We start from the raw sequence: 268,920 nt of genomic DNA, 5'->3' as shown, positions 1-268,920 counted from the left end.
ACAGTCCAGCGCGCAAACCTCACGACCAGGCAACCATTCATTGTTTATGGATTAGCCTCTGTCATGGAGGCCTCAAAGGACAAGTTAACTAATTGTTTTTATCTAACTGTTTATATAGATGTGTAAAACAATAAATCGTGAAAGATCAATGTTCACAATTCCTTTTGCTCCGCTCTGGCAACTTGATTCTTTTTTCATCTGCCTACTTATTTTATTTTGTTTTAATGAGATGTGAGGCCCGGGGAACCGGTGGGTGAAGCGACGCGCTACGCCACTGCCAGAACGTTCAGAATGAGGCCCAAAATACCTCGAGATATGAATTCTACGTCTTGTAATCTAATCCACGGGACACATCATGGTGCAGGTCAGTGGTAGCTTAAGACTCTCTACATTAGTTCCCTTATCTCAACTCGTAATCAATTGAGAAAAAAATAAGAGACTAACACACATCTAGACTCTGTAGAGTTCATGTGAATTAACAGTCTTAACTAATTAGTTACATCGGAGAAGAGAGAGGGGTGGAAGAGGTGGGGGAAAAGAACAGAGTGAAAGAAAATATAATGAGAAGAGAAAGGAGAATTACAAAAGACTAAAATGTATGTAAGAGAGAGAGAGAAAGAGAGAGAGAGAGAGAGAGGGGGGGGATAAAGTTAAACAGAAGAACAGAAATGTGAAAAAAAAGATATAGTTAAATATAAGATAGGCCTATAAGTTGGACATACCATTTCTATTTTTAAATAACAGCAAAAAACAACAACAACAACAAAAAAACAACGAACTTAACAAATATGATATATTTCATTAAAAAAAAACAGGTTGCATTTCACCTTTTTATCTGCATTTTTCAAATTACTTATAGTATTTTCCAATAAATCTATGAGTATGTAATGGCAATTACATAGCAAACAAACCATACTGAGCAGGTAATCTCACTAAATAATGATTCCCAATTCGTTACGTCACTTTGTGCATACATAATTTAAATTGATAACAATAAAGTTGTGTTGCTTTACCAGCAGGCACTACAGTGTTTTTCTTCTACTGTTTTAGAGCATTGTTGTGTTTTTGGTTGCAGTTTTTAGTGCTTTAGTGCTTTACTTTTTAAAGTTGTGAAGATGTCTTTTTTTTTTTCAATGGACGTTTATCTTATCTTATATAAAACAGACGTTACTTCAAAAAAAGAAGATGATTACGTCCTACGCGTCATGCATTTTAACTAATGACTTAAATTCTGGGTTTTCCTTTGTAAAACTAATCAACTTTTAATTTATATTCGATCTTCGGAATTAGTTTTTATTCTAAAGAGTGAAAAAGTGTCACCGAGTTATATTCAGAGCTCTGGGGGTCGATGCGCTATAGCGGTTCTCGTAAAAGCTGCCTGGTCACAATCCATCACTGTTCTTCAAAATGCCGTTATATTGCGGACACCGTCACGGCCGAAGTGGTTGTAAAATGTTTTACTTGTTTCGGATGTTCCTTCAGAGTTGAAGATAATTTACTTCCTAGTCCAAACCTTCCGCAAGACGACGGGGATGGGAGCGGGCAGGGTTTGAAACCGGAACTATCGATAAGTTCGAACGACAGTCCAGCACTCTCATGATCTTATCACAGTTCTCACTCCCCCAATCTTTGCTAAGAATCTTATTGTACAGATGCCCTTGTTGCGAATGCCCTTCGATGAGGCCATGCTATTCATTGGCTCAACGTTTTAAGTTAAGCCACGTTTTCCCACAAAGCTTACGGTTTGCCAGCCTTCTCAGTACTGTGGCTTAGGGTTTGACACTCGCTCCCCATTGAGCTCAAACAACCCACATGCTTCACTACATCAAGGCTTCTTTAACTCCTTCTCTCCTAACCGACAATACCAGCGTTGATTCCACAAGAATGTGGTAAATAATTACGGAGAGAAAGAGTTAAACCGTTGGGCTATAGATTAGTTTGCATTTTTAACGCTTATGTTTCGTTTTTTTTTATGCTATGTTCTCATAGCGACTTGAGCTTACATGTTTGCTAACAATGTTATATTTATTAAACTATTGTTCTTTTTTTTTTAAACAAATTACACTGAGTAATTATCTTATAAATTACAGACGTTCCTTCACTACGTCCTACCCGTATCCATGTTTTAATCTAGTCGTGCATGTTAATTAGAGACTTAAACTCTGCTAAGTCATTGGTTTTCATGGCTGATTCAGGCAACCTGTTCTATTCTATTGGCTAATGGTACTAAGGAAGAAGGTGCGTTTTTACGAATTTGCCCTAGCATGAGGAATAAGAATTTGAATTTATTTTTGCATCTTCTTCATTGGCTTGTGTTTTTTTGTATTTGTAAGTTAAGTTCAGTGTTCCCATATATCTTCTCGAGATCTTTGAGCCTGTTTCTAACCGTGTTTGCATCTACCCGGCCAAAGCTTTCTTGCATGTTAATTAACAATTAAGTTATTAAATACAACACCTAGAGAGGACAGAACCATTCTAAGTATGTAGACCTACTAATGGTTCCCGATTCGTTACACCAATGTATGCATAACTAATTAAATTGATAACATATCTCTGACAATGACATTGTTTGTCTAACTACTCGATCTTCATTTGAGATAGAAAGATTGATGACAGAAAGAAAAATTTGGAAAGGGTAAAATGTTTTAGAAGATAAATGTAATGAAATAAAGATATTGACAATGGATAACAATCAGGAAACAGCTGCCGTGGAAATAGAATTTGTGTCTTTTTCTAATAAAGCAGGTGCGGAGGAAAGAGAGCACACCGATGTAAACACCAGTGACGAGTGTTTTGAAGAAGATGAGGAGAATGATCACAGATGTATTACAAAATTGTATCTGCTCAGGACTAAAGTTATCGCCTCTTGTGGGAAGTGTAGCCGTGTGTTGAAAAACGCTTTTTATTTCATAGTTCTCTGTCTTTATTTGAGTTATTTCACGTATGCTCTGTATCTTCATCACGGGGAGAATAGAGTTACCGGACTTATTGTTATTACCAGCATACTTTTTCTGGTTTTATTGATGAAGGGACTTTCCAGGTTTGACCCAATAGACAGATTCAGTTTGTTTCTAGGCAGACACCCTGCGCTTGTTAGGCATTCTCGAGTGTAAGTAGATCTATGCGTTTTATTTGTTAAGTAATTGCACACAACAAGTGTAGTATTTTTTTAAGGTTAGATAACTGCTTCATTCTACTGCAGGGGAAGAGAGCCAATGGAGTTCTGGTCCTTTCACGCCTCATTTTTTTTAAAGAGTATATTATATATAGATCTAGATCTATTATAAAGATAAATATACACACACATACACACATCAAACTAATTACCTAACGATCGCTCCTTTTAGATCTAGTTCCTCTATTGCGTACATGTAAATTCTGTAACTTGCTAGCCTGAAAAATTTACTCACTACAGGTACTAATGTCTTTTTCGATGTCGAACATTTTGCATATTTTGAGTCATTTATCCGAGATCAAGTTTATTAGACATCTATAAATAGCCCGGTGAACTTAACTGATCGAGCGTGTCACTATGGGTGTGCGAAGTGAGGGGATGATATCTTTATGCAGACGACAATAAATTGCTAATCAAAGATTGTTTTTTTTTTAAATTATTTTGCTATAGACCACATTATTTGTAAAATAATGAACATTAGATAGATCCAGATACCCGAATGTGCTTCCGCATGTTCAACAATAAAGAAAACTTTTACTGGAAAATGTTTTGCAGGAAGAGGTGACCGTTAGCTAATCGAGCTATGCTCGCATAGCAGAAATATTAATTCTTTTTTGAAGATCTAAATGTTGTCAGTGTATTTGCTAATTCTTTTTCAACATCTAAATGTTGTCTGTACTTGTTTTGTTTGGCAAGTTTGTACACGTTATTGTCCCACACCCATTCTCTGATCAAGCTGAAACTAGATACAACTATTCATTGGCATAGGCAAGACATTATTTTTTTTTTTAAATTAGCCAATTAGTCAATTAATTATTTTGTTTGATACCAACAAGGGAAATTAATTCTCCAGTTTTTACATATACAGTTTAATATATGGAGTTTCGTCCACTTAGATGATGAAACCGCTATTTCTCCCTCACCCATTGTTAGATCAAGTTGAAACTTTAAACAATTATTTTGTTTGTAACTAACAAAGCATGCAACAATTTAAAAAATAACCACTCAACAAATTAATTATTGGTTGATATCAACTAAGGGAAATAACTTCTAAATTATCGAGACTTATAGTGGTAAGTGCAGAGTTCTTTCCCTTAAGCTTTGTTGTTGTTTTTTTAAATAACATTTTTTAATAGGTATTTTGCTCCTTTCCTTCGTATATTTTCTGGTATCCTTAAATAATTTTCGATAGCCTTAGCCCAAACTTGTAAATTTATCTTCATAGAAGTCTATATTATTGAGAATTATATTTGTAAGTGCAGAGTTCTTTCCCTTAAGCTTTGTTTAAAAAAAAAAAAAAAAAAAAAAAAAAAAACATTTTTATAGGTATTTTGCTCCTTTACATATTTTCTGGTATTCTTAAATAATTTTCATTAGCCTTAGCCCAAACTTGTAAATTTACCTTCTTAAAAGTCATTGGACTGCCTCACTTTACATCGAAACCTTATTAAAAATGTTATTAACTCTACATGACCTAGTAATAAATAAAATGAATAAGCCCCTTCCTCATGGCCAAAGATGAACAGTGACTCATTTTCTATGATCCCAAAGATTGCCATAAAGTCTTTTTACAAAACTTACTCACTCTTTTAGCCTGTCTGGTAAAACATTTGTACAATTCTCCTAAACCATTCTTGGATCAAGCTGAAACTTTGTACAGTTATACATTGACAAGACATGAATGAATTAAAAAAAAAAGTAACCAATTAGACAATTAATTACTTTTAACGCATTATTGCATTGAATAGCTACAAGGGAAACTAATACTTTATTATTCACAGGTATGGCTAAATTTGTTGGGTTTAGTCTCCTTAATTAATTTTGTATTCTATTTTCCCCTCACGCATTTAGTTATTTATTGTACCTATCAAAAATTGAATCAATAAACAAAAATACTCAATAAGTCAATTAATTATTGGTCATTAATTATTTTGCATGATATTGAATAAGGAAAATAGCTTGTATATTATTGGAAGATCTATTTTTATGATGGAGTTCTTCCCCTTTAGATAAGCTTTTGTTTATAAAGTTTTTTTTTTTTATTTTGTTTGTTTTTTATTTGACGTAGTATAATTTGTTTAACATATATACTTTTTTTTAATTATAAAAGTGAACATATTTTGACTTTCGATATTCAATTTAGACTAGCACATGTAGAACTGCAAATCCTGTTGAAATGACTTAATCTTTATGTCCACAGTTTTATATATCTGGCTTGTGTGATCATCACATGTGTTACTTTAGTAACCGAAGTAGTTCTTGTGCAACCAAAGAGTTTAATCTCTGTCACAGGAATTGTTGCCATTTTGACTATTTTCTTCCTAACATCAACACATCCACATAAGGCAAGTGTGACCTAGATTTAATATCACATCACATATTACTTTTGTCAAAGTCCTAATGCTGTTGTTTTTCTAAAATACAAAAACTTCTTTATAATTGTTCTAAAAATAGAGTCGAAGACTATTGGAACTTCCATCTGCCTATCTGAATTGATGTTCTGTCTGGGAAGGATCCAAGCAGATGTAACTTGTTGCATTCCTATTATTTACGGCTTTATCCTAAGACACTTGGGTTAGAGGCAAGGCCAAAGGCTGAGCACACTGGGGAAACTCACCCATTATTCTAAATATATAAACAACTATTAATTATATTTAAATAAACACAAGCTATATTTATCTTTTGATTTGAAAAAAACAAGTTTTTAATGTGCATTCTTTAATGCACAGGCCATATATATATATCAAATCAAAAAAACTTTTTTATACCATTCGAGAGCAGTATTTAACTGTTTCAAAATCTCTATAAACTCATACTTGTAATTTTGCTTTAACATTAGTACTAATAAACTGAAGACAAAATTATTCTCTTACATTTAATAATTTAACCCTTCTTTCCCAGAGTTTTTCAAATTCTTTAAGTAATTGCACATTGAATTTCAAAAAAGAGAGTTTTCCTTTTCAGATATCGTGGCAGCCTGTTCTCTTGGGTCTATTTCTACAGTATGTCTTTGCACTTGCAATACTGCGACTTCAGGGCATTAGAGAAATGTTCGTCTGGTGTGGAGATGTGGTCAAATTGATGGTCCAGTTTTCCAAAGCAGGAGGAAAGTTTTTATTTGGCTCTCTATATACAAATGAAGGTTTTGTGTTCCATGTAAGTAATATGTAAAATGTTTCCAACCTTTTTTAAGATTCACAGTATTTTAATAAGACTATAATTCCTTTTATTTTTTTTTATTATTAGCTTTTTTTTTTTTTTTTTTTTTTTTTTTTAAATTGCCTTAGAGGCTCTTAGAGCCATTGTAATCAAGATATTTCTGTTAAAGAGAAAAAAGCAATTTGTAGGATTAAAAGACTTTTGATAATTCTTAAGTGTCCGCCATTAAACATGGTGGTCTTATGTATGCTTTTTTATAAATTACAGAAAATTCTTTTAAAACTGTATCCAGAACTTATGCAGATCATAATTAGTGCTAAGATTTTAACATATGGAACACAAACTTCATGTGCATCTAATTTAAAATATATATTTACAGTTGATTCCACTTATTGCTTTTGTTATTGCAATATTGTCAATATTGGAACACTTGGGAGTTCTCCATTCTTTGCTAAGAATTCTGGGAAGGTTTCTAGCATTTTGTACTGGAGCATCACCTGCTGAATCTTTGAATGCTTCTGCAAATATCTTCATGGGGCCTGTAAGTTCTATCTTTTGTTGAATCTCATTCATTACATAAATAGTATATCAAATTCTGCTAAGGGAATGTAGGCTTTGTAAGCCTATAGTTAAACATCATTATATTATTGAACCTTATGAAATCACTCTGATAAAAAAATGTTTCCACCTCACAGGGCTAGACTTAAATTATAATTTATTCTATCTATAAAGGTCTGTTTGAAAGTTCACAAGGTCAACTATAATAAATGACTTTGTGTATTTAGTAAGTAATGATTGGGAGCTTATGTTAAAAAATATATTTATATTTCTCATTTGCAGGGCAAATATTGTACCTGCAATTTTGAGCTTAAATCATAAATATTTTACAGGAGAGTATAGTTTTTACTGCAATTCAATTCCCTCCTCCCTCCCTTACTGTATAGGGGGGAGAGGGTTATGGTCGAAGATAGAACTGAAGTAAAGCGATGTTGAATGAGATGATAGAGACAAACTAACCAGTTGAGAGTGCTTATCGTGAAAAAGTGACTTTATTTGCTTCACTTTTACTATACATTACATAGGTTTCATAAATAAGGAAATGGATCTTATAGTTTCATGACATTTTACAGATAGACTCTCTGATGGTCATACGTCCTTATCTAAAACATGTCACAGAATCAGAACTCCACTGTCTAATGGCTAATGCAATGTCTACCGTGACTGGAAGTATCATTGGACTTTATATTTCCTTTGGGGTGAGTTGATTTGTGAATGATAGAATGTTGGTTGCATTTGTTATAGCCACTTTCATTTTTTTTCAATTATAAATGACCATGTCTCTTAGATCATTTAAATACATGTTTTATAATACATCATAATATTCATATATCATTCGAATCTTGCCAATTTTACCACTAAAAGGCTCATCCTGTTATTTAGAGTTTGTTTTTGCTTTTTTTTTTGCATTTTCTTGCAATCATTTTCTAATGTGTCTTTCATTAGAAAAAAACAAACGTGTTAAAATGTATGAATCATTCATTTCAGTTCTGCTCATTTGAAAACACTTTCTCATTAAGATTTCAGCAGACCATCTACTGGCAGCATCTGTCATGTCAGCTCCTGCTGCACTTGCTGTTGCTAAGTTAGCTGTTCCAGAAAGATCCAACAAGACAGATGTTATTAAAAGGACTGAAGCAATGATTCCTGTTAAAAGGTTCTTGCATTTAAAAATAAATACATTTTTTTAAGAAACAAAATACCGGTATTTAACATTTTTGATTCAACAGAAATCTCAATGCATTTTGTTTGTAATATTTGTTTAAAGTTGTAATATTATTTTCCTCTAGGTATCGCAGTGTGATGGATGCTTTTTCTAGTGGTGCTGTTTCATCATTTACACTTGCTGGCTCCATACTGGCCAATGTTACTGCTGTAGTCAGCTTCATGGACATGATCAATGCAACATTGAGATGGCTTGGAGAATTGGTGAACATTCAGAATTTTACTTTACAGGTAACTAGATCTAGTAATATAATTCTTTGTTTCATAATTACATAGTAACAAAATATGGCTCACATTTGTAATATTTATTAAATATAACATAAAATCAATAAAGTATATAAAAAAAACTATATACAAGTCAAAGAACAGTATTATAAAATCTTTATGATTTGCCATGTTTAAAATTTTTAAGGAATTAACCACATTGGAATAGTTTGATACAATACTAGTTCTATATATCTGATGTCCTATTATGTAAGACTATGAAGTGGTAATAACCTAATTTACAGTGCAAGATTTTTAACCAAAAGTTGAAATCAGTTACACACAATCATGTGCACATGGCAAAAGTTAAAATACTATTTGTAACCTGTTTAGTAGACAAATCTTACAATTATAAGATATTAGTACTTTAAAAAGATTTAACAACTAATAGTATGTGGCCCATTGTTATGTGCAGAACTGAGGCTATAACCTTTTATTATCCACAAGCAAGATATGTACAACTTTGACATCTCTAGTATCGAGATCTTACTTTCTTGTAACATCCTTGTCTTAAGAACTCATTTTTACATTTTGAAGATTTTTTTTTTTTAGAAAGAAAACTTGTAGTGATAAAAACAGAATAAAATTTGATTACAGCATATAAAATTAAAAATAAATCATGTGCAAATGTTAATTAACAGCAAACTTGATTTAAGAAAACAAAAATTTTAATCTGTATTATTTTAAAATTTTGTTTCATCAACAGTGGATATGCTCCTATCTCTTTTATCCACTGGCATTATCCTTAGGCGTGGATCCAAGTGATGGTCACAGAGTTGCAGAACTGCTAGGCATTAAAGTTTTTATCAATGAACTAGTCGCCTATGCTAAGCTTGGGGATTTTAGAAAGAATCGTTTGAAGTTTGAGGACTACATCAATCACAACTACACAGACTGGTATTGGAGTGACACATTTGAGAACGTTCATCTACCTACCTGGAATATTACACTTACAGAAGGCTTTTTGTCAGTGAGTTGGACTTTGTGGGATTTTTTTTTTCAAACTTACATATTGGGTATAAAGAATATACAATTATTGGCCTCCTTCAGTCATAGAATGACTATGGTTCATCTCAAACACTTTTTCATATGGCTGTGCAGCCCTATTTTGGAGAGACACTCACGTCCACATATATTGCATGTCAAGGTGGCCTTCGCTTTTCTTCAAGAGCTGAGGCCCATGTTTTTGAGCTGTCCATAGCTTTCTTGGTCACAGTCTCTCTCCAGCTAGTGCGGTCTAGGGTTATGTTTTCCTAATGGTCAGTATTAATGTTCACTGATTTTAAATCCCGTTATATCACATCCACATAGCGGAGGTGAGGGCGACCAGTAGTTATTGAGCCAGATGCGAGTTGTCTGTACAGAATGATTTTTGGGATGTGATTGTCCTCCATCCAGTGAACATGTCCTAGCAGTGCAGGTGGCGTTGCCTGAGGAGTTTAAAGATGCTGGTAAGGCCCGTTCTCGCAAGGGTCTCAGTATTGCACACTCTTTCTTTCCATGTTATTTTCAATAAACATGCATACATGTAACCCTGCCGGACCAAGTAAAACAAAGGATGTTTGGGCCACAAGGCCTTCATCAGCTACAAAACAAACAAAAAAGAAGACAGACAATTAACGCAAAATAGCTTTTAAGTTAACTTATCTGTCAGATGGAAAACAAACTTATTTACATGTCAGGTGCCCTCCAACCTCACGGGATAGACAACCAACAAAATATTATTTAAAATGAGATGAAGACTAACCCTCCACCCTTTTCCCATTTATCTTTGCCTGACATCACCACCCCATTCCGATTTCCAGCGCTTTTACACCAGCGTATCTCATTTCCTTTCTGTCTCAATAGAGAACAACATCAGACAGATAAGTTAACTTAAAGCTATTTTGTGTTGTTTGTCTTCTATATTTTTTATCTGATGAAGGCTTTGTGGCTCAAACGTGCTTTTTTTTTATTTGGTCAGGCAGGGTTACATTTATGCATGTTTATTGTATTTTCTATACACTCATTCAGCAGTAAATCTTTGTTTTTTTAGTCTTTGGGTCTAAAGACTAAGTAAAACAAAGACAAGCTTGTCAAATTGATGCATCTTGTGATTTTTGCCTCAGAACTTTCTTTACTACAGCAATAATAAAACCATGTCTGTAGTGGAGTTAATTATTGTCAAGCATGTCCCTCTCTTCTACCTGTCAATTCCTTCCTGAGTTGTAATTATGTTTGTTCAGTGGGCCATGTAATAAAATTTTTAAAAAAGTCATTTTCTTCTGCATCTAAGAAAGACCAATCGTTATATAAGGCCTGAACACTGACCTGCATCGTCAAACCTGTCGGCAGTTTAGAACCATAGCTTGTTGCCACGTCACAAGTCTGTATGATGTGACGAGCTATTGGTCTAAGTTGCCTACAGTTTATGACGTTGCAGATCAGTGTTTAGGCCTTCTATAACAAATGGTCTCGATCTAGGAATCTCACCCAAACAAAAACACTATTTATTAAAACCACTAAATTAGAAATGTTCTGGTGAAGAGCTATTCAAAACAAATGTTAATAATTTTTCGATTCAACAAACTTTTCTAAGGATATATTTTCTCTTGTGTAGGCACGTTCTGAAGTAATCACCACATATGCTCTGTGTGGCTTTGCTAATTTCATTAGTGTAGGGGTCATCATGGGATGCTACCTAGTTCTAGTTCCACATAGAAAAACTGTTGTCTTCAAATATGTGTTTCGCTCCATGGTAGTAGGCCACTGTGCTAGTTTCTTAACAGCATGTATTGCAGGTAAGCCATTACATCATCTTTCTGCCAAACCTTGAAAGTTCAACTTCATGTATATAATATACACATATATATATATATATAACTGCTTGTATATCAAACCCTCTCTAATTAAATGATGATATTTTTAAAATAGATTGAATTGTATGAATTGTAAGTACCTATGTGAAAATTGTTCTCAATGTTCTTGTTTCAAACTTATCTATTCCCAGGCTTGTTTCTATAGTCAAGCTAAACCAGTAATTTTTTTTACAAGACAACTATTTTAAAGTTTGTAAAAATGAATACATCTACTTCATAAGTAATAAAAATAACAGACATTTGATATTGTTCATGGTATTTATTCTGCATTATTCACATGAGAATACACACAAGTAGACACCCTTACAATGGGTGAACAATTGCCAATCTTAAAAAAACAAAAAAACAGAAGAGAAAGAAAATAAATAAAAGCGCTGATGATTTTTTCTACTTGAATTAGAAATGTAAAATGGATGAATTTTGCATCATTTGATTATTATCTTCCAAACTGCAAACAGTCACAGGGGAGACTTTAGAGTTAATGAAACAGCCTTTTTAGAAGTAACAAAAACTTTGGATCCTATTGCTGTGTAACAAGGAAATGGTCTACAAGTTACAAAATATTTTGCTGTAAATATGTCAACGATGCCAAAATTGAGGTAGAATCTGAACATAACAAAAATTTGTTTTTAAAAAAATTTCCTGACAAGAGTTTGAGTGCAATGACCATGCTCATTTGCTTTTAAAAAAAAAATAGCTGAATAAAAAAATAGTTCACATGTAACAGTAAAAAGGCAAATTAACTACATGTGAGATCATTGATAATATGTCCACAGAATTCCTAGAATTATCCATTCCTCATGGTCTAGAGTAAACATGTCACTTCCTCGCCAAGTATTACATCAATCAACAAAGTTAAACCCATATAATGGCAAATAGAAACTTCACAAGCCCCCAACTCCTGATGAAAGCTATTATATTATAATTGATTTTCATTAATCTTCAAAACTATAAGCAGTTACATAACAATACTGTAATTTTAAGGTAATGTCTCAGAAATGCTTTTTTCGATAAATTAAATTTCAACTTTGACTTGCAATACTTTATTGAGAGAGAGAGAGTTAACTACACACAAACAAGCATCGATCACACTTCATTCCTGAACAATTCTTAATTTTAGTTGAAAGTAAAAGGTTTTTTATCATGCATGAGCCTGTCATTTGAAATTATACATTACATAGAAGTTTTTTTTTTTGTTAATGTTCTTCAAGGTAAACAAGAAAGGAAACCTGTTGCATTATTATGCTCTGAGAAGATTTCTCTCATTTGAGACTGATGCTGCACACTGAAGAGTTAAAGAACAAACACACACAGCATTCTAGCTGTGAACATTTGAATATACACACACATTATTTACAACAGATATAACAAAAAAAAACATAGAATTAAAACTGAAAATGTTTTCATTTTACTCAGTCTTAAGAGTATTTACATCTTTTTCAAAGAGAAATTCAAAACATTGACTGATTTATATTTCTGGCAATTCAACAAGATGAAGAGACAAAAGTTACATCATAATAAAATAAAATTCCATGTTGAATGGAAACTTTATTTTTAAAAAATATAAAAAAAAGATTTACAAGAAGCCTTGCTTACCTCACCCACCCACCCTCTCTAATAGCCCCCTTCCCTTTATAAAAAGCTTAGTTCTTAGTTCTCTTCTTGAATGGACTGATTGTGTAGAGACTCCATAGTACTTTGTAGTGCTTTCTTGGTTTTACCTGCAGATAGAAAACAAAAACAATTTCAATACATTAGGGTCTTGTTTTGTAATGTTATATAAACAATTCTTTGACCTTCTAACCTCATCAAAGTCTTTTAGGTCCTATAATACTTATAATTTACATAAATGATCTACAACTGCAAATACAACAGCATTAGTCCTAAATCAAAGACTATTTGAAGACTATTGCATAATATATAGATTTAAAAAAAAATACTGAAATTTTTCAAAAGGAATCAGATTGTTAAAAGAATCAAATTAAAACTCCCAGAAAAAGAATTTAAAAAAAATTTTTTTAGAAAAAAATTAAGCATGATAAATCAATGACACAAACTGAATCTGCAAAAAAAAAATTATTAAAATTAATGTTTCTTAAAAAAAGAAATGTTACTATAACATGCCCATATTGAAAAGTAATGAAACAAAATTGAGCATTGAGGCATACCACAGGGAGTATAAGACTAAGAGTAACACTATTGGTAGAATCACTTCAATTCAAGACACTGTAGGACATTTATTATAATGTAAAGTCTATACATAAAGCACTTAAAGGTGACTTACAAATAAAAAAGCACAACCTGATAAAATACTCAGAAAGACACAGGAATATAAATACATTTGATGTGCTCCAAGCTAACAAGCATTTTTTACAAGATAAATAAATATTCCACATTTTTGGTTAATTTTTTTACTTTTATAGTTTTGTATTCTGAAATGTATCACCTTTATCATTTCAAACATTTAAATTAAGAAAAGTTTGGATCAGGATACTTTATGGTAAATACTGTTCTCTTAAAACAAAAATAATATGAATAATACTAGTACTAGTAATAAAATACATTAAGTTTATTAATTTTGAGTTTTTCGTTATCTCTTTCAAACTAGTAGTAGTATTAACAATAGCAGAATTAGATATGTTTTCAAACGATTATAGCTCTAGTTATTTCCTTATCCTTATTTAAAATCTTGATACAAAACAAAAAAGGATAAGATCTTTGCAGCCGAAACAAGAAAATCAATACAACAGTGTGTGCCTAAAATGTGACTTTAACAGAAGATTTTCTTACCTCTAATTTTTTCTTTATAGATGTCAATGTTTTCAGAGGAACAGTAATGAGATGAAATGGGATCTCCTCTTCTCAATTTTCTAAAAGACAAAAAATTCATTAATAAAATAATATTACATTTCTCTTTTAAGTTAAACAAGAGGGCCTAAAAAAAGGATTTCATTAAAATTAGTTATTAATTATTGTACTAAGAATACTTACGCTTTTAATGAAAACTCAGAATAGTTTTGAACTTTGGTGGCTGCTCTCCTTTTTTTCAATTCAGGCACATCACTATTAAAATAGGTCAACAAAATAAAAATTGGCTTCAGTTGAAAATAATTGTTCAACCTAATGGTCACATTGTAACAAAGAGTCTATTTTTATGACCTTTTTATCAAAATCTAACTATATAATTCAAGGGTACACAAAAAGGACATGTTCTTGAAAGGACAACATTCTCCCGCCCTGAGCAGGCGTCAGTGTACAAAGGTGAGCGCTGTGAACAGTATAACCCAAGTCGCTTTTTTAATTGACGATGATGAAAGCATCGGGGGTGCGGTGGCTAAGTGGTTAAGCGCTCAGCTTTCAAACCTGGGGTCCTGGGTTTGAATCTCAGAAAAGACAGGGATTTTGAATATCAGAATTTTTACGGTGCCCCTGAGTCCACCCAGCTCTAATAGGTACACTTTAGTTGGGGAAAGTAAAGGCGGTTGGTCGTTGTGCTAGCCACATTACACCCTGCTTGTTAACAGTTAGCCAGAGAACAGATTACCTTATCATCTGCCCCATAGATCGCAAGGTCTGAAAGGGAAACTTTACTAACTATATAATAATGGCATAACAATGCTAACCAATTTTAAACTATAATAAATAATGGCAATCATGTTCAACTTAAGGGCATTTCCAGGAGCACAGAACTAAGAATATTTTTACTATCCCAAAAGAAAAATTTACCATTGAGATATAAATGTTATATTTAGATTTATCTAAGATTTCAAAGTTGTAACTATAATAGTGGACAGTAAGAATTAAATGAATAGTTTTATAGAAAAATAAATACCCTAAGAATATTTAGTTGCCAGTAAACAAGGAAGAGATACAAACTAAACTTGAAAATATTTGAAATAACGGTACTACTTGATGCAATGTACTAGGCCAACTACATATGATTGTAACTTAACAAGCAAAACTACTAATTAAAACTTTACCTGTTGGTAAGATCTGGATTTGATCTTTTAGTTTTTAGAGCAGGTGACGTTATAGGTGATTTATTATGTGTACTATGCTGTGTGTTGGGATCAATATCACCAAGAGTTTTGGTGTTGACTTTAGCATGGTGACTAGTTTTTGGTTTTTGGGGGATGACTGTTTTTTTCACCATAATGCTGGCTTGAGGAGATGCATTTTCATTCCCAGAAGAGCTCTTTTGTTGATGGCTATCACTTTTAACATTCTTTGTCATTTTGGGTGTTTTTAAATCTTTAACTTTAGAAAGTATTTGGCTGGTAGCCTTTTCAAAGCTATCTCTGTTCTATTTAAATTAAAGAGAGAAAAAAAAATTATTAAAAGCTCAAAGACAATGCAAATAAAAAATGTATAGGAGTGACTGGAGTTAACAGGAAATTTCAGTCACTACAAAGACAAATAGATATATACATTTCCTAGATATTCATACTCACCAAACTATCCTCTTCCAATTCAACTTCGTTGCTTCTTGACACAGTATCAACTGTACTTCTGATTGGTGAAGGTAATAACTTTGTTTCCAATTGAGGACCAATTAGTTTTAAAATTTCTTTTTTGGATTTTTTTGTGTGAGGTGAATATTTATTTGTGCTATGGAACCTCTCATCAGATTTGTTTTTATCTAGCTTTTTTTGAGTGCAGGTCAATTTAGATGCTTGTACATTTTTGTCTTTTACAAGAGAGAACTCAGCCACTGTTTCTATTTCATCTGAAATGCTCTCTTGCTGTATAAATTTAGGGACAGGAACATTTTTAAGCACTTTCTGATGTGTATCATGCAAACCATTGATAGATTTTGACATCCCATCACAAACAGTTGAGGGTATGGGATGAACTTCTGCAAGTACTTCAAAGCTATTGGAACTTTCTAGAGAATTCGTCCTAGACCTTGTTTTGACGGCAGGTTCCTGAGATTCAGTTTTCACAAGATCTTCCTTGTTCACACTGGCCTGTAAAAGAACCTCTGCATTATTGTTGTTATTGGCAAGATTCTTCACCTCGGAGCTGAATTTTCGCCTTTCTCTTTTCTTCAATTCTTTGATTACTGCTTTACCTTTCTGAAGACCTAAAGAAATCTTTTTGGGCTTCTCAAACTCTGAATCCGTCTCATGGATGTCAATTTCTTTCCATGGCTCTTTCTTTGGTGTACATTGCAGCCCTTCATTGTTTTCTGCAGTCGAAGATTCTATTTTACTAATACGTCTGGGACTGTGCCAGGCTGACTGAACAGATAATCTCAGGGACTTCTGCTGATCTGATAGAAAAGATGTCATCCTTTTTGTTAAATTAATAGTGCTAACATTTTGATCTATCTTTTCAATGTCCACATCATATTGCTCCTCTGTTCCTTTTTCATGGTTAGAAAATATATACTTTTTGGATTGCCCATTTCTTATCTCAGAATTTGGAGAACTTTGCTCTTTGGATTTACTTTTGGATCTACCACCTTTAGAAAAAGATTGTATATCAGAAGGTAACATTGGGCTATCTCTACTCATCGATCTTTCATGTTCAGAAAAAGACTGAATACCATCAGACGGTAGCGCTGGGCTCTTTCTACTTTTTGATCGACCGCGCTCAGAAGAAATTTGATCAACTGAAGATAGAACTAGACTTTTTCTACCTTTTGATCGACCACGCTCAGAAACAATCTGATCATCTGAAGAAAGTACCAGACTTTTCCCACTTTTTGATCGACTGCGTTCAGAAACAAACTGATTATCATCTGAAGATAGCAATGGGCTCTTTCTACTTTTTGATCGACCACGCTTAGAAATAATTTGAATATCTTCTGAACACAGCACTGGACTCTTTCTACTTCTTGATCTACCCCGATCAGAAACAGATGAAATATCCTCAGACGTGCTTTTTCTATTCCTTGATCTACTGATAGAGTCGGGAGATAAAGCAGAGATCTTTCTACTTTCCGAGTAGGACCGACCTGTGTTTTCAGCATTTTCTTCTTTACGCTTCTTACTGCGTGACTGAGATCTTGTTCTAAGATGTACTTTAGATTTAACTGGACTAGGACTACATTTCAAAGGCATTTCATATTCTGGCTCATCTCCTAAAAGTGAAAGAACATCTTTGGGTAAAGCAACAGTTTCTAAATAATTTTTCTCTTTGCTACTCTGACTCTGCTTGAATGTATTCAAGGATGGCAATGGTGAAGTGGTGGACACGTCACCAGTTATATTGAAAATTGATAAATCTTTTGATTTAACATCTCCAAGACCTTTGGGAGTTTTATCATGAAAATCAAATATACTTTGTGGATCTGACTCTGAAAAACTTTCCGACGTGTTGTTCATCTTTTTTTTCTTAGATCTAGACTTGGTGGGTGGAACCACTGGAAGATTTTTGCGTGTACCATCAGGATCTTTCCTGGACGCAGCAAATAAGATTTGCCCAGGTTTTCCTCTCCTAAGTGTAACAGCATCCGGAAATTTCTGATCGACCCATTCAAAATTATCAATGATTGGTTCCTCTGATTGACTTATATCATCAGCCTGTGTTGTTTTCTCCTTTTTAACATCTTCAATTGAAGATTCATTGATATCCTCAGTGTCTGGCTTTCTGACCTCCACTAAACTAGTGGTTGCTGGAAGAGTGTCAGCAGTGACCAACTGAGTCAGTTCCATATCCACTACTGAAATGTTTGTACAATTTGCAACAGTTGGAGGTTGATCAGCAGAATCATGATTGGTATAGGAGAAAGAAGGATTAACATGACTACTGAAATTGGTTTCAATAGCAGAAGGTGCAACAACACTTAAGACACCAGGGCCAAGTTGGCCATTAAGATCATTGTTCTGCTGTGCAAACTGAATTTTCTTGATCATTTCCAAGTGATTATTAACAAGGGCAAACTCATTAGTAATTATAGGTGCATCAATTTTAGGACTTGATTTTAACAAAGTCAGAGATTTTACTGTTTTCTTAGCTGATTTCATTTTTGATTTTGGTGATTTTTTCTTCCCATGCAGTGCCTTCAATGAGGTTGACTTATTCTTTGGACTATCTTTGGGAGTCAAAGTTTTAGATGGTACTTTGGCATCAGATGATTGGTCAGTTTTGGGAGTAGTTTTAGGTGAAGTAACTAGAGACTTAGCTGGAGTTAAAGACTTCCTTAGTTCTGGAGTTAAAGACTTCCTTATTTCTAAATTGTTTTGCTCAGATTTTCTTTTCCTTTGAACAGGAATACGAAGGGGTAACTTTGAGAGAGATTTTTCTTGAGTGCATGGAGCTCGTTCTTGGCCTGAAAAATAAAATTGTGTAATTAAATTTCTAAAAAGAAAATAATATGAACACATTTATGTAATATGCAATTCATTAGTATGGCAAGTATAAGAAAGAATTTGAAATATTAAAAAAATTAAACATATACAACATAGACACCAAATTTTAGTTTTCTAAATAAAGCTCAAAGTTACAAATAAATATTCCAGAAAGATAAGCTAATTATCAAGCCACTAAGTTCAATATTTCTTGCAGAAGAGTGTTAATGATAATAAAAATAACAGTATAACTTTAGTGCTCTGCTTTGTCTAGTTCAAGTCTGGATGAGGAGCATTTAGCATAGGCCAAGCAAAACCTGTGAAATGTCCATTGCTACAGAAATGGTAACCATTGAACATAAAGATAATTTCACATGCACAAGGGTGGCCACAATCCCCAATAACAGTTCAGGATCAAATCTGATAGGACGCCTGATACATGACAAGAAACCAACCCTAATTGGTATATAAGTAAATACCCTGCACCAATGTTGTTAGCACCTTCTTAGAAGACCTAAAAAAAACAGGGCACCAGCTGTGAAGATACTGTTGTCAGTCACCTACAACTTGCCTCCCTATTTACCAAACAGTGATGGAGTCTAAGTATGAAACTTACATAAGCTTTGATGCTTTGTGAAGACAAAAAAAAACAACTAACTTTTTTCTCTAGCATCATATTCTTGGAGTCCATCCATTGCAGGTAAAAGCATGGATTGCTCGTTTATTAAAGACAAATCAAGTGGTTTATTTCTTTTATAGATAGGCCCCAGTACTTCATCATCTACTTCTTCAAGCGGCTGGATACCAGAGAAACGTGAGGGGCTGTAAGATAAACACACAAAAAAAATAATAAAATAATGAAGTAGAGATGATTTTTGTTGAATTTAAAATAATAGTCCATTGTACTTCTGTATATCTCACCTGAAAGGCAAGTCTAAATTGAGCAAGGATGTATCAGAGAAGCCAGAAGTGTCAGATGTTACTTGAAGAATATTCTCCAGAAGCCCATTAAAAAGGTCACATACATCACTTTGTATTTTTTTTATCCTAAGCTGAATGGGGGAAAAAGTATAAAGACTGTATGGCTTAACAAAAATTTCAATCACATTAAAACCAAATTAATAATCCAGAAGAAAATAGTTAGAAAAGATAAGTATAAACAATAGATTGACATCAATAGTAAATATATAATCAGTAAACATTCTAAAATAGCATGAGTAAAAAGAAAATAAAAAAAAAATAAGTTGAATATTGGAAGATATATCTACTCTATGCATATAAAAAGAAAAGTCTATTTAAAGACACAGGATTTTAAAGTCAAAATTATTGACAAAAAAGGACAACAGAACAAGATAGTAAAATGTAGCTGTTCACTTAATGTGAAGCAACATGAAATTTTGAAAAATCTGAAAATTTCACATTGGAAATCAATACCCCTTAAACACAAACAACAGCATGGAGTTTATTAATTAATCCTTTACCAGTGATGGGAACAGACTTTGAAAAATTTTTAAATCTCTAGATCCAATAAATTATTATAAGATCTATATTCTATCAGACTTACACTCAGTAACTCACTATACTATAGTATAGTCATGTAAAGTAGGCATACATCTATATAATCTACACAGATGGCGGTTAGGTCTACCAGATCTAGATATCATAATAGATCTAGATGTCTAAATCTAATCCCATTTGAACTCATGGAAGTCGGCAAGCAGGGTTCAAATTAGAAAAATCTAGGGGCCATCCTATCAACAGTGATTAGGCATAGCAGATGGGCATCGTGATTATAAATTATGATACTCTGATCTGATAGTGATGCTTTTCTGAACTTTTCAAAAGCTGGCAAGCAGCCATTGAAGTCTAGGCGATCTAGATAATAAGAATTCAAATTAAAGAAACTAGAACTAGGAAAAATTTTGATATTTTTTTTTACTAGAAAATAGGATCAGGAGAAATTTTCGGAATTCTGAAAATTTTCAAAAATTCCCATCACTGCTTTACAAAAAAAACACATTGACAATTTGTAGGAAGCATTAAGGTTCAGACTTGTGTTATTTTTAGCTTCTCTAAAATGGATTACATTTCCTCTAGAGCAGACTAACATATAGAGGTTTCACTATGTTAACAAAGATAAGCATTGAATACATTATAACAAAGCCTCATTAGAATCAAACTACTACCTTGTATTGCCTTTCCACTTCTTCTTTGATATAACTTGGGGAAGATGATATTTTTCTCTCCAACTCTAAAATATATTCTCTTAGATCATGATTAGTTTGCAAAAGATAGTTGCATTTGTCTTGAGCAATGCGGCATTCTTGCTTCCATCTCTCAAGACCATTTGCTAAAGATCTATTGTTAGTCTGTAGTGTGCGAACATTTCGAGTGGAATTCACTATTTGTAAGAGGAAAAAAGAAGAAATCAAACTTTTAACGAATGATTGAGAGGAAAAGATAAACTATAAAAACTGTCTGTACTAAAATAGTATTATGTTGAAAATGACTCCCAAAGAAAATTAAAATTATTAATAAGACTGCCCTGCAGTACCAAGTTTTATGATTCTAATATATATATTTTATTTTATCTTGTTAGTATCCTTTGAGTATTGTTCCTATTTTAAACCCTACAATCATTGGGGTAGATAATGTAATGCTCATCTGTTTCTGTAGACAACAGTTAAGGAGGGTATCATAAGGAAAGCAGGAGGTTTTGGCGCTGCCGTTTTAGCATGATGGTTGTTTGGCATTAATTGTTTTATTCACATTATATATGTTCCTTTTATTATGTCTTTAAAAAGAATGATACATGCTATGTTTTGTATGTGTCAAGTTTTAACATAGTTTATTATGTAAAGAACAATTAGATTACCAACCACTCTTACTTTCCCCAAACTAATGACTACTTCCCATTAAAGCTGGGGGACTCAAGGATGACATGAAAATCTTTTTAAAAAAAAACAGACTTCACTGTGATTCAAATTTCTTAACCATTATTTCAAAGCCAAGTGGTTTACCACACATGCTCTATTTGTTTTAAGAGATATTTTTTTTTATTTAGTTGTATCATTTTTACCAGTGAAATTTATACATTATTTCTCAAGTAAAACTATTATTATAAATCCCAATGATTCCAAAAATAGCCCCACTTCTACTTACAGCTCACATTGATGGCAGCTTTCACTTTCTTTTGGTAGGCATTTGATGACAAAGATGAATTTAAGATGGTTGGTTTCTTTTTCAAAATTTTCTTCAGCTTTCTTTTTTTTAAACCATCAGGTTTAAAAGGTGTGTCCATGTTGTTAGTGCTGTACTGGAGACATAGTTTAAACGTTAGACAATATGAATCAGTCAATAAAATTAATTTAGCACTAAATACCTCATTTTTCACCTAAAACCTAACAAACTTGAAATATGATGAAAACAAAGGGAAGGAATATCAATAGTTTCAGTTTTATTTTTTAAATAAAGTCCTAGTTTAAAAAGCATAAAAACTTATAATGCAATAACAAATTTACTTAGATTTTAAGGTGTGCTATGTTTTAAATTAAATATATGGGTTTTTTTTTATGGTTAATCTTACTATTCCACCAAGAGTAGTCTGTTAACTTTAGCTTTTTTCTTTCCTAAAAGCCTCTAGTCTTGTTTTTACTAGTCACATCATTGTCTTTAAGTCAAAACTTTCCCTTCTATGAAACAAATAACTAATGCTTAATCGTGCCATAACACTGAACATGTTGGCATCCTTCAGTCGTAGAGCAAATATGGTTCATCTCAAACAAGTGAGATGAAAGCCTGTGCATTGTTTATGGTCAGAACGATGTTGCCCACACAGCAGTTCCCACTCCCTCCACGAAGCTGATGGGACCAAAGGAACAGAATATCCAATACAGTTTGATATAAGTAGCGCCGCAGGCTCTGCCAGGCTGTAGCACAGTGTGCCCAATCTGCAAGGGTCACCAGCTCCTGATTTTTCCCCAAGGTTGTCTCCTGAAGCTTTTCCCGTGTTTGGGTATAGCCGCAAGGCAGCGGAGGTTTGGATTCAAGAGTTTTCCTTCTCCTAGATGGGTAGCCAACCAAGGCTTATGAACCCCCTCTTGCCCAAAGCTTACTGGTTTAGGCGCCAGTTTCTTGCCTTTGCGCCTTCTCCTGTCAGATTGAATGCATCAGATTGCAATCTAAGTAGCTTAAATGTTTATGTTGTAGTACCTACTAAGACAGTCTAGAGTCTAGATATCTAGATAGATTTAAGATTACTCTAGTCTAGAATATCTAGAGTAGTTTTTATGCTATTCGGACACCTAATGGCCAAAATTTCAAAGTTTGACTTTGACACCGCATTATTTGACAATGGTTCAACATAGAAAAGAAAATGACGTACAAAATCTTATTTAGTTTAAGGAGAATAAGGACAACTACTTATATTTGCACTATTTATTATTATATTTAAGGTCAAAGAGGCCATGTGTGTTCATTTAATTGAGACAAATTTGACACATTATTTGATTCCGGACACCACATATTTAGACAGTCTCTATACTCTATATTTAGGCATCAATACTCAGATTTTAATTCTATATTAACATTAACTTAATTTTAAGATCCCCAGGCATAGCCCTTCACATGAAATCATTATAAGATGTTTTCAAATTATGCATAAATATGAACACAAAAAATAAAAATATGAACACACTTATATTTATTCCACCAAAATTAGGTCACTGGGATAATGACTTCTACACGGACTTTTAGACTTTTATTTTATGTTTGCATGATTAGATGTGTGTTGAATGTTTGTGTTTTTTGTTTATTAATTTAATAAATTTCTAATACAGATGATCATTTGTAGTATAGAACAGGTTAGGGTAGCTATTCTTGCCTAAATAGTTGAATCCTCTATATTCTCTCTATATAAATCTAGATCTATCTAGTAGGTCTAGATCTAGGCATTTAACTTCATTCAATGTACCAAGCTCACTCCAAACATTTGCCCATTTATTCTCTATAAAAAACAACAAAAAACAAACAAATATAATTATAAGATCATAAACATTGATGTCCAAAACTGGCTGTTTGAAATAAATTTTGGTAAGAAAATCGTAATTCAATTCAAACACCCTATTATATTCTCTCTATATAAATCTAGATCTATCTAGTAGGTCTAGATCTAGGCATTTAACTTCATTCAATGTACCAAGCTCACTCCAAACATTTGCCCATTTATTCTCTATAAAAAACAACAAAAAACAAACAAATATAATTATAAGATCATAAACATTGATGTCCAAAACTGGTTGTTTGAAATAAATTTTGGTAAGAAAATCGTAATTCAATTCAAACACCCTATTAATTTTTTTTTGTATGGAATCAAACAATTTGGCTTATGAATAAAATAAAACAGCTCCAAAAACAGAATTTATTGGCGGGCTCATTAGCATAGACTTAGCCAACCAAAAAATATAGCCTTAACCCTAGGAAGAGGTAAAGTCATCCGGGTAACATAGGAAAACACAACAACCTGACATTTGAAATTCTTTTTTCTTACATAAAAAAACAGCTAAATGGAAGGAAATTAGGTCAGAATCATTGGAAAATGGACAAGCACTATATACAGCATGCTGGGGATATATATTAAAATAAAGATTTAATGACCATAAAAACAGTGAGTGTCCGAATTCATGTAATATCCGCATTAAATAAACTACTCTAGAGTAATTTCCCTCTAATGAACACCTGCTATTTTCTGACATTAACGAACACCCCACAATCTTTTTTAAAATGAGCCTCTTTTTTGATAGCTATGACGAAACTTTTTATCAGTGCACAATCCTGCTCTTTCTCTCTCTTTTTTTTTCACTCCTTGGCGCTCTAATTATTGATTGACAAGGCTAAGTAAATACCTTAACATAGCATGATATCATCAACACAGAATCAGAATTTTAAAAAGTAGCGGGAGGGACAATTATTGATCAATCAGGTACCAAATTAGGTCACATTCACTGAGTGGAGTGAGCGGGCTAGACGCGCGGGGTCGCACAGTTTTTTTTTGTTTTTTTTTGGGGGGTCTAGGTATGGTTCTTTGTAAAGTTGAGGGTTTAGTAGAGAAGGGACCAATTAAAAGAGGGAAAAGCAACACTAATTTGTCGGTCTTAGTTGATTTAAAAAGAAATTGATATTAAATAAAAAATGTAAAAAATTGAAGATAATATTATTTTTAAATACAATAACATGAAGTGTTCGTTAGTCTACAGATAGTGTTCATTAGTGTACAGAGCAGAGAATGGTGTTCGTTAATGTTAGTGCTGGACCTCATTGACCCTCTTCAACATCATATTTTATTGTAACTATGTGTAGCATGCCGTAACAAAACAATATAGATAGCTATTTTTATTGACAAAAGGATGACAAGTTAAATAGTTTATATATATATAGAATATAGATGTTTGTAGTTTTTTCCTAGGAATACAGAACTATAAAAATTCAAACGTAAAAATTGTGGCGGCAGCGCTTAATTTTAATTTGTTTGAAAGAGGGAAATTACCATAGTACATTAACATACCATAGATTCTAGACTTAGAATTATAAACTTATTAATTTAGACTTGTCTTGTCCATCCATAATAATGATAATTCAATGAGTCTAATAAATAAGTCTTGAAATTTATTTCAATGATTCACTCACTCTGACTACTCTGAGTCACATGTGTGATTAGTTAGTGTGATTGAAAATTGAGTGAGTGTGAATAGATCTAGATCTAGAATTGTTATTCACTTATTGTAACCTTTGACAAAGTTTCGTCGACTTCCGAAGTTGTTTGTAAGATTAAATTTATAAAGTTTCGCGAGTCGTTGACTTTCATTACTAATACTTTCAAAAGAGACAAAAGAAGCGATGAGTAGACAGTTAAAAGACAGTATGAGTAGAGAGTAAGAGAGTAGTCTGACTGAGACGACTGAGACTGAGTGAAACAACAGTGACAGTCCACATTCTCATTCATCATTCATTAAAAAAAGTGATTCATTGAATGATAGATCTAGATCTAATTAGAATCTAGATTAGATCTAATCCAGATTAGAATTTAACAAACCTAATTGATGATTGCAATACACTGCGTTAAGCCATAAAAGAATATTTTGTCATAAACTCTGATAAACTAAATGAAAATATTGACTGGAACTCCTTTAAGTTTAATCAGACATCTTGAAATTACCGCTTTTAAATATTTAAGGGCATTGTGGGCTTGCTGCTAATTTTGGAGTTGGGCAAGCCTATAGACGTGTATGAAAATCTAGGTCAGTGCGATCGCAAGACTTTCATAGGTTATCTTATCTTCTTATCTTATATAATACAGACGTTACTTCAAAAAAGAAGATGATTACGTCCTACGCGTCATGCATTTAGTCATGCATATTAACCAATGACTTAAATTCTGCCAAGTCACTGGTTTTCCTGGCTAGCTCAGGCAACCCATTCCATGCTCTAATAGCACTAGGGAAGAAGGAGTATTTGTACAAATTTGACCTAGCATATGGGACGAGGAATGTGCCTTTATCTTTGTGTCTTTCAGAGTATTTTATTAAATTTTGTTTTTGTATTTGAAGATTATGGTTCAGTGTTTTATGTATTATTGCTACTTTACTTTTGAGCCTTCTGTCCTGAAGGCTTTCTAAATTTAGTGATTTTACTAAAGGTGTTAATCTAGTCAAATGTGAATATTCGTTTGTTATGAATCGCACTGCTCTATTTTGTGTCTGTTCTAGTTTCTTAATGTTTTCTTGAGTTGAGGGGTCCCAAACAGAGGATGCATATTCTATTATTGGTTATATGGACTCCATATTAAATATGGTATGTGGAGTATGCCGATATTGTGATAGAATAGAAATATAGACTATAGATCAAGATTTCTAAATAGTAATAAAGCAATAATATCTTTATTATGCATGAGGAAATCTGTCTTACAGTTTGCATTACACATGACAAAACATTACAACTATAGCAAACGAATAAACGTTCACACCAGTTTCACTTTACTTTGACATGTCTTATCTTATATAGGCCTACTACAGACGTTACTTCAAAAAAAGAAGATGATTACGTCCTACGCGTCATGCATTTAGTCATGCATGTTAACCCATGACCTAAATTCTGCCAATTAAGTCACTGGTTTTCCTGGCTAGCTCATAGGCAACCCATTCCCTGCTCTAATAGCACTAGGGAAGAAGGAGTATTTGTTGGATTACAATGGATCAAGTTGAAACTTTGGACATTTATTTATTGGCATAGACAAGATATGAATCAATACAACAAAAATTAACCAAATTGGTCAATTAATTACTGGTAATTATTTTTTTTTGTTTGATACCAACAAGGGAAATTAATCCTTCAGGATTCACAGATACGGCTAAAATATTTATTGTACCTAACAAAACGTGAATTTTTTTTTAATTAGCCAATTAGTCAACTTAAATAGACCCCCGGCGGACAACGGTTTTTCCTGCATCAGATGTAGAAAATAAGCAGGTCCCAACTGGGTTTGCATAGTCGTGTGAAACACGTTACCTCACTCATCTTGAATTTTCAGAATCGAAGACATTGACATTATTATTCGATCTAGATCTAAATCAAATTCTGCTCTAGATCTATTCAATTATCAGATTGAATGTGAGATATCATTAGATCTAGATCTAAATCAAATTCTGCTCTAGATCTATTCAATTATCAGATTGAATGTGAGATATTATCCTTAGAGCAGTGTGATTATTAAATGCTCTTTTACAAAGAACACAGAACATCTGTATGAAAGCGTGTGTGTGTGGACCAAAACTAGGCAGTTTGAAATGTAAAGCCTGTAAAATAAAAAAAAAAGTTTCCCCTTTCAGACCTTGTGGTCTATAGGGCAGGTGATGTAAAGGTCATCTGTTTCTGTGGCTCACGGTTAACGAAGATGTCATGTGGCCAACACAACGACTAACAGCTTTTACTTTTCCCCAACTAATGTCCGATACCCATTAGAGCTGTGTGGTGCCCAAAGAAAATAAATCCCAGTCTTCACCATAATTCGAACCATGGAACTTCGGCTCGGAAGCCAATTTAAGCGCTTTACCTCTCAGCCAAATGTGTAAAAAATGGACTAAATTGCGAATAGTGATAATATGTGTCTTCTTTCAGACTTCAATGATTTCTTTATCGGGACTTCTAAAATTTACAAGTAATAATATATGTATGTACTGCCGGAGGCATTATTATATGCTAGGATGCAACGGGTGATTCAAAGACTGGTGTACTTTGTTTAAAACTGTGCTTGACTGGCCTTTCAGTTGAGGAATGAAAAAAAAAAAAAAACGGAGCGGCCTAAAATTTCGTGGTTGGGAATGAGGGCTTTCTAATGAAGGATGCCAAAAAAATTATGCGATGCAATTGTAATGCTGGTTGTTTCATCGAATAATACTATATATAATTACAAAAGGTTTTTGGAATTCAAGGGCCTAAGAAGTGTGTGGTTTGCTTGTAGGCCCTATGTGTCTGTGTTAAGTCAGCTCTTCCATTACAAGATAACATTGCCAAAACGTGCGTTGGACGAGAGGCGTTTCACTTAAAATAGTGTGTGTGTGTGTGTGCTTGAGATGGTCGTCGTTATAGTAGGCCTATAGGCCAGTGAATCCAATTCGATCAGCGGGTCATTTTAATTTCCAACACTAATGTCGCGGGCCACATGATCGAAAAGATATAAAAACTTAACACAATTGACCTGGAACTATTTTATTTGAAACCTGAGGATCTAGCACTTACATAAATGATTTGGATATTTTAATTTTCTTTTTACGCGTCAGAAAATGGCGTAAGTTCTGTTTATGTTTTGTTGCTGTTTTTTTTTAAACACATTTTCTTTACAAAACAAACATGTTGGCTAGCATGTTATCATGTTCCACAAAAAAGTAAAGATCCGTTCACTTTCCCTGGTAGATTCTTCATTCAGGGTCCCATTTCATAAACGCACAAATGTTAAATGCCTGGTACCAATCCATTAGAGAAAAGTGGGGGCCCTAGCGTAGGTGAAGATATAGTTTCAACATTTTTAGGGGAGAGGGGGTTTCTCTATTTTTGTGCCGACGTTTCTGCGGGCCGGATGGAAACAAGTCGTGGGCCGGATCTGACCTGCGTGACGTATTTGGGGCATCACTGGTAGGCCTATAGGCAGACGAGAAAGCTACAACTTGAGAATTTTCTAAATTAGGGGATTTCAACCATAGTGCAGTATGGGCATCTGCTCATTTTATATATTTTTAAAATTCTTAAATCTTGCTTTCAATCACATAAACACATTATAACAACAACACAAGAAAGTTTACACATCCGCATTTACTTTATTGTACTTTTGAAAAACCGATAAAAGATAAAATGAATAGAAACTTTTATGGTTTGATAAAAAGTAATATTTACAGATGATTCCAAATGTGGAGATTAATAGGACAATAAACCATTAGAAGATAGTCACAGCACGCTCTCAAACTAGATTTTCTTTTATGTTATCATCTTCTGGATTTTGTACAGCTTAAATTATAAATTTAAGTATTCAGTTGTTATTAAACTAATTCTACATCAAACATCTTTGAGATAACTTGTTCCTCCTCGTAGTGTAAATTGTTTATAAGGCATAGAGAATCATATAATTTTCCGTGTTGAAATTAGAAATAGAATGGCTCTGTGGCGTACTCTAAATTTCATATTTTAAATTCAATTAGTCTAACTAAATGGTTAATTAGGTTCAACTTCTGAATCTTCACTGCAAAATGTCTGGACACTGGCCATGAAATTAAGAGTCGGTGTCTCAAAGGCAAGACCGTTGCTATGTTCTCTGATGTCTCTGATCTGGCCGACAAATCTTTTGATGGTAGAGCTCTGTCGAAAGATGAATGAATTATTCTTTAGTAACAAGCATACTATATTTTTTTTTACAAATTCCTACTTTATGTTCAAATAGTATAGTAAACTAAATATTCATAGTATAATTTTATTTGTCATTGAAAAAAAAATTGAAAAGAAAAGGCCTGTAAGAGGATTACACCCACGTTATTCACGTTAATTACAAACACTGTATGGAACTTTTATAACTATAATTTCGGAATAACATTATCAATACATACAAAAACATTTCAATCACAGACCTATATATATTTCAATTCTATGTCGACTTCCAGTCCTGTTTTTTTTCTTTCTCTACTTTCTTCTTGAACACACATTTCCTATTTCACATTCACACCATGGTGCGCACTTGTGCTTCAAACTCAACTTTTTCCTTCCATCCATAAACAGAGCATAAGCAAATAGTATAAATAGATAAATAGTTTACAATACGACTTTGGTCTCCACGCTGACTCTCATGTTTCTTCATTTCGGCTCATTTCCATGCATCTGAAAGTTTCGGGACTCACCAAAGGTTGGCTGTATCCACCAATAAAAATCGAGTTTGACAATGAAATGTCAGTCCTGACGAGGTGATCAACATACTCATGTCGGACCCCTTGGATCTCCACTGCAAAGCCAGTCTTGGGGTGCACTCTGCGCTGCCTACTGTTGACGTCTCTGTACATGCGGTACACGTGCAACTGAGTGAGAACAACAACTATTTTTTTTAAATAATCCTTTTTATTAAAAAAAAAAAAAAAAACCTAAGCTTATCTAAAGAAAAGAACTTCTCTCTCATAACTAAATATCTGAATAATCTAGAAGCTATTTCCCTTATTCAATATCAAACAAAATAATTAATCACTTATAATTAATTGACTAATTGGTTAATTTTTAAATTGATTCATGTTTTGCTAGGTAGAATAAATAATTTTTTTGATATTTCAACTTAATCCAAGAACGGGTGTGGGAGAAATAGCGGGTTAAATTATCTAAGGGGGGCGAAACCGTACATACTAAAGGATTAATTTCCCTTGTTGGTATCAAACAAAATAATTAATTACCACCAATTCATTGACTGGTCGGTTATTTTATTTTTTTTGCCAATGAATAAATATGCTTGATCCGTGAATGGGTGTGGGAGAAATAACGTTTCCAAACATTTGACTAGACCAACAAAATGAGTTGATATTAATGACAGTCTATAAAAAAAGTAAGAAAATTCGAAATGAACAAATGATAGAAACATAATAAAATTACTGCAAGTCTTAATCAGGATTCAAACTCAGTTCCCTCAGTAAGGTAGTCAATCAGTTTTTTGCCACTCTTATTAAATATAAGAACGCACTCGCTTTCATCAACAGATGTTTGAGAACTTATCTTTAACATATAATCGTAAGGCAAGAGTAGAAAATACAGAGAAATATAAAGGTGTTGATCTTAGAAAGAGTGTGGCAATGGATTGGTCAAACACTAAGAAAAGATGCCAACAACAGTGCTAGACAGGCCTTAGACTGAAACCCCCAGGACACAAGTCGCAGAGGAAGACCAAAAAGAACATGGCGCAATGACCTAGTTTAGTTTAGAGATTATGTTAGTTTTGTAGATAGGGCCTAAATATATTGAGCAATGTTTTTAGCGACTGTAAAAGTAGCGAGGTAGTTGAAGAACAAGATGGCTAGGGCTTATAGAAGGAAGAGTATTCATAGAGACTGCTAAGTATTGATAGAGGCTGCTAAGTATTGATAGAGACTGCTAAGTATTGATAGAGACTGTTACGTTAACGGCGGATAGTGAGACAAGACGAGCATCCCATATGTAAATAAATACATCCGTTGAATTCTCCAGAAGTACTGATTAAGTATAATTCATTGTTCATTGTAATATCCCTTGCCTAGTTTAGACAAGCTAAGTGCAGTATTGTTAGATTTACACAACACACAAGATCCTAGCCAGGACAATGTACTAAAGGAAGGGAAGGGGCAGGAAAGAGCTGGAAAGCCTTTAAAAGATCAGCAAGGAACCCTGAATAGTGGCGTGTTTTTACTTAAGGTCTATACTCCAGGATGAAAAGAAAGGACTAATGATGATAATGAACATCCTCACTGAGAGCATTTAGGATACTACTACAATTATACAATTAATTAGTGTTTTTTTAAAGATATGTTAAATATATTTATATTTATTAATAGTTAAAAATGACTATACCCCCAACAGTACAATATAGTAGTAGAATATTTATAGCACCAATATTGGCGATATGAATCATATACAAACGTTTTGTTTTGGGTTATAGTGCCATAGTCTTACCGTAACCCATTCATTTGTGTTGACGAGTTCGTTACCGATGAAGAATGCACCGAAATAGCCTTCCACGCCCGTCGGTGATGTGTTGAACAGGTGATAGCCTACTTTTCCGTTGCGTATGAATACAGCCTCATCGTCGTAGTGAGTACCAGAGCCTCGAGAGTACAGGAGGACAGAGTTGGACTCTCTGGTCTTAAACTTCAAGCTGAAGTAGATGCTGGGAATGGAAGAAGGACACCACGCTGTCAAATTGTACCATTCGGGAATTTAGATCGTTTCTTATTGTGGACAGAACTGAATGAAAACAGATCATCAGATCTTTCCAAGGATGTGCAAACGTTAGTTAACAGATTAACCACTGATTATGCTTTGAACGTGTGCTTTGGATGGCTGCCTGTGTCGTGTGGTATGCGCTCTGGACTGTGGTCACTAAGGTTCCGCCGCAATCCCCGCAGTCCTGAAGGACGTATGAGCTAGGATGTAATAGTCTGAACTAATTTCTAATACATGTAAACAAACAGAAACAGGCCAAAATTTTAAAAACATTTGGTAAATGGGATTATATTGTTAAGCCGACTATTTAAGAGCAAGAAATGTACACCGTCTCGTGGTTTAGATAGATATATATCTGTCTGCTTTTCATTATATTTACAACTAATTTTAATCACACAGGGCAATGCTACATTCACTTATTAACCGCATGCTTGTCAGAAGAGTGGGTTCTAGATGAACTCTAATTGGTGTTAGGGGTCAGAACAGGAAGGAGTCTTCCCCAGCTTAAGTCCATGACATGAAACTGGTCTCATCGAGCTTTAGTGACTCAGCAGATATCTTCTTACCATTCGGAGGGTTGTAGAGAAGAACAACTCAACAAAAGGAGCTTAGAATATCAAAATATTTGGGGGAGGGGGGTGGAGACCAAGGATTTTTAGAAAATTGTGAAAAAATAATATTCCCTTACCTGTAAATAAAAGTTTGATATACAACCCTATTTACTATAGGACAATAGGGATGTTGATTTTTCTTTTTAAAAAAAAGGAAATTGAACAACCAAAAAGAGGTATGTTTTCACATTTATACTTTCAAAATAATTTATAAAATAAATTAAAATCACTTCCACATATCTAAATACTGCAGGAATAAGCGCCCTTTTTCTATATGAAAAATTTATTAATTACCACTAAATGATTAACTAATTGGTTAATTTAATTTAATTGATTCGTGTATTGTCATCGACTGTGAATAATTGTGAAAAACTTCAACTTAATCCGTGAATGGGAAGTAGGAGGATAAACTGTACGAAAAGTAAAAAGAGAAATAGCTCCACATATACTGCCACATCTCTCACTAAGTAGCATTAATTTCCTTTTTTCGATACCAAACAAAATGCTCAATTACCAAAATTGGTTATTTTTTTGGACTGATTCATATTTTCTTAGGTAGAACAAAACATTGTGTAAAGTTTCAACTTGATCACAGAATGGGTGAGGGAGAAATAACGTGTAACAAAAATTGTACCAGACAGACTGAGTTGATATAAGCTTTGTAATAACAAGTATCCATAACACTCTGAACAATCCAATGTTTTCACATCATTCTTGTCCTATAGGGTACTTCTCGTTTTCGTTACTACTGCATATATAAAAAAATTCTTCCTTAATATAGTATACACCGTCCCCCAGAAATGCCCTTTGGCCTTCTCTCCATGTTAAGTGAATAAGACTCTTGCAGCCGCATCCCCCCCCTTTTCAACTTATCTTGGATCCGCCGATGACTTAATGACTTACTCGTTACTGTTGTTGAAGTTGTTAAAGTCAAACTGTAAGAACGTGTCACCGGGAAAACTAAAACAATGACTTTCTCCTCCATCGGAATCTTGACCTCTTGTGGTTGACACCTAGAAGAATAAACAATAACACTGAACAATGTCCCTGACCTTCTCAGTGCACCAGTAGTGCTTACGTAGGAATGTCAAATTGCCTGTTTATTGATAGAACAAAAATGTCAAATTGCCAGTTTATTGATAGGTTAAGAATTTCAAATTACCTGTTTGTTGATAAGAATAAGAATGTCAAATCGCCTTAATATTGATAGGACAAGAATTTGAGATTTTTCTGTGAATTGATTGGATAAAGCAAAACTACCGGTAGTATCATTGTAAAGATTCTTTAAGTTGAAAAGTTAAAAGCTTATGAAACATCAACATTAATCATCGTATTCAAAATCTAGCCAGAACAGGACATTAGTGAAGAAGCAATAGCAGTAGTTGGATTTTTTAAAATGTTTTGTTTGTAACATGTTTTACATATTTTGGATGTTCCTTCGGAGTTCAAGATCATCTACTTTTTAGCCCAAACCTGCCGCAGAACGACGGGGGTGGCAGCTGGCAGGGTATCGGCCCGGACCATCGAGACGACCGAACGACAGTCCTGCGCGCATACTGCACGACCAGGCAGCCATCCGAAAAATATCGTTCGTCGCGGGTACTGAAACAGTATTGCAGAGTGAGAGTGTGTATATAAGTCTATTGTTTGAACTTTATTATCTGCGCTGACTTGGACATGTTACTGACCATTGGGAAGACACAGCTCTAGACCGCAACAGATGGAGAGAGACAGTGACCAAGAAAGCTATGGAGAGTGAAAGAACATGGGTCTCAGCACAGGAAGAAAAACGTACAATACGAAAAACGGCCAGCTCCTCTACCAACGAAGCAAAAGCCCTCTTAACCTGCGATATTTGTGGACGGGAGTGTCTCTCCAAAATAGGGCTCCACAGCCACACGAGGAAGTGTGCGAGATGAAGCATAGTCGCTTTACGACTGAAGGAGGCCAACAATCTGTACGGGGCACTCGTGAGACTGGCTGGACTAATGGAATTGTTGATTAGTGTCTCTGGTTGCTGATGTTTGAATGAGTTATGCGTTATAAAACACATAGATCTAGGCTTGTAATATAAATAATAAAGTTAATGACTTTAAGTTGCTAATTAGCCTATATCAGTGGTGTCCAATCTAATTCGCTTTGTGGGCCATTTAAATTTCCAACACTCGTGTTGCGGGACACATTAACAAAAAAGGAACAAACAAACAAAAAACAAACAAACAATACGGCACTTTTATCTCTGGGGTAACGTCTTGTTAAGCAAATGTAGAAAACTAAATGAGATTTATTTCTTTTTATACTTTGAACAATTATACCGGTCAAACTAGATTTTTCCCAGTGTGACAAACGAGCTAGTACCAACAGAGGCGTAGTGAGGGGAGGTGCAAAGGGGACACGATGTCCAGGGCGCCAACCTTGGGGGGGGGGGGGGGCACCACTCGCAGCATATAGCCTATTTCTATGTGATGTTCATGGAAAATGGGAGGGGGGCGCCAATAATGTACCTTGTCCCGGGCGCACGTTTTGTTCACTACGCCTCTCATTACAGATAATTCTTTTCGCAACGTTATACATCAACTGTTAAATTTCTGGGAAAATCGTTAGATCCGTTTTCGAGATCTGTGTCGAGGTTTCACCCCTTCACCTAGAAGGTTCCACCAAAGTATGAGTTGAATTGAGCTATTGTAAAAAAAAAGAAATCTTATTCTTTACACCTATTTAAAGATTCGCCTCGTTAAAAAGTTAAAAAGATTAGTTAAAAAGTTTCGTTCTGTAATATTTTAATAGAGATAAATTTAGGCATTTTTGTATTTTTAGAGGCTATCGGTTTTGGTAGGGACATTTAAACCTACGCTACGGTCTCCGCCATGGTCTAAGGAACATTCATGCCAAGTTTGATCAAAATTGGTTAAACAGTTTTGATTTCTATGTGGGACATACGTACAAACATAAATACTCCTTACATTGTGCTTTACATATTTGATATTTGAATAAGAGATAACCCAATGTAACTGTAAACGAATAAGATTTCTCACTAAATATATTGATGACTCAAGAATAGATACACAGAATTGCTTATTGCATGTTAGCACCAATGTGACAATCATCGTTATTGCTGTCCCCGTTTCTTAACACTTAACAGATCAAACTTTGACTCTCTATTCCCCCTCCTCTTTGTCCCTTTCAGTCAACCAATGCTCACACAGTCATTCATAAACACATTCTCATAAAATCCGTCATTGTGACCATAACACAGGTCACCAGATCAACACATTGATAGGTCACTGTCGGCACTTAATTTTGTTTGTACACACAATAACACCACTCTGTCCAACAAACAAGCACACTTAGTATCAGAAATACTATGTTCACGTACTGTATAAAATACATGCAACTATACACGAAATTATTACAAATATAATCAATCTATAATTCAGTTTACACTTACTGTGAAAAGACTAACTAGCAAGGCTATTACGAACTCCATCCTTCGGATTTGTAACAGAAATAAACCAGGAAACTAACTACGAATAATAACAATCTGTGCTAACCGTGAGTTATCTCTCCTGGGATGTAAACATCTGGACATATCTACACGGGACTCGGTGCCAGGAACGTCTTGTTGGGTAGAACCTGGCTTATCTTCACTGCTTTGATAATTCTACTCTGGTGTAGGCCATTCTGAAAAGAAAACTTCACTTTACGCTAGCATGCCTCGTTTCCATAACGAGGGTAAATTCGTTAATCAATACACTATAACATAGTAAATTAGTAAATTAGTATCTATTAGTCAATTGCAGTTGAAGAAATCAACTAATGTCTGTTTTAAACTACTGACAGTGTAAAGTACTGTAGTTAATAGTTATTGAGCTGCACAAATAGTATCTGTCATGTAGCCTAATAATGTGCTTATAGCGAATCAGATGATTACCAACATTCCTTGACGCTCATAAATATTCATATATATCTTCTAAGTTTGGATCTATCATTAAAATTGTGGGCCTATATTCTCTGAGTAGATTTATACATTTACCAAAGAGGCTATGTGGGACACCACATTGGGGGGGGGGGGAGGGTACGTGATATATATAAATTTCTTTTTTGGTCGGGGGGTGGGGAGAATTGGGGCTTAGTAAAAAAATGTTCCAATTGTTTTATTTATTTATTATTCTTTAGTTATTAAGAGCAAAATAGTTACTCTTACAAGAGTGACCAGCTTCATAAAAAGAAAAAGAAATCGTCTTTAAAAAAATGTTTTTATGTTACTTGATTTAATGTTGTTGTTTTTTAATGTGAACTTAGCAACAGGAGAAAAAAATGTCTGATGCAACGTTGTTTGTTTGAGTTTAGGGTAATTCCCAATTCCTTTTTGACATAATGTTCCCAAAAAATCCCCGGCAAACTGAACGATGTGCTCGGCTTATTCGGACCGAAGCTACCGGAACCAGATATCCAGGATCAAGCCATTTGTCCGCAGCGCGCTTTGCCAAAGTTGACACGCCAGAGAGCTGACCGGTGGGTTTGTTGACCACGAACAAACAGGCTGGGCCGAGGTCTTCGGTTTGCATCTTTTTTTTTTTTTCTGAACATAGTTGACAGTCGCTACCGGAAATAGAATGACGTCTTTTGATTCGAAGTGAAATCTAATACACGCTGGTCATGTAAACCAGTGATGAAGAACGTCTTGAGAATGTGTGATGACAGCTTTCATCTTTTCCGGTTCTCGTTCGTTGGCTTTGAGTGAAATACTAAACGAGTAACAAGAAAAATATAGTATATACTTTCTTTGTAAAAAGCAACAACACAGACACATACATATATATATATATATATATATATATATATATATATATATATATATATATATATATATATATAATATATATATATATATAATATTATTGTATTATTAGTTTGGATTAGTCGTGTAATTAAATTTGGGATAATCTATACTAACTATAATAAATCTGTGCGAATAGATATATTTTTACCGATTGTTTTGTTTAGCGCAATTTCATGCTTTTTTTCAATGCACTATGCCCATCACTAACTACATGTCTGGATTCTGGTCATTGGACCAGTTGTGGAAAGGGTATCTGTGTGAAGGTTGCCGTGGTAGCCTTTAAAATTTATTTTATATAAAAAAAAGTTGTAGCCTACCACTTGAATTCGAACTCGAGGGAAAAAAAACTTAAGCCACGACAAATTCTATACACAAAGTGTAAACTTATACTACCACATCTGTCAAGTACAATTTCTTTTCCTTGTTCGATACCAAGCAAAAAATTAATTATCAGTAAACAATTAAGTAATTGGGGATAATTTTGTTTTATTGATTCTTGTTTTGTCATGTAAAAGAAATAATTTTGCAAAATTTCAACTTGTTCCGAAATTAGGTGTGGGACAAATAGCGTGTACAAACTTTTTAACAGACAAGACGGAGTGAGTTCATGATGTTCATGTTAGGCTTTGAATACACAAAAGTAGAAGAACATATTTTTTTTTAAATAGTAAAGAGTTATAGTTATAGAAAAGGGAGAGAAGCAAAGTCTAAAGTGTTTGCCATTTCCGTCCCTTTTCTTTCACAAGAAGTCCTTGTGCCGAAACATTTTGTTAGTATTAATGCATTTCTTTTTAAATAACGCACATTTTATAAGCTTCTGAAAGGGGGTTCATCTAAGTATTTTTTTTTACATTCTCACATTAAGTAACTTACCTCCCTTTAAAAAATTCCCAATAAAATTATCAGAAATACGCCACTGTTCGTCCTAGGGCAGCGTTTCTCAAACTCGGGTGCGCGACGCCCTGGTAACCCGGGGGGCTGGGACGCAAGTCTGATCAATTTGCTTTTCAAGGTACCGGTTTTAAAAAATTATTTTCATCGTAGTTTTAAAAGCAAATATAATAAGCTGACAATGTTTGAAAACTTAAACTATTTTAAGTACGAGACATCGTGTCTTCTTTTAAGTGGAATCTTTTAAAATCTATACAGTTATTGCGAGATTATTAGATATGTAAAATGGGCATTATGACCTATGTTTAAACGATAACAAATACTACAAACTTCGTTACCTCTTCATAAGGACCATTTAAAATATACACAGTTTTCGCGAGAGTGGTCTGCGACAATAGTAACATAGAACTCTGAAGAAAACGTTTCGCGATTCTTCTCGACTTTCTTATCTCAGAACGGTCGAATTTCTCTAATGCATCGTTATGGTGTCGACTATTTTAAAAATAAAACCAGACCTTCTTATTTCACAAGATAGCGATCCTACTATGATCACTCTCGTATCAACCTAACTGTGTGCTATATTTACCTCCCACAAAAGTCCCTCGTCTAATAGTATTGGTCAGGGATGCCTCTCTCTTTATTAGACTTAAAATGACGCGTGTCACCCCCCCCCACCCGCTTTTTTTTTTTTTACATGAACTCGTCTTACTTTGAGAAAATTGCGTTGTAGACGCTAGGTGGATGAATTTCTGAAGCTTAGAACGCAGGAAAAAATAAAAGGAACCGGACCCCGTTGGGGAAGCTTACAGTGCTCCCTCAGACCTCGTTGGGGAAGCTTACAGTGCTCCCTCAGACCCCGTTGGGGAAGCTTACAGTGCTCCCTCAGACCCCGTTGGGGAAGCATACAGTGCTCCCTCAGACCCCGTTAGGGAAGCTTACAGTGCTCCCTCAGACCCCGTTGGGGAAGCTTACAGTGCTCCCTCAGACCCCGTTAGGGAAGCTTACAGTGCTCCCTCAGACCCCGTTGGGGAAGCTTACAGTGCTCCCTCAGACCCCGTTGGGGAAGCTTACAGTGCTCCCTCAGACCCCGTTGGGGAAGCTTACAGTGCTCCCTCAGACCCCGTTGGGGAAGCATACAGTGCTCCCTCAGACTCCGTTGCTGATCGGAGGGGGAATCTGCTGCCTCTCCATAAAGAGTTGTTTTTTTTTACTATATACAAAACACTTTAAAATTATCTACCAAATATTTTTTTTTCTTTTAATGAAGAGTCATTACGTAAATATGGATTCCAAAGTATTGGAGATGTATGTCTGTAGATGAAAAGAAAATAGAAAAATTGTGTTATAATTGTGTGTCTGTTTCTTTTCTTTTTCATTGCACACATAAAACCCTCCTGGACTCCACTGTGAGAGCTTGCAGCTGACCAAAAGGAGGCGTAGATAAAATTTTCTTTTTTGGGGGTGAGGAAGGGGTTGCCATGGTAAAGTTTAAGAAACACTGGCATAGGGGGTCCATCTGACCCGGAAGCTCTCGTGTAACTGCTAATAGATCAAGCTCATTAACTTTCTCAACGTGATAATCCATTTTAAAGTTCGTTCTAAGCAAACAAAACCTGGTTACCTGCCCTTGTACTGATATTCGAGCAGGCCTACTAAACGAGAAGACAAACGGTGGCCCAGTAAAACAACATCGCTTGCCAGCTGATATTAAGGTCCTGGGTTTATCTTGCCGTATGTATGACGCTCCATTTTTCTTTATATTTCTTTCCTTTGTTTGTTTAGTCATCCAAATGGCGAAATTCTTGTATGCTTTTGAATCTTGTACGCTAACTGCAGAGAGGATAATCCTAGTCATGGGATAGATATCCTATAGAACGATGCTAGGTATCTCTTACAAAGATCGCATCTAAAATGAGGAAATTTGAATCATGATGGCAATGGCAATTAAGCCTGAAGATGAACTACTGACCACAGTTAGGAAGCTTAAACTGTATGGCCATATCACGAGGTCCTCAAGGCTTGCTTCCTGCAGAGAACAGTACCAAGGAAGAAGAGGCAGACATAGAAAGCAATGGGAAGACATGAAGACAGCATCAGAGAACATACGGGCCTATCATAGAAAGCGATGGGAAGACATGAAGACAGCATCAAAGAACATACGGGCCTATCATAGAAAGCGATGGGAAGACATGAAGACAGCATCAAAGAACATACGGGCCTATCATAGAAAGCGATGGGAAGACATGAAGACAGCATCAAAGAACATACGGGCCTATCATTGAAAGCGATGGGAAGACATGAAGACAGCATCAAAGAACATACGGGCCTATCATTGAAAGCAATGGGAAGACATGAAGACAGCATCAAAGAACATACGGGCCTATCATAGAAAGCGATGGGAAGACATGAAGACAGCATCAAAGAACATACGGGCCTATCATAGAAAGCGATGGGAAGACATGAAGACAGCATCAAAGAACATACGGGCCTATCATAGAAAGCAATGGGAAGACATGAAGACAGCATCAAAGAACATACGGGCCTATCATTGAAAGCGATGGGAAGACATGAAGACAGCATCAAAGAACATACGGGCCTATCATTGAAAGCGATGGGAAGACATGAAGACAGCATCAAAGAACATACGGGCCTATCATTGAAAGCAATGGGAAGACATGAAGACAGCATCAAAGAACATACGGGCCTATCATTGAAAGCGATGGGAAGACATGAAGACAGCATCAAAGAACATACGGGCCTATCATTGAAAGCGATGGGAAGACATGAAGACAGCATCAAAGAACATACGGGCCTATCATTGAAAGCGATGGGAAGACATGAAGACAGCATCAAAGAACATACGGGCCTATCATTGAAAGCGATGGGAAGACATGAAGACAGCATCAAAGAACATACGGGCCTATCATTGAAAGCGATTCTCGTCAAGGAGAAAGACAGAGGAATGGAGAAAAATGGTCGCCAGGAATGGAGAAAAATGGTCGCTAGGAATGGAGAAAAATGGTCGCCAGGAATGGAGAAAAATGGTCGCCAGGAATGGAGAAAAATGGTCGCCAGGAATGGAGAAAAATGGTCGCCAGGAATGGAGAAAAATGGTCGCCAGGAATGGAGAAAAATGGTCGCCAGGAATGGAGAAAAATGGTCGCCAGGAATGGAGAAAAATGGTCGTCAACGATAAAAAAAAATCGACTAAAGGATAGGTTTGGTCAAAAATAATGTTCCAGTTTTGTTTTGTTTTTGCTCACAGTAGTTAACATCAGTTCTGTGCTGCTCACTAAATAACCAATTTTTTAAATAATGTATATATCTATATGCAAAAGGGATGATGATACTCAGTAATTCAGTAATAAGAAAAAATACAATATATTTGTTAGTTTCACTGGGTCTAATAGGACTCGTATGTCAAATATAAAAAAAAGTAACTCGATAATTGATGAAGTGATCTTTCTGGATGTTTAATAAAATGCGTTGTCACTCAGCGCGAAATTTCAGCTCGATAAGATAATGAAAAAAAGTGTGAAACAAATTATTTTTAAAAAATTAATTTTAAACTATGATAAAAGTGTGAGTGAATAATGGAAATTGAAAAATTGTCATTGAATTATTTACTTAAACATTTGGAGACCTCATATCTTCTCATAATTGATTCCCCGGACAGGTGAAACTTCAAAAGCAACCATTCAACTGGCCCACGAGCAGTACAAAACCAACTAGATAGTCTGGTGACATCCAGGGCAGTACAATGACATCTAGACAGCAATTCGCTAGTTTAAAAAAAATGAATTTCCCGGTATTCGGTCTTTTCAGTTGTGACATTACCGTAGCTCTCTTGTGTTTGACCGTCCAGTAACGAACGACAACCGAAGTCCTCGTCCTGAAAACTATTTAACAAGGGGGATAACTTCACTCCGAACTATAACAGAAGTAACAAAAATTATATCAAAATAGAATATGACCTTACTTAATTTAGCAGGTGTCTGGTAAATTATTTTTAATAATCAAAGTGAATTAGTAAAATTGCCATCAAAATCTTATCAGCTTCGGTAAATGTAAAATGAACATAGGCTAATGTTTAGCCTATTCTGTGGTTAGTAAAGTACTGAGATGCATACCTTGGTCCTACATGCACATACCTGTAAACACAACCATAACAGACAACGAAATTATTCATTATTTTTTATTTCAAAGATTTTAGAATAAGTCGTCATCGCGAAGCCAATGGACACATTGTTTTCATTTGGCGTACTCTCAAAATTTGAAAATATTTGTTATAGAAAAATATTTGAAGTTCTAAATTCTAAAAAATTCGTTTGGTAATATAGTGTAGGCTTACAAAGGTCTATCTTTTAGACAGGACCATAGTGTGCAGTGGAAACCAACCTGGCTTTTGAATATAAGTATTTTAAAAACATACTGCACTTCCAAAATACTTTGGAAACAAGCTATGAGAATGGGAAGTGGGAGAAATGACGTGTACACAATTTATACCAGACAGAAAAAAATCCCCACGCCTCTTATTTCTTGTTTATTCCATAATTTTCCTTCATTTGATTTCATTCGTACAACCTACTCACGTTTAAACCCATTTGAAAAAAAAATCTAGTCATTCATGTTGGAAGCTGAATTTCTGTTGGTATTGTTAATAGGGCTAGACTTTGTGCAGGCCAACCGATTCATAGACTAAAATAGTAGTTTCTTGTACAGGCAAACCTAGTGGGGAAAAGCTTAGAACACTGATGCCCAAAATCCGGCCCGCGGGCCCAATTCGGCCCGCGACGTGGTTACATCCGGCCCGCAGAAACATCGGCACAAAGTGTAGAAAATCCCTCCGCCAAAAAAAAAAAGTTTGAAAATGTATGATTACCTACGGTATGGCCGTCACTCTTTCTCTGATGGATTGGTACTATGTCCATGACCTTTAACATTTGCATTTATGAACTAGGACTCATGTAGAATTTAGCTGGAAAAGTGAACGATCTTTAGTTTTTTTCTGGAACGTTATAATAAGCCAACATGTTTGGGGTTGTTGTTGTTGTTGTTTTTTTGAAAAAAAAAACACATATAAAAGGAAACAAATATGGAGGGATTCTTTGATTTGAGCCTTTTCCAAAAAGAGACCAGAAAATTAGTCGGTGGTCAAGCTAGCAATAATGGTGCTCACATATTTAAGTAGAGAAATGAAGCGATTTTCCGACGCGTAAAAAAAAATTAAAAATATCCAATTAATCAATGTAAGTAAAAGATACCCAAGGGTTTCTACTGAAATAGTTTTAGGTCAATTTCATTTCGTTCTTGTAGGGCAACCTTTTCGGAAGTGTTAGAAACTAAAATGGCCCACAGGTCGAATTAGGTTGGCATCACTGACTTAGAACATTGAACTCTGCAGTCCTACAAATCACACACAGAATATGAAACAGAAAGCGTAGTTTATCTACCCTTCTTTTATTCTGTTCACCGGATACACCAAGAAAAAAAAACCTAGCTATTTATAGTTTTTACGCCAAAGATGAAAATGAATAATATACCCTATAGGTCAAACTTTCCCTTTATTAAAAAAAAATTGAATGATTGATGATTTGACCGTCCAAAATGTTAACAATTCTTTGAAATGCCAAGGTAGTTCAATAAATTATTTAAGTCTCGTGATAGATTTCGGATTATGTACAACAGAAATGCTTAGCAAGAGCTTCAAGGCTGAAACCCCAAACCAAACCCTGCACAATTATTTCACAACACACTGATACCAACTATGACTCTCACGTATTTGAAGAATCACAGGTAGTCTCAAACGTCTTTTTCTCTCCCCCCTCCGACCACCTCTTCCCATGCAATTACCCTTTTGTTTTATTTGATTTTGCCTCCGCCGCGCGCACACACACACACACACAGACACACACCTGAATTCTTCTTTTCGTTTAGCAGACGACCTGTTAACGTCGTTGTTGTCATTGCCTTTCCCAGGCGAGATGTTTATTGACAACCGACGGGCGGACAAGAGACATTCATTGTTGCATTTCGAAGAGACACACAGACGACGGTGTCCAGGGACTATGTAGTCCATTCAAATCGAATTGTGATTTTGCCCCCCTTCATTTGAGTTACTAACGTTTGAATATTGTATTGTGTAAGTCTTTTCTTGCATGCATTTTTTTTTGGTTTCTCACGAAACCTTATTCATCTTTTTTGACAATGGAAATAACATAGCACTATTCGAAACTTTGATGCTACCTATATTTCGTGTCTAAATCACGCACTTCGCTGAACAAGGGGCAGTAGAGAATCAAATTAAGTCATTTTGTATCCCTTTACTGTGTTGTATGTATTTATTTTTTGCTTTGTTGTGTTTTTTTCTCCACAGAAGTCAGTCGGACAAATGCTATCTCACGAGAGTGGTAGATAAAGGAGCATTCAGTGGTTAAAATGTGTACTAGTTGACAAGAGAAGTCAACAATCTCTGAGCGCGTAACTTGCACCGTTTGTTTACAGTAGTGCTGATTTATTATCATTTACATATTTTTTTTCTAAATCACTTGATAACTTTTCTTAAGGAGTTTATGTTGACTTACGGTAAGTAGAACATCTTTTCTTCCTTGAATTATTACCACGTTTATACCTATGTTGCTGGCCAGAGAAGATAAATGAAAACTCATTCTTTTAAAACTTAACAACAGCGTTTCTCGATTTGAAGGTATGTGTAACCGGCGGTCTTTACTTGGGAGTAGGTGATGAAATTCCCTAATGAGGCGGGAAAAAAAGTAGAAGTAATTTAAATAAAAGATTGTAAGTGAATTAATACTTATTTTGTCGCAGTATAAAAGAGTGAGAAATTCTAAAGACTGCCGGGTCTACTCAATAGAGAAACAAGAAGATATCATTTTACCTATCGGCAACACAAACTATAGCTTAGATTCCCCCCCCCCTCAAAAAAAAAATTAGCTAGCACTGGCATATAACATCTGGACTTATATAGGGCCCAAAAAGGCCCTATAGGTCAAATAGCATAGGGCCTTTTCAACGTTTTAAATACGTCACTGGATTAACATCACGATAAGCGTTGTTAGAACATTAGTAGCAAGGCGTAATCCTGAATGATGAAAGAGTCCATCACATGCTTTGTTTACTTAGTGTAATATTATTTTTCTATTTCAATTTCTTTTAGTAACACACATATATAAATATATATATACAAAGACTGCTTTATTTATCCTTATTGTTGTGATTACAACAGTCCAATATCTAGTCCAGGTCCGGTGTGTGATTAATTACTAAACGTACAATTATTATTTCATCGGATAAAGAAAACAATTGTGTAGAAATAGAAATACAGGTGGACTAGATAGAGGAAACCCTGCAGAGCCAAAATATAAAGTAAAATAAAAAGTAGGTGCGATTTGAGTTCAACATTCGGCTATGCATGCTGATCATGTCACTACATCTAAATATAGTTTTGTCTAAAGCTAAAAAAAAAAGTTCTACTTTTTAGTAGGGCCATTGTTTGCTGTTTTTTTTTTTTAATCTTTTCTCCAACATTTTTTTTATGTTTACACTGTTTAGATAAAAGCTTTATCTTGCAAGCAAATTACTTCTTAAAAAGTTACCGCTTTTTCATATACATAGACATGATTAATAACCGAGCTACTTTTAATATTAAAAAAAAAAATTGCTTCTAAGTTGTTATGTAATTTGTAGATCATTGAAGGGGAGACGATCATTCATAGATATCGTTCACTAGATTGCTCTTTCTTACTTCTTAAGCTGAATCAATACTAGTCAGGACTTAGTTGCCCTGGACATGTTTTTAGTAATTACGAAGAATCAGCAGCATTTAAACCAATAGGTCAAGATATTTGTATGAATAGAGGAATGTAATTTTTTTTTTAAATCAATGTTTTTTTAAGATGTACCACTAACATTTCAGATGTGACGAATTTAAATCTAGACGTGACGTCCTCGGATTAACAAACTCTGTAATAAAAAAAAGACAAATACCAAAGGATTTTTGTTCTGAATGAAATAGGATTCGCAATGAAACTCTGGATATTCAAACTTATTGCAGTCAATATCTTTCTTCTGTGTAAGTTGTTTTTAAATATCAAATCTACTTTATTGATTATATTTTTTAAAAAGAGTTATTATTCAATACTGTGTTTTTATTCAGAAGTATCAGTATATAAAGGATGAATATATGGAATTAGATTGGGTAAAATATTTAACAAGCTAAGGATAAAAAATAAAAAATAAAAAACAAAGCTTAAACAAGGGAATGAACCGCACAATTACTACCGTATTTCTAAATACTGCTAGATTTATCTTCCTTTATATATATAGGCCTATATAACAAAAATAAATACATTATTATCAATAATTAACTAACTAATTGGTTACTTTTTTTTATTGATTCATGTGTTGTCATGACAATATATACAATAATTGTATGAAGTTTAGATTTCATGTGAGAATAAAAAGTGGGGGAATTAACATGTACTCTGGTTCGTGTGCGTTTTAATATAAGCTTTGTAATAATATATAAGTAAATATTGGATGAATTTAATAGTGTCAAGGCTATTGAATGTTGTATTTTTTTTTATTTAAAGAAAATATGGACGGAATAAGGATTTAAGTTACATGAATAGAATTAAGTTTTTTTCTGTTTTATACTCATCGGGCTAAAACTTAAATGGAAAAAGGAAATAAGAAGATAGCTGAATTATTTTCCTCTATCTACCTATCCATGCTTCACTCCCTTCAAAATAATAAGCCATCTTATTTTATATTTTTTTAATTGAACAGATTTAATCTTAGAGACAAAAATATTAGCCTAAAGCTCGCATCTTTAGAAAATAATGATCGTTTGTATGGGTAAGACTGATTGAAGGTTAAATCCAACATGTAGCAGATATCGTGACTATATCTTTGCAAGTTGTGATGGGTCAAATCAAAACTTCCAACAATATACAGATACGAAACTAAAACTTAATTTAAAAAATGCTCAGAAAGACATCAAGATAAATGCACATTTCTTATTCCATATGCTAGGATGAATTCGTAAAAGAGCTCCTTCTTCCCTAATACCGTTAGAGCATGGAATAGGTTGTCTGAATCAGCCAGGAAAACCAACGACTTAGTTTAAGTGAATGATTGACATGCATGATCAGATTGACACATGAAATGGGTAGGACCGTAGTAGGACGTAATGACGTAATTATCTTCTCTATTGTAGTCACGTCTGTAATTTATATGAGGAAGAATATATTAATTTTATTATTTATTTACGTTTACCTTAAAGAAAAAAAAAACAATTTAAAGAGCACAAGTCATAAATTTAAAACATAAAAGTTTTGAATTATCGAAAATGTGAATTATTTCAAGAAAAGAACCCAAGATGGGTAGCAGACTGGGGGGGGGGGAGAATTTAAGGGTCATCTGTCTCTGTGACCAGCGGTCAAATAGGCATATATGTAAATCTAATAAAAGTTAATGCCTTGATTGACATGCATGACAAGATTGACACATGAAATGCGTAGGACGTAGTTATCTTCACTTTTGAATCTAACTATTGCATACACCAAGGTTGTCAGCTGTTAACTTAAACTAATGACATTGGCACATTGACATAACCACATTGATTTGTTTTGGCACACGATTGTCGTTTCGGATCAGATTTTGTTTTCAATATAACATTATTTTTTTTTAATACAAGGAAGAGCAGTCTCGTTTATTTTTATGAACAAACTGAAAGAGCCTAAAGGCTTACGATGCTAATGCGGAAAAGAGCCAAGCTCAATCCGCCTTTACACCCCAGAAACAAGGAAAATGAAGAGAAAGGTAGAGAGTCACCTCAAAGTTGTTTGAGGAAAATCAAGCTAGAGCAGGAGTGAGCCAACATTTTCTACGTGAGGAGGGTCACATGAAAAAACTAATTGGTACCAGGGTTCACATGTAGCCTGTGTGTGTGTGTGTGTAAAGAAAGAAAGAAAGATATAGATAGATAGATAGATAGATAGATAGATAGATAGATAGATAGATAGATAGATAGATAGACAGATAGATAGATAGATAGATAGATAGATAGATAGATAGACAGATAGATAGATAGATAGATAGATAGATAGATAGATAGATAGATAGATAGATAGATAGATAGATAGATAGATAGATAGATAGATAGATAGATAGATAGATAGATCCGGGTTCGGTTCTCGATAAAGACTGTGATTTTGAACTTTTTAGGACGCCCCAGACTCCACCCGATTCTAATAGTAAAGCGACATTAGTAGGGACAAGTAAAAGCGGTTGGCCATGGAACTAGATGAGAATCAATTGTCCTATTGATCTTATGATCTGTAAGGGGCACTTTACTTCACTTTTTTTTTTACACGATTAACCTGTTAAAATGGCATTTTACGAGAGTTCGAATGACTGGCGGATCCGGGGGGGGGGGGGGGCGGTAGGTACAATACCCCGCCACTCGGCCAACCCCCCTAAGGGGAGTGGGGCGGACGAATTTTAGTAAAGAAACCACACAATTTGTATACTAATTTATGAGATATGCTAATAATATATACTAATTATTTATATTTCAACCTATTTTTTAGATTATTTCACCCCCCCTTTCTAGTATGTTGGCCGATTTAGTGGGTTGGGAAGGGCGATGGCATCAATCCGGCACCTTATTTTTATGTAGAAATCATAGTTTATGAACAAAATTAGCTGAATTACTATAATTTTTATATTATGTCTCTCCCATTCTGGTAGGTGGGGTGAGGAGGGGGCGATGGCATCAATCCCGCCCCCCCCACCCCCACAAACGTTTGAGTGGGCGGTCCAATTTATTTGTAGAAATCACAGCTTGTTAACAGAATCAATTAAATATCTATATGATTAAAACTTGTTATTGATATTTTAACCGATCCTTATATTAATTAGTTCTCCTGTTGGCCGATTGGGTGGGTTGGAAGGGGGGAGATTGCATTTACTGCCCTCTCCACTCTAGCCCTCTGAGTGGAGGAGCGGTCCTATTCTCATGTAAAAATCTTAGTTTTTGAACAAAATTAGTTGAATATCTATATAATATAAGGTACTTATTGATATTTGAACCCATCTGTATACTGTGTCGCACCACACTCTTAACTCAAATTTTTATCTTTAGTAATTATAAAATGAAAAACGGGTGTACCAGATACATGCAAACGCCCTCCACCCATCGGGCAAACCAATACTTTTTCTTTTGTATTTTAGTTAAGAAATTACAAAAAAAAAAAAAAAAAATCTGTCACGAATATAATTTATATATGCTATAAATTAAACTCTTATGTCGAGTCGCCCCACCCCCTATTCTTTAATGCCAAATGGAATCATTAGCAGAAATTATAAAAAGGAGCGAGGATCAATCGTTTTCATTCTACCGCCCTCTCCCCAATTGAGATGAGTTCTGAACTGAAGTATTTTTTTCCTAGTCTTCTTTTTCCATCTTTTACTCATAGTGATATTTTTCTATTGTATAAATAAATTTGGGACTATAACTCACAATTTATGCTTGAATCCTAAAAATGTAAAGAAATTTAAATCTAATTGGTCCACTTCATTTTTTCTCCCACTTTGGAAATTTGTTTGTTTAGAGCTTAGAATTATAGTTTTTTTACAAAACCAAGTTACAAACAGGCCTATTGAACATAATGTATCACATACAATTTTTAAGAATATTTTTCGAATATATTTTTTTTTTCGGCGTCGACAATCTAAATCTGTGGAGAATCTCATCTTTTCCAGAAAACAGATGGGTTGTATAATAGTAATTATTTTATTTATAAAGCGCTGTTAACAAACAAAATGTAGGCTCATGGCGCTGTGATAACATTACAAACATAAACACGAGAGCTAAAATGACAAACTCATCTAAAAAAAAGTTTTGAACAGATACACCTTAATGTTCTTCTTGAATGTAGAATAGCATGTTGTCTGTCTGAGATCAATAGGGAATGAGTTCCAAACCTGTTTACCACTGAAAAAGCCCGTAGATGGAGTAAGGGCCTATAAATTCATATTAGAATATTTATCAAGTAAAACATTATTCAAAAGGTTATTGAAAAATAGATATTTTTTAGCGTTTACTTAACCATTGTTCTGTTGATTTCTTATGCTGACTAAAACAGGTCTACTACATGATGTCTCGCTTAACATGAAGATAATTTTAAGACGAATACTACGACTAATACAGACATACTTACGCTACTTGTGCCTCGATTGTCAGTCACACTTCAGGATTGGCCCTTGCCCCCATGTTGCTTTATTTTACTTAATTTGAACTGTTTTTTTTTTAATAAGATGAATAATGAGCTGTAGATATCAGGAGAATACGTTTCTGCAGTCAAAGAATGCAAAAAAATGCTTGGCAACGAGGACTGGCACGAATAGGTTATTTTTTTATCTTTTAAATTACAGACGTTACTTCAAAAGTAAAGATCATTGACTTGCAAGTTGCAGGCGTTACTTTAAAAATGAATATTATTACGTCCTAGTCAAAATTTTTCGCATGACGTCAGGGGATGACGTCAGTCAGGGTTCACACTTAGATCATTTTGACGAAAGCTTTTACCACGCGCCTTGGCAGTCCTCCATTATTTTGGTAGAGGCCTCTATCAATGTACAATCAAAGTTACTTTAAAATACTCATATAAAATCGTCCATTGCCAAATAAAAATCTTATATAGTGAATTGGACTGGTCCTTAAGACTGAGATTTTTCGACATCTTTTGCAAATGTATGTGATAATTATATTTACTTAAGAGTCATTAGTGCTAGAATCGATACTTCTTCTTTCAGGTTCTCTAAGCTATTGCGTCTCACAAGACGATGTGACCAATTCGACAGAAACTGTGGTTGAGACCACATCATTGAGGGATGTCTCGCCGTCAACAAGCACATCAACTAGCACATCAACAACAACGACAACAACAACAACGACCTCCACTACCCCAGTGGATGACACCCCCACCCAGACCACGCCCGACGCCACCACACTGGGAGAAATACTAGACACACCCGAGGACAGCAACGATCCCATCTCTGACTACATCAAGAAGTACAACGAGGCGGTGGTGTACGTGGGCGAAGAAGATGACCGGCCAGAAGATACGCCCACAAAGCCAGAGCTTGGTATTGACCAGGCCTGGTTCACGGTCAACTCGACCGTAGACTTTGTAGTTGAAATCTGGGCTCAATCAGATCAGTGTTACAAGGTAAGGGCTTTGAGTCTCTTTCGGCCAGTAGCGTAGCCAGGTCAGTCCCCAGAAGTTCGATATAAGTTTTCTTTTTGCCGTGTATGCTGTAAATAGTTTTCCTTTTGGTCTCAAATACGAATGTATGGTATAACTATAGAAATGTAGTATATTACGGAGTCATCGAAATGACTGAACTTTTCTTTCCGGGGGAAGGGGGGATCGGGGGGGGGGGACTATTTCTATTTCAATTGTGTACCTTTTTAAAAACAAAATCATAAACAAATGACTAATCTCTATGTAAAACGAATACTAGAAGAAATAGTAGCTTCGAGAAAATAAAGTAGGAAGGAGACAATGTTAATTGCACTATGAGAACACAAGTCTATTCAATCTCAGAAAACAATTCAATCTCAGTGAACATTTCAATCTCAGTAAACATTTCAATTTGAGTAAATATTTACATCTCAGTAAACATTTACATCTCAGTAAACATTTCAATCTCAGTAGATATTTATATTTCGGAAAACATTTCAATCTCAGTAAACATTTCAACCTCAGTAAACATTTCAATCTCAGTAAACATTTCAATCTCAGTAAACATTTCAGTCTCAGTAAACATTTCAATCTCAGTAAACATTTCAATCTCAGTAACATTTCAATCTCAGTAAACATTTCAATCTTAGTAAACATTTCAATCTCAGTAAACATTTCAATCTCAGTAAACATGTCAATCTCAGTAAACATTTCAATCTCAGTAAAACATGTCAATCTCAGTAAACATTTCAATCTCAGTAAACATGTCAATCTTAGTAAACATTTCAATCTCAGTAAACATTTCAATCTCAGTAAACATGTCAATCTCAGTAAACATTTCAATCTCAGTAAACATTTCAGTCTCAGTAAACATTTCAATCTCAGTAAACATTTCAATCTCAGTAAACATTTCAATCTCAGTAAACATGTCAATCTCAGTAAACATTTCAGTCTCAGTAAACATAAGTTGATTCACGTTTCATTTCTCTTGTTGCATTTATTGAACGTTTTTCTGCACATCTTTTAAAAAAAAGAGTCAAGACTCTGTTTTCTATTCGTTCTTGTTAAGCATAGTTTTCTCTTGAATCTATAAGAACATAGTTCTAAATCAACACTTTATGGTGACAAAGAATAATTCTTTTTCACAAACACACTCAAAGAGGACACATAAACGTATACAGTATAAGCTATTAGCCTCCTGATAAACACGTGATAAGTGTAAATAATAGCCCATAAGGTCACAAGCACAACATGCTGTTCAGAGAAGGCAGGTAGAAAACAAGTCAGTAAATGGGTACACTGGATGTCAAGTCAGACTACTCTTGTATGTGGTGTGTGTTTACTTGTCCCTCTTACCTCCCTTTCATACGTCTCCTCAGTGTGACCTGATGCTGATCACCAAGATTGAAGCGAACTCTGTCTCGTCCTTCGCGGTCAACACGACCTCTGGCACTGATCTTCGTCTGGTCCGTGTCCATCCTGCTGGTCATCCCGAGCAGCTCTGTGGGTGAGTTGGTCTCATCTAAGCCTGATATGGGCACTAAAAATGTCTCGGGTATGTCTTGGATGCGGTTTCAGAAACTGTAACACATAAATAGACCTATATATGTAAGTTCTTTAATGTTGATCCTGCTGCACATCACAGATAAGCGCCAGAAATGACAGAGCAGTCTTTTTCTTGAGAAATACCTGATTATGGGTAATCTTTAAGTTTGGCTCGCGTTCAAGATTTCATTTCTCCGGTCCAAATAAATTGAAAATTGATAGTGTTTTAAAACACTTTACAAGCAAAATAATAATTTTAAAAACTTTAAAAGGGCTTGTCTAATGGAAAGAACTCCACAGTTGCAGCCATATATCTCAATCCTGTAAGATTTATTTCCCTTTTCGATATCAGCTCCCCCGGAGGGGGGGGGGAATACCACTGGTTAATTAAATTTTTTGAATGTTTTCATATTTTGTTAGGAACAATACATAATTCTGTAAAGTTTCAACTTGATCCGAGAATGGGAAGTGGGTGAAATAAAGTGTTTAAAATTTGTACCAGGCAGACAAACAGGCGGAGTGTGTTGATATAAGCTCTGTAAAAATATGTATGACCTAAATATTGTGCATATTCTGCCCCAAAACAGCAAAATATATATCAAGAAACGAAAATCTCTAGATAATAATGAATGGATGAATGTGTTGAAGCAGGACTCCGGTGTTACTGGGATGTATGGATATTAGCAAATATCCTGTTGATAATATATCTATTTTTTTATTATGGTATTAGTTGTAAATATGAAGTGTTCTTTTTCCTTTACTCCAGAAATAAAATGATTTACATAAATAATCTGCTCTGTAAATAGTATAACACTTAAGTCTTTTATTTGTTTGTGTCTTGATTGATTTAGGTTTAAAAGTACTTTTCTTGAGTCTGGGGACTACTGGGTGTTTCTGGGCTTTCCTCCGCCTGATGAAGAAATGACATGCAAAGTCATTCTTGCTAACGATCCAGACATATCAGAACTGCGTAAGTATTCCAGAATTATAATGTTGTTTAGAATATATTAAAATTAAATGTTATGTCTGTTCTCAAAATAGACATTTTCAATAATGAAATGTATGAGCTCCATGCGATATTTGTTTAAAGCAGGATGTGAGGCCAAGAGGCTAAGAACGCTTGAGCTTGGATTGGCTACCTATCAAGGGGGTCAACACCAGGCTCGAGCAGAGTGGTGTTTACTGAGTGCCTAAAGGCAGCACGGAAACCTTCTCCCTGATACCCCCACCTCCCACTGGTCCTCACATGAGATTGAGCCGAGGCGCTTGGAGCATACTATAAGCATGAAAGCCGCGCTATATACAAGTTGTTTTTTTTTTTTTAAGTAATTCGTTAAATTTGAGTTTGTCTGCACTAGTGTATGTGTGTTTGTTAGAGTCAGTGCATATGGGATAAAGGATCCTAAATATAAGAAAAAGGAGGCGAATAAAAAGTGTTGAAAAGAAGTTCATTTAGGTTTAAAAGGGCATGGCAAATGTCTTCCCAACATTCCACTGTTAAAGTACATTTTGACCCGGTGCTCCATTCCCACTGGGTTACTTCAACTTCAACGAAGAAACGCTACCTCTGAGTCAGTGTCTTTGACTCAGTGTCTCTCACTCTTACCCTCTTTCTCTCTCTGTCTCGTACTCTGTCTTTGACTTTGTCTCTGACGCTATTTCTAAACCTATCTTTGACTGTTTATGAAGCTTTTTCTAATTCTATCTTTGACTGTCTCTGACGCTATATCTAATTCTATCTTTGACTGTCTCTGACGCTATTTCTAATTCTATCTTTGACTGTCTCTGACGCTATTTCTAATTCTATCTTTGACTGTCTCTGACGCTATTTCTAATTCTATCTTTGACTGTCTCTGACGCTATTTCTAATTCTATCTTTGACTGTCTCTGACGATATTTCTAATTCTATCTTTGACTGTCTCTGACGCTATTTCTAATTCTATCTTTGACTGTCTCTGACGATATTTCTAATTCTATCTTTGACTGTCTCTGACGCTATTTCTAATTCTGTCTTTGACTGTTTCTGACGCTATTTCTAATTCTATCTTCGACTCTGTCTTTAAAGACTCTGTCTCTTCGACTCTGTCATTGACACCATCTCTGCTTCCTTGACACCATCTCTGCTTCCTTGACACTATCTCTGATTCCTTGACACTACTACTGTACTCGTCTCAGCTACTACTTGTGTTAATTTCAAAGTTATTTTATACGTCAGCAATCAATAAACCGCAAACATTAATTAATTATTTCTTGTGCTCCGATAATGAGCTTCTCCTGTCAGACTTAATGTAACACAAACAAACTACGCTTAAAGTGTTAATTAAGAAATTCTTGGTGCAGTAATTAAATCGTGCGATAGTCTTTTCATTTACATCCCTTTATTTTATCAATGTCCAATTGTCTTTTCTTCCTTCTCAATGCCCAGTTGTCTTTTCTTCCTTCTCAATGTCCAGTTGTCTTTTCCTCCTTCTCAATGTCCAGTTTCTCTCCCTATTTCTTGATATCCAGTTCCGACTCTAGCTTATGTTAATGTCCAGTAAATATAACATACAATGATACAATAATACATTTTTATGAACCTTTTTCGTGGTCTTGGGCCTCGAAGGCGGAAAGTCGACATGAAATAGCCATTGAGCTATCCAAGCACTTTAGAAAATTGAAGGTCTTAGAGTTATCTTTTGTTAGTTTAGTTAGCCACTAAGCTATACAAGCACTTATAAAAATTAAAGGTCTTGGAGTTCCCTTTTAATAATACTAAAACTGAGCCATACAAGCACTTTTAAAATTGAAGGTCTTATAAGTTATCTTTTGTTAGTTTCAAATTTTTAGCCAACGACGCTTATCTCCCCTTATAAAGTACTGTCTCTATATAAAACAAAATCAATTGCTACCGTAATTGATCAAATAATTTGTATTTTTTTCGATTGATTTATGTGTTGCCATCGACAATGAATAATTGTGCAAAGTTTCAGCTCGATCCGAGAACGTGAAAATGGAGAAATAACGTGTACAATATTAGTATTACACAGACAGAGTGAGTCTGACTAACCCTAACCACTTTCTAAAAACTGGAAACCACAATTCAAAAAAGTAGCGAAAACATAATCCGATAGCAAACATTGAAAATAAAATAATGGTAACTTGCTTCGAGCTGAAATTTCGCACATAGTAGGATGGTTGGTTAGTTAATCTGTTAGAGCGTCGTGGTATAAGCGTGAGTATTGTGGGCGCGATTCCAGAACTGATATTTTTTGTTCTCTTTTTTTTTTTCCAATAAAAGATAAAATAGGACTGTTTAGTTTACTATACAATTTGAACATAAAGTAGAATTTTTAAAAACGTATTCATATGTATGGATTTTAGCTATTTATTATCCTACAACTACAACTAGGAATGAAGATATTAGAATAGTTTTAAATCAAGTGAATATATATCTATTTTATCTATAGTATTATATTACATAAGGGATATAAATTTTGTTTTGATTTTTAAAGGCCAAAATTATATGATCCCAAAGTTTTCAACCTTGGACTATGACCCACTTTTAAACAGTTGACCTAAGGTGTCTCTCAAACTGTCGTATGAAGACACAGAATCTGGCTCGGCAGTGTGGCTAGCTTAGTTGCAAATACAAATTTAATAAGCGTTACAGTTACAGTGCTTCCCCAGCTATAATGAAGAAATCTTTATGGCGTCAAATTCAAGATAGGTCATCATGATAACAGACTTTTTCTTTGGTGGTAGCACTTAAATATTGTAGCATTCAAGTTTGGTTGATGCATTTTGTTGAATATTTTTTTTTTTAAGGGGAGGTATCCCTAGAGAAAATTGAGTTTTAGGTCTAGGATATCGATTTTTAACTAATAACATAATTAAGTAGATCAATCATTTTTCTTTACATTACAATAATTTTTATTGCTTAAATCTGTGTCTAAAACATGTTTTTTAAATGTTTTTGTAAGGTCTATGAGACAAAATCTTAATAAAATTTATACTTTAAACTCATTTTTCTCAAAATGTTAGTTTTTGCACATGTCATTGTGCTTTACTTGGAATTTCTCCTAAACTACTTGATAGATTTTGATGAAATTTGAAACACTTCTTAAGGACATCATTAACTTTACTCGTACAATGATTTTTTTTCAATATTTTATTTACTTTTTTTTTTAAAGAATTTTTTATTAATATTTATCCTGTTTTTTTAGGTCTAAAAAATACTAAAAATTCAAAAATTTGTAAAAAAAATTAACATACTTATATCTTTAATTCTGACGTTGTATCAATTTAGAGGATCCTTTTTTCTTATCTTTTAATTCAATTTCATGTATTTCTGATCAATAGTTTTTACAAAATTCAGACTTTTAATTTGTATACAATAAACAATATGGCCGCCGTTACCATGGCAACCATCATTCAAAAAACTTTTTTTTAGCATTATTTATTTTAGAATATCATTATATGTTACCATAACAAATTTCAAAGGCCTAGCTTCAGAAATAACAAAATTAAGATTTTCAGGGATACCTCCCCTATCGACTTGAAAAGAGAGAGACTGAGAGAGAATTACTGTTAAATGCCAAAACGGCTGCGCCAAAACGGTCGCTCCAAAACGTCTGGAGCATCTTACTATTGACGTCTTTAATTAAAAAATCTGGCACTATATGAGTCAACAAGTCCGAAAAAAACAATTAGCGTAGTTCAGAATGGGACTCTGCCCGATAGGTGCCTACTTTGCCCGGTTCCGGCAGAATTTAGACCCTCGTTGCTTACACAATGGAGAGTCAGAGGAAAAAGTGGTGCATGTCTTACAAGAGTGTCCGCAGCTTTAAGAGCTTCTGGGTAACGTATCTACAGAATCACTTGTCCTGTATGGGAGCTTCGAGACAATGCGCCGAACAACAGAATCTCTCACCATGGCACTAAAGAAGTAGTCCTTCTTGTCCTGTTGCCAATAGGAGTTTATCCTAGTTTGGTGTTTTATTTCGCTTTTGGAGGGGCTCAAAAGGAGCTCCCCGAATTGGCATCAAATATCTTAGATACGCCATTGATGTGCAAAGACTAATAAAGAAAAAAATATTATGATAATCAAGAAACTATTAAACTTTTTTTTATTATTGTAAAATAACAAAACAAAAAAAAAATGCTTTTATTCACAGCAATCTTGTTTGTACTGGTTGGATTCCTAGTGCTAGCTATAGTCTATGTGATTGGTAAACGTTTATATTCGTAAGTATTGTTTGAATCATTTTTAAAAAAGTTTATTTTTTTTTATTTTAAAGCAATATTATAAAGTAAAAGTGAGAAACGCGAAAAATGAGGCGATAATTGATCTAAGGGAATCTAAACAAAAGTGTAACTTCCTATATTCTGAACACCGGATCCACCAAACAGCTAGCTATGTATACTTTTCTACCATGTATAAATAAAAAATCTGCAACACTTAATAGCCAAACCATCACAGATACAAATATTAATGAATGCATGATGGTATTGAGATGATATTTCTTCCCTAGTGCCATATTAGAGCTTGAAACTTGTTGCCTGAATCATCCAAGTAATTAGTAAACTAATGTTCATTGACTTGGTCAAGTTTAAGTCACTAATTACGATGCTCAACTAGATTGGCATATAACGTATGTAACTTGTACGAAAATATCTCAAGAATGCATTAATTTTGAGAGGAAATTCAAAGGAAAAAAAAAGAAACCAGCACTTATACGGAAACGAACACGCATCGAAGCCTCGGCTACACTGCCTAGCAGTGAAAGAACCTGAGAGACCAAGGTGTTCGTACAACAGCCTCGGCTACACTGCCTAGCAGTGAAAGAACCTGAGAGACCAAGGTGTTCGTACAACAGCCTCGGCTACACTGACTAGCTGTGAAAGAACCTGAGAGACCAAGGTGTTCGTACAACAGCCTCGGCTACACTGCCTAGCAGTAAAAGAACCTGAGAGACCAAGGTGTTCGTACAACAGCCTCGGCTACACTGCCTTAGCAGTAAAAGAACCTGAGAGACCAAGGTGTTCGTACAACAGCCTCGGCTACACTGCCTAGCAGTGAAAGAACCTGCGAGACCAAGGTGTTCGTACAACAGCCTCGGCTACACTGCCTAGCAGTGAAAGAACCTGAGAGACCAAGGTGTTCGTACAACAGCCTCGGCTACACTGCCTAGCTGTGAAAGAACCTGAGAGACCAAGGTGTTCGTACAACAGCATCGGCTACACTGCCTAGAAGTGAAAGAACCTGAGAGACCAAGGTGTTCGTACAACAGCCTCGGCTACACTGCCTAGCAGTGAAAGAACCTGAGAGACCAAGGTGTTCGTACAACAGCCTCGGCTACACTGCCTAGAAGTGAAAGAACCTGAGAGACCAAGGTGTTCGTACAACAGCCTCGGCTACACTGCCTAGCAGTAAAAGAACCTGAGAGACCAAGGTGTACTTATAGCAGCATCGGGTACACTGCCTTAACAGTAAAAGAACCTGAGAGACCAAGGAGTTCGTACAACAGCCTCGGCTACTCTGACTAGCAGTAAAAGAACCTGAGAGACCAAGGTGTACTTATAGCAGCATCGGGTACACTGCCTTAGCAGTAAAAGAACCTGAGAGACCAAGGTGTTCGTACAACAGCCTCGGCTACACTGACTAGCTGTGAAAGAACCTGAGAGACCAAGGTGTTCGTACAACAGCCTCGGCTACACTGCCTTAGCAGTAAAAGAACCTGAGAGACCAAGGTGTACTTATAGCAGCATCGGGTACACTGACTAGCTGTGAAAGAACCTGAGAGACCAAGGAGTTCGTACAACAGCCTCGGCTACTCTGACTAGCAGTGAAAGAACCTGAGAGACCAAGGTGTACTTATAGCAGCATCGGGTACACTGCCTTAACAGTAAAAGAACCTGAGAGACCAAGGAGTTCGTACAACAGCCTCGGCTACACTGCCTAGCAGTAAAAGAACCTGAGAGACCAAGGAATTCGTACAACAGCCTCGGCTACACTGCCTAGCAGTAAAAGAACCTGCGAGACCAAGGTGTTCATTCAACAGCCTCGGCTACACTGCCTAGCAGTAAAAGAACCTGAGAGACCAAGGTGTTCGTACAACAGCCTCGGCTACACTGCCTAGCAGTAAAAGAACCTGAGAGACCAAGGTGTTCATTCAACAGCCTCGGCTACACTGCCTAGCAGTAAAAGAACCTGAGAGATCAAGGAGTTCGTACAACAGCCTCGGCTACACTGCCTAGCAGTGAAAGAACATGAGAGACCAAGCTATTTTCATAGACGACCATCCGGAATCTTTCTGATGGGTGGTATAAAACTGTCCTTTAGTGTGCAAGACAATTACCAGCACTGATTTCTTTTGAGAGTAAACGTGTATTTCAAAAGGCTATAACTATGATAGATGTACTTTTGTCGCCATGGCAACGTCTTGCTTAAATTGACCGTGCCATGCTTCCGTTTCAGCTACTTCCGCCGTGCCGCCTCTCACCGCCAGGATAGTATGGACGTCACGAGCGACCATGAAAGCGGGGATCACCTGGTAAGTGTTACTTCTATGTCACTGGCATTTCATTGGATTAAAATTCAATTCTACGCCATGAATCAAAACATAGAACATTCTTTCAAAACCTGGTGACTGGCTTCCAATTGTGTGTGCTAACAATTGCAGGAAACTGGTTTCTCTATGATGGAGTAAACACCCAAGGGGATTTATGGGCACCGTTCCTTTCATTTTTTCTTTCTAACACGTTCCAAGGTGTTTTACGGACACAGTTCCTTTCACTTTTTCTTTCTAACACGTTCCAAGGTGTTTTACGGACACAGTTCCTTTCACTTTTTCCTTCTAACACGTTCCAGTGTGTTTTACGGACACAGTTCCTTTCACTTTTTCTTTCTAACACGTTCCAGTGTGTTTTACGGACACAGTTCCTTTTACTTTTTCTTTCTAACACGTTCCAAGGTGTTTTACGGACACAGTTCCATTCACTTTTTCTTTCTAACACGTTCCAAGGTGTTTTACGGACACAGTTCCTTTCACTTTTTCTTTCTAACACGTTCCAAGGTGTTTTACGGACACACTTCCTTTCACTTTTTCTTTCTAACACGTTCCAGTGTGTTTTACGGACACACTTCCTTTCACTTTTTCTTTCTAACACGTTCCAAGGTGTTTTACGGAAACACTTCCTTTCACTTTTTCTTTCTAACACGTTCCAGTGTGTTTTACGGACACAGTTCCTTTCACTTTTTCTTTCTAACACGTTCCAAGGTGTTTTACGGACACAGTTCCTTTCACTTTTTCTTTCTAACACGTTCCAGTGTGTTTTACGGACACAGTTCCTTTCACTTTTTCTTTCTAACACGTTCCAGTGTGTTTTACGGACACAGTTCCTTTTACTTTTTCTTTCTAACACGTTCCAGTGTGTTTTACGGACACAGTTCCTTTCACTTTTTCTTTCTAACACGTTCCAGTGTGTTTTACGGACACAGTTCCTTTCACTTTTTCTTTCTAACACGTTCCAGTGTGTTTTACGGACACAGTTCCTTTTACTTTTTCTTTCTAACACGTTCCAGTGTGTTTTACGGACACAGATACTTTTCCTTTTTCTTTCTATCACGTTCCGTTCGTATCTCTTTCTCTCACTCTATCCTAAACACATGTATTTTATTTGCTTATAATCTTTCTCGTCTTCGCACACAGCTCTCTTACTAAGTCATTATCTCTTAATCTCTCTCTCTCTCTCTCTGTCGCACTCGTTCTGTACCTTTTCATTCTATTTCATTCTCTCTCTCTCTCTCTCCCTCTCACTCTCTTTCTCATATTCATTCTTTTTTTTCTATCATTACTGGCATTTTATTTGTTTGTCATTTCTGTATTTGTCATTATTCCCCTCCACTCCGGTCTCTCTCTCTCTCTCTTTTCTTGTCTCTCTTCATTCTTTTCCTGCCATTTTTTATAGAACAAAAAGCATGCTCCCTATGCTAAAATTGTCTCCCCTTGTCTAGCTCTAAATATGCTTGCTGTACTTACAATAGTCTCCCTTGTCTGTCTCCTCACTATGGTTACTGCACTCACCTTGTCTCCCTTGTCCAGACCTTTATGTGGTTACTGTATTCCCATTATCTCCCATGTCTAGATCTCACTGTGGTTACCTACGTAAAAAAGAGACTATGACTATTGCTATTACGGTAAAACTGTTTCTCTTCTGGTACAGAGAATGGGGAATGGCAGCGGTGGCAAAGATGTGGACGTGGAAGACGGGACCAAGCCAGAGAAAGAACCCACCAAAAGTAAACCTCGTCTGAAGTGTCTGGATACATTTCGAGGGTAAGAATCTTTGATCGGTCAAAACCGGACACAAATATTTCACAAACTCTTTCCGATAATGAAAAGGATGGGAGAACAAGTATCTTTGCTCAGGGCCGGATTTAAGTTTGTGGCTGCACTGGGGCAGGATTTTTGTGGGTAATAACACATAATCTTAACCTTTAAATATGCCATACTTTAGAAAAAAAAAATAGAGTATTTTTAAATTTAAATCTCTTATTCCTTTTTTACCAGAAAAAAATTAATAAGAATCTTTTAGTTTAAAAAATGTATCTTTTTTAGTTTGTAGAGGGCAAAGCCCTTGATAGACGCACTTTCGTTAATACGGAGTTGGATTTACATATTGCAAGCATGCTACAAGCGGACACTTCTTAATCATGACAGTGTTGTCAGCAGACGTAAGATTTAAAGTGTTGGCGCTAAACATGCGAAAATTAAAATGTTCGAAAAAAAAGTAAATGTTTCCGACCCGTCGAAATTCGGATATTTATCATCCTTATGAAGGCCCCTTTCTTGTTGAGTCTTCAGGGCAGTAGCCCCCTCCTGCCCTCCGTTAAATGTAGCCCTGTCTCTGCTCCATCAGAATTCTATCCACCTATGCAATGGTAAGATCACTCTAAAAGTAATGAAACTGGTATTTAGATGTCCCCAAACTTATCATGTGGTATAGATCTACTTATTGGAACACAAATCAAATTAAAGTGTAATTATCACGCTACATGTTTACTTTAAGTACATTTTTTTGACCGGCATGTATTTGTATTGATGACACAATATAACATTTCAGATTGACGCTGGTCCTGATGATATTTGTCAACTATGGCGGTGGGCAGTATTGGTTCTTCGAACACGCCCCTTGGAATGGTATTTTGGTTGCCGATTTAGTCTTTCCCTGGTAAACTTTTCCCATAAATGTATTCAGTATACTACATTTTGAAAACTATCTTTTTTTTATCGATTTATTTTTAAAGCAAAGTTGTCACTTTTTCTCAAGTAATACAGCACAGTGTTTAGGTTTTTTTTTTTTTTTGTTTATTTACGCCCTTACATTGCTCGTTGATATTTTCCATTTCAAAAGGATTTTGTTAATGTCATGTTCTTTGACTGACATTTTCTTTTTGAAAGGTTTGTGTTCATCATGGGCGTCTCCATGAACTTCTCCTTCAGAAGCATGTTCCGCCAAGATTGGAGTGCGGGCAGGATTTTGTGGAAGATTGTTTGGAGAGCAGCTAAATTGTTTTTCATTGGGTTTATGCTCGGCACACATTATCAACGTAGGTCTCTTGGACGTGTGTTTATTCTATTTATTCTGCAATCTCTCTCTCTCTCTCTCTCTCTCTCTCTGTGCATATATTATTATTATTATTAGATAGACAGATAGACAGATAGATAGATAGATAGATAGATAGATAGATAGATAGATAGATAGATAGATAGATAGATAGATAGATAGATAGATAGATAGATATGTAAAGTAAAGTAAAGTGAAGTAAAGCAGAAGATGTAAAGGTCATCTGTTTCTGTGCTCACGGTTAACGAGGGTGTCATGTGGTTAACACAACGGCATTTACTTTTCCCCTAATGTCAGATACCCACTAGAGCTGGGTGGACTCTAGGGGCGCCTAAACATCCCGAAATTAAAAATCCCAGTCTTCACCAGGATTCGAACCCAAGGACCTCAAGCTCGGAAGCCAAGCACTTTACCCCTCAGCCACCTCACCTATATATATAGATATACATATATGTGTTGTTGTTTGTCTCCTTCAGTCGTAGAACGACTATGGTTTTCTGGTTGAACACAAAAGACAGTGGGGCCCTATTATCAAAATTATTCCTATCCACGTTCACTTCGCTTAAAAGCGCGTGCATGTTGAATTTCTCAGATCAGATGCTTTAGTAAATGATGTTTTAATGGCTCTAGTTTATGTTGTAGCCAATGGTCTAGACAAAACTCTACATAATGTTCTAGTCAATGTTTTAGTAGGCTACTTTAAAAGAACTCTGCCTTCTTATTATTTTTTTTTCTTTTATTGGATACAGCTGCTGATTTAGAAAACGTCAGAATTCTTGGTGTTCTACAGAGACTGGCCTTGACCTATTTAATATCTGCACTGATTCATTTTACATGCTCTCGAAGGTCAGACTCCCATCAGGTGGGTACAAAACTATATTAAAGATTTATTCTTTATGCTGCATTTTTTCTTTGCAATAATAAGCCTACCAGTGGCATAGCAACCTTTGCGAAAAGGGACTCATTGCGCCCGGGCCTAAGACCAATAGGAGTCAATGCTGGCTCTTGTAAGGGAAAATTGTGTTGACAATAAGAAGTTAAATGTCACCCTGGTTAACCGTGGGCCACAGAAACAGATGACCTATACATCATCTGCCCTATAGATCGTAAGGTCTGAAAGGGGAACTTTAATTTTTATTAGATACTTTATTGCTCACTTTGGGTTCAGTCACCTCAACTTACCAGAAGAGACCTAATAAATAAATACAATAATTTTGGAAAGACAAGGGCTTGGCCCTCGGCACCAAAATCAGACTGATGCCCTCCCTGGTCATGGCCACATTGTTATATGCTTGCGAGTCTTGGACGCTGACTGCAGAGCTAGAGAGGAGGATCCTAGCAATGGAATTGAGATGCTACTAATGATCCTAGGCATCACTTTCAAAGACCGCAAGACAAATCAAGAGATCAGAGACAGGGTTACTGCAGCGATCGGACCCCATGATGACCTGCTAACTATTGTAAAGAAACGCAAGCTTAAAATATATGGCCATATTACAAGATCCATGGGGCTCGCAAAGACCTTCCTTCAGCGAACAGTACCAGGAAAAAGAAGAAGAGGCAGACAGAGAAAGCGATGGGAAGACAACATAAAAGAATGGACGAGCCATTGATAGAGGTTTTAAACAAGGCAAAAGACAGGGAGGAATGGAGAAAGACGGTCGGCAAATCTTGCTTGGTGCCCCAACGATCCAACAGACTAAGGGATAGGTAAGGTAAGGTATGATATCTAAATCAATAGTTCGTTTTATGGGTTATATATGAAACACATCTCTGATGGGTACCCAAAATTAGTTGGGAGAAAAAAAAAGGCGGATGTTCGTTGCACTGACCACATGTCTGCCAGTGAAACAGATGACCTTTACATCATCTGCCCTGTAGATCCCAAGAACTGAAGGGGTACTTGCTGTTAACTTTTATTTTATTATTCCAGGATAAAAAATGGTCAGTGATCAGAGACCTCATTCTATACATCCCTGAATGGTTGGCCAATCTGGCTATACTCGCTTTACACCTCGGCCTTGTCTATGGTCTTCCTGTGCCAGGTTGTCCAACGTAAGTTAAAACATTTTTCTTTTTCAATTAATTTAATATATTTTTATTACACATCCAAAATTTGAAAATTAGGCTTATACATTTAGATTCTAAATTTCTTCACTATAAAAGCAACTTTTTGTTTTCAGAGGCTATGTGGGACCAGGAGGTCTAAGTGAAGGCGGCAAATATAAAAACTGCACCGGAGGAGCGACTCAATACATAGATTCAATGTTACTTGGGACTCATCACATGTATCAGTGGCCAACTCCACATGTAAACTTAATCTTCTTTCGTTATTAGAACTAACCTAAACCCTTGTCTTTCTTTCTTCTTCTTAATAATGATAGTTCTTTCTAAAAACAGGTACTTTATCAAACAGTCGTTCCTTTCGACCCTGAAGGTTTCCTAGCAACATTGAATTGTGTCTTTCTTTGTTTCTTAGGAATACAGGTATGTCGCTTATATAAACAGCATCATGAAAAGAAATATTGAAGTATATGTAGATCTAAAAAGTGTAATATGTATTTATGGTTACCTAATAGCCTTCACTATCCCTTTGTCTGTTAGACGTTTAGAGCATCGCACAATATCTAGTGACCGTCTTTTTTTTTATTCTTCTTTGTCTTTTGCCTTGAGTAGAATCCCTTTCAATGACAGACATGTCGATTCTTTGATGTCTTCCCATTGCTTTCTCTGTCTGCCTCTTCTTCTTTCCCCTGAAGCTGTTCCCTGCAGGAAGGTCTTTGCGAGCCCCGAGCACTTCGTGATATGGCCATGGAGTTTAAGTTAACATTTTTTGACAGAGGAGCCAAATTGAGATTGTGGTCCTGTTTTAAACGTCTCCTTTTGTGGTGCTATCTTTGTAGGTTACTCAATAGTTTCGCAAGATCTATTTATTTGTATTAGACAGCCTTAAAAATGCACCACCCAGAGCAAGGTTTGGTATAAAAAAAAACAAGTATAAAATGTTTCAAAACGCTGTATTTTTATACTTTAATTGGACTTTTATTTCAGTGTGGAAGAATTATCCTGATCTTTCAAAGTCACAAAGACAGATTGATAAGATTTGTGGCATGGGCTGTATTCTTGGTAGGCTACAACACGTTACAATTTATATTATAAAATGTCTCCTACAGAAGAGTTGAATCACAGAATAGATCCTTTTTATCATTGTGTGTAGATGAGTTGATTATTATTGGTTTTAATCGTATCTTTTGAACACTTAGGCCTATATTCATTATACGACAGACAAAAATATGTTAGATTTAAACTTTTGATACAAATACTTTTTAAATTCTTTTTCATACCATATTATAATTCATAAAAGATGAAGTTTATTTTTTAAAAATTTATACATTTTCACTGATATTATTTATGGCATATATTGTAGATTAACATTAGTAAAGAATAGTTCGTGTAATTTTCAAGTATGAATTTCACCAAATATTTTTTAGGGTGCTTTGGGTGCATTGTTCACCAAATGTAGCCAGGACGATGGGTGGATTCCTGCAAATAAAAATATTTGGTAAGTTTATTTTGGATAACGATTGAAAATTGTTTTGAGATATACTTGCTGATAGTACTTACATATGAAACGTTTAAACAAAAAAATATTTTAAAATATTTTAATAATTCAAAACATTTAGGTATTGATAATATTTGGTGGTATACATGGTGTCTTGTATTTATTTTTACAAAGCTTAATTAAACTCAATTTGTGTCTGTCCGGTATGTTATTTCTCCGACACTTAATCTCGGACCAGATTTTTTTAAAGTATTTTTTTATGTTTTCTTTATTACGTTTTTAGGTCATTGTCTTATACTCTCGTTACCGCATCATTCGGATTCATTCTATTATCTGCACTCTACGTCATCACTGATATTATTAGTATCTGGGATGGCCAGCCATTTATATATCCAGGTTAGTTTGACCAACACATTATAATAGATATTATCAATAATATCAAGCAATTTTAAATCCATTAAATTATGTGAGTATGTGTTATAAACATAATAATAATGGAGTCGAAAATCATGTCCGCTTAGTCTGGCTTTAATACACTGAATGACTACACAACACACATTTCGTGAACACATTCTTACGGACGAGTTACAAGCACATGTAAACATAAGAACGACAATCGATACAGTATATAATTTTTATAACAGTATGTATATTTTCTTCTATCACTCTTCATTCAACCAGTGGCAGAGTGGTAAAGTGCTTGGCTTCCAAACCGAGGGATATTGAGTTCGAACCCCAGTGAAAACTGTGATTTTGATTTTCAGGACGCCCCTGAACCCACCCAATTATTTTGGGTACCTTACGCATTGGGAAAGTAAAGGCAGTTGGTCGTTGTGCTGGCAGCATTACACCCTCGTTAATCGTCAACCATAGAAACAAGATTAGCTTTACACTATCTGTCTCTATAAATCGTAAAATCTGAAAAGGCAAGCTTTACATTACAAAACTCTTCATCCAACAACAAAATTAGCCCTACAACAAAATTAGACCAACAACAAAATTAGACCAACAAAAAAATAGCCCTTAACCAGTTTAATCATCTCTTCTTGCACATGCAGTCCTGAATTGTGATAGAGGTGGTGTAATTAACACAACCTGGGTTGAATATTGAATAATAATGACATTCGTCATAGACTCCTATCTACTGAATAGTTCAAGCTATCTCAAATTTTGCTCCAAAACTTTTCTAGGTTTAAAAATATGTTTTTACTGTAGTGCACATGGTTTTCATAGATTGCATTTTTTTCAGGTATGAATAGCATTGCCATCTATTGCTGTCATGGAGTATTTCACAACCAATTTCCTGTCAATTGGATTGTGGGCAATCAACACTGGAAACTTTTGCTGCGATGTGTCTGGGGAACGTCCGTTTGGGTCATTGTTGCTTTCTGGTTGTACCTAAAAAAGATATTTATAGCACTATAAGTCATGATGCCAGGCATGACGTTATGATCAGCGAAACATCAGACTCTATTGTCAAGTTAATAAACCTTATATTGCTAGTATTGCTACTATTTAAATGGACAATACACTAGATCTAGATTTCGTTCATGTACTAGATCTATACTGAATGGACTTCATATACGGTCTTTGTTGGTATTTGTGTTTTGCTTTGTAAATAATTTACAAATATTTTGTGCTTGTTTTAAAACATGAATAACATTGTTACAAGCACAAAAAAATGTGCATTTAAATAGCATTCTTTATTTAATCATTTATCAGATTTTTTTTTCATTTTTAAATGCTGTCAAATGTCTATTTCCACAGAGATCTCAGTATACTTAATAAACATAGGTCCTATTAAATTATTAGATAGTTTCGTTAATGGCGAGAAAACTTTAAATAGATTTATCTTGTATCCGGTGTTCCAAATGAAAATGCTGATAAGCTAGGTTTTTTTTTTTCAAGTTTTTTTTCAGCAATGCAGATTCTAATTCTCTAAACCCTTCCGTTTGTAAAAAAAAAAAACAACAAAAAAAAAAACATAATACTTTAAAAAAAACAACAAAGCTTATAAGAAGTGTAATTACATCAATTAGTTTGGATCAGTCACGTAGCCTAATTGAATTTGTAGTAGATCAAGACCAACAACAATAAATCTGTGCGATTAGAAATATTTTTACCATTTGTTTTTGTTTAGCGCTATTTTACACTTTTAGATTTCCCAATGCGCTGTGATCCTATAACTTATCTGGACCAGTTGGGAAGAAAGGGTGGGGGAGAAAGAGAGAAAGAAACGGATATATCGGTGAATTTTAACTGAATTCGCTTTTATAAAAAAAAATATTTAAAAAAGGTGGGGGAACGACATGAATTCGAACTCATGGCTCAAGCCGACATACTGACCACTCTGCTAGAGAGGTACCTATAAAAATAGAAGATTGTATAGTTATCTATTGTATGTTACAAACTTACATTTAAACGATGATTTATAAAGGGGACTAATTCAGCTTATACCTCCAATTCAGTCAAGTACAATTTCTTTCCCTTGTTTGAGATACCAAAAAAAAAATTAATTACCATTAGTTAATTAACTGATTGGTTGTTTTTTTTTTTAAATTGATTCTTGTGTTGTCAGGTAAAGGAAATAATTATGTAAAATTTCAACTTGATCCGAGATTGGGTGTCAGAGAAATAACGTTTACAAACTTTTTACCAGATAGACAGAGTTGATATAAGCTGTGTAAAAAAAAATATCTCTTTTTGATCTATGGGGGAGAGATAATGTAAAGGTCATCTGTTCCCGTGGCCCACGATTAACGAGGATGTAGCCAGCACAACGACCAACCACCTTCACTTTTCCCCCATCAAATGCCAAGTACCCATTAAAGCTGGATAGACTCAGAGATGCCAAAAAGATCCAAAGAAAAATTACTAGTCTTCGCCAGGATTCGAACTTGGTATCCCTCGGTTAAGAAGCCAAGCGCTTTACCACTCAGTCACCGCTGAAAAAAAAGTAATTAAAATGTAAAGGAAGTATTATACTTCCATTCTATGGCTTCATATAAAAAATAAGGTCAACTAACAAGCAGTTATAAAGGAGACTTGATACAAAGATCAATTGCCAAGCGTTGAGATAAAGCTGATAATTCAATTCTTTTCATTAACCGGCAACAGTAAAGTTTGATAGTGTCTTTGACCTTGTTTCTTAAGCCTTTATTGCATCAGAAAGATAGATCAAGAAGGGTGTAAATGTAATGAATTATAATATTCTATTTATTGTTAATTGTTATGCTTAAAACTGTTTAATAATGAGCTATGTTTAACTATCATTTTATGTGATCTGACTTATATTGAATGTGAAGCTAACTTTATGTATGTATTATAATAAATTGATGTATTCTGACCTTAAAATATTGTTCTTTTAAACGTATTTCAAAGCGTAAGCCTAGTTCTCTCTCGTGTGAATCTATAGAGAACAAAGAAGCAACCACTTCCTTTGGCTGCCTGGTCATGCGGTTTGCGCGCTGGACTGTCGTTCAGATTTATCGATAGTCCAGGGTTCTAACCCTGCCCGCTCCCATCCCCCGTCGTCCTGCGGGAGGTTTGGACTAGGAAGTAATTATCTTCAACCCTGAAGGAACATCCGAAACATGTAAAACAAACTCAAGGAAGAGTCAACGTGGGAGTGTATGAAAATAATCTTATTTTTCTTTTTAAAACTTGAGAATATGATTGTCTTCTAATAATAGGTGGCATTCCATTTAACAAAATATCAAGTCCTGTTCACATCCATAACCACTAGAGTTGGGCATAAGAGTCTGAGACCAACAGGATGGTTCACAATGTTAAAAATTGATAGTGTCTAAAAAGGTACTGGAAGCTGCGTGGTCTAGTCTAGGGGTTAAGTTTTTTTTTCCTAACTGGACTACTCAAGTGTTGTTGCGCTGGCTTGCATGATGAATGATCGAACGACAGATCATAGCTTTAAAGCACGATCGACGAAAATTAAATGACCACGTCAAGTCAAATAATTTTATCTAAATTGAATTCAACCTAACTAACGAAATAAATAAACCTGTAATTGAGAATTTGTTTTTAAAGTATTATTTCCATAAAAGAAAAAAATTATCTAGTCACGTCTTGAAAATACTAATTTATTTTACTAAAATACCTGAATTATAGATATAGCGACTTCTGCTAGCAATAACAACCGAAATTCTCTCCCCTTTTCTCCAAGCGAGCCTTTTTCACTTTCCAGTCACTGGAGAGCAATGTCTACCTCCCGAATTAAAAATGACTTATGCCAAAAGAATCTGGAATTTAACCTTAAGTTATAATCGCTTCTTTTATGGTCTGGACGGAAAGAAAATGTGGGTGTAGATTGAACAATAACAGCTTAATAATTAACTTGCAAACAAGCTTTAAAAGGTAATAGATCTAATAGCGGTACGAATTTAAATCTAGCAAAAAAACAAATCACTTAAATTGTGGCACATGTCCGTTACTGATGTAATTTGTGTTACCAGAAGACACCTGCTCGTTTAAAGGACAGAAACGAGGAACAAGCCTTAAACAAAAAAAGGACAAAAGAAAAGACAAAAAATGGATTATATTTTAATTTATAAAAAGGTTATTTAAAGTCTATATTTCTCTGACGAAGCGACATTTTGCGGTAGTTCGCGCAATCGTACGATATTTTTTTCTTCCATTTATATACCTACCTTATGAGCATATTGTCTCTTACTGAGGCAATAAGGGATCAATGTGGGATGTGTGGCTGAGAAGCTTAAACCACTTGGCTGCTTATCAAGGGACTTGAGTTCGAAACCCGACTCGAGCAGACTTGCTTTTACTGAGAGCTTGTAAAGGCAGCACGGAAGTCCTTCTCTCAGATAACCCCTCCCCCCACTGGTCCACAAAAGTAATTGGACCATAGCGCACTGAGCATGGTACAAGCATGAAAGTTGCGCTATATATATATATATTTAAAAAATGTTAAAATCCACTTTGCCATGACTGTGCGTTGACAAGCGAAACCACTTTTTTTTAAATACGAAAATACCCCCCAACTCAAGAAGCTCTACATAACGGATTTCGTTTCAAAGGGTTTAAATATATGAACACCAAGTTCAAGAAGAAGATAAGATTAATATTATTCTAAAATCGTGTCGAGTTGCTATTCTGAAACAATAGATATGTTATGAAAAAATGATTTCAAGTTGTAGTACTCGTCCAATAATTGTGCCTCTTTCAAACCACCATCATTCCTTAATGTAATGCATACCTTTATGAGTAAGTTTGTGTGTTTACACAACACTAGAGAAAGACTATGCCTAGTTTTTCGAGATATAAACGTGACGGACGGACAGACAAACCATTCAAAGCTAATACAGACTTGGAGTTAAAATACTATAACAAGGGCCTGTTAAGACTCAAATGCGGGCCCCATGTGGGTGTAACCATGGGTCATCTGTTTCAGGGGCGGACTAGGTGGCATAATCGGCCCGGGCAATTCTATACAATCTGGCCCACAAATTATATGCCCAATTAAGGGCATCCAATTATACCTATCCTCAAAAGCATTGTGTGATGTTTAATAATATATTGAAAGTAGTTAGCTATATGAATAATGTATTTTATTATTTTGAAACTATCTGATAAGTGCTATTACTAAATGAATAAAGTATAATTAATAGAAATGCCATGTGAGCCGGTAAACAGTTAGGCTGGTTAGAACAACGAAGGGCAACATGAATGCCAGTAAAATGTTTTAAATCATTTTGACTGAATATATATATATATATATATATATATATATATATATATATATATATATATATATATATATATATATATATTCTCAGCTTAAAATCAAGAGAATGGCAGAGACATTACTTCAAGTTGTTCATCTAGCTTTCTTTGTATTTTTATTACTTCTGTATCTTCAATTATGATTTTGACAGTTATTCTTAATTGTCTTACACTATGATCAAACCAGTTCATAAAAAAAAAGAAAAGATCAGCATATAAACGGCATTATAGGCCTACAACAAATATGACGAAATTCTTGGTAAAGTATTGTTAAACTACACCTTGATATTGGAGGATTGATGGGAATATTTACAAAAAAGAGACAATGAAATGAGTCGGTGGTATAGCTAGCTACAATGTTGTTCATTTTTTAAGTAGAGAAATGAAGCCATTTTCTGGCACTTAAAAATAAGATAAACGTGAAATATCCCATTAATTAATGTAATTACTAGACCCACGGGTTTCTAATCAAATAGTTTCAGGCCTATTTCATTTCGTGTTTTGTACCTTTTAGTTCATATGGCCCGCGACACGATTGTCGGAAATTAAAATGGCCCGTAGGTCGAATTAGGTTGGGTATACGAAAAAGTCATGAAAATCTCCTGAAATTATTAAAACTCATTAAATGTCCTGAAAAATAGACAATATTGTTATTTTGGGGTGACATTCAATATGGAAAACGCCAATCCGACTCGCGATAAAAAAAAAAACGGGAATTTTTAGCTTTCATTTATTTAAAAAAAAAATAAAAAAATAGGGCGAATTTTAACCAAAACAGAAAGTTCCAAAATTTAATTTACTGTAAGTAATAGTCACTGGCATTTAAATATAGATCTACATCTATCTCGACCTCTTAAAAAAATCAAAAAGCTTATAATATATTTTGCTAATCGATAGTAAATCTTAAAAGCAGATCTGAATGTTTATCGGCTTTTTGTTGGAAAACAACCATCTTATCTTATATAATACAGACGTTACTTCAAAAAAGAAGATGATTACGTCCTACGCGTCATGCATTTAGTCATGCATATTAACCAATGACTTAAATTCTGCCAAGTCACTGGTTTTCCTGGCTAGCTCAGGCAACCCATTCCATGCTCTAATAGCACTAGGGAAGAAGGAGTATTTGTACAAATTTGTCCTAGCATATGGGACGAGGAATGTGCCTTTATCTTTGTGTCTTTCAGAGTATTTTATTAAATTATTAAATTATAGATGGCTCGTGAAAATATAGTCTACTGCGAGGCTGGTCTAACAAGATTAGATTTAATTGATGGTTGACCGGTTGGTCAAAGTGGTTGGTAAAAGGCTGATTTCTCATTCATGGCCTCTGGAAGAAACAGCTACTCGCCATTGCACTGTACATACAAAGAGCCCTAGGCAGTAAATAATATGTCTACATCGGTGCCGTGCCCTATGAACTAAAAAATGTGTGAAATTATGTGCATATAAAATGTATTATTTTTCTTTTCTAACAAAAAAAAATGACGTGTATATAAATAATCGTAATAAAAATTAAGAATACATAAATTATTAATAAACATGTTACATGTATGTATGTATCTTATAAAATACAGACGTTACGTTGAATATTGTATTGCCTTCATTTAAATCGTAACTGGCAGGGTAAAAAATCTGGACAGAGCTTTAGTAAAAAGTGTAAACAAATGTTCAGGCTCGCGAAATTAAGTTTCATTTCCATTGGCATTGAAAGTAGCCTTGTATCTAGATCTAGATCTAGATAAACTAATCTAAGTTTATTATTTCAAGTTAATTATTTCAATGACTATTTTTCAAAAAGTAAGTTATTGAATTGAGATAATCTTAATCTAAATGCATCATAATCTAAAAACCATTTGATTTTGAACTCTATTAAACTAGTCTATTATATTATAAATTAATTAGATCTATTATAAAGTATAAAGTTATAAAGTTAACTTAAAGTAAACTTAAGTTAAGCTCTACAGTCTTTTGAGTTTTGTAAGTTTCATAGAGTCTAGTTTGTTTATTGAAAAAGCCAGGCACTGAGTCTGAAAGTGAGGCAGGGCAAAGGCCTTGAAAGGGTAGCATAAATTTATGATAAAATGATAGAATATATAATAAATGATAATAAGCGTCACTAGCATAGCATAGATAGACAGTAACAGTAGTCGTAGTCAGTAGTGAGTATATTCTAAATGAAATGCACCTGTAATGGGCTGAGCAGACAGCAGACTCATCATTGAGTCATTTCACTCAACAGTGACAACAGCCAACTTGCCTTAAAGCTTAACTCTTTGACTCCAGAATTATTTTCCACCTTTGGGCGGAATTAAATTTTCCGCCATTTCAGAGTGCACTACTCTGCTTCGATATAACCTGTATAACTTTTTTATTTAATATTGGATTGGAAAATAATAAATTTGATATAAAGAGAAATGGATGTTCTTTCCATTTCTTATGTTTTCTAGTTTGCAAATCATGTTGTTGTAATTTTGGGTTTTGAATATAAAAATTAAAAATGAAAAACTCACCAACTGACATTGAAAATATCCACCCAAGTGCATGTTATAAAAGAAATTTATTGTTCAAATTTAATCCAAAGAGCTTTTTTTTCTCATTTTTATCCATTTGTTTACAGAACACTATAGAAGAAACAGCAATAGACGCCAAAAATAATAAACTGGAACTAATAATCCAATGTCACTACTTTAACGAAAAAGCCCTTAAAAAAAGCAACACTCTTGGAAAAAAAAACTTTTACCCTAAAACTAGTCCAACTGTACAGCATATATATATTTATAGTATTTTCTTCTAAAGTTCTTTATGTACTTAGTATATAAATATTCCTTCTAGTTGCGATATTAATGGAAGTAGTCAATATCAAAATGTGTGGGTTGGCTCCCATCCAGCGCAAACATAAACCGTTCTCCCTGACCTACAGTATATACATACTTTGTCTTTCTTTATATTTATAGGTCTCCATTCTCTGAAAATGGATCTTATTCTAGAAGAGTTGTTCAATTTAATCCTATGGTCAGCATAGCTATTTATTTTGCTGACAAGACTACAACATTCCAGCTCATTAGATGCAGTGCTGACTAAGTCTAGGTTGACACCCAAATTTCTTGGTGGAACAAATCTGAAATTGTTCTGTTTCAGTACCTAGATGATAGATCTAGAGATCTACCTCTATCTGATTAGATTTAGATCTAGATGATGTAGAGATAGCTAAACTAGTTATAGATCTACATTGAACATTAACAGAGGGTGGAGCAGGAACTGCTTCATCAGCTGATAAACTTCATCATTACTAGACCTAGCCCTAGATCTATAAATTAATTTACTAGATCTATGTAATTAGATTTATCAATATCACCATCAGATGAAACAAAATCACTGTCATCTGAATTATTATACTTTCTCATCATTGTGATAATATGAATAATTATAAAAAAAAATATTTATTTTTCAATATGGCTCATAAAATTTTTCCAAGATCAGGTCTAGATCTAGATCTGGAGTTTTTTTCGGTCAGTAAATTTTTATTTTTAAATTTCAAACATAAATATAAAAATAATTTTTCGTTTTATAAAAATTTCATGCATTCTTTTTCAATTCTATACTAAATATATATCATTTTCTAATGTTGAATCAAAGCATTTTTTACTCAAATGGTAAAATTTAAACATTAATTCCGTCCCATTGTGAAAATAATTCCAGAGTCAAAGAGTTAAATTTGTTGATTGGACTCAGAGCCTTAGGCTCATAGAAAATGTAGTCACTTTTCTCAAGTCAAATGTATTGTATGGTTGTATAGAATAGATCTGATTCTAACTTGTAACTAGATTTAAATCTAGATCTAGAGTAAAATACCCATAATTAACACCACTAATTCATTTCCAGTATTGAATACTTCACCTTATATATAATACTAGACATATGTTACCCGCGACCCGCGGGTCTTTATTTGCGCATTACTGTCGATATAGTCACTGAGAGTGAGAGTAAACAATTAAACGAAATAATAATGTAATAAGTAAAGCGAATGTGTCAATGTAAAAATAGTGTGAATGAAGCTATCAAATCAGAATAGCTAATAGGCTTAAATCTTTTTTTTTTTTCAAATTAAAACATTTGCTTGTAGGCCTACATATATTTGATTAAAATTTGAGATGAATAGACTAAATTTTGTATGTTCATGTGTATAAAGTATAAAGTAGATCTTGAGGTAGACGTAGATCTAAATCTACACTAATCTAGAGTTCTGTGCTGCGCATGCGTGACCTTTTTTCATGAATGAATTTATATAGGCCTATCTCAACACGGCTACGCAGCTTTAGCGAACAGCGAACGAATGTATTAAAAATGCTTTAGAAAAACAAATTTGAATGTTAATTTGATTAAAATATGAAATGAATGGACAATAATTAGTATGTTTATGTGTTAAAGCATAAAACTATCTTTGCGAAAAGAAGTTTTATCATCTTAGAGTTCAATAAGAGTTTTATTAGACCTAGGCCTAGGAATAGACTCAGTAGAGAGATGTGTTAATGTGTAACCATTTGGTAATGTCTAATGAAAGAATGTTCGCCAGGAAATCTGTAGTCACAGATATTCGGAACTAATTTATGTAAAAAATGCTTTTAAATAATCTAGTGGATTGGATTTAGATGTATGTTAAACGTAGCTAATGATCCTTTCACGTTATTTCTCTTTCGCTACGAAAATAAAATTAGGTTTGCGAAAATGGGTTTACCCGAAGTCGATACATTCTTATCTATTAAAAACGAAAAGAGCGATAGCTTTGTTAAATGAATGGGATTATAAAGTGAACAATTAAACGAAATTATATTTAGTACGCGATTCATGAATGAATATAGATCTAGGCCTATCTCAACTCGGCTTCGCAGCTTTCGTAAATGAATGTAGCTTTAGAAAACCAAATTTGAATGTTTATTTGATCAAAATATGAAATGAATGGACTTTAATTAATATGTTTATGTGTTAAAGTATAAAACTATCCGTGCGAAGAGAAGTTTTATCATCTTAGAGTTGAATTAGAGTTTTAGATCTAGGGATGGGATTATAAAGTAAACAATTAAACGAATTAATATTTAGTACGCGATTCATTACGGAATTGTCTAATGAAAGAATGTTCGTCAGGAAATCTGTAATCACAGATATAAGGAACTAATTAATGTAAAAAATGCTTTTGAAACACAAAATTGATGGTTAATTTTATTATATAATGAAATTAATGGATCTTCTTTTGTATTTTCATGTGTCAAAGTAAAAAACTATCTGCGCAAAGTGTATTTCTTAAAATTAGATCTAGGTCTAAATCCTTTCTATCTTTTCTCATGTCAACATTGTAGACATGGCCTAGATCCATAAAATACTATAGCTGTAATAGAGTCGGACAACTTTATTTTTTTTGAGGGTCTTAAGTTTGTTTTAGGGCTACAATACATACACTACGGTCTAAGTTGGTACCCAAGGAACATTCCTGCCTAGTTTTATCAAGATTGGTCAAGCGGTTTTGATGTCTATAAGTAACATACATACATACATACCCCTCACATTCTACTTTATAATATAGATAAATATTTTGACGATAATGGGGCTATAGTATTGCATATTCTACATTTCTCATACATTTGGTTTCATTTTCCTATGCAGACTTCTTAAGTAGACTAATTTTACTTTTACTGAATCTAGAATAGTTCTAGAGTTCTATTCACTAGAGTTCTATTAATAGATTCTAGATGATAGATCTACTCACAACTGATATAAAGATGACTAGGTGACTACACTAGAAATAACATGAAGGACTAGATTTAGCATAGATTTTGTGATTTAGTAAGAGTAATTTAGATTGTAAGGTAGTTCTATGCTCCTAATTTCTGTGATTGTGTTAGAAATAGTTCTGGATTTATTTATTGCCATGTTACCCTCAATTTTTTCACAACCTAGAAGTTTTTAGAAGTACTAGGTAACTGTGTAAAGCTGGACATAAGGAATGGTGTAATGACGGCTTTTTCCATCCTAGGCCAGGTACTCAAAATAAAAATTGTGGTGTATCTGGTTAGATTTGGGCTCAAATCTTTGGATCTGCAGCCAAGTACTTAAATGATTCAGCATTCTCCATCCTTTTTTTCGTTCTAAACTAAGTAGTGGATATTAAATGGGCTTACTTATTTTATGAAAAAGAAAATTTTAGTACTTTTTAATATTGTTAATCCACCTTAGGCAGACCCTACTCCCACTACAGCCCAACATAACCAACACCCTGTACGGCAGTGCTGAACAACTGAAGAAAACAGCACACTTTTTTTCCTTGGCACAGTCTGCAAAAGAGCTCACAGCTCAGCAGCAATAAAGCTGGCTAGAAGAAGAAGAATATTGTTATAACTCTGCAATGCGCTCCGCCATCCAGGCTAGTGCTAGAAGGTGTGCACTGTGATAGACTAGACCTAAAAGGATGTCAACATTAGGAGGAGAACGATTTCCGCCCAAGTAGAGAGTCAATATGGAGAGATTGTGCCTAAGATAGATGTTGTTTTGTGTACCTGTGATGTCATGTAAATAAACGTCTATGTCTCGTTGAGTTGCCTCACTTAAGTTATTACAATATTTTGGCCTCCCTTTTGTGCCTGGCTAGCTCAGTCGGTAGAGCAGTGGCGTAGCTAGGAATTTGCCATCATTTGGGGACCCAGGGGGCTTGACCTATTCAGGGGCCCCTGCATTTTGCATAATATTTAATGTATAAAACACTCATTTGGGGGCCTGGGGGAATTTTCAAATTCTCCCCCCACCCTAACTACGCCTCTGGGGTAGAGTAAAGTTTATGCATTGTTTTAAAAATTAATTTAGAGTTTTTAACAAATGTAATGTAGGCTCAAGGTACTATAACATACCACATAAATACGAGAAGTTAAAATGGCAAACTTCTAAAAGGGTTTTGAACAGGTGGGTCTCAAAAAACTTCTTGAATGTAAATAATATGAACAAAAGGCCGCTGACAAAATTCACTTCTTGACTCTTTGTATCTACCCTGCAGAATGGTAATCGAGAAAGGTCAAATAAGTTAAATGTTGATTCTTACCCACGGAGATGTAACAGCTTGATTATAGAAACTAAGGGTCATGGTGACTGAAACAAAGTTGTGTTAACATTACAATGCAATGAAGAATTCATTAGTTGTCTAAAGCAGCTTTGCTGACATTTTAAATGTGCAACAGCTTGCTTGAGTATCTCTTTTTTTTTTTTTTTTTTTTTTTTAATTTAGAAAGTTTATCTTGCTTCCATTCCTTTCAAATACTGTTTTCTTAACTTCTTTCGGTAGAATTGGATCTAGATTCTACCAACATTAAAAAAAACAAAGAATGAGAAATATATTAAGGATACCATTATTTACTATTCAGTCATATATATGAATTTTTTTTTCTGCATAAATATTTATGCAAATGAACTGCAAAAAATAAAGGGGGGGGGGGGTAAATGATTTATAGTGAGCAAGCCCAATTTGGTTGATAAGTTTCTTTTGTATAAATATGGTAATGCCTATAAAAAAATAATTTTGTTTTCAGTTGATGGCTATTATTAGTATAAACACGAATGAAGGGGAGAGCACTCGTCTGTTAAGCTCGAGTCGAAATGGTCCATTACCTCCTAATGGTAGTGCTGCTACCGGCCATAATTCTATTTCTGCAACTGAGGGTTATGAAGAACTTTTTAAAGATAGCGTTCCTTGCCCATCATGTAGAGGACTGGGTCGTGTTCCAAAAGGTAAATTAAATTTGTTTAAAATAATTTGTAGCAAAATTGTTAGTCTGTGATTAACTGACTTTTTGAGAATCATATTTTTTTAATTATTTTTTTTTAATGATTGCACCAAATTTAATATTTTATATATATATATATATATATATATATATATATATATATATATATATATATATAAAAGATTCATACTTTTTTCTTATTTTGAACTTGCAGAACTTGAAAATCAATTAGTTGCTTTGATTCCCATGGGAGATGGTAGGCTGAAACCTAGAAGAACGTAAGAATATTTTGTTTTTATATAGCAAAATGTGAATAAATTTTAAGAAATCTTCCCAAAATAGCTGGCCAGTATAAAGAAAAACTTTCTTCATTTTTACATGTGTTGAGTAGTAGGCATTCATCTATTTCACTACCTGGCCACAAAACTTAAATACCCTGACTCTTAATTTGATATTTTTAAGAAATTCATTATGATGTGATTCACAAAGGAATAAAATATGAGTAACATTTTCTTAAATATATTTTATGGCGAAAATCGGGTGAAAAGTTGAATAACTGTCTGAAATTATATTCTAGAAACATTCAAATAGGTTTCAGCAGCCCTTTGTGAGAAATGTATAAAGTACTGGTAGTTTCTTATGGAGTATTTAGATCTTGTTGATACGGCGCACCAATCAAAGACAACCCTGGCAAAACTTTGCTAAACATGTTAAGTCAGAGCTTGAACAACTGGATAAGATCACATATCTAGGCAGCATCAGCAAACATTGGGGATGCCTATCATGACATAGCATTCCAAATAGGAAAGGCTGGAAAGAGGCTGCAGACGTTGCCAGTAACAGATCTCTGTGGAGACATCTTGCCATCCAGTGTGACAAACAGCATGGGAGAATCTAAGTCTGAGATAAAAAAAAAAGTAAAGTCCCCTTTTCAGACCTTGTGGTCTATAGAGCAGATGATGTGGCCTACAGTTATCGGGGGTGTCGTGTGGCCAGCACAATGACCAACCGCCTTTACTTTTCCCCAACTAATGTCAGGTACCCATTAGAGTTGGGTGTACTCAGAGGCGCTCAAAAATCCTGAAATAAAAAATCCCAGGATTCGAACCGGGACCCCTGGTTTGGAAGCCAAGTGTTTACTGCTCAGTCACCGCACCTTCTATGAAATTTTAAGCACAGACAAAAATTGAATTTCAGTAAGCAAGCAAATGCTCTTCACTTTTATTTTAAATTAGTCTTGTTTCCTTTTTATTGTAGTTTAAAAAGTTATGCACTCTTGGCAATAATATTTATTATTCTTTACTTCACAGGATCCTATATGTTGCAATCGCTGTACTTTTGTGTGCACTGACGGCAGGCCTGCTTATTTTCTTTTTGATGCCTAGGGACATAACTATATCTAGCAACAGGCCCTTCTTGCAGCCTAAACACATAGACATCAATGTCACGGCAAAGTTTGCTAATTTCACAGTTATAGTAAGGATCATATTTAATCTTCAGCTACTAGATCCAAAAGTAATTAGTTAATACAATTATTTGCAATAAAAATATACCAAACATTTGAATTTTGATGAATATTTCTTATGTATTGCTTGAAAGATCTCAATCAATTGGTTTAATAGAATTTTTTTTCTCTTCTTTCGTAGAATTTGTACAATGTATCGAACAGTAATTTCTATACAGTTAGAATTTCTGGTGTATCAATGAAGTCCTTGTATGGGAATGCAGTCATTGCTCAGTCCTCAGCCTACAAAACTGACCCTTTGGATATTTCTGCTAGATCTGAGGAGCAGCTCTCAGTACCAATGGACTTTGTGCTACAGGGAGAACATGGCAGTCTTGTGTAAGTAGCTTTTAAAAGTGTTTTAGTTCTTTTGTGTTGAAAGAAATGTAATGATCTTATTTATAATGAGCATTGAGACACAAATGTAGACATTCTAATTGTACAAACATCTCTACCAAGTAGAAAAACTAGACAGAATACATGACATTGAAACAAAAAGCCCAGAGTCTGTTCTGTGAGACTTGAATGTGTTTTACTTTGTAGAAAAAAATATCTTAAAAGTTATCTGATCAAATGAAGTAAAGTATGTAAAAAAAATACTTGATGCCAACATTATTCCATATTTAGAATTATTTTATTGCCTGTGTTTTATACATTGTATGTATGTATTTGCATAATGTCAGTGTTATTTTTTTTTTTTTTTTTTGCAGATCTCACTGTATGAGTAATTGGTCTTGGATTCACAATCTCCCTATTTTATTTGAGTAAGTGCTTTAGTGTACCACTCTTCCTCTGTGTTAACACAGGTGTAGATGAGGCTATGTAGACATTTCCTCTAGAGTTTGGTATCTCATCAGTGAAAGATTTCCATCTTAAATAGGCAGGAGAAAGTCATAGAGCTTTCACTAAAGAACTGTTTGACGCACTCCCTTTTTTTCTCCTTTCCAAAAACAAAATCTTTGTTATTAACAATGTTTTAACCAAGATATTTACCAATCCTTTAAAAAACTTAACTAGAAACAGATTTACTGGAATATTTAAAAAAAACATTTGCTTGTCTTAAGAATTCAGCCAGTAATATTTTCTTAGTTATTACATATTGGAGCTGACATTGGTATAGCACTAAAACTTAAATATGTTTCAATAGTCACAATTATAAAATGACATCAAAATTTTAATGTAAAAGGTCATAATACAAGTGGTTATCTGATTTAAAGGCTGGATAAAGACCTGTATATATACCATTGATAGTGTAATATCTCTGTTTGAATATTGTGTTGCTTATTTGTCATGTTTTGTTTTTTGTAACAGGTTTTGAAACTATTGTTACAAAAAAAAAGAACAACACAAGTTCCTTTATTAAGGCACAATAAATATATTTTCTATTCTGTTTTGACAGAGTGACTGCCAACTATACATACATGGGCCATTCTGAGCAGGCAACATTGACCACATTCCAAACAGTCAGCTGCCATCCTGAACCAGGGCCTCCACCGTCAACACTGCACCCTCCAATCACCATTCCATCTACAACTGCTACACCCACAACAACAACTCTGACTACGTCCACTACCACAACAACCACCTCGAAGTCTCCAATAACTTTATCTAAAGTTAAGACTAAGAGATAATAGTATAAGTTGTTGTTTTTTTTTCTCACTCTCTTTGTTTTAAAAAAATGTTTTACAAATATTTTATCTGATAAGTATTTTTTTAAAGTGAAAATAGAACATTGTTTTATTATTATCATTATTACTACCATCCTAATAGAGATTTGAATTTATAAAAATAAAGTAATAAGTGTTTGATTTTAACAACAGTAAAAATATTAACACATGTATGTGTGCTTAAGTTTTGTCTTTGTCATTAGATGACAACAAAAAAGACTTCAGCATGGTATATATATGTGTGTCTGTGTGTGTCACTTGAATGACTGTGTTACATTTTGAAAAGTTGTTATTTGAAACTAATGTAAATTCTAAGCTTCTTTTGATTTTAAAATATATTTAGTCAATTAGTCAATTTATCGTTTCTTTTTTTTTTCCAGTATTATTTATTAACTTTACATTTCTTTATGTCTCTACCATAGATTACTATTGCCAGTACTTTTAGAGATACCAACTTAAGATTTCTTTATGTCTCAACCATAGATTACTATTGCCAGTACTTTAGAGATACCAACTTAAGATTTCTTAATGTCTCAACAATAGATTACTATTGCCAGTACTTTAGAGATACCAACTTAAGTTTCTTTTCTGTCTCTACCATAGATTACTATTGCCAGTACTTTAGAGATACCAACTTAAGTTTCCTTTCTGTCTCAACCATAGATTACTATTGCCAGTACTTTAGAGATACCAACTTAAGATTTCTTTATGTCTCAACCATAGATTACTATTGCCAGTACTTTACAGATACCAAGTTATTTTCTTGTGTTATTTTAAAATAATTGTACAAATAAAAAAAAAACAAATTTAATGCAGACATGAACTACTTTATTATTTTTTCTCTTTTTGTAAAAAATTTCAAAATCAAGATTTTAATTCTTGTTTAATACTTAAAAACGAAAACTCTTACATAAATTGGACGCTTGATGATGGTTATTTCAAATAGAAGAAAGTTGTAAAAAAATTTGTGTGATTTGAGCCCACAGCATTTTTAAGAGAAGTAATTAAAATTATGCAAATGATAAAATTGTTTCATTTAACTGAAATTTCTTTTGTACTTTTCCCAAATATTGCATCTTAAGTGGGTAACAAAATTGGATTATACATGTTCATGTTACATTTTTTAGTCATGTCTTTCATAAAATATTATAAAACATTACATATTATGTGATTTGTATATATCAATATTGGAATTTCTCTTTTCTTTTTATTTAAAGTTGCATTATGTCATGATGTCTTTGAAATGATATTGAAGCCAGAAAAGCTAATTGGTAGCTATTAACAAAGAAAATGCACACAAAAACAAAATCCTTGACCATTTTTTGTTGATTTATATTAAAGACTATTATAATGTAAGTGATAAAATCTACATGAACTAATTTGTTTTTTTTATACTGTGTTATTATTTTGTTTTACTAATATTTGAGTTAAAACAACTATAAATCTTCTAAATTTTTCTCAGAAGCATTTCTTCAGTTCTAATTTTTATTGACCCTATTTTTTCATTTATTATTGTATTTTTTACAAATATTTTTTGGTAATTGAAATGCATCAAATCTAGTTTTGTGTTTATGTGTCTTTCATAACATGGCATGGACATCTCATTACAGGAATGTTAGGGTTGATCTGAATGATTGTCTCACATTTCTTTGAGTTGTTCTCTTGAACTGCAATGTTCTCAGATTTTTTAATGAATATATTTCACTATGTTACTCAAAATGAGCTTATTTTTCTTAACTTTACCAAAAAAAAATGTTGTTTTTTTTTTAAGTTTTTTAAAATCTGAAATTGAATGGCACTAATAAATGCCAATAATTTTATAAGCAGAGGCAGCCTTAGCAGTGCACTGAGCGTTGGGCGAGTGTTGAGCTGATGGTACAAAAGATACTCTTTATGGTGGGGCCCTCCTAAGACATTGTGCCTGGGGCCATTGCCCCACTCATACCCCTTAAGGCTACCTCTGCTATATGTCAGAAAATTTGTAATTATTATAAACCTGTATTTGTTCTTTTAAATTGTAAATCATTTGCCTTGAGATATTATTATAGAGATTATGTTTTATATTTAAAAAAAAATGTAGCATTTTTTTGCAGTAATTTTTTTATTTTAATATGAAAAGGATCTAATAACAGAATAATGAAAAATATGTTTGTCATTTAGAATATTCATAGTTTAACCACATGCTAATACATTAACAATCTGTATCAACTCTAAGTACAAGATATACTATTTGAACTAAAGGTAGATAAAGGTTATAATGATGGAAAGTAATTTGAAAAAGTAAAGCATCTGGTTCACATTACCTAGAATAATTAGCTTTGTTTCTTCTCTATTTTTTTTTTTTATAGTATTCAAGATGGTTTTTTTTTTTCCAATCGTCTTGTTTTACTTTTGTAATATTTTACTTATTAATATATGTGTTGTTTTTTGTTTTTTTTTGTAGTAAAAAAAAATATTTGTTATTTTACATGTTTGAGAGTTGATGTATCTCAACTATTTTTGTCTCTCATTGTGTGTGTTATACATTGAGAATCCACTCACTGATATTTGTGGAGATAAGTTTTTAAACTCAACCCACGGAACAGCAATGATAATGTATCTCTTGAAACATAAGTAGAAATAATTACATTCCCAGACTGAAAAAAACATTCAACTGGTTAACAACAGAGTATTGATACAAACTTCACCAACTGAATCACTAAAATACTGATGCTTCTCAATATGCACTTTGATCTCCTCTTTAAAATCTCTGAATCATCTTTTTTTTTTTTTTTGTAGTCAAAGTAACACATGACCCTTACTTAGAAGATTCCTACATGCTAGTCTGTCTGACTTGTTTACAAATCGACTGGTCAAGATCTTAAGTTGAAGCTTCTCTAGTGATGTTGAATATATTTGTTCCGTTTACTTTAATCTATATTAGAAAATTTGGCCACCTGGCCAAGTGAGTAGCTATACACTTTGATTTGTTCCTCTGCTGTTTTTAAAGTATGTTAAAATATTATTTAAAACTACTAAATTTTGTCATTTTATTATTATTTTTTTTATAAAAGAAGTTGGTTAATGTTCTTTGTTCATAATTATTGGATATTTTGCTATTACTGCCGTTCATTAATGGTTTATTTTAATGTCAACTGATTGGAATAGCAACATTTGTGTTCCTTCATTTACATTTAGTCAAATTGGATAACACCTATTTTAAACTGAGTTTTATTGTTATGAATAGCAAAGAATTTTTTTCAATTTTTAATGAGTAAATATAGAAATTTATAGTAAATTAAGTGCAGACATATGTTCACTGTCATGTATCATAATACAGACATGTACACTATCATGTATAATAATAAAGTGTATTTTATATTAATTGTGTGCCAGTTTTTTTTTTTTCCCAATTTTTTTTAAATATAAAATAACAGACCGACATGTTTTAAAACAAGATAATAAACATTGAACCCAATCTAAACATCAATTAAATTTATATTTTAACCCATCACATCAGCCCAATTACGACCATCAGCAAATCTTCAGAGTCCTTTCTGTTGTTTTTTTTTGTGTGTGTTTTGTCTGCTTCAAGGTCACATCATTGTGCGGAATTTGTGCAAGATGGTCTTTATGTTTCCTAAAATCTATTTTCATTTCTTTAGTTTTCTGAACATTTAAAATGAGAAAGTTGAGATGACACCATTGGTAAAAAGTGTAGAATGGTACAGATTTTCGTCACCTGCAATAAGGCCGATGATTGCTGTGTCGTCAGCAAATTTTATGATGGGAGTATCAGCTGATTGGCTCCGAATGTTATTGGTGTAGATGGTATATGTGTTATTATTGTGGTGGGTTTGGCACAGAACAAACTAAATGACATGACGAAGGCAACTCGTAGGCCGATTTCAATTTCTTTATTATACACTAAAGACCTGCAGCCATACATACGCACATGGTGTAGAACCAGGCACAAACAGGGAGTGGATACGACGTAGGTCCAGTAACGAAATGATACTACAACAAGAGATGCCGGTAGAATGGGCAGTGCCCACGTTGTTCTGCCTTTTTACGCGCGGACACAAGGTGCCATCTAGGGGGGGGGGGGGTCACGTGGATATCGGGGTGGCCGGTGTTTCCTGAAAAGGTATCCACTATATATACAATACTGGTGAAAGAATGCACTACTGCGGCTCTTCAGTGATAAACTCTCGTGCCCGACACATGTCCGTTCGCTTTTACATATTGTGGGTATTAAATCAGAAAGTTTAGAACCCAAGCTTGCATGTGCTTGCTAACGTGCATTTTCGAGGTGCAATGTTACATAACTCATTTCCCTGGCTAAGACCAAACAGACAGAAGTAAAAGAAGTACACTAATACATATGCAGTTTGACATGTCTGTTAAATTAGTAGTTACCACTACAGCTGGAGTAGGTACAATTCTAAAGTAATTTAAGTAATGTCATGCTCTTGTCAACAGATGTTAAAGTTACTGGCTATTGATAATGTTAATTTTATTGGGGCCAACAAATGGAAATTCAGTTTGACTTCCATTGTCCACCTCAGCAGTACTGCTATAACAAAAGCAATATAATCTAGATGCAAGATTGAATAACATTCACACACAGGATACGTTCTTGATGAATTAGGTTTCTGTGAACTTCTCCGTGGCTTAGACACACTCTGACTGAAAGTGGGATAAAACAGTTTTTACAAATCTTTCTGTTAATTGATTTTTTTTTTCATTAGAATAAATTCTTGTTCCCAGACTAAATGCTTTTTCCAAGTCAACCCAAACAATCTTTTTCCAAGTCAACCCAAACAATCTTGCTTGAAAGGCATCATCTGTTATATGATAAAAGCGATTTTGCCCTTGTTTGTGTTTCGTGTTTAGAAATGACGTATCAAAGAGTCTGTGTTTGTGCCAGTTTGTCATTCTTGTTCAATACAACCTAGAGTAATCTATTTAATAAAAGTTGCTCCAATTTATTGAACGAGAATCTTAAATGGATTAATTGTGCATTTCGATTATGGATCTATTTCTAAAATCGAAACATTTAGTAGTAGATCCAGACGCTCAGAAGATCTGGAGATACTGGCCTCATACTTGTGAAAAATTAGCCTTGAAGCTAGCAGCTCTTGAATGTGAGAAATTGGACTAATTGTGTAATTTTGTTTCTCATGCTGTCTACGATAGCAGATTGTTCTACATTTGAAACTGCTAATAGCTACTACACTGAAGGGACTGTGTGTCGAGCAAGTAAATGAAAGTTGCGCTATATAAAAGCTATTGAAAGAAAAAAAAATGTTCTGCTGTAGATGACCGATAGTTGTGTCGCTATCCACTTTCGTAGCAAGTGTCCTGCTTAAGTAAGAAGAAATCTGTAACAAATGGGGTGGCTGCCTAATGTCGACGGCCCCTGGTTCATAGGGCCTACCCTCCACTGCCATCCCCCGTCGTCCTGCGGGAGGTTTGGACTAGGGAGTAATTTAAATTATCTTCAACTCTAAGGGAATAGCCGAAACATGTAAAACAACAAACAAACATACAAAAACATTACAAAAAGATATGTAGCCTAAATGAAAGCCTGCTACAATTTATAGACCTACATCTGATTCAATGGCATTTACAATAACGGCCGTTATTTCGTTCTCTCTTTCTCGTGCTGTAAGTCAACAAAATTACTTGTGATGATCTCAATATCAATGCTAGAAGTGCTAAGAGTGCTAGAAGTTCTTAGAGTGCTAGAAGTTCTAAGAGTGCTAGAAGTTCTGAGAGTTAGGCTACATTTCTTCTTCATCTGTCGGACAGCATTGATGTAGAACTTCTCATCACTCGTCAAAACTTTTATCTATGACTGACCAACACTTACCTAACAGAATTGTATTCGCGGCCTTTGTAATGCTGACATTAAAAGATTCTCTTATAAGACTTCAAGTTACACATACATGACAACCTCTGTACTGATGTGATATATTATTAAAAAAAAGGGAGGGGGGTGAGTTTGAGTTGCTGTTTTTTTTTTGACACATCGGCACACTTTAGGCCATGTCGTGCCCGGATATATTATTAGGCTACGACTTCCTGGAACAACATGAGCGTGTAGAGATCACTTTCCAGGGTCTAAGCCAACAATGGTTCGAAACGGAATGACAGCCCCCATAATGTCGAGCCTGCTCCTCTCTCTCTCTCTCTCTCAGAGTGATTTAGGCGTGTCGATCTATAGCTACAAAATCCAAACGTTACTCTACGAATGATAGGCCTACTTTCTTTATCAATTCTTAAAGATGGCATCATTGCACCTCCGTCACTTCCATGTTCTCGCTCAAGTATTTACTACCAACGCATTTTCAATGCAACAAAACACAGATCAAGTAGAGTTCTAAGAAACAAGTTTATTTTGATTAGATCGGAATAAACCAAACTCTGTTCACGAAAAATGTCAGATGTAAAGGTTTGTTAAATATTTGCCATTAGTAAACAACAAAGAAGGACATTTTCATAATTTAGTCCGATGCCTGCTGGACGAAGGACACGACCCCCACGATGGAGAACACGCCCTCCTTTTAACCGTCGTCTGGTAAACCTATTTGTATTAGCCCTAATTCTGTTCACGACAACTTAAGTCTACGGAGAATAGGATCATTCCATCCAATCCACTTCTTTTACACACGGCACTTATGAAACTTTGTTGTTTAGAAAGCGAATTCCGAGTAGCTTGAAATTTAATTACCATATACCTGAGATCCCGAGATCAATGGACATCTATAAGGCAAAGTACGTGGTAGTTTAAAAAATTAAAGTTTGAACCTCATGGGTGATTGGTGTAATAAATGTTGATTTAAGTTGCCACAGTGCTATTATTAACAACTATATATAAGCAGGACCTACAACAGTTATCGACCAACACTTATCCTTCTGCTCAGAAAGTCCTTATGAATAATAAAGATTATTATAATTATTACTATATATGGAACAAATATTTATTAGACTGTGTTAAATCTTTGCAAACACTATTTTGGTGATCTGTATATAATGACACGATAGAGAAAATAATTGAAGGGGATGCAACCACAAAAAAAATTAACGACCCTTTGCAAATGCACGGGGAGGCAACTCCTGCAATACTATCAATAAGGCAAAAGACTTTTTATAAGTAATAAAATGCAACTGTTATGTTATACCATTTGTTTTTAAATTACTAAACACAAATTAATAAGCAAAAGCCAATTAAATATTGCGCAACATGCATTACCGAGAATTTCTTTTGATTTTTAAAGATAATATGTCAAAGATGCATACAAATATAAACCTATTTTGTATCAAATATTTTTAAATGGGGTCGATCTACACCTCAATATTTGTTACTCTGGCTTCCCTGCACAAACGTGTAAATCTTTCGCCTTTTACTAAAGATTTCCGTGCAGAGGAGCAATTTAATGAGTCTAAATCTCAATTTTTCAAGCCCTACATTGTAGGGTACATAATCTAATCAAATGAATGGTAAATGTAAACAAATCTTGTCAAGAGCGTGGGTGTGTAAGATGTGAGATTGTGTGTGTGTTTGTTTATTTTATGGGTTGGTGTGTGAATTGTTTTATCACGGGATTTTCAAGGGGGGACAATTAGGTTTCTAGCGGTCAGTCTAACAGTTGGAGAGCTGACCTGGTCTGAGTAGGGTGCTGATGTTTTGTGTATTTCATAAGAGTGATATAATTGTGTGCTTTATTAAGTATTAAAGTATTATCGATATTCATGAATATAAGGAGTTAGAGTTGATGTATACTAAGTGTTCGTATTTGAGTTAAGCAAGTATTGACAAGTGTAATTGAGAATCATACCCTAGATTATCGAGCCATATGTATGTAGTAAGGAACTCACCCGAGTTCCCTTACATTTTCCTTTGGTCGTTATAGCATTATTACCACTCTCTATAATAGGAAGAGTCACAAGAATCATGAATGGTACAAAACCTACAGCTAATATTAATTAATTATTTGTATTTAGGATAATTATGAAGAGGAGGCTACAAAAGTACTATATAATACCATATTTATGAGACAAAATGTCTTTTTACCGTATTCACGGAGGCTCATCATTTGCACAATCATAGATTACTTGTGGAACTCCATGAAAGACATTTTTTAAAATGCCCTTCAGGCTTTAGTGAGTCAATAAAAAGTCTCTCTTGTTCACTGTGTGATGATTAGTAACGCACGTTCAAAGTTAGAATTAAGCTCAAACCCACAGATCTATAGGTAATTTAACTCTTTTTTTCTTTACAGAACTGAATATAGGGCCGCTATACCAAACTCTATTCTCTATTCACGAAAAAAAAAATCGTGGGACTATCATTTTTGCTCTTTCTTCCCTAGCGCTATTACAGCATGGAATGGGTTGCCTGAGCCAGCCAGGAAAACCAGTGACTTGGCAGAATTTAAGTCATTGGTTAATATGCATGACTGAATGCATGACGCGTATGACGTATACTCATCCTCTTTTTTGAAGTAACGTCTGTATTATATAAGATAAGATAGGATTTTTCCTTCAAAATCTGGGTCCGTGTAGGCCTACTTGGCTATTAAACCAATGGTAAAAATTAGAGAAACACTGATTGAAATGAAACATGTCAGTAAATCGGAGGTTGTATTACTACAATAATTAGCATATTATATAGTTTCTCAGTCTATTCTCAGGTACAACGACTTTAAAAATAATTGGAGTACCACAGGTGATCAGTCCAGGGCCGGTCTTAGGCCACTACAACCTATGCGGTCGCAGTGGGCCCCGCGCTTTCATAGGCCCCGTGCAAATTCTAGGTGTAATTATTGAATTGCAAAATATATACGAAACATTCCTGGAAATCTACTGAATTTATTAAAATCTCATGAAAACTCATAAAAATCTCGTGTAAAACTCATTAAAATCTCCTGAAAAATATACAAAATTGTCTTTTGTGGGCGTCATTCATTGCGGAAAACGCCAATCCTAACGCGAGGACGCGAGATAAAAGTAAAAAAGGCATAATAACAAATGTAATAATCGGGCGAATTTTCACCTTAATCGGAAGCTACAATACTGTATTTACTTTTATAGTTACTAGGCCTCGCGCAATCAGTTTCGCATAGGGCCCTGCCATTGTTAGGACCGGCCCTGGATCTGTCGATCGTCTTTCCTCATTCCTATCTTTTGCCTTGATTAGAGTCTCTGGTAAACTTGTTTACCTCTCTCTCTCTTTCGTTGATAGCCCGCCCATTCGTTGATATGCATCTACGACACCAATAAGCAGCAAATTAAGTCAAAACATTTTCACGATTAGTCCAATGACTGCGATTTGTCCTGTGGTATCCCTAATTGTAAATCTAGTAATGATAGAAGGCGAAAAGAAAATCTTTAATCGACCACCTGCGGACAATGGTTAGGCCTATGCTTGCTCTGTTGTGGAAAAATATGTAGGTCACAGCTGGGGCTTCGCAGCCACGGGAAATACTGCCTTCCTCACTAATCTTCGGACTCGGAAGACAAGCCTTATTATTATCCCTAATTGTGTTAGAAACGCACAAAATCTGAGGTAGACTATAGTATTTTAATTTATAATCATCAACAATCATCCATGGCTGCCTGACCATCTGCTGTGAAATTCGGACTATATAATCACGATGGTCCATTTTCTTTAGGTAACCGTATTGAAATTCTGGGAGCCGAGAAGAAAGAAACAAAAATGACCTAGTTAACTCCAGCAACTTCCGGTTATAACTTAAGATGGCTGCCACACATAATAGCAATATACCTCAGTGATGGCAGCAGATGTTCTAGTTTGCTTTTACTTTTATTCATTTCAAAATTTTCAACATGGATAATGAATTGCGTCAACAGAAAGTTGCATCTGGAAAAGAAAAAGTAAATCTAGATTTAATACCATTTAAGATATCTAGGTCTATAGATCTATTCTATTAATTATCAGTCTAAATTATCTAAATCAAAAATGTCAAAATCTAATCAAGACCAAGATTCTAAGTCACTCTATAACTCTATCTATTACTATTGGTCTTATTAGTTAAAAGTTATTAGACTATTACTATTACTCTATTAGATCTAGTTAATCTAGTATTACTCTATTGACGTCTATTGTCATTGTCTCTAATTAGTAATTACTCTACTAGCTGACTAGTCTAAACTCAGTCAGTCTAAGACTAAGTCTAAGTCAGTGAGTGTGAGTGACTGAGTCTACTCTTCTCTAAACTAAGTGTTAGTGTGTAACTGTGTTAGTAAGTCTAACTCACAAGGTCTTGACTAGTTCGACTAGAGTCTAAGTCTAGTAGAGTTAAGAGTACTAACTAGTTACTAGAGTGATAAGAGTGACTACTAAGTCACTACTACAAGTACTAGTTATTACTAGTACTACTAGTAAGTACTAGTACTACTAGACTCATCATCGTCTCATGTCTAAAACTAAAATTAAAAATAGATTTATTTTTTTAGATCTAGACTCTAGATCTAAGTCTCTAACTCTATCAATAAATTATCAATACTATCATTATCATCAATATTCAATATCATCATGAGTAGATCTAGATCGAGTATGAGTTAAAATAAGTTGAGTTATGAGAATGAATTGTCATGAATAAGAAAAAGAATTTGATGAAGTATGATGATACTATGTAGTATGACTGATCAAGTGAAAAGTAGAGAGACTGTTATGGCGGAAAACAGATTGAGCTCTCAACATTCTACTTTAAGGACCATTTTTTTGACCAATTTCAAAATTACTTTTATTGACATATTATATATCAAATTTATTGCCCAAGAATAGAGGAATTCAAAAAAAATAAAATCAGAAGCAACAGACAATTATTTAACTTGAAAAAATGAGGTCAAACACACTTACCCCTAATAATGAAAAATTCATCACTCACAGAAGATATGTCCCATAATCCATGAATTTCACAAATTCACAATATTATTTATAGAAAAATATATCCCAAAGTAAAGTATATTTATAGAACATTTGAAAAAAATATAAAAACAAGTTTTTTAAGTCATTTATGCAAATTAATTGAGCCACCCCAGACCCCTTCCCCTCCGTAAAAAAAATTAGGTTGCAAATTATACTTTATCATTATCCTAAATAACAAAAACATAATCAGTTTAGACATATTATGTATCAATTTTAATGCCCAAGAAGAGAGGAATCCAAAAAAAGTAAATTCATTATCATCAGACAAGTATTTAACATAAAAAAATGAGATCAAACACACTTACCCCTAATAATGAAAAATCCATAATTCACAGAAGATATGTCCAATAATCCATGAATTTCACAAATTCACAATATTATTTTCTTAAAACTATGTCACAAAGTAAAGTATATTTATAGAACATTTGAAAAAAAAAAACAACAACCTTAAAAAGTATTTATAATTAATAAATAAGCCCCCTCTTCGGCCCACGCTACCAATAAAAAGTCTTTTTTTTTTCTCTTATCTTCATGTTTTAACATGATACTATTTATATCAATTTTAGATAAAGGTTATAGATATGTATAATTTTAGACTAGAAAAGATCTAATATTAAATGAAATATTATCAAGATTTAGATCTATTCTAGTTCTTGATCACTTTTTAGATCTAAGTCTAGAGTACTCTACTTAGAGTTAGACCTAATAAAGCTTAACTTGCATGGTGCATGATCTATATCTATTGACTATTCTGTTTACTATCTCAAATAATCTCAATCTTTGTATCTGTAGTAACTGTTGCTGAGAAAAGAAATAAAAACAAATTTTATAATTTGGTTAATATGTGTTTGTTGTTATTTTTAACTATCATTTACTATGTCTATTGAATCTCTTCTACTCTTGTTTATAATTGACTAGATCTAGATTTTTTCCACTTTAACTTTAAGTAATTTAAGATGTAGATCTAGAGATCAGATCTAATTTAACCCTACTGAGTTTATAAGATCCTATGAATTAGATTTAGATATATAAAATCTTAGATCTAATCTACATTTAGATTCCTAGATCCACACGTGTACATCGCTAATTGACTATCTACTAGTAGTACTAGATCTAGTTACTAGATCTAGAAATGACTAGATCTAGATAGTAGATTTAGATCTCAGATTTTTTTCCATGTTAAAATCTAGTCCTAAGTCTTACTATGAATTATATTTAGACGTAGATATAAGGCTATATAAATTATATAGATCTAAGACCTAGAGTCTACATTTAGACTTAGACTAGATCACTACGGTCTTGATTCTTGATCCACGTGTGTACATCGCTACTTGACTATCTACTAGAAATGACTAGATCTATATATAAATATAGATCTAAATCATCTAGTTCTAGATCTAATCTATCCTGATAAGAGAATTTAGATCTAGATCAGTAAATATTTAAATAATTTCACGCTTATTAACTCTAATGACTAGATCTAGACTAATCTAATCTCAGAGTCTAAGTCCAGTGACCTAGATCTAGTCCTAGACCTAGAGATCGATCTATGTCTAACTAATCTAAAAGCATTTCGCTATATTGATTTTAAAATATGGTTAAGATCTAGTCTTTATAGATCTAGATCTGTAGAAACTATTATAGATCTAGAGATAGATTCATTTAGATCTAAAATCTAAGTTCAAAATGTGCCCCCCCCCCTCGCGCTGAAACATCGCATTGCCGGGCCGATTTTATGACGCATGCAATGCACCAATATTAAAGTAAAATAATTGCCGTAATAGTCGATATTAATTTAAAAATTATAGGTTTTTAGCTTTTACAGACTAAGATCTCAATTCAGAGGTACGCCTTCAGGTTGACTAAGTCAAAACGTGTGTTTGTTTGTTTTTATCGCGCGCGCCTGGCTAAAGATAGATACCCGTGTTCCCGTCCTTGAAGTTAATTATTGAAGAAAACGACATCCTATTATTAAAGCAGAATAATTAACTAAGCAGTTGATATTATGAACTGAATTATCTGTAATAGATTCTGTCTATAATTACCTTTGCTAGAATTATCGCTTCGAATATTTCTGAGCGAATGAAAAAAAAAAAAAGCACTTTGAACGGGAGGTCATGAAGTCAATTCCGGCGACCTCCATTCTGATTGGTGTTTAAAAAAACGAGATTTTATAAATATTTTTTTATTTTAAATAACCAAAAAATAAAAAAAAATAATAATTATGATGATAGAAATACAAAAATAAGTGTTTTGCAACGAAAATCGGCAAAATGTAAATTATATTAAAAAAAAATTGTACACATTGTTTGGCGACATCACAACTTCAAAAATTGCATCGAGGCTATTTTTTTTCAAATTTAAGACAAAAGAAGCATTTTATTTACTTTTTTTTTTCTTTATGGTGTATAACAATCATTTTTAAATACTAAGTATGTATTTTATACATGAGTTATATTTCTAAAATATGTTTCTTACCTTTTGAAATGGGATCACATAAATCCAGAAGTAAATGTTGTCTGTCTTTTTGGCAATACTTCATGATATTCACAAATGCACAAATTCCATATAAAAACGAATTTCAAAAAAATTTTGCTAATGAAGCTTCCAGAAACATAGATCTATCCATCAGTAAAAGCAAATATACCACAGATGGTCTATATTCAGAGATAATGAATATTGAACTCGAAAAATGCATTTTCAATAGAGAATCTGTTTTCCGCCTTATTTGAGTTAACTGAGTTACTTTTAAAAGAGTTGAGTCGAGTAACTACTTAGGCCCCTATTTTTTACCTATAAATCCTATGCCTATATAAATTATAATAGTGTAATAACTTAAGGGAGGCAACTCAACAAGACATAGATGTTAATTTACAGGACATCACAGGTACACAAAACAACATCTTCTCTTAGCACAGTCTCTCCATATTGGCTCTCTCCTTGGGCGGGAATTGTTCTCCTCTAATGTTGACATCCTTTTAGATCTATTCTATCACAGTGCGCACCTTCTAGCACTAGCCTGGATGGCGGTGCGCATGGCAGAGTTATAACATCGCCCCCTTCTTAGAGCTTTTCGTCCCGAAAAGAAACAGTGCAGTATATAATATATATGGTTTCGTGGGCAACAGGCACACTACTGTCTGTGGTTCCCACAGATCGACCTCCACCTGAACTGTCAAACCCCCACTGCACTGTTTCTTTTCGGGATGAAAAGCTCTAAGAAGGGGGTAATGTTATAACTCCGCCATGCGCACCGCCATCCAGGCTAGTGCTAGAAGGTGCACACTGTGATAGAATAGACCTAAAAGGATGTCAACATTAGAGGAGAACGATTCCCGCCCAAGGAGAAAGCCAATATGGAGAGACTGTGCTAAGAGACATAGATATCTATAGATGTTTATTTACAGGACATCACAGGTACACAAAACATCTTCTCTTAGCACAGTCTCTCCATATTGGCTCTCTCCTTGGGCGGGAATGTTGACATCCTTTTAGGTCTATTCTATCACAGTACACACCTTCTAGCACTAGCCTGGATGGCAGTGCGCATGGGGGAGTTATAACAATAGAATAGTTATTTTGTAATAGTATAGTTACATAGTAGAATTTATACTAGATTCTATATATATCGCCTTTTTAAAGGCCCTAATCACTGCCTAATCTGTCTATATAGTTATAATATAGATGATATTATTGATTTATAATTATACTGACATTGACTACACTAGATATAGAATCTAGTAGCACTACAATGACTACATACCACTAGACAGTCTAGTCACTTATTAAAGTGACCTAGCTCCCTATAGGGCATAATTAATAGGCTATAGGCTTGTCACTAAGACTATACTAAATTAGATTTAATTTACATCTAAACGTCTTTAAACTAAGACTAGTAAAAACAAATAAAAAATAATATATTTTTTTTATGTAGTTATAAATCTATTATCTATTAGATCTTCTTGAAACTGTCGGGTAGAGTTGACCCTTTGGCTCTTCATTTCTTGGATCTCTAGGCCAGCTAAAGTGAACAAGAGCTCTCTCTCTCCTGCCTGAATGAGAACAGTGTAGGTGACTGTACACTGTTCTGCCTGGCGGGGGGTCAGACTCCAGAGACTGTGTACACCAGGAACCCCCACGACCATTTTCCTACATACCAGGCCAACTGTGCCTGAAACGCCATTTTTTTAACACCCCTTGAGAAAGATTGTGACAAGGTTGTGGGGGAGCTTTTTTTACAGCTCCGCACAGTGCAATGAGGATGCTGGAGTCTTGTTTTGCTACCCTTTAGCCTTTATTGTTTCCTCCTACAATTGTTTCCACTCGGGCACCACTATGGGGCAGGGTAGCATCCCTGGGTCTATGATTGAGATCTAGATCCATAGCAAATCCATAGCTACACCACTATGAGGCAGGGTAGCATTCCTGGGTCTATGATTGAGATCTAGATCCATATCTCTAGTAAGAAGACTAAGTTGTCTAGAAGTTAAGTTGGTCTTAAAAAAACAACAAATAAGATCTATCTATATAGATCTAGATCTCTACTAGACTCTCTAGAGTCCAGTGTCTTAAAGTTACTCAACTTACTAAGTCCATGTAGTAGTAGCTTCTAGCTTCTACTTGTCTAAATTATTAAAAGCTAGACCTAGGTCTTGATTCGATTCTATATGTACCGTATAAAAAAAAGTAATTACAGTAAATTATCAAGCCCTTTTCAATCTAAATTAAATCTTTCATCGCATCTAGTGAAATGATCGCATACCCAAGGAAAAAAATTGTCTGATTTCCATCATCTATAAAAAAAATATATATATATAGAGAGAGAGAGATGCATTACTTCCACTTTCAGCCATTACTTTAAAGCCATTTCAAATCTCTTTATTTTTCACACTTTTAAATGACTTTTTCTAGTATAAATAAATTATTTCATGTATGTATTTCTTTAAACTCAAATTTTTAGGAATTATATTTGATGCCATGTGTACTATCCAAATCAATTACTATCTCAATTTGGAAAAAAAACTCTTCAGTTGGTCTTTAAGGTAGATTTACATCAGAAAGAAAAAAAAAATTCTAAGTCTCCATAATCAAAATACCTTTAAACTATTAAAAATGGGTCTAGCATAAAATTTAAACTATTTGGTACAGATTCTTCTAATTTGTGCAATAGTTCAATGTTAAGTTCTTATTTTAACAATTCTTATAATATAGTTATATTCAGAGAATATGGGAGTGGTGAGTTGGGAAGATGTCATTTTATGATTATTTTAGGTTTGACTTCTTTTTGCTTGATCCATCATACAGATAGTTCAAAAAGTATTATTTCAAAGTGTACAAGCCTTTTCTTTCTTAGTTCTTGCAAGGAAATCTATTTTATACACACATTATTTTCCTCATTCGTACTCATAGATAAATGTTTGTAGAACTAAGTAAGTTTATTCTAACATTATAGGCATTAAACATCTAGAGTAGATATTATAAAAATGTATTTAGATCAAGTTTGGCCTAGCTAATCATTATGAATTTCCACTCATCTTTTAATTTCAGTCTTAGAATTAAAAATCTTGAGCAATTCTAGATCTAGTTTTAAAAAAAGGAAAGTAGGCCAGTCTTTTCACCCACTTTATCTGTATGCCTAGATAGTTTTAAAATCTAATTTTTATAGATTAATCAGTGATGGAGACAGTTTCTGAAAACATTTTAGACAATTTTCTATTCTCACCTTATTATGAATCAGCATGCTAAGGTGAACCACATATATATTAAACAAAAAATAGAATTAGGAAGTTTTTTTTTTTTTAAGTACATTAGATCCTACACTACCTCAATTCCTTTCTTGTAAAAATGCATGCAAGAACACTTTTTTTTGAAAGAGAATTTTTTTTTTTTTTTTTTTTTTACATCTGGTCTAGGCAGTAGGAATAATATATTAATGCTTTAAATTTAATCGGTATTTGTGGTATCATTTTTCTGAAATAAGCATATACAATGATTTCTGAGTATTTTGTCAGAAATATAATATTCAGTCTGAGGAAATTTCATAAAAATTCCCATCACTGGGAACTGAATGTCTTGAGTCCTGGTATAGGCTGGATTTAAGAACCTTCCAAGTCCTTACAGCTATATTTTGAGATTTACATGTAGAGATAATTTGTTTCAGTTTTATCATTTTGAAATTTTTCCTTCTTAAACAGCTTGCTGCATTCCGTAGCAAAAAATCCAAAACCAGAAAGAAATCTGCAGCACAGTGCCATTCAGGGCATGAGCTTGCTGGAGATCCCAAGACATCCCAACACAATATTGTCTCTGATAGTTTTATTGATTCTGAAAAAAGCAGTGTTGAGACAACCCCAAGTGATGCTTTATCCTTAAGTGATGTAAGAAGTTTATTTTGGTTGTTGTTAGTTTGTTATTATTATAAATATTATTTTGCATTTTTTTTTTTGTTTTTCTGCACACATTCTTGATTCTCTTAAATTTGGTACATCAAATGCAATCAATGCATTCATTCGTTCTTCATCAGAGAGTTAAGTCTGTATTGTTACCAATGCATTTTGAAAATTGTGTTGTTAAACTAATAGCATGCATCTAATTAAAAACAGTGATCTCTGTTAGAGATTTAAAAAAAAAATAAATTCATTTTAATTATCTATTTGTATATAGTGAAAGGGGAAAGATTACTATTAACTTTCATTGCATAATTTATTAATTCATATGCTAAATAATTCATTCTATTTATATGTCAGTATTATATTATTTATGTACAAAATAAAATGATAGAGATAGTTGGCATTTTTAAAAGAAGCTTATATTTTAATAAAAAAAACATGAAGGCATATTTTTTCTATAATGACATATTTTAGAAAACCTGTTATTGAATATAAAGAAACAACTAACTGAAAATCAAATTTATTTAATGAGATTCATTAATAAATTATTTATTTTTAATTCCCGATTAATTATAAATGTATGCAGTAATTTCCTTTATTTTTAATGATACTTATAGACTGAATTTAAAATGCTACAAATGTTTCTCCTTATTTCTTTCAATGAAGACATGTTTGGAATGCTCTTATTTTGTTGTTGTTTTTTATTACTTGAATTTATTGTTGGCTGTTTGCACGTTTTAACGAAAAAAGTTGATTTTATTTTAAACACAGAGTGAACCTTACTCTATGACCAGTGATGATGAACAGTTAGATGAGGTTGGTCTTAGCATTTGATGTGTAAACAATGCTCTCTGAATGATAATCTGTAATATTAACCATTGAAGGAAAATAAAAAAAAACAAATGCTGTCTAAAAAAATGATTTAATTTAATGCATTTAAAAACAATTTTTAAGTACAGAAGAAATATACTTCACCTCTACTGATATATTTACTGCTAATTTTTTATTTATATATTTTTATAAATAAAAAATAAACACTTTCTGTAAATTGACTCTTTGATAAAAGTAATGTGTTGAATCTGGGTGCATATACAATTTTCAGCTATTTGTTTTTTTTTTTACTCTGCATTAAAAATAGTAAAATTAAAACTAACAAAAGTTTATAATTTACTTGTGAGCATGTATATAATAACATAAAATAGTAAACAAAATTTTCCCCCTCTATACCACTTATAACACTGCACTCATTGTTAATCTTTGGAATAAAACATATTGCCATTATAACATTATCTAGTTTTGTTGGTTTTGTTCTCCAGGCATCTAGACAGGATTGTTCCTCTACACATATTCCATTTACTATCTCGGAATTAGAAAATGCTATGGCAGAAAAGAAGGCAGTAGGAGACATTTTTCACATTGGAGACAATTCACAAAGAACTGATGTTAGTAAACTATTCTTATTCATTTTATATAAACTGATACAATAACTGAAATTGTTAAAATAATAATGACAGGATCTGCTGCATTATTTAAAGATACCATATTTTGTTATTGCATCCCTTATTTTAATTTTGAAGGAAACTTGAATCTTGGGCTAATACAAATATGTAACTATTTACTAAAATTCAACAGATGTCTCTTGTAGAATTAGCCCTATCACAGAGAGATGACCTCTTGAGTCAGCTGGCCTCATCCCTGAAATGTATTCAAGAACTTCCAATACAAACAGATGATTTCACAGCGCAGTTGTGTGTACTAGCACAACACATTTGCATGTTGAAAACAAAACTTAATCAGGTTGGTCTTAGTCTATCAATACTTATTTACTTTGCTTTTACTTTTAACCTTAATTAAATTGTGGATTATCTAAAAATGTATATAAGCATCCTTTTTCTTTTGAAAAGTATTTACTAAGCTAAATCAATGGTTGGAGGCACAGTGGATTTTGAACCGGGGTTCCCGGGTTCAAATCTTGGTGAGGACTGGGATTTTTAAGTTCAGGATCTTTGGGTGCCTCTGAGTCCACCCAGCTCTAATGGGTACCTGACGTTAGTTGGGGAAAAGTAAAGGCGGTCAGCCGTTGTGCTGGCCACATGACACCCTATTAAACCTAGGCCACCGAAACAGATGACCTTTACACCATCTGCCCTAAGACCAGAAGGTCTGAAAAGGGAACTTTACTTTTTAATACAATGGTTGCTATTTTAAATTTGTTACAAGTGAATTATATTTTTTTTCTATGATTCTATTTTATTTTACATGTAAGATTACATATTCAATATTTATTTGCAAAAAGTTTCTTTCATATATTTATGTTTGACATGATTATTCACACATTCTTGTTTAAACATGTCTCGGCATAGTTATAAGAAATGTGTTTTGCTTTGTGTTTTTATTAGGCTATTTTTTATATATTTGTAATGTATAGTTTTGTTTTGGTTGCTTTTTTGTGTATATAATAATTTTTATGAATTGTTTTACAGGCAAACCAAGATTTACAGGAGCAGTTGATACTGCATGAGTCTTCTATGATCTCATTACAATCTGCCAAGGCTCAGATACTCCAGCTTCAGAAGATCATCCTCAAGAAGGATGAACACATCATTTCCTTGACTCGGGCAACGCAGGCCAACAATGACATTGGCCAGGCCATGAAACTTAAAGATGACACTATCAATCAGTGCCAGATGATGCTACAATCACAGTCAGCTCAGCTTGATACATATAGGCGTGAACTTGAAGCTAAAACTGTCGAGTGTCAGCGCTGGGCAGCTGCACATGAAGAGTGGGCCGTCAAGGAACACCAGCTCATGAATGAACTCACTGCTAAATCAGAAGAGCTTCTTAAACTGGAGGAAGCTCTTCACGTTGTGAAATTAGAAGAAAGTGAATTACACCAAAAGTATGCATTGCTTCAGGCCACGATTGCTGAAAAGGATTCCAGTGACAGTTCCATCTTACGTAACTTGGAACATCAGTTGGCTGAACTGAGAGCAACTCACGAGTCAGATTCACAGGAAATAACAAGGCTACAGAAAATAAATCATGACCTGGAAGTTGACCTTACTGATCACTCGAAACGTCTTTCTCTTGTTGACTCTTTACAACAAGATTATGAACATATCATGAACCAGCACTCTGGTTGCCTTCAACAGATTGATAATTTGAACATTTTAAATGCTGACATCCAGCAAAGGTTGTATTCATTAGGTCATACTGAAAATGACCTGCATGTTTTAAAAGAACAATTTAATAACCTCAGTCTGAATTACCAGAAAGAAGTTCAGCTGAGGTCAGAACTGAAAAAATTTCTCTTAAATTTAACAACAAATGACAAAACATCACAGAATGCTGATGATGTAGTGCACAGAGTGCCCTCCCCTTACCACGAGAATCTCAACACAAACAATAGTTCTAGTTCTACAGAAAAAGAAGCTATCACAACTGCAGTTGGTATTTCCGTCATTCAGAAGGATGTCATAGTAAGCTCCAGCAATGAAGATGTTTATATGCAACAGAAGAGTGGTGAAAGCGTTTGTGTCCCTGACCTTGATGACGAGAAGATGCATCTCTTATCTCTCCTAGAAGATTTAAGATCTAAACTTGTGAATAGTGATACTGTGATTCAGCAGTATGCTGAAAAGATAAGTTTTCTTGAGAAGAAAAATTCCAGTGTAAAACAAATGTCCAAAGATGAAGAATTGAAACTTCTGAAAACAGAAATAATGTCATTAACTCTGAAGATTCAATCTCAGGAAGCAGACTTGTCTAGAGCTACTTCTGAGTTGGCAGAATCTAAAGAATCTCTTCTCAGGCTAGAGTCCAAACATTCTAACAGTCTTGATCACACTGTACATAAAAGCTCTGAAGAGGAAGAAGTGAACTTGCTGCAGTTGGTGCAGCATCACAAAGAAATAGCCGAACTGCAGTCTCATTTAGAGAGCACTGTCGCCCAATGGCAGAAGCTTCAGTTGATTGTTCAGGAAAAAGAAATAGAGATTCAAAATCTTCAGGAAAACCTTGATGAGCAGAAACGAATTTGTAGCAATATGCACTCAGCACATCAGGAATATGTAGAAGTTTTACAGTCAGAGATAGATACACTTAAGCTTAAACTTGAAGATTATCAAGAGAAATTTTTTAACATGGAAAATGAGATTTTAAATTTAATAACTGAAAAGAACAGTATTCAGAATGAGCTGAAACAAGCCTATGAGCATAATGGAAATAATGGAAAAGATTCGGTAGATGTTGAAATTCAGACTAACACTTCTGCTACTTATAACTTAGTGGATGCTGAGATACAAACTTTCCCCCCAGAAGTTCTAACCCAGGCGTCTTCTATAGACACAGAATTTTCTAATGTTGAGAGTCAAACAAGTCTAAATAAAGAAAAAGATTTAGTAGATGTTGAAATGCAGACTAACACTTCTGCAACTTGTAGCTTACTGGATGCTGAGACACAAACTACCCCAACAGAAGTTCTAACCCAGACTACTTCTACAGACAATGAAATCCAGATCTACGGTGATGCTACTCTGCCTCAGCAAACAGAAGCTGAAAATCAAACGCATGGTTTCAATCAGACCAAGCCCTCAACTAGTCAAGCTATCTCTAAAGATTTGAAAATGAATGTACCAGAAGAAAGTTTAGTTGAACAAGCAACCATGATTGATAAACTCAGAGAAACCCTCTCACACAAAGATCTAATTATAAATAATTTACAAATAGCAATAGTTGACAAGGAGGCACATGTTCAAGAATTACAAGGAAAGGTGAATGATATTGAAAATGAACTTTTCACTGTCAAGCTTGACTATAAAGAGATTGTGAACAATTTTCAGTTGTCTGAAGAAAATCTTGAAAGAAAAACCTGTGAAATAGCTGCTGAGAGAAAGAAAGCTAGTTCTCAACAGCTTAAGTTGAAAGCCTCCAAGAAGCAGGCCGCTCAGAAAGATGAAGCAATAGCAGACCTAAATAGAAAACTGCTGGAATACCAGGAACAGATTTTAGATCTTAACAGTCAGTTAGTTGATAGAAAGAGGGAGAACAGTTCATTGTTGAGTGAGAATGATGTGCCAGAAGAAACATCTTTGCTTCAAGGGAGTGTCCAGACACCAAATTGGTCAGAGCAGCTGTGGGATAAAACAACTGAGATTGCTCGTTTACATGCTGTCATTGAAGGCAAAGAGGAAACATTATTAAATGTGAATACACTTTTATCTGAAAGTAATGACAATGTTTCAATGCTTGTTAAAACCATTGATGAGAAAGAAGAGGAGCTAAAGGGTATTCATAAAGCATTTTTGGACCAGCAGTCAGAACTGTCAACTTTAAATGACATTGTTAATGAGAAAAATGGTGCCATTAATAACCTAAACCAGAAAGTATCAGAAATGCAGGTAGATATTGACAATCTACAGGCTGTTATCACAGAGAGAGATGTCCAAATCACAGATTTAGAAAACAAATTGCTTGAGCAAGAAAATAAAGTTTCATATCTGCTTGGAAGAGTTCATGAAAGTGAAGAAATTGTAAAGTGTTTAAATGGACAGCTTTCTGTGTCACAAGAAGAAATAGACAAGCTACATCATCTAGTTTTTGACAAAGAACAAGAAATATCTGATTTCAATAGAAAATTGTCTGAACTTCAAAACTTTGCTGATGAAAATATGAAGCAGTTCCAAATAGAAAGAGAAGAAAAGCTCATGTTATGCAATCAGGAATTGAGAGAACGTAGCCAAGAAATTAACAGTCTGAAATTAGTCATTTCTGAAAAAGAACAAAACATCCTTTTAATGATGCAAAGTTTAGAAACTAAAGAGCTGGAAGTTTTAAGCATGTCTGATAAACTGAAAGAACAAGATGTGAAAATGTTTGACTTGAATCAAGTGTTAGCAGAGAAAAATGAGCAAGTGAGTCAACTACAATTGCATCTTTCAGAACCTGCCAGCGAGCTTGTTGAAATCAGGCAGAGATTAGGTGAAAGAGATGAAGACATCAGCAAGCTTCATGACATTGTTGCTCAGAGAGATGAACAGCTTGAAAAGATCCACAAGATTTTGGATGAAAAATCAGAAAGTGTTTCTGAACTTATGGTTAGGATCTCCGAAAGAGATGTAATGGTTAGTGAGTTGCAGAAGGATATAATGGCAACAGACAATGAAAAATCTTGCTTGCTGGAGAAACTGAGTGAAAAGGAAAACACAAATGTAAATCTACAAACACTACTTTCTGAAAAAGAAGCAGAGTTATCTGAATTCACAAAGAATCAAACTGAAAAAGATGAAGAAATACAAAATCTACAAAGAATGCTTTCTGAAAAAGAAGTGGAGCTATCTAAATTCACAAATAAACAAACTGAAAAAGATGAAGAGTTTCAAAATCTCCAAAGAGTACTTTCTGAAAAAGAAGCGGAGTTATCTGAATTCACAAAGATACAATCTGAAAAAGATGAAGAAATACAAAATCTACAAAGAATAATTTCTGAAAAAGAAGTGGACTTATCAGAGTCTATAAAGAAACAAACTTATAAAGATGAAGAAATACAAAGTCTACAAAGAGTACTTTCTGAAAAAGAAGTGGAGTTATCTGAATTCACAAAGATACAATCTGAAAAAGATGAAGAAATACAAAATCTACAAAGAATAATTTCTGAAAAAGAAGTGGACTTATCAGAGTCTATAAAGAAACAAACTTATAAAGATGAAGAAATACAAAGTCTACAAAGAGTACTTTCTGAAAAAGAAGTGGAGTTATCTGAATTCACAAAGAATCAAACTGAAAAAGATGAAGAAATACAAAATCTACAAAGAATGCTTTCTGAAAAAGAAGTGGAGCTATCTGAATTCACAAATAAACAAACTGAAAAAGATGAAGAGTTTCAAAATCTCCAAAGAGTACTTTCCGAAAAAGAAGCGGAGTTATCTGAATTCACAAAGAATCAAACTGAAAAAGATGAAGAAATACAAAATCTACAAAGAATGCTTTTTGAAAAAGAAGTGGAGGTATCTGAATTCACAAATAAACAAACTGAAAAAGATGAAGAAATACAAAATCTACAAAGAATAATTTGTGAAAAAGAAGTGGACTTATCAGAGTCTATAAAGAAACAAACTAATAAAGATGAAGAAATACAAAGTCTACAAAGAGTACTTTCTGAAAAAGAAGTGGAGTTATCTGAATTCACAAAGAATCAAACTGAAAAAGATGAAGAATTTCAAAATCTGCAAAGAATGCTTTCTGAAAAAGAAGTGGAGCTATCTAAATTCACAAATAAACAAACTGAAAAAGATGAAGAGTTTCAAAATCTCCAAAGAGTACTTTCCGAAAAAGAAGCGGAGTTATCTGAATTCACAGAGATACAATCTGAAAAAGATGAAGAAATACAAAATCTACAAAGAATAATTTCTGAAAAAGAAGTGGACTTATCAGAGTCTATAAAGAAACAAACTAATAAAGATGAAGAAATACAAAATCTTCAACTAAGGTTATCTGACAAAGATAAACAGCTTTCAGAGCATGAAGAAGAAATCTTAAAATTGAATGAGGCATTCAGGGCCAAAGAGGAAGACTGTGCCTCTCTAAGTCAAAGACTGTCTGATCAAGCTGAGGAAATATCTAAACTGAATGAAAGTGTATCTAATGGCAAAAGCAGAGATTTTGAGCTAAATACATTTTTATACAAGAAAGATGAAGAGATTTCAGGTCTTCAAGAGAAGATGTCTGAAAAAGATCAACAAATTGTGGTCTTGGAAGAAAAGATGCTGAATATAGAGGGTGAGAACAAGAATTTGATGAGGAAATTGGAGGAGAAAGTTGAAGATTTGAATCAAGTGCATACAAAGACCAATGAAATTATGGATGAACTAGTTGCCTTGAGAAGACAGACTACAGAAAAGGATCTTGAAATGATGGACATTCGCACAAAGTTAGAGGAAGTTAAGAAGGAAATATCTAAGTTAAATGATTTACTGGGAGAAAAAGAACAGCATATAGTTTGCTTGTCGGAAAGGGCAGAGGAACAAGAATTAGCACTAGTCATTCTTCAAAATAATGCCATTGACAAGAATGAAGAAATCATTAAACTACAAAGTAAACTAAGAGATACAACCATGAAAGTAAATGTCTTACAAAAATGTCTAGATAACACAATGCAGGAAAAAAGCATCTTACAGAAAAACATAGAGAGCATTACTGAGGACAATATTAAATTACAGAAGGAAGTAGAGAACAAAGATTCTTCTCTTATCATTGCTCAGACACAGCTCAAGTCAGAGTCAGAAATGAACTTAGAGTCTACCAAATTATTAAATACTAAAGATGCTGAGATTCTGAAACTTAAAGTTACTGTTTCTGAACTAGTAGAAGACAAAGCAAATTTACATGAACAGCTGGCAGCATTAAACAAGGACAGTGGGTTGTTGGGCCAGAAAGAAGAAGAAATCAAAACAATGCTCACACGATTGGTAGAAAAAGATGAGGAGTTAGCTAATGTTAATCAAATGATTTTGGACAAGGAAAAGGTGATTAGTGATATGAAAGAAGCACTTGACCTCAAAGAAGAAGAACTGTCACAATCAAATAGAAACTTGGTGCTGAAGAATGAAGAAATTGTTAGGCTGACACAACTAGTCCAAGAACAAACAGAAAGCTGTCAAGTCAAGATTTCTGCTGCTCAGCAGCAGCTGGCTGACAATGATTCTGTCACTGAGAATTACAAGATCAGATTGTCTGAATTGGAAGTGTTCCACAAAGAAACACTTGAGAAGTTGATGCAGAAAGAAGGTCAGCTTGACATGGTTCAAAGTGAGCTAGAGACAAAGAAACAAGAAATTCAAGCGTCTAATTTGAAATTTGAAGAATTGATTAGCAGTAACAGAGATCTTAGTGAAAGCATTGTCAATCTGAATCATAAGCTTGAAACCTGTTTGTCTAACCTTTATGAGAAAGAAGCAGAACTATGCAAGGCACAACATGAATTGTCAGAAAAGGAAATGGTGATCGAATCAACATTCCTTGAGAGAGACTCCCTCAGTGAACAACTTTTACAACAGAAGATTATTCTAAATGAGTTGGAGGACAAAGTTGGCAGTCTAGAGTCAGAAATAAGTATTCAGAAATTACATCGTGATGATGTAGTTAAAGAGATGGAAGTCAAGCACATTGTTGTTTGCGATGAGCTGAAAGGTCTTAAATTAGCACTTCAGAAAAAAGAGGCAGAGTACAGCATTGTAGAGCAGGATAGAGATATAACCAAGTCAAAATTATTAGAACTAGAAACTGAGTTGCAAATACTTAAAAAAGAACTTGAAGACTCCAACTTAGAAAAGCAATCATCCAAAGAAAACCTTTTACAAAATCTTACTGAAATGCAGCAAAAGATAATCCAAAAAGACTTGGAAATTGCAGAGATCACAAATAAACTATCACAAGAAGAAGAAAATTGCAGACAGCTAATGAGCAGCAACTCTAACCTACAAAGAAATCTTATTCACCTGAAGTCTTGTTTATCAAATCTCTCAGAAAAATCAGAAGAAAATCAGTCTGTGATGATTGAACAAGAAGTAAGACTACTGGAACAAGAAAGAAAAATTGAAAATCTCTTGGCTAATAATGTCTTAGGATCATCTCCTGAACAAGTTGCTTATTCAAGTGAAGACCATTCTAAAATAGCTGCACCTGAGAAGAAATCTGACACTATTGCAGTGGATATCTTGACAAGGAATGACAGATACCTTCACCTGATGAATCAGTTTATCATTTTAAGACAGGATACAGAAGCTAAAGATCAGCTTCTTCTAGAACAGAATCTTCAAATAGAGCATCAAAGTATAAATGTGAGCAACCTAACTGAGGATTTGCAAAAGCTTCAGATAACTTTGTCCGAATCAATTCAGTCAAACACATCACTAAAAGCAGAAACTGATGCTTTGAAGGCTCAATGTCAGAGCCTAACAGAGTTGGAACACACTTGGAAGCAGAGAATTTCATCTCTAGAAACAGAAGTTGAATCCTTAGAAAACATCTCATCCCATCATGTGTCAGAGTGTAACAGACTTGCAGAGAATGTGGCCCAGCTCTCACAAGAAAGGGACCTAAAGGAACAACAACATATCAAAGTTACTCATGAGGCAGAAAACTATACCAAGGAGTTGAATGATATCAAGGTAGAGCTGGAACACAAAAGTGTCACTGAAAGCAATCTCAAAGAAACTATTGTTGCATTGACTTCTTCCCTGGACAAGAGTCAGGAGGAGAGAGAACTCCTTAAAGCTAACTTTGATTCCTGCATGGAAGACATGCAGCACAAGCTAGCCCAGCAAGATTTAGAAATTCAAAGCCTGAGATCCAAACTAGCAGAACAGGCCAAGACTGTAGGTCAAGGTCAGGATCAGCTGAAAGATATGTTTGAACTTCAGATTTGTCAGCTAGAGGAGAAGCTGCTTCTTAGTGAGAAACAAGGAGAACTACTAGCCAAAGAACTAGAAGACAGCAAGGCTAGATTTGCTTCCAGTAAAGATTTATTTGAAAGTCAGCTTTCAGACCTGGAGATAAGCTTTCAGTCATCTAACTCTGAAGCTGCTAAGCTGAGAGATCAGCTTTCTAAGATCATGATCAATCACGAGTGTGAGATAGCTGGTCTGAAGAGACTTCATGACATCCAGGCCAACGAGCTGGAAGACTCTTGTATTGCCTTGGAGAGAAATGTGTCAGAGCTAAAGAGGCAGATTAATGATCAAACAATCAAGTTCAACAAAGAGAGAAGCAATCTGGAGCAAAGTCTGGAGTTTCAGCTGTCTGACAATGAGGAGAAAAGAAGGATCTATGAGACAGAAATATCCAGGCTCAAAAGGCACCTGGAGGAAATGAAGCATGACCATGAAATGGAATTGAGGAATGTAGAGAAAAGCTGTGAAGCACGCATGTATGAGCTCGAAGACAAGTGCTGCATAGCCTCAAATGAGTTAGAAAGACTACGGAAAAGTTTCATCGCTGATGGGGAGTACCCAGAGGAACAACACCGGCTTGATCTTAGAGTTGATGAACTTGAAACAAAAAGAAGAGATCTAGAGATTCTTAATATGAGTCTTGAGGATGAGGTGAGACATTTAAGAGAACAGATGGCAATGAGGGAAGAAGAGCTTAAGTCTGTACTTCACATTATGGCTGAGAAAGAGAGTGAAAGAAGCACAGAGTGTGCAGAGGAAATAATCTCTTTAAGACATCAAGTCTCAGAATTGTCTCTTGAGAAGAAACAAATTCTTGAATCTTTGCAAAAGAAGAAAATTGATCTTGAGCATGTCATCACCAAAAATAAAGATCTTCAGTTAAAGATAGCAGAATTAGAACAGTTTGTGGAGGAAGCTGTGAAGTCACGAAAAGATTGGGACAATGATGGAAGGACTACTTTGCCTAGCGTCGAAGATCTTCGAAGTCGGATTAACAGTTTATCAGAGGAAAATAGCTCCTTGAAAAGACAGTTGTCAGTTCAAGAGATACCTAGACGTAAACTGCATCTGAATTCAGGTGTCGAAACTATTTGTCCCCCGTATTCCCATGCCTCAACAGAATATTCCAAATCAAGTGTTACAGATGAGTGCTTTTCCCCTGTAGTTGAGCCTGAGGTCTTGGAAGGATTTGTGGCAGAGAAAACAATCTCTATTAACGGCAGTTCTAATACAAACACCAATTCAATGATAAATCAAGAGCCAGACTTTGTTGAGGAGAAGAATGATAGGTTCCAACCTGAAGTTGAAAGTGAAAGGTTCATGGATAGTTCCAACCAGCTGAACATGCACCCCATTTGGGAGAATGAGATCCATGAAGGGTTTCAGCCTGAGACGTCTGATTTGTTTTTAATTGAATCTGCTGAAGAGACAACGCAAAGGATAGCCTGGCCTAATGAACTTTCTGTAGGTATGTCTCCATCACACCACCAACCTGATGAATCTCAATTTGATTTCAATTTGACCGGAGAACAAGGGCAGACGCCACATTTGAATAAAACAGAAGAAAAGCTTTCAGCATCTAAAGAAGTAGATGCCTGCGATGATGGCGGTAATGCAAATGAAAAGATGACTGTAAATGAAAAGCAAATAAATCAAATGATGGAAGATCTGGAAGAGCAGTATGTGATGAAGCTGAGGAAGCAAGAATCTGATTTGCAATTCAAATATGAAGCTCAGTGTGAGCAGTTCAAGAAGGAGACAGAGCAGCATTTTGCCCAGAAGGTACAAGCTGTCAGGTACGAGTGGGAGCGCAAGTTTACCAAAGCTTTGAGGAAGTTGAAGAGAGACATGGATCTGAGACACAGGGAACACACCCAGGAACTAAAGGGCAGAGCGTCGGATCAAACAGACGCTAGGCTGAGCAGCATGCCAGATATTGCCGAAAGAAATGAGGAGCTTGGTGAAGTGGTGGAGAAACTCCATAAGGAGAACCAGGTCAGTAATACATATTTTGGGGGGGGGGGGGATGAATATAGGGTCCTTTCCTCAAGCTTGTTTCGTGGTAAGATTCGCCTTAAATTCAAGACAGATATTTAACTCATTCCCTGTTCATTATCTCAGTATTCATGAAGTCCATTTTTTGAGGGGGGAGGGTGTTAATAATTCAATAATCTTTATTTCCTTGTTTGGCCTTTTTAAAGAATTTGTAATAATTGGACAAAAAGGTTACTAAGGTTTGAGGTCTTGATGACAATAATTAAAAAATGTAATAGTTTTTACTCCTTTTATAATCTAACTGCATTAGAGGTGTCCCTTACAGGCTTGTCTAACTAGAAGGAACTACTTTAGTTTTTTTATAAGGTTTATCAGCACTGCTTAGACTAAGTCATACTTTTATATTTTTAAAAAGTAAATAACATTCAAGGGGCGTCCTGGTAATAACAATAACTCACTAACTAAAAAAAATGCCTTTCAAGTTGTTTGTCAGATGGGAACTAGTTTTTTGTTTTTGTTTTGTTGTTCCTTTTTCCTCTCACCTCTCTTTGTGAATAGTATTCACCTTTACAAGATTTCATTTTGTTTCATAAAAAAAAATGATTCAATGTTTTGGTTAACTGCCCGTCAAACAACAAAAATTATGCTCCATCATTTCTTGAATATAAATGTCACAATTATCTTAAGTATAAAATCATTCTGAGTTAAAGTTTCTGTTGACTTTGATTTTCATAGAACCAAACTGTAAAGATTTGTTTCCTTAAAGCATCTTTGGGTTCTTTTTGTTTTTACTAGGAGCTAGCTGAAGTACGTGATGATTTGTTGCGGCAAATTGAAATGTCCAGGGCTCGTGGTCTCCGTGATCGGGTACAGCATGAGCTTCAGACAATGCTAACCACACGAGATTCACATTCCTTGGAAGTGTCTCGGTCCCGTGAGCTTCATGATCGTGTGCTTCAAGAGCTTCAGACAGTTATGACTCCAGGTGATGTACATTCCTTGGCCACTGTGCCTACCCCATGTGCCATATCACCTCCTGTGAGCTATGAGGACGGAACATTGGTCAAACAATCTGTGGATGAAGCGGAAAGCTCAAAAAGTGAGGGCAGTGACAGTAGCTCCGTCAGGGAAAGTTTCTTAGAGGAGCTTGAAGAAATCTCTCATCAGTCTGGCCAAGACTTGCCCTTGGAGTGGGAACTGACCAGCACCGAGACGGGGGCTTTTGAGCAAGAACCAGCAAGCATCTGGGAAGTGTTTGATGGCCGCTGTGCACGGCAGGATTGCCAAGAGGTGAGACACAAATTCCACAAGTTGTACCAGTGGGTTGTTAATCAAGGCGTAGACATGGCTTTATGTGAATTAAATCTTTTGTTGGGGGATCCATTAGGTAATAATGGGGCATTAAAAAATGAAAGCATTGACCCATCTTTAAGTAAGACTGAAGATAATGTTAGCCTAAACAGTAATATACCTTTAGATTCTCATCAGCCAGCTATTGGTTTAGATAATTACAGTAATAGAGAGACAAAAATAGAAGTTAAAAGCATTTATGATGAAATTTTGGAACAAACAGCTCTAGAAGTCTCACAGCCATCAACAGTAGAGAGTGTGTCAGATATACAAGACATTGCTTTAAACAAAGAGAACAATGGCAGTTCATGTCTTTCAGGCTTTGTCTCAGAAGACACAGATAGTGAAGTGTTTAACTTGTCATCCGATAAATTACTTGACACCAATGAATCTCTTATAGCATTAGATGATCAAACTCTTGCTGATGAATTGAATCTGTTGAGGAAAGACCTTGTTGATACCAAAGCAATCTATTTTAAAGAGAATGCTTTGTTTCAGAAAGCATTGCTCAAAGACCAGCTGGGAAAAGAGAAAGTGATGAGCAAAGCGCCTTCTGATCAGCAGTTGGAGCTTAAGGAGCTTCATGTCAGTCAAACTAGAGCTGAGACTGTGCACCCAACAGATGAGGATGAGATCACAAAGCACAAGTTTTCTATCTGCATGGAACAAATAAGTATGTTAGAAGAGGAGAACTCTTCACTCCGATCTAGACTGAGAAAACAAGAAGCCATGACAGTGCATCTCAAGTTTCAGCTGCAACAAAAGGACCAGGATGTCATAGAGTGGCAAAGAACGTTCAGCCATCATCTGACGGCTTTACAGAAGCAGAGAAGTGATCTTATTCAACAGTTGGAAGACAAAGAATCAGGCAAGCAGCCCTATATCTCCAAAGAGTTTGTGGAAGCCCAAAAATCTGATTCCGTCATTCAAGTACAAGAGGAATTGATGGTGAAGATAGAGGAGCTAGATCATTTGTATAAAATGTTAACATTACGTCAGATAGAACTTCAGCATTGTGAGGCTGAGAGACGCCACCTGGAGCAAATGTGCCTTCTGAAAGATCTCACTGAAATACAATTGATGAAGCAGAAACGCATGATGGAAGAGCACATTTCAGATATTGAGCTTCGACTCCATGACAGGGAGGCAATGCTCAGGGAGGATAAAAATCGGCTTCTGCAAGAAATCAAAGATCATGACATTAAGTTATTTGATATGAGTCATGCGCCAACAGAAATAAATCCCCTTGTAAAAACATCTATGACAGGCCAAACCAAAGGTAACCTAAATCCCCCTCCCTCAGCAAGTAAAACTAAATTTGATGAGAGTGATACTAACCGCCAACATATTAAAGCTATAGAAGTTTTGAGATCCAAGCTGTTGAAGGAATATGAACTTCAGGCAGCAAAAACAGATAAAAGCAATCAAGACAATAGTTCAAATTCTTAAAAAACATTTTAAAAAAAAATTTGTCTTGATTCATCTAAAAAAAATCTCCACTATCTTAAAAACATTTTCTTATCTCACTTTATATAAGAACATCTCCACTATAAACTTCACTAATCACTTGCCATCCGTCCAATCCAAAATGAAGTGGCATTAAGGCATTTTTTCTAGGCAGCTTTTAGTTGAAGAGAAAACGTTTGACCAGTCTATAACATAACCTCTCTGAATTACCCAATGCTTTCATTTTTTAATCTATTTTAACCATGACCTATGTTAGTTTTCATGTACTATATGACATTTGGGGGTTGGGGGACGTTGTTTTGTTTTGTTTTGTTTTGTTTTCCCCAGTGCTTATTTTGGAAATATTGGAAGATCATTTCCTTCCCCTTTAAGTTTATTTCATTTATTGTTGTTTTCTATTGTTTGCATGCTTTCATGTTGACACAGTGCATGATTCAGTTCATTCTTCTCAATGGTTGACATTTTATTTGTTGATTTATTAACTTTACATATTTTAATGTACTTAGCTTAATGTCAAACTCGACACATGTTCTTTATAAATAATCTATTTTTAATGAACAAATATTTATTTATAAAGGTCCATTATATATACTGCAATGTTTATAACACATACATACATATAATTTTAAATATTCTAAAACTGCTGGTTCAGTAGTCCAAAGAGGATCTAGTTATGAGCACAGTGTTGACAAATATGCTTTAATGAATGTTGTGATTGAGAGATACATTTCCATTTTTTTTTTTTTTTTTAATTCTTTTATTTAGAACAGAAGATACTGTTGTGATATGTATATACGGGGGTGTTAAAACACATTGTCTAGGTTTTTTTTAATTCAAATTTTTATGCATGTCTAGTATAAAAATGGAAATTCTGTTAATAAGAGAATTTTAATACCAAATTTGTTTGGAAAATAAGATTACTATAACCACAAAACATTTCTTTGTGTCTGTAAACATTTTGATATTATGTTTTGATAAACCAAAAAAAAAAAAAGAAATTCAGAATAAAAATTTTAAAATCTTTGTAAAAAGTTGTACAATTAATTTATTTGTTAGCAAAAACACTAACACTATTTACACATTTAGTGTGCAGCTCTAACATTTTGCTTTGACTTCTATTTCTTAGGTGTATAGTAGGCTTTATGTTGATCTTTTCTAAGTAGTGTTGTTGTAGTCTGTGCATTCCTACAGATCTGTGCTATTTGTGTAATTATTGCCAGTGGAGGTAGATTTTATTATTTGCTTCCCCCCCTCCCCAGCCTTATAGTCTACTCTAACTTTATCTTTTATATAAATAGTCGAATCTGCTTACTCTGACCAAATCTTAAGTATAGAAAATCAATACCATTTTAATCCTTTTTGTTCACTATTTACGGTACATCCATAGGACACATTTTGTATCTTTGATATTCATGACTTGATATTAGGACTCAGTGTCTGTTTTGAAGTTCATTTCAACTGTAAACATCTTTTGATATTCTGGATTCAAATAGCTCCGTCCTGGGTTTTATTTTTTCTTTATTAGAATGTATTCTGGTCGATAATATTAAGGGTCTCGATTTGGCTTCATTAGTTATTGTTTAAATGCCAATGCCCATACTATTGAAGGTAGTAGGCGACATCACAGATGTTTCTAAAATCATGTAAGGTACTCAACTCCGCTGTTACTGGGGAATAGTTTGTTGGCTCCCTTAGAATTGTTTTCTGCCGAAATGTAAAACTATAGGCTGTACTACGTTTCATATATGTATGTTCAGCTTTCTATGTATTAAATGTGTTCATATTTATATTTTTTAAAAACTAATAGCCATTTGCTTGATATTTATTTTCCCACCATTTACCCATCTTAAATTCTAATCGACTGAAATTTAGGAATCTTCACCTGGACTTCAATAACAAGTTTCTATCGAGATGCTAAATATGTAACAGCCAGTTCTTTTTTTTTATGCACATTATGTTAGGCCAGTTCTTTTAGCTAGCTTAGCTCAATTAATGCAGAATCTTCTTTTTACTGTATATTACTCACAGACCTTTGCAATAACAAAGTCCTATCTTTGAATTCATGTTTTAAGATTCAAAACCTTTATGTTTGGTTCATTTGGTCACGTGGTGTAAACACATGTAATCTCTTGGCTCTTGCATGTGGCCAACTGATCTCTGGGCAACTTTGATTGGACAAATACTGTGCCCGCATTGGTTTCCATGTCAGATTAGAGCCGCCAATTACAAACAAGTCTCGTCTTCGTGTCTCCCACTTTGTTGTCCATAGCACTCATCTGTGTTTCTCTAGTTCGGGACGAGAGCTCAGCTATTACATTGTCATTCTATAGATGTCAGTTATCTGTAAGGTGGTGATATGTTTGAATGAGTTTGTCTTGAATAATCTCTTTACCTTCCCGACATTATTTGTGTCCATATGCGCACTTGTATAATTTCAATGTCTAGTGTCGAAGGGGGAGTGAAAAAATAATAATTCAAGGCTAGACTTGTGTTGAAGGGACATCGTCTTCTATTTGATCGATGCTTTGATTTCTTTTGAAGTGCTTGTGTATTTGTGTTGTTATCTATTTACACGTGACGTCAACAATTATTTTAATAAGGCTGGTCTTCGAGTCCTAAGCTAAATAAGGAGTACAGTATTTCACGTGACTGCGCAGTCCCAGCTGCAAACTACATATTTTGCCACATTCAGCGCAGACATAACTATTAGCCGCCGGTGGTCGATTTAGATTCTAAACTCTCCGTCCACGTCTGCAGTGGAATTTAGAATCATTATAGTTATGCGTTATTTTGCAGTAAACTGTGATCTCTGGCAGAAGGCTATTTATTGAAACGCGTGCTCGACTGCTATCCGAAGGCTATTTATAAAATCGCGTGGACGCGGTATTCGCACTGCAAGTACTTAAACGTAAAAAAGCTCACCAATTTTATCCCCGCACCTCTATGACCCCCCCCCCCCCACAAATGATCTGCCTATACAAAAATGAAGGCGAAAATAATACCATTATATATTTACCAGTCACTAAGTGGAAAACAGTGACTACATTTTGTTGTTTTTTTTGTCCACCCTGTGTAGAGTTGTCCTGTCTGTAACACAGTCGACACTAAACACCCAACGGGGGGAAAAAATACATAAAATGAGGCATATGACCTTATAGTCTTTCACATTTATCAAATTGCATCTCTGCTAAAAGTGTGGTCTTTGTGGGTGTGCTTGAGGTAATGGTCGAATTGCATCTCTACTGAAAGTGTGGTTTATGTGTCTGTGCTTGAGGTAATGGTCGAATTGCATCTCTACTGAAAGTGTGGTCTTTATGGGGGGTTTGCTTGAAGTAATGGTAAAGATGAGCTTAGATTTAGCCTTGAGCAGTTAGCCTTGTTCTCTCTGTGTAATTATCTTGCTCTCCATCTGACCCCCCACCCCCGCGCTTTTGTTACATTGCCCAATGATATATTAATTTCCTCCCGTCAGTGCACTGTATGATCACTGTATTGTCATCACTTGATTCTCGCATCCAGTTTTCTGTGGCTTAGTTAGGGTTAACAGTACCACGTGACTGCCTCCCCTCCCCTCCCCTACCTTTTGTTTCGGCCTTTGGCCTCTATCTTACCTCCCTGTCAACATTAGACCTTTCAGAAAGGGGGGAAAAAAAAGACTTAGATCTAGATTTTTAATGTGCAGAAGTTGTTATCGCGGGGAGACGCTATATTTGCTGGTTGCAGGTGGGTTTATGATCCTTTAACGTTTAGAAGGGATTGTGTGTGTTGGTCCATTGAAAAGATGTAGTTGGTCTTGTGTGTGTTTGTGTTAATTTTTTTAAGAAATTGAATTATGAACGTTTTGTTATTGTGGGTGTCATAGAAAACATTGCATATGGCAATAGAAGTGTTTCCAGTCATTATATTTCTCTACATTGAATTCTCTATCGAGCTGATAATCTCATGTTATGGTTAGTTATGGTTATGTTGACCATAGAGGTATAGCAGCCCCACTCAGTTATGGTTATATAGACCATAGAGGTATAGCAGCCCTTCTCAGTTATGATTATATAGACCATAAAGGTATAGCAGCCCTTCTCAGTTATAGTTATGTAGACCATAAAGGTATAGCAGCCCTTCTCAGTTATAGTTATGTAGACCATAGAGGTATAGCAGCCTCACTCAGTTATGGTTATATAGACCAAAGAGGTATATCATTAAACAGCCCCACTCAGTTATGGTTATATAGACCATAGAGGTATAGCAGCCCTTCTCACTTATAGTTATGTAGACCATAGAGGTATAGCAGCCCCACTCAGTTATGATTTAATAGACCAAAGAGGTATATCATTAAACAACCCCACTCAGTTATGGTTATATAGACCATAGAGGTATAGCAGGCCTTCTCAGTTATGGTAATATAGACCATAGAGGTATAGCAGCCCCACTCAGTTATGGCTATATAGACCATAGAGGTATCGCGAATATAGGTTTTGATTGAAATAGGTTGTGCGCTGATTGCTAATGATTCTCTCTCTATTAGGGACATCTAAAGACCCCCTTCTCGTCTCCGTCTGTGCTGTGTGTTCTTCATCAAAACAGTGTCCATTGCTAGAGTAATTGAAGGCATGAATAATGAAAACATTGAGTGTTATCGGAACACTTTCCTCCTAAAGTATCTCACTAATTAAAGTCACGTGTGTGTCGTTTGTAGATGACATTGTCTCAATTAGTTTTATGCTAAGGATAAGAATTATAATAAGAAATGTAATGCCAGCTTCTTAACTTATTTACAGTCTACATAGTCGTGTCTGTGTGGACACAGTGGCGTAGATAGGATGGAGCCGGTGGGGCCCAAATTTGAAAATCCCCCCCTAGCCCCCTCTTGAGGTGGGCCCCCTAATGAGTGTCTAATATATTTTTTTACATTAGATATGAAGGCAATGACATGTTATATTGCTATTCACGTTGTTATGTAAATTAGTGACCATGTTACATGCATTCCACACATTAGACTTGTATATTAATTAGTAAATTATCTCCCCCGGGCCCCCAAAATTTCTTGCTACGCCACTGCTTGATCCGCAAATAATAACATTTATAGCATTAACAGTTAATATGAACATACATTGTTATAATATAACCTGTGCATCACCCTATTCCATACACTGCCAACCAACTCTTGGACCATCCTCTAAATAAATATTCAGACCGGTACTCACCCCCCCCACCCCATTTTTTTTTTTTTAGTGTTTGAGGAAAGAGTGATAAGATAGGCCTACGTGATGGATTAATATTGTTCAATTTTATAGGTCTATAATTCTATAAACGAGAGCAGTATTAGTATGAGACTTAGCCGTCGCCAAGTATATAGTATTATGCTAAGACTTGTTTGTTTTTTCCTGTTCTGGTTTTCATTTCAATTGAAATTCACTCAGTTAAAAGCAACTGTTTCCAGTGTTAATAGAATATGTTGAATTTTTCCTCTTCCCGCCGCTAAAATTGTTCAGGCGTCGAGATAGCAAGCCTTCTCGTGAGTCAGTCAATGCTCACGCTGGAGTTCAGGGGGGGGGGGGAGAGAACTCGATGTTAGGTGTGGCACATAGAAACAAGTTTCTGGAATTGTGCGCCGCAACGTAGCACAGCTTCCCGCGCTTTGTCCGCCCCCCCCCCCCACCCGGCCCCGCTATACCTGAGTGGTCAGTCCATGATTAGGCCAGTCCTGTTGTCACATGTCTTTTCTGAATGTAAACCAGAGTTCTAACTCCACCTACCCCCCCCCCCTTTTTTTTTTTTTTCAAGTTTTGAAAAAAAAAAAGATGACCTATATTTTTATGTTAATTATAACTCAAGGAAACCCATCTTCTTCTTTTTTTATTTTTTGTTTGTTTGTTTATGTATATAGTTTACTGTGTTTCCGTTCGTTCCATCTCGTGTGTCTATCTCGGACTTTAGAAACATTCTACCCATCCACAAGTAGATGTACATCTAGTTACATTAACAATTCTCTTGATATGTGTGTAAGATCCAGCCTGATGGCTAAAAGAACATAGATGTAGCAAAGAAGCCGAAGGCCGCACCGGCCTATCAAACAAGTGTTAGACTGTTCTATTTTTAATCAACTACGTGTGTGTGTGTGTGTGCCTCGCGTTTTTTATGTCGTGAAGTCGTGAATGAAGCTTATATAGAGCAGTCTGTGTGTGTGTGACATGCCAGTGCCACTGTGACAATGTGCGCCTGTAGCACACTTGACCTTACACGCGGGGGCAAGTCAATTCATGTTTCACCGTAACTGGCGTGTTGTGTGTAGATGTGCTGTGTCGTCGACATGGAGTTCTCGTAAAACGCCGGACTTGGTGTATTCTGATAAAATGTCAACAAAGAGGTTGCTTCACTGCAAGGGAAATTACGCTTTACCTCTGCCTTGATTAGCTCACAAAACGTCAAAGACCCGGTGAAGTATTTTACTATCGCCTGCTTCCGTTACATTCTGCTCTATAATCTGTAACAATTCTTAATCAGTATTTATGCTCAGGCTTTGGCGTTTCAAAAAAAAAAAAAAAACAACTGCTGATAAACTGTAGCAACGTTGTGGATTAGAAATCCCACGTCTGAGACAAGCAGACGACACGACTGCTGTCAAAGTATGTATTGATTAACAGTGCCACCGAGTGTCCTAGTTGAGTTCATTCAGCGTAATGTCTGACTACTCGGAATTAGGTTCAACTCTTTCTTTACAAACTGTGTGTTGATTCTACGGCCCACACATGCTCCAGGTATGTCCACCTTGACCTTAGGTTAGAGTTTAATAGAATTTATTATAGATCTACATTTACACGTATTAGTAAATCAATAGACGAGATCTTTGATGGAGTGGGCGCGGTGCCGTCTCGTGGCAAACTGTTTTTGCATGCTGGGTCTTTTAAATGTTCAGTTTAACTGTCTTCTAGGATCACTGTAAACTAATATTTAATGACAGACAAGCCTAATCATGATTATTATATGGTATTGCCCACCATTTTGACGTTGTGGTAAGCGCTCTGGGCTGTCGTCTCGATGGTCCCGGATTAGAACCCTTCCCATCGCCCCCCCCCTCTTTTTTTCCGTCCTAAGGGAGGTATGGGCAAGGATGTAATAATCTTCAATGGACCTCATTCACCAATCGTAAACAAACAACATTTAGTCACGTGATAATATTGATAAAACAACGGGGGAAAAAACTGTCACGTGATAGCCATTGTGTATTAAAAAATTAGATCGTAATTTGTATAGAAGAGATAGAGACGTGGCTAAATGTTGTTTGTTTACGATTGGTGAATGAGGTCCATTCTGAAGGAACCCCCCGACACACATAAAACAGACAACAAACACTAGTGGGGGCGTGTCTATGTATCTATGTCTTTAGAGAGTTCATTTCAGCAACACGATCGTCTGTGTGTGTGTGTGTTCTCTTCTCTTTCATTCTGATTCTATTGTAAGCATCCGTAACCGTTCTAAGTTCTTAGTATCTGCAACATCTCTTTGATTCAGTTTTGACTTCCTGTTGTTTAGTTTTATTTTAGAGGGTGTCGATAAGATGTTGATATGATTCTTGGAGTTCATAGGGAATAGTGCTCATCTTGGACCACGAAGGAGGAGCTACATAGGCCTAGATATGACTCTACACAATCATTTTTCTTTGTATTTCACTAACGCTAAGCATTGAAAGCATGCTTGCACAATTAAAATATCAGACATCTCTCTAGGACAATCGATATCATTGGAGTTCGATTACTCCTGTATTAAATGCTATCCGACTCTCCGTGTACCAGCATCTTACCGTCTCTTGATCTGCCCGCCATGCCAGTCTGTGCTGGCTGATCTCCCCTTGGCTGGCATGCGCGTGACGGCCACGGGGCGATTGATTAGCTCACCTGTTTCTGGTAGTACCACACTGGCCAAGATCAAATACCGATATACCAGTTAGAGTTCATTAATCAATATATAATGGGACATTAATTTTCTTGTTGACGTTGTCATGCACATTAATATAGTCTAACTCGGCACTCTATCATTAGCTTAAAAGCCTATCTTTGGCTTAGACAGCGGTCTTTTAACAGCATCTATTTGGTTTATGTCTTTTAACAGCCTTCTCTGTGGCTTATATAACAGTCTTAACAGCCTCTCTGTGGCTTATATAACAGTCTTAACAGCCTCTCTCTGGCTTATATAACAGTCTTTTAACAGCCTCTCTCTGGCTTATATAACAGTCTTTTAACAGCCTCTCTCTGGCTTATATAACAGTCTTTTAACAGCCTCTCTCTGGCTTATATAACAGTCTTTTAACAGCCTCTCTCTGGCTTATATAACAGTCTTTTAACAGCCTCTCTCTGGCTTATATAACAGTCTTTTAACAGCCTCTCTCTGTGGCTTATATAACAGTCTTTTAACAGCCTCTCTCTGGCTTATATAACAGTCTTTTAACAGCCTCTCTCTGTGGCTTATATAACAGTCTTTTAACAGCCTCTCTCTGGCTTATATAACAGTCTTTTAACAGCCTCTCTCTGGCTTATATAACAGTCTTTTAACAGCCTCTCTCTGTGGCTTATATAACAGTCTTTTAACAGCCTCTCTCTGTGGCTTATATAACAGTCTTTTAACAGCCTCTCTCTGTGGCTTATATAACAGTCTTTTAACAGCCTCTCTCTGGCTTATATAACATTCTTTTAACAGCCTCTCTCTGTGGCTTATATAACATTCTTTTAAAAGCTTCAATGTGGTTTATATGTCTTTTAACAGCCTCTATTAGGTTTATATAAGTCTTTTAACAGCCTCTCTCTGGCTTATATAACAGTCTTAACAGCCTTTCTCTGGCTTATATAACAGTCTTAACAGCCTTTCTCTGGTTTATGTAACAGTCTTTTAACTGCCTCTATTGGGTTTATGAATTTTTCTGTTGTTAGTCTCATACAACTTTCTAGTAACAGCCTCTTTTTGGATTATACAACGATCTGTTAACTGCCTCTATTTTTTTGTTAAATACAATAATCATTTGAGAAATGAGATAGTTTTGAGAAATGAGATAGTTTTCATCTTCGACCACTACGAGGCGCTATTAGAGTAATCATATAATCGACAAGGAAAGACCCAGGCTTGAGATACATAGTGGCACAATTCTTGTGAAGTTGTACCCGACCCATTTGAATCTGTCCAATGCTAAATTGTGTACGGTCATTCCAACTTGAATATGCCCCCCTTGCTTAGTTACAGATTGATCATTTCAATTTGAAAGTTTACATGGCTTGCAGTAATGTTAAAACCTTGCAGTTGACTACTGTATATTAGAAGCTTTATAAAACTACAGAATAATTATATACTGCAAATACCGCTTTTACTAAACTTAGCAAAGACCTTGGCAACTTTTGTGTTACTTTTTACCTTGTTTAGATATCTGCCTTTCTGTTGGAGATTTTCACGGTAATCTAAACCAGGGATAAACTAAACCAGACAGTGATGGGCAACATTTTTGAAGAGCGGGCCCAAAAAAAAAAAAATGAAAAGAAACATTTTGGCTGGCCAAATTTTTTTGTAAAGAAAATACAGAAATTAAGTATCAGAATTTATATCATAATTTAACGTAACCTAACACTGTATGAAGTTATGAGTGTTTTGGTAGCAGTTCTTCTTAATTTGGATCACCTACGGACGTAGTTATGATTCAAAGTTAACTGAGTAGATCTAGTTTATCCGTCAGAGGGTTGTCTTGAAAATACATTTTAAAAAGTACTTCCACATTCACTCAAAACAAAAAACAACAACATAACTTATCGGTTTTTAACTTATCGACACTTCCTTCGTTTTTTTTTTCTTTTGTACACCGGATACACCAATACGCTTGCTATTTATAGGCCACCATGTATGAAACTCTCCATGCCCAGAGTCTAGATTGCCGATATGCTGAGAAAGTCGTCCGGTTATCTCGATCCTAAAGTTGTATGTATTCCACTATACAGGTTTTATTAATAACGTGGGATGAACTTGGAGCTACAGCAGTTTGACATCAAGGAATACAAACAAAACATTGATGTATCTGCCGTGTTTTTGTTTCGATCCCGACTCTATGACCACACTTTCCTTATTTTCTTTACATTAATGAAGTGGTGAATTGTCTTGTTTTTATACACTGGAGAGTTTGCTTATATAATGTGCTGTCTTCTCTTGAGATTTAGATGTTTTTTTGTTTGCCTTGACAACCAGTTAGCAACCGCTGTTTGCGTCCACCGGAGGGCCGAGTATGGCGTTTGTTTAATTAAGCCACGGGCTCTCACGATGAAATGCGGGAAGCCGACTGGTGAAAGTGAGAGCTGGGATCCCGTGCTAAATGACCCAGCACCACTGGCCATGCCGTGTCGCACACAAATATCTTTCAGCAGACGCTGGCATTAACAACTTGGAGAAGTCTTTAATGTTGATGGCACACGGCGTTATGAAAAAGGGATTTGGGGGGGGGGGGTCTTGTTTTCTGTTCGGATCATATTACTAACATTGTTCAAATAACTTTCACCCCCCCCCCATTCGACTCCCCCCTGGCGTTACCGGCGAGGTTAATGTTTGTTTGTAATTAATTGTCATGTATAAATCAGCAGAATGGCGGCTCTGTGCTTGAAAAAAATAAGTATCGAATGTTACCCCCCTTCCACTCGTCCCCCCCACCACCCTTGTTTTGCCTATCACGTTGATCAATCTTGTGAATCAGAGATTCAATCGCTAGCACAAGATGTTAACAAAATACACGGACACATTGAAACACGTGCTTGTACTTGTGTACTAGATCTGGCTACAGTGGTGTGTATTAGCTCTTTCTCACCTAACAGACGCTGCCAGCGTTGATTCCACCAGAATATGGTAAATAATTACGGAGAGAAAGAGTTAAGATAGTGCTCACCTTGAGACTCTTACTCGTAATATGTTCTGTCCGTCCTTCTCTGGACTGTTCCTTCGACTGTCCTGCCCCACTGGTGTCCCAGTCTTATAGCAGACATTTCACTTGTCATCTCTATTTGTTCATTTAGTGCAGCGGTTCTCAACCTTTTTTGCTCGGCGACCCCTTTTTACAATCCCCCACTTTGCCGCGACCCCCCCTCCCCGCACACACACATGCAGCAATAGAAGAGTAGTCAATAACAATCCATATTTTGGATCGTCTTAGGCGACCCCTGGCAAATCGTCAATCGACCCCCAGGTTGAGAACCCCTGATTTAGTGGGTAAAGGAACATCGAAATGAAAAAGTTAACTCCCTTTTTTCTTTTCAAACCATTATCCAAATGGTTTACTGTTAGGGTCACTGCATATTATACAATCACTGTTTCAATTCTGAACATTCTTAAGAGCGTGATCTTGTTCATGGGCTTTCACTGTATGTTTATGCTGTTGCTGTATGTTGAACAAAAACAAAACAGTACCTTGGCCTAGACTGGCAGGCATCTAATTAAATATTGCATTGCAATCAATGCGGACAAGGAGATCCACTAATTAAACCTTGACTCATTATGATTGCTTGCCATCCCTTGCAGCGGGCCTGACGATGGCCGGGGTGAAGTGTTTAATTATTCTAGAAATAAAACATGAGACGAAGCATGGGCTGAAAGTGATGTCCCAAAAAAAAAAATAAGTTCCGTCTTCAGTGTTTGGTTACAGACGTTCTTCATCACTGGAGAGTTGTTCTATACTTTCTTTTTCTGTTCAGTGGCCCTCGTGTAATTATAAGCGCATTGCATTATCAAATATTTTGGTTGATTTTGAGGTGAATTTGTAAAAAAAAATCGACAAAAATTCGGAGCTGGAGTGTGAAAATGTTTCTTAGTGTAGTACATTTTGACAGGGCAGATATTTATTGATGCTTACGTTTGATTCTGTTTAATCGTTTTCAAGCTTATCGGATAACTTCTCTGTTCAGGTTGATAACAGTTTGCATACTTGGGGTATATTCTCTTTCAGGTTTATGCAGTTATTATAGCTGGGTAGTTTCTATGTTCATGTTGATAACAGTTTATATATTTGATCAACTTCTTTTCTGTTGCGGTTGGTAAAAAATGGACATAATCGGGTCGATTCTTTGCTGAAGTTTAGACCAGTTGAGTATACTTAGGTAAAAAGTCTATGGTGATGTTAAGAAAGGTCGATAATTGGGTAGCCACTCACCATTGGTAGACTCATTAGGGTTGTTTGTTTCCGTTTCCTTAAACCGTCTTTAATTGTATTCGAACCCAATAGGAGCTGTGATCGATTGACGGGCAAGGGTTAAAAATTGGTTCACCAAGAGTTCGGGTGTTTTTTGTGGGGCATTGAAAGTAAACAGGAAAACGTACCCCCTCCCCCCTGAGTGTATCCCCTCAAGTGTCACACAATAGAGCTCGTGTAAACATTGTTGTCTTACCTACCTAGAGGTAGGTACTGTCCATTCACTGAACTTTTCGCTGGCATTGTTCCGCCTACTGTCACTGCCACGACAATGTTTTAGTGCCTAAGTTTCTAGTCAGGAATTGTATCACTGTTCAAGGCGACTGATGGCTTGGATATGTTCATGTAGACATTCACTTGGTGCCAAGTTTTTGTGTTCAAATGTTTTTGGAGTCTGTGTATCTTTTGTTGGTGCCTGAATCTTGTTTCTTCTACATATACATAGTCGACTATTTAACACAAGAGTTCGTTTAAACTCTGATTATTTGCAGAATAAGAATCGATACGTCCAGCTGTGAACTATCTTTGACGTCCAGTGCCTGAATTAAATGTTCACGCATTGACATTATGATGATGGTGAAACAGTGTTTTTTTTTTTGGTCGAGAAATAATTGCGATTACGTCATCAACTCTCAATAAAACTTGTTTCACCAACGCACGCGCGCAGTGTATGTGTGTGTTTGTTGTCGCCGGTTGAAGTGGTAATTGAGTTGACTGTCAAACTTGTGTGTTCATCTTGTCCAGTTTGGAACATTTTCTAACTGTTGATACAAACCTTTGATTAGTGAAATGGAAGATTCGTGAAATTGTTTATATTTTGATTGGACTGAAAAAAAGTTCTACAGGATATATTTTTTTCTATATCAAAATTGTGTGATGATAAGGTAATGAAGAGATCCTATCCAGCCGATTGAGTTTGGTGACTCATTGTAAGAGCACATTTAGTAAGAGACACGATGTGGGAATGTGTTCTGCCTTAAGTTTTGCTGGAGGCTTTCGGTGATTGTGACATGGAAGATGGCCGTATGAAAGTGATCGGACAGAACGGAAAGCTAGGGCTGTGCATAAGTTGGATTCCAGATGGCCTCATCGTTGAGATGGCCCAGCAGAAGGTAATAGTGTCTATTGCACGGGTGGACCCAAAGCGTTGATACTTTAGGCATGTGCAACCGTAGGTAACTGCCGGCGTACACTCTTTTGACTTGACTGCGTGAACAAGTATTGACATGTTTCGTACCCAGCGATATATTAGGCCTAACTTTAAAAGGTGCGAGGGATACAATCAACTAATTCACTCCTTTGTCCATGGTTCTATTTGGTCTATAACTTAGTAGCACACATACGCTATCCTTGTACAATTGAGTACGCAACGAAATGCTGGTTTTGGTGGTCATTACTTTGACACTGTTTAGCCATAGAGACAGATACATCGTTCAAGAACTAAGAATTAACGGGAAAAATAAAAACGATTTGATTTCATGAGATAGAAAGTAACCATTGCACAGCAACTTTTGAAGCCATAACATAGGTTAAAACCGTTTTCAGTAACTTTTCGCTTTTCTAGTTTTTGCGGTCGAAACGTGACAGACGGACAGACCACACAAAACTAATAGCCAGTGTTGAAACCTTTACGGGGGCCGCTAAAACAAAAAAAAAAGGACATAGGGAGTGGTGGGAAATATGAAATTAGAAAAATAACAATACAAAATATGGGTTCTGTATATAATTAAACTTTAATATTAGTTTGTTTTCGTAGTGGACAGCCAAAGTGTTAACATCTTATTTGACTCACGTCTTGTATTTTGGCTTGGGATATAGTTATTCCTCTTAGTTTTTCGATAGTAATACTTGACTATGTTCTTTCAGAAGCTGGAACAAAAAATAAAAATCATTGACTTATCTTAAGTCCAAAAAAGCAAACCATAGCATAAAAAAATATTTTTTGCATTCAACATATTTGAAACTTAAAAAAAAATATGTACAATGTGATGCGTATTTTATTGAAACATGTTGAGTGTTAAAACTGTTCTTAAAAGAATTGTCAATAAATATAACATCATGTATTTTATTAGTGTAAAGAAAAGACGCGACTTGAACCAACTGGTAGTGTATTATGTTGGGTAGGGCCTACAGAGCGCGGAACATTGAACACAACCAACAAAAAAATGCGAACGCAGAAAGTGTAGAAATACAAAGGCATTAATAACCACGTTACCATCCCCCCCCCCCTCAGATCGAGTGAAGTGCGACCCACTTTTATTTAATTTCCCCCTCCCCCTCCCCCCCATATCGATAGCTCCCACCCCAACCAGATCAGCTCCCGCCCAGTGTTTCGATACTGAGACAAGTGAATGTTCACTTATCGGTGCCCTCCTTCACCCCCCGCCTCTTACCTGTGATCAGTCAATAGATCCTGATCAAACTATCTCAGATCTATAGACGCGGCCATTCCAGTTTCATATGTAAACACCGCAAGATTTATGTCCCCGGTCTTCGCTATAGATCTAGATCGAAGTAGGGAAATACTTGGCGTTTGTATCACCTCCCCCCCCCCCCCCTCAATACCCTCTTTGCCTTCCAACCTCTATTCCAGGTCTTAGAATTATAAAACAAATTAATAAAAAAGGTTTTCACTTAGTTGAATACAAGCCTGTCTCTTTCAAAGACTGTAGTATCAAGATCTAGAGAGAGAGAGAGAGATGTGTGGGTGCACTTAGGTATCTTAGTGGTTAGTTACTTGAACTAAAGGGGGATGGACATGAAGCTGTTATAGTTTGGTATTGTAGTGGTATGAGGGGGGAGGTGAGGTCATATCTGTGGTGTTACTCACTGCTTGGCCTTGCTGCCTTAAAGCTCACAGAGAAATGATTTGAAGATGTTTTAGTGGAATGTACCAATACATGTTTGTTTATGTAAAAGCTTGTTACACTTATTATCAAAGTTATTGTGAAACTTACTGTGGAAGAGGAAACGTGAACCAACCGCTAACCTTTCACACATAACTATTCCTTTCATGTTGATACTTAGTCAATGCACAGAAGCTTTGTGTGCTATGAGCTTTCTTGTATTTATTAATAGATTTCTCTTGAAATCCTTTGACTACATTAATGTTTATGGAAATGGTACATTTTACACGTGGAGTTGTTGTTTTTTTTAAAGCTTATATAAAGCAATCGGAGGGGAGGTAGTTTTTAACAGCTTTCAACGCGTTTAGCTATACATGATTCAGTTTCCTTGGCCAGTACTGTAGAGTGTATAAAATATGTTTTTAATGAGTTGAATAAAAAGGGTAGTGGACAAAGAGGTTGTTACCATGTTGTGTGTCTGATCAGACTTTGATCATGGCTTGATGAGCACTTTAGTTCTCCTTCTCTCTTTTATTATAGTCTCAAAGCTGTTCAATAGAAAAACTTCAGTTTTAAACAGACTGGGGGCAAGCTTAGTTCTCATTTTTTTTAGGCCTGGGCTTCAGAGATTTTGATGCATTCTACCCACAATGTAGCACATTTTATAGAGAGATTTTATTATGCATTAAACACTCTATGCACTTTTTGATTTTACAAAACAAAAAACATATTCTGTTTTTTTGTTTTACTTACTATTTTAACCTTATCTTTTTCCTCCATTCCAACTTTTTATTTGCATGTTTAAGAATTGTGTGTTATTAAGGCTTAGATATTGAACTGAATAGAACCAACATGGCTTAGTATCTTTAACTTATCCATTAAGTCATTGTGCCAAGTACACCATATCTAAAGCTCCATTCAAAGCTGAAACCTTTTATGTACATGTCAAAAACGTATGTTTATGGATAACTAAGCCTTTAAACTTGTGAGAAAATATTGTACGCTTAATCCAAACAATTTTAAGATAATACTGAATGAAAATATTATTTAAAATGCAGTATGCTGGTATGAAATCCAAAACAAATAAACATGCACACTTACAATATATCCAGTCCAATAGTTGGAAAAATGTGTTGAATCTGGTTAATCAGACTACGTCGGGATGGGATCATTTTGGTTCCAATAACTGAACAGTTCGATTAACCAGATTTGGCTAGAATTTGTTTTGGTACTAAGGGATCCGCCCGAATAAACGCTAGCTCCAATTATCTGGATTCATCTGTATGACATGTACTGTAACATAGTATAGCAGCCATAAACAATTGTTGTCTTATGTCTGTAGGTGGACTCTTTAAGAATCCAGTATGAGCATCAGGTGGCATCTCTACAGAGGCAGCTGGAGGCCGAGAGAAGATGTGATGATGAGCAACTGGCTCAGAGACAAGATGACTATGCCCAGGTAACTTTCTTTCTAATCCACACAGCAATAGATATTTTAATTTGCTACTGAGTACAATACCTGTTGGTGAGTAGCCCTGTGTAGATAGTCACTTTTTAATTCTCGACACTGATTTTTATTGTCCGGTACCATGAACAGGTACGGTATGTTGACACATGACTTAAATTGTCTACAGATTTCTGAATTGTATTACAGACTACTGCATTTTATTCCAGCTTATATTGTAAAAGTTTGTTTTTACAAAGCTTATATCAACTCACTCTACCAGTATGGTAAAAAATTTGTACACATTATTTCTGCCACACCCAATCTAGGATTTAGTTGAAATTTGGCACAATTATTATTATTTTACCTGACAACACAAGAATTAATTTTAAAAAAAATCAATTAATTAACCATTAGTAATTAATTATTTTGTTTGGTATCTTGTACAAGGGAAAGAATCGTATTTGACAGATGTGGTGGTATAAGCTGAATTAGTCACCTTGAGGACTCTTGAGCCATGATTGAACATTTTATATGCATTTAAAAAATGATCATGTAAACATTCACCAAGATACCCCCTTCTTCCCTCCCCTTTTCACAACTGGTCCTCAGACAAGTGATAGGATCATAGCGCATTGAGAGTGCTAAAAGCTAAACAAAAAAAATTGGTAAAAATATTTCTATCACAGATTTATATGTCGTGGTCAATCATACATGCAACTGATCCAAACTATTTGATACATTTACACTTAATATAAGCTTCGTTGTTTTTTTAAAATTAATTTTTGTTTTTCTTCTTTCTATCTGCAGGCAGTGTTGGAGCTGCGTACAAAACTGGACATTGAACTACAAGACAGTCTTGACCAAATCATTGAAGAACTTGGTCAACTTCACACATTAGAGATGAAGCAATTGATGGCCTCACAACAGGTGGAACTTTCTTCTTATTTCTATTTCTTGATTGCTTCTTATTTGTATTTCTTGCTTTCTTGTTTGTATTTCTTATTTGTATATTTTCTTTGTTATTTATTATTTATCTTATTTCTGTTCAGTTAATTGAACAAAAACACATTTGAATAGTTGTGTTTTTAAGTGTCTTTAAAATATTGTGTTCTTAGGATGAACTGTCCCTAGAGTTGACTGCCTTGAAACTGTCCATGGAACAAATCTACACAACTAAAGCCCAACTGGAAGCAACGCAGCAACAGGAATTGTTCCAGAAACAGATGGAAGCCTTGGAGAAAAGGCACGAGGAGGAGCTGAACAGAGTTAAACATGATATTGTTGTACCAGGTACATTTCTATCATTTCCCTTTGTAATTGGTAGGTCAGGCTATTAGAACTACACCTGATGTATACTAATTGATTTCTTTCTATTCCAGAGGTCCTAGAGCATTTCAGTGAAACATTAACAGAAGACTATAACAAACTAATACAGGTTGGTTTTGTTAGTTGCCATTTTCTAATGGTTAAGTCCTTTTATAAAACTTTTTGATAATATTTGTAATTTATTAGTTAATTTTATGAAGTTGAGCTATTCTATTTAAAATTTCTCTTGAGTGTTATTCAGTCTAAAATAATTTTATATTTTAGTTCTTTGTTATCTATCAATGTTTACACATTGAACCCCATCAGTGATATATTTGATATATTTGTACTAAAAAGAAATAATTTTTCCCCAGAGAATTAGTCATGAATTAGAGACAAAGTTTGTAAGTGACGGTGACAGTGGATTCGGTTCACACACATCACAAGGTGAGCATTGCTAAGTTAACTTCACTTCTTACCACCAGTTCTAATTTCAGAGATCTAAAACTATCAGGAAAAGATAATTTGATATTGAAATATAAACAAACAGAACTTGATGGCCTATAAAGACCTAATAGTGAACGAAATCTTTTCAATGTAGTTGAATAATACATTAACATACAGTTAAATAGACACTTTAATTATTTGAACTAAATTCATAACAGGGCCAGTTCTTTATCAGAACGTAATTATTTTAATATATTATAGAATCTACTTTAGTTCCATAAGGTTATTACTGGAAGTGGTAATAAATGTAAGCACTTCTTTACCTATAAAATGCTTCCAAATGGTATGTGTCTCAAATAGCTTCAGAGAACTAGTTCCACTCTTAGCCTTCATATCTAGATGAACCTTTATCAAGAGAGGGGGCAAAGACAAGCAAGTGGCGCCTACACCATAAAACTTCAGGCATGAAAAAAAAGTAAAGTATCCCTTTCAAATCTTGCGATCTATGAGGCAAATGATGTAAAGTTCATGTGTAGCCAACACAACTACCAATTACCTTTACTTTTCCCCAATTAATGTCAGGTACCAAAGTTCAAAATCCCACTAGGATTCAAACCCCAGACCCTTCAATTTGGAAGCTAACCACTTTACCACTTAGCTACCATTTCCCCCTCTAATCTTCAGATATTTTCTAAACTGCTTTATATTGGTCATCTGAAAATTTTTTAGTCATTCTTTTTTATGTAATTTTGAGACAGGAATCATGTCCTACTAGATTTAGCAAAAACATCTGTTGCAAACAAAATACAATTGATGAAGTATGTAATTCCCATTTCAGAACTTCAGAGTCTTCTTCTGAACCAGCAAGAGGAGATAACAATGTTGAGAAGTAAGCTACTGTCTGAGTATGGGTCCTTGCTTCAATCTCGTTTAGAAACAATGACAGAACATGCTGAGGAAGTGAACAAGTTGGAGGATCAGATGAAGGACATTAAGAACCAGTGTGACCATCACATGGAACATATACAAGACAGCATTAAGTCACAGAATGGTGAGCTTGTATTGATAATGTTCACATGTGGTGCAGCATTCAAATACTGTACTGAATCTCCTTGGTTTATATCATAGTTTTTCTAGTTGGGAATTGTTTTCTTTTAGAATTAACACTTGCTTTTAAATTCATCCATTTTGAATTTAAGCTTGCCTATTTACATTGGTAAAAGTGTTAGAAACATTGAGAGTTGATCTCAACTTCTTCTGCCCTAATGGCTCTGAAAAGAAACTTGATATATTTGTTTTAAATACAAGCTTGTGCATTGAAATTGCCAATGAAGTACTTAAGTAAAAAAAAAAAATTTTAATTGTCCTCAAATATTATAGTGATTAAATTCTGAACTTGACGCTTTCAAATTGAATATTTGATGGGGATATATTAGAATGTCTTCCATTTTATTCTCTAAAAGTTAACTATTTCTTTTCCCCCAGAATTTGAGTTCAAAGAGACAGATGACCATGACAGAAAATACCAGGAGAGCATTGATCAACTGAAAGAGCATTATGAGACTGTTATTGAGAAGATGGAGTCAGAGTTCACAGCCAAGATCAATGCCCTACAAGACAAATATGAAGAACAACTGACTTCCATTGTACCTTTCAGCACAAGTCTCCACACAGTCCTGGACTCGCATGCTGGCAAGCATCATCCCATCTCCAGCAGAGATAACAGCGTGGAGTCTGGCTCCTTCTCAGAGTCTGTTGAGAAAGATCTGTCAGACCAGCTGAAGAAGCTTGAGGCTGACCTGTTGGAGCGTGACACCGCACAGCAAAAACTGAGGAATGATTTAATGAATGAACAGTTGAGATGTGAGACAATGGTGTCAGAAGTGAGTCTCCTTAAGCAAGCCCTGGACAGCTTAAAGGCTGAGCATGAAAACATTGTTTCTCACTCTTCTGATCTGGAGCTATTATTAAAAGAAAAAGAGGATTTAATTGTTCAACTAGAAAAGGACAAAATGGAGAGTGAGAAGTTGTACAGAGACTTGTTAGATACAGAATCTAAATCTGCTGAAACCAAAGAGCTTTCTGGTGCTGGAGATTCATTGCAGGATGGTGTTCACAGTTGTACAGACTTTGTTCAGGACACTCTCCTGATGGCCAACACCAACAATAGCAGTTATGACTGCAAAAACATGAGTTCTTCTGGCCATGAAGACAAGGTGGGACGTCTGGAAAAGCTTGTGGAAGACTTGGAGCATCAGCTGGCTGCAGCAAGAGACAGAGAAGAGGATTTAAACAAACAAATGGAGGAAATGGAACATGCTTACCAGGATACGCTAGAGGTAATCCAAACATTTATATTTTGTCTTCTTTATTATTTTTAAGGAAAAGTTAAATGTATAGTCTGTTGATATGTAGTTAAAAGATATTTAGAACATACTGAACAGTCGGAAATTTATTTCATGTCAAAAAAATTAATCGATAATTAGTTGTTGATTTTTTTTAACATGGCATGGGCTGGAGTAACCCTATATAGTCCCACAACCACACAATTGATAAATACAATAAAAATACATTCAAATATAACAAGCAGACTATAATTTGAGTGTACTAATTAAGGCAAAATTTTATTTTTAATCATTGGAAGTGTGGAGCATTTCATTGCCATTCTCAGAGGTGAATGCTAAACTCAGTGCTTCTCGCTTTGTATTGATTTGTTAAATTTTATTTTCTCTTTTTTTTTTTAGTTGACTCAAATAAAAGTGTGTTCTTAAAAGAATATTTTGATATACTTTATATTTGATACTGTTTAGTCTTAGAAACATTAGGTATTCTAAAGCAATACTTTCATAGAATGTACATTTTAAAATAGATAATTGACAAACCTTCCATTACCTTGAATTTTTGAAAAAGTTGTACAGTTTACTTTACACTATACTGTAAAAACTAATTTAATCTTACAATAAATTAAATTAATACCTTTATTTATTTATTTATACAAATAAAATTAGCTGTGATGGTATAGAAGTCTTGAAAAAAACATTTGTTGAGATTATACTATATCAAGTCTTTTTAATGTATGAAAAGACAGCTTACTTGATTAGTTAGAATAGTTACATCGGAAAGATTTTAAAAAATGTTAGTGTGGGTAGAAATGACCAGACTGTGTTTTTCCCCTATTGTTCTGTTGGACCATACAGACACCACCAGTGATATGCTGACCAGATCCTTCCATTCTTGTCTATTTCCTGCCAATAATTATAATAATCAACTAAAATTTAAGTTGGTTTAGGTTTTTAACTTTTAAATTTCACGTTTATATTTGTTTTCTCTTGGAAGAAAAATGAAAGAAAAGTTTGAAGGAGCTAATGTTGTTGATTAACTCTGCCATGATTTGGGTTGAAGAGGGGCTGGAATAGTTTTCTGGTCAAGAACTAGATCTATCTTCAGTGCTTAATAAGATACTGGCCAGTCATCCATGTTTTCTCTTGATAACATTTTGTGCTCTCTCTAATGTATTGTGGAAGAAAATCTTAGCTGAATCTTTTAGTCTTAGAATGTGTTCAAATAATCCTAGCTTTCATCATCAATTTATGGCTATTCAAGGGAACTCATTGATATGCTAGATGTGTCAGTAGCAATTAAACATAAAACACTGAACCATAATCTTCAAATACAAAGTCAAAATTTAATAAAATACTCAAAAAAAACACAAAGATAAAGGCACATTGCATGTTCCATATGGTAGGGAATATTTTTACAAATACTCCTTCTTCCCTAGTGAACAGGTTTCTTGAGTCAGCCGGGAAAACCAATGACTTGGTAGAGTTAAAGTCATTGATTAGCATGCATGACTAGAATTGACCTAGGAACACATGTAGGATGAAATCATCTTCTTTTTTTGAAGTAATGTCTGTATTTTATAAGATAAGATTCCCAACATAAATGTTGACTAAACTTTTATTTCCTTTCTGTGAAGACTTTGTAAGACATTGATTATTGCTATTTCTTCTTGTAGAGTGTCAAACTGGAGTTAGAGCATGAGAAACAAGTAGAGATAGAGACACTGCAGTCAGAGTTCAGAGTTCAACTGGAAGTAGAGTTAAAACACCAAGCTGCTCAGCTAAAGAGTCTGTGCCTGGAAAATGATGATAAGGAAGTACTGGTTGCTGATGACTCAGACCAAAGTCTAGAAGAAAAACTGTCTTTATCTATAAATGATATTGTAACTCATGTGGATACTGAAACATTGGCCAGAAGTGACCAGGAGAAACAAAACCAGGAGAATGATGGGTCCCTGGTAGCTGAACTTAAACAGCAGCTAGAAGAGTTGGACACTGAAAAGTCTAGGCTTGTATCTGAACATGAAGAAGAGTTAAGGGCCTTACAGAAACAGCTGAGTGAAGCTGAAGACAGATATGATCATCTCATGCAAGGTAATTTGATCAGATCTTAATGTTTTGTAGCATATTTCTTTTTGTAACCAAAAATGAAAAGACAGCTTACTTGATTAGGTAGTGTAGTGACATCATAAAGAAAAACACATATGATAAAGTGAGTAGAAATGACCAGACCTTTTTGTTCACCTTTTCTGAGATCTGTTGGACCATCTAAATGCCACAAGTGATCCACTGTCCAGCTCCTGCCATTCTTGTTTTCCTGCTCTTCTTGATGTTGTCTCTTCTCATTTCTTTCCGCCGCTTCTCTTCCTTCTTCTTTAGTACTGCTACTTGCAGGGAGGGCTTTGAAAGTCCTGAAATTCTTGTGTCATGGTCGTAACATTGCATTGTTTTGAAACTAGATGTGGAAGTCCTTAAGAGGCCTTAATCCACTTTTGATGCAGTCATGAAAATATGTGATTCGGATTTGGTCTCTTTTAGTGACACTTTTCATTTTATATCAAAAAGACAAATTATCACATTAATAAATATTATAAAAATTTGTCTTCTTTATCATCTCATGAGCTAACTACTAATGACTTTGAATTAATAAAAAAAATGTTCCAATTGTAATTTTTAGTCTGAGTACCTTTAAAAATACAATTATTACTCTTACCAATTCTAAATAGTTACATATATGCTTTAAGCTAAGATTGTCAACTTTTATTTTTCATTCTTTTTTTTTTTTTATATTTTCAATAACATTTTCTTAGGTGAAGTCAGATTTACTTCAGATTATAATTTTTTTTTTCTCCATAGAATTAACTGGCATATAAGTGTATTCACAAAACAACTTCCTAGTTCTATATTATTATATGAAAATATTGTATATTGTCCCTTCAGGTATTGAAGCTGGGGAACATGCAGAGCTCAGCAAACTTTTCCAAGACAAATATGACAAACAGCTAGAACTTGCCAAATGTTATATACAGAAAGACTTTGATGAAATGCTGCATGAGGAGAAGGTAATTTCTTGTGTTTGGTATTGTACAAAGGAAATAAATCCTAATAATTTTACAAGAATTAGTGATGCTTGTCAGATTTTTTAAAAAATTTACCTATTGCAGAAAAGCTTAGTAGAGAAACATCGTAAGCTTATGATTGAGTTGATGGGGGACAGAAGTGAAGAGGAGAAGACTATGTTGGAGAACCATCAGAAAGAGCTTGAGCAACTTAGGCAGTCAATGAATGATCAATTCCAGGAAGAGAGGGACAAGTATACTGTAAGTTTAGTAATGGCTTACAGCTTTACTTAATATTGCTTACATATAAACATTACATTGCAATATTGCAATAATGTGGAATGTATTCAAATGAGTAATATGCATACAATAAATCTCTATTATTAACACAGGAAGAGATCTTGAGACTTAACCATGAGCTGGAGGAGATGCAGTCCAGTAAAAGTGACCGGGTTGAAAGCAAGCATTTGACTTTACCTGAAATTAATGAAATTATCCTCAACTTTCAGGTCAGGCTGGCTTTTTTTTTTGTGTTCAATATTAGTCTGTCCTGGGTTTTTTTTGTAGTCTAAAGCTAGCTACTTGATTTTAATGTAAGAACACACATATTTATACATTCAGTTTCAATACTCTGAAATTACTGTATATTTCTTTATAGACTCATAATCTTTCATTATCAGTATTTTTTTAATAAGTTTGAATTATTTGACTTATAATTTATATATTTCATAATTCAAATGTTGCTAATGTGATTTCATTATATTATAGGCTCCATAGGTAATCAATAATTGACTTTTAGTGTATTACTCTACCATCTTGTTCTTAGTATGTAATACTTCCAAAGTGTATAACTTTGCCATCTTGTTTCTGTATTTTGTTGTATGTTATTATTTTGCTGTCTTAGCTATTTCTCCCTTCTCTTGTCATATTGGTATGAAAATACATGTTCCATCATTCTATGATTACTGCAGACTTAATACAAAAATAAATTCATCTTATTTAATGATATTTAGAATTTATGAAAATATGTTTTAACCAATCATATTAATTACTTTTAATATAAAAATTCAGTTGTGTTTCTAAACTTTCTTTAGGAAACAACAGAAAGCACTACATCATCATTAGCAGGCAGTAGGGGAGATACATCAACACCTGTGCAACTTAATGATTCCACTGACTCACTCACAGCCTTACACATGCCTGAAGAGTCAGCCCCTCTGCAGCAGGATGACTTAAACTCTAGCACAGACATTCCCATGAGAACATTTGCTGAAGTTTTAAAAAGTCCCCCGCCATTATCAACGAGTGAAAGACAGGAAATGATTAATAAGATACAGCAGGCAAGTTGATTATTTTATAAGTAACCTAGAAAACCAAGCATTGGGAAAGCATTCCTTATGTACTAGTATTAAAGTGAGACCTTTCAGAATTATACAAATGTTTTCTAAATGTGAAAGTTGAAATAGAATTCCATAGCTGTATAAACTATCTTGGGTAAGGGTATATACTTCTTTTATTGCTGTGGAAATATGTTGTTATTTTTTGTGTTGGGTTAGGCTTTGCAATTGTCTCCAAGTCAATTTTTGGAAAAGCAAGTTCACAATGTTAATTTAATAATAGAACACAAACAAGGATCAGAAAATAAAATCTGTTACTTTCTATTTTAAATATTGGGTGAAAAGGTAGAAAGGGACTTCTATTTAGGCCATACATTTAATCCATTTGTATGTCAATGGTCAAGTCTTTCATGAATATTATTTTAAGATAAATGTTCAAAGATGTTACAAGTTTAAATTATGTATTTTTTTATTGCTAAAAAGAAATTGAAATTCTGTCTATTCTACATTGTTTTATCTAGCTGAGAAGTCAAGTTGAAAGTTTAACTCAACAGCTGGCAGACCTACAGAGAAATATCCCAGCTAATGATAATTCTTTAAGTGCCTCCAATACTCTCAAAGAGGATGACCCAGCTCTTATTTCCATGTTGAAATCAGACTTGGATAGGATTAGTATAGAAAGGTGACCTTTTTTTTTTTTTTTTTACTTTTTGTGTTAACTTTTAGGAGGAAATGAATCGTTTTCCATCATTGGCATAAATTGTTTCAAAATTGTGTTAAAAAATGTATTTAGACTTATTTACAAATAAAATACTTAGCTAATCAAAAATAAAATTTAAAACATAGCTACTTCTTTGTTTCTGAAAAAGTTTTTTTTACAGAAATTAATTTGCATACTATAATTTTAATCATTTAAATTGTCTATTTGTTTTTAAGCTTTGCAGTGAGATTAATTATTCATATATTTCTAATTAAGGCATAAAACTTGATTAAAAAATTTTTTTTTTAAAGAGAAAGTATTCAGCGTACCAATGATCGCTTGTTAAGCTTATTGTCAGACTCTGTCAAGACCTATATTGGAGTTGAAGATACCATCAGTAGAAGACTGTCACAAAATAGTTTATTCAACAACCTTGTTCTTGATGGCACCATCGCTCATTCCCCTAGGCCTGGAACACTTGGTGTCTCACAGAGTCGAGATAGTTCACCAGGCACTTGTAGGGTGGAGAAAGAGGAAGGTAAGGATGAAATTGAAACTACCATGTATGACAAAGAGACAGAGAATCCAAACTTCAACAAAATATCTAAAGCTACACACTTTAATTCAGCAATAAAAAAAAAAACCTTATGTATTGCGTTGACCAAAAATTGACTTCATAGTTATGAAGCAGTATAGGCAATGTAGAAAAACAAGCTGGGAAGTATTTTAGTAAACACTAATATGACCCTATGCTGTAGATGGTAACAGACGTTTTTTTGACATTTGCATCTTATTCACCTTCACCTACCTATCCCTTAGTCTGTTGGAGCACCACACATGATCTGTCAACCGTCTTTCTCCATTCATCTTTGTCTTTTGCCTTGGATAGAATCTTTCCATTCTTAGATGTTGCATCTTATTAATTTAGGTAAAAAGAGCTTTGAATTGCTTTTTATTGCGTCAGAAAATATTTGCATTTAGACAGTGATTTTTTCTTCTTTTGAATGATTAATTTTTTTGTAGACAACTTGTAAATGGACAACTTAGTTTCTAAAAATTCAAAATAAATATTTATTATCCCTAAATTGTTTTTTGGGGATGATAGCAAAGGTAGGAAGAAATGAATATCTGAAAGAAAAAAAAATGATTCAAAATTTTCTAGCCTTTTAAATAATTTTTTTCTCAAAATCCAACCAGCCATTTTGGATTCCTTTTGTTGCATTGTTACATTTTCAATTATGTCATCTAATATATCTAGGTCTTTGTATGTTTTAAATACATTTTATCTGTTTAAGATGGTGATGTAAGCCATGACAGTCACTCCATTGAAAACACCAGCTTCCAATCCAATGGCATTGACGAAGGCCTGGAGATCTCACAAAGACTGGCTGAGTGCATCTTTGTGGGACCTGATTTAGATGCTGAAGGGGAAGAAATTTTATCAGGTCAGAATAAATTAATATCGTTTATACAAGCAACACTTTTTCTTTTCCCCCCCCCCCCCTCCAAATTATACACAGTATAATATTTATGTTAATAATTGTTAATTTTTAACCAATTATAATTTATTATTAAGTTGCATCAACGTCTTTAAAAACAGAATTTTGAAGAAAAATTTATTTTTGATTATGGTAGTAGTTTAATTGCATTATAGTATTGTTAATGACATATTTCTATATTCTGTTCATTGTCAGATGCAAGAGGACGTCTCCAGACTTCAATCAGCCAACTCCTTGAGCTGATGGAGAGATCTTGCCTTCAGTTGCAGGAAGCAAAGTCTACACAACAAGATCTGCTGGAGGCCCTTGCAGCCCGTTCCAGGGAAGTGGATTCATTAAATAACAAATGCCTTGAGCTAAACAGCCAGATATCTGCAGAAATTGAAGCAAAAGAATACTTGGGATTAGAACTTCATAAAGCTGAAGGTAAGAGAACTTTTGTGAATAAACTTAATTTTTTTCTTTCTATTCTTTGTTTTAATACTTGATATTTTATTTCTGGGGCTAGTGGACCTAGCACTGCTCTCTCCATCTTTTTTTAAGCACTTTCTCTTTTTAAGCAAAATTAAAATACAAATTTATAATGTTTATAAATCTTCAGCTGCAAAATTAGTTTTTATAATATTCGTCAATCTAAAATTAGTTTTTATAATATTCGTCAATCTGAAACTTTAAGCATACATTTTCTTCCTTGTGAAAAAATAACCAATTGACAGGATAAAGCCCTTGTAGAATTAAGGTTTGGAAGGAAATAAAAAAATGTACTTGGAGGCAGCGTAAAGATTGCATTTGTTATAAAATAGAACTAAGGAAACTAGAAATAGTGGCTTTGTATACTATCAGACTTTGGTAGAATAGATCTTTTAAGAGTAAAAGTAACAAAAGCTAACAGACTGTTGACCAAGTACTACCTAACCTTATATAACTTAGATGTCATTAATGTATTATTCAAACAAATTGTACTTTTTAATGCAGAGCAAATCAACAGATGTAACAACAGATTTTGTTAATTTCACATACAATTTGCAATCCTATATGATTTAGGAAAATAAGTCTAGTAAAGTTCCTCTTCCAGGCTTTGTGGTCTATAGGGCAGATGATGTAAAAGTCATCTGTTTCTGTGGCCTGCAGTTTACTAAGTTTTCATGTGGCCAGCACAATGATCAATCACTTTTACTTTAATGAAAAATCCCAGTCTTCACCAGGATTTGAATCCAGGATCCCCAGTTCAGAAGCCAAGCACTTTACCTCTCAGCCACCAAGCCTCCAATTTTCACATTAAATCTTAAGACTAATTAATTTGCATTTAGATCATTCATACTTAACATCTACTCCTTCATAATAATGTTTGATATATGTTGTGACTTGTTTCATACACAACATATTTACACCATTCATTGGAGTATAGGTCTGATTGCTGGCTACATCTCCGAGCATGATTCTCTTGAAAGTCAAATCCAGACTCTAGAGCAGCAAAGGGAGAGCATGATTCTGGAGTTGGACACAACACGCTCTAGACTGGAACAGTTTGAGCAGTCCCGCTCTGAGCTCGATTCCTTCCGTGAGGATCTCAACCACCAGCAGCAAGTCCTACAGGACAATGCAGGACAAGAAATACAAGGTTCACTGCTCTCTCATTCTGTTTCTTCTTATAGTTTTATTTTACTTCCTATAAGTATCTTGGTTGGAGCGTACTTGTTACACAGGTGGTATAGACCTGAGCAATGAGATAGCATGGGCCTGCCTGATTATGAATCGATAAGCATTCAGTGTCAGTGTTGTAAAGTGTTCATTTGTTGATGTAGCAAGATTTTACATGTGATAATATTGTGATTGTACATCAAATTGTATTTTCTTTCATATATTTACCTTCTATAGTGAAAATGTTCAAGATAGTAAAGATTAACTTTTTTTTTTTTTATTTTCTTAAATCTGATAGCAAAAGCTAATCTGTTTGTTTTTCATAAACATTGATTATTGTCTAGAGCAGGGCATACGCTACTGAAATTTGGCTCACTGAAAGAATTTGAAAAGCTAGTGTGACTCTTATTAGGAATTGTAAATCATTCTTTGAGCTATAATATTTTCAGTAGTTTATAACCTGCTGTCTAGGAGAAAAATTAAACAAAAAAAATTAATTAAATAATCCTTGAGAAAAAAAAAAAATTTTTTAAAATTAAAATTCACCATTCTCAGAGCTAGACTTTGGATTTGTGTACGATAATTTGTGATGATAACCCACTAATTTGTTCAGATATCTAATGGTGATAAAACTTTATGTAGAATATAATTCCTTGTATTCAATAGGTTAAATTACACTTTTGTTTGCAATGAGTAGACGATGAGTTTTAAAACATATATTTAATAAAGAAAATAACTAGCACTCTTTCCAGTACCATGTTTCTAATACCTAACCTGTATGTAAAATAGAGCATTCCTATTGATTTAGTTATAAAATAGTTTTTCTTTTGAGAGATGAAATTAATGAAGCACTATATAACACACTTTCATATTTTCCTGATTTCAGTAGAGAGCTTTCTGTGCGTTATTATCATAAATTTACTTCTAAAACTATCTTGAATATTTTATTAGTTAGTTGTATTAGCATTTAATCTTTTCAGATCAATTTTTGAATGCTGAATTGTGCATCGTTGGGCTGAATTGTGCATTGTTCCGCTAGATACACTTAACTAGATTTTTTGGTTTTAATTATTTTTTTATTATTTTATGTGTGTTTATATTTATCTATTTATACATTATATCTTTTCTTTCTTTTTAACAACAAGAACCAAGCATTTTGCATATTTAAATATTAAATTACAAAGTTTTTGTTTGACTTTGGAAAGCAAATTATTTATTCTTGCATTGTATAAAAATAGTTGGTGCAAAGCCTCCATTCCTTTCAGTTGTACAAATGTTGTTAATAAATTCAGGGTCAATAAATATCAATAGCATTCAAAGGATTCTCTTCAATTCTTTAGAACTGTTTGTCCTATTGTAAAACAATACTAGGCTCATATTTATATTATGGTGGTACACAAAATAATACACATATCAGTATTAAAACCAATTTATATGACTTCTAGCATCCTTCAGTCACTGGAAACCAATATCCTATCTCATTATCCAATATTTTCAATTAATTTTACTTTTACATTATTGTGAAAACTTCCGCTCATAATTTAAAAACTTTTTATTCTAGATTTGAAAAGCTATATAAATTTGATATATTTTGTGTGTGTGTAGTAGTATAAAGCAATCCAGCTATTATTTCAAATAGTATAACGAAAAATAAATATAATTAAATATATAAAATCTTACCATCATAAATGGTTCTAAATGTCTGGTATTTATCAGTGAAGTTCCAGGTCTAGCACTAATCATTTTATAAAGCTTTTTCAGTTCCCACTTTTGGTAAATTGATCTTGGCATAAATATTTTGTCAAAGGTAAGATATTCTTGGGGAAGACTCTGTTTTTTGTTTCTAAAATGGGAATCTGCTTAGAGGATTCATTGTTCATAACCTTCCACCCAAATCTCTTCCCTTTCCTTTTAACCAATTTTTTATTTACATTATTCTGTTACTATAATGTTATTAGAAGATATTTGTTTTAAATTTTGTTTAAAAATATTTTTTTTAATGTATTGGATAATAATTTCAAATAGTATTTTTTTTAAAGATGTAAAATACAATCTGGCAACTCTTATTTTATTTATATTTATTCAAAGTTTTTGAAGTTTAAAAAAAGTTTTAAATTATACAATATAACTATTACTTTTTCTTATGGTTCCTTAACAAGTCCCACACTTACATTGAGGAAGCAAAAAACTAATCAAAATATCCTGCATGATCTAGCTTAGTGGTTCCCAAAGTTTTGAAATGTATATTTTTGTGAATCAAGGGGCAGAAGATCCTTTGTTATGACTTTATGCCATTATAATTTCTTATTTAAAAAATGGCATTAAATAGATTTGTATTGCCTAGATGCCATAGTGATATTAACTCTTTCTCTCCATAATTATTTTTTTACGTTTGGACCCAATTCTTCATTTTTGCTCATTACTTTTTCACTACCCTGTTATGATCAATAGCTTTGCCGTTCGTTTTCGGAAAATATTTTATTTGGTATAAAATTAAAGGGGAATGCATGCTCTTTTTATAGAACACAAAATAAAGTTTATAAAATCAAAAATTTAATTAATTTAATGAGGTTAAATCAACAATGGAATTGTCAATTAGGAGAGAAAGAGTTTAAGGGTATTATAACTTTGGAAATCACTGAATAAGCTTCTTACTAGAAAAAAAAATTCCAACTTTTCTAAAATAGTCCCTGATTGAATCCTGACAAGATTATCCCTCATCTTTATTCAGAACATCTCAAAGCATCAACTGTTCAACTATTTCTTACAAGCTAATTGACATTAGTGTATATTATCTAAGCAAAATCTAGCATTAAAGTGCTATTTTCAGAATGCATAAAATGTACTCTACGCTAAACTATCTCTATTTCGGCAGTGACAATGTGATGTCATGTTTTGTTAGAACTTGATAAGGTGGAGGTTTTGCACAACTTGAAACTGTGCATGCACATATTATTTATAGCTCTTTGATTGTTTGTGTTCAGTTCATTATTTCAATGCCACTGTCTTGCCCATTCTGTTATCATACTTATAGCCCATAGCTATACTTTACATGTAGCAGTTTTTTTTTGCCCATTCTGTTGTCACACTTAATGCCAGTAGCTGTACTACACATTTACCCAATATGAAACAGGAATCTGTAGGTTTCATTTGAAATGGATGCATGCTTGGCTTTCAGACACATTTTGGTTTGCTTAGCAAGAACTATATCTCTTTGAATCTCTCATGGCAGACTTTTTAGCTTTCAATATTTAGATAAATATATAAATAAATAAATAACACGTACAAAGTATTAACTACTTTGGATTATCCTAATTAATACCTTTGTATAAAGTTGACACTTCTATCATTGAAATGTTTAATATTTACATTTATTTGTAGTTGTAGTCTAGAATGTAATATGCCTTGTCTGTTTTAGTTTTTTTGTTTGTTTTGTTTTTTTACTATTATAACTGGATATTAGCTTATTGTCTTTGCATAAATATTACTATTTACTTCTTAGTTACTGTTTTAGAAAACTCTCTCTCTGCCAGTTAATGTTACTTTAGTATTTGGTATTGGCTTAGCATGTCGTCTTTGTGCTCTCATTGTCGTGATTCTCTTTAGTTTGAGCATGTTTTTATTTTTTATTTTGTGCACAGTGGATGAGTCTCGTAGTGTGCAGGATTCTGGAGAAGGTAATCCAGGTTGGTGTTGATACACATAGCATGTTTGCCTTTAGTTCTTGCCTCCCTTTTAACTTGAGCTTTAATTGTGAATCTTATGCTCCATTGCCTCCTCCATCACACTGATTAGCACTGTTATGTCTCTTTGTCAGAGCCACAGATAAGTTTTTAGGGAGTCAGTATAGGTTACTTAATCAATTTCTGCCCATAAAGTGTAAAAATAACATTTGTTGACAGGGTTTGTGGTGGATTGTAGCTCCAGACATGTAATCCAGCTTCTAGGTGTATTACTTAGCACTGACTCAAATCTTGAATAAAGCTCAAACAAACAAAATACATTTGATTATTATTTATACTCACAGCCTTCAATCTCAGTGTATAAACACAAGTGAAATGACAAGATTATGAAGGACTTAGAAGTTAACTCACTTCAAATAGACTTCTCTTTCCATTGGGCCCTATCTCTCATTTCTCTGCCATTCACCACTTGTTATCCATTCATCTGTACCAATCTTACTAAAAGTAACACCAGACACTATGAACTCACACAACATTGTATCTCAACAACATGGGTCTGTTTATATTGAGCAAATTACAAAAGCTATGCTATAACTACTTACACATTACATTAAAGCTTAAGTGATGTTTTAAAAAAAAAAATCTAAATGTTTTTAGCTGCTCTATGTAGTTCTAAACTCTTGCTTCCATTTTTGTCAAAATGTTTTTATTTCTAGTTAGTTACAGTTCTTAAGATTAGTATTAACTTGTTGCATGGTTTGCTAGCCCTTCTAGGTGAGATAACTAGTTTGACCAAGGATAAACGTGAGCTAGCCAATCAGTTACAACAACAGCTGGACCTGACGCATAAGCGTCTGCTGGAGCTTGAGACCCATTCTGAGGAATTGGAGCGTCAGCACGATGCCGCCCTGGAGGAAAAACTTCGTGAAATAGAGGACCTCAGGCTGCAGTTAGAAAGTGTTGAACGCCAGCTGAAAGCCAGCAAATCTTTTGTAGATGTAAGTAAAGTAGAGTAGTTCCCCTTTCATATCTTGAGACCTATAGTAGATGTAAGACTTCAACCAAATCTGAGTTTGAGATCTATAGCAGATGTAAGACTTACACCAAATCTGAGTTTGAGATCTATAGTAGATGTAGGACTTACACCAAATCTGAGTTTGAGATTTATAGTAGTTGTAAGACTTACACCAAATCTGAGTTTACATTTTTTTGTTGTTGGCTAAAGATTTTTTTCACCCTTTTAAGTTTTTACTCCAATAGTCACAGTTTAATAAAAGTAAACACGTTGCTAACTCTTTGCACTAGGAACAAATCTCAGAGAGGGAGCAAGAGAGAGAAGAGCACCAAAGGGAAATAGAGAAACTGCAAGAAATATTAGAAGCTAAAGAAAGACAACTAAATGCTCATCAGAGACTTGAGATAGAGGTGAGTTATATATTTCAAGCTTGGTAAGTGAGATTGAATCTAGTACATTCTTAAATGCTTTGACAGAGAAATTATAATAAAAAAATAATAAATATTTAATTCAATGCTCATGTCACTGGGATCAAGTAGTGGACATTTATTAAAGTTTGCTAATAAAAAACAGGTAATAACAAACTATGAAAGTTTATCTGAAACAGTCTTGTTATTTGTTTTCAGTTATCTTTTTATCTTCCTGTAACTCACTCACTCAACTTCCTTTAACTCACTAACTTATAATTTTTGTTACCTGTATATATTTAACAACTGATATAAAAATCTGTATCAGATTGCTGACTTAACAGAACAGCTTCAGTCTCGAATGGCCAGCCAGGGAGCCATGCATCAACATATCTTAGACTTACAGAAAGCTTTACAAGATAAAGAACTAAGTGCTCATGATTTAAAGGTGAGATCCTTCTTATGTTGTTGTGTTTGTGTTGTCTGTCTGCCTTTTACTTTCATATGTGGAAAACAAACAAAAAATTAAGAAAAATACTTTGAAAATCTGTTTCATTATGTATATCATGATTGACAGAGGTGCTAAAAAGTGATTTTGTTTTTAAAAAGCTTAGTGGAAATTTTTTAAAATTATTAAACATACACATGTAGATAAACTCGAGGAGTAACAAGTTCCGACTTGAATGCAATGCTCACTTCTAGAATTAGTATACTGACACTCTTGAAAAAAAACAACACTGGAACATGGCAAAGAATCAAAACTTAATAATTAAATTATTCAAATGAGTTGAACTCATTTTAAAGGATGAACTGTAGTTCTTTTGAATTCAATCATACAGTATTATCAAATGAAATAACTAAAGTAATAGGTATGTTAAACTACTTTTATACTGACTCCAAAATCAACTTGTCTTCGTTTTTAAATGTATGTATAGCTTCTGAAAATAGTTATGGGATATTCCTGAGCTATTGAACTCTAGAAAATAAGTACTAAAAAGCAAATATTTTATTCATGAAACTTGTATTTTGATCTTTTTATATATCTTATCTTGTTGGTGTTTGTCACAAATATAGTTTTTGAAAACATGAATGTGTTTCTTCTTGTCATGGCTCTGTTTACAAGCTTAATTCTTGTATTAATGAAACCAGGTTTGGGTGGCACAACTAGAGAAAGAGTTGGATCAAAAAGGGGATGTCGAGGAGCAGCTCAAGATGAAAATATCTCGGCTAGAGCAGCAGCTGACCAACAAGAGAGATGACAGCATACTGGACAGTGCAGAGTCCAGTCTGAGGGACACAGACAAAGAGAGAACCCCACCACTGTTCCTGTCACCAGTGCATACAGAGAGACAGTCTTCAGTTTCCCTTGAGGAAGAGCTGCGCAGGTGCCAAGAGTTTGAACAGGTTAGCAGACAGTTTTAAAAATACATTTGGACAAAACTTGGCTGAGTGGCATAAACTGATTTGCTACCAGGGGGGGGGGGGGGGTCTCAAGTTTAAATCCAGAGCTGAGTTGTGGGTTTGCTGAGAGCCAGCAGGGAGACCTGCAAAGTCCCCATCCCCCTCATTTGTCCACACTAGAAATTGGATCATAGCGCACAGAGCATGAATAGAGTGCTATACAAAAGTAATTTTAAAAAAATAGGTTTTTATATTCTGTAAACAAATACTCGATTTGTTTCAAGTCTGCTTATTGTCAAGTTCTAAGAATAGATCGACAAGATTTCAAATTATATTTTAATTGATTTTCTTTGTGTGGGATTCATACAGCATGAGTGGATTTCAGTGTTAAAGATTATATAAAAAACAAGTCCATCAGAATAGGAAATTGGCTGTTTGGACACCACACATATTATAAATAATAATATGATTGAATCTAAAGTTCAACGTGTCCTCTCCAGGAAATGGTCCATGAAAATAAAGCTTTGAAAGAACAAGTCCAAGTCCAGCTGCTGCAGATCTCTGGGCTGAGAAATCAGTTAGATGAGCTTAGGCAATATAGTGGGATGGAAGCTGACTCTGACTCGAGTCACTTGAGGATCAAACTTCAAGCTGCCAGAGATGCAGTAGAAAAACTGGAAGAAAAGGTTTTTATTTTGATTGATCATATTTGTATCATATATATATATGATTTTAAAATATATATATATATATTCACACACAAAATATATTTTCCCTTATTTAACAGTTAAGTGAATCACAGAACAGAGTTGAATCATTAGAGAACATGCTAAGAATTAAAACAGAAGAGTCTGATCAGATACGTGTGAAGGTTACCAAAATTCTGGACATGGGAGATGCAGTTGAGGAGAATGAGCATTTAAAGGTAACATTTTTTTTTATTGAACATGTACAAAATAAAAGTAGCATAAATGGGCACAACATGACAACATGTACCTTAGCTTAAAATAAATTAGCACTCATTGATCATTGTGCAGATCAAGCATATAGTGATTTTAACATAAATTTTGAATACACTTTAGGAACCTTAAAAATGTATAATTAATTTAAACTTTAAAAAAAATATTGTTTTTATTTAGTATATGTAAAAGTACTCCTTTCAGACTTTGTGATCTCTAGGGCATATGATGTAAAGGTCATCTTTTTCTATGGCTGATGGTTAATGCGGGTGTCATGGGTCAGCACAATGCCCAACTTCCTTTAGACTTGGATGGACTCCAATGCATCATTAACATTCTAAAATTAAAAAACCCAGGCCTCATCTAGATTGGAACCCAAGTGTCTTACCACCCATCCACCACGTCCTCTTAGTATGTATGCAAAAAGTAAAGCATTTGTTTTGCCTCCTACTAGAGTCAACTTGAAGAGCTACAAAACCAAGTGTCCCACTTATCCAGCATTACTTCACTGTCCAGCCTGCCCCCAGAACTATTGGATGAGAAGAATACAGAAATACAAGAGTTGAAAGACAAGCTGACAACACTAGAAAAAGAGCTCTCACTTAGCCAGGAAGAAGTTTTGCTTCAAAAGGTATTGTAGCTAATAACTCATCACATGAAATGTAGACCAGTAACTTAAGCCTGGGATAACCATAGTTCTGTTTCAATTCCAGGAGAAAATGTGTGATCTTCAAGCTAGACTGAAAGAGAAAGACGAAGAAATAAATGATCTTCAAGATAATATTGCAAGCATCAGGCGTGGGGAACCATTTTTAGACATGTCCCTGCCGATGAATGAAGAGGCCAATAATTTACTTAATATTTCTATGACTGGTAGAGTAAGTTCCCTTTTTTTATTCTATGCTATTTTGCTTTTCCCTTAGGTATATGAATGTAGTGCTACATTTTGTTGGAAGTCTTGACTAAGCTATTGATGTTTAGATGTAGCTTAAAATTAAATGCTTACATGTCATTTGTAGAATTTTCTTCACAATGTGACTTGTTTTTTGTCCAGACTTGTAAAACTGTGACAGAAAATGAATGGGTTAGTTGTCATATCACCTACATTTATTTTGAGGCTTCTCTTTTAAAAACCTCATTATAACCCTTACATCTATTAATCACTACAAAACTAACCATTAGTTAATTCATTCAGAACACATTTATTTTAAATTTCTTTTATATTAATATTATAACCTTTCCTATAAATAAATTGCAGAACTCGTTAAAATTTTGGAGCTGACGTATTAAGAGCACAAATTGTTAAATTTCTTCTTTCTTTCTCAAAACACATTAACCCTTTTTTTTGTAAGGTTGATATAAAAACAGCAAAAATTTTACAATGATAATTTTTTTTTGTGTAAAGCACAAATTTATCTAATGATATCTGGGATAAAATTCAGTATTATCATAATAGGCTCATTAGCACTTGTTCCTATTACATTTTTGTTACTTAGGATGATGGTACCATTGGTGGTTGTATTTATACTGTGTAATTTCTTCACTCTCTTTCTATATTCAGAAATAAAAACAATATATGTATAATCTGTCCCTTGTATTATTTAGGAGTTAAAAAAAAAGAACTTAGAATTTTGTGTTATTTCTAAACTACAAGGTGTTTCAACATTACATAATACCTTATGATGAAATTGAGTTGTTAAAGAAATTACTTTGAAAAATTCATTGCATACTTTTAAGTTTAAACACCTTAGCCTAAACAAATTCCAATCCAGAAATACCCTGCAACTTTTCACCTTTCTACTTCATGGCCAGATTTTGCTTGGCATTCTCTTTACCTGGATTTAAGGATTTAATTTTTTTTTTCTCTGCATGACAGGTGTTTATTGTATATTTGATTTTAATAAAAATAGCCCAAAAGTTTTTCAGTTGTTGAACTGTTTCATTCTTAAAATAGTAGATTGTAATATGAATTTTTATGGTTTAACATTACATTTTTCATTACATTATTCATTCTCTACAATGGAAAAAAATATGACTGCATGTATCATAAAGCACTAAATTAATAGATTTAGTCATGTTCCTATTTAAGTATTAACCCAATTAAATCTTTGTTTTAATGTAATTTTAAATGTATTAAACTGGTAAACATCTGTTAATATATTTTGAACACGAAAACTATCTTGTTTTAAATCTGTTTTTACCATCCATCAACTAATTTCTTTAAATAAAAAAAGAATAATTAATTAAATAAAATATGCTACTTTGATCTAATTTAGATAGCTTAAAAATATTATTATATATTATCATAATAACATTTATTTGTTTCTTTTCCTACAAGTATTGTTTTTAAGTTTTTCATGCATAAGTTACCAGGTTACAAAGAATTATGAAGACATATGCGCTTGTAAATGATACTTAGTGAACAAAAATGACTCTTGCTTGTTTTGTTCAGGCAAGTATGCATCAAGAGTTTGAAGAGACTATACTGAACAAAGAGGCCGAGCTTTGTACATTGAACGAAAAACTGGTGCAGGCTACTCAGGAGCTGGACACGAAGAACCAGGAGTTAGAGAACTTAAAACAGACTCTCTCTGAACTGCAATCTGACAAGGATAAAGTTAGTTTCATTTCTTTGTAGTGTTTTACAAAATTAATTAAGCAGTGTTACCTAATGTATAGACATTGAATTTGAAACAATATTGAGGACAAGTACTAATCATCATCACATGTATAATAGTGGCAAATATTTACTGATTTTATTTTATAAAATGTTTAAAGATTTTTTTGAGAAAACTCCTAAGAAACAAAATTTAGCACATAATATAGTCATTATATCAACTAATTTCTGTTACTACAGTTGGCACGCTTGGAGGAAGATGTTGAACACAAAGATTCTGAACTCTACAGTTTGACATTGAACAGTGAAGAGATGAAACAAACAATCCAGGAACACATTGAAACTATAGAGATTCTGGAACAGGAGATACAGAAATGGGAGAAGCAGTTATCGGATGTAAATACATTGAACATTTTGGCAAACATTTTGTTCCTTTAAGAAGTTATTATGTAGTTGTATTGCTTGTTTTTTAAAAATGGTTTATTGAGATCTAGACATTTTTTGTATCTTTATTTTTTTGTTTGTTTAGGTTGTGGAAGAAAGAGACAAACTTCATTCTGAAATGGCAGAGAAAGATGGCAAGCTGGATCAGTTTCAGATTCAGATAGAAAACTACCAGCAAGAAATAGCCAGTCTGACCAACTTTCAGGTAAATTATCTTACCTTGAAACCTCAAAAAGTTCTCAGTTAATTTAGGTAATTGAAGACTGATTCAATTTGATGTCCTCTAATGTCTAGACTTTTGTTATGTTACCAGCATGAGCTTCAGAAAGACTTTGACACAGTTCAGTCCATGCTGGAAGACAAAGAAAAAGAAGTGGAAGCTCTGACCCAGGAGCTGACTGACAATAAGGGTCAGGCAGAGACTCTGGAGACACTGGTGAGTCTAATCACTTTGTGGTCCACATCAACAAGGGAGTGGTTGACTAATTTAGATTAACAATGGCTTAATCTAGTGATTCCCAAAATATGGCCCTCACACCTTATCCTACTTTGACGCAGTGTTAACTGTCCTCTTTAAACACTTGTCCATAATGCTTAAAAAGGTACAATGGATAAGTTCCATTGCACTTGAAGATTGTTTGTGATGATGGGGCTCGTGACACATATGTTGGAACGTTGTATGACCTCGGGGTGGAAAAAAGGTTTGGCACCATTGAAAAGTTTAACAGCTCAGACTATGGTTCTCAAGGAATCTGTCAAAGAAACTATTGAAAGGCTTCTGAGAAAACATGTACATTGTGTTAATCTGAGAATAGTTGTGTGTGCTGCCTGGTTATAGGCTTTAACATTCAAATCTTATCTGTCTTTATAAATAATATTCATCAAATGAAACAAAATTTATCAAGGTATGAAGTCATTAGTTATTCAATCCAAAAAGCATGTTTTGTATTGAAGTCCTTTTGAAATAGTGTTGACATTTTGTTTTATTTATGTGAATGTCATTTGTTTGGGGCTTGCCAGTCATTGCCACCTAGGTACTTAGTTGAAGCTGAATGTTTTGTCTTAGCTCCATCTAGAGAGAGCTGTGGCAGCACTGCAGAAAGAGGTCAGGGAGAAGCACAATGTCATAGAAGAAAAGGAGGAACTCATCTGTGAGCTGCAGGACAAACTGGAAGAAATGGTAGAGTTCTCTGCTCCTGGCTTGCTCTCTCATTGACCATTGAATCTCTTCATATTTCTGTTTTGTCTTGATTTTCGGATTTTGTGCTTTTCTGTTTAAACTACAGACTTCACAATTCTTTTTTTTTTTTTACATTTTTGTATAATTTTTTAACAAGTTTTCTTTTCTGTAATGTTTAAAAATAACAGTGAAAACATAACCTTACTTAACAGCATGCTAGAAAATAAATTGAAATAAATAAATGATAAATGACACAAGTTTTACTTAGAAAAATGTTAATTTAGTCTCTAGTTAGTTATTGTACTCCTATTAAATGAAAGCATGCAACATAATTATCTGACCTATATATATATATTTCTTCCTCTCTGTACATAGTAGGCCAATAAGACATAGCATGTTGTACAAATGAGCTCTAATTGCTTGCACCAGCTCTTCCACTCCTCACCCTTCTCTGAGCATGTGAAGAGGTGATCTAAGTGCTCTTGTGTGCCTCCCAATTATGTTTGCACTGCTTTCCATTGCATCCCTGAAATCTATATTATAATGTCCTATTGTCGCCAGAAACTGTTCATTTTAAATAATTGCCAACCCCATAATAGAAACTGCATATAATGTACATTTATTCTTAGTTCTTTATCTTACTTTATAATAGTATTCCTTTTGTACATTGTATGCTCTTCTTCTATTATCTTAGATTGATACAGAAAATATCCTTTTTTTTCCATTATTTGCTTGTCAAAAAAAAAAAAGTAATGAATCGAATTTTACAAAAGGGGTTGATGTAATGAAGAAATTATTCTATTAAGTCCATTTATCATATCGCCATTTTACTTTGTACTGTCCTAATGTGTTTGCTAATGCTACTGGTTAAAATAATTCATTTCTTTTGTAGCATGATTGATTGTTGACAAAACGTTTGAGAATGTGGATAATTTTCTAAAACCATATTTAGATTTCATTTACTTGAATTTTTTAAAATTCTAATGAAAATTTTTTTTCTAGTTTATTACATTAATTTAAGATTCAAGAAAATAGTTTCTAGTAAGATTTTTGTTTTTAAATGAATTAATTTTTATTTAATTTTCTGTGGGTAGTTTCTTTAAATTGTTTTTTTTTAAATTGTGATTGAAAATTGTTTCTAATTCTTAACAGAGCTGACTGACTAATTAACCATTTACTAACCTTGTACTTTTTTATTCTTAGTATTTTAACTTATCGTTACTGTCAAATAGATTGTAATTCTATGATTGCATGCAATGTAATTATTTATACAAAAATAAATTTGCTTGGTTCATAAATTTTTAAAATGTTAGAATTTTTTTATTTTTTTTTCTCAGGCTGAGAATAAAAAGGATGAGTTGACAAAATTAAAACAACAGTTCACAGAGACACAAGAAGAACTCAAGATAAAACAGACAGCCCTCCTAGACATGCAAGCAGACAGAGAAAAACTGTTGTCATCACAAGAGGAGTTAAACAGCCTCCAGAAGAATTTAGAAGACAAAGAAACTATGATTGAAGAGCTGGAAAGTCAGCTGCGACTGCGTCAGTCACGCATTCTTGATCTTGAAGGAGAACTAGAATCTCTAAAAGAAGAAATGAGAAAGGAGTTAAAAGAGAAAGATGAAGTGATAGACAGACTAGAAAACAGAATTGTCACTGAAGAAGTAACACTTGCAGAAGATAATCCTTTAGTTAGTACTGTACATTCCAATGGTCTTATGGATGAGAACAACTCTGCTCTAGAAGATGTATCCTACCATAGGGCAGCACTGTCCATTAGAGAGATAGAGGAGAAACTGGTGCAGAGTTGCCAGGATCTAAGTGAGAGGGACAAAGAGATTGAGACACTGCAGGCAGAAATTCAATCACTCCAACAGGGAGCTACCGATGTCCAGCAGCTGGAACTGAAAGTGAAAGAACTACAAGGGCTTCTTCAAGAACAAGAAGAAACATCACAGCTTCAAATGACTGAACACCAGAAGGTTATCTTTAAGCTGCAAAGAGAGTTGGCTGATCTCAAGGCAGCCACTGAAAGCCAGCCGCGGCAAGAAGCTAGAATATCTCGTTCTGCCGTCTTCTCTTCCCTGTCCTCATCGCTGGATGAAGAGGGCCAGGGTGCGGTGGGCATGACCAGGTGGGACTCTGAGCCAGCAGGACTGGCACAGGGCAGTAGAGAGAGCATCTATCTGAGACTAAACATGACAGAGGCAGCCAGGGTGACCAGACAACAGCAGAGGGAACTACACCAGAAGAATTATGAGCTAGAAAACCTCAGACAAAACTTAGAAAGATGGCTGAAAATAAAAGATGAATGTGTATCAGACATTGTTGTTAAGGTAATTATAGTTAATTATATTAAAAGTGTTATAGCTATTTATATAAAATCTGAACTAATTTTGTTATAAGAACTATCTTTCCAAAATATCTTTTTTTTTTTCTTATTTCAAGTTTGTTAAATATGTATATATTCACAATAAATATCTTCATGATTTTAAACTAAACATGTACATTTTTAAAAAATTCTTTTTGTAAGTTTTAGCTTTTCCTTTTTTTTGGTTTTGAGGGGGTTTGGGTAAATGATGGATGGTGTTGAGAAGCTATTTATCACTTTAAAAGATTTAAATTTGAATTGATTTTTTTTTTCTAGGAAAAGGAAACCATTATTGTAAACCTTCGGTCTGAGATTGAAACAATTAGACAAGAAATCAGTGAAAAAGAAGAGATGGTAACTTCACTGAGAGCAGAAATAGAAAACCTGCGAACTCATCACACTGAAGAGTTAGCTAAGAGAGATCATCAAATCACTCAACTTCAGGAAGAAATTTACCTTGTCAAGTCTGTCAAGACTCACACAGACTCCAGCAAGTCTCACACAGACTCCAGCAAGCAGTCCTTGTCTCCAGAAACCAAACAGTCTATCTCACATTTGAAGCTACAACTGCGTAAGGCACATGCAGGTAGGCCAGGCTCCATCCTTTTGTTTACATCACATTCAGTCGCATAGTCGAACAAAAATGTTGCCTATTAGCATCCATAGCTGTTGTTAAGGGCGCGGTGTTGATTCTTTGAAATATAACTAGTGTAGATCTACATCTGACTGGAAGTAACACTGAACTTAAACTACTTCAGTAACACCCTCGAAAGGCTGAAACAATCAAAATATGTAGTCGACGCTGATGTTGGTCTACAAATATATTTAATAATCACGAAGGGAATCGTCCGATGTCAGCTATGTCCGTAAATCTGTATATCTATTCTACTGCTCTACACGAAGCGTCTTCTTTGTAGCGTCACTTAGAGCGTTCTTGTTTTTTAAAGATCTGTCACGTCACTTGTCGCTAAGTAAAACTTTCCCTTATTCCCGAAACAAATAACTAAATCCTAATCCTGTCATAACACTGTTTCTGTTTGTACATTTTGCAGCTCTTGAAGAGATGCAAGGGACTCGAATGATGAGTGAAGATGTTGATGAAGACAGTGAAGATGTTGCTGCGCAAAAGGTCAAACTGAAATTGAAAGTGGATAAACTCAGAGAAATGTTGAAATCTAAAGAGGATGAGTTTACATTGTTTAAAACAACTGTACAGATTGAACAGGCAAGTCTTAAAATTATCAAAATCCATTTCATATTTAGTACCAATTTAAATAATGTTGAGGTTTTTACTCACGGCTAAATTATTTCAAATGAAATTCTAAATGAACAGTACTAAAGTGAATATTGTTTTCAAAGGATGAAGTTTTGAAGAGATCCCTTGAAGAACAAAAGCAAAGATTAGAAGAACATCACAAACAAGAGCTTCATGAGTTGATGTTGGAGTATGAAGAGCAAATGGAAGTCAAGGAAGACAAATCTGGTTGGTTTAGTTTTCATTCTAAACACTGTTACCTAATTTCTCCTTCAGGAGCTTTTTTTTTTTTAATATACCTATTTCTTAACTTTTGTATCCCTTTGATTTATTATTATATTAAATGAAGAGATGTACTCTACCACATAGATGATGAAGACAAGGAAACTGACAGGAAATCAACTTCTGAAAGTGTAACATGGACAGCAGACGACACAATGCCAGAAAGATTACAGGTAGTTCTATACCACTAAACAAACACAAAATGATTTCCCTTCAAGACACCGTAGAGTTTATCTCTTGTGTGTTTTATTGAGGGTGTTACATGGCCAAAACATTGCAAAAGTTCATTCACAAACTTTCTAATAGTTTATAGTAGAATGTCCCCTTCCGTACTTTAAAAAGCCTTTTTTTTTTCACTAGAATTTCATTCCAAAAGGCAGCTATGTATCAAGCCCAACTTAATCTTGTAGTATGATCATAAACACATTTAGTGAACTCAGCTTGTAACAATTTTATTTGATGCTCTTTTCTTTGTTTTAGGTTTTACTAATGCAGCTGAATGAGCTAGGGGAACATTTCTTGAGTGTCTCTGACCTGCGCTATCTTCAGCAGTACTTATCACCTCTCAGGCTCAACCAAACAGCTCAAGCTGATTCTGTTAGAATACAAAACCTTCAGGAATTTGATGAGACAGTTGAAGCAATGAGAAAACTATTTAGAAGTGTGGAAGCCTTGGTTGATTCACAGGTAATTAGTGATACTTTAGTGGCTGGGACTTCTTTTCAAAAAGAACAATCTGCAAAAAGTATAAAAGATTTAACACTTTAAGAACATCTTATTTTATTAATTTATATTTTTATCATTACAAAGACATTTAGTGTAGGCTGGGTGTTTCTTAAATTACCACCTGAACAAAATAAACTCCACACAACTACCCCTTAGCAGACATTGCGCCCACCCCTTTGAAACCGTAAACCATATCCTCTTTGAATGCCCCTCCCAAATCCACCTTAGGCAGACCCTACTTCCACTACAGCCCAACATAACCAACACCCTGTACTGCAGTGCTGAACAACTAAGAAAACAGCACACTTTTTTTCCTTGGCACAGTCTGCAAAAGAGCTCACAGCTCAGCAGCAATAAAGCTGGCTAGAAGAAGAAGAAGAATCATTACAAAGACAAGTCACCCATTGCATAATAGACTTACAGACTTCAATTATTTTTTTTTTTGAATAATATATTGTGATGTAAAATGCTCAGCTAGTTTTGTTCAGCATATTGTAGTTTACATACATATATATTCAAAAGTTACAGCTAACTAAATGGAAAAGGTGCTAAGTATACACAATGTACATTTTATTAGGCAACAGAAACATCTCAAGACTGGAGAGCTGAAGTCCTTTTGGCTCTAAGTGATGTCTACATGAAGGAAAAAGATCTGATTACTGCAGAAATATATGAAGCCAATGCATCACATTCTGAAATGGACATTTTAACAAAACTGGAGACTCGTTTACAACATCTGGTTAGAGTTTTTGTTGGTTACAATTTTTATTGAGTGCCATAAAAAAAAAGTCATTCAGAACTATTAGTTTTGTGTTTGCAACAATCTTGATTGATATTTTTTGAATAAATGTTCCATGTCTATTTCAAGGCTGATGTACATGAAAGCAGCATGGATATTATGATACAGGCTGACCGGAGGTCACTTGTGTCCGAGCTGGACAACCTGAAACGTGAACTTCTTGAAACAAAACTTCAACTCCAGAATGTCAAGGATGAACTAGGTCATCAAGTTTCTCATTTAGAAGAAAACAAATCCAAACTTGAATGGAAGCTACAGAGGCAAGGTAATGTGTGACTTCAGAGTGTCATTACTATGTTGATATGACACTTAAGAGATTTGACTAACTTATTGCTCTAAGTTCTGTTTTTAATGTTTTCTTTCTTTTTCCAGTTCAAATGCTAGAATGTAAGATACAGCAAGAAGTAGTCATCCAAGATGATCTAAAGAAATCTCTCAAATCTGAGCGTCAGCGCTTGTCTGAGCTGACCCTACAGAGCACTCATGACAAGTCTAACCTGCTGGAATTACAATCTGAACTGTCTTCTGCTCAGATTCAGTTATCTAAAGCAAGGGACAGTCTCCAAAGGGAACAACATAGGTTTTCATCTATTACGTAAGTTGCATGCCATTGTCTTTTTAATTTTATTGTCAAGCACCAGTTCAGTTTTTAATTTTAAAAAAAAATAAACGTTTCTTGGGATGAAGAAATAAGAATATTTTAAAACTTGAAAAAATAAATCACAATAAGCTTCCAAAGTGTCTTCATGTCTTTCTGTAGGAAATTAAGTTAATTCACACACTGGCATCTTGCATATATTGGAGAATTTAAAACTATCTACATTTCATTCTTTGCGTCAAAGCATTTGGAACATTGCTCAAACACTCGTTTCAAGCCTTAATTGAATATATAGTTCAGTGTATGACAGGTCATAGTCCCGGTGGCTCGACTGGTTCAGTCCAAACTGCAACTCATAGTGCTGCAGTAAGAAATTGGAAATCTTGTAATATCTTATTTATGCCTTACCCTGGCTTACAGAATTCTGATTTCACAGGTAGGGGAAGCCACCAGCTCTTGACTTTTATGGAAACATGTAGACATTAAGCGCCACCACAGGGTTTTTATCCAAGGCCAAACAGGAGTTGGATGATAAAGGAAAAATAAACAATCTCTTCGGACAAAGATTGAAGAAGAAATGCGAATGTTTGGTTTGTTTGGATGGAATCATTGTAAATTCTTGAAGTTTCTTCCTATTTAGCACTTTGTATTTCTTGCTAAGTTAATTCTTACATTGGCTTCTTGTATTCAGTCGAACATTTAAAGCTACCTTCATTTCATTCCTGAGACGGAGCATTGCGCACTTTCATTTGGCATATCAAACATAACATCACAATTTCATTATCTTGCCTTGACTGATCTGTTTGCCCCATTTATTACTTGACTGATTGATCTGTTTGCCACATGTATTACTTGACTTCATTCTGACAGGATGGGATGGAGTGAGACCTTGTAAGTTTTTACTTCCCATTGTGAACTCTGAGCTTTCAGCAGCATCTTGAGTCCTGTTGACATTAGTTACTTAAACCATCTTTTCAATTTGAACTAAAGACATTTTAATACAACTTAATTATAACAGATATTCTTTTAAGAACTGATTGTTCTAATGTTTAGTATTAGTTAAGTGAACATTCTTTCGACACTGTAGACCAATTATAATAATTACTTGTTCATTTAGTTTGTCTTGTAGATTTTTATTTAATCTTACTTTAAAATCCTTATAGTTAAATTATTTCAGAGTAAAAAATAACACTCTAGGACTTTCATGTTTTTGTGGACATTCATTTTGTTAAATCCTGGCCCATTTTAACATTGAATATAAGATAACAGAATATAGTAAATAGTTAGCAGTCACTTTCAGCATGGCATGCTTCAAATTCCTGTTAAGTGTGAATCTTATCTGCATATATAGGTGGAGGGTTGATGATAATATTTACAAGTTTTAATATCATTAACAGTAGATATGTTCTGATTGAGTGCTTAGATTGAGAGCCCTAAACTATCGTGCTAGCATTGATACTGTAATCAAACTCCTCTATGTAGTACATTCATTTCCTAGTAAATATTTTAGTTTGATTGAATTGGTTTGGAATAAATACAAATCTTTAGAAAGAATACAAATGAACACATTATTAATGATCTTAATCATACGAATTTAATTTTTGTTGTACAATATGAACATACTGTTGAACTATTTTGAGTGTCTAGAGTATTAAGGGATTAGTCTGCTAGTTCTACCATCTTTCCCTTAATCCACAAGGCTGAAACAAAGTCCTTGTCCTGGTTGAGTCCATTTCATGCCAGATTTAATATAAAGCTTTTATATTCCCTGCCTGATTCTTTCCTTGATTACCATCTCCAACTTTTTCAGATTTGTACATTTTATTTTGTATGTTCTATCTTCACCCCCCCCCCCTTTCCCTTTTTGTTTCTAAAGTATATGTATTATTCTTTCACCTAACATGTTTCTAGTTGGTGTTTGACTCAAGAAATAAAAAAATTGTCTTTTAAGTTTTTTGAATAGTTACAGCAAAAAATTTTTAATGATGGTTGTTGGTTATTATTCTTTGTATTCATTGCTTGGTGTTTTTGTGGTGGCACTATTTTGTATTCTTATGAGTTGTGTTGGAGTGGTGTTTGCTTATAGATTTTTTTATCAGATACATTTGTAAAAAAATTATATTAAATAGTCTAGCACAAAACTGTGTGTCCAGTGAATTTCATTACCCTATATACACAACATTAACAATATTTGTTATACTGTCTCATCCTAATACTTCTTTGTCCACTGATATTGAATCAGTGAATATTTCCTTTTGCTGCTGTTTTGAATTGCTAATATTTGTCAATGAAATTCAGTTTAAAAAGACTGTAAAACATTTGCATCATGTACTATGGTTATGCAGTGTAACTATTTTCTACAGAGATGCTTTGGAAGAAGAGAAAGCCAAGAATGTGAGATTATCTGAACTACTAGAGGCCACCAAGAAAACTTTAGAATTATTGCGTGAGGAAATGTCCGAGTCTGACATAGAGCGACAGAAAAAGAGCCAATCCGAAGATAATTATATACAGGTAGCACAATTCATTGTAATTATATACAGGTAGCACAATTCATTGTAATTATATACAGGTAGCACAATTCATTGTAATTATATACAGGTAGCACAATTCATTGTAATTATATACAGGTAGCACAATTCATTGCTCAAATTTGCTAATGTTTTTGGTTTAAAAACAAAAAAAGCTTTTTTTTTTTTTTGTTTTGTTACCAAGCTTTTTTATTTTAAAGCTTGCCTATAGTTGAGTGTTTAAGTTATCCTTAGAGACTTACTGGAGATGAGTTTTATTATTTGTTCTAAAGTTATTAAAGTAATCATGTTTTGAAATGTTATGGTTTGAGATATATGATGAAAACATTGACAAAAATAAGACAGGATGAAAATGTAATGTATTTATTGAGAATGTTTGAAGGTGTTTAGAAATAATTTTGATTTCATATTTAAACTCACCAATTCTTTCGAAGATTATTTGTTTCTTTCAATCACCTTGAGACGCTGTTGTGTCATGCATTGTGTTTAAACTACTCAAAGTGCAAGTTCTCCTTTCCTTACCAGAGTTCCAGTGTTTTCTCTTGAACTTGACATTTGTGTTTAATGTGACATTCATCATCAACCTCATTAAAAACTTTGCTTCATCTTGGAGAGCACTTTTCATGTGACTTTTTAGCTCTATTCTTGAGAGATATTCCTGTCCACATACAAAGTAAAGGTGACATATGCTTTGGTGATTGAGGAATCATCCATTAATTTTGTTTTGCTCACATTTCTTCATTTCTTAGAACCTTTTCACTGTCCCTTGTTTTCTTTGTCACAGTCTCAAACCACATGGTGCAGTCCTGGGTTATGTTTTACCAGTAGTCAACATCCATGTGTGTGTCACCAATGTAAATATTTATTTTTCAATTTGTAATGGCAAATTTCTAGAAGCTGCAGGAGGAACTTCTCAAAGAAAGACAAAGGTGCTATCAGTTTTCACAAGCAGAAGATGAAGCCAGGAGAGAGCTGAGTGAGGTGGTCAACGAAAATACATCTCTGCAGAAAAGGTTGTCCAACCTACAGAAAGAGTTAGAAGTCCAGCAGGAGAAATTACATAACGAGCAAATGGAAAGGTAACTATTGGCTTTACATTTTAATAGTAATACTGATCATAGCTGTTTGTCTAGCATTCAATAACTGAACCATTTATACTTCCTTATTTGTTAACTCTGAACAGGGAGTCAAACTCACAAATGGTTTTAAACTTGAAAGAAATTCTGGCCTCTGAGAGAGATCATCACAGAATTGTTTTAGAAAAAGAGAGAACTCAGTCATTGGATTTAAAGAAAGAGATAGAAACTATGAAAGTAAGACTGGAATGTTTTCTCACTTTGGTTTAATGAATAACTCTTGTAATGTGGGTATTGTCCCCTTTTATTTTAAGCTCAATCTCAAACTATGAAAGTAAATGTAATTTTTCTGTAGTGTTTAGTGAATTTATTTCCAATAGGCTATTGACTTCAGTTTGAATGTTGCTTGATCTAGGAATTTTTGCTTTAGAGTTAACTAAATGCAGCACATAACCCTTCTTTTGGTTAGCCTTTCCCATACATTCCCATATTGGGTAGACCACCATATACAATCTTTTGCTTTTTTTTTTCTTGTTTTAAAAAATAGTTTTTATGCATTTGCATTCATTTTGTATATTTAAAAACAACAACAACAAAAAGACACGCTTTGGGAAGACTTTCAGAGGCAACAATTACATATCTATCAAGATAATACCTCTCATCCTACAAGTGCTTTTAAAAATGGTTTTTATTTATGTGCATAAAATATGCTTGGTTACTTTAAAAAGCAAATGAGTGCAGTTTTATAGAACTAAAAATACTCTACTCTCTGAGGCCCCTAACAAATCAATCCATATTTGTTTCTACATTAAGAATGTATTCAATGTGATAACAAGGAAATATACAATAGATTTTTGTTTAATATTATTGGGAAGCGTGGTTGAGAGGCCAAGTACGCTTGAATTTGGCTTGGCTTGGCTACCTAGAAGGGGGCTCGAGGTTCGACACCCAACTCTGGCAGAGTTGTGTTTACTGAGCGCCTAAAGGCAGCACGGAAAACTAACTCCTAGATAGCCACTCCCCCTCGCTGGTCCACAAAAGAGATTGGGCCAAAAGCGCTCTGAGCATGCTATATGCATGAAAGTAGCGCTATATAAAAGCTATAATAATAATTTCTTCTCTAAAACCTTATATGTAATTTTGTTAGACTGTATAATGACTAAATATCACCAAATAAATTTTTTTTCTTCTTTGTCTAATGATGTTTGCCTTGATACATTCAACTCATTAATGTCACATTCCCAAGCTGATTCATTAACTAAATGATGTGCTAATCACTGACTAACACTAATTGCTTTTTTTTTGTCTGGCAACAAATTTAATTTTTAAGAATAGGTCTTTATAGGACACATATTAAAATCATTATATTTTCTCTTTTTCAGTCTCAATATCAACAGCTTGAGATTTCTTCTGACCAAACAGATGGAGTTAATGGCTTTAAGTCTTCTGACAATGAAGACAGATCTGCCCAGTTGAAACTAGTTGAGACTGACAGGGAAAGACTTCGGGTCAAAGTGGTAAGTGTTCAACTTTTATGATTGTTTGTTTTTTACTACCTTTTAATTGGCTTTTTACAATCTGAAAAATGGCCATTTCCTCCACCACCGAAGCAAAAGCCACCTTAACCTGCGCTTTTTGTGGACGGGAGTGTCTCTCCAAAATAGGGCCCCACAGCCACATGAGGAAGTGTGCTCTGAGATGAACCATAGTCGTTCTACGACTGATGGAGGCTAATAATTGGCTTTTGAGTTTGTTAGTTTATCATAGTACAGTCATCTCTCGCTACTCTGTGGCTCATCTTTCGCTTTGCACAATAATAGCATTACAGACTTGTGGTTTTTTTTATCCTAGTATGGCATACCAATCTATTATGTATAGTACTTACCCTTGACTTCACATTTGACAAAGTTTGGCCTTGATCAAATGTAGCCAGGTTGTTTTCTCATTCCTTATTTGAACAAGGCTTTAACTTAAGATTTTGTATTCACTAAAGAATTTCTTTTTTTTTTTCTAGAACAATCTAGAACATGAGCTTGAAAGGATCCAAAGTAAAATGGAAGAACTTGAGACAGAGTTAGAACAAGCGAGAAGGACAAGAGAAACTCTTCATCACACACAGTTGCATACTGTCGCTCATTCCAATGGTGCTATCTATAGTGTAAGCTTTCAATAGTTGTTTTTTTATTATCCTGATGAATATTTTATTACTTAATTAGACTTAGATCCTCCCGCAACTTACAATGCATTGAGCGGCAAGCTGTCTCCATAAAGATCTGTCACAGGCAATGTCTGAAGCCTCTTCCCATCTGGTGTCCACTGCTCTGAGGTCCTCCATGAAAGTGTTGCGCCAAGTTATAAGTTAGCATATTCCTCTTATTGGCCTCCATGCTATTGCAATTTTTGATATGCATAATGCATTCTCTTGCTGGATATGTCCTAAGCTTTTTGGGAGTTGTGTTTTTTAGGTAATTTTAGAATTTATTGTTTAATGCTAGAAAGCACATTAAAGCACAGAGATCACTTGTACTAGTCATTTTCTGAAACATTGAAGTTCTTTTATCCTTGTAGACGCTGGCCAATGATAACCTGGAAGAAAGACTAGGTGAGTGCTGTTCTAAGCTTCAGTCTGTTGCCCAGCAACTAGACAATATGACTTTGACTTCCCACCAGCACAAAGGAGTGTTTGTCCAGAACCAGAACACCTTAGTCTCTGTTGTGTCACAGCTGAAACAGTTGGAAGGTGAAATCAAAGAAAGGGGGACAACTATTTCAGAGGTTAGTTTCTTGTCAAAACTTTCTTAAACTATTTCATGTTTGTTTGGGTTATTCTTTTTTTTTTACAGAAGTAGCAGTACACAGATTTGTGAAGGACATAAAAGTGAACTATTAATATTGTTGATTTAATTTTTATATAGGGAAAATTTGAATCATGTTCTGACTGAGCGTTTTATATCAATTTAATCCCCATTGTACGCTCTGTCCTGGGGATGATCTTCAACTACTTAATTTTGTTTTACAATCAATGAGCTTTTTATTTCCTTCACAATAGTTAAGTGTTGCAGCGCAATTCATTTTTGTCTTTTATTAGTGACTAAAGCCATTTTACAGCATATGTGCTGTAAGCTTTATAATTATCTTAACAACATTAAAGCTAGAGTAATCTAGTCTCTAGGTGAGATGTTGACTTGAGCAAGTATCCAGGTCACTGTTTTACTATAAGTTGACTTATTTCCAACAATCTCCTTTTACTTAGAAGCCTACATGAATTGTAACTACAATGAACATGTTATTTATTGGTTAAACCTTGAAATATAAGCCTAGTTATTAAATAAAGACCAACTTGTTTGTTTTTGTCAAAGAAAATATTGTTAGCTAAGATGAGCTTGGTAACCAGTTGTTAATGTCAAATGATTGTATCCCTAGAATGGATCCAGCACAGAACAAGTGAACAGACTACTGGAACACAATCAACAGCTGGCAGAACATGTTAGGCAACTGAAGACTGAGAAGAAAGAATTGGTCAGTTCTCTACAAGACATTAAGACCAAGATGCAAGACACCAGACATAAACAGGTTGGGGTTGTTTTATAGTTCACTGAAACACTTCTCCTGTCAATTTGTATACATAGACATAAAAACTTTATTTTTGTTGTTGATGTTTTTAACAACTCATTGAGCAAGCGTCATACCAAATAGTTTCCAATGCTTCCCATTAATTTATTATATATATATAATTTTGTTTAAATTTGGATATTTTTTAAAATTAACTTCATGGAGAGATTAACTTTCTACGGTGAATACAGGCTAAATCAATTGTGTAACCAAATCTTTACTGCAAATTGTTTGTGCCTTTTAAAGTTTTTTAATGTATTGAGTTTCTTTTACAAATCTTTTTTCCACTTCTTATCAAAATGTGCTATTGCAATTGAAGATGCAGCTACCTCAGTATTTGTCAGACACTGCCAGTGAAGACGGGGGTGCAGTCTATGACAGAACTGTATGGGCCAGTGAGAGACTTGGGTTACAGATGGCGCTAGATTCAGCGGAACATGAAATCCAAAGACTCAGGACTGAAATTCAACAGTTTCGTGCCAAGATCCATTCTGATGCCACACATGCTGATGTTGATAAGGTAATAGCTTAGCTACACCTCAGCCTATGGTCATGTGTTGTATAAAAAAAAAGGTCATTGTAATAGTAATATAACACATTCTTTTAATGTTTGGTTTAGAAACAGTTGATCTAATGACCTCTAGGTCTTGAAAGGGACATTTTTTTTAAATATTTGCAATTAGCTTATTTTCAAGTAATCCATAATGATAATCATACATTGTATCCATATATATTTTTCTCTGTTGTACTAATCTTCAGTCATAAACATTCATTATAAATATGTGGTGGGTTTGTCACAGAAGAAATAAATGATGAAGACAACTGGTTGGCCGATCAGATGTTTTTTGTACAATGCAGCCATATGAAAAGACATGGTGTAGAACAAGGCACAAACAGAGAGTGGAGACGAACTAGGTCCATTGACAAGAGATGCCAGTATAATGGACAGCGTCCACGTTGTTTTGCCTTTTTATGCGCTGACACAAGACGCCATCTAGGGCAAAAAGGTCATGTGGATATCGGGGTGGCCGGTGTGGCGTGAACAAGTATCCACCCAACTATATATATATATATATATTAGACACTCGTTCTTAAGAAAATGATTTAAAAATCTTGACCTAAGTAGTCAAACCAAGTTTCTTAACAGTATACACCTTATTATTTATTTATGTGATCATAGTGTTACTGTGTAAACCATTTAAAAAAGAAATGTTATGTGGTTTTCATGACTTTAAACAGATACTATAGGAGTGCGTTTCTATTACAAAAATGTTTTTCGATTTCTTTTGGTACTTAGACCAGCAGACTGTATGGCAAGTACTTGCGAGCTGAAAGTTTCAGGAAAGCTTTGATCTACCAGAAGAAATATCTATTGTTGTTATTGGGTGGCTATAGGGACACTGAGCAGGAGACTCTGATTATATTAGCTTCCATGGGAGGATTTCCACATCCTCTTGGCAGCTCTTACAGGAGAAAACGCTCCAAGGCATTTACAACATTTAGATCTGCTGGGAGGGTCATTATAGCTATTTCAAGGTAGGAGATTTTGACATTAGACTAGACTATTGTAGCTTTGTAGTTTTATTGTCATCAGGAAATTGATTTAATATAAAATTTACTAACAGAATGAAATACATGGTGAGAAAGTGGAAAAGAGCAACAAGAGTAGGTTCCCCTGTGATGGCTGGTCAAATACCATCACACATTTGTAAGTGGATTTTTTTAAACTGTCTGGTATACTTTGTTAATTTTCACAAATTTTTTAAAGAGATCAATGTATGTTGTTACAAATGTTTTCTTTTCTAGCTTATGTACCAAGTAATTCAAGTTATCCCAAGCACAAGCGCCACCAGCCCAGTTACACAGAGCAGCCACAAGCCAGCAGAGAAGTCTTCTCCTCGGAGGCCTATTACAAAAGTAGTGACGACTATCTTGCAGCTAACGGTGCCACCTCATCAGCTCCAACTCGTCACCATAGTTTCATTACAACACCGCCAACTAGAGACTTGCACAGGTCCTCTAAACCTTCAGGGAAAGAAAGAACAAAAAGGTGTGGTCCACTTCCTAAAAGGATGTGTTTAAATCTTTTCAGTCATGTCAATAATGTCTTTTAAATGCCATGTTTTGAATCATTGTTAAACGTGCCTTGTATAGAGTGCTAGATGTCTTGTATAACATTCATTTAATGTCAGTAGGCTATTGACATTCTGGTGTGGGCACTTAGTATCTTTACCACTATTGTTCACATGCTGATTGTGATGCAACATTGTGATCATATAGAGTTAGAAAGAACTCTTGATTTCAAACAAAGGACATAATTATGACTTACAGGTTTTCTTAGTTTTAATTATACTATTTACATCTTTAATGTGTAAGAAGCAAACTGGCATTGTTAGTTAGTAATAACTGAACTTTTATTTATTGCCCGCAATATGGCTGCTGGATGTAAACGGGTTTTGTTTCATATTGGGGGCCGAAAATTCCATATTTTCAACCTGAGTGTTACACATTCTGGGTATTGGGGGTAGTCAGGTCTGAACATTTGTTAGCATGGAATAATAAATTTCTATTATCACTAAGTTTTAAGGAGAAGAGTCCCAGAGATGTTTATGACTAGCTTTAAGGTACTAGTTACAGTTAGTGAAGTCAATAGATATGTACCTGGTATATTAAATTGTTACTTGAGGATTTTGCCAATGTTGATAATTTTTAGTGCTTTAATGGTAAGTGGAATTGCATGAGATATTTAATTTGTCAGGGGGTTTCCATTCTCTTATTTTATGCTTACAGAGATCTATTTGCTGTAGACAAGACTCTCTCTAGTGATAGATTACAGAATGGTGGTCATAAAGTAGAGGATAGTGATGACTTTCTTCTGTATCTTCAGAATATTCACAAACAGTTGAGCGAAGGAGAGTTTGGTAAGTACATCAAGAGAGGAAACTTCTTATGTTGACTTGTTTCAGTAAGGAATTCTATTGTATTCACTAAACACATTGTACTTTTGTGTCTAGGTTCTGGAAGAGACTTGCATACCAGCAATGTTATGGATCACAGATCACGTGGAGGCCTGGACAAATATTAGTCGTACCCTATTCCTGCAAATAGCATTAGTTGTCAACTTCCAAGACCAAATTGTTTACTTTAATATGTAAATAGTATAATGTAAATTGTATTTTGTACATTCTATGTTATAGAGCCCTATTACATTCATAGAACTCTTTACTGTCTTTTGATGAAACTTAAATTCTTGATCACAAAATATTTTAAATTTTGTAATAATTATTAGTTGTCATTTATGTGTAAGTTTTGTCAGATCTAAGTAGATCACTTAAGATTCAACATGTCCAGTTATGTACATTTGAAGACTGTGTATAGAAGAGTCAAAATCAAACCTTTAAGTTCAATGAAATAGACTGAATAGAGAAATGTTTTATTGCAATGATCAGGTGTTGAATATGTTAGTGATTGTTTGTTCTGTCTAATGTAGTGTACCATTTCATTCTATATAGAAATGATCATAATGTAACATTTGGTAAATCTTATGGTGTCTCATGCTGTTGTTTCTAATGTATAGTGTGGCCACTATTGCTGAGAATGATCTGAAACTATGCAGTACTCTCACCCCACCCCCTCCCAGACTGTGATAATGTGGACACATAGTCAATCCAACTTGTTTTGTTGTTTTTTGTCCTTAACTACTAGTTAGTTTTGTTCCTCTTCAGAAATATGTTATACTTTTGTTTTTGTTCATAGTGAATACTCTCGTCAGGACTACTTCAAATAGTTTGTATTAACTCCACTTTTATATACAACTGTATCATGTGACCTTTATTTGGTCATGATTCCTAATTACTAGACATGTACTAAGTTGAACCCTAACATGTATTTTTAATGTCACATCAATTTATCATGTTTCCTGTGTTTTTGTTTTTATTCACCATGTTTCATATCATTGCCTTTTTTAATTGATTGGCCTCAAATAAAAGTTACTTATTTTATTATTCAAACAGATTTTTTTTCCTATGTCAAAGCTTGTTGGTTAGATCTTGAAACTCACTGGATTCAACTTGTAACAATAATAAATGAAAATTTTATAAATGAAAATGTGATTACAATATAAGTTTTATTCATTTTGTCTCAGGACATTAAATAGGAAACAATGCACTTCATTTGGACCTGATATTTGTCCACACAATACAGAATATAGCACACTGAAAGCATGAAAATAATTACCATTTTTTAAAGACTTATTTGACTAATTAATGTTAATGTGTCAACTGGCCAAAGTAAACTATATTGTCGACTAGTCTGTGTTGTCACTATTTGTTTGCATGAATGTGGGATTTGCATGTGTGAAAAAGGATTGGGGAACCAGAGTTAGTTGTTTTAGCCACCACTTTGCTTTTATATAAATATATACATAATATATATTTTATATACATAAACATATATATATATATACATATATATATATACATATATATATATACATATATATATTCTGTATACCAGTATATGGAAGTAAATCTCAACTTTCTAATTGCTTAACTGACAACAATTTAAGCATTCTGATAAGTTGTGTTGTTTTTCCACAACATATCCATTTCAATGGGAATCCTTCTTATCTCCAAAACTGTGATAAAGTTGGATTTTTTTTCTTTTCTGGAACTGTTTGAGGATTCTGCAGGTCTTTAAAAATCTTAGAAAAATGTCATTTAGTAAGTACTTAAAAGTATGAAACTATCTGCAATAATGACAATTGTACGTTGGCACAGTCTATTTTGGCTAAGTTTATAACAATTACAAGTCCTCAATGTTACAGAGTTGCAATGCAGCATCCTGTCAAGTGTGAGCAATAGGTTAAAAACTCAAATGAACAGACTGCTAACTGCTGGAAATCTTTTTCAAATGTCAATATTTTTATTTTATAACAGGCAAATCAGTCAAAGAACACAGAATTACACCAAAACATTGGCACTGGTTTCAAATATCACACTAGGAAATAAAACAGCTAATAAAACAAAGTTCTCAAAAGCTTTTAGCTGTGAACAGCATTTGTAAAAAAAAAATCTGTTTGAACTAATTCCACACCACAAAATTTAGTACTGTTAACAAGAAAAAAAAAAAGATCTATATTATATGCAATCACTATTAATTGAAACCAAATGAAATGTGAACAGTTTTTGGTAAAGTTTCTTATTTTGATAATACAATACTATCATAGAAGAAAAGAGAAATTAACATATCTACACTAACTGTAAAACTATATTAATTATAAAATATATTAATCAAAAGTTTTGATAATGCCATTAAAAAAAAATAATTAATAAATAAACTGACCTATGAATTTTAAGAGTTTTGTTTTAACGTATCTACACTAACTGTAAAACTAAATTATAAAATATATTAATCAAAAGTTTTGATAATGCCATTAAAAAAAAATAATTAATAAATAAACTGACCTATGAATTTTAAGAGTTTTGTTTTAACGTATCTACACTAACTGTAAAACTAAATTATAAAATATATTAATCAAAAGTTTTGATAATACCATTAAAAAAAAAAAATTTAATAAATAAACTGACCTATGAATTTTAAGAGTTTTGTAAAAACTTAGTATTACAATTCTAAGTTTTGTGTCCTTGAAACCTCAAGATCTCTGCACGTGTAGCAGCTAAAGTACGGCTGACACATTACTTAGATCAATCATTGTCATGATGTTGTGCATGCCCCACAAAATCCTGATGATCTTTTGTAGATCTATTAATCTAAGCCTCTAGTCTCATGTACAAATCACAGCCTAATTTATCAGGATTTGAGTCCATGGCACTGGGAAAAAAAAAACATTGCTTTAACGCTTAGCTACCAAGCTAAATTACAGTATAGACTTCACCTTCAAATGTTGCCACAAAAATTGCATTTCCATTTTCTAATACAGCCAAGGCTGATGGCTCCCTCAATGAGTTTTTCTCTATGCAAACAAGACCGTTGTTCCTGAAATCAGATGAGATCTTGTGTAGACCATGCTTCCAGTCACAAACAATTACAGAACCACAATGCATTACTGTAACATCCCAAAACTGTGACTCTGCCAAACTAGAATAGTAGGTAAACAATAGATTGCATTCTCTGTCGAATATTTTCACTGAATAGCAATCATCGGAGACGGCTATCAAACCATTATTTCCTACAGCTATAAACATAGGGCCTGTAAAATAATATCGACCATCTGCAGTCTTTTTAAGTATTTTGTGTATTTTGCCCCGAATATTGAAAATATATATGCATTTATCAATTTGATCACACACAAAAATAAAATTCTTGTGCACGGTAATACCCCTTGGGAGTGTCAGTCCAGAAGCTATGACTGACTGGAAGGCACCATCATGACTGTAGGCTACAACAGCACCTTCTCCCTCATGTCTGCCTGCATCTGTGATAAAAACCAGACGGTGCTCTTCACAGTAAGTTATTCCCCATGGTTTGCATATAGGTCTTTCCGTCAGGGGAGACAAAAATGTGGTTGGTTGCTTAGATCCATTTTTAAAAACCACAATGCTTTTATTATTGGAAACCACAAATTTGTCTGCGAATTTGCTGATAGCCAAAGCACTGATGTACTCCCGCTCAATAAGAGACGATATTTTGTGAACAGTTAAAGGACGATTATTTAAAAATGTGGAGCTGTTTTTTGGATCTAGTATTGCAGACAAATGTCCCAGATTCAAATTTTTTAACTCTGGCAAAGTGTTGAAGGGTGTGAACGCCAAGCTAGGAGGGACGTCAGAACACAAAGAGAAATCAGCGACAGAAGCCGTGTTTAAAAAATTCTCCACAGTTTTCATTGCCACTTGATTGTCATAACCATCACTGGAAATGTTCACTTGACTCAGAAGAGTCTGTATCTGGTCAAGATCTTTCTTCCTGTTTTCGGTTAAGTCCAGCTTCATGGACAACTCTTGTTCTTGGTTCTGCTGAAACTGTGTCAGGTGTTGGGTCAGTTCTGTGGTTTTGTCTTGTATAATTTTATGAGCTTCCTCGGCCACAGACAGAATTTTGGCCTTCATAAGAGACAAGTTTTCAGGAAGTTGTTGAATTTGGGAGATCAGGATTTCTTGACTTTCCAAATTGGCCAGCTGCAGCTCTGAAAGAGCTTTTTCTCCCATGTCCACCAAGGACTTGCAGTGTTTATCAACATCGCTTGCACTCATTAGCTGGTGGTTACTTGTCTGAGCTAATCGGCTGTGTGCCTTAGTACACGTTGAGCATAACCAAAGGGAGCAAATTTGGCAAAAGCTGTTCAGACCTGCTGCTTCACTGCATGCTCCACAGGGTATCTGAGCTTTATCTAGACTAGACGTATTCCCTTGCTGTGGCAAGCTAGCCAGTTTCTGAGCAGGGGGTGATGCAGCTTTAGAACTCTCAACAAAATGCAGCAGACTGACAATCATAAAGTTATTTTTCAGGTTGGCCACATCGTTGCTGGGTATCAAAACCAACTCTTTACACATGGGGCATGGCACTGTTCCATCAATTCCTCTAGCAGCTACATAGCTCCTCAGGCAAGGCAAACAAAATGTATGTTGGCATGGCAGCACTTTAGGAGTTTTATAATGTTCATAGCACAATGGGCAGATAAGAAATTCATTAGAGAGCTTCTCAAATGCTGGTTCACTGTTACTGTCTTGAGATGCCATTGTTAGATTCTGCAAGAAAAAAAAAATCAATTAATATTAAAACATGTACTAGTCTAAATAATTTTAGATAATAAATGGATTAAATTTTTTTAAACAAGTTAAATATAAAAATACTTTTTAAAAGCCTTGCTTTAAATTGAGTGGCTTTGGGAGGGGGAGCACTGTTCAATTACTGCCATCTCTCGTTATTGCAAGGCTTCTTCATTTATATGACAATCTATTTAAACATTAATTACGACTAATTGATTAAATTAAAGAAAACAAACTAATTGGTAAAAATTTTGATTGATTTATGTGTTACTGACAACAATTGTGAACCAAGAATGGGAAGTGGAAGAAATATAATGTGTAAAAGATATTGATCAGACAGAGAACTGGAGTGAGTTGATATTTATAAGCTTGGTAAAAAAAGAAAAAATAGATTTTAAACAAAACAAAGTAGTCTCATTTTCATTTTTTGTATTTAATATTTCTAAATGGCTATTTAAAATTGAAACAATCTGAAAGAAGTTAATAAGGCCTTGAGTACATATAATTCTTTATATAGATCTATTGTTTAGCATCAGTAACTTCAGCTACGCCTATATATATGTTTGAAATAACAACAACTGACATTCTTTTTTCCATAGAATAAGTAATAAAAACCTTGCTTATAAATACTTATTTATATGCATGTTTAATAGGATCTAAATCTAGATGGTAAGCTTCAATAGGACTACATCTAAATCTATAACTAGACTAGATTGCTCTAGCTCTAGTAAACTTAAAATTTTTTAATTCAGGATCATTATGAAGACCCTATAATATATATAGATAGACTATATATGATATCTATTATCTATTCTTATCCCTTTATATTGGTTGTGTGGTTACTAGATCTATGAGCGCTGGACTGGTCACCCAGGGTTCATAACCTGCTCGCTGCCATCCCTCATCAAAGGCATCATCCTGTGGGAGGTTTTGGCGAGGAAGAAGATTATAATCTTCAATTCTCGAGGAACATCCGAAACATGTAAAACATTTTACTATCCTATACAACTAGACTCTGACTATAGTACTATAATTACAGATTATAGATTATAGTATATATAACTATATTAAGTATATTATAGTATAATATACTTAATATAGTTATATATACAACAATCTATAATCTGTATGTAGATCTAGATTATATGTTACATAGGGAATATTATTTATTAGGCCAAATTAGATATAGACTTAGGACCTAGACCATCCAGTAGACCCTAGACTAGACTTAAGACTAGATTCTAGATGTCCTACCTACTCCTAGTCCTAGGTTATCTAGATTTACTTTAGAGACTCACTTTACTAAAGTTTAGAGTAGTACTAGATGTAGTAGTAGAGAATCTAAGTAGTCTTCTAGTTTTTTTTACTAGACAATCTAGATTTAGTTAATAACTTAATCCAGATCTAGACTAGTAGTTATAATATTTATAGTAGTTATTACTAGTTCTAGTACTATAACTATTACATCTAAAATCTAACTCAGACGACTGTCTAACTTAGACTTAGTCTAAGAGTCTTTACTTAGAAGCCTAACTAAGTGAAACTGCCACTGAAACTCAGCCTGACTCAGGACTCAGTGACTGAAAGTTGAATTGAAAGTCAAGTCTAGTAGTTGAGTCTAGAAATTACCGATACTTATACTATGGATACTTGTTCTAGAATGCGTCTTCAGATCTAGACTTCTAGACTACCATAGATGTGTAGATCTAGAGTCTAATTTTCTTTTTATTGGACAGATCTAATATACTATATTCGATAGAATCTAGCTCTTGATCTACTCTATGACTAGTAAACATAAACAACAACGGAAATATAACCGGAAGCTATCCGTTAAGTAAATCGCTGTTTTTAGATTTTTATATAAAATAATTTTCCTCAAATCTGTAAAGAAAAAAAAAAGGAAAAATAACATTATTATTCATATACAATACGTACATAGACAATACTAATTACTAATAGTCATTTAATTATTTTAATATATAGATGTATGACTTACAATAGAACTCGAAATAAAAGCAAGTTTCAGTTTCCATTTGCAGTTTGTTAATTATGATCTAGGTTCACAGTCAGCAATAAACAAACAACAACCATTAGTGTCATGGCGGAGAATGATACTCCACCATATTGAACGCGTGCACCTTTGCGCACCATATCAACATCCCCTTTTCTTTAAAAAAAAAATAAAAAAAATAAAACATTTCGGGGAGTATCATAGAAAAAAATAAAACTAAACCACAACATAGACAAGTAAACGTAACATACATATATACGCTTCAATGAATATGACACATATCACATTTAAAAATCAACATTCAATTGTTCATTAAGACACATAGTCATTGAATCTTGTCGGTTTCTTCAACTGATCCCTTGGTCGCAGGGAATGATGAGTTGATGAGTGGCGAATGTGTTGATCATGAGTTCTATTGTCCTGTATATTGCCATCAGTATCGGGGAATATATCTTCTTCTGTTTCTCTGTTCGGGTTGATATGCACTCTGTTTCTTTGGTACACTGCACCATTGTCACCTCGAATAATGTAAGCTCTCTGATTGACTTGAGACTGGATTCTTCCACGTCTCCATGTAGGGTCATTAGGAGATTGGAAATAGACCATCTGTCCAGTTCTCAGCTGACTTAAATTTCTTGACCTCTTATCATAAGATGTTTTTACACTCATCTGACGTTTTTCTTTCCTTCCATAATGTTCTCTTGACATGTAGAAATCATATGTTTGGTATCAGTGTTCGAGTCATCCGACCAAAAAACATTTGAACTGGGCTTAGATTTGTGTCTTGCCTTGGAGTATTTCTAAATTCCAGAAGAGCTTCATAAGCATCTGACTTTGATTCTCTAGATTTCTTCATTATGTTCTTCAAAATTTTAACTGCTGACTCAGCCTTTCCATTGGATTGATGGTGTCCTGGAGAAGATTTCAAATGAGTCACTCCCCATTCCATCATAAACTTGGAAAAATATTCCGATGTGAATTGAGGTCCGCTATCAGATATACAGACTTTGGGCACCCCATATCTTGCAAATAAAACTTTCAGTTTCTTTATAATTGCGTGTGTTGTTGTCAACTGCATGTTTTCTACCTCTATGAAATTTGAATAATAGTCCACTATAACTAGATATTGTTGGTCACACATTTGGAATAAATCAATTCCAATCTTGTCCCACGGATTAGAACCTATTTCGTGCTGTATTAATTCTTCTCTCTGATTTGCTGGTTTATTTTTCTGACAAATGTAACATGAGTTGGCTATTTCCTTTATTCGAGCTGATAATCCAGGCCAGAAAACTGTTTCTTTTGCTCTTCTTTTCATTGAGTCTACTCCCAGATGTGCTGCATGGAGTTTTTCTTCTATTTCCTTGCGAAGTGATATCGGTATGATTATTTGTTCTCCTTTCAACAAGAGTCCGTCTTCGTATGTTAACATGTCTCTTAGTGAAAAATATTGTTTGAGTTCAGGTAAACTATTATGTTTGTCTGGCCATCCATTTAGGATATATTGAATAAGTGTTTGCATTGTTCTATCTTTCTCTGTCTCGATTCTGACTTTCTCCAGCACTGCATCTGGTATTGCCAGTCCGACTGTATTGACACAAACATCAGGGATATCACTCTTTTCCTCTGATGGGTCTCTACTCAAAGTATCAGCTATGAACAAATTTTTACCTTTGACATATTGAAACTGGATATCGTAACGATAAAGACGCATCATTAGACTTTGTAGCCTTCTCGGAGCAGAACTGAGTGGTTTTTGAAGGATGTTTTCCAGTGGTTTATGGTCATTCTGAACTATAACTGTCCTGCCATACGTATACTGGTCAAAACGTTCCAAACCAACAACCACTGCTAACAATTCTTTTTCAATCTGTGCCCATCTTTTCTGAGTATCAGTTAATGATCTAGAAGCATATGCTATTGGACTGCCATCTTGTAATAACGCTGCTCCCAACCCATTTTGGCTACTATCTGCTTGTAATGTAAGCTCTTTGTTAGGGTCAAAATATATCAATGTGCCATGAGTCGATATTTTCTGTTTTATCTTGTTGAAAGCTCGTGTGCATTGATCAGACCAAACAAATGTTGTGTTCTTTCTGATCAACTCTGTTATGGGCTGTAAATCTGTCGACAAGTCTGGAACAAATCTTGCAAGATATTGAACCATGCCACAGAATCTTCGGACTGATGAAATATCTTTTGGAGCATTCAAACTCAAAATCGCAGATACTTTGTTCGGGTCTGGTTTTATTCCTGCTTCTGTAATAATATGACCCAAAAAATTAATCTCAGCTGTTCTAAAAACAGACTTTTCGTGGTTCAGTTTAATCTTCTTTTCTTGACATCTCTTCATCAGCTCTTTTAGGTTAATATCATGATTTCTGAGTGCCTCTTCTTTTGTTCTTCCTCTTCCTACCACTATAATATCATCAACGTAATTGAAACAGCCTTTCAGTCCTTCTAGTGCTAGATTTAATCTTCTCTGAAAAATTTCTGAACTCACTTTCAGACCAAATGGTAATCGTTTCCATTTGTATCTACCAAAAGGGGTTATCATTGCTGTCAAATTAGATGACGCTGTGTCTAGTCTGACATGCCAGAAAGCTTCTTGTACATCCAATTTGCTGAATATTTTGGCATCGTTCAAATCTGCCAATATGTCATCTAAAGTAGCAAGATTATAGAATTCCCTTAGTAAAACTTTATTCAGGGCTTGTGGATCTATGCAGATCCTAATTTTTCCATTAGCTTTTTCCACAATTGCCATCTGACTAACCCACTCTGTAGGCTCTATCACTGGTTCTATGATTCCTCTCTGCACTAGGGTCTTTAACTCCTCCTTAACTCTTTCTTGTAAAGCAATAGGGATCTTTCTACACGGCAGAACCTTGGGCTTAATGCTGCTATCAATTTTTAAAGACACTTCTCCTAAGTCACCCAAATCACCAGTAAACTTTGGACTACAGTCTTCTTCTTGGTTATTCACTACTGATGCTATGAACCTATCTTTATTGACTTTGATTAACTTCATTCTTGTTAAAGTTTCATGACCTAGAAGGCATGCTAGATTATTTGGTACAACTATATATTCCACCTCAAATATTTCGTTAGTTTTCTCATTTCTCGTCGTTAGAGTGGCTTTCCCTATGGGGCTCATTTCAGTCTTATTCCACATTAGTAATCTTTGCGTTGCCTTTTCTATCTGATTCTTATTTACGTATTTTTCCTGGATGGTATTTACATCAGCTCCACTATCCATTTGAAACCTTACACGGTGACCATTTACTGTCATAACTGCTGTCATCCGTTTCGTTTTGTGGTTCTCCAAAGACATCACCCATTCATTTTTTACCATCATGACATCATCTCTTGTGTCCGACTGCAGCTGTCTTTCATCGTTAGACATATCATCTGACACCTGCTGAATTTTCTTTTTGCACATCACAGCAAAATGATGTCTCCCCTTGCATGCTAGGCACATTTTACCCCATGCAGGGCACTTTTCTTTAATGTATTCATGAATCCTTCCACAATACCTGCATTTACCTTTCTGAATGTTTATTCTTGAGGGTGTTGATACTTTCTCAATGATTGGAGGGTCGGCTTGTATTTGTCTCAACTGTTTGTTGGCGGTTTCGTATGCTCTGCAAATATCTCTGCACCTTTCCAATGTGAGACTACTATCTTGTAACAATTTCATTTTGAGGCATTCATGTCTAATACCAAGAACTACTCTGTCTCTAATCAAGCTATCTTCCAGGCGTTCAAAACTACACGTTTTTGCAAGTCTTCTCAAATTTGTTATGTACTTTTCAATGTCCTCGCCTTCTTGCTGTTCACGAGTATTGAAAACATAGCGCTCATAAGTTTCATTCGTTTTTCCAATGCAAAAACGTTCAAATTTGTTCACTATTTCTTCCATCTTTCTTTCTTTTCCCTTCTCAATTTCAAGACCTTCATATATGTCCATCGCTTTTGTCCCTATAATTGTTAGAAAGGTGGCCACTCTGACCTCCTCTGATTCTTCCGACAATTTAGTGGCTAACTCATAGTTTCGCCAGCTCCAGTGAAACTTTTGCCAATTAGCGGCCATGTTTCCTTCTACCTCGAGTGGCTCGGGTACAGGAAGGAAATTTCTAGCTGCCATTGTATGGCGTAACCCTTTGCTTGTTGCCTAATTATTATTGCAAACAATAAACCTTTATATTCTGATTAATGATTACCTTTGATCATTAATCCCACCGCTGCCACCATGTTAATTATGATCTAGGATCACAGTCAGCAATAAACAAACAACAACCATTAGTGTCATGGCGGAGAATGATACTCCACCATATTGAACGCGTGCACCTTTGCGCACCATATCAACACAGTTGTTGTTTTTTTTTGGTTTATATATATATATATATATATATATATATATATTACAATTCCTATATTACACTATTACCTTAGTGACTTAGTGGAAACTTATGAGTGGATACAGATTCATTGGTTTAAGGTCAGAAACGCTATAAAGTATGTCAACTCTGCAAACTGCTGTCAAATATGCCTTAAAATATAATAGTAGTCAGGCGTAGGTAGCCCATGTAGTCTGTGGCTATATAACTTGTTTTTTTTTTTTAAATTACAACCAGACGTCGCTTGAAAAAAAAAAGTTAAATTTGTGATCTATAGAGAACAAAAGTGAGGCTCACTGATCGAGTCACTACGAGGGCCTTACAAAAGAAGACTCTCAAGCTAGATCTATAACTCCGTCTAGCTGCTAGTCTAGCAGCATAACGCATTACTAAGCAAACTAATCACCAGACCAACCAGATCTAAAAACAAGCAAAGTATAGGCCTATATTTTTTAAACTACATTTATAGCCACATAATGTAATATTTATTTCCTCTGTTCGATACAAAAGAAAATTAACTAATAAACACTATTTAATTAACTAAATGGTTAATGTTTTTGATTGGAATGGGAAGTGGAAGAAATGTGTACAATTTGTTCAAAATTTGTCTCAAGGGAAGAGAGTGAGCTGATATAGGCTAAGCTTAGTTATAAAAGATATTTCTGATCAGTGGTGTTCAATCCAAACACAGCCGACACACAAATAGTCTTTAGGCATATATTAGGCAAACAGGCAACAATGGCTCTATTTAAACTGTATCGGTCTTCATAAATGTATTACGTAGGCCCTATGCATCATTCAATGATTCAGCACTTATAGTTTCACATTTGTAGTTACGTTTCAGTAAATGCAGTGTATTTATGTTGTCCAATTTGTCATTTCTAGGCAGAGGTAAACTAGGCAGCAGGGGCCCAAACTTTTAATAAGTACTGCCGGAGTTTAAGGAAACAACGTGATATTCTATAAATAATAAAATATTTTCTCTAGCGGAGAAATTACCAACATGTATGCAAACAACATTGATAATTTCCAATAAATGTGTACTTAGTAAAAAAAAAAAAAAAACAGTGTTGGCGACACAATCGAGGTGAAGGGACAAAAACAACGCTTAGGCCTACATTAAAACGCACTAAAAAGTAGAGGAAAAAAAACAAGGTTACAAAGAGAGTTTGTGTGGAAACAAAAACTCAAAATCGGCCCCCGAAAAGGTCCGCTCATGCAGCTAAAAAGGCAGGTTTAATATTTTTAGAAAGAATAACAGAAACTATGAACTACAAACTATCAACAACTACAAAAAGATACAAAAAGAAGAGACGTGCTCGTGACGAAAGTGTTAGCGATAGGCCTACAGTTGTATTGTTCGACTAACGACTTGATACCACAGGATACTGAGATTTATTAGTGTTATTATTATTACATTGTTAATATTCATATGTATTCAATGAACTGATGGTTATGTATGAAGATATAGTTAAATCCTAGGCGTCACTTAAAAAGAACACATCACAAATGTAGAGATTAGAAACAGGATTAAAACAGCAATTGGATCCCACGATCACCTGCTAAAAATTGTCAAAAAACGTAAACTCGAACTCTATGGCCACATCACAAGGTCCTCAGGTCTTGCAAAGACCTTTCTTCAGAGAAAAGTACCAGGAAGAAGATGAAGACACTATGCCAGAGAATCACTTATGAAAATAGACGGTTTTATAGTTATCTATTGTTAGCTTCAAACTTTAAAGCGGTGAGTAGGGCCTACTATGCATAAAGGGAGGAGGGTAATTAAACTTTTACTTCCACATCATTCAAGTACAATTTCTTTCCCTTGCTCGAAATACTAAACAAAATAATTAATTATCAATAGTTAATTACCGATAACTCTTTTTTTTCATTGATTCTTGTATTGTCAGGTAAACGAAATAATTATCCAAATTTCAGCTTGATTAGAGATTGTTGGAGAAATAACGTGTACCAACTTTTTACCAGACAGACAAATAGACAGACAGGCAGATAGAGTGAGATGATATAAGCTATGTAAAAAAAAATCGTGTATGTAACAGCAAATTCACCGGGCGCATTAGGATGGATCAGTAGATTGGTGTTTAATGTTAATCTTTATCCATAGAAACAGCAGGAGTCTGTTTGTCTATAATCTGAAGAAAATATTGTTCCAAGTATATTTTAGACCAACTAATTATTGTAACGAATTACTTGCCTGACAAATATGATACGTCGTATAGTAGTTTTTTAAGTCCATATATTATTAATTATTAAGTTGTTGTTTTTTGTTACTACTACTAGACTAACAGTTAGGCTATATATTTTTGCAAATGAATTCGATTAGTTAAATACTTCTATAACCTTGATACTGAGTAACTGAGACCGAGAAATGAGACTGTCTCAATCTGATGTCTTCGTGTTTCATGATTCCACTCTTGTTCTGCCAGGCATCAGCGCTTCAGTTTCTGAACCCCCACGGGTTCCTACTCGGTACCCTTCACGTGATTAGAGAATCTTCCCTGTGAAATGGACAATCTCTTGTAGAACATGTCGAAGTCACGAGGGGACTCAGGAAGTTACAGACATTTATCTACACATATACACATTGATGTACAGACACAAACACACAACACACACAGAGAAAAACAGCGACGTGTCAGACGCTAAAAGTTGTATTGAAAATTCCAAGTTCACCATCTCTGTATCGACATTGAAGTATTTGCAAAGGCGTATATTCTGGAATGTGTGACTGAGAGGCCACATGAGTCTCGACAGCTACAAGAGGAGGCCCAAAACCCCATTGGATGACACAAGCGAACCACGTTGGACGAAGTATATTAATAGAATAAACAATAAACTGTATGCTACTATGCTTACATTGCTAGAAACAACAGTAATTTTTTAATAGTACTAAAATTGTTAAGGGAGTCAAACTTCCAGTAGAATGTTCTAATTCTTTTTTGTCTGTTAGAGAAGCTAATTTTAGAGAGGGTATACATACAATGATACTATGAGAAAGATAGTGGTCAGTCTCAAGACTCAAGTTGTCTACTTTTGTGAATCTATTACTGAAATAAAGTTATTGTGCATGCGTGAATTAAATATTTTCATAATTTCGACTTGCAAATTTTTATTTCGTCAGGAGAAATTCTGCTTTTTCTTCCTACATGTCCCTGACCTTAGGGTCAACCGATTTGACTTCTGCAGATATTTGAACATTTCCTCACCCCACGCTTACACACTTTTTATATGGTAATAGGGTAATACCATAGACATAAATAAATATAGACTGGCCGATAAAAAAGTTTTTATGAAACGAAAATTTGTGACTTGCAATTTTGTGTACTTTATTATACAGCAGTTTAGTTTTGTTTAATCTCTAAGACTGAAGATCATGCAACTTTTCAGAATTCGGAAATCCGACAACAATAGATGTACATGTTTCCAAGTAACATGAAGCTATTTCCCTTTTCCAGTCTATATTTATTTATGTCTATGGGTAATACATAAATCGCCCAGTTTAAACAACATAGTCTGCCCCGACTCAAAGGGAAGCAATCAACATAAGATCGCATCCGTTTTCTTTTAAGACAAAGGAGCTTTACAAAATACAACAAACACTAAATGATGCAATTTCAGTTAGGGACAAAAAGCCAACATTAATTCTGTATTAATGCTATACATTCCAAGCCAGTGACGTTCTTCCCTTAGTTGAGCATGGTACTTTAAAACCCTTTCTGCACAAACGTTATCAAAGCCCTCGTTTAGTAGGCCTATATTTAAAAGCAGCCAAGCTGTGCAACTTGGCATTTTGAGGACATAAATCGTTTGGTCAGGGGCGATAAACAGGAAATGAAATAAGATTTCACTGCGTGATTGCTTCTCTTTGTCGGCGACGTTAAGCGTTGTCCATAAACCACGAGAGAGAGAAACATGCACAGGCAGCTTCACACGTTCACGTAAAAAAACAAAACTTGGAGAAATATTAGCACAAGTCTATATATATATAGAAGTGCACACAACACACATACTGTTTAGTTATATTGAGTACAAAGTAGTCCTTTACTTCTACGCCAAGTAGGTGAATACTTCTATGAACTACTCACTTCTGGTCAAAATGAGCATTTGATCTGGGCATTTTGTCTACTAAGTCAGACTTTTTTTTTTCTCTCCCACACTTTCTCTCTATCTTTTTTGTCTCTACTCCCACCGCACTCTCTCTCCCTCTCTCTCTCGCTTCACTCCTTCTTTCTCTCCATCTCTCCCTCGAATTCAATCTCTCTTTCTTTCTATTTTTTCGATCACTTCTTCTCTATAATTCTATCCCTATCTCCCTCTAATTCAATCTCGTTCTCTCTCGCCCTTTCTTTCTCTCTATATATAATTTATTCTCTCTCTCTCTCTCCCCCTCTCTCTCCAAATTCAAATGGTCTTTATCTCTCTCGCGAAATCTCTAAATTATTTTTGTTCTATCTCTTCTCGTATAATTCATACAAAACTCTCTTTTCTCATTTTTTTCCTTGATAATATCTTCTCTCTTGTCCAGTCTATATTTATACATGTCTATGTTGGTTTCCATCATTAAGTTGATCACAGTAATCTGCCCTTTGTTACATTTTGCTTTTGACATTAACCCTAACCCGTCTTCGTTATTTAAGCAATAAATTACAGTAAGACACACACACACAAAGAGGGTTAAGGAGATATGTGTGGGAGATATAATGGAACCCCAACAGAAGGACGTAAGGACTTAAATAGAAGAAAATTGGGAAAGATTTCAAAATAGACAAACTAAACAATGTCAAGGACTCTTTTTTTTTTTGAAAGATCACAATATTGAAAACAAAATAATGAAAACTATTGTGTGCTATACGCGAAGAAGATAAGATAATTTGATTCTACAGTGTTTAAAAAAAATTAGATATATTCCTATGCTTTTTGAGAAACACAGTTTTACAATACCCTTTGTATTTTATATACCGGAAACGCCGAAGGCAGAGTTTTTTTTTTTTTTAATTCTTGCATGGATCTAGTAATGGGAAAAATAATTTGATTAACAAGTAAAAGAGTGAATTTGTGCGAATGAAACTATAACATAAAGACAAAGATATTATTTCCAAATATACATAGGCTGCTCTTCTGAAAGAATCCAACGAAGGCTATATTTCTTTCGCATTTTGTTTTTGATCTACCACTCAAGTTATTTTATAACATTATAATCGTTATCCAACGTTGATGAGTTCCCCGATGTATCACTTGTAGTCAACTCCTGTTAGAACATTCCAAGATGTTCCAAAATTAATTCTCTTAAACTTCTAGCATGAGCTCATGCCCCGCCTAAAGGAAAAGTGAAAAAGGTTGGCCGAATTCAAGCCTAGTTTTTAACACTTCTGCCCGTGAATTCTAGTATCCGATTGTTTTTACAAAGTGCCTATAAATTTCAAGCTTTGCAGGACTGCTTTAACAAAAGAAAAGAAGTGTATCTTGTTCTATTTGTATTTGAGCTTAGTGTTTAGACTGCGGTCATTTTGGGGAAACCTAGAACAATGCAAATGGTTTACTATTTCTTTTTATTTTCTTTTAGCCATCCCTGGCTAAGATTGCGAATCTATCATAACCGTTTTTTTTTTTAGTAAGCACTTAAGAGGTAATAGGAACTTGTTTACATAATTTCATGCAAATCCTTTAAGCGATTTCAGAAATTTCACGAAAGACCAGTCACCTAATGAATGAATGAGTGATATTTCACTTACTATAAAGATATTGTTTATAAAATATAGAATTGATACGACATAGTTCGGTCATTAGTCTCTTTAAAAAGCTGTCTTGTGTGCCCTTTGCTTAAAGTAGGCCTATAGATCTTATAGTGATATTTGTGTTTATTTGTATCACTTGACAGCTGTATGACTTTTAGAGTAGGTCGCTTTTTTAAGCTGGAATTTTGTGACAGTGACTGCTTTATAAGGCCCAGAAATGTTTGCTTAAAAAGCATAAAACATCTTTTTTTTTAATCGAAGTAATAAAGCTGCTGTATATTTATTTAATATTGAGGATATCCGTCTAAGGCGAATAACGTTAATGGCCAGCATTTCGGTGTATCCGGTGTAAAAACAAAAATATAGGAAGTGTTGATAACCAGTGTATTGCTGTGGCTCTTCCGCGGTGTTGAATGTAATCAATGCAATGATCATGAGGTAACCTTCAACCAAATCAGGAACACCGACGAAATGCCAAACAATCAATAAGTAGTCGACGCTGATGTTGTTCTACAAATATATTTAATAATCACGAAGGGAATCGTCCGATGTCAGCTATGTCCGTAAATCCGTATATCTATTCTACTGCTCTACACGAAGCGTCTTCTTTGTAGCGTCACTTAGAGCGTTCTTGTTTTTTATAAAGATCTGTCACGTCACTTGTCGCTAATTAAAACTTTCCCCTTATTCCCGAAACAAATAACTAAATCCTAATCATGTCATAACAGTATTTTAAAATGTTTACGGTAATTTTTTGTGCCCTTTTTAGCGTTGTTATATTGAACTTCTCCCTTTTGCTTGTAGTACATAATCATTTCTATTATTTAGTTAGAAACTGTGATCATTCAATATGACAGATTCTCGATTTATATCAAGATCTCTTCCAATATTACAGACATAGATATCAATTAATTTCTTCTGTAGTATGAAGTGTCACCTATTAACACCTACCTATTTCTTCTTATCGCTTTCTTTCCTTTTGTTAAAAATCGTAACTCAGACAATGAAGGGAGATAACTGTGTTTGAGATTCATCCTGAAAATCATCCACTCTGTTTGATTGTGGGACTAGACTTCATAGTAAGATCCCGAAATCTTTTGAATTCACGTCTGTAATTACAAACCCTACATCAATCAACTGTCTGTCTAGAAAAAAAGGTTTGTACACGCCATTTCTCCACACCCAATCTCGGATCAAGTTGAAATTTTGCACAATTATTTCTTGTACCTGGCAAAACAAGAATTATACAAATTACCAATTACTATTTATAATAAATTATTTTGTTTGGTCTCTAACAAGGGATAGATAATGTACTTGACAGATGACAGGTGGTATAAGTTGAATTAGCCCCCCTTATACTTTATGTTAGGGAATTAGGGCGTCGTTCAAAAGTTTGAAACTAACACTAGATAAGTATAAAACTTTCTATTTTCATAAGTACTTCGCTGGCACAGTGGTTAGTGTGTTGGCTTGAGGAGGCTTAAGCCCTCGAGCTCGGATTCAAGTCGTACACATTTTAAAAAAATAAAATGCTTTTAAAAGCGATCACTGTAACATTTAGTCCGATACCCCCCTTTATTAGTCCACCCAGCCTTCCACGACTAGTCCTGACAATCGATATGGTCATAGCGCATTGAGAAAGCTAAAAGCATGAAATTGCGCTAAACCAAAACAATCGGTAAAAAATATTTCTAATCGCACATATTAGTCTTGATCAATTTCAAATATAATCACAAGACTGATCCAAACTAATTGATACAATTTACACTTAATATAAGCTTTTTTTTTAAAAAAAAAGTAGGCCTATTTTTTATGTATTTTCTTGCTTATAAAATGAGATTACAAGTTATCTCAAAGCGGGTATCTGGCTTAGCTAGGGAACATAACAGACGGACGAGTGTTACTAAGGCCACAACAAAGCAAACGTCAACAAACTGGCCTCAAGAGTACCCACATAACTATGTCGGTCACAACGCGGCACCACGTGACACCACGATGTCCACACGAACTTCACCTGGACCTGAAGTTCTCAAAGGAAAAGGAAATATGAATAGGTTGACCTCCTTGCACTAAACACACACACACACACATTCACACGCTAACACTCACACAGATGAAACACACATAACCACAGGTCTTGAAACGTCAATGAACTGTTGAATGTCAACTACTGGAACCATTGCGCATCCCCCGGAGACAGAGGAAATTCCACTGACGCACTTCCTTTATTTCCCAATCTGTTGGTCAAGTCTAATGGCCCAATGCCCTGGGTGTCTGAAACCCAGGCTTTCACAATAGCCCCTATTGTAATGACCTTTTATTGAATGGAGACAAAGAAAGAGCAACGTAGTCTTTGGACAGCGTGTAGTGAAGAGTCCTGTATATCAATCCTAACGGAATGTAGGGATCAGATTAAAATACCAAACATGTTATGGTTAAAATGAGGTTAATGAAAAAAAAGAAGACTTGTTATTTCAATACAAATATACCTTCTTTAACCCTAACATGTTTGTTATTTTAAAAACCATTTAGAACATTGGGAATTCGAATTTTTTATTAACAATTAATGGGTTAATACGATTTGTATTCTTTATTTTACATCGTTCTCTCTCCATCCATTTCTCTCTCTCTCTCTCTCACACTCTCTCTCTCACTCTCTCTCACTCTCTCTCTCTCTCACTCTCTTTCTCTCTCTCTCTCTCACTCTCTTTAGCTCTTTAACTCTTTCTTTCCTAACTGACGATACCAACGTTGATTCCACTAGAATGTGGTAAATAATTACGGAGAGAAAGAGTTAATATGGATTGAAATAGCTAACCTGTCTTTATTAAATATAGACACAATATTGTGTTTGTGTGTGTGTGTTTTTGTGCGTATCTGTTGGGGGGAATCTTTTGTTTCTGCTCCCACGACGTTTATGACGAGGGCTAAGTCTGGCTACTAATTAAAATACAGGTAACACGACACCTCGGTTCAGGTAGTAGAAGTTACTGACACTAATGACCGTCTAGATTTTAAAATATGACTTTCTCTGTAAGCTGGTACCACGTGACAGAGGGCAGTGGTCAAGTTAACGGAAATTGACGAAGAAAATGGAGAAGTTTTGGATTGTTATCTTTTTAACATCAGTGTTGTCAACTTGTCACATTTTCGAAATCTTGTTTTATTGCTCTTGTTTCCCTGTTCTCTGCATAGACGTAGGGTGGACCAAGACATTTTTCTTTTGTTAGAAAATGTATTTGAATACATCTTCACCACATATTAAACATTTTGCATGAAACATTACCATATGTAAAGAACAGAGCGGTACAAAAAGACTAGTTTGTTCCTTACTCGGTCAGCCTATATCAACGCCACTCGTTGATCAGGAAACATGAAAAAGACCAAGATGCCTGTGTGTAATCGCTGAATGAACTCTTTATGTTGTGTCTGTTCTATTTATGTGAATGTTTCTGTTGTGTTGTGAGAAAAGAGTCCTTGTAATCACAACAAATTTCCATAAGGATCAATAAAGCAGTCTTAGTCTTAATCTCAAAGTGTTCACCTTCAACTCTGCAACACTTTTCAACTCTGTTCAGAACACTGTGACAAACAGTATGACATAAGTTCCGATCTTAAGCAATTTTCAGCGAATACTTCAGGACTGTAATCTTTCAGTCCATTAACTTCTCCCATAAATGTTGTGTGACGTTGTGAAAACATGAGTAAGTAGAACAAACTTTGGTGTCAGCATTATTTTAATATTTTCTAAGATTTCCGGGTAGATTACAACGTGATTGTGAAATTGCACATATAATAAAGTAACTGTAAACCTACTTTTGGCCCAACTTTTATAAAATCATGAATGAGACAATTTTTATTTCCTCATTTTAATATTCTTTCTAAACTGACAGTTAAAACAAAATGGCCGTTAAGAAGTCTGTGAATTAACCCTTCACCCAAAGAAAACTAGAGATCTTCAGTATTCAGAATCTAAATAAACATAACACTATTCGATCTTGTCTCATGTAAATATGGTAAACATGGCCTAGATTCATGAAATAGTAATACTTTTGTTTTAGGGCTACTATACAGACGTCACGGTTCCAGTTAGTATCCAAGGAACATTTATGCCAAGTTTTATCAAGATTGGTCAAACGGTTTTTATTTCTATTCGGCACATACATACATACATACATACATACATACACACATACATACATACATACATACATACGCCTTACATTCTACTTTATAGTATAGACATAGGGCAGGACAATATGGGCCTGTGTTTCTTTCATATTCTTTCTTGCACAAGCGTTTGAGAATGCAGGCTAGCCATTTCGCCATGCGGAGCGAAACGGATTTTCCCTTGTTTTTTTCAAAGCTTTGATCGACTCACTCTGTCCGGGTGCATTCTTTTACACGTTTTGTCTACCATTTCCCAGTCTCGGAGCAAGTCGAAGTTGCACAGTTATTCATATTAAGAGACAGTTCATGAATCAATTTTAAAAAAATTACAATTAAGCTAATCATTTAGTGGTAATTAATTAATTTTGTTTTACATAAAAGGGGAGATAAACCTTGCATTATTGAGCAGTGACTATGCGGTGCTTTCCCTTTAATAATTTTTTTTTTAAATTTTATTTTACTTCTTTAAATCGCTTTCAAGTCTTTATTTATGTATTTCTGTAGCCAATATTTTTTTTTTACAGTCATGACTGACAGAGATGATTGACAGCGTCTCACAAAAAAAATTAATCTACATTTCTTTATTTACACACTTTGTAAGACAAATTTCGTATAAGGAAGAAGTCTTTTCCTCCTTACTACCACATACATCAACAGAAGTTCTAAAAGATGTTCCCAATTTGGGCTCCACTAACTCAATTCTGGTTTCGTCCAAGACAAACTGCCGGCGGCTTATTCAACCAAGTGACAAATAATATTAGTTGGCTTTACTTTCTGTTGTTTACTCATTTCTCTCCCCTTCCGCCAACCAATCTTTTTTTTTCTTCTCCATTTTGTTTCACTGAGGCTACTTTCTCTTTCTTCTTACAAGCTAAGTAGGCTACTTCCCACCTCCCTCCACTCCATAAAAACTGGTAATTTAAAACATTTGCTGAAAAGTAAACTTTGTTTCATGAAAAACTAACTGTAAATGCCTGAGTCTCACTTTTTAACTGCTAAATCAACAGAGTCATTATTTATATTTATGGTGGTAAAAGTTGGACGCTGAATGCTGATTCGGAAAGAAGAATTCAAGGCTTTGAAACAGGGTCAGCCTTATATAATTGGAGGACCTAGGCCAGAGGCGTAGCTAAGGTGGGGGAGGGAGGGGGACAATTTGAAAATCCCCCCAGGCCCCCACTTCAGGGGGGCCCCCTATAGGGGTGTTTTTTTTTACATTAAATATTAAATATTAAGCAAAATGCAGGGGCTCTCAAAGAGGTCAAGCTCCCCGGACCCCCAAATTATGGTAAATTCCTATCTACGCAACTGTAGGCCCCTATCTACATAAGCAACGAATCAAAAACCTTACTGTAGGCCCCTATCTACACAAGCAACGAATCAAAAACCTTACTGTATGCCCCTATCTACATCTAAAGAAACAAATAAGTTAAATTCATATTGGGCCAATTGTATGAATGTGCTTCACAGACGATTCATCATCACCAGACTAGAAATGACGTTTTGACGTATCATCAAAATGAAGAAACAATCGTCTTCTAACACAGTGATGCCTTAAATCTTGCGCGCGGGCCAGATCCGGCCCTCGACGTGGCTCTATCCGCCCCGTCGGAACGTCGGCACAAAGTTGAAAGATGTATCTTCGACATTTGTGCGTTTATGAAATTGATTTTCTTAATGTAGAATCTACCAGGAAAAGTGAAAGGATCTTTACTTTTGGATAAGCCAACATATTTGTTTGGTAAAGGAAGTGTGGCTGTTTAATAAAACAACATTTAAACGGCATATAAAATAAATATGCCGGCATTCTTGAGTTGAGCGGGAATAAAACGATTGTTAAACTACGCCTAGAGATTGGAGGATCGAAGGAATACTTACCAAAAAGAGACAAGAAAATGAGTCGGTGGTAAGGCTACCTACACTGTAGATGTAGATTGAATTAGGTTGGGCATCACTGTTTAAATGTAACATATGTATTGAATTATATTCTAAAAAGTAGATGTCAACTTTTTTAAATAACCTAAATCATAGTAGAGACTTAAGCGAGGCTAGTAGACATGAAGCCAAGTGTGGTTCCCCTATAGTTAGACTAGGTGATATGTGAAGGGGTGAGGTGAGGTGGTTTATAGAAACACAAGTGAAATAATGACACGTGAAACTAGTACAAAACAATACTGTGAGTCGTCTCCCCTGTTTAAGCGTTCACTTTCTTATATATAACCTCGTCTGCGCTTGCCTTACCCATGTCTACATCAGAATTTATTCAGCTCACTCACTCCATAACCATTGGAATGACGTATTTATTACAATTAGGAGCAGATCTAGATCCTGAACAACAGGGCCGGCCCTAGCCATTGCGGGGCCATATGCGAAACGGATTGTGCGGGGCTTAGTCTGGGTAGGGATAAGCATAATGTCAAAATTAAGATTATTTTAGTTAGAAAATATTTTTGTCTTTGCAATAAATTTTTATTAAATGAAAGCTCACAATGCTGTTTTTATTTATTGGCACCCCAAAAATGACAATATTGTCCATTTTTCATGACATTTTAATAATTTCAGGAGATTTCCAGGACTTTTTCGAACATTTTGCCTTTTCAGGAGATTTCCTGAAAATCAGGAGGCCGTGGAAACCCTGTTATTATTTATAAGTTATAAAGGTTAAATTTAATAATTTACACTTACAATTTGCGCGGGGCCTATGAAGGCGCGGGGCCCACTGCGACCGCATAGGTTTCAGTGGCCTAAGACCGGCCCTGCTAAACGACTTCTGCTGTCTTACGTGCTCGGTCAGTTGGAAAGCGAGAAAATATAGCAGTGAGCCCTGAGCGAGGTAGCCACCTTTACCCTTCAAGTTCAGTGAGCCCTGAGAGAGGTAGCCACCTTTACCCTTCAAGTTCAGTGAGCCCTGAGCGAGGTAACCACCTTTACCCTTCAAGTTCAGTGAGCCCTGAGCGAGGTAGCCACCTTTACCCTTCAAGTTCAGTGAGTCCTGAGAGAGGTAGACACCTTTACCCTTCAAGTTCAGTGAGCCCTGAGCGAGGTAACCACCTTTACCCTTCAAGTTCAGTGAGCCCTGAGCGAGGTAGCCACCTTTACCCTTCAAGTTCAGTGAGTCCTGAGAGAGGTAGACACCTTTACCCTTCAAGTTCAGTGAGCCCTGAGCGAGGTAACCACCTTTACCCTTCAAGTTCAGTGAGCCCTGAGCGAGGTAGCCACCTTTACCCTTCAAGTTCAGTGAGTCCTGAGAGAGGTAGACACCTTTACCCTTCAAGTTCAGTGAGCCCTGAGCGAGGTAGCCACCTTTACCCTTCAAGTTCAGTGAGCCCTGAGCGAGGTAGCCACCTTTACCCTTCAAGTTCAGAGAGCCCTGAGCGAGGTAGCCTCCTTTACCCTTCAAGTTCAGTGAGCCCTGAGCGAGGTAGCCACCTTTACCCTTCAAGTTCAGTGAGTCCTGAGCGAGGTAGCCACCTTTACCCTTCAAGTTCAGTGAGCCCTGAGCGAGGTAGCCACCTTTACCCTTTAAGTTCAAGGTCCCATGAGCAGACGTAGATAGATCAACAGATCCCTTTGTTAACGACAGTTCCTCCATACGGACCTACTAAAAAAAACAAAACACCGTGCTTATAAAAACACTTTTAACGTTTCATGTCAGTGTCACCTCATTAAAGGGAAACTCCGATGGTTTTTCAAATTTGAATTTTGACATATTTAAATTCTGCGTATAAAAGCGATACGATTGGTTAAATAGTAAACATTTTACCATTTTGTATTGAAATGCTTAGAAACATTTATATTTAATAAATTAGACAGTAAATTCTGGACATCTAAATAAAAAAAAACGGGGTTCTTTGAGATTTTGTTTTTAGGTTAGGCATACGTCACTTACCTCAATAATACTGAAAGAGAAACAAGATTTAACCAATCGTATCGCTTCATTCTTACAATAGCTGTTAGTCCAGAGCTATGGTACACTTATAAATAGAGAGAGAGATCTAAAAGCATTAGGATAACCAACTCGATAAAAAAAGTAACATTTTCATCTAATCCCCTCCCTGTCCCAAGAAGTAAATAGATCGTGTGTCTGACTGATTCGAACAAACTGGTCAGTGTAAGGCTTGTCTAGACTACGTGTAGTCGGTCATGACTAGACAATCCAAGCGATAGTGTTTGTTGTGTGTTGAGTGGTCTGGCGAGAAAATACACACTGCCGTGGTTAGTCAAGCATGTAAATCTACTTTCAACACGCATTTTGTCTTTTGCTTACAAGATCTAGATCTAACTGCATAGACAAAGATATATTTCTTTTAGAGAATGTGAACTTAACTGTATGGTCTCCCGTTATACAATAAGTCAACAGATTAAATTAATAGGCAAGTGTGACGTCACATAGAAACCCGGTAAAAATCTAATCGTTTTGAATGCGCAGAAAAAATATGTCAGAAAAACATCAATTACTAAGTTATTATTGCAAATTTAAAAAAAATAGAAAAATATATTCATTATCTGTAGATCAAAACACATATTATATCAATAATTGTCAAAACCATCGGAGTTTTCCTTTAAGACATGGATAGAGCTATTGAAATCTATTCACGAATCAACTCAGTTCCCTTTGATAGCCTGCGGAAGTTAAAATCTATAAAAAATAAAAAGCTGAAACGGAATTAGACTTGAATAGCGGGCTAGCCAATGATTTCGCTGAGAGGATCTCCTCACGTGACCTCACCTTAATTAAGTAGGTCAGAAATATTTAACAACCCCATTCTTCAGAAATGTAAATATATCTTTCAGCTAATCATCTTCCAAGAGTGCTCTAAGAAATAGGCTATACACGCTAAAAAATAATGAATTATTCCAATTGAATTGACATATTTCATGTTTGAAAAGAAAACATTTGTGTGATTGTGTTTTAGTAAGATGGAAAAGAATATTTATGGCAAGTTATTTATGCACATTTATAAATAATAGTTTGTTTTTTTTTTAATGACGGATTAAAATAACCAGATCGTTTTAAAGTTAATATTTACAAATTGCATCTGAACTTTTAGAATTGATCTCATCAAAAACTATTTCATCCTGTGGTTAACTCTTTCTCTCCTAACTGACGATACCAACGTTGATTCCACCAGAATGTGGTAAATAATTACGGAGAGAAAGAGTTAATGAATTGGCTCTTAGAAAACTTTCACGACATGACAGGTGACCGCAGCAATGATGAACTAAGTGCACGCCCCCCCCCGGGAACACAGGCGCGCACGCTCACGCCTTCCATTACTCGTCATTAAGCTTCTGAATGAATACCTTTAGATGCGATCGTTAACGAACGAAAATAGATGCCGAAAAAATAACAAGGCCACAATTTTCCTACAATTAGAGGATGGAAAGTGTGACACTGTAATTATTAATGCTAATAGTTAATTATTTTATAGCTTTTTATTCTCTGTTTCCAGCATTCTGTTGATAGTTCACTGATGAGCTTATTCATTACTGTAACTTTTTTTTTTTTCAGATAGCGTAAATTTACCATTCATTACAAGGTCTTCGGGGCTCGCAAAGACCTTCCTTCAGGGAACAGTACCTGGAAAAAGAAGAAGAGGCAGGCAGATAAAGCGATGGGAAGAATGGACAGGTCCACCATTGAAAGAGGTTCTAACTAAGGCAAAAGACAGAGAGGAATGGAGAAAGACGGTCGACAAATCTTACGTGGTGCCCCAACGTATCCAACAGACTAAAGTAAAAGGTAAAAAAATTAGCATCCTTTGATAAGAATTGAATATGACGATATGGTAAATCTAAATGTAGAGACAAATAGAGTTGACTATTGATGTTTTGTTGAATATCTGGACGTGGTAACGCCGTGGGGGGGGGGGGAGTGTACAATCAAATACAAAGCTTATATGTATGACTATCTGGACGTGGTAACGCCGTTGGGGGGGGGGAGTGTACAATCAAATACAAAGCTTATACGTATGACTATCTGGACGTGGTAACGCCGTTGGGGGGGGGGAAGTGTACAATCAAATACAAAGCTTATATGTATGACTATCTGGACGTGGTAACGCCGTTGGGGGGGGGGGAGTGTACAATCAAATACAAAGCTTATATGTATGTTCTAATTGAATAAAAAGGCTTGTCTGAAGACTGAGGATGAGTACTGTATGTCTACGCAGTCCTAGCTGTGATTTACATATTTTGCCACATCCAGCGCAGATATTACCGTTGTCTGCCGGTGGTCGATCTAGGTTTTCTTTCCGCCATCTACGTCTGTCCTCAGCAGTCTCCACGAACTACTGGAATGATTAAATAGTAGGCCACTACGGGCACCACGTGAATTGACCTCTCTAAAAATTAAGCAAAGTGATCCGCTAAATACTCGGAATTGGCAAAGTGTTCCGTTAAGGAAAAAGTTTGAGAACCACTGCTTTAGTCAGTTGTAAGATATGGTTAACTTAAATGTGGACATTTTCTTATTGAGTTAACTCTCCTAACTGACGATACCAGCGTTGATTCCACCAGAATGTGGTAAATAATTACGGAGAGATAGAGTTAAGATTGTTTAAGCTTGCTAGTCAGATACCCATCTACCCACGCATTTCAACATTCATATTGTTTTTTTTTTCTGACTTATGATAGATAATTTGAGATGTTCCAATTAATTAAGTGGTCTGGTCTTTTGTTTGCCCCGAAGGCAGTACTGGTTTTCAGTGGACTTTCGACGCTGCCCATAGCGGAATGAATGATGAAGCCATTGAAACCCTAGTACTGCCATAAATCTTGGAATGACAATAGGGCTTATTGGGCTATTGTTTTATTGACTTTTTTTGGTTATAATGTCAATTTTATTTAGTCGCCGGTTGATACTGACATCAGGTTTCAGGAAGTATAGGCTCATTCGTTATTTGATATAATTTTATCGCTCACCCACTGTCCTTGATAGTGTCATGCTCAGTTATTTGTCAAATTTTAAGGCTGTTTATTTAGATATACTAATTGGTATCTTACAATATTTGATGTATGGATTATGCACAGAAGATATGCCGGCACCACTATTAGAGCAAAAAAACAGATATATGGAGATTTTACGTTCCCTGGAAGTTTGCACTCGTGTCTTGTTTAAACGATTGATTTCTATCGCCGTCAAACTTGCAATGAAAACCAAACGTGCTTTAAGATAAAAGCATCGTTTCTTTAGTCAATGAGGCTAAAGTGTCAGAAAATCTGATAGTTATTTTTTAAAATTTAACCTGGAGATATCGCTTTATAAGAGAAATTCTATAGAGGTCTGCCTGATTTCAAACAATTCAATTCATATTTTACACGCAAGGTGCATTATGGTCCAATAACTTCTGTGAACCAGTTTGGAGGAAGATTTGGGAGAGAAGGTTTCCGTGCTGGCTTTTAAAAATGAAAAAAAAATATATACTTAACTTGAAATCGAGAGCTCAAGCCTCTTTGATGGAAAGCCGACACGCTAGCCACTGAGCTAGACAAATGATAATGAAAAAAAAATTTTTTTTATAGCCATCTATTGTTTCAAATGTTTAGGCAACGACCTAATTCTCTACACTTGTCTTGTCTCCCCTTAGTAAGTACTCAGTATAAAACTATGCCAGCACGCTACATGTAAGTAGTTAAATAATTGGTCGATTTGTTCTATTGATTCATGATTTATTAAGGGTAATGAATAATTGTGCTAAGTTAAAACTTGTTTCCGAGATTGGGAAGTGAGATGAATAACATGTACACAAATGTGTACAAGACAGAGTGAGCTGAAATAACCTTTGTAAAATATATCAAAACACCCGTGAAATTACAAGATGTTGAACGATTGTAAAATATAGTTCACCTCACTTCAAAACTACACTTAATAATCACAAGTGTTTCCATGTCCCGTCTAATCCCTCTTTTCGTTCACCCGCCTTGTATCCACTCATCTGTGATATCCAGCTAGCGGTCAACGAGTTTGCGTACGCTGCAGTCTCTTTTAATTTAACTATAAACCTCGGTAAAAAGCTTGTCTATCCCGACAGGATCAGCGTCTGGTCTTTCGACTTTGAGCTGCGGAGTAGTTTGTCTGCAGAGTCACTTGACCTGTATGGGAGCTTGAAGGCTTGAAGTTTTTCGCCAAGGCTCTACGAGAGGACTGATCCTTCCAGCCTTGCCACCAAATGGAGTTCATCTCAGGTCTTTCGACTAGGGGCCGGACTTATTAGTAAAGGTACTAATTAAATAGTTATTCTAAAATACAATGATCACAAACATGGTAATAATTACATTAAGGCTGTCATAACATTTTATCGTTATACGTTGCTTTGTACAGGCTATTCATTACATGGCATTCTTCCTAGCAGCATGAAGTGTATATTTTTTAAATGCAAAGTAATTAATTTATATAAAGTGAGAATGTTAACAATAGATAGTTTAATAGATCAATCAAGAAGTGAAAGTAATACATTAATTAAATGATATTAAAACATTTTAAAACCTCTTAGTAACATTTGTTTTTCAACTTTGTCTCCATTGCTTAGGCAGCGGTTCTCAACCTTTTAAGCTCGGCGACCCCTTTTTACAATCCCCCACTCTGCCGCGACCCCCCGCCCCCGGGGCAATAGAAGAATAGACACAAACAATCTATTTTTTCGATGGTCATTGGCGACCCCTGGCAAATCGTCAATCGACACCCAAGGGGGTCGCGATCCACAGGTTGAGAACCCCTGGCTTAGGCAGACATGATGAACTCTAAAACTGGAATTAAATTCGCCATTATAATATGCGCTTAATGGCAATCTTCCTGAAAGTTACATTATCAGACGCTAGGCACACACACACACGCCATAATACACATGCGCACACACACACCACAATACACATGCGCACACACAGCCACAATACACATGCGCACACACACGCCATAATACACATGCGCACACACACGCCACAATACACATGCGCACACACACGCCACAATACACATGCGCACACACACGCCACAATACACATGAGCACACACACGCCATAATACACATGCGCACACACACGCCATAATACACATGCGCACACACTCCATAACACCCACACTATTGCTAATAAGAACAGTCAACAGGAAATTTTGTTTTGTAGAAGGGCAAGAAAAAGGGGAGAATGTAGGAAATTTGTAGCCCATCTATGTAAACGCCTCTGATTGTTGTTATTGATTGGAAGTTGAACACAAAACAGAGCAACTATCAAAACAAATGCTAAACTGACGGATCGTTCTCCTAGAAATAGCGCTGTCAGGGCGGCATCTATCAAGAGAATGCAGGACGATTGACTGCCACACTTTCTGGCGCTTAAAGTAATTACAGACCTGAAAGGGTCAGAGGTCAGAGGGGTGTGATAAAAAAAAAAGTTCAGCTCTGTTGTTATTACTCCATGTTGATATTTTGAGCTTATGTTAAATAAAAAAATGTATTGATTAAAACATTACATGTAAAAAATATAGCAAGAAATCTATTTATTGTAGGCCAGTTAACAGCCATTCGTGAGCTCATGCTAATTAGAAATTCGAATTTATTAAAAAATTATGTGTACAAATACAGCAATTTATTTATTGTAGGCCATTGAAAGAGGGAATTCTAATTTCAGGATCTTTGGGCGTCTCTGAGTCCACCCAGCTCTAATGGGTACCTGACATTAGTTGGGGAAAAGTAAAGACGGTTGGCCGTTGTGCTGGCCACATGACACCCTCACCAGGTCTTGCTTTACTGACAGAAGCGCGGTGGTAGAGTGATCAAGCATCAAACTTACAATCCGGGGAGGGGGGGGGTCGAATCCTTGAGAGGACTGGGATTTTTTTTAGGATCTTTAGGGCGTTTTTGAGTCCACCCAGCTCAAATGGGTACATGGCATTAGATGTGGAAAAGTAACGGCGGTTGTTCATTGTCCTAGCCACATGATTCCTTAGTTAACCGTGGGCCACAGAAAGAGATGATATGAAAGGAGGAAGTTATTTTTAATTGACAGCTATGCGTGAACTCATGCTAATTAAAAATGTGTTTTACTTGAATATTATATGTAAAATAAAAAAAGGTTGAAATCCACTTATAGTAATGACTTTACAGTCATGTCTAGTTAAAGAGAAACTGAAAGAGGCCGTCAGTGTCTGTAGTCTGCTCTCTACTTCCGCTCTTCTTCATTGACTCGCCCGTTTAGTAAACCTTACTACACAACATGGATGGCTTTGACACTTGTTTGTAACATTTAAAGCTTTCAGAGAGACACATTCTAGACAAAGAAAAAGTCAGCTGAAAAGAGGACAGTCAGCTGCATGTCTTGCGCTATTGTTAATGAAATGTTTTTAAAAAGAGTTTGGCCGGGAGAGGAGGGGGGGGGGGGTTGCTTGAAACGTTAACTGGCTTTCAAAAACAAAACTGCTGGTAAGGACAATTTTATGTAGACCTTCTTGGTAATCGTACTTTCATGAAGTTTAGTGTTTACAAACTGCTAATAATTGTACAAAACTTATATCAACTCACTTTGTCTATTGTCTGTCTGGTAAAAAATTTTGTACAGGTTATTTCTCCCACAACCAATCTCGGATCAGGCTGAAATTTTTTGCACAATTATTTCTTTTACCTGACAAAACAAGAATCAATAATAAAAAATAACCAGTTAGTTAGTTAACTAATCAATTATTTTAATTTCTTATCTAAAACAAGGGGAATAAATTATGATGTGGTGATGTAAGTTGATTACGTCCCTTTATACTTTGCTTTAAAGTTTGAAACTAACAATAGATAACTGTAAAAACTTTTAATTCCCAAGCACTTCTCTGGTACAATGGTTAGTCTGATAACTTCAGATATTCACCCAGAAATCTGCTTCCTTCCCCTTCCACTTTTATCCCAACAGGTCCAGACAAGTGATAGGATCATAGCATATTGAGAAAGCTAAAAGCATGAAATAGCGCTAAATAAAAACTACGGGTAAATATATTTCTAATCGCACATATTTATTATTTTTGGTGTAGATCTACAAATTTAATCACATGACTTATCCAAGCTAATTGACACAACTACGCTAAATATAAGCTTTTTAAAATATTTTTTAAAATATTTTCTTGTTGATAACTCTTTTGGATCAAAGTCCCAACCTAGATTCTAAATACCAAACAAACTTATAATGTAGGTTCATTTAATGCGCCCATTCTTTTTCTCCTCATATAGTCTATTTCATTTAATAATCAGTTTGCTAATCAAAATGTTCTAGATAATCTTTATTTATTTATTTTCTTATTTTAATTAAAAGAAGACTATACACTAACCGCATTAATAAGAACGAAAGACGCGGTATACAAATGCAATTTATAATTTAAATTAAAATAGCTGACAAAGGTTGTGAATAAAGAATTTAAATACGTTGTAGGGGAAAAAAAAAAGTAATAAGCTTCAATTTTAATTGCAATGAATTATTGATGAGAGTTCTTGTTAGACTGGAACTAGACATTTAAGCGACCAAAATATACAAAGCACTTTTTTACAACTTATAGAGCAATTATTTTGCTCTTAATAACTCATGGACTTAAGATTTTAAAAGAGGAACAAATTTAAATTAATTATGTTTATAGTGTGGCCAATGAGCTAGTAAGTCTTTTCCACAATGATGTACATCAACTGTTAAATTTCTAGAAAAATCTTTAGAGCCGTTTTCGAGAATCGCGTCCATCCATCCACCTAGAAGGTTAAACTCCGAAAGTGTGTCTTGAATAAAGATATTGTAAAAAGCAAATGGATGACACCAGTTTTAATTCGCTGATTAGCGAGGATGTGATTTACATCCGTGAGATTTATAACAAACAAATATTTACATTTGACTAGAGTAACATTGTAGCATGGAATGGATGACCTGAATCAGCCAAGAAAACCAATGACTTAACAGAGTTTGAAGTCTCTAATTAACACGGCTAGATTTAGTTGACTAACATCTGTGTAGTTGTGACGATAAGTTTAAGTGCCAGATGACTACAATGTCTTGATTGATGTTACAATATGTTAACTTGATGTTACGATGAGATTGCGTTGATCAGACAATGCGTTTCTGATGTTCGATTTTGTACAGTTCTCTCCTTTAAACAAATTACTGAATATTCAAACAATATCGTGATGCATGAGATACAAATGTAAAATGTTCATTCAGAAATGAGAGTTCAATACATTAAATACAACAGTTTTATTCTGGAACTAGGAATCACTTTAAATAATATACACACTTTATAAATGTACAATCATCATCATCATCATCATCAAACTCCATTAGAGTGAGGGCTTGAGAGGCTCAAATCTTCTCTTGCAAAAGCCCTGGACAGAAACCCCGCTGTCTTGCGTAGTGCATAAATGTCGCCATACAGGTCAAGAATTTTGGGTTTCCCAGACCTGTCGAGACGGAGATCAGCAAGTCTGGGGCAGTCAAACAGAATATGAGGCACGGTTTCCTCTTCTTCCTCGCAGTGGGGGCACCGATAAATGTACAATAAAATTCACTTAAACACATATACTGTCGTTGTTCAAGCCCCCCAAACAATCAATGCATCTCTTTAAATACTTTTTACCATCTGCGTCCTCTCGCCTATTTGGAACCAATCAATCTCCTTTCGCGCGCGTGGAATTTGTCAAACTCTCCTTTTATGGTATGGAATTTCATGCGCCATGACACTGTGATGCAAAATATATTCAACCAATGCAAGAATAATAATTTGTTATTCGAAATGGCCTTGCACGGTTCCGTTATGTGACAATAGGCGTAAGACGTAATCGCCCAGTGTGCAGCCGAACATTCGGGGCTCACATTGGTATAACCAGCCACATGAGGAGGCATAAAACCCCAGTGCAACCCCCTGGATGACAAAGTGGTCAGCATCGAACCACGATGGACGAACTATATAAGACGTAATTAACTTCTTTTTTTGAAGGAACGTCTGTAATTTATAAAATAAGACGTATCACACCAGATCACACCCAGCTGTTTTTAGTCGTCAATTATTGGTGCAACTCAGTTCAACACCGCACGTTCGATAGTGATTTAATGTTGAGAAAAGTACATTGAGGGTCTTTAACCTTAATTTTAACTCAAATCGATCAAATACATGATTCAGATCAATTAACCAACGCAAACTTTACAATGAGGATGTAATATAGGCTTTTTATTTTTTTACAATAAGTATTGAACGAATCATTTTCAATCATGGAACGAATCAGCATGAGATTTGTATTACATTAGTTGTTGTTGTTTTTTTAAATGGTACAAATGTTGGAATACAGAACAAAATACATTTTCATTCATACAGATCTTTCCCTTTTTATCTTACAGTTTCTGTAGTTATAAAGTACTGTTTAAAATATTTAAGGTGCCACTAACTAGCATCGCAATCTATAGGGCAGATGATGTTAATGTTTATCTGTTTCTTTAGCCAACGGTTCACGAGCAGATTGTCATGTGACCAGCACAACAATGTGGGCTCAGGAGTGCGCTAAAGAGGTCTTCACTGAGATTCGACCCCAAGGTTCGGAAGCCAAGCGCTTCACCACTCAGCCACCGCGCTACATTCAAAATAACTAGAAGTACTTGAAATGTGACGCTCATGTGACACTTCACGTCTGCTCCACAATATTTACTCCACCGATGGAGAGTTCAACAGTTTACTCACATTGACCCAGTTTAATCCAAATGTATGCCAAATAAATTACACTCTACGACAATTAGTGGACTCAATGGAAATGTGAAAACAGCCAAATCGAGCCAAATAATTAGGATATTTTTGGACACATTTTTTTCCTTATAGTTTAGTCCAACTTCGTGCCGATTTGACTGACAAATTGACCAGCTCCTGGCTCATGTTAGGGAGAGGGCGGGAAGAGGGGGTTGGAACTGAATGGACGTGAAAAAAAAAAATGTGCCAGTTGTAAAGTAGCAGAAGTGGTCGAGGAGTTGGGAGGGGGGGGAAAATCGGTAAATTTTTTATGGATGTGACTAAATTGCTGTTTCACGACTTGAGTACTTTTAATTGCGTTTGTTATCCGAGATTCTTGTTTTCGCCAGAGAATCATGAAATAATTATTTTGTGAATGTAGGGTCAAAATGTGACACTAGGGTCTGGAGCTTTTTTAAATCAAACTTTGTCGTGTAGAATTAGAGATTCGTTTCACCATTTAAAGGGATTAAAATACCAAAGAAGAGAAGGCAGAGAGAAGGAGATGGAGAGTGAAAGAATGTAAGACAGGAAAGATTAACAGAGAGAGAGAGAGAGAAAAGCGATAGATGTAACTAAAGAAAAAGAACAAAATATAAAAATCCTTAAAAAAAACAACAGCAAAAAAACAACAACAACAAAGCTTATCTAAAAAGGAAGGATTCTGTCATTAAAACAATACCTACCAAAATGTACAAGTTATTTCCCATTATTCGATATTCAACAAATAATTAATTACCAATAGTTTATTGACTAATTGAGCATTTGTGTTTATTGATTCATGTTTTGTTAGGTACAATAAATAATTGTTTGAAAGTATTAACTTTATCGTAGAATGCTTGAGCGAGAAATAGAGTTTTAACAATTATTTAAGGGGAATAAACCCAATGAATTTAGCCATATCTGTCAAGACTGAAGTTTCCCTTGTTGCTATTAAACAAAATAATGAATTACCAGTAATTAATTCTCTAATTGATTACTTTTTTTTAATGATTCATGTCTTGTCTATGCCAATAAATAATCGTGCGATGTTTCAACATGATCCGTGATTGGGTGTGGGAGAATCAACGTGTACAAACTTTTGACCAGACAGACAGAGTGAGTTGATCTAAGCTTTGTAATAAGAAAAATAGAGTGAAGGGAGGAATGAAAGAAAAACATTGAAGGTGAAAATAATTTATGTGTGATTGTCTCATTTCATCGAAATATATATATATATATATAGTTCGTCCATCGTGGTTCGATGATGACCACTTTTGTCATCCAGGGGGGCTGAGGGCCTTGCACTGGGGTTTTATGCCTCCTCATTTGGCTGGTGAGACCTATGTGGGCCCGGAATGTTCTGCCGCACACTGGGCAGGTTATTCCAGCTGGAGTTAGTGTCGTTTGCCTTGCTTTTCTTTTCTGGCGTTTTTCTTCTGTCAGCGTTGTTCTTTTTTTCATCGAAATATTTCGATCTTAATAACCTAATAGTCGTGTCTAATGAAGCATGAAACTACCAACAACTCTCTATCCCCCCTTGCTCCCAACCTCCCCCTTTCCCTTCCTCTCCTTCGCTCTCTCTGTCTCTCTGTCTCTCTCTTCACCATCTCTTTCTCCCTCCTTCTCTCTCTCCCCCTCTTCCAATTGTACTTGTCCCTCGGCTATCAGTTATATAAAACACCTCATTATTATATTCGGTTGTGAAATTCATATGAAAGTTAACTCTACATGCCCCTCTCTACCCCCTGGTGCTTCTTCTGAAAACAGAGGAAGCCTCGAGCACAATAATACACTGAGGGTCTTTTCACCTTGTTAGCCCCATCTATTCACACCCACATACAAACTCGAAAACAAATTCGTAGGCGGTTCCAGGGGGTAGTCATGTTCATAAATTTAGAAAGCCTTCGGGATAGAAGATTTAAAAGTAAAGTAGCAATTATGCATAAAACGAGGAGGCGCGGTGGCTGAGCGGTAAAGCGATTGGCTTTCGAACCGGGGAATGGGGTTCGAATCCTGGTGAAGACTGGGTTTTTTTAATTTCGGGATCTTCGGGCGCCTCTGAGTCCACCCAGCTCTAATGGGTACCTGACATTAGTTGGGGAAAAGTAAAGGCGGTTGGTCGTTGTGCTGGCCACATGACACCCTTGTTAACCGTAGGCCACAGAAACAGATGACCTTTACATCATCTGCCCTATAGACCACAAGGTCTGAAAAGGGAACTTTACTTTACTATGCATAAAACACTGAACCATAATCTTTAAATAAAAAAAAATCTAATATAATACTCAGAAAGACACAAAGATAGAGGCACATTTCTCGTCCCCTATGCTAGGACAAATTTGTACTAATGCTCCTTCTTCCCTAGTGCTATTAGAGCATGGAATGGGTTGCCCGAGCCAGCCAGGAAAACAATGAATTGTTCGAATTTAAGTCATTGGTTAACATCCATGACTACTTGACTTTTTTGAAGGAACGTCTGTATTTTATACGATAAGAAGATAAGATAACAATATTTAGAACAAAATAATATGCAAACCTGAATCTGTATAAACAAATAAAAACTAATTAAACTGGAATCTAAATTGAACGTCAATGTCGCCAACTACATAAAAAACACTTGAGCTTATATTATATCAATATCTCGAATCAATGCGTGATAGTAGATCTTCTTATCATATTTTATTTATTACTGTTAGTTAGTTGCCCATTTGTGTTTACATAACTTTTAAGTCACGTAGTGAAAGTCTAATGCTTCCTCCATGTATAAACAATAAACAGGATATTTACATTTCGAGAAACAACAGTAAATTTCCAATAGCACTAAAAATAAGCAAAGGGAGTTAAAAAAAGAAAGCAGTATTTTCCCAACAGAAAATTCTCGTTCCTTTTATGTTTTGGATTTGCTAATTTTACAAGGAAACATGATCAATAAATTAAAAGCTTCGTGTTAAGTCTACTTTTGTTCATTTTTAGCGGCCCCCGTAAGGGGAAAAAGCCGCTATTAGGTTTGTGCAAAATGTCCGTCTGTCCGTCTGTCCGTCTGTCACACTCAGATCTCGAAAACTAGAAGAGATATGAAAAATATTATTTCATCATTAAATCCGGCTTGAAAAGTTTAGGTGCAACGGCTACTTTTGGTTTTCTAAAAGCAAACCGTTTAATTTATAAAATTAATTATGCAAGCGATTTTTTCATAAAAATACACCAATTCTAAAACAATTACGTAAATGTAAGGGAGGCAATGTTACAATATGCTAACAAAGATGGACAATTTTTGTGTATTTTCAGTATCACTAAGTCAAATATATTTTTAAAATGTACAGGAAACGTTTACAACAAATACAAATTATAGTTAAAGACGTTTTTTCTGGTCAACTAGCTGCTAAAATTAAAAGAAAACATTTCTGTTTGTTTATAAAGGCTAATAATGCACTTTGTATGTAAATATCACGCACATTTTTTTAAATGGACTTTTTATGCAGCGATTTTCGTGCAGTAGCGTAACGTCGCAACATGATCAGGTGCTAAACCAATTCCTTAAACTTTTTTAAAAAATCAGATTTTATTTATTTTTTGTTTAGTGCCCCCATCCGAATAAAAGAAGCTTATTTTTGTGCGTTTTGTCTGTTGGTCGGTCTGTCCGTCACGATTAGATTTAAAAAACTAGAACTCTAAAAGCTATTGAAAATCTGATTTACCCTTTAATGTTCCTCCCATAACATCTCAATAGTTTTAAGTATCTAAAATTGATTGTTCCGGATTTTTTTGTGCAAAACTAATCAACGCCAACAAATGTTTGTTTGCTCTTCTAACTTATATTACATTCAATTTCCATGCTTAAACGTTGCAAAAACACATTATCAATAATATGTTGTTCCGTTTTTTATGTAAATAGCATATTAATGCTAAATCATAATCTCTATACTGACTTATATTTCATTAAGTGTAAAAATGTTCCGGATATTGTTTTATAAAACATGAATTATGCCTAATGATTGTTTGAAATCGCATAAGGCTTTTAAAAAAAGTAATTTACTAGAATTGATTACTGAAAATTACTTTTTAGACATTTAATTTTCTTGTAAAACATAACATAGAAGTTTTGTAATCGATAAAGAAAGTTCCGGATTTTGTTTCTTACAAATCGTCGCCAGAAATTTCCGAATTTATTTAAAAATCTACTAACGCCAAATAATTGTTTGAACTCCCTCTTCTAATTAATAAACAAATAATCTTCTCATTTACGAAATAATGTTTTTACGGATTTTTATGAAAAATATTTTAACTCACTACTCTCTTACAGTACATTTAACTTTCTACCTAAAACATTAAAAAATCTAATTATCGTTAATATTATGTTCCGATTTTTAAGGAAAACAGAATCCAAACACCAAAGTAAGGTATGAAAATCTCTCCACGTGGCTGTAGTACATCTAATTTTTATACGAGACCATCCAAAAAATTTAATTAACGGTATTACATTTATCTGAAATTCTCTTTTTCTTTTACTATTTATACAAACATCCGGAACAATCTATTATATAAACTTTTCAATTGTGTTCATACCTAAAAATTATTGCGATGTTTTGAAACGTAAAATAAAGGTTAATCAATTTTTAATAACTTTTAGTTGTTTTTTTTTATATCAAGATAACGGACAGACCGACTGACAGGCAAAACGCAAAAACAATGTGGCTTTGATCCTTTTTAAATAATATCTATTAGAACTCAGTGCACCAATGTCTATGAACCCTCGTTAAATATCTCGTGTAAATAAAGACATTTTTTTTTATGGTACCGGTACTAGCCTATTGTGAGGTAATGGAATTTTTTTTCTTTGACGTCATATGAATGGACTCTTTAAATGTAATGTTAAAAGAACGCACTCGGTGCACCAATGTCTATTAACCCTCGAAAAAATTGCTTGTATTAATGAAAACATATTTTAGTCTAACTAAGCCGTGTGACGTAGTGTTTTTTTTTCCTTTGACGTCACATGGAATGAATTCTTTAAATGAAATGCTAAAAGAACGCACTCGGTGCACCAATGTCTATGAACACTCGAGAAATGGCTCGTGTTGATAAAGGTGATTTTTAGTCTAGCTAGGCCTTGTGACGTAGTGTTTTTTTTTTCCTTTGACGTCATATGGAATGAATTCTTTAAATGAAATGCTAAAAGAACGCACTCGGTGCACCAATGTCTATGAACACTCGAGAAATGGCTCGTGTTGATAAAGGTGATTTTTAGTCTAGCTAGGCCTTGTGACGTAGTGTTTTTTTTTTCCTTTGACGTCATATGGAATGAATTCTTTAAATGAAATGCTAAAAGAACGCACTCGGTGCACCAATGTCTATGAACACTCGATAAAAGGCTCGTAATGATGAAGGCGATTTTTAGTCTAGCTAGGCCGTGTGACGTAGTGTTTTTTTTTTCCTTTGACGTCATATGGAATGAATTCTTTAAATGAAATGCTTAAAGAACGCACTCGGTGCACCAAAGTTTATGAACACTCGATAAATGGCTCTTATAGATGAAGGCGATTTTTAGTCTAGCTAGGCCTTGTGACGTAGTGTTTTTTTTTTCCTCTGACGTTATATGGAATTAATTCTTCAAATGAAATGAAAAAAGAACTCGATATAGTAATGTTTATTAAGCCTCGTTATGTGACTCGCGTTTAAAAAAGGAATGATATCTTGATTTAGATCTAATCTAGATTTTTTAAACTAGATCTAGATTTTTATTACAGTATATCTAGATCTGGATTTATATTCTAATTAAAATTATTTTATAGTCTAGATCTAGAATTTCTAGATCTAGTTTAGACTAAAATAGACTAGATTAAGATGTAGAATTTCAATTTCTAAACTTAAAGTGTAAAAAAAAAGTGTAGATTTTCATTTCCAAACGTTTTGATCAATATTGTAATGTTTTAATATACTAAAACTAATCTACTATTTTTTTTTTATTAAATTTAAATTTAAATTTACGGCAAATGAATCTTTGAAACATTATTACTTTTGACCATCGGATGGCTGCCTGGTCGTGCGGTTTGCGCGCTGGACTGTCGTTCAGATTTATGGATGGCCCAGGGTTCAAACCCTGCCCGCTCCCATCCCCCGTCGTCCTGCGGGAGGTTTGGACTAGGAAGTAATTATCTTCAACTCTGAAGGAACATCCGAAACGTGTAAAACATTTTACATCAAAATTAAATCACCTCTTGAATATTATTTGCGAATATGCAGATCCGACAGGGATCCGACTTCGACGGGGGCCGCCTCTGAGTTTGTGTAACACAAACTCTCTTTGTAATCTTGTTGTTAATTATGTCTACGTAGAGAATGAAAATGTTTATTTCAATTATTTCTTCACCTTAAACAAATTTCTCCGCTTAATCTGGACATTTGACCGTCAGATTTATCATCTGAATATATCTCTACATAGATCTAGATGTATAGAAATATTGATATTACATAGTTTTAATTCAAATGTATAGAAATAAGCGATGCTCAACCTTCAGACACAAAATATGGGTTTGCAACATTAGGAATATGGATTAGCACATTTTTGTAGCTAGGGATTTAGGGGCCCTGGGCGGGGGGGGGGGGTTACCTTATTAGGGGCCCCTGCATTTTGACATTCGACATCATGACATCAGACAATGTACTTAATAAATATTTGTCTAATTGCAATTGGTCAAGTATACAAGTATGTAAGTAAGTGTATAAGTAAGTGTATAAGTAAGTGTATAAGTAAGTGTATAAGTAATATTAGCAAAAAATGATCATTTAGACTATTTTAATTAATAATACCGTTGTTTATTGGCGAGATGATGCACAAACAATTTCATCCTTCTCATAGATGAAAGAATTTATTTTTTTAATTAATAATATAAATTATATAAATATTCTATTATGGACAATTTTATTTTTTGTTTATTACATTTCGTTTATTTTTTTTTTTTGCGATGGGGTACTCTGAGTTATGAAAATTATTGAAGGGGTACGCATATGTCAAAAGTTTGGGAAACACTGATCTAGATCAATTCTGTTTAGTATTTTTTACTCCAGTTGAATAGCAAGATTACAAGGCAGTGACATTCATTTGGGGGCCCCGTCAAGTGGGGCTCTGGTGAATTTTTAACTTTGGACCCCTCCCCTACGCTAGCTACGCCGCTAGATTAGCACGTCTCAGACTCATACTTTACCGGGGGTTTTTTGTTGTTGTTACTTTTTCGAGATACGTATGCAGAACAACAGAAGACAGTTTACAAAGAAATAAACACTCCACGCTCTGTCGTATCTCAAGCTAAGTTGTGCGGTGATTTAAACCCCCTCTCCCCCCCCCCCCTTCAAACACGCATCTCTTTTGTTTCAACGGACATCGGCGATATTGAACTGTGCATGCGCGTTCTCGCGTCCACGGGAATTCTCGGGATTGTCGTCTGCGTCTTGAAAAGGCGTTTGATTGGTTCCCTGGGTGAAGAGGCGATATTTCCTCCCACTGATATTTTGGTCACTTTTAATGAGGTTTTGTGACATCAGCGCTGACCGCTCCGTAACATCAATTGTCTTTCTTTTTTTTTCATTTATATTCTCCATGTGGGCAGTAATGGGTGCGTCCATTTTACCCACTTTTTTTTGAAGTATAAATAGATTCCGGCGAGTTAAAGTAAAATTGTTAGTGCTTTTGAAATCACTGTATAATCAGTGAAATTCTGACCTCGTAAAAATAAGTGCAATTTTATGTCAGAGATAGATACATATCTAGTTAATATTATTCATATTTTGTTAATTCACGATTTTGTTGGTACTTGATATAAATCTACCTCTTCTGTGAACTTTGAACTGTTGAACTTTCAACTTATTCGTAAAAAAAAACTGGAAGTGAACTGTTGACCTTCAAATTAGAAAAGATGTCAAGCGTAACTAGTTGGTAAGTATTTCTTGCAATATCTTATTCCATCAGGGCCAGCCTTAGATAACTGGGGGCCCTATGTGAATTTTTTAATACATAAATGGCGACCAAACTACGAATAGCTAGGTTTTTCTGGTGTATCCGGTGAAAATAATGTGGAAGTATTTAATAAGCGTAATTGGAGAGTGTCATACATGAAGGAAAACCTATAAATAGCAATTTTTCTGGTGTATCCGGAGAAACTAATACGGAAGTATTTAATAAGCGTAATTGGAGAGTGTCCTGCATAAAGGAAAACCTATAAATAGCAATTTTTTCTGGTGTATCCGGTGTACAAAATAAAGTGTTGATAAGCTAGGTGTTTAAAAAGTGACCTGACAACTTTTGCGCACATTTGAATCAAATTTGTTCAACTCTTTTGTTTGAAACTTTGATTTCATTGGCAAGTTTAAAATTCAATAATGTGTGCTTGGCATTGTTTAGTTTACTGTGAAAATCTCCAACACTTTTTTATTTTACTTTTTATCACAGCAGACTCAAATTTATGTGATCCACTTATTGCACAATTTTAAAAACGTTACTTTTATCTTTTAGTTGGCAGCAGTGATCTTTCAAAGTAACATCCTTGACTTTGTTAATTTTATCTATTATAATTTTTTCGAACACTTTTTTTTTTTTTTTTACATTTTCATTTTTTTGCGGGGGGTGGGGTTGGGGGGGGGTGGTTTAGGTTCCATTGACCACGCCTGAATTTTCTCTTTATCGTGTTCTCTTCTCTTCCTTTGTCACTTCAAGTTTTATTGCTTCAAAAATGTCTTTTGAAAGTAACCCAGATCTTAAACAAAGTGCGAATTAATTTAATCCTGAATCTTTTAAAACTGGTCTTTGATTTAGAATTAAAAATAGAAATGTTGCATGCATCATTTGCATTTCATTTTGTCATATTTTTTTTTGTGCTCTGTATAAAACAAAAGGGTTGTTTAAAAAGTTACATCTGTCTTTAAATAATTCGGAACAATTTATTTTTTTACGACTGCAAAGAACGTCCTCGCACGCAATTTTACTGGCTGTGACTTTGGAACAGCCTGGACTGTCCATTTTACTCGGCACTCATCTTATCTTATCTTATAAATTACAGACGTTCCTTTAAAAAATAGAATAGTAATAAAAACAAACAAAATACTTTGAAAAAAAAAAGCTTATATTAAGCGTACTTGTATCAATTAGTGGAAATCAGCCATGTAGTTAAATTTGTAATAGATCTAGACTAACAATAAAAAAGCATTTATAAAAATAAAAAAGGAATTCATAGCTCAAGCCTTCTCAGGCTTCTCATGCCGACCCGTAACCGCTCTGCTCGTTGAGAGCTTATGAACATGGAAGATTGTAGAGTTTTCTATTGTTTCTATAGTCTCGTCCTATTTTTCATGTTGTGTTCACTAAGACTCAGACGACGACCTATAAAGGGGACTAATTCAGCTTATTCATGTACTAATTCTTTACCAAACAAAATAACAAAATTAATTACCAATAGTTCATTGACTAAGGAGTTAGTTGTTGTTTTTTTTATTGATTCTTGTATTGTCGGCAAAACGAAATGATTGTGCAAAATTTCAGCTTGATCCGAGATTGGGTATTGGAGAAATAACCTGTAGGCCTACAAACTTTTTACCAGACAGACAAAAAGACAGACAGAGTGAGTTGATATAAGGTTTGTAAAAAGTTACACCCTACGTGTTTCCATGTGTCTATCCTAGTCATGCGTACCAATTACAGACTTAAAGTGACTGTCCTTGGTTTCTCTGCTCATCTCCTGACTCAGCTAATGGTATAAGGATTGACAAGAGACCATCGGTTATTGAAGGCCTAAACACTGACCTGCAACGTCACAACCTGTGGGCAGCTTAGACCAATAGCTCGTTGCCAAGTTACAGGTCTGTATGACGTGGCAACGAGCTATTGGTCTAAACTGCCTACAAGTTGTGACGTTGCTGGTCAGTGTTCAGGCCTTCTCTAACATTTGGTCTCAATTGACCTCACTTAGGTCTAGATTTACCAGAATTCGCTCCAGCATATGGAAAAAGAAAAGTGCCTTTATCTTTCTATCTGGGTAGTTGATGAAGTTTAATCTCTTGTGTCTCAGAAACGTTTCTATTCTTTAAAGTGAACACAATTTCTAAACGTTTTTTAAAGGGCGAGGGGGGAAATGGGGATGGGGGGAACTAAATGATATGAAGAAGGAATATTGTAAAAATAATACTTTAAATTTTCATTCTATCCTTTTTTTCTCCCCCCCCCCCAAATTTTCGCAAATCCCAGACGAGATCCCGCGGTGAATATCTTTCCAGCTTTCAGCAGACGATAACTAAATAAAAGCAGACGATCACTCTTTGTCACGTCTGTCACGTCATTTTTTTTTATAGGAAGATCAAAACGAATAGGAACTAAAAAGTATAATCTGTCTAAATGATTAACAGGCATTTTAAAAAATGTTTACGTTATAATATTATACTGTTCTACATAAAACTCTGTGCCAGGTACTCGTAAAAAATAATTGCTACTTGATGAGGTAATCTTAATTGATTTTTTTTTGTTCCCATTTGAAAACAAAAACTCTCTACCCGGAGGCGTGTAATACAAATAACAAATGAATTCCTTAATACTTAATGGAAATGAAAAAAAAAAAAACCTGAGTTTTAAAAAAATCATCAAAATTACATTTCATGCTAAATTACGTAATATCGAGATGAAAATTATGAGATCATTAAAAATTTTAAGTGTACAGAAGAAAACATCTGAAATAGACATGAAGTTTTTTAGAACTGGTTTGCGGGTGGATTCCGGCCCATATACATTTTGTTAGATGGAGAAAAAAAAATTTTTTTTTGCAACTAAGCATCGTCTAGGTGATTAACTAAAAGACTAGACCACTAAATCAACTACAAACTAGACCACAAAATCAACTAGACCATAATCAACAAGACGAAAATCAACACCAATAACAGTGAACTCAGGTGTATCAAGGAATAGTCTTAGGCCCACTACTATTTTTAATTTACATAAATGATTTACCAAATTGCATTAATTCAGGAACAAAAGTCAGATTATTTGCAGACGATTGCATAATATAGAGAACAATAAAAACAACACAAGATACAGAAATTCTTAATGAAGAGACTTAGATGAATTACAGAAATGTGAATTAAAATGAAGCATGTCTTTCCACCCAGAAAAATGTCGTTTATTAAGAGTAACAAAAAAACTAAACAAATCAATTCCATTTATCTTATTCATGGCAAACCAATAACACAGACTAAAAACGCAAAATATTTAGGTGTTATAATAAATGAAAAACTGTAATGGAATTCCCATATTGATGAAACTATAAAAAAAAAATCAAACAAAGCATTAGGGTTTATTAAAAGAAATTTCTATAAATCAAATAAGAACATACAACTAAAATGTCATTTATTCTTGGTTAGGCCAATAATAGAATATGCCTCCTCTGTTTGGGACCCCTCAACTCAAGAACACATTACGAGACTGAAACAGACACAAAATAGAGCAGTGAGATTCATAACAAACGAATATTCACATTTGACTAGAGTGTCACTAGAGTAACACCTTTAGTAAAATCACTAAATTTAGAAAGCCTTCAGGACAGAAGGCTCAAAAGTAAAGTAGCAATCATACATAAAACACTGAACCATAATCTTCAAATACAAAAACTAAATTTAATAAAATACTCTGAAAGACACAAAGATAAAGGCACATTCCTTGTTCCATATGCTAGGACAAATTTGTACAAATGCTCCTTCTTCTCTAGTGCTATTAGAACATGGAATGGGTTACTCAGGAAAACCAGTGACTTGGCAGAGTTTAAGTCATTGGTTAATATGCATGACTAAATGCATGATGCGTATGACGTAAGCATCTTCTTTTTTGAAGTAACGTCTGTATTATATAAGAAGAAGACCACAAAAAATAAACTATAGACTAGACCACAAAATTAACTATAGACTAGACTACAAAATAAGCTACAGACTAAGCCACAAAATAAACTATAGACTAGACTACAAAATAAACTATAGACTAGACTACAAAATAAACTATAGACTAGACCACAAAATGAACTGCAGACTAGACTAGAAAATAAACTACAGACTAGACCACAAGCCTATATTTTGTTAGGTGGAGAAAAAAATTTTTTTTTTTATTTGTGTGTGTGCAATTAAATGTTGTCTCGGAGATAAATTTCCACCATGTTTGAGCTCATTATCGTCAGCCATGGAAACAGATCTCAAGGTCTGAACCTAAGTCTTACGTTTACTTTACAAAGCTAGCTGGTATCCATGTTCTCCAGAGGTTTACTAGGCCAGCATTCAATAAAAAGATCTTTTTTTTTTAAATTTGATCTCCTTTCTGTTTAATTACTTACTTAAATAGATGTCGGTCCTAAGGTCAAGATCGATACTACGTGTAAGGGGAACACTTCATCGAATCGATCTTATCCATTTAACAATTTATTGCACAAAGCACTGTGCAGGGCATACACCGGGAATCAAAGGAATGTAATTTGTTTGTTGATGTAATTTATTTAGTAAAACTAAAATTCGGTGACGATTTCACTATTTAGTAACCATATATATATGGCCTCCTTTAGTCGCGAAACGACATACAAATGAGATGAATGCCTGGGCATTAGCTGTAGTCAGTGCGGTGTGGCCCACACATCAGCTCCCCTCTCTCAACGCAGCTGGTGTATCCAAAGGAGCTGTTAGTGCCGATACAGTTTGGGGTCAACGGCATCTTAGGCTCTGCCAGGGTGTAGCACAGAGTGCTGCAAACTACCCAAGGGTCGCCGGCTCCTGATTTTTTTTCAGGGTTAACTCCCGAAGCACATATATATATATATAAATAGATAGATAGATAGACAGACAGACAGATGGACAGACAGACGGACAGACAGATAGACAGACAGATAGATAGATAGATAGATAGATAGATAGATAGATAGATAGATAGATAGATAGATAATTCTTTTTAAAGACTTAATGCAATAAACATTAAAAAATATGATAAACACATTTCGTTTCAAAACGGCCATCACAAAAAATACGATGTGCCAAAATGTCCTTCATTAGCTCAAATTTGTCCCAACATATGGAATAAGAAATGTACCTTTCAACATTCACCAACATCAACACGATGATCGGTGCATCTTGATAGAACAGGTCGTGGTGCACATATTGTTTAGCTGGTAAAGTATCGATGATAACAGAAGTAAAATGTAGCATTAGCACCACACAATATATATTAAACTAGACCATAAAATGCAACAAAGATTAGACCTCATATACCACAAACTAGTCCACAACATCAACATAGTTCACATACACAAATTAAACTACAAACTAGACCACAAAATTAACAATAGAACATAAAATAAACTAGAGGCAAGATTACTAAATAAACTACAGATTAGGCCATAAAATAAACTTTGGATATACCAAAAATTAAACTACAGACTAGACTACAAAGTAAACTACAGACTAGGTAGCAAAATAAACCACAATATAGACCATAATATATTCTACAGACTAGACCGCAAAATAAACTAAAACTAGGCCTCAAAATCAGCTATAGACTAGACCCCAATTCAAACTGCAGACTAAACCACAAAATCAACAACAGACTAGACCACAAAATACTCTGCAGACTAGACTTAGACCAAAAAAAATTACAGATTAAACCACTAATAAACTACGGACTAGACCGCAAAATAAACTACAAACCAAAAAAGACACCTAATACTATTTCCCAGCATCCAGTTCAGACTAAAACATAACTCAATATTATCTTGTTCTGGAACGTGATAAGAATAAGTTGTTTCTAATTGTCTGACATCTGTCATGATTAACTTTTGTTTTTATTCTCCTCTAGCTAATTGATTTAGCAAAAAAAGATCGAAATAAGATCAACTGATTAGAAATTGAAAAAAACAATTCTCGTGATAAAAAAAATATTCCGTCGGACAGCATAACATTTGACAATTCGTTTTAATAATTTCTAATAATACAATTAATGACATTTTCGTTTTTATTTAATGGTGAACAAATTTGTTATAATTTTTTTTCTTTAGCATATGAAAAGTCCAGTTATGAAAAAAAAGGAAATATTGTGTTGTTCAAAAAGATTAGATTTTATGATTCAATTTATAACAAAATAACATTTAATAGTGTGCATGTATTTTTCTAAATAAGAAAATATTAAATTAAATGTACATACAGGGGAAATAACTGAAAATAGTAGACAGTGATTATGGTTATGAAACTGAATATCAAATTAATCTTTAAAACCGTGTATTACATTTTGGCATGGCAGGGGGCTAAGATCAAGCATTAACAAATCTATTAGCCAAAGTAATGAAAAACATGTATTCCCACTTGTCTCAAAGGCCCCGAGCCTGAAGGTGATTCCCCCAAAGCACTTTCCCGCCACGCTCCCGAAGGAGGTAACTCCAGCACTTGTGAACAAAGCACGCGCACTCAGACACAAATCGGAACAATGGATGGCCATTACATCGAGACGATCAGACTTCTGACTTCGTCGGACATTAAAAAAAATCGAAAGATGTTGCAGACATGTTCAAGAGGAATTGGAACTCTTTTGTGGACGTCTGCCAACATTCTGTGGTTTCCAAGTTTAAAAGAATAGAAAACATCCTTTGAATCTACATTTGATTGACTGCCCTTGGTGTGTGTTGCAGTGGTTCTAAACAAAAAATTACTCTAGGATCGATTATTTCTTTTGGTAACTTTAAAAAAATGTTTCTTTTACATATTCAGTGGCGCAGCAAGATGCCTGTAGGCCTGGGCTCCTGAATAGGATGATGTAGCAACTGTACAAGTGATAGTTTACCTACACTTTATTCAATCACCACTTTTTACGAGTAACATCTCACTCAATGTTATAGGTGGCCCTAAAAGTAATAAAAGAGCATCTTTCAACAATTCTTATGGGTCTCTTTTACACGAACCCCTTCGCGCCATGGTTTCTACGCCACTGGCATTATTACTGTCAGGCTCGTCTGCACATTCAGTCCAGTAGGTCAGAAAATAATCGTTCTGGATGGCCAGAAAAAAGGTGAGACCTTGACCAAAATTATCGAAAAGAATAAAGAGAGGGTCAAGATCTACTGTAGTTTCTGGACAGGTCTTTTTAAAAGACCATAAAAAGAAGGAAGGCGAAATGTCGGAGTTTATTATTGGTTATTTTCATGGTCAGTCGAGCTACTTTGTTATCGTTGTATTTTGCTAGTACGCATTTGCTTTGTTTGTTTGACATTTTTCGAATGCTCCTTCAGATTCGAAGATAATTGCATCCTAGACCGGGTCTCTCGCAGGGGGTGGCAGCGGGGCCCCCAAGCATCTCTTAGGACGGCGGATGGAGAGGGGCAACGGGCAGGGTACGAGCTCGTAACCTTCGAGATCACCAAACGACAGTCCAGAGCGCATACAGAGGTATAACCGTGTATGATGCTTTTAGAGCATTAATATTAAGTTTTAGTGGATTGAGTTTAAAAAAGGATTCAACTTAAAACAGGTTGACATTGTTTCACTTCAGTGTATGATAACAACGTGGCAACATGTTGCGTCAGGAGACAGATAATAATAATTCAAATAAAACACATAGTCCAGCTCTCAAAACATTAAGTCACCCAGCTCCCCCAAATCGATAGTTGACTAGCTTGGTAAAAAAAAAAGCACAATTTAAAAGATTCAATAAACTTTTAAACAAATGATTTTCAATTGTATTTTTGTCGACAGCTTATGTTACCTTTAGTTAAATCCGGCCCTGAACTGGGCTCTTCTATTGTCTTTCGAGACCTATTTGTATTGGAAAGTTAATAAAATGTTGACTAGCAGCCATGGGCGTAGCCAGGATTTATTTTCGGGAGGGTTGGGGGATTTTTTCCCCCTCCCAGCGGGGGAGGGGGATTGAACCCACCCCCCCTCCTCCTGGCTACGCTCATGCTAGCAACCAATCCTTTTAGAACCTCAATAACTCCGAAGAGGAGTCATTCTTCCAGTCGTTTTTTTTTTATCCGGGTATGGTGTGGGCGGCATCGGGATGGAAGGTTGCGACAAGGTGACATCACACAATATACTATTCAGCAGGTGGCTTAATTTCAATATCGTGACAGGAAACAGTGTTAAAGGGGAGTGCTGGGAATCAATAATCACGAAATTGACCACTTTGTCGAGGTTGTCACATAAACATGTATTCTGATTTAAGAGGCATTTTCACTTAAGTTGTGTGGAGCACATTTGTTTTTATAGTGCTTTTTTTTTGTAAAAAAAAAAAAATAGCTGCAGGTACTCAGTGATGGATTACCTAACTTTTAACTACTAATAAATTAACAATTTTGTTAAAATACAAGAAAAGTGATATTTTTTTCCTCACATTGAAAAAGGTGTCGGTACGACGTACCGGTGCGTACCGTCACAAAAAAAGCACTGTATATATATATATATATATATATATATATATATATATATATATATATATATATATATATATATATATATATATATATTAGAACTTTTTTTTCATTTTTCGTTTACTGTTATGAAGTATATCTTTTAAAAGTCTTAATTAATTTTTATTTTTTTTTCAATTTTAGCACTTTATCTGGAAAACATAAGAATTAATATTAAAACAAAAGAATTTAGCCGTTGAAAAAACAAAAACGATATAGGCGATGTTGTAATAAGATTTTTTTTTCAAAGACTCTTTCCATTTTTGAGATCAGGAGAAAACAATGGCGGCTTTTTTTATATGGCGATGGCTAGAAACATTGACCTGTAGATACATTCAATTGAAGTGCTATTGGTGACCGACCGGCCAAACATTTTCCGGCCCCGTGGGCCATTTAATTTACGATTCTTTTGTCCCCTGCCGTATCACCGGACAAACAAGTTCGAACTTGTGACGTCAGTATGAAGCAACACGAAGCACATGACCCGGTAGTTTTAAGGGGTCGCACAACAGCTCGTCTAGGACCGGATATGGCCTTCGAGCCGGGTTGGACATTGTTGCACTAGACAAATGTGGATATATGTGGATTGACCAGACAAGCCGCCCATTAAAATATCGAATCTTTAAATCCTGCAAAAATAAAATATTGTTGAAATGTGAATACTTTATGAAGATCTTCATCATAGATCTACTGTTGAAAGAGGTCGAGACTTGTTCTCTTTTGTTTATGAAGACGTGTGTTCATTATGATGTTTAATATTTCTCTTGTCTACCTTTATCACTGCCAGTGGCTTCCACAGATAAAAGGCAAATGTCTTTAATGGATTTCTGTCATCACTGTTTGATCTTGTGTTTGATCTCAGAGACGCGGGATCAAGTTGTACTGTCTCACAGTATAGACCTGCATAGCATAATAGCTTCACTAAAAGCATTCTTTGTCAGACGTGAACTCTAGGACGGAATCTCTAAAGGATCTCTCTAAGAAATATCTCTATAAGATCGGGGCGTGGACACTGGGTGGTGGGGCGCTCGACTTATGAACTGTTAGGTCTCGGGTTCGAATCCCTGTGAAGACTGGGATTTTGAGTTTCGGAATTTTTGGGGTGCTTCCTGAGTCCACCCAACTCCAATGAGTATCCAAGATTAGCTGGGGGGAAAAGGTAAAGGCGGTTGTTCTTTGTGCTGGCCACATGACACCCTCGTTAACCGTAGGTCTGAAAAGGGTACCTAAGTTTTTTGTATTGTATCATGAGACTACAGCAGAGTGGAATAAGTAACTGAAAAATCCCAGTTTTAAACAGTTCAGTTTTTAAAATGAATGTGTCTGTTTCCTATCCTAGCCTCGCTATTTTAAATGATGTAGTCCTTAAGACTATTAATATTTTTTCTTGGTTCTGAAATGAGTTAATATTATATGAATATCTAAATGAATAAATATACCTAGGTCTTTATTTTGTAGTATTGTTACATTGTGTATCTCAATTGTATCGTAATTACATGACGTATGTTGAAAGAAAGGGTGATGTTTTCTGGTTGGTGGTAAAAAAAAAAGAAGATTGGTACGTAACACATTTAATCAAAGTTATTGATCCATGAAATTGGATTTTAATTGGAGTGTCATAATGGTTATACTTACTATTTAGAAATCTAAACAATGCAACACATTGGAATACAAAGCAAAAGAATGCATTTAAATAATCTTGATGCTCCATTACAAAAGATATTATCTAAAAACTTCTTTAAAATGTGATTCCCGGATAAAAGCTTTTATAGGCATCAAATTATAGGCTTACATTTTATTACTTACAAAATGCGTATTTCTCCATTCTTCTATGTCATTTGTCTTTGATAGAATTTCATTCTGATGTTCTTTCTGAAAATATTGAAACCTGCTTTTTTACCTGCCTGTGTAGACCACTTCGGGGGCCGATTTTGAGTTTGTGTCTCCACACAAACTGTCTTTGTAACCTTGTTTTCTACCACTTCCTATTATCGTATCAAGTTGAAACTTTGCACAATTATCATTTCGCGATGATAACACATGAATGGTAAAAACAACAACAACAAACAAACAAACAAAAATGATTTAATTAATTTGTAGCAATCTATAAAAGGGGAAATAAATCTTGCAGTTTGACAGAATGGCAGTAATTGAGCGGTTCTTCTTATTTATAAGCTCTGTTTAAAAAAAAAAGTAATTTCTTATATATTGCTTGTTGTTTTATGAATTAAATCTTATTTTTTCCCCTAAAGATGGACGTTATGGTTTTTGACGGCTCAGGGGAGATAATGTCAGGGGAGATAATGGATACAATATTATCTCATGAAAAAACAACAGTTTCTAATTTTAGGACCAGCCTTGTTCTTTCTGTATGGCAGTTGACAGACGAACTATTCTATTACCAGATCTCTGTATCTCTAAGAACATGTCATTGCATCACAGATAGCTGACGTGAGGCACTGAAACGCGATCGAGTATGGTTTAAGGTTGAACCCTCACGTTGAATTGTGGGGCATGGAAAGAGAGGGGAAAATATATTCAGTAGAGAGAAAAAAAAAACACGGTTTGCTGATACTCTGTACACTTGTCGCCCTCTTTAAACATTGGCCATTTAAAACAAAATGGATAAGATTTGCATCAGCTTGCTGGTCGTGTGGGAAGCGCTTTGGACTGACATTATGATGGTCTTGGGTTCGAACTGTATTCCTTGTCATTCCCTGCTTTTGGATAGAATCTTAAAAAAAAAAAGCCTTAGGGCAAGAGCTCCTCACTTACGACATATTTTAATAATGTAGAAGTTATTTCCCTTTTTGACATCAAATTATAAACCAATAAGTTAAATTGACCAATTGGTAAATTTTTTATTCATGTTTGTTAGGCATAATAGATAATGTATAAAGTTTCAACTTCATACGAGAATGGGTGTGGGAGAAATAACGTTTACAAACTTTTTACCAGACAGACAGATAGTGTGAGTAGATACAAGCGTTGCAAAAAAATGTATTTCATCTACTAATAAAGCAAAACCAACCTGCTCCATATATATCCAGGTCTGTTTTTTTCTTTTTGATTTGATTTTTCATTAATTTTTATAATGAAATCTTAATGAATAAATAAACAAATACTAAGCAACAAAAAGTGTTTTAAAAATTCATGGTTGCAGCAAAACTTTAAATATTTATTTAAGACATTCCAATTTCCAAACTAAAAAAATGACGAAACAAACATGTAAAGGTCAAAGTCTCTATTGCCTCCAAAATGCAGAAATATCATTGATAAGTATTTTTCGTAAATAGAACAAATCGTCCCATTGTTTACAGCACTTCAAGAGCTAAAACAAAATGTTTGTTTCTTATGATCGCTTATAAAACTCCGCAGAGACACACTTTTGGACGGCTGTCATGGAAATAGATGTACATCATATTAAAATCCATTCTGACAAGGGACAAGTTTATCTTCAAATTCAAGAATGGGGAATAGCTAATCATCTTATATTTCGCTGCTTCAGTTTTCTGGGGCTTTTGTTCGTTGTTAAGAAATTCTCTTGACAATACAGAACTTATCTATAACTGTGAAAGATTATGCATGCGATGCATAATGAATCACAAGCAAAGAAAAGATAAAACCTTTTAGTGCATAATTTCAGCCTGAGTTATCGTTCTTCGGGCCACGCGTTTTTCTTTCTTCTTAGAAATTGTGCATATTAGTTTAAAATTACTTGCTTCGATTTTAGCATTAACATGACCTAGATCATTTTACCTATTCCTAATGCAGTTGATTCATTATATCTAGGCATAAAGGCATAGTTTTAACCTTAGAAAGAATTGTAGACTGTACTGATCTCAGAATTATAAGCACTATAAACTAGCAATGGCACATCTGTAAAAAAGAATTAAACTTTTAACATTTACAAATGTGTACTACCAAAATGATGAAATGATTTTGAAAGCCTCAGCTGAGAGGATAGGATTGTAGTTTTCAAAAGAAACTTTCGTACTTTAATTTTAATTGGTGTCCCAATTGTGGACGAAAATCGAACAAAAGTTGATATTTCATTTACTTTGTTTCAATGGGACACATATTTGATCTGTCTTTAACATTGTTTCAATGGCACATATTTGATCTGTCTTTAACATTGTTTCAATGGGGCACATATTTGATCTGTCTTTAACATTGTTTCAATGGGGCACATATTTCATCTGTCTTTAACATTGTTTCAATGGCACATATTTGATCTGTCTTTAACATTGTTTCAATGGGGCACACATTTCATCTGTCTTTAACATTGTTTCAATGGGGCACACATTTCATCTGTCTTTAACATTGTTTCAATGGGGCACATATTTGATCTGTCTTTAACATTGTTTCAATGGCACATATTTCATCTGTCTTTAACATTGTTTCAATGGGGCACATATTTGATCTGTCTTTAACATTGTTTCAATGGGGCACATATTTGATCTGTCTTTAACATTGTTTCAATGGGGCACATATTTCATCTGTCTTTAACATTGTTTCAATGGGGCACATATTTGATCTGTCTTTAACATTGTTTCAATGGCACATATTTGATCTGTCTTTAACATTGTTTCAATGGGGCACATATTTGATCTGTCTTTAACATTGTTTCAATGGCACATATTTCATCTGTCTTTAACATTGTTTCAATGGGGCACATATTTGATCTGTCTTTAACATTGTTTCAATGGGGCACATATTTCATCTGTCTTTAACATTGTTTCAATGGGGCACATATTTGATCTGTCTTTAACATTGTTTCAATGGGGCACATATTTCATCTGTCTTTAACATTGTTTCAATGGCACACATATTTGATCTGTCTTTAACATTGTTTCAGTGGGGCACATATTTGATCTGTCTTTAACATTGTTTCAATGGGGCACACATTTCATCTGTCTTTAACATTGTTTCAATGGGGCACACATTTCATCTGTCTTTAACATTGTTTCAATGGGGCACATATTTGATCTGTCTTTAACATTGTTTCTTTGGGACACATATTTGATCTTTCATTTGTATTGTATCAAATGGGCACATATTTGATCTTCTTTTAACATTGTAACAATATAAATCTCTGACAAGATTATTTTGGTTACCGAATACGTTGGCGGTATGGTATTAAAACAGAACTATTTTGAAAGGTTTTTCTAATCTACTTTTTCAATAATAACTTTGTGGAAGGAAGGCATCCACGTTTGATGTTACAATGAGGAAAAAGTCGTATGCCCGACTTCAGTCAATATACATCATTTACGAGATTAACCCTGACAGTCTAGGAAACTAATTGGATATTGGAACTGACAGTCTCTGGTGTCTTCCAGACACCTACATAGGGAAAGCATGCCAGCGTTGCATGCTAGTGACATGTCCGAGATACAAAGTAGCCCATTGGACAGAGGAGTGTCAGGACAGTGGTAGCATATATGTGGTGCAGTGGCGTGGCATAGAATTAGGCTAATATTAGTACATCTTATTGCCATTTCTTTTATTTAACCAAGTGAGTATTTGCTTTTTCCTTATAGCGTTACAAAAGGTTGTCGTAAAGAAATACATAATTAGTTATTCCAACGGTCCAACCAGATGTGTGTTTACTGCGGAAGCTATTTTAACGGCCAATCCACTCCTTGACATTTGTTCAGTATTTTAAAGGTGAAATGACTTGTTATTTGACTTGTTATTTAGAGATATTTCGAGAAACAACAGCATATTTCCAAAAGTACTAAGAATAACCAAGTGAGTTAAAGATAGGGCTCTGATTGTTTCTTGTAAGCTGGAAAAGCTAATTTCATTATTATAGAGAAGACAATAAGCGGGGTCAGTCAACAAGTTTTAAGCTTCCTGTCAAGTCTTCTTTTGTGTGTGTATTATCGAAATTTAGGTTATATTGTCGGTTTATATTGCGTTTTCAATCTTTTCATGTTTTCTATCTGAGAAAAGAATCTGTTTCATTTTATAAAGAGAAATTCTGTTATTTTCCAACAAAACAAATTTTCCCTCCGCACTTTGGAATTTGGGTCATCGGATTTAGTTTTTGAAAATACCCGGACGTATTCACCATCTAAAGCCATTCTAACAAATATTCTATTGTTATGTGATCCTTTTTTCTTTTTTTTTTTTTTTTTTCTTTTTTTTTTTTCTAAATGCCAGAATGTGGGCAATGTTAAGTTCTGCTACTTCATTTGTGTGTGTGTTTGTGTGTGTGTGTGTGTTTGTGTGTGGCATGTTGTGAAGGGCAATAACTGAGCGAAGACACTCGACCGTTATTAAACTGTTTCTACTGTCCAGGGTAGTGGAGAATGGGAGGAGACTAGGAAACATAAGACTTCAGTTGTCAAAATCCTGCCATCACTTTGATTCGTACTCCTGACTTTAGTTTAACATCCAAACAAGTGACCAACACTAGACCAAACAAGAGACCAAAACACTAGACCAAACAAGAGACCAAAACATTAGACCAAACAAGAGACCAACATCAGACGCTATTAGTTTTGTGTGGGATGTCTGTCCTTCCGTCCGTCCGTCTGTCCATCCAGTTTAGATCTCGCAAACTAGAAAAGATAGTGAAAATCCGACATCATAATATTTTAGACCATTTAAAGTTCTGATGCAACGGCTACTTTTTTTCTCTAAATTTTTAAAATCACTTATGCAAGCAGTTTTTTCATACAAATACACCCCTTTTACAACTATTCACTATTAATAATAACAAACACAGGAGGCTATTTAGTAGGGGAAATAACAATGTACCATATTTTTAACACATTTATGCAAATGGTTTTAGATTTTTTTTTGTCAACAAATTTTTTTTTTCACAAATGTATTGATAAGTTAAGGACTTTAGAGAGAAAAAAAATCTATCTAGTATGCAAATAAGATGGACATAATTTAAAACAATTAATTTTTCATATTATCGCGTGAACCGCAGTGCAGTGCAAAGGACATACAACACCTAACTAAAAGAAAAAATATTTTTTTACCGAAAAGTTTTGTCATTTCTTTAGAATTTTAAAAAGAGATCGACCTTTTATAAAAAAAATTAGATTCATTATAAGACATCAGTTACGTCAAGTTCACATCTAACTTCACATTCACTTTCACCTATCCTTTGTTCTTCTGAACTGCTGGGGCACCACACAAGATCTGTCAACCTTCTTTCTCCATTCTCCTCTGTCATTGGGACTCGATATAATTTCATTCTGATGTTCTTTCTGAAAGTATTGAAACCTGCCTTTTTACCTGCACGGGTGGATCACTTCGGGGGCCGATTTTGAGTGAGTGTTTCCACCCAAACTGTCTTTGTAGCCTTGTTTAATTATAATCTCTGGTCCTTTTTTTCATTAAATATTTATATAATGATTCGTTTTATTTCTTTCTCTCTTTTTCATTTTCTCTCTTTCTCTCTCAACTTCTTATCCAATGCTCTTCTCTATTTCTGTTTATTCTCGGAAATTCGGAATGGGATTTGAAATGAATATTATTTTATCTTTCGATTCTTTGTAATCCACCCAATCTTTCTCGATGGCAATGGAAAATACAATCTAAATCAGTCTAAAAGATTTTATAATTTAATCAGTAAGCCTACTAAAAAATTAAATTAGATTTTTTTTTATCTGAGCAACGCTATAGTTTCCAAATGACCACAGTCGTGTGGCTCGGCGGCTTACTGAATGCCTCTGGCTATTTGATTTAATTTGTAACTAATTAGATGTTTGTTGGTTTTTTTTTAAATTTTATTTTTAGTATCGCGTATCTTTGTAGGCGTTGTCAATTGTCAACAATCCATGGTCAACACTAGACGTTTGTATAAGTATGGTGTTTGTATTGATATGGTGTACTGTTAAATTGATTTCCCTTACTTTCTATTAGAAGCGTATACCCTGGTGTGAATCGGATATACCTAGTATTACGGTTAACTAGTGACAGGTGAACTTAACAAGACTGATATTATTTTTGGTTATATCAAATATTCAAGATTATATTATCTTCGATTTTGATCTTATTGAACATCCGTTGACAACGTACTTATTAAGTTCAATGAGACTCGCAGCAATTATAATTCTTGACTCAATAATAACAAGATGCCTGTTCCTTCAGTCCTGTTCACATCTGTCGTCTGCTAAACTTTATTAAAGCTAACACAAGTGCTGTCCCTTTAATATATATATTTTTTTAATATTGGGGAATTGTCTTTTATATTAAGTGTCTTCATTATATATATATTTATAGCTTTTATATAGCGCTACTTTCATGCTTATAGCATGCTCAGAGCGCTTTGGTCCAATCTCATTTGTGGACCAGTGGGGGGGGGGGAGGGGGTATCTAAGAGTTGGTTTTCCGTGCTGCCTTTAGGCGCTCAGTAAACACAACTCTGCCCGAGTCGGGTGTCGAACCTCGAGCCCCCTTCTAGGTAGCCAAGCCAAGCCAGTTCAAGCGCACTTGGCCTCTCGACCACGCTTCTATTAACACAGATTTGAAACTAATTTTTTTGTGTGGTTGGGGTGGCGGTTTTCGCACAAAACCGACATTTGAAACGATCGTACAAGCACATGAACCTATGAAAGTTGTCTCAACTTGTATTGAAACTTTTCACGATAAGCTAAACAACGCCAAATAATAACATTAATAATAATAATCCTTATTGTCCGTAATGAAATTTATCTTACAATTTGTGCATTAAACCAAACAAAATTGTAACTAGAAAAAGAAATGTACATTCACACCTGACTCATAATTTACATATGAAAAGTTTATATCAAACTGTTTCTATTTAATGATTTGATTGCCAGGGGAACAAAAGAGTGTTAAAGATAGGGCTCTGATTGTTTCTTGTAAGCTGGAAAAGCTAATTTCATTATTATAGAGAAGACAATAAGCGGGGTCAGTCAACAAGTTTTAAGCTTCCTGTCAAGTCTTCTTTTATAGCTATTCAACTTTGTGGAAGGAAGGCATCCACGTTTGATGTTACAATGAGGAAAAAGTCGTATGCCCGACTTCAGTCAATATACATCATTTACGAGATTAACCCTGACAGTCTAGGAAACTAATTGGATATTGGAACTGACAGTCTCTGGTGTCTTCCAGACACCTACATAGGGAAAGCATGCCAGCGTTGCATGCTAGTGACATGTCCGAGATACAAAGTAGCCCATTGGACAGAGGAGTGTCAGGACAGTGGTAGCATATATGTGGTGCAGTGGCGTGGCATAGAATTAGGCTAATATTAGTACATCTTATTGCCATTTCTTTTATTTAACCAAGTGAGTATTTGCTTTTTCCTTATAGCGTTACAAAAGGTTGTCGTAAAGAAATACATAATTAGTTATTCCAACGGTCCAACCAGATGTGTGTTTACTGCGGAAGCTATTTTAACGGCCAATCCACTCCTTGACATTTGTTCAGTATTTTAAAGGTGAAATGACTTGTTATTTGACTTGTTATTTAGAGATATTTCGAGAAACAACAGCATATTTCCAAAAGTACTAAGAATAACCAAGTGAGTTAAAGATAGGGCTCTGATTGTTTCTTGTAAGCTGGAAAAGCTAATTTCATTATTATAGAGAAGACAATAAGCGGGGTCAGTCAACAAGTTTTAAGCTTCCTGTCAAGTCTTCTTTTGTGTGTGTATTATCGAAATTTAGGTTATATTGTCGGTTTATATTGCGTTTTCAATCTTTTCATGTTTTCTATCTGAGAAAAGAATCTGTTTCATTTTATAAAGAGAAATTCTGTTATTTTCCAACAAAACAAATTTTCCCTCCGCACTTTGGAATTTGGGTCATCGGATTTAGTTTTTGAAAATACCCGGACGTATTCACCATCTAAAGCCATTCTAACAAATATTCTATTGTTATGTGATCCTTTTTTCTTTTTTTTTTTTTTTTTTCTTTTTTTTTTTTCTAAATGCCAGAATGTGGGCAATGTTAAGTTCTGCTACTTCATTTGTGTGTGTGTTTGTGTGTGTGTGTGTGTTTGTGTGTGGCATGTTGTGAAGGGCAATAACTGAGCGAAGACACTCGACCGTTATTAAACTGTTTCTACTGTCCAGGGTAGTGGAGAATGGGAGGAGACTAGGAAACATAAGACTTCAGTTGTCAAAATCCTGCCATCACTTTGATTCGTACTCCTGACTTTAGTTTAACATCCAAACAAGTGACCAACACTAGACCAAACAAGAGACCAAAACACTAGACCAAACAAGAGACCAAAACATTAGACCAAACAAGAGACCAACATCAGACGCTATTAGTTTTGTGTGGGATGTCTGTCCTTCCGTCCGTCCGTCTGTCCATCCAGTTTAGATCTCGCAAACTAGAAAAGATAGTGAAAATCCGACATCATAATATTTTAGACCATTTAAAGTTCTGATGCAACGGCTACTTTTTTTCTCTAAATTTTTAAAATCACTTATGCAAGCAGTTTTTTCATACAAATACACCCCTTTTACAACTATTCACTATTAATAATAACAAACACAGGAGGCTATTTAGTAGGGGAAATAACAATGTACCATATTTTTAACACATTTATGCAAATGGTTTTAGATTTTTTTTTGTCAACAAATTTTTTTTTTCACAAATGTATTGATAAGTTAAGGACTTTAGAGAGAAAAAAAATCTATCTAGTATGCAAATAAGATGGACATAATTTAAAACAATTAATTTTTCATATTATCGCGTGAACCGCAGTGCAGTGCAAAGGACATACAACACCTAACTAAAAGAAAAAATATTTTTTTACCGAAAAGTTTTGTCATTTCTTTAGAATTTTAAAAAGAGATCGACCTTTTATAAAAAAAATTAGATTCATTATAAGACATCAGTTACGTCAAGTTCACATCTAACTTCACATTCACTTTCACCTATCCTTTGTTCTTCTGAACTGCTGGGGCACCACACAAGATCTGTCAACCTTCTTTCTCCATTCTCCTCTGTCATTGGGACTCGATATAATTTCATTCTGATGTTCTTTCTGAAAGTATTGAAACCTGCCTTTTTACCTGCACGGGTGGATCACTTCGGGGGCCGATTTTGAGTGAGTGTTTCCACCCAAACTGTCTTTGTAGCCTTGTTTAATTATAATCTCTGGTCCTTTTTTTCATTAAATATTTATATAATGATTCGTTTTATTTCTTTCTCTCTTTTTCATTTTCTCTCTTTCTCTCTCAACTTCTTATCCAATGCTCTTCTCTATTTCTGTTTATTCTCGGAAATTCGGAATGGGATTTGAAATGAATATTATTTTATCTTTCGATTCTTTGTAATCCACCCAATCTTTCTCGATGGCAATGGAAAATACAATCTAAATCAGTCTAAAAGATTTTATAATTTAATCAGTAAGCCTACTAAAAAATTAAATTAGATTTTTTTTTATCTGAGCAACGCTATAGTTTCCAAATGACCACAGTCGTGTGGCTCGGCGGCTTACTGAATGCCTCTGGCTATTTGATTTAATTTGTAACTAATTAGATGTTTGTTGGTTTTTTTTTAAATTTTATTTTTAGTATCGCGTATCTTTGTAGGCGTTGTCAATTGTCAACAATCCATGGTCAACACTAGACGTTTGTATAAGTATGGTGTTTGTATTGATATGGTGTACTGTTAAATTGATTTCCCTTACTTTCTATTAGAAGCGTATACCCTGGTGTGAATCGGATATACCTAGTATTACGGTTAACTAGTGACAGGTGAACTTAACAAGACTGATATTATTTTTGGTTATATCAAATATTCAAGATTATATTATCTTCGATTTTGATCTTATTGAACATCCGTTGACAACGTACTTATTAAGTTCAATGAGACTCGCAGCAATTATAATTCTTGACTCAATAATAACAAGATGCCTGTTCCTTCAGTCCTGTTCACATCTGTCGTCTGCTAAACTTTATTAAAGCTAACACAAGTGCTGTCCCTTTAATATATATATTTTTTTAATATTGGGGAATTGTCTTTTATATTAAGTGTCTTCATTATATATATATTTATAGCTTTTATATAGCGCTACTTTCATGCTTATAGCATGCTCAGAGCGCTTTGGTCCAATCTCATTTGTGGACCAGTGGGGGGGGGGGAGGGGGTATCTAAGAGTTGGTTTTCCGTGCTGCCTTTAGGCGCTCAGTAAACACAACTCTGCCCGAGTCGGGTGTCGAACCTCGAGCCCCCTTCTAGGTAGCCAAGCCAAGCCAGTTCAAGCGCACTTGGCCTCTCGACCACGCTTCTATTAACACAGATTTGAAACTAATTTTTTTGTGTGGTTGGGGTGGCGGTTTTCGCACAAAACCGACATTTGAAACGATCGTACAAGCACATGAACCTATGAAAGTTGTCTCAACTTGTATTGAAACTTTTCACGATAAGCTAAACAACGCCAAATAATAACATTAATAATAATAATCCTTATTGTCCGTAATGAAATTTATCTTACAATTTGTGCATTAAACCAAACAAAATTGTAACTAGAAAAAGAAATGTACATTCACACCTGACTCATAATTTACATATGAAAAGTTTATATCAAACTGTTTCTATTTAATGATTTGATTGCCAGGGGAACAAAAGAGTGTTTGTGTCTGTTTGTCTTTGCTATCGGTGTCTTGTATCTCTTTTGTGATAATAAAATATAATAAGGCTTGTCTTCGAGTCCGAAGATTAAAAGGAATGCAGTATTTCCCGTGGCTACGCAGACCTGCTGCGACCTACATACTTTGCCACATCCAGCGCAGACAACCGCTTGTGGTCGATTTAGATTTTCTTTTCGACTTCTACGTCTGTCCTCGGCAGTGGATTTTCTTTTGGCCTCAAATGTGTATCCAGGACCTTTGTAAGTGATCTCCACTTGTCTCGTTCCAAAGCCGCCTGCAGCCAGGTGCTCTCTTCTATCTCAGTTAAAGCAGGATGGCACCTAAACTGACCTGTAAAGCGTTTCCGCATAGCTGTCGGACCTTAAGTCCCTCTATACTGTCCATACTGGTGTTCGCAAGGACATTGCTGTTTGTAGTGTGGTCTTACCACCGTATGTCCATACTGGTGTTCGCAAGGACATTGCTGTTTGTAGTGTGGTCTTACCACCGTATGTCCATACTGGTGTTCGCAAGGACATTGCTGTTTGTAGTGTGGTCTTACCACCGTATGTCCATACTGGTGTTCGCAAGGACATTGCTGTTTGTAGTGTGGTCTTACCACCGTATGTCCATACTGGTGTTCGCAAGGACATTGCTGTTTGTAGTGTGGTCTTACCACCGTATGTCCATACTGGTGTTCGCAAGGACATTGCTGTTTGTAGTGTGGTCTTACCACCGTATGTCCATACTGGTGTTCGCAAGGACATTGCTGTTTGTAGTGTGGTCTTACCACCGTATGTCCATACTGGTGTTCGCAAGGACATTGCTGTTTGTAGTGTGGTCTTGCCACCGTATGTCCATGATGGAGCGCAAGCATCTTTGATGAAAGCGTTCAAGAAGTCTTAATTGCTTTCTGTATAGTACCCAAGTCTCAGATCCATATTGAAGGGTCGAGAGAGCCACTGCTTGGTAAACAGGCAGGCGGGGCGATTTATTCCGCCAAACTCTCGCCTGGAGGTGCCCAAAAAGCAGTGCTGCTCCTGGCCAGACGGTCATCAACTTCCCTTGAAAGCGATGCGTCATTTGACTCAAAGCTTCCTGGAAATTTTAAGTGGTTTTGCACACAATTATCTCAACGTAGATGTTAATCATTCTTATCATCATAACTCTTAATACTTGCATGATTTATTTCCTTTTTCTATATAAAACATAAATCCATTCATTAATTAACACGTTAAAGGGGTGTCCATTTACGGTAAGTATGTTTTATTGGGTGACTTCTTGAACATAGCTTCTATTTTCCGAGGTTTTATAGATAAACCAAAAGAGGCCTCAGCGTATGCGGGAGATCATGTTCCTTGTGAGCTAGTAGAGCACAATCATCGGCATAGAGAAACTCTGTTATGACCATTTCATTTGTTTTTGTATGGACAGTAGACGTCGAAGACTGAACACATTGCCGTTTGAGCGGAACCTGGCGTAGATGCCTTCGTGAAATCGCTGCCTTATTTGACCCGACACTACGGATTACGCCAATAGAAAATGGCGTGAAGCAGGACTGTGTACTTGCCCCTAATCTGTTTGATCTGTCAACTAGAGAACTAGATTTTAGAAGACTCAAAAGTAAAGTAGCAATTATACATAAAACACTGAACCATAATCTTCAAATACAAAAACAAAATCTAATAAAATACTCAGAAAGACACAAAGATAAAGGCACATTCCTCGTTCCATATGCTAGAACAAATTTGTACAAAGGCTCCTTCTTTCCTAGTGCTTTTAGAGCATGGAATGGGTTGCTTGGGCCAGCCAGGAAAACCAATTACTTGTCAGAATTTAAGTCATTGGTTAACATGCATGACTCGATGCATGACGCGTAGGACGTAATCATCTTCTTTTTTTAATTTTTGACGTAACGTCTGTATTTTATAAGATAAGATAAGAAAAACAGCAAACGGAAAAGGTTAGTTCGAATATTGGATTCTGCCCTTGGCTCAATTGTGCACACAAATTATCATAGAGCTTTGAACAAATAACACATTGCTTGATTTATACAGGTTGCTAGTACAATAACAGACAGGTTTCAGGTACAGTCATAGACAGAATTTTGGTACAATAACACACATGTTTGTTTCAGGTACTGTCATAGACATGTTTCTAGTACAATAATACACATGTTTCAGGTACTGTCATAGACATGTTTCTAGTACAATAACACACAGGTTTCAGGTACAGTCATAGACTGAATTCTGGTACAATAACACACATGTTTCAGGTGCAGTCATAGACATGTTTCTAGTACAATAACACACATGTTTCAGGTACAGTCATACATAGGTCTCAGGTACAGTGATAGACAGGATTCTGGTACAATAACACACATGTTTCAGGTACAGTCATACATAGGTTTTAGGTACAGTGATAGACAGGATTCTGGTACAATAACACACATGTTTCAGGTACAGTCATACATAGGTTTCAGGTACAGTGATAGACGGGATCCTGGTACTATAACACACATGTTTCAGGTACAGTCATAGACATGATTCTAGTACAATAACACACGTTTCAGGTACAGTAACACACAGCTTTCAGGTATAACCACTCATAGTTTTCAGGAACAGTCACAGTCACAGCTTTCAATTTCTTTTTACTAAATTTGTTATATCTCTAAACCTACAGAGGCAGCTTTTGAGTTTCTTTGAAAACCCATACTCTCATTCTAATCAAGTTAAATAAGTTTCTATTGAAATCTATTTATTTGTGACTTTGTTGATCTGTTATTAGTTTAGACGGTATGAACACACAATGTGACGTCTTATTTGCACACAATTATCTCAACGTAGATGTTAATAATTCTTATCATCATGACTCTTAATACTGCATGATTTATTTCCTTTTTTCTATATAAAACATAGATCCATTCATTAATCACCTCAAGTTAATTAACTTATAGGTTTTTTTTTTGTTGTTGTTTTTTGAGTGATTCCTGTGTTGTCATCGACAATGAATAATTTTGGTAAGTTTCAACGTGATCCGAGAGTGGGAAGTGCCTCACTCGGTTAGAATCTATCACCGCCACTCATTGATCAGGGAACATGAAATGCACCAAGATACCTGTGTGTAGTCGCTGAATGAACTCTATGTTGTCTGTTGTATTTATGTTGTGTTGTCTTTATATGAGAAAAGAGTCCTTGTAATCACAACAAATTTCCGTAAGGATCAATAAAGCAGTCTTAGTCGTAGAATCCTGACAGACAGACAGACGGAGTGTGTTAATATAGGCTTTGCAGATAATAATAAACAGGAAGTCCCAGACAAAGCATTCTGCACAACAGACTTGACTCTATTACTTAAATTGTTGGCCTTTGCCCAAGGGGACTTCCCCGGAACATCCGGTCATCTGTATCTGTATTCCCGAAGAGTCTAGTATTTCCTGATCCTATTTCCACCGTCTGCTCTTACCCTACTGCGATTATGTCCCTTATTTACAAGAGCTGTTTTATTTATAGATAGATAGATAAGATAGCGAGGCTAGATAGATAGATAGATAGATAGATAGATAGATAGATAGATAGATAGATAGATAGATAGATAGATAGATAGATAGATAGATAGCGTTCTTGTAATGTGTAGATTTTTTTTATAGTGTTAGGTCAGTTGCCATCAATACAAGCTTCTTATCAGTCAGTTTTGAGTCAACTGGGAGAACTAGAGTGGTAAAAAAAATAATGTCTAAGCAAAACAATATTCTCTTGGAAACTGATTGGAGTCTTCTTATCTTATATAATACAGACGTTACGTCAAAAAAAGAAGATGATTGCGTCCTACGCGTCATGCATTCAGTTATGCATATTAACCAATGACTTAAATTCTGCCAAGTCACTGGTTTTCCTGGCTAGCCCAGGCAACCCATTCCATGCTCTAATAGCACTAGGGAAGAAGGAGTATTTGTACAAATTTGTCCCAGCATATGGGACGAGGAATGTGTCAACTTTTGTTCAAGTGACAAGAAGGACTTCATTACTGGCCAGTGCATCAAGGCATAAGGGATGGTGTTCTCCAAAAAGGTTCTCCTGAGTTACTCATGTTGCTGTAAACGATCTGAAAGCATTAATATCCGATTTAGTGGTCTGAAGCCTCTATACAGCTTTAATGCTTTAAAATGATGTTCCTTTAGAATTGAAGATGATTACGTCCTAGCAAAAACCTCCCACTGCATGACGGTTAATTGCAGCGGGCATGGCTCGAGCCCGGGACCATCGGGACTACAGTCCAGAACTCATATCACTCGACCACCCATATACCTATCAGCAGGGCCGGCTTTAGACCACTGCAACATGTGCTGCCAGCAGTGGGCCCCGCACTAATTCTAGGCTAACCATTATAACTTATTCAGGGTTCCCGTGGCCTCCTGATTTTTAAGGAGATCTTGAAAATCTCCTGAAATCGCAAAATATAGGAAAAATTCCTGAAATCTCATAAAAACTGATAATAATTTTAAATTGTCATTTTGAGGTGTCATTAAATATTATAAATGCCAATTTAAGCGCGAAAAAAAAACGCATTGTCAGCTTTAATTTAATAAAATGTATTGCAAAGACGAATCTATTTTCTAATACAAAACCTTAATTTTCACTTATTATCCTTATCCCTATCTGACTGGGCCCCGCGCAATTCATTTTGCATAGGGCCCCCCAATGATAAGTCCGGCCCTGCCTATCAGCTAGCGTCTGTTACCACTAGCGGATCCAGAACTTTGGAGTTGGTCGGGGGCGATTTTTTTCAAAACCCTAACGCCCAGTAAACCCTAACCCTATGCATAAACGTGCTGCGTACAGCATATATATGGAACGGGGGGGGGGGCGAGATTGATGCCATCGACCCCTCCCGACCCCACCAAATCGGCCAACATACTAGAGTGGGGGGGGCGAAATAATCTAAAAATAGGTTAAAATATAAATAATTAGCATATATTATTAACATAAGTCATAAATTCGTACACAAATTGTGTGAATTCTATACTAAAGTTCGTCCGCCACCTCGCCTACGGGGGGGGTGGGGGTGGTCGAGGGGGGCGATCGCCCCTACCGCGCCCCTCCCCCCCCCCTTGATCCGCCAGTGTCTGTTACAGATAACACAATAGTAAGAGCACCACAGTCGTTGGGCTCATGGTCTATGGCTTATACATTATGGGATAGAAAAAGGGGACTAAACACAAGTGTGTGATATCTCTGTTGATCTCCCCTTGTTTCTCAAACCGAAAGAACACACACACTGTTAAGCTTTTTAGTTTTTACATAGCCACTGGAGCTACTTTTCATATTCATTGTATAAGCTTACGTCAACTCACTCCGTCTGTCTGTCTGGGACAAATAGTTAATCACGTAATTACTTCCCCTTGCCTTCTCGGATCAAGTTGGAAATTTGCAGTTATTCTTTCATTGTAACAAAACATTACTTAATTTAAAAAAACAAAACAACTAATAATTAAATAGTGGGATATCGAAAAGGGAAATAAATACTACAGTACTGAGATATGTGGTTGTAAATTAGTTATTTCCCTTATAAAAGTTTTTTTTTTTTTTAGATTTTGCTTACTCAGTATTTCTATAATTTCTACATAGGATTGAGTCACGTGATTCTAACATTTAAAAAAAAAACAACTAATAATTAAATAGTGGGATAGCGAAAAGGGAAATAAATACTATAGTACTGAGATATGTGGTTGTAAATTAGTTCTTTCCCTTATAAAAGTTTTTTTTTTTTTTTAGATTTTGCTTACTCAGTATTTCTATAATTTCTACATAGGATTGAGTCACGTGATTCTAACATCAACTTCAAGTGTATGTCAACATTTTGTTATGTTCATGTTTAACCAACAATGCCCTCATTCTCGTGACTGTCATGTGATACTTTCTTATATCACGTCTCCACGATGCGTGGGCATATGTTTACACGGATTTTTTTCTCCTCCATCATTGTTTCCAAACGCTAGGTAAATTGATGCTTCTAGGAACCATAATCAGGCGTGCCGAAACCACTCTAGGTGAAAATGGTGTATGCTTAACTGCCTTGCTTTGCGTCGTTCTTCTGTCCGCCCGGTGACGTCAAACACGCAATGGGGGGCAAATGCACTTGAACTGAAACACTAAGTGACCACAATTACGTGACGGGGTGTTTCTGGAAGTGATTTTGTTGACCCAGACATTTAGAACACATCTATGACCAAATACAATTAAGTCTCAAGTAATGAGTTAGTATTCCTCCCCCCCCCCCACCCCTTTTTTTTTTTTGGTTGGGGGGGGGGTATTTTCTCAAGTCTTGTTTCATATTGTTTTGTTAACATAAAAAACTACTAATAAAAAAGTTAAATGAAGTAAATTTTTTAACTCTTTCTCTCCTAATTGACGATACCATCGTTAATTTGACCTCATTAAATTAAATTAATCTTTTTGATTGTATAAACTTGACTTTGTGTTACATAAAAAAAGAGCATGCATTTTCCCCTTTTAATTCTAGACCAAATAAAACATTTTCTGATAACAAACGAAAACGTTATTGAAGCAAAAATGAATAAATAATAATAATTATTATAATTATAGCTTTTATATAGCGCTACTTTCATGCTTATAGCATTCTCAGAGCGCTATGGTCCAATCTCATTTGTGGACCAGTGGGGTGGGTGGGGGGGGGAGAGGTATCTGGGAGAAGGTTTTCCCTGCTGCCTTTAGGCGCTCAGTAAACACAACTCTGCTCGAACCTCGAGCCCCTTTCATAGGTAGCCAAGCCAATTCCGTCGGAACGTGGAAAACAGTACGGAGAGAAAGAGTTAAAAATAATGGGACGAGCCGATACTAAAGAGTGATAGCCTAAACATGCGAATCATTAGAGGAGGAACGCTTGTAATTCTTCTGTATATCATCGTGGTGTTCCTCAAAACGTCTTGTATCGTACGCAAAATGACGTTAACAGAACGATGTTACGTCACTCGGGAAAAGCTAGACCTTTGTGACGTAAAAAAGACAGGTAGACTCTAGAATCGCACAGACGAAGAGTATTGAAATGTTTTGTTCTATAGAACTTTTTGAATTGATGTTCTCCCGGGCATGCTTCCCTGCCTCATAGTGGCGCCCGGGTGGAAACGATCGTTCCTCAAGGGGCCGTTACATAAATGGCGTGTCCTGCACGGTTAGCCTGGTATAGAAAAGGAAAATGGCAGGGGTCCCGTGCACGCGGTCTCTGGCCGCGAGTGTGACACCCCGTCAGACAGAACAGTGTACACTGTTCGCATTCAGGCCGTGAAAGGGAGCTCTTGTTCACTTTTGCTGGCTTAGAGTTTCAAGAGCCGAAAACTCAACTCTACCTGACAGTTTCAAGAATTGATGTTCTTGCAGACCCCTAAATACAATATGAAGTATTTGTTTAACTTTGACCTATCCCTTAGCCTGTTGCACCGTTGGGAAAACTATGCAAGACTTGTCGACCGTCTTTCTCCATTCCTCTCTGTCTTTTGCCTTAGTTAGAACCTCTTTCAGTGGCAGGCTCGTCCATTCTTTTATGTTGTCTTTCCATCGCTTTCTCTGTCTGCCTCTTCTTCTTTCTCCTGGTACTGTTCACTGAAGGAATATGAAGGATACTACTCGGAAAATGAAATGACATCACCTAATTTATTGTTGTATTTTTAAAAAACTTTGCCACTTATAAAGCTTTTACTAATAGTACTTTAAGATAAAGTTTTGACAACAAAAAGTGCATGCAAATACAACAGATATTTTATTTTTTAAAATTCTTTATACAAAAAAAAAAAAAAACGCCCAGTCTGAGAAACTCTGCTGTAGCAATTAATTTCCGGAATGGAGTTGCCGGCCCCCCCCCCTTTTTTTTTTCCCCTGACGTTTCTCTTTTATCCTGACATTTGGACGTTCCATTGGTCCCAGTGGGACCTCTCTGGTGGTGTTAAGTAACAAACACACACATTGAATAGGATCTTTTGGATAATGAGAATACATAGGAATATAAGATTACGTATAGATATTGAAACTACAAAATTGGATTCTCTCCCTTAATATTTGTTTTCATAATTAAATATTTTGAAAACTGAAACTTAGAAAAGTTAAGGGCATAAAGGAATAAACCTGCTTCGTTAGTACACATGTTTTCCTTTCAAAACGTTTTCCCTTACACAAGTGTTCCCTTCCACAAGTTTTCCCTACCACAAGTGTTCCCTTCCACAAGTTTTCCCTTCCACAAGTTTTTCCTTCCACACGTTCTCCCTACCACAAGTTTTCCCTTCCACAAGTTTTTCCCTTCCACAAGTTCTCCCTACCACAAGTTCTCCCTTCCACAAGTTTTTCCTTCCACAAGTTCTCCCTTCCACAAATGTTTCCCTTCCCTTCCACAAGTTTTTCCTTCCACAAGTTCTCCCTTCCACAAATGTTTCCCTTCCCTTCCACAAATTTTTCCGTCCACAAGTTTTCCTTTCCATTAGTTTTCCTATCATGTATCTGAAGATGAAAGCGCTCAAGTCTTATGGTTGTGTGTGTGTGGGGGGGGGGGGAGAAGAGAGATTTTCACACAAAAAATTAATCAGAGTAATGTGCTCTTTGTTTGATATGTAAGTACCTGTTAACGTTTTTGAGCACTTAAAGACAAGACTTCCGCAGCATATTGTAAGCAAATGAGTGCTAAAAATAACACAAATTATGACCAATAGCCAACAGGCTTTAAAATGGACATCAGCATTGGTAGCGAAAAGCTGACAACTGTCAGTAGCTTTAAATACCTTGGAGCTATTGTCTCAACCCTAAACTAAGCAAAACAAATTTATGATGAAATTGCCTTTCTAGTTCTTGAGATCTAAACGGACAGACAGACTACAGACAGCAGCTGCATTTCCCTTTACTGGGGCCGCTAAAAATAGTGAGGATAAATAATTACAGTGTAAACTTTACGGAAGTCATAAAGAAATTATTGAAAAGTTCTGCCGATACAGAACTTAGATGTTACGGACTCATTAGACATCAGGATGAGAGAGCAAAGTATTATTTTTAAAAAAACGTTAGAAAAAAATCTATGCACAAATTTTTTTATGTGCAATGTCGTGACTTGAAAATATCGATTTGAAAGCAGGAACAAAATAATAGAAATACGTTTCCAATTTAAACTTAGGCTTTAACTTTTAGCTTAAAATTTTACCAACAATTTTATTTTTAGAGAGAGAGAGAGAGAGAGAGAGCAGGGCCGGTCTTAAGCATATGTAACTAGGCAGCCGCCTAGAGCCTCCGATTGTTGGGGGCCGCGCAGAGAAGTACATTTTTTTAAATTGCGAAACTTGGATTAATGGATTAAACATAGCAGAGCTCTAAATCTCTATCTCAATCTCAGTTAGCCAAAGCTGGCCATGTAGATAGATAGATAGATAGATAGATAGATAGATAGATAGATAGATAGATAGATAGATAGATAGATAGATAGATTAGATAGATTAGATAGATAGATAGATAGATAGATAGATAGATAGATAGATAGATAGATAGATAGATAGATAGATAGATAGATAGATAGATAGATAGATAGAAACGGCAGCGTACACTAATTTCTTGACCGCGAGATGGAGCTCCTGTTCATTGCGCAGTCATCTGGGTAGAAAAAGTTTGTGACGACCATTTCCAGTAGGTGCCGAAGATTGAATACATTGTCGTCTGAGCGGAACCTGGCGTAGATCCCTTCGTGCAGTTCCTGCCTTATTTGACCCAACATTACGCTTGTGTTAATATTAGAAGATATTACGTCATTGTTTGTTGTTTATGTTTTATGCGAAAGCAAAGAATCGGACGGAAATAAAAGTTAGTTATATATGTCTACCTTGATAAAGACAGTCTCGTTATTATCATTATTAAATAGTAACGTCTACAGTAATTTATTATTAATTTGTGACTACAGAACAACGCCAAAAAAATAAAGCGAACAGTGACTGGTCAAGTACAGAGTCTTATTTTACGCAATTCCCTCTGGGGAAGGATTTTGTCCAAGGTCGGATGCCCACCTTGGTTCCTATCTCTCTATCTCTGTTATTCTGGAGTCATTGCTTCTTCCCCGACATTCTGGAGTCATTGCTTCTTCCCCGACATTCTGGAGTCATTGCTTCTTCCCCGACATTCTGGAGTCATTGCTTCTTCCCCGACATTCTGGAGTCATTGCTTCTTCCCCGACATTCTGGAGTCATTGCTTCTTCCCCGACATTCTGGAGTCATTGCTTCTTCCCCGACATTCTGGAGTCATTGCTTTTACACTCTTATTGTTTTAGACACTCTATTCTCACAGTTTTTAACGCACACAAAATCACAATCAGAAAATCCTAACATAAATTGCAAAACGTCGCAAGCAGAAACACACAGAACCTTGTTGTTATTTCATTCTGCCTAACGTTAAGACCACGATATAGTGAGTACAAAATAGATTCTTCAAAATTACTGTAAAAGCAAACTTCAACTGGAAACGAAAGTAAAGATCCCCTTTCTGAGCTTGCGATCTAAGCACAGGTGATGTAGCCCCACGGCTAACAAGGGTGGTCATGTGGCCAGCACAACCGCCTTTACTTTTCCCCAGCCAATGTCAGGTAGCCATTAGAGCTGGGTGGACTCAGAAGCGCCCAAAGAACCCGAAATTAAAACTCCCAGTCTTCACCGGGATTCGAACCCGGGATCCCGGTTCGGATGCCAAGCGCTTTACCGCTTTACTTAATTAAGTAAAAATGATGACACCACGCTTTAAATGTGTGTCGTTTTTTTTTTCATCTAGAATAAATATATAAAATATATTTTTGTAATTTAGTTTCCATGCAAAAAGGTTGTTGTTTTTCATACTTCCTTGTAATGGAGGAGTGTAAGTGATCGATGGCGTTGGTTCATGCATTAGGCTGTTTCTGGACTTTATTTACAATCCTGCTAGTGTGGAAACATTGTTAGACAATTGAAAGTTAAATTAAAAAACACAAGACATTTCAAGGTAAATTGACTTGATATTCGAAAGCTTCAGAAGACAGTAGTGATTTGATGTTACATACTTATATATACATATTGGCTTAATTAATGTCTATGTTTCATACTTCTTCAATTGATATATTACCTAGCTTGATGTCTATGTTTTATGCGTCTTCATGTGATATATTGCCTAGGTAGATGCCTATGTTTCAAACTTCAAGTGATATATTGCCTAGGTAAATGTCTATGTTTCAAACTTCAAGTGATATATTGCCTAGGTAAATGTCTATGTTTCAAACTTCAAGTGATATATTGCCTAGGTAAATGTCTATGTTTCAAACTTCAAGTGATATATTGCCTAGGTAGATATCTATGTTTCAAACTTCATGTTATATATTGCCTAGGTAAATGTAGGCCTATATGTTTCAAACTTCAAGTGATATATTGACTAGGTAAATGCCTATGTTTCAAACTTCAAGTGATATATTGCCTAGGTAGATATCTATGTTTCAAACTTCATGTTATATATTGCCTAGGTAAATGTATATGTTTCAAACTTCAAGTGATATATTGACTAGGTAAATGCCTATGTTTCAAACTTCAAGTGATATATTGCCTAGGTAAATGTATATGTTTCAAACTTCAAGTGATATATTGCCTAGGTAAATGTCTATGTTATACACTTCAAGTGATATATTGCCTAGGTAGATGCCTATGTTTCAAACTTCAAGTGATATATTGCCTAGGTAGATGTCTATGCTTCAAACTTTAAGCAATATATTGCCTAGGTAAATGTCTATGCTTCAAACCAACCACCTGCACTTTCGCCAACTAATGTGGAATAAAAAATCTCAGTCTTCATCAGGATTTGAACACGGGACTTCTTGGTTCTTAAGCTAAATTTTTACACTCAGCCATCTCGCCTTCTGTCTACGGGTGTAGGCTGTTACATAAGTTCGGAAAATATGTTAGATTAAATTAGTATTACACTGTAGAGTCTGTACAAGATTTTCTTTTGTAAGCACAATACTCAAAGGGTCACTTTAAAAGAGAATACTATAAAACCTTTAACATTTCAGTAGTGTCACAGTGGCATCCATGCGGCACTTTTGATGGACCTTCCTGCCCATTTAGGTATCGGCCCACCGTGCATTTGCCCAAAATGCCAATATAGCCAGTCCACCCCTGACTCTAACACTCTGACACCTAATACACTAATCTAATCACTATTGTTAAAAGTATATTGTTTCTATGGTATACTGTATGTTTTGAAGATATTACAATATACAAACCACGGTACATTCCCCTCGTCTGCTAAGCATCTACAACTACCTCGTGCTTAATTCAATGTGTCCACTTGTTTCAAAGCTGACCAACGCAATGCCACCAGTGGCCAGGAAATTGCCTTCGAATCCTGCGAGTGACAGGAAATTATTGTTTGAATCAATCTTTATCTAACCGATCACCTCCACTTCCAGGTCTCTCTCTGTCTCTCTCTCCCAAAAGAGATACCAACTATTTGAGTTAACCCTCCGTTTTGTTTAACATAGTATATTAACTAGTTTCATTTCCATCATGGACACTGTCCGAGGCTTGGTAAGCAGAACTTGTATCTGTGACCTGAGGCCTGTAACGAAACTAATGAGAGATCAAGCGTTCCCTCTCCTAATCTTCCAATATTCCTGTATTTGTAAAATGACAAACTAAACTATTTTAGATGTATATTTATCTGACCAATTTTGAGCCTAATAAAAAGCAAATTAATTTGTATCAATATTAAGTTCTTAATTAAAAACAAAGCTTGGTACAAATGTACTAACAACCATATCATAGAATGTAGTCAATATTTAGGACTAGCACTACGCACAGGCTGCACCCGTTGATTTCATCATAAGCCTCATATTGCTTAATACGTCTAGAACACCCCCTGTTTAATTTTTTTATTTAAAAAAAAAACAGGAAACATTTAACGATCAATCCAGCATACCCTTTTACCCCGTGAATTAGTGTATCATTTACAATGAAATTTCACTTGCTCTCTCTCTCTTCTCCCTCTCTCCCTCCCTCTCCCTCACTCTCCCTCTCTCTCTCTCCCTCTCCCTCCCTCTCTCTCTCCCCCTCTCTCTCTCCCTCCCTCTCTCTCTCTCCCTCCATCTCTCTCACTCCCTGTCTCTCTCTCTCCTCTAGAAAAAAAAAAGGAAAAAGACTATGGAAATGACGCAAGGCATATAAGAAAATAAGCAGACTTAGGGAAAAATAAACAATGTTTTAAAAATACAAAACGTGTGTGTTTGTTTTTACAATGATTTATATGTAGAATGCGGATACGTACGACAGTTTCAGAGATCTCGTGATCAATGTCAGTGAGTGGCAACTTACAAATACTTCTCAAGAGGAGGTATAGCTAAGTTTTTGTTGGGTTTTTTTTTTTGCGTTTGAATTCCAAAGAGATAGAAACGTTTTACATATTTCTCTAACCTCTAAATTTGTTCTGTTCTGTCTGCGGCCCGGAGCGTTCAGATGAGCTCAAAGGACAGTTGAATCTACAGATTTTTTTTTTTCAGACCTTAACATTTTCACAGTTCTAAATATAACTCGTTCGGAGTAGACATCCAAAGAAGACCCGTGACATTAAAGGATTATTTATTTGTCCTGTCACGCTAGACTCTACCAATTCTTCCTGACATGTTAAGTCGGACAGGCCTGGTCAAATGCCAGGATCTTACATTCTCCAGACCAGCAATTAAGAATTATGCTGATCCTGTTATTTTTTACAGACCAGTGGTTTGAAACATAGCATCTGCCCAGGGTTTAACATTGATTGACATTTCGGATAAAATCGGTCAAAATCATAACACTTGTAACAAATTATAAATGCATACATTACATATAGGATATGCACTCTTAAGTTAATCACAGTAGGCCCTAATCTGCAATTATATTTTGATTTTTAAGATGCGGCTTATGTTCTTCAGGCGATAAAATACAAGATAAAGAACATATAAAATATGAAGGAATATGGAGCCGATATAATGGAACGAAAGAAAAAAAAAAAGGAAAAATATGGGAAAAAAAACTAAAGCAATACCAAGAGCTATTGCCAACTGCAGCCAACTAATAAAAAATTCTTTGAGCTACAAGCTGGTTCTACAGAGCTTATAGTGCAGAAACATTATTAAATGTTTTAAAATACATAGCTTATCAATGCTTCTGTAATGTGTGCACCGGATACACCGAAGACTCCATTTATGGCAATGCAAGTGAAGTCGGAAATTTACAGAAAGACACATGCGTGTCTAGAACTGAAGTAATATGTAAAATATTGAGAGCGAGATAAGAACAAGAATATCAATGATTTAATAATATCTTTAGAAGTAATGATAAAATGCACGAAGTGAAGAAAATCATGCTGTTGATTTTTTTTTTCAAAGCATCTTTGGTTTCAAATCTAGATTTAGAAAGAGTCGTAAGGGGAGGTAAAAAAATGTATCCAGGAAGTAAAACGGGCTAGTGGTGTTATATAAGCTAAGGAAACAGCAAAGTGGCAATGAATGACAGGGCTTCAGGATTCTGGGATATTGATAACATTTTTGATGCGTGTGTCTGCCTTTCTTCGTGTTTTTGTTTTAATGCATGTAACAAAGAAGAGTTGTTTTTTGTTTTGTTTTTTTTAACAAAAGAGCTTGAATGAAATCCTAGACGTGATCAAATGCCTCCGTTCCTTTGTGTGTGAAAGACTTAGATGTTCCCAGTGTTATTCAAGTCTTGTGCTTTCGTGATGTGACATAGAGCTAGATAATGATATCTTATTTAATGTTTGCTATTTTATATACATTTTCTTTATGAGAATTAAAATTTAATTTCCTGGCTTTTTGGATCGATCCCACGATCTCCGGAGAGTTAATTAAATGTGAAGTTTAATAGTATGGAAGAAACTCATAAGATATGTTTCTCTATTTTAAGCAAATTAATATCATTTAAAGTCTGTATATTGAATCGAATTGATTAGTTTGTTTTTTTAATACATAATAACTTTTTAAAAATGTTTATCTAAGGTTGAATATATATATATATATTGTAATAACTTAAGTGAGGCAACTCAACGAGGACATAGACGTTTATTTACATAGAGACATGACAAACACAAAGGGCATCTGCCTTGAGTACAGCATCTCCATATTGGCTCTCTCCTTGGGCGGAAATCGTTAGTCTCCTATGTCAACATCCGACTTGTCTGGTCACTGATAGTGCGCACCTTCTTTCTGCACTATCTTGGATGGCGGTGCGCATATATATCAAGCGGAAACTATTTCTGTACGACTGCTAATCGAAATTGAACAGCTATTTTCTCGTGAAATGTGTGAAACATAGCATCACATGGAGTTCATTAAGTGGCGTGTCAAAAGGTCAAGGTTTAGGAGCTTAAAATAGAAAATCCACGTGCATATGTACCACAGCTGATTACAGATTGAAGACTAGGGGCGAATACATTTTGTAATAGTCTCTGTCTTTTGACGAAGTTTCTGTTTTGTAGATTGCACTGATATTTTCATACCAAAAGGTATTCAGACTAATATTCTCTTTGTTTAGAAATGGGTTTTAATTTGATTGTTTAAAAAAAAAAAGGGAAGAACCCCTTTCAGACTTCAGACTTAGCGATCCATATGAAAGATGATTTAAATTGATGTAAAGTTCTTTTGTTAAATGGCCCACGGTTAACGAGGATATCATGTGGCCAACACAACGACCAGTTAGTTTACCCAATTAATAATAATAATTTTAATAATAATTTTATTTATAAAGCGCTGTTAACAAACAAAATGTAGGCTCAAGGCGCTGTAACAACATTACAAACATAAACACAATTGCTAGATTAACAGTTAATCTAAAAAAGTTTTAAACAAGTAGGTCTTAATGTTCTTCTTAAAAGTGGTATAGCATGTTGTCTGTCTGAGATCAATGGGGAGTGAGTTCCAAACCTTTGGTCCGTGAACTGAAAAAGCACGCAGACCGTAGCTTTTGAGGGAGAAACGTGGCACTACTAAAAGCGTTGAGTCCATTGAGCGCAGGGTCCTCTGGGGGACATATGGAGTAATCAGTTCGCTAAGGTACAAGGGCATCTCATTGTTATATATACACTGATGACAAAGTGTGGCGACCTTGTAATCGATTCTCGCTTTCACGGGAAGCCAATGGAGCGTGCGCAAGAGCGTAGTAGCAGAATCTTGTCTAGTTTTTTTAAGGACTATTCGAGCGGCGTTGTTCTGTATACGTTGCAGCTTGGCTATTTTGTCATCAGGTATACCTGCTAGCACGGCGTTGCAGTAGTCAAGGCGGGAGAGTATGAATGCCACAGCTAGCGTTTTTGTTGACTCCGTTGTTAAATATGGTCGGATCTGGCCTAATCTGCGCAGCTGCAGATAAAGACCTTTGCAGAGCTGATTTATGTGTGGGTCGAAAGATAGTGTTGAGTCGAAGAAAACTGCAAGATTCCGCACTACATGGACAAAAGGAACATGGCAGTTCGTGATAAAGAGAGAATCTGTGCTTTCAACTTTTGAGACATTGTTCCTAGTGCCAATCTTAATTATTTCTGTCTTGTCTTCGTTCATCTTGAGTTTATTTTCAACCATCCAATCGCTCACCCTTGCAACGGTACTACTGATTTTCTCTGCCAGATGCGACACCTCTGAGGGTACTGATGAATCGTATAACTGTGAGTCATCGGCAAAGAAATGGTATAAGATGCCGGTTGGCCGTATGACACCGCTGAGTGGATATGTGTACATAGTGAACAGTACTGGGCCTAGAACTGATCCTTGGGGTACTCCGTACTTCAAAAGTAAGCTTGTTGATTCCGTCCCGCTAACAACGACACTTTGGGTGCGTTCCGTCAGGTAGGATCCAAGCCACTTTAGGATGACTCCTGCTAAACCAAAAGTTGCAGAGAATCTGGCCATCATAATTTCATGGTCTAGCGTATCAAAGGCTGCGGACAAGTCCAGCATAGAAAGAATTGATATGTGGCCTTTGTCGGAATTGTGAAGTAAGTCGTTTAGTACCCTGACCACTGCTGTCTCTGTGCTACGGCACTTCCTATATGCAGATTGAAATTCTTCCAAGAGACAGTACTGTTCAAGATGAGAAAGAATTTGCACTAACACGATGCGCTCCAGAAGCTTTGACAGGAAGGGAAGATTTGAAACCGGGCGATAGTTTTTTAGACATTCCGGGTCAAGACTGGATTTCTTTAATAAGGGCCTGACAAGTGCATGCTTAAATTGCTGTGGTACAATGCCTGAAGTCAGTGAAGAGTTCACAATGTTGGTAATTGTAGGTACAAGCTCATCTAAACATTCAAGGAGCAAGGAGGTTGGAATGGGATCAAGGTCACATGACTTATTTGGCATCTTCAAAATAGTACTTTTGACATAATCTTCAGATACACGCTGAAACTCGCAAAAAGGAGAATTTTGAAAAATTGGAGAGTGGTCAAGCTGTGATGAGAGGGATGGCATGTCATTTCTAATCTGCTCAATCTTCCCAATGAAGAATCTATTGAAGGAATCAGGAAGTTCAGATAATGGGATAGATGACGGCAAACGTTCGTTATTTGATCCCCCTAACATTTCAGCGGTGATCCTGAATAGCTCCTTTGAAGAATCAGAATTTTCGATTTTTTGTCGAATATGACTAGCTTTTGCGTCTCTAATCATACGGTTAACCTTGTTTTTTTCTCGTATGTATATTTGTCGATGTATCGTCAGACCTGTCTTTTGAAATGTACGTTCGGCACGTCGGCGAATAAGTTTGGCAGTCTTTATGTCTTCCGTCAACCAGGGTGCAGATGGCCTAACTGAGACTGTACGAGTGACAAGAGGTGCATGGCTGTCCAGCAACTTTTTCAAGCAAGAATTGTAATTGCTGAGAACGTCTGTGTTGCTCTGTTGCAACAGCAAAGAGGTCACGTCCATTTTGAAGGAGGCAATATCTATGGCTTTAAGTTTACGGGAAGTCACGTTTTTCTTTGGCCTTTTTGCTTTTGATAGGCGCATTTCAAAGTTTACGAGAAAATGATCTGACAAGCCGCGGTCTGAGACATTGAGTTTGGCTACAAGCTCACTTGCATTTGTAACAATCCAGTCAAGAGTATGGCCTTTGACGTGTGTCGGAACATTTATCAGTTGGTCTAAGTTGCGATCCTTTAGCGCATTTTTCAGCGACATCGCGTATGTCTCATTTTCACTGTCAAAATGCAAGTTCACATCGCCTATGACAAATAGATCTTTTGTTGATATGTGACTGTCAAGGAGGTCTTGAAATTCTTCGATGAAAACTTTTGTTGTCAATTTATTTCTCTTGCTTGGTGGTGGGCGGTACAGGAAAATAAAAGTCAGTGTTCTACTGTGGTGGGAAAGGCGAAACTCGCACATCTCAAAGGTGGTGTACGTTGAGCTTTCAGGTCTTATTTTTACATACTTGGCTAGACTATCTCTGTACAGTATTGCTAAGCCCCCTCCGCTGCCTGTTTTTCGAGGTAGACTCTTTAAAATAAAGCCTGGTGGCGTTAGCTCAGTGGTTCTTGGCTCATCACCAACTTCTTTAAACCATGTCTCACTAAGGAAAACGATGTCGTAGCTATCATCAGTGATGGTGTCTGCAAGCTCAAGAGCTTTGTTACTGCATGACTGGGCGTTGAGGTGCATTATTTTAAGCAGACTGGAGGATATAGTCACCAGAGGCGTAGCACATTTTGAAGACACCGGAGGAGTAATATCCCGAATTATAGGTTTTTGATGGGGACATCTGACCTCTGTTGTGTGAGGAGCAATAGGGGTGGGGTGGTTAATAAAACAGTTTAGTAGGGAACTGCTGAACTCTGTCGTAGAAGAAATGACAGGGGTAGGGGTGGGGTTAACAACACAGTTAAGAGTCCTGGAAACTGTGTGACATGTATCTGTTGAGTTGAATTGCGGTAGGTTATACCATAGGCGAATAAGACGCCCAGCCCTAGACCCACGAACTGTCGGCAGTTTACGCCCGATGCCAAGTCGACGAATATTTCGGAAAACCTCGCTGTCTAGTCGTGATTTGAGTAACACACATGTGCGTCCTATGCGACGTAATAGATTAGCGTCCATGACTCCAGTACGGTGATTTGACACACTAGGACTGATGACACACAGGTTTGCGCTGCGACTGCTATGTAGTGGCCACGGTACACGATTTTACCAAGCACATCAATCCCTCGGGCTATGAGTATCACTCTGTTACTGTTTATATAGATGCTTGTTAAACTAAAGGATAGTAAATGAATACAAAAACTAATTAAATTTAATTAACGTGACTTGAATCTATCGAACTAAATACACCAATCTATAGACGACATCTACACCAATCTAATGGTATCAGAAAGATCACTTAGCTCTAGAAAATAGCAACACAAAAATCCTCCAAAACGAGAGACGAAAAAACACGACTGCTGCCTGCTGGTGCAACAATTACATTAATGTTAGGCACCCTTTAGAGCTGGGTGGATTCAGGGGCATCAAAAAATTTGAAATTCCAGTCTGTTGAAGAATTAAAAAATATGTATTGTAAATAAGCACTATCGTTTTCTGTTCACCGGATATACCCAAAAAAAAAGTTGCTTATGGGTGTGCCTCAATTTCATGAAAAATCTCCAATTTAATGTGCGTTTTACTTAGTCTTAATGATTAATTAAACTTATTATTAATCTTAAAAGATCTTTAATTATTTTTTTTTGTGTGTGATATGTATCTCTTTCAGTTTCCCACTTCCAATGAAGATATTGGTGATACTTCAAGCACTGGCGTTGTTTCGATGTGCCGCGATGACAGATGAATTCTATGACGAGGAACCCGAGTTCGAATCCAAACGTCAGTGGTCACTAAGCTCAGACTGTTCCATGTGTATCACCTACAATGACCCTGAATACTGTACAAGGTAGTTAGTCTACGTTATTTCCTAGAAGTGAAAACAGTTCTGCCAGATCAAAACTCTAAGCCACACGAAAATGCCTGGAGTTTGAGCTGGTTGTCAGAGGCTCTTTTAGACGCAGGCCATTTGTAAAAAAATGTTTGTAAAATGTTTCACATGTTTCGGATGTTTCTTCAGAGACTGAAGATAATTTACTTCCTAGTCCAAACCTCCCGCAGGACGACTGGAGAGGGCAGAGTCAGGGTATGAACCAGGGACCATTGGGACGACCGAACGACAGTCCAGCGCGCATACTGCACGACCAGGCAGCCACTCAGCCATTGGTAGCATTTTTTGAGGCCGTGGAGTGCTTATATCCATTACCACTTCCGGTAATAACACCTCAATGCAAGCTAAATCACAACTGCAAAGATACTGAATGTCTAAAACAATTGTATAGGAAAGAACCCTGTTAAAATAAAACATAAATGTTAATAAATTATTCATATTAAATTCCAAAGTTTAATCAAATTCTCATTTGGCATATACTCCCGACTGCGTTCCTTGCTGTTGGTATCTGTGGCTGAATGTCTGCCTCTAAGCAACCATGAACCAACGTATCTTTTAGGGTCAGGACGTACTTGTGGTGGCCCAACTAATCTGATAACTAACAGTGAAGATACAGTTGTTGTCATCAGTGAACTTTTTGTCCGGCTGATGATAAGATTCGCAAAATTAATTATAAACGTTAAAATACCAGAAAAGTAATAATAAAAGTAATAATTTTTCCACACATTGAGAAAGGTACCGGTACGCCATACAGGTGCGTACCGTCACAAAAAAGCACTGTATATATATATTATTATAATATAAACAGTGCTTTTTTTTAATATAGGTGCCGGTACTCATTGATGGAATACGTAACTACTAATAAATTAATAATAAACGTTAAAATACAAGAAAAGTAATAATTTTTTCCCAACATTGGAAAAACTGCCGGTACGCCGTACCGGTGCGTACCGTCACAAAAAAGCACTGTATATATATATAAATAAATAAATAAATAAATATATATATATATATATATATATATATATATATATATATATATATATATATATAGGCCTATATATATATATAACTATTAGCCCATTAGTAACATTAGTAACCAGTTGAGACACTCGTTCGTTGATTTCCTTCTCCGAGCTTTTGGATATAGAAACACTGGTGTCAAGATCGGGTTATATTTATCGGAAATCACATACAAACTAACAAACAAAAGAAAGAAGACAAACGAAGAGGCGTTTGTCACGTGACAAAAAAAAACAGTCTCGAGCATTTGATGTAAGGGTGGAAGTTCACTTCCGGGCATTGACGTCACACTTAATCTATCATAATTACTTCCTGTGGAGTTTCTCTAAATCATTAGATGTTACAACTAAAGGCAGCCGGCAGACGAGTAATTGGTAGTCAGTTCAAAAAGCCTAAATATACGTGGAAACTTAAAAGCTTTAATCTACACCAGTATTGATGTTAGTTGTTTCCGGTCTATTCTCTTGTCTTTTTTGGGTTGCCCTAACTTGTGACATGGCTAGTGCTGATATACAACTATTTATCAAAGAAATACAGCTACTAGTTAATCCGAGCATTTTTCTTTGTTAACTAACACCTACAAATTACCTTTATTGAAATACATGTATTTAATTTTACAAGACAGTAAAGAAAGACAAGTTGATAGGCCTAAAGCCTAAACTGTATCGTAGGTGGGATTGGGTGGGTAAATATGTTGCTCTAGTTTCAGAGCATATCCGATGACCCAAACTCCACAATATTGCCTGAGTCAGCCAGGAAAACTGATGGCTTGGCAGAATTTAAGTCATTGTTTAATCATGACCTGATTGACCTAGGAGCACGCTGGACACCATTGTCTTCTTTTTTGAAGTAACGTCTGTATTCCATATGATAACGAGATATTTTTATTGAAGTGAGAATCTTCTATATATATAATTCTCTTCATGGCTTAAGAGTTTGGACACGCAAGAAGAAGTAAAGGAAAGTTCGCTCTTTTATTTCTGCAAGTCGTACGAACTAGAGTTACCCTACAAAAAAAAAAGAGGGAGAGGGAGAACCTCACCCATCACAAAATAGCAGGGCCGGACCATTGTGACCAAGAAAGGTCACCCTTTTTTTTTTATTTCTATTTCACGTAAATTTAGCGGTGAAAAAAGAGGGGCCCACTGCGGTCGCATAGGTTGCAGTGGCCTAAGGCCGGCCCAGCAAAATAGCGGCGTATGCTACGCCGCTGGTCGACTAGTATAAGAAATAAATAAATAATATGAGAAAAAAATATCGTTACGAAATAAAACACATTCAATCTTCAAACTGAAGATAGAAATCTTAAAATGACACTCTAAACACACAATATAATTTAATTTCAATATTAGATTCCCAAAAGTAGATATAATAAACTTATGAACTGACCGATCCCACTTATTATCTTCCCCTTTTATATATAGTGTACTAAAACTAGTCCCTAACAACTGAGAAATAATTCGAAATCTTTTTTTAGTACTATGGAAATATCCATGTATCAGCAGTATGAATTAAGTTATCATGTTTTCTCGTAGATAATTTGTCAATATTTTATTTACACAAACCTAATGATCTTGACGCGCGTATTACGTGACATAGAGTAGAGTAGACTACCACCTATCAGATCTTGCGATCTATGTACTATGGGGCAGATGATATAAAGGTCATCTGTCTCGTAAGGCCAACATAACAACCCACCGCTTGTCAGGTCTTTGTTGATTTAATTACAGAATATTAATGTGTCTAGGTATTAAAAGTAATATTAATTGCAATGTGTGTATGTTTTACACTTTTATAATTTATTATTACTTTTATAAGATACCATTCAGTCCCAGAGTTCAGCCCAACAGTCACACCAGACACACCGAGTTGTACATAAACTAATAAACGATGTGTATGATGGTTTAAAGTAAACTATGAATTTAATAAAATGAGATTTATACAATGAAATGAAATATGATTAATGGTAATGATAAATAAATACAAGTACATATAGATCCAATATAATATGAGAAATTACTAAATTATAATCTAGTTCCATTAACTACCGGCACTGAATTGTTATTTCAAATACAATAATAACCAACTCTTTATAGAGCGTCCGTCAGCATTGATCTCACAATATTTAAAGACAAAGATTCTGTAAACTGTTCAAGGTAACATAAGTATCTTCTAGCCAAGACGAAGAATCAAAGTTCAGAGTAGTACCAAAACTCACAACGTCATAATGTAACACCAAGTCTGGATATAGAAAACCGCAATCTGGATTCTGGAACCTCAGACTCACACCCAATAACTTGAAATTACAGACGAAAAACCTGAGACTTGAAACCTGAGACGAAAACCCTATAGAAAGACAAATAACAGATCTTCTAATCCTCTAATCTAATTACTAAAATACTAATACGACTGATTCCATATTTAAATAACTTTACAATGTGAAATAAAACTCACCCTAAACAGAGGTCAAATAATCCTTGAAGAATATATACCAAGGCCAACGCTAAGGCTGTCCAGTACCGAAGACACACGTATAATTCAGGAACTCCAAAGATTCAGCTTGGCTCTACAGCCCAAGATGGAGGAAATCTACCAAACGACCAGGAGGAAAAATGTGACGTCATATGATATAATAACGTCGAAGCGACAAGGGGAGAGCAACTAGTACACAATAATGAAAATACTGAAAATGACGTCATCGCCTATTGATGAAAACAGCGCTATTAGATAGAGAACATTTTTACTATGCAACTAATTGAACTAGATAATTCGTTGCGACTCCGCCTTTACTTTCCCCAACTTTAGTCAGGTACCCATTAGAGTTTGGAGGACTCAGGGGCGTCCTTGAAATTCCTAAATTAAAAATCCCAGTTTTCATTGAGATTCGAACCCGGGGCTTTTCGGTTCGGAAGCCAAGCGCTTTACCATTCGGCCTCCACGCCCCCAGTTACAAGACATAGTAATTCAATTATTGTATTGACTAGGATTAAAAACATTCATCGAGACTGAGTTTGATACTTGTAGTACCCGGTTCAGGGTTTCAGTTACTGTGTACTAATATTTTAACGGGGGCGCTGTGTGACCAGCAAAACGATCGGCTACCTTTTCTATGTAGTTATCAGGTCAGATCTGTGTCAACTGAGGATGGTTGTATCTCAATCAGGTCACAGTGAAGATTTAATCCAAGACTTATGCTGCGTATGTGATATATCTCACCTCAGTTAAAGGGAAACTCCGATAGTTTTTCAAATTTGAGTTATTGACATATTTAAATTCTGCGTATAAAGTTGTAATAGTAAACATTATATCATTTTTTATTTAAATGCTTAGAAAATTTTATATTTAATAAATTAATCAGTAAATTCTTGACATCTAAAAAAAAACTTGAGATTTTGTTTTAAGTTATTTCATGCGTCACTTCCCTAAACAATACTGAAAGAGAAACCTGATTTAACCAATCGTATCGTTTCATTCTTACAGTAGCTGATAGGCTTAGTGACGGCCTAGTCCAGAGCTATGATACATTTATATATATATAAATATGCATAGATAGATCCAAAAGCATTAGGATAACCAACTCGAGAAAAAAAAAGTAACATTTTCATCTAAGCCTCTCTCTATCCCAAGAAGTAAATAGATCGTGTGTCTGAATGATTCGAACAAACTGGTCAGTGTAAGGCTAGTCGAGACTACATGTAGTCGGTGATGACAAGACAACCAAGCCATAGTGTTTGTTGTGTGTTGAGTGGTCTGGCGAGAAAATACACACTGCCGTGATTAGTCAAGCATGTAAATCTACTTTTAATACGCAATTTTTCTTTGCTTACAAGATCCTAGATCTAACTGCATAAACAAAGATATATTTCTTTTATGAGAATGTAAACTTTGCTGTAAGGTCTCCTGTTATACAATAAGTCAATAGATTAAAACACCTTTGTGACGTCACGTAGAAACCCGGTGAAAGTCTGACTGTTTTGGATGCGCAGGAAAATTACGTCGGAAAAACATCAATTACTAAGTTATTATTGCAAATTTAAAAAAAAGAATAATATATTCATTATCTGTAAATCAAAACACATATTATATCAAAAATTGTCAAAACCATCGGAGTTTCCCTTTAATGTTCACTAACAAAGAGTCTGATATTAATAGAAAGAACACGTTTATATTAAACACATATTTTGGCACCTTTTTTCTTTTGGTTTGTTTTCCTATTTGTTTCCCTTTATATTTGTATCCATGCTATAAGTGATTACTATGATGGCTGCCTAGTCGTGCGGTATGCGCGCTGGGCTGTTCGGTCGTCTCAATGGTTCCGTTGCATACCCAGCCCGCTGCCATTTCCCGTCATCCTGCAGGTTTCCACTAGGAAGCAAATTATCTTCAACTCTGAAGGAACATCCGAAACATGTCAAACATTTCACAAACAAGCATCTAACTAGAAATAAAGTGATGCGGGGAAAAGTTGAAAGAAATTATGTCGCCTCAAATTAAGCAGAGCTATGGCACTTGAACGGAAACGTTATTGCGCCATTAGGAAGCAGGATTGTGGCACCGCTAACATATAGCCCTTTCAAATAATAATATTGCACTTTTGGAGGAGGTGGTTGCATGTATTTTTTATTTAATACAAATCTGTTACAGTTTTATATATGTATTTATGCCCTATAATTAATTGTTATTTATAGATGTTTTATGACTTTATTTGATGTAACAAATGTGGTCAATCAAATTTTAATAGTAAATATAATTTTTAAGTACATTAGTCATTGCCTATGCGATGCAACACTGGCAGATACATATTTCTTTTCAGTAATACTAGACCATCTCCAACATAATTCTAACACAAGTGAAGTCGACAAATCTTTTGATTGCATTCTTCGTGCGTGGGATTTGGCACTGTGATCTAAAATCCATTTAAGAAGATGAAAAAAAAAGAAAATATTGCGTTTTAAGAAAGGGGGTAATAATCACGCAACAGAGGAATGTAACAGTTACGTTCCCCTGAAATTGTTATTGTTTGTGACAGGTCAAGAAACTTGACTTATTATAAAACACACACACACATACAAAATGTCATCACCATTGTTTGCTCTCGTCTCTGTGTGTAGGTATGGAGAGTGTATAGCTACTGGTAACTGGTTTAGACTATTTGTGTGTTGGCTTTGAGTTTCATGTTTGGTCCTGATAAGAAAAACAAAATGTCCCCCCCCCCACCCCTATGCCCCTAGAAAGAAAACTTGAGCTATTGTATACCATTCCCCCAAAGACATCCAACTAAGTGATCTCCAGTAGCGATCAATTTTTAGTCACGTTTTTGCACAAGCGTTTAAACAAAATTACTTCGACCGACATTTTGATCCACACACAGAAAAGCACGAAGGGTGTGGTCTGAAATGTAGATAAAGTTTTAACTCTTTCTCTCCGAATTGACGATACCATCGTTGATTTGACCTCATTAAATTAAATTAATGTTTCATTTTATAAACTTTATTTTGTGTAATATAAAAAGAGCCTGCATTCCCCTTTAATTTTATACCAAATAAAATATTTTCCGATAACAAACGGCAAAGCTATTGATGCTTAATCAAACGGCAAAGCTATTGATGCTTAATCAAACGGCAAAGCTATTGATGCTTAATCAAACGGCAAAGCTATTGATGCTTAATCAAACGGCAAAGCTATTGATGATTAATCAAACGGCAAAGCTATTGATGCTTAATCAAACGGCAAAGCTATTGATGCTTAATCAAACGGCAAAGCTATTGATGCTTAATCAAGCGGCAAAGCTATTGATGCTTAATCAAGCGGCAAAGCTATTGATGCTTAATCAAACGGCAAAGCTATTGATGCTTAATCAAACGGCAAAGCTATTGATGCTTAATCAAACGGCAAAGCTATTGATGCTTAATCAAACGGCAAAGCTATTGATACTTAATCATAACGAGGTAGTGAAAAAGTAATGAGCAAAAAATGAAGAATTTGGTCCAAACGTGGGGAAATAATTACGGAGAGAAAGAGTTAAATGTGCCCCTTTCAGACCTTGCAGTCCTTGATGTCTGATAATGTAAAGATTATCAATGGCCAACGGTTAACGAGGATGACAAGTGGTCAGCTCAATGACAAACCGTCTTTACTTTCACCAATCAATGTCAAGTACAATAGAGGTGGATGGAAGTTCTAAGGATCAAACTCAGATACCTTGGTTCGAAAGTCCAGTGTTTTACAACTTGACCATAAAATCTCAGATAGAACTATTAAGTTCCTGAATTTATTATTTCCTCTCTTGTCTAACATTTTTGGAGGGTGGGGGAATATTAGGTGCAGATATCATATTTTTTTTACAAAGCTTCAATCAATTCACTATGTCTGTCTGTCTGGTCAGATGTTTGTACATGTCATTTATACCACACACAATCTCAGATCAAGCTGAAATTTTGTACAATTATTTCTTTTACCTGACAACACAAGAATCAATATTTAAAAAAAATACCAGTTAGTTAATTAATTATTGGTAATTAATTATTTTGCTTGGTATCTCGAACAAAGGAAAAAAAAACTTGACTGAAGTAGTGTTAGTATAAACCGAATTAGTTTCATTTATAGGTCGTCGTCTGAGTCTTAGTAAACACAAACCTGAAAAATAGGAAGAGACTATAGAAACAATATACAACTTTACAATCTTCCATGTTCATAGCCTCTCCACTAGCAGAGTGAGCCAAAAGTTCGAACTCAGGCTTACTCAGGTCGTTTCCACCCCACCCCCCTTTTTTTTATAGGTCTAAATGCTTTTTCATTGTTAGTCTAAATCTATTAAAAATTAAATGACAGGACTAATCCAACTATGATAGAATATATGAAAATATGATAGAACTATACTTAATATAAGTTTTGCTTTTTCTTTGTATTTTTTTTTAAAGTATTTTTTAAAAATATTTTCTTATTTGTTTAGTTTAAAGTTAATATATGTATAAAAAGCAATAGTAATAATAATTCTGTAATTTGGATACAGAGAGAGCTATCTATTTTAGGGCCTATGACTAATCTGTGTTGTTTCCTTTAATTACATTGCCTTTTACGTGTTAGATGAACTTGTAGTATATAAAATAGGTGCATACATTTATGCATAACAGAACCGTTTTTAATGCCCAAACGGGACACGTTGCCAACTATCCAATGTAGTGGCATAGCAGCCATAGCGCGAAGGGACTCATTGCACCCAGACTCTTCAATAATAGAGTCCCAAAGGACCATTGAAAGATTAAAGGTTTTCTTACTTTTAGAAAGTCGAATAAAGCATTGTTCGTCATGAAACTATTACTTCCAAAAGTCGTTTCTATAAAGAGTGTAAGGACGCTATTACTTACAAAAGGTGGTATGCTTACATACATTAGGATGCGTTTTTTACAAAGCTTATATAAACTCACTCTGTCTGTCTGTCTGTCTGTCGGTACAAAGTTTGTTCTCGTTATTTCTCCCACACCCTATCTCGGATTAAGCCGAAGTTTGCACAATTATTCATTAAACCTGACAACACAAGAATTAATTATTTTTTTTAAATTAACCAATTGGTTAATTAAATATTGTACTTAATTATTTTGTTTGGTATCTCGAACAAGGGAATGAACTAGTACTTGACTGAAGTGGTGGTATAAGCTGAATTAGTCCCCTTTATATGTGGCCGATTTAAAGTAAGTTTGAAACAAAGAATACATTACTATACAATCATCCATTTACATAAACACCTCACTAGCAGAGTGGTTAATATGTCGGCTTGCGGAGACGTGAGTCATGAGTTGGAATTCAGATCGTTCCCTTTTTTTTTTTTTTTTTTAACTGCTTTTTAAACCGATTACGGTAAAATTCTTTTTCCCCTCCCCTCGAATTTTTCCAACTGGTCCAGATAATTGATAGGATCCTAGCGTATTGAGAAAGCTTAAAGCATGAAATAGCTCTAAACAAAAACAATTGGTACAAATATTTCTAATCGCACATATTTATTGTTGTTAGTCTTGATCTATTACAAATGTAATTACATAACTGAGCCAAACTAATTGATACAATTTCACTTCGTATTAGTTTTGATTTTTTTTTTAAAGTTGTTTTTTTTTATTTTTCTTGTTGTAGGGCCTACACGTAGGTATACGTCTCCAAGTTTTTTTAGGTGACGGAGGGGGCAATATCATGTTCTTGACCCGGGGCCCATGATTTCCTTGCTACGCCAATGATGTAAAGTGTTATACTTATATTCGTGTGTCTTCTTTCAATGTAAGTTTGTCTTATGAAATTAATGACGCTTTCTATGTTTCCAGGTGTCTGAACAGCAAGTCATCGATTCCTTTTCACATGGCTAAACGAGCCTTTATAATGTCAAGGTCAACGAGGAATTCTGGGTGCGGTTGCTGTTTGATGAGCAGATTCACCAATAACTATTGCTGCCAAATCTGCAAGGCGGCCAAACGTGGCGTTTATTGAAACAAGATTCGAGTTATACCAAATTATACTTTTACTTAGCTGTATGCTTTATAAATCTATACATATAAATAGTCAATGTTCTATAAATAGTTATGCAAATTTTTTTTCCCGACTGTCTGTGTTTTGTCTGCTTGGATTTGCTGTAAATGATGTAAATGATGTTGACTACATTAAATGGTGAAGAAAAATAGACGATTTAACAAGCTCAGTTTTTTTAATTAATCTTCAACAAACGCCACGATCTCACTTCCAGCTACAATGGTACATTTGCCAGCATCGACAGGTAAACTTAGTGCGAACAGCAGGAACGGTGCAAACAGGCAAGCTGTTTTTTTTTTAAATGGGACTAACTGTATCCATGACATCGATTTAACAACTATATTGTTTGGGTATCGACAAACCATTAGACGTTAACAGCTGTCATTTTGAAATTCAAACAATTGTCAAGCGAATACGCTTACTAATGATGGCGTTAGTGTGGAGTCATAGCAGAACCTTTGTTTACGCAAGCGGCTTAAGCACCGAACTGGCTTTTTTTTTTTTCATACGTGATATTGGAGATTTTCACTATAAACTAAATAGGGTCAGGGACGCTAAACAGGGTCAGGGACGCTAAACAGGGTCAGGGACGCTAAACAGGGTCAGGGACGCTAAACAGGGTCAAGGACGCTTAATTGAAATTCAAAGTTTCCAACTAAATAAAAGATAAAACGGAAGTTGAACATTGGATTCTGCAATGCAAAGATTATTATTTAACTTAATAAAACATAGTGTGTCAATACTTACTTTTATTCTGTACACCGGATACACCAAAGCGCTACCTATTTATAGTGTGTTTTTCCCGCCATGTGTGAAAATCTTAAATATTATATTAACAAGAAAAAAAAATGAATTTGAAGTAGTAAAATAACAATTACATTCGAAACATAACATTTTTAATAGATTTTTAACAGGGCGTACTTCTTTTATTAGGGTAACTCCTAACCTTTGCACATATTAGAACTAACGATTGCTTTTTGGAAGGATAAAAACAAAAGGGGTGACCTACTTAAAATTACAACTTCTCAAGCTGTTTACACATTAGTAAAATAGCATAAGAACTATTGATATTGGAAAGATTTTTTACGATAAACTAAGCAATGTCAAGGACGATACAATGAACTTCACTTCTGCTAACTGAATTGAGCTATATTTTGTACAGTAGGCCTATCTCTATGCGTAGCAGTTGATCTTCCCGTCACATTTCCTTCATTGCCGCTAGTGTTTAGTTGCCCATTTGTTTTTAAATAAGTTTTATGTCACAGCGTGAAAGACTAATACTTTTTCATATGTAAAGTATTTTAGCTACATTAGGAACAGCTTAGAAAATTTAATTCTGCAGTGCTAAAAACTCTAATATACTTTTAAAAAGAAAATAAATAAAAACATTCCTAGACTGGACATGGTGATCTTTGAACACTACAAACAATGTCGTGAAAAAAAAAATTAAAAAGTTGAAATAAGTCGTTTTTTTGTGAAGTAATTATAAGCAGTAAAGTTGTTTTTTTTTCATCCTAACCTGTGTAACATATAATTTCGGTCTAGATTCAGTAATTAAACATCGAAAATAAGGTCTCCGAGTTGATCAATCGTGGATAAGAATTTGTTTCCGTTTTCCAGTCTAGATATAATATATATAGGTCTGTGAACATTCCTATAGTTTGAACACCGGATACACCAAAAAGTTAGCTATTTATAGTTTTTCCGCCATGTCTGAAAATCTCCAATACACGCTTAGTAGGTCTATAATTTATTGTTTATTCGCTAATGCCCAATCCGAAGTAGTAGTATGTCACCTCTCCGTGTGAACGCAGCTTTAATGATAAATCCGGTTTGATGATCGGCTGACCTATTTCACTTTAACCCAAACGAAATGCATTTATTGGTTGCCATTATTGTAACCATTCTTTTGAACAATACAGTTTAAACAATTCAAGGAAGAGTTTCTTTTTCATTTACCTTTTTTTAGTGTGTGTGAGTGTGTGTTTGTGTGTGTATCTTACAGAAATGCAAGTATTCTTACAGAATACATTGCCATACTATTGAATGCAGGACGTTTTGGGTTAAAGTGCGAAATGATTCTCCATTTCCTACTTTGCCTATGCATTCTATAGAATGACTTGGTCACTATCAGGCAAAGTAGAAAATGCCTTATTTAGAAA

General features: G+C 35.1%; 8 protein-coding genes, 1 long non-coding RNA gene and 1 other non-coding gene across 33 annotated transcripts; 6 read left to right on the top strand and 4 right to left on the bottom strand.

The window, feature by feature from the left end:
• The first annotated feature begins 998 nt into the window (after positions 1-998).
• LOC106054583 (sodium/nucleoside cotransporter 1-like) lies at positions 999-12,791 on the top strand. 7 transcript variants are annotated; one of them, XM_056018225.1, is made up of 11 exons: positions 999-1,106; positions 2,334-3,109; positions 5,376-5,520; positions 6,140-6,331; positions 6,714-6,875; positions 7,465-7,590; positions 7,912-8,048; positions 8,182-8,347; positions 9,087-9,350; positions 10,980-11,160; positions 11,370-12,791. In XM_056018225.1, exons 2-11 carry the CDS (start codon positions 2,682-2,684, stop codon positions 11,381-11,383), a joined length of 1,815 nt encoding a protein of 604 aa, XP_055874200.1. In that variant the 5' UTR covers positions 999-1,106; positions 2,334-2,681; the 3' UTR covers positions 11,384-12,791. The 7 variants fall into 7 exon arrangements, with proteins under 7 accessions (XP_055874200.1, XP_055874205.1, XP_055874203.1 ...); XM_056018230.1 differs by having other exon boundaries at positions 1,000-1,106; positions 2,334-2,635; XM_056018228.1 differs by having other exon boundaries at positions 1,040-1,106; positions 2,602-3,109.
• On the bottom strand, positions 11,478-25,759 carry LOC106054605 (serine/arginine repetitive matrix protein 2-like). 2 transcript variants are annotated; one of them, XM_056018224.1, is made up of 10 exons: positions 25,624-25,759; positions 21,696-21,849; positions 20,720-20,934; positions 19,455-19,585; positions 19,192-19,355; positions 15,690-18,514; positions 15,219-15,541; positions 14,230-14,301; positions 14,029-14,108; positions 11,478-12,959 (listed from the first exon to the last, which is right to left on the bottom strand). In XM_056018224.1, exons 2-10 carry the CDS (start codon positions 21,832-21,834, stop codon positions 12,889-12,891), a joined length of 4,020 nt encoding a protein of 1,339 aa, XP_055874199.1. In that variant the 5' UTR covers positions 21,835-21,849; positions 25,624-25,759; the 3' UTR covers positions 11,478-12,888. The 2 variants fall into 2 exon arrangements, with proteins under 2 accessions (XP_055874199.1, XP_055874197.1); XM_056018222.1 differs by having other exon boundaries at positions 21,696-21,844; positions 25,624-25,752.
• Positions 25,760-28,880: 3,121 nt separating this feature from the next.
• On the bottom strand, positions 28,881-36,239 carry LOC106054609 (uncharacterized). Its single transcript, XM_056018221.1, has 5 exons — positions 36,081-36,239; positions 33,536-33,645; positions 31,752-31,965; positions 29,969-30,142; positions 28,881-29,435 (listed from the first exon to the last, which is right to left on the bottom strand). Exons 1-5 carry the CDS (start codon positions 36,117-36,119, stop codon positions 29,292-29,294), a joined length of 681 nt encoding a protein of 226 aa, XP_055874196.1. The 5' UTR covers positions 36,120-36,239; the 3' UTR covers positions 28,881-29,291.
• Positions 36,240-44,331: 8,092 nt separating this feature from the next.
• On the top strand, positions 44,332-70,709 carry LOC106054603 (heparan-alpha-glucosaminide N-acetyltransferase-like). Of its 3 annotated transcripts, XM_056018218.1 has the most exons (19): positions 44,332-44,508; positions 44,743-44,951; positions 46,303-46,458; positions 51,207-51,622; positions 53,017-53,144; positions 54,034-54,152; positions 58,339-58,408; positions 60,642-60,717; positions 62,390-62,502; positions 63,290-63,397; positions 63,628-63,776; positions 64,543-64,655; positions 65,727-65,848; positions 65,977-66,103; positions 66,194-66,280; positions 66,845-66,919; positions 67,285-67,355; positions 67,639-67,751; positions 68,605-70,709. In XM_056018218.1, exons 3-19 carry the CDS (start codon positions 46,410-46,412, stop codon positions 68,778-68,780), a joined length of 2,112 nt encoding a protein of 703 aa, XP_055874193.1. In that variant the 5' UTR covers positions 44,332-44,508; positions 44,743-44,951; positions 46,303-46,409; the 3' UTR covers positions 68,781-70,709. The 3 variants fall into 3 exon arrangements, with proteins under 3 accessions (XP_055874193.1, XP_055874195.1, XP_055874194.1); XM_056018220.1 differs by lacking the exons at positions 44,332-44,508; positions 44,743-44,951 and adding an exon at positions 46,062-46,185; XM_056018219.1 differs by lacking the exons at positions 44,332-44,508; positions 44,743-44,951 and adding an exon at positions 46,062-46,221.
• Positions 70,710-74,764: 4,055 nt separating this feature from the next.
• On the top strand, positions 74,765-86,829 carry LOC106054604 (transmembrane protein 106B-like). Its single transcript, XM_013210541.2, has 7 exons — positions 74,765-74,909; positions 80,681-80,879; positions 81,090-81,153; positions 82,186-82,351; positions 82,522-82,718; positions 83,090-83,143; positions 83,779-86,829. The coding sequence occupies exons 1-7, from the start codon at positions 74,892-74,894 to the stop codon at positions 84,008-84,010; spliced, it is 930 nt and encodes a 309-aa protein (XP_013065995.2). The 5' UTR covers positions 74,765-74,891; the 3' UTR covers positions 84,011-86,829.
• Positions 86,830-91,392: 4,563 nt separating this feature from the next.
• Positions 91,393-91,509, top strand: LOC129924329 (U5 spliceosomal RNA). The gene has a single exon (XR_008776311.1). It is a non-coding gene; the product is annotated as a U5 spliceosomal RNA (small nuclear RNA).
• A 37-nt stretch (positions 91,510-91,546) lies between these two features.
• On the top strand, positions 91,547-174,425 carry LOC106054580 (A-kinase anchor protein 9-like). Of its 8 annotated transcripts, none has more exons than XM_056018209.1 (62): positions 91,547-91,992; positions 101,180-101,362; positions 102,146-102,190; positions 102,691-102,816; positions 103,007-103,171; positions 103,858-113,820; positions 114,616-115,110; positions 133,025-133,141; positions 133,937-134,056; positions 134,245-134,419; positions 134,509-134,564; positions 134,809-134,881; positions 135,720-135,932; positions 136,367-137,220; positions 138,897-139,314; positions 140,161-140,282; positions 140,385-140,540; positions 140,672-140,788; positions 141,374-141,619; positions 142,138-142,298; positions 142,628-142,854; positions 143,612-143,761; positions 144,011-144,241; positions 145,224-145,436; positions 149,098-149,142; positions 149,905-150,137; positions 150,445-150,564; positions 150,890-151,009; positions 151,711-151,965; positions 152,463-152,648; positions 152,750-152,887; positions 153,376-153,552; positions 153,635-153,799; positions 153,976-154,005; positions 155,374-155,538; positions 155,779-155,934; positions 156,068-156,187; positions 156,296-156,418; positions 157,049-157,162; positions 158,500-159,501; positions 159,813-160,122; positions 160,589-160,761; positions 160,896-161,019; positions 161,161-161,246; positions 161,554-161,760; positions 162,377-162,538; positions 162,668-162,863; positions 162,971-163,193; positions 164,067-164,087; positions 165,560-165,710; positions 166,622-166,806; positions 166,911-167,040; positions 168,186-168,320; positions 168,818-168,961; positions 169,372-169,578; positions 170,227-170,376; positions 170,735-170,935; positions 171,713-171,951; positions 172,041-172,123; positions 172,222-172,465; positions 173,206-173,336; positions 173,430-174,425. In XM_056018209.1, exons 1-62 carry the CDS (start codon positions 91,990-91,992, stop codon positions 173,498-173,500), a joined length of 21,351 nt encoding a protein of 7,116 aa, XP_055874184.1. In that variant the 5' UTR covers positions 91,547-91,989; the 3' UTR covers positions 173,501-174,425. The 8 variants fall into 8 exon arrangements, with proteins under 8 accessions (XP_055874184.1, XP_055874181.1, XP_055874185.1 ...); XM_056018206.1 differs by lacking the exon at positions 91,547-91,992 and adding an exon at positions 93,713-93,928; XM_056018210.1 differs by lacking the exons at positions 91,547-91,992; positions 102,146-102,190 and adding an exon at positions 93,713-93,928.
• A 97-nt stretch (positions 174,426-174,522) lies between these two features.
• Positions 174,523-180,278, bottom strand: LOC106054600 (tripartite motif-containing protein 2-like). 8 transcript variants are annotated; one of them, XM_013210537.2, is made up of 2 exons: positions 180,142-180,278; positions 174,523-178,124 (listed from the first exon to the last, which is right to left on the bottom strand). In XM_013210537.2, exon 2 carries the CDS (start codon positions 178,113-178,115, stop codon positions 176,289-176,291), a length of 1,827 nt encoding a protein of 608 aa, XP_013065991.2. In that variant the 5' UTR covers positions 178,116-178,124; positions 180,142-180,278; the 3' UTR covers positions 174,523-176,288. The 8 variants fall into 8 exon arrangements, with proteins under 8 accessions (XP_013065991.2, XP_013065987.2, XP_013065986.2 ...); XM_013210533.2 differs by lacking the exon at positions 180,142-180,278 and adding an exon at positions 179,667-179,951; XM_013210532.2 differs by lacking the exon at positions 180,142-180,278 and adding an exon at positions 179,775-179,951.
• A 15,610-nt stretch (positions 180,279-195,888) lies between these two features.
• LOC129926460 (spidroin-1-like) lies at positions 195,889-198,074 on the bottom strand. Its single transcript, XM_056030665.1, has 2 exons — positions 197,265-198,074; positions 195,889-195,894 (listed from the first exon to the last, which is right to left on the bottom strand). The coding sequence occupies exons 1-2, from the start codon at positions 198,072-198,074 to the stop codon at positions 195,889-195,891; spliced, it is 816 nt and encodes a 271-aa protein (XP_055886640.1).
• Positions 198,075-215,652: 17,578 nt separating this feature from the next.
• Positions 215,653-268,694, top strand: LOC106054608 (uncharacterized). The gene is made up of 3 exons (XR_008776237.1): positions 215,653-216,123; positions 257,003-257,179; positions 266,557-268,694. It is a non-coding gene; the product is annotated as an uncharacterized LOC106054608 (long non-coding RNA).
• The last annotated feature ends 226 nt before the right edge of the window (positions 268,695-268,920 follow it).

The sequence above is a fragment of the Biomphalaria glabrata genome, chromosome 1 (assembly GCF_947242115.1).
Source record: "Biomphalaria glabrata chromosome 1, xgBioGlab47.1, whole genome shotgun sequence".
Lineage (NCBI taxonomy): Eukaryota > Metazoa > Mollusca > Gastropoda > Planorbidae > Biomphalaria > Biomphalaria glabrata.
Note: the sequence above shows the minus strand (reverse complement) of the source record. Positions and strands in the feature narration are given on the sequence as shown.

Coding starts and splice junctions, on each gene's coding strand:
- LOC106054583 (XM_056018225.1), top strand. CDS start 2,682: ATGGATAACAATCAGGAAACAGCTGCCGTGGAAATAGAATTTGTGTCT. Junction 3,110..5,375: donor CTTGTTAGGCATTCTCGAGT/GTAAGTAGATCT, acceptor TTATGTCCACAG/TTTTATATATCTGGCTTGTG. Junction 5,521..6,139: donor CATCAACACATCCACATAAG/GCAAGTGTGACC, acceptor TTTCCTTTTCAG/ATATCGTGGCAGCCTGTTCT.
- LOC106054605 (XM_056018224.1), bottom strand. CDS start 21,834: ATGGACACACCTTTTAAACCTGATGGTTTAAAAAAAAGAAAGCTGAAG. Junction 14,302..15,218: donor AATCCAGATCTTACCAACAG/GTAAAGTTTTAA, acceptor CTATTTTAATAG/TGATGTGCCTGAATTGAAAA. Junction 14,109..14,229: donor TCTGAGTTTTCATTAAAAGC/GTAAGTATTCTT, acceptor TTTGTCTTTTAG/AAAATTGAGAAGAGGAGATC.
- LOC106054609 (XM_056018221.1), bottom strand. CDS start 36,119: ATGGAGTTCGTAATAGCCTTGCTAGTTAGTCTTTTCACA. Junction 31,966..33,535: donor AACTTCAACAACAGTAACGA/GTAAGTCATTAA, acceptor TTCCATTCCCAG/CATCTACTTCAGCTTGAAGT. Junction 29,436..29,968: donor GTGGATACAGCCAACCTTTG/GTGAGTCCCGAA, acceptor ATCTTTCGACAG/AGCTCTACCATCAAAAGATT.
- LOC106054603 (XM_056018218.1), top strand. CDS start 46,410: ATGAAACTCTGGATATTCAAACTTATTGCAGTCAATATCTTTCTTCTG. Junction 65,849..65,976: donor CCTGTGCCAGGTTGTCCAAC/GTAAGTTAAAAC, acceptor TTTTGTTTTCAG/AGGCTATGTGGGACCAGGAG. Junction 66,104..66,193: donor ATCAGTGGCCAACTCCACAT/GTAAACTTAATC, acceptor TTCTAAAAACAG/GTACTTTATCAAACAGTCGT.
- LOC106054604 (XM_013210541.2), top strand. Junction 80,880..81,089: donor ACTGGGTCGTGTTCCAAAAG/GTAAATTAAATT, acceptor TTGAACTTGCAG/AACTTGAAAATCAATTAGTT. Junction 82,352..82,521: donor TTGCTAATTTCACAGTTATA/GTAAGGATCATA, acceptor CTTCTTTCGTAG/AATTTGTACAATGTATCGAA.
- LOC106054580 (XM_056018206.1), top strand. CDS start 93,881: ATGGATAATGAATTGCGTCAACAGAAAGTTGCATCTGGAAAAGAAAAA. Junction 152,888..153,375: donor AGGAGAATGAGCATTTAAAG/GTAACATTTTTT, acceptor GCCTCCTACTAG/AGTCAACTTGAAGAGCTACA. Junction 160,123..160,588: donor ACTGCGTAAGGCACATGCAG/GTAGGCCAGGCT, acceptor TACATTTTGCAG/CTCTTGAAGAGATGCAAGGG.
- LOC106054600 (XM_013210537.2), bottom strand. CDS start 178,115: ATGGCATCTCAAGACAGTAACAGTGAACCAGCATTTGAGAAGCTCTCT.
- LOC129926460 (XM_056030665.1), bottom strand. CDS start 198,074: ATGGAGGAACTGTCGTTAACAAAGGGATCTGTTGATCTATCTACGTCT.